The sequence below is a fragment of the Pleurodeles waltl genome, chromosome 6, assembly GCF_031143425.1.
Source record: "Pleurodeles waltl isolate 20211129_DDA chromosome 6, aPleWal1.hap1.20221129, whole genome shotgun sequence".
Taxonomy (NCBI): domain Eukaryota; kingdom Metazoa; phylum Chordata; class Amphibia; order Caudata; family Salamandridae; genus Pleurodeles; species Pleurodeles waltl.
In genome coordinates, this window is record NC_090445.1 from 670,790,817 (window position 1) to 671,079,174 (window position 288,358).

Sequence of the window (288,358 nt, forward strand, 5' to 3'; positions counted from 1 at the left end):
GGCTTTTCCAATGTTTTTTTTATTTTGGAGTTTTGATACCCATTCTCATTGCTAAAGTAGACAGGAGTGCCAACTTTTATGTATTCTATCACATCTTCAACATCGGCATATAAATGCATTTCAATAAATTGTGTATTTCTTGTGATTTGGCTTTGTAGTGGCAAGTGCATTTTATTTGTGGTGGTTCGTCTTTTGGAGGCTTGGAAATGTAATTTTTAGCTACAATGACGAAAGCATGTACCCATTTCTTGCATTATGTATGCATTACAACCCACCAGCTGTGTTTGAGAATCATACATCCTCATTATGCTCATGTCCGGAGAAAGGGTTTGAAAGATGTATGAACAGTAGACTTTAGCGAGTCTCTGGGCCGGTCTACAAAAGGGAGTTAGGACAAGAGCTGATCCTGCATACATTCGGTACAGTAGATGCACTGACATTAATTTCTCAAGACATGATGAAATATGGGAGGTTTTCCAATGGGAGGAAATTATGAATGTTCACACATTACTGACACGTACATTATTGTTATAAACCTCTGAGCACGTCCACTAAACTACTTATTTTCAATATTGCTGCATGTCCATCTGTGAACAGAGTGGCAATGAGTATAAAAAAAAAAAAAAATGTCAATGAAGAATGTGGACCTGTTGAACTGAATATTCATTCAGAAGACGTCATCAATACTTCTGTAATTTAAATTAAATAATTTAAAATAAAACATTATCAGGAGCTACAAACAATTAGTGAATAAAAATAATGCTCTCAGGCAACCACTGGTCATTTGGAGAAAGCTATAAAACAACAATAATCGATTGCTATTGTTAATAAGGAACATCTTTTTTATTTGGAGTACCTACTCCTGGATACAAACCAACATATTTCTGAGTCAAGAATAGTGACAGGTTGGACAAACAGAAAAGATTAAAAGGAGCTCCACCAAAAACACTGGAGCGGTTTCATCTACTTTGTGGTATGAAGACTGAGTGCACAACTTATATCAACAAAATAATGACTGAAAGTGAAAAGCAAATTGACTGAATAATTCCATTACTGATGAATTTAAGCACTTTTAATATTAATATGGGGATTGCGAGTTTATAGGATAGGACGAAGGGAGGCAATAAACTAAACTGCTGCCACTGCAAACTCATTTGTATCTGGAGGTAGCTGCTAGTGAAGACGATTAAAGACTTGGAAATTTCTTTGGCTTAAAAACTTTAAAATGTTTATGAGTCACTCAATAGTGGTTACTGTTAGTACTATGTTAACATTTCTTTCAACTGTCATGATATTTCTTCATTTATTTATTTGTTTTCTTGCTGCAATTTTCTTGTGGCAATATCAAGCCTCTCACCAGCTATCTTTCTCTGCCTTTTATTAGGCTGAAGCTAAAATATATGAACATTTTGAGCCTCATTATGACCCTGGCTGTGACCAGTCCGCCAGGGTCACAGTTGGACCGCAGGCACCACCACATTTCAGCTGCCAGACGGCCTGGCAGTGCCGGCGGACGCAATTCTCCAGGGCAGCGCTGCCCTGGGGATTACGACCACTCTCTCCGCAAGCCTTAACATGGCAGTTTCACTGGCATGTAAATGCTAGAGGATATGGAGTGCTGAGGGGTCCCCTGGCCAGCCCTGTCACACAAATCACTGTCTGCCTAGAAGACAGTGATTTGCTCATCTGGTGCTAGTGCACCCAATGCACAACAGCTTTGCCGCTGGTTCTATTATGAGCCGGCGTCAATGTTATTGTTCGTTTCCCGCTGGGCAAGCGGGCGGAAACTGTGTTTCCAACTGCTGGCCTAGCAGGAAACACTTAATAGGTCCAGCAAGAAGGCGGCCGCTCTGGTGGTCTCCTGTCCTGCGGGAGTTTGGTGGGCGGCCTTTTCTGCCCGCTAAACTCCTAATGAGGGCCGTAGTCTTAATTTCCATTTCATTGTGTTATACTGGGCCAGTGCTTACACCACCACCAAGGTCTTTTCAACTAAGCAGGGCAAAAAAATGTGAGCGATAAAAACAAGCTAACAATGGCACTCGTCAGGTTTCAAAAATGCCCACAGAGGTTTGCTAAGTAGAAGTGTTACTCCACTGAATTGAAAACAGCATGTCTTTCCTTTCCAAAATGCCCTACTATATTGTGCGATGAAAATGAAATGAAAGCTGTAATAAAGTGTACTTTCTTTTGCTCAATAAATTGTTAATCTAAGATGAGCAATTCTGCTGTTATTCAATTTAGTTTCCCCCTTCAGGAAACCTATGCATGTTTCCACTTTTCTTTGTTTAAAAAATTCCATACATTCAATCACATATGGAGCAAGAGGGTATCCTATTTCCAAAGGAGTTTCTTTTCTACAATTTCGTGATCTGTGGTAAGTGAGAGTTTGGACAACTTCTAGTCAAGATGACCTTCTTTCAATGATTTTGGCAGCCATCCTTCTGGGTCTCCCATCTGTGCCCTGGTAGATTATTTAAGTTATTGGACACTTGTATAACTGACAATCCAATAAAACTGTTCAATAGTGCTTTGATGAAAAGAAAGGTGTTTGTGGAACAGTAAACAGCAGTGGTTAAACACTATGTTTAAGAAACCGACAGTGAATGGAAATGATGTAAATTGTTTTGGCCCATTGCCTTATTTGTCCAAAGTGCTGGAAAGTCTTTGTCAGTAGTCAGATATTCCCTGGGACACATGACTTGTTTGACTGTTTTCAAGTGTGTTTTAGATGTGGTAAAATCACTTACCTGTTTGTCCTATCAGTAACTGATGGTCTCCAACAGGTGGCAGATGAACATGGTGTCAAAATCCTAATAATAGTTAATCTTTCTGCAATCTTCAACACAATGAACAGTGCTCTCCTAATGACAAGGTTAAGTATCCAGGCTTTATAGGTTCAAAAAATGCCTGGTTAAAATATTCATTGCTCCTAGAATCCAGTCTCTCATTCTGCCAACTTAATGTTAGCCCCAGCAAAATGGAGGTTGTAGTGACAGTCTTAGATCCTTCCTTCTGGATAAAAACAATGTGGCTGTCTTGAAGGGCAAATGTCCTACTTATGCCAAATTAGTGCACAATTTAGACATCCATTTTGATCAAAAGTGAATTTCCGTGGTTCATGTAGCTAAAAAGTTAGCACATGCTTTTTCATCTAAAGATTTTCAAAACTATTCTACCTTTTAATGTTCCATATCTGTATTTCTAAGTGATATTTACTCTCATTCGGTATTACCTTGATTATGATAATTCTCTTTATTTAGATGTCCCAGAAAAATTACTGAAGCATTAATAGCTTATCGGGAATGCTGCTACACACCTGAAGACTGGCTCATCCAAAAAAGCTCTCAACTTCTGCACTGTTCAAGCTCTGTCCCTCTTCACTGATTTCCAGTCTGGGCATAATAGGCTTTACATTTATTATGATTATTAAGCACAGTAATGTGTATCAGAATTTACCAGACTTCATTGCTTCTTAGTTTAGCTAGTACATACCTTTCTGAGGCTTGCAATCGCCTAACCTTGCCCATCTACAACTGTGAAAAGCAAAGATCCACCATCAGTAATGAGGCTTTCACTGTTGCAAAAGTGTGGAACATTTTATTGCAGAGCTTTGAACTAAAATCAGTCTTCTTAAATTTAGAAAACCAGTTTTTTTGTTTTTTTTTAAAGGTTTGTTGGAGGTGAGACATCCACATATACTGGTGGATGCTCTTCCACCCTATTTTTAGTGCCCGCATGGATATGATGCATACATAAGTATACGCTTATTAGAGCATCCACCAATCTTAAACCCCTTAGTTGTTTACCATCCAAGTCTTTTCTTACCTTTGGGCTTTATTTTTTTATATTTGTGGCAGCAACACCATCATTTGCACAAGAATATTTTTGCTTGTCATAGAATTCCTGTACTGGATTTTTACTAGCGTGAACACTGATTAATGCTATTCTGCTTTTAGCCGTGGGCCATTTACCTTCCACTGTGCCAAAATGTTCCAGCATATGTTCATGCTTTACAAAATAAATAATAGCATCTCAAATCAGAAGCTATTCTGGTATTTACTGACCATCCTGATGCTGCGATAATGTTTTTTTTGCTGATTTGTAAACCTCAATTTCCCCTAATGAAGCTGTTAAAAGCTTCTTTCTCTGTCTGCGTCATCATCAGATGTTCTGGTATCTCATGTTAGTGGTGTTCAGAGCCAAAAAATAGCTAATCACTTCAAATTATATCTTCATTTCATTATGCATTTCCTTTGAATAGCCTCTTCAGTGACTAAGTTGATGTTTCTTAAGATTACATTTCCACGTGAACCTTTTCCCACATACAGTACATTTATAAGGCCTTTCACCAGTATGTATTCTTATATGTCCTTGCAGATTACCTTTCCGACTAAACGTTTTCTGGCAAAAAGAACATGTGTATGGTTTGACACCTGTATGCGTTTTTTTATGTGTTGTCAAATTTGCTTTCCAAAAGAAACTTTTTCCACAATCAAAACATGCATATGGCCTTACTCGTGAATGTGACTGCATATGCTTAATCAGTTCTCCCTTCTGACTGTAGATTTTATTACATTCCGTACATGCATAGGGGGCCTGATTCTGCTGTATGAGCGGAAGACTATGGAAAGGTGAATTCCTCAAATTACCTTTACCCTTACTATGTATCTGAGATATCCTATCTTTGGTCCAGCCCTGATGTAAATTGGAATGTTCTGAATTACTTAAAGCACTTTCAAGTTGAGTAGATTTCTCTCTTCTCAATTCCCAGTACCCTTTTGACCACACTTGACTTCTGGACTGTGTTCCCTTTTGGGAGCTTTGCAGAACCTTGATGTGTTTTTCCACTGATGCAGGTCTGCAGGATGTACTTGATTTGATGCGCACCATTGAGTCTTCAAAGTTCTTCTGCTTGCTTAGGTGCCTGTCATCTGCTGGATTGAAATGATAGTTAGTTACTACCCTTCAACCTATTACAAAATATACACAGATAAAATATTTTACCACTCAAATTAGGTGTGTCTTAAGAAAACAGTGCATGAATCAATCTTAAAATAATTATTGGAGCAATTGCATTAATATTTGCTGACACACAAATAAATTGTGATTAAAAAAATAGGGGATGTTTGGGTGTTAGGATGTAATTGGAAAACCTGTCATGGCTATGTTAACATTTAAAGCACATGAAACATTGTGCTTAGCAATATTAAAAGGTAATGCATAACAAGCCAAGAATTGAATCGTGCCAATTACTCTTTAAACAAAGGCCATGACTTCAATGAAGTACCAAATTTACCGGCTTCTACTTTAGGTTCCTCCCTCCAGCTATCAGTCTGAGCAAGCATAGTAATGAAGGAGTGGCCACGAAAATCCGCCCTTGCAACTACTTTGCAAGTAACATCAAATGTGTTTCAGAAGCAAAAATACCTTCTACAATCCAAACATAACCTTAGGATTCTCAGTTAAGGTTATAGAGAATTATCTTGAAATCTGAAAAGATTAATTAAAATTACCTTGTAACTGGAAAAAAAAAAAAAACAGAACAGAATTTTCATTTACACAATCCTATATAACCCATCAGTCAAACAATCTTAACTACCGTCAGGCCAGGGGTAAATTCCCATCCAGAGTGGAACTGGGGGTGGAACACCTCCAAAATTGGTGCCTGAGTACAGAAAGGAATTCCTGCCTTCCTTTTTGCCATAACTATTGAGTGGTACCAGGTGTGCACCTTTTTTTGCTAAAACTGCCCCATTGATTTTCACAAGGGACACCCTAAAATGTGGCAAGTCTCCTCATATTCAAATTAAGTAAAAGTGGCAGAACCCAGAACTTCTATCAGAATTTCTTAACTATAAAATCATCACAGTGTATTACCTTTACAGTCTTAAAAAAGCGTTTGTAGAGATTCCATTTTTCTTTGTACCAGTAAGTTCTTGAGAAATCCCCATGCCTTGGACAGGCCAGTCTACTCATAAGAGGAATTTTTTGGTGCTGATGGCAGCAAAGGCACTTCTGTGGCTTCTCAAACTCAATAATAGGGGTGGTACAGGCCTAAGACACACTGCTAAAGCTATTCTCAAAAACTGGAAAAACCTGGACTGTGAACTCAGTGGAATGGATGAGGGACTCATTTGCTTTCTTTCACATCTCTAAATACACATAGCCAGGTGGGCTCACACCCCGAAAAGCACTGTAAATGAAGCAGCTTAGTTAAGTTATCTGTTTAAATATTTTATTTGTGAGGAATAAAAAGTCACTATATGCAGCTTTCCTATTCCCTTGTCACATGCATGTTAGACAGGAAACAGTTTGAGAGACTTGGTTTACATATTCTGCACCACTTCGACACAAACATGTCCATCTTTTGTTGCCTTCCAAAGCAAAAACTTGACGGGGAAGTGTTTTCACAATCGACTATCCAAGACTGAATGACCATTACGTTTTTAATTGCACTTGTTCCATCAAGGTAGGTATAGTGCACACTGCTAAGAAGTGCAAGACTTTGCTAGCAATTCTCAGCAGAACTCCTAAACAATTAACAGGATAATACAAGTGGTTGGCTGCAGTTTTGTTATAGTTTTAAAGGCACAGACCAAGCATTTCACAGCAGGGCACATTACTAATCATTTCCATCCAACCCTATCCAGTTGTGACATTGCTGTCTCCGTAATAGAGAAAATGGCATAGATATTCTACTGTAGTAAGTTGTTTCATATGAATTGTGTTATCATTGACTGCTGTCTCATCCAGCAGACAATGTTAAAAGCAGTTAATGGAAAACTAGCTTTTCAGACTACTTTTTCTAAACATTCTATCTCTCAAATCCATAGGTATGAATTCAAATTATTTAAAACAGTGCTGAGGTTTGATACAAGTGAGCAGGAATCTGCATGTTAACCACACCTTCCACAGTACAAGAGTAGCACTGACATACATTAAATTGCTCAAAAGTGTGTGTTCATAAAAATAAAATCAAGTTGATGTGTTTATTTTCACAGAATAGAGTTCACATGTATTGCAACCCTAAGATCTCTACGGAAGGATTGAGAGACCAAGGGTTTAACCAGGGTCGAAGGGAGGATGATGGTGTGACCATATGTCTGTGTATAGTCATGGAACTCGGATGTGACTTGCAATACTTTTTTTAGGGGGTTAAAGGATATTTTATTTCTTTAAATAAGTGGACATTTCAACTTTTAAAATGGTCATTTTACACTCCCTGAAAATAATAACATGGTTCCCCATAGCACTTCATCCACTACTTCAACTGTTTCTAAAGACGAAATGCTGGCTGAGTCAGCTTTACCAGATTTCCAACTTATGGCCTGCATATTATCTCATTTTATGATTCAGCCTTCTACTTTCAGCATTTATAGACATTTTGCTTGCTATTTCCAGGTTGCTGTAAGGCAGCTCCTGGTCTAGCGACAGATGCCTTTGCTATTGTATACCGGTTATGTGATTTCCTAGTGAGAGTTGTTTGTGCTACTAAGCTACTTGGTAGTATTAAATTCTGGTCACCTCTTAGTATACTACTCCCTGCGCTGCTAAGAAACATGCTCCATCTTCCTGCTTGTTTCATGGGCAGGTGAAGAATATTCAAAGTATTTCAGAAAATGTCAAATATCTCAAACACCACTTCTCACTGTATTCACAATATGAAATGTGGTGCAGGACCTAAGAATAATTATCATCCTTCCACAATTAAATCTTCTAATCTATCCTTGATAAAATTTAGGATGAAGTTCAGGCATTGCAGTCATTTACAGATAACACAAATGAAAAACTTCAACAAACTGGCGGGTTGTTATGAAGTAAAGAATCTCTGAGCAAAGCTGAGAAGAACTCTTTTCCAGGATGTGTTACTTAAGGTAACCAAATTAGAGGTAGATTACCATGCTTAAAAACTATACAGAGGATCTTGAAGCCAGAAATAGGTATAACAACCTTACAACCTAAGGCTTCCCAGAGGGCACTGAAGAAGATGCCATCTTGAATTTCATAGCTCTCTGTTACTTATTTCTTCTGAATACTTTTAAACTTCCCTGTAATAAAAAGCTAAAAAAATAAGATAGGCCTAATGTAATAATAATAATGCAGTTTTGAGGTTGTACTGAATTATTACAAGTTGTACATTTCTAGTTAAAGTTGTACAACTAATTGCTGATATGGTCACATCCTTACATGTATAATTCAAAAGACCTTTTGAAAGCGAAGACTGGCAGGAAGAAGGCATTTCAGGCACTGAGACCATATTTGAGACAACTAAAAATAAGATTTGGCCTGGTTCATCAACACTATTAATAACAATATAATGACTAAGTACAAATGTATATATTTAGAATTAATTTCAGTGGTTTACCCACATTACATTACAACCCCAGTAGATGGCATTACAACCTCTAAGAAAGCAAGTATCATATTTTCTATGTTTATTATATGTTTGGTACATTATTGACATTGATACTGCTACTTCCAGTGCATCATTTTTATATTTTATGATACTGTATAATATACAGTAATGCTTAGTGAAAAAGTTTGTTTAACAAAGTTCTTTCCACCTAGATATATAGTTTAAGGACTACTACAAGAATAAATATGCGTTGTTTTTATAATGGTGCAAGTAAGTTATTCTTAGGTAATTAATTAACATGTTATGTGTGAAAAATGTGATTATTTAAGATGGGTGACTACCCACCTTAAACAACAATCACAATTAATCAGTAAGTTAACCTGAGCTCAACCCCACCCCCCCGTTAGCTATTGCACAGAGAACACAGACTGAACTTAAGGAAATGTGTAAAGTGTTTATACAGTATCAAAACAGTAATAAAGTCAAAGTGCAAAACAATATATATCATCCAACATAATTAGAACAATAGAGTAAAAAAAAAAAAAAAAAAAAACAATTATACGAAACTGAAAATAATTCAGTAAGGGGAACCAGAGATATGAAATTTTAAAGTTTTAAGAAGAAATAGAGTCAAAAAGCACAAAGCAGTCAATGGCTGTGGTAGATACGGACGTAGGCACAATTTGAGGCTGACCACTATGGAGCGTAGTTCAGATACACCAACCAGGTTCATCCCGGTCAAAGACTTTACCTTCTGACTTAGGGCCTGATTTACATATTGGCGGAGGGTTACTCTGTCACAAACGTGACAGATATGTCATCCGCTGTATTACGATCCCAACAGGATAGAATGGAATCATAACACGGAGGACAGGATCTTCATCATGTTTGCGATGGAGTATTCCCCTCCATCGGCTTCTAAATCAGGCCCATAGTCTTTTAAATCCTACTCCACTGCACTAGAACACTTCTAAAGCCCCCTCAACCTCAATGGAAGTACTTAAAGTCTCACACAGTGTCAAGCAGAGGCCAACAGCAGGGTGCAGTCCAGGTCTAGTTCCCACTGGTCAGCTGAGTACATCCAGGAAAAAGGCTCATGAAGCTTGTTTGGTCTATGTAGCTACACAGGAGGTCAGCCAACGTTTGCCCTGGATACAAGGAGGAGCATGTCTAGTACTTTAGGGCTCCTCTCATGTCACAGAGAGTAGATTCAGTCTTCTTCTGCAAGTCCAAAAGTGTTCTGTCAAGGTACCTTGGTTTGCCACACCTAGTGTGGTGGGGGTGATTCCTGGGAACTCCCAAACCAATGGAGTTCAAAGATCCCGCCCCACCTTCCCCCCCCCACCCTCGTCTTGAGTGGTTCTTGTTTGTCTTACTGCAAACAGACCCAGAATGTGGAATGGATTGTGTGTTATCCGAAGAATAGGTGATTTTTAACACTTTATACTACTTCTAAAAAGTTAAGAGATCTTTTTGGTTGTCTTTATTCACATTCTCTCAGGACCCTGTGAATAGAACTATAGCTGCTGCTCATTTCATTTTCAATTCACCTTGAATACAAATTTTTAATTTTACTGCAGTAAATATTTTTCTTGACAACAACAATAATGATTGGATCTTATTTATCTGTAAAACATATTATCCAATGTGTCTTTCTTTTCTTTCCTCTAATGTCTAAGTGTTTCTATTTCTAATGCTGCATTTAATTCTACATTATATTATACTCTATTATATTATTGTAAAATAATATTTCTTAATCACATTATTTGCATTTTTTATCATCTGCCTTTATGACAAAGTGTACAAGTTGTACTTACTATGTCAGTTATTTATAGTTCATAAAAAATAATTTATTAAGAAGGACAATATACATTTTCCTGATATTACTGCTCATATTGTTAACTGGTATGCAGCCCTTGCTTCACTCCCTAAATATGATATAAATGTTATACAATGTAATTCCAATACAATTATGATACTGAAAAATTAATGTTTCAGAGAAAACATTGAATTCACTTAGTCATCTTCATGGATGGCATTGGAGCGGGTAAGTTGTCATTTGTTTTTCTTTTATCCTGATTGTTTTCCTTTCATTACACTTTGGTCAGTGTTTAGGATTCACATTGGATCCAGCCCCTTACAGAATGGCACCATATTTCAAGTATTGCTACTGTGCGTCTATTCTAGGACGGAACACTCAGATGGACAGTTTCTTGTCAGCATTTCTGGACACCTGGGACTACTTTTGATGTTCATCTACCAATTACCCAACCACTGGTTACCTCCAGGCTTGATTATCTTCATTTGGGAAGCTCTGTGTACCTCAGCCAAAGTCTACAAATCATTCAAAACACCGCAGCTCGCATCACTCTCGCCCCCATTCTCTTTCTCTCTTAGTCTTAAAAAACTACATTGTGCATAGCCCAAAAAAATCACTATTCAAATCACTTGGATGTCTTTATAACGCAATCAATGATGAAGGGCCTATTTTAGCACAAATTCATTACATATCTTCCTCCACACATCCTGCACTCTTCTCCCATGCTTTTCTTGGTAACTCTGCGTTCCTACTAATGTCGGTTTAGAGGTCGCTCCTTCTCCTACCTCGCCACCACAATGCAGAAATCAAAACTGCTCCAAGCTACAACTCCTTTAAGAATAAGTTTGAAACCTGGGTTTTTGTTCTGTCCTCTAGTCTGCCTGAGGAAGTATTCCTTTCAGTGGAAGGAGTCTTATTTTGCGGGTAGCAGTTCACACTTTTGTAAATGTATTATTGTAACATCTTGCAACATGTAATTTTAAAAATTCCTGAAATATGTAGGGCCTGGAAGGGAAGTTACCTAATGCTCCTGTTCCTCTCTTTCCCTCCTTCCCGTATATCTCTTTTGCACCTTTTTCATTTATTTGCTGCGCTGCAAGAGCTTTGGCCATCCAAGCACTTCACTGCTGCTCCTTCTCTCAACCTTATCTCTGCTTAGTTATCGGGTCTGAACCGATGTTTTATACATCAACTGTGCTCAGTGTAAGTAGCGAAAAGGAGTTTCCTCTCATTGAGATGAAATGAGGAACATTGGTTTACTGGACCTGTGCACTGTCTCTGTGTCCTGGAAGCACTGACAGACTGTTCTCCATACTGCCATCAAACAACAGAGGCACTGGTATGGTTGCCGTGTACTACCTTCATTGCACTGTTAGAGGGCAGTCAGCTTTTGTAAAGAAAGGGTGCATGGTTACATCACTAGTGGCCTTTAATAACGTAATACAAGTGACTAATGACATCATTTCCTATAACAGGCACACTCTTACATCAAAACACATCTGTATAAGGAAATAAAACAAGGATTTTCAGAAAAGATTACTTTTCCCACATATTTTGCATTTAACATAACAGTAACGTCATATGTTAGCAGTCTCGTATGAAAAGGTGAAATGCAAAGTGAGCATTAGAGAAATCTTGCGCTTAGCCAATGTGATTTCTAAGGCTTTTTGAAAAACTCAGTATTGCTTGCTTGATGTTAAATTATTCATGCTAAGAAGACATGCACATTATTTGGAGAAGTGTGGCACAATGGTTAGAGAGGCAGACCTTGGTGCAGAGATCTGGTCCGGGACCAGGGTTCAATTCCCACCTCAGCGGGTCTTGGGCTCAAGTCCCTTGGACCTGATAATTCTCGCCTCAGTGCCTAATCTAATTAATTGGTCCCACTCTGTAACTCTGGGCAATAGCTTGCTTAATCTCCAAACGGCCCTCACAGCGCTTGGATGCTTGGCTTCACCCTGGGGCTGTCCAGGAGTGGGTGCCTCACAGGGAAAAGCCAGGAGGGTTTCCACAGCGGTATGCGTACAGCGCCTTGAGACCCTAACCGGTGAGTAGTGCGCTATACAAGTACAAAGTTTACAGTTTATCTGTGCTCACTGCTCAGCCCTTTCACACCAGGAAAGTTATCTGTTTGAGCCATGGTTCCTGAAAGATCAACATAGTGCATGAGAATACCTGATTGCCCCTGATTTTTCTCTTTCCAAGAATTCACACGGTATTTACTGACCTTTGGTATTAATGATGTTTTCAAATATCATGTTTTCCTGGTAGTAGGTATCTTCCTCCTCTTTAATGCGTAATGAAATAACCTCATGTCCTGTAAGAAAAACATTTCAGTTTAACATACAGACATACATTTATGCATGATAATCTACAGATAATAATACAACATAGATACCTTATAGGAGATAAACACAATTAGTGTGTGGTTCTAGATCAAGGTTTGAATCACTGCCACATTTTCAGGATGCCAGGTGCAGTGGGCCTACTATTACACTTCTTAAATTCCTGTCTTAACTTCTTCTCTACCAAGTTCCCGTCACACCTTTCAGATCTGGATCACTTTGCCCGTTATACCTCCCTGTAATAATAAACCCAATGTGGTAGGAGAACTTTCATGGTCCTAAGCTCTAAGGTATGTGGACCCTCCCTGTGGCCTTTAGCATGTTTCTGACTACATGCTCCTCTGGGAAAAGCTTAAAGGATTATGTTATTTACCCTGTAAGCATCTGTTTGTGGTATGCAGTGCTGTAGATTCACATGCTCTGCATACTCCTGCCATCTAGCGTTGGGTCCAGAGCGTTGCAAGTTATTTTTCTGCAAAGAAGTGTTCCAAGTCTGGAGATTGAATGACTCCTCCTCTTGGTGATACTGCGCATGGGCACGGACTCCTTTGTTAGATTGCTTTCCTGCAAGCAGGTGAGAAAGGAGGGGAAGGAAGGAAAGATGGCAATGCAAAGTACACGCACATAGGTTCAATTATATACAAATATAATATAACTGCAGTGGCCACAGGCGTCCCGGGAGGATGGAGGGCACATATGAATCTACAGCACCACATGCCATGAACTGAACTGATGCTTACAGGGTAAGTAACATAATCCGTTCGGTGGCATGTGTGGCTGTAGATACAAATGTTCTGCACAGACTGTAAAGCAGTCCCTCTGTAAAAGTGGTGGCTAGCCTGTAGGAGTTGCAGTTAACTGGAAAAGTGAACATAGCACTGCCTGGCCTACGTTAACTTGTTGACGTTGTAGAACATCTACATAGTAGGGTTTTGTGAATGTGTGTGGTGTGGACCATGTAGCTTCCTTACAAATGTCGACTATGGGAATGTTACCAAGGAAAGCCATAGTAGCACACTTCTTTCTAGTAGAGTGAGCTCTGAGAGATACAGGTAAAGGTCTCTTGACCTTAACATAGCAAGTCTGTATGAATTTGACTATCCATCAGGCTATGCCCGATATTGAGCTGCCTTTGTGAGGTGGGGAAAACTCTACAAGGAGTTGTTTGGTTTTCCTAAACTCTTCAGTTCTGTCAATATAAAACCTGAGTGCTCTTTTGACATCTAGCCTGTGAAGGGCTCTTTCTGAAGAGAACTAGTAGTTCAATGGACTGATTAAGGTGAAACTGAGAAACCACTTTAGGAAGAAATTTGGGATTAGTGCGAAGAACTACTTTATCCTTTGGATTTGGAAGAAAGGCTCTTCCAAGATTAGTGCCTGGAGTTCACTAACACGCCTGAGTGAAGTGATGGAAACTAAGAAAGCCGCCTTCCATTAAAGACACTGAAGTGGACATGAGTGGAGTGGTTCAAATGGGGGATCCAAGAGTCTAGTGAGCACAATGTTAAGGTTCCACGATAGGGCAGGTGGAATAACATGTTTAAGACCTTCCATGAAAGCCTTAATAGCTGGGATCCTAAACAAGAAACATGTTGTCTGTTCTGCTGATATAGCTACAAGATCTAGTCAAATGAAAGTGTAGGCTAGATTTGCTTTCGGCAACTGGAGCAAGTAGCAGACAATTTCTTATACTGTGGCTTTCATGGGGTCAATATGTTCGTGTTGGCAGAAGCAACATAACAGGCTCTAATAATGGGTCTGTAGGATTCCTTGAGACTGTCCCTACACTCTACAGGAAAGCCTAAGTAACCAAACCCTATGACCTCAGGAGCCATATCACAAAGTTGAGCAACTTAGGGTCTAGATACCAGGTTTGTCCTTGATTTTTATTGAGAAGGTCCGACCTTTTGGGGAGCCTCTAATGTGGGACTACTGAAAGATCATAGCATGGTGAACTAATGTTGGCGTGCCCAGGTGGGAGCCACAAGGATCATGGTGAGAGATGTTTGCCTGATCCTCCGAACCAGAAAGGGAATGAAGAGGGAGAGGTGGAAAAGCGTAGACAAATATCCCTGATGAACTCATCCATAGAGTGTTGCTCTACGCATTTTGCGTTTTCTGGCGTAGCAAAACAGTCTATGTGGGGAGATCCCCATCTTTTTAAGTATGACTAAAGGACTCATTGGTGGAGTTCCCACTCGTCCTGCTGAGCAGGTTTACAAAGTTGTTGCTTGTTCCAGGCAGGTACTCCGCTGGCAGGTGAATGTGATTATGAAGGGCATATGTTGAATGATTGGGGGAAGGTGGAGGTAGTCACTGCTTGGCAGTGGAGGAGGATCTTCATGTGGGAGTGCGTTTCCCTCTTCGTTTATTGTTGAGCCCCACTATAAGACCCTCTATAATAGCCTCTGGTGAAGATAGATTGAGGTTGTCTACGGTGTGAAGTAGAAACCTCTGCCGTTGAGGATTTATATGTTCTCCTGAACTGAAAGCGACGGAAGGAGCCCCTCTGTGTGCTAGTTTGGAGGGCATCCATGGCCTTGGCAGAGTCCGTTTTAAGTTTTTATAGAGTAGTGTTCAACTGTGGCCCAAACAAGTGCTCCTTATCAAAGGGCATGCTGAGGATTGCCTGGCTGGACCTCAGGTTTAGAGCCGAAGTAACTCAGCCAAGTATGCCTTCTTAAAAGGATGCTAGTGTTTATGCCTACAGCTGCAGTGTCTGCTGCATCATAGGTGCACCTGATGGAGTTATTTGTGATGGTCTGACCCTCGGAAATGATCTGCTGTCGCTGCTTACAGTGCTCTTCAGGGAGGTGCTGTAGAAACTCCTCCATCTCATCCCAATGGGCCCAGTCATACTGGGCCAAAAGAGCGTGAGAACTGGCTATGCACCAGTTATTTGCGACTTGTGCCGCCACCCTTTGCCCTGTGGCACCAATTCTCTTACTCTCCTATTCCGGGCCCTGATGTAGTGTGGGTTAGAGTGAGCAGCCTTGTACTTTTTGTCCGCCCATGGCATGATTAGCCTGGAGTGCACAGGCTCTTTAAAGATGGCTTCTGCATGCCTAAGCATGCCAGAGAGCATGTGAGGGTATTGTGTATCCCTGTGAGTGGTGGAAAAGGTGTTGAAGAGGAAATCCTGCTCAATGGGATCTTTGTGCAGCTCTACATTGTGAAATATGGCTGCTCTAGCAATCACCTATTGGTAAGAGGTAGTGTCTTGTGGTGTTGAGGGGCATGCAGGGTACAGGTCAGGGTCACTAGAAGGAATAGGATCTTTCAATTCGATCCCCAGGTTTGGATCAACACCGAAATGGTCGCTCAGTCAAAAGCTGTAGAGGTCAAAGCTGATCGTGTGACTTTAGTCTCGGTGGCCATTTTCAGAGCCGAGCCGGAAGGCGGATGGCCAAAACTGTTCTTCAGTACCGTCCATGGCCAGATGGCAGAGGCAGATCGGTTACCTCTAAGATGGGCTGAAAAGCCGTTTTTGAGGATCTGTGCGAGACAGCAGGGGTCACAGTACTCATGTGCTGAGCAGAGGAAAGTTCCTGGCTTTTGAGGTCAAATTCAATGTCCGACTCTGAGCTGCTCTGTATGGAAAGGGCTTCCTCCTCCTGAGCATGTTCCTCTCTGAAGATGTCTGGGGTGTCGCCCAACGTCTTCTGGGCCATTTCCAGCAAAAGATCTTGTTGATCCCGAAGGTTCTTTTTCTATCAGAAAGACCTGCTAGTGTCGTAGTCGGCCTTGCGTGGTCTGGAGAGAGACAGAGGTTACACACAAGATATTGTTCAGTGTGCGGGAACATGGCTGTGCACCGATGAACTATACCGGTTGGTGCAAGAACTACGTGGAAGGTAGGTGCAGGGAGGGTGCTGGCGCCCTGAAGGGCGGTCGGTTGGAGCCCGACTGAAGCAAAAGCGAGACCCCTAAGTTGGGAGAAGTGCGATCGATAACAATACGGTCGGTAAAAGAAAGGATAGTTTGGAGAAAAAAAAATTAACAGAGTCAAAAGACGTAGCAGGGGCACACAAATCCGAACCCGATGGCAGAGAGAAAATAATCTAACAAAGGAATTGGTGCCCATGCACAATCTCACAGCCACTCGATCTTTTAACTCAGAAAACGTCTTTGAAGAAAAACAACTTGCACCACTCTGGACCCAACACTAGGTGGCAGAAGTATGCAGAGCATGTGTATCTGCAGCCACATATGCCATTGAACATATAATTATTTTGCTAGATGTGTTAGTCTCTATGTCTGTGTTTTTGTGGTGATGTGTCTAGCACCATTATGCCCTTTGAAAATAGTTTGTGCATTATAAATAAATAAATGGGTAGCATCATCTGGCACCCTATGGCATGGCAGTGCTCATCATGTGGAATAGTTAACATGTCGCTTTACCCGCGAACACTGCGGCTCACTACCCCATAGACTAGGGGACAGACCCAGAAACTAACTGAGAGGAGGCACAGACTGCTGGTGCAGAGCTCAAGATGACTGTACTAGAACTGGTGCTAAAAGCTCTTGGTAAACACGAAACACCAAGCAGCTGAACCATGCCTGCAGCCAGTGCACCAGAGCACTGGGAGTCTGAGGCCTGTAAGACTCAGAGCGTGGTGCCAGGGCTGCCGAAATAGTGGCTTCGGACGTACCTAAACAATCCTTCCGCCTCATCACCAAGTGGAGGTACTGTGCATTACGACCACCTGAGGAGGCAAAGCTTTGGCGAGACTGAATGATAGCAGAACTTGGTCCAAGTCATCCTGATTACCACTGGGGAACTTCAACTAGTGGAACCAATAGCTTCCCCTTTTGAGATCCACAGCCATCCTACGCACGCTAGATGCCATCTTTACCTCCAGCAGCCACATCGCCTTCACTCACACCACCGAACTCCACTGGACTGACCACCACTGCGTCCATTTCTCCTTCCTGAAACCCACCACCCACCACCAACATCCTGCCCCCAGTGGAACAAGATCTCCAAAGAACAACTGATCTCCACCCTCACACAAGCTCCACCTCCCAGTGCCAACGACCCCAACACCGCCGCCCTCAACCTCACACAGTGGCTAGAAACATGCGCAGACTCCCTCGCCCCACTCAAAATAACCAACAACACCCGTACCATCAAGACCGCCCCCTGGTTCATCACAGAACTTCAGTCTTCCAAACGAGAATGGCGAAAAATTGAGAAAGCCTGGCGCCAAGAACCCTCAGTGAGCAACTTCTCCTCCCTCAAATCAGCCATGCGCAAACATCACCAACTCATCCGGACCACCAAACGATCCTTCTTCAAAGAACGCATAGATGAAAACACAAACAACAGAAAGGAACTTTTTGCCATCATCAAAGAATTCACCAAACCCAAATCCTGCACCATCGACCCTCCACACTCCCAAGACCTCTGCAACTCCCTCTCCAACTACTTCCACCACAAGATCGCAGACATACATGACAGCTTCACATCATCATCACCCACCATCACCACCACCACCGACACAACCAACACCATAGCACCCTGCCGCACCAACCTACTGAACACCTGGACCCCCACCAACGATTAAGAAATTGGCAAAACCATGAGCTCCATCCCCTCAGGCTCCCTAACAGACCATTGCCCCCACCACATCTTCAATAAGGCCAGCCAAATCATCGCTCCCCAGCTCTGTGCCGTCATCAACAGTTCCTTCAAGACCGCAACCTTCCCAGATATTTGGAAACACCACGAAGTCAACGCTCTTCTCAAAAAACCCAAAGCAGACCTGAAGACCTCACAAACTACCGACCCATCTCTCTACTCCCCTTCCCCGCAAAGGTCATAAAGAAGATAGTGAACATACAACTGTCTCGCTTCCTAGAAGACAACAACATACTCGACGTCTCCCAGTCTGGATTCCGCAAAAACCTCAGCACAGAGACAGCCCTCATCGCCTGTACAGACGACATCAGGACCCGATTGGACAAGCGCAAAACCGTCATCCTCATCCTCCTAGACCTCTACGCAGCTTTCGACACCGCATGTCACCAAACCCTCCGCACATGCCTCTTCGACGCCAGAATTCGCCACAAAGCCCTGGACTGGCTCACCTCCTTCCTCTCCGAAAAGAACCCAAAGAGTTCGCCTCACTCTTTTCCGGTCTACAGCCACCACGACCATCTGTGGGGTCCCCCTAAGGATCCTCCCTCAGCCCCACCCTTTTCAATATCTACATGGCTCCTCCCGCCAACATCATCCGCCCCCACGGCCTCACCATCATTTCATATGGTGATGACACCCAGCTCATCATCTCCCTAACGAGAAACCCATCTACCGTCAAGAATAACCTACATGCCGGACTCCTCGCCATCGCTACTGGATGACAGCAAGCCACCTCAAATTGAACTCAGAAACGAGATCCTCATCTTTAGTACCAACAAGACAGCATGGAATGACTCTTAGTGGCCCACCACCCTTGGACCACCCCCAACACCCACCACCCACGCACGCAATCTCGGCATCATACTGGACTCATCTCTCTCCATGACTCAGCAAATCAACGCAATATCATCCTCCGGCTTCAACACCCTTTGCATGCTACGCAAGACTTTCAAATGGATTCCTTTGGAAACAAGAACGGTCACCCATGCCCGCATAAGCAGCAGACTGGACTACGGCAACGCAACAGAGAAAACTCCAGTGCATCCAGAACGCAGCCGCACGTCTCATCCTCAACCTCCCTCGCCACAAACACATCTCTGCCCACCTCAGATCCCTACACTGGCTGCCCATCAACAAAAGGATCATTTTCAAAATCCTTGTCCACGCTCAAAAAGCCCTCCACGACACCGGACCGGCCTACCTCAACGAACAAATCAACTTCCACAAACCAACTCAACAGCTCCGCTCTGCTGACCTCGCTACAGTCCCCCACATCCAACGCACCACCTCCGGCGGCAGATCCTTCTCCCACCTCACCGCCAAAACTTGGAACTCCCTCCTCCCCACCAACCTACGCAAGACCCGGGACCTCCTAACCTTCAGAAACCACCTCAAAACATGGCCTTCCGAGCAGTAACCCCCCCCACACCCAGCGCCTTGAGACCCTACCGGGTGAGTAGTGCGGTTAAAAAATTTGTTTGATTGATTGATCCTAGCACAACTCTGCATGGTGGTTCAGACATCAAGAACCGAAAAGTGGGTTGCTCACTGAGAGGCATACAAGACTCTTATGCTGCATGAGGCAGGTTTGGGGTGGGGGGGGGGGGAGGGAGGAGTAGTAGGGCTTCCCAAGGGGAGACAGACCTCTATGACTGGACTCAATCCTTACCACAGCACCCAGCTGTTGAAGGGAACACCGTGCTTACTAGCCCAGGGCACAAACCGATGGACATTTTAGTACCCTAGCCACCTAGCTTCGGCTCCCACTAACATAGGAGTATGCCAAAGCTGACGAGGCAGCTCTTGTTCACAGAACTAGTTACTGGCAAACTTGTGAGAACAGTCAAAGACATGGAAGATTCAGCACAAGAGACAGTACTAGATGCGATTGTGAAAATACTTGCAGTCCTATGCACGACTATAGCTGAGGTAGCCAATAATACTTCCAAAATATTGGCAGACACGCAATTGATCTGTTGGGACACAGACATCACAGTCTTCAATTCCAAGCTCCTCATGATGGAAACCAGGCTAGACCAACTGGAGCAGAAACTCACTCCATTCATTGACTGGAAGCAAGATCACTTCAGAAGAAAGTAGTTGAGGTCCAGGACCGTAACAGCAGAAACAACCTGCGATTCTTGGGCATTTCAGAGGACATGGAGGTGGATAACATGATGCACTTCCTGGCGCACTTTCCGCCCACCTTAGTCAAACCAACTTTTGATCCCTCTCTTGAATGCCAACGAGCACACAGAATCAGAATGAGGCGACAGATGCCCAAGGAAGGCCAAAGGGAAATTATGGCGCGCTTTGTAAGCCACCAAAAAGCTGGCGCAATTATCACAGAGGCAAATCGACAGGGACTGTTCTACTCTGAAGGTCATAAAATGTTCATATCGCAAGATTTCTCACAAGAAACAATGCTCAGACATAAACGATTTCTGTCGCTAAGACCCCATCAAAAACATTTGGGCATCAGAGACAGTTTATTAGGCCCGACTACCATGTTTATCACCTACAACAACTGAATGCCGAAATTTGGGGCTCCGGGATAACAGGCGAGATATCTACACGAGATGGCGGACCCCCACATGGAAACCTCGAGCACCACTCTACTGCCAGTCATAATAATGACCCCGTATCTACTCTGGCAGATAAAGCCCAACGTCCGGAAGCAGTCTTAAGAAAATAGTCCACTGGGCCCCAGGCCAAATCACAGCTTAAAGCTTTCCACACCAGAGATAAATCCTGATCACAATTAAAGCCTTCCCAGTTTAGTTAAAGGTGAACGGACAAACCCATGCAGCTGGTAGTCACCTCGGGGATGACTTCAGGTATGGCTACCTGGTTTGTTAGCCTGGTGCTCAGTGTCTCTTCTCTCTACGCCCAATTTTCTTAGGCCAGTTAGAACACCAACCATAGGTGGACCTGTGGGGAACTGGCAGCAGGCATGGGCACAAGACAGATCACTCAATCACAGAATTTGTCTTTCCCTACATGTGTGAGGACTCAAAGATCTCCTTCCCTCCTATCCCCATAGCCTGCTCCCTGATACTACTTCGAACTCTACTGACATTCTAAAACTACTCAGCGATATCAGACCAAGTGACATGCCTGCTTGCCTCCTCCATATCTCCCTCCTGTTATGTACCACTGGGATAGACTCGTGTTCTCTTCCACACCCCACACTGGTGCCTCTATTTGACAACTTCGCCTCAACATGTTAACTATAGGTTATCCATGTAACCAGTGCACTAAACAGTATCGCAGAGGAACCACTCAGCCTATCTGACCACGTGAGATATCCCTGGGATCAATGTCTAACATGAACACCCTTTCCATAATCTCCCTCAAAATCAACGGGCTCCCCCACTACATAAAGAGGAAGGAAATCGTGGACTATAATCACCCAGTACATGAAGACATAACTCTGATTCAGGACTGAGAGTCAGGAATTGAAAAGTGAATGGGTGGGGAGAGAATACCATGCTAGCAAAGATAGACCGTACGACAGAGTCAATCTAGACTTCTAAACTATATCATCAATGAGGAGTGGCCATCCTAGTCTGGTAGGGCTTACCAGTGAGGGTTCATAAGTCATGGGAAGACCATTTTGGCAACTATGTCTTCATCAGACCATCAATACACACTCACACGCTTCTCATTGGGTCCACCTATGCCCCAATACAAAACAAGAGAGTGATGTTGATGGCTATGTCTTGACTTTTTGCACCAACAGCCCCTGATAAAGGTTCTCATGGGGGGGAGGGAGCGTAACCTGGCCCTGGACCAATTCCTGGACAAGTCAGAACACCCACTGATTCACACCCGTGGCAGATAGAGGGGTTCTGGGAGCCATAATGACTGACTACTCTCTAGTTGACCCTTTGATGCGGCTGCACCTCATGGTACACAAACCTGCATTGACTAGTTTTTCATGTCCACAACACTTCTGAGTCAGCTGGTGAATATGGTCCGTAAGCTGTCTGGAGTCTCTGACCATGATGCTATCTAGATATATCTGGACATAAGAGTCTCTCGTCCCCCATCTAGGCCATAGAGACTATACCTCGCTGCGTACCGGTTCCGAGAAGACCTACTGAGACTGGGATCATTTCTGGAGCAATATTTGGAGGACAAAGAATGGGTCAGTGGCCTCCTTCAGCACATTCTGGGCTGCTGGTAAGGCCACACGAGAGGGGAACTTTGGCAGGATGCAACGTCCCAGAAACGAGCCACCGCTGACCACACAGCCCTGCTTCAATGTAAAGTGGCAATGTTCACTGTTGGAAATTGGGCTACTTGTTGAGAAGGGTGAAACTCTAAGGCAGAAACCACAATCTCTGTCAGGGTGAAAAACAAGCAAACCCCACATTAACCTGTACAAAGCACAGACTTAACTTAGAGGCAATGTATAAAGTATTTATGCAGCACTTCAAACAGTAATAAAGTGAAAACACAACACAAGAAAAATCCCACACCAATTTAGAAAAATAACGTAAAATTTCCAATCAGTAGAACTGGGGGACATTTGAAAAACTTCCTCAGCATCTTCAGGGTATGGAAGCATGAGGCGGTGACATGAAAACTATATAGTGTAATAATCATAAAACTCATTTGTGGATACACTGGGTGTGCCTGTCCTATAAATAATGCCTCTAGAGTAATTTAATACACTAGATAGACTCTTACATGCATTAGGTATCAGTGAGTAAATGAAGACAAAAAGGGAGATTCATGTAACACAAGTTCCGGCTTGTCGCTGGGCTGCAAACTGGGCTAGATTTATTCCACCTGCACATGCCCTTCTTCCAATTTACAGCAGCCAGATCCCTGGTCTAATCACATACTCTGCGTGCACTAAACAGAGCAATAAACACAGGTAAGAATGAAAAACGTATCTCGAACTGAAAAGTCAGATGATAGGCTAACTTATTGTTTCAAGGAACACATCAAACTAGGAAATATGGATAGTGAGAAGATGATTTATACAACAATATATCATCTGATAACACATCTTGCTCTGTCACTTCTCAGGAACATGTCAAATGAAGTGTACACCTTATCTATGTGTGGAAAGAGTCACCTGCCTTCTGATTCTGAAAAATAAAAGAATATCTCAGGATGGAAAGGAAAGGGGTAACTTGTTAACCAATCTCAGCATTGTAAGAAATATTAATCCTTACCAGAGCTGTGGTCATTGTTGCAATCTCTGCAGTCTGCATCAAGTTGGTCAATGAATAGTGGAAGTGGCTCTTCCTCTTTTCTTAAAGGAATGCTAGATTTGAAAACTGGATGTCCTGAGAAACAAGTTAAAAACTCATTTTTCAAATGGCACTTCATAGTATATTTCTGAATTCGCAAGATCAATTTTTAAACCAAGTCTGTTCCTCACACAAAAAGCCTTTTCTTGAAAAGTGTACTAACTTGTAGTCCTGGTTTTGTATTGTAGGAATCATTATCAAAGTCTCAAGTGTTAGAATAATTTCTAGCTGCATTTGGGGACCCCTGAACACTTCCTCAACAGAATATTTCTCATATATGTTCACAGGTTAGTGGAAAGACTCCAACATATGTTGCTGTTCACTTTCTGAAAGAATATCATAGGCAGGAATACTTACAATTTATGTAATTGTACAGTACCAGAATTTTTGTTTTTTTTCCAAAGTTACATTGCAGCATCTATGATAAAACCTGCTAATATCTAAATAATGAAGGAAGGCACAGCCTAATAGGCTTGCGTTCTAAGAGCAGAAAAGACATCCTGTCCCTTTAAGGCTCCAGGAGCTTCCACACCTATGTTGTGTTGTACTACACATTGCCTAACAGTGTTGGTTCTTTTTGGAGGAATATATTAGAAGTTGCAAAGAATCTGCATGTTGGTATTCCTAACACTCATGTATAAAACCAAGGAAGGAGGAGGATCATTTGTCACTTAAATGAAGATTCGTATGATGCAGAAACAGGATTACAACTATTTCATTTGCATCGGAGGATCTTCACCGATAGGCATAAATGTTAGAATAGAGTAGTAAGCTGAAATGATCATAGACCGTGCAGCTCACAGGCATAAGGAGTATCTACTATATAAGAAATCCTCTGTGTAAGAGAAACCAAAGAGGGTTTTCAGAGTAGTCTGCCCAACTAAAAAGACAGATTTTATATCTGCAGAAAGTCAATAATTCTTCTAAAAGTATGTACTGATTTTCAAGTAGTTGCAAGACCCTATGAGATGTGACCATAATTGATAAAATGTTGGTTTGATTTACATAGTTACTGGGTTCTTTCTAAATAAAAACAAAGGACTCTTGGAACATCCAGAGAATACAATGCATACTCTACAGGAGAGGATGGGGTACCAGAAAACATATTGGGAGTGATATAGTTTGATTAATGTGATATTCTGAAACTACATTAGGGAGGAACGTAGGTTGAGACCTCACTACTATTATATTAGCATAAAAGACAGTATAGGTCTCCACAGATGACAGAACTTGAATCTCACTAATCCTGCAAGCTAACGTGATAGGCATCAGAAAGGCAGTCTCTCAGGAAAGACGCTGCAATTCATTCTTGTGAAATTATTCAAATGGTGAACCCATCAATTTTGTGCTCTGGCCAAGGTCACAACCAGATATTTTGTGACTTCAGGGAGAACAACCCAGCCTGAGAGGCATCTGTGACAGTTGTCTGCCTTGGGGAATCTTGCTGGAAATGGACCCCTTACCTTAAAGCAAGTTAATTGCTTTGCACCACAATAAGAGGGATTGTCTTGCAGTTATCGAGGTGTGCAACTTGTCCTAACAATTGTGTTTGAGACCAACGATATTTTAGACACTGTTGGACAATCTTGATATGGAGTCTTGCATTCAGGACAATAGAAATGCAGGAAGCCACAGAGCCAAGTAAAGAGCTGAAGTGACCTGCTGTTGGTTTTGCCAGTCTTTAGGAGAAGACTGAATTTTTACCTCCCTCAGAAGGAAAGACTTTTCCTTGAACTGTATATAGTGTTACTCCCAGATTAGACAGTATTTGAACATGTGTTGATGTTTACCTTTGTAGATTTATAAGTACAACTAAATGGAAAATCAGACATTCTTGCTGTCTTGCTCCACTCTGTCGGAAATGTGTGCTTTTTCAGCCAAGCTATTATGTACAGATAAACAAATATCCCTTAGCAATCTAAGTGGGCTGTGGGGACTGCCATGCATTCTGGAAAGGTTCAGGGAGTGAAACCAGCAATGCAAATTGGAAATGTGCATTTGCACGACAAATCTTAGGTACTTCCTGTGCCCTTTGGAAATTGGGATGTGGTAGAATGCATCCTTAAAATCTATAGCACACATACAGTCACCCTTATTGGGATGGGGGAAAATCTGATTAAAGGCTAAAAATCAAAACCTTTCCTTTTTGAACCAATTATTGGTGTTCCAAAGAGGTTTTATTGTTCTGAAATCTCTTTTTTTGCCTTACTTTGAGAATCAAGAAGTAACAGGACTACATTCCTTTTCATTTGACAGTGTGAGGAACTAGTTACATTGCTGGCTTTTTAATAGTGTGGATAAATATTTTCTTAACCAGTTTGAAATTTGACTTCGGTTTTAGTGGAACTGGCCTAGGTTTTGCCATGAAACAAAGTTACTAAACATGCTTGACAATAGTAAGCACCCAAAAAAAAGAGAGAGGTATTCAAAGGAAATAGAAAACAACCTCAAAAGTAATGCGTTATTGAACCCTCAAATCCCGTCAAAAACAAGATGTGTTTTTTGAGGTCTAGAGGAATATAATTAATGTCCACAAAAAAACATAAAAGTGTAGTATTGTTCCATTTTATTGAATTGAGCTGTTTCTCAAACAAATACTAAATCGGTGGTCTTTCAAGCAGTCTTTATAGTTTCAGGCCAACACATGTTTCAGAACCAAAGTTGTTTCACCAGGGCCAAATAATCACTAAAGTTTAACTGGCATGGTCATGGGATAAGATGACAAAAGAGGATTCATGTGATAAACAGAAAGAAGCAAGTAGAGATAAAAACAAAGAAAATCAGTCAAACATATAGCAGGACTAAGTAAATAAAAAAAGAAACAAATACATCAATTGGAAGTAGTAGAAAAATAAATAGTAAATGTAATATACACATGAAAGTTAGTGTGCAGCGGAAAAATTCAAAATAGTGTCAAACCCTAAAAAAGGGGAATCATGCAAGTGAACCAAAGATATTAAGAGACACCCTGGATGTACTCAGTAATATAAAGCCAGATGGTGCAATCTACCATGCAGAGGAGGAACTTGCTGGAAACAGAATAAAAAAACCACTTGTGGGATGTAGTTCAAAATCAACTCCAAACTAAAAAGTAGCCATAAGAATGTACAAGTGCGTGTGAAAGCGTAAAACACCAAAAGAGTTAAGAGTCTTTTAAGTCATACCAGAACAGGATTATGGTGAAAAAGTTAAAAAATGGAACACAATTATATATATTTTTTTTAAACTGCAAACTTGAAGCGTAAGTTCAGCTGGAAAGCAGGGCATAAAACAGAACTCAGTACTTAAAGTAAGCGCAACAAAGAAAAGAAATGATCAGTGTCGCAGGAGTCAAGTGTTTCTATACTAGCTTCAAGAATCCTGGAATGAGAGGAGAGGTTTTGGTGTTTTTCTTGGCTAAAAATGGCACCATTGCACTATTGTTAGGGAGGCCTTAAGCAGAATGCTCCATTTTGCTGCCCTTCTTGCTAATACATCCTGAAAGGTAGGCATGTTGTCCATTAGTGGTATTTTTGCCGGAGATGCTGCCGGTGATGCCAGTGTAGAGGAGGAAGACAAATCTTTGTCATGTGAGGAAGTCTATGATGAAGACACAGAAGGGGACACTGGTCTTATGCCCTTTTTTTGCATACATGGGGAGTTCCTGAATCTCCTCTTGGGGGTTCCTGAAGGATCTCTATGTGACACTGGCATGTTTCTAATTCTCAAGGTAGGACATGAACCCATCGGAGGAAGGCAAGGTAAGTCATGTGGCTGCAGTAGAACCTGCAGAGGGTGTTCAGCGGGGATGATATATTTTCTTAGTTCCAATAGCTCCAGAGATGAATGCTTTACAAGCAACACTAAGCATCTTTCAGATATAGGTAAAAAGTCAATGCTGAAAACTTCAATGTCTATCTGGGCACATCAAGAACGACCTTCATGCCAGTGGACTGGTACAGCAACACTGAAAAGATAGACTGTATCTACAGTGAGTGGGAGGCCATTGCTGTTTAGCGTGCTTTGACATCAATGCCGTTGTGCGTATTGACCTTGATAACCTGGAAGAGGTGTGCCGGTGATGGCCTTGTGGTGACAAATCCGAGCATTTCAACAGCGAACATGTTGGTTTCCAATGCTCTTGACTTCAACGTTGTGGTCTTCAACGATGATCGGATCTGTCAGAGGTCAGAACAATGGGTGATCAGGTCTACTCGCAGTGAGAACAATGGTGATGATTTCTTTTCTCACCTTTGCTGCCCTTTCTCTCCCTGGATCGCCCGCTTTGATGGTCCATAGGAGAGTTTGCCACTTTGCCAGTAGAACTACAGTGTACCATTGATGGCTTTTCTGATGTTGTCTTCTGAACTCCGAGGGCCTTCCGGCTTCACTCATAGCCTTATTCCTTCTCTGTCTGTTGGGCTCCTTTTGTGCATATTTTGACATAATCCACATTTGTTTGTGGAACTAAGTTATACACAAAACACACACACACAAAACACACACACACACACACAAAACACACACACACACACACACACACACACACACACACACACACACACACACACACACACACACACACACACACACACACACACACACACACACACACACACACACACACACACACACACACACACACACACACACACACACACACACACACACACACACACACACACACACACACACGCGCTTGTAGGCACTTTCTTCTTCCCAAATGGGGGCACTACAACAAGAGAGATGGCATTTTGATAGTAAAAAGTATTTCACAATTGAAACATCAAAGTATTACACTCTAGCTGGATGTTAAAGCAAGGTGAAAGCAAACAAATTACATTTCTATGAGGAAAAGGGTGCACCTAGTGTGTCCAAGCATCCCAGTCACAGGAGCCAGTAAAAAGAACTGACTTGATGAGCCCACTCCCAATACAAGGCTTCATGGGTAGTGGAAGCTTCTGGAACCTTACAGATGTAGAATGGCTCTCCAACTCTTTCAATGAAAGCCTATTAGGCTTTATTTTTTCACAATATGTAGCTATTAGATAGCAGGTTTTCATAAAAGGTGCTGCAATGTAGTTTGGAGAAACATTTTTCTAGTGTTTTTGTAAGTCTAAGACTCAGAAAATCTGTTAGGCTTTCAGAAAGCTGGGCAACATGTGGAAATGTTGACTTCTTCACCCTGTTGGCTAAACTGACATATGTGAGACATACATTGTTGAAGTGGTTTAGGGTCACTGAACGCAGAGGAGAATTATTCTAACATTTATCAATAAGGACTCTTTGATGCAACAGTGTGCTATCAATATCACAATTTTTACCATTTCAATCTTTGACTGATGCAATAATACTGCGTCAGTGCATGGAGGGAGGCAGAGGCTTGGGAGTGGAGGCTCCCTTTCCTGTGCTACCTCTCCACCTACCATTGTTGCCACTGTAGTCCGCCCTTAAATATCTCCTGCTGGCCTGGGGCTCACAACAGGCCTCCTGCTGCCACTGGTATGTTTTTGGCTGGGTCTCTGGTGTAGTTTTCATTGCTACTCACAGGTGTAGTCTGAGAAAAGTGCCACTTGAGGTGATGCACTGTACAGCCCCCATAGACTTTGAAATTGGAGTATCTTTTTATTTTCTCCAACACAAACATTCCATCCATGTGGGGAGATGGTGCGGAACCTCCAGTTTATGACGTGATATGCAAAGTCTTGTGTGTCTGCAGAGCACGACACTAGTATTAACACTGCCTGTCCTACAATGACAGAAATGCAACAGAATTTGCAATACACCACTGTATGATAGCACCCACTGCTACCTGCATCTCCACAGCACGGATATGTTTACTTTCCTTATACAGGGGTGGGAGTAGGGAAGATAGGGGTGAGGGAGGGTGCATCTGTCGTGACTTGGGCTGATGCCCTCTTTCTCGCAGTGTAAACCACCAAACAGTCCAGCGAAACATGGCCCCTGATGTAAAACAGGCCCTCTGGAGAAGCTTTATATTTATTCTCTGAGGGGTGAAACCACCTTAGCCAAGAATGGGTCTTTATAAATTATAATTGTCACAGGCTAACTTCACAATACCCTTATGCACAGGTAAGAAATGAACACTACATTCACATTTAGAGATGGTCTCTACCAACTAGTCAAATAGTCATTCTCATTGTCTAGGAAGTGCATGGCAACCTTATGGTGTTGAGCCGTTTTCTTTATAACAGCATGGTATGCTGTAGTGTCACATGGTGGAGACGGTTTCACCAGATATGGCTCTACGGTGGGATGCTCAGGGGGGTTGACACTGTCAGTCTCCCGTGGGTCCTCACCACACCCTGCATCCATGGGCTGATTGTGAGCGCTACCACCCACGTAGGGATGTATGAATCTGAGACGGAGTGGACTGACCCTGCTAGGTACTCTGGCGGAGGTGGATGTGATGGCAGTGGTGAGACTGACCTTAGTGGTGGAAGTGGTTGTGGTGTGTGTGGGTTAGTGTATGGAGGTGGTGGTAGTAAAAGTGAAGTGAATGGTGCCTACTCAGTTGAGGGAGGTGTAGATGGAGCTGCAGGTGCCCTTACTTGATCACTCTGCTTTTAGGAACTGGGTGCTGAGGTACTTCATACTCAAGTTCCTCCTCGAAAGTCAACCTCCTCTTCTTAGGGATGGGAGGCAGCATGGAAACTGGCCTAGGGCGAGGAGGCTTTGCCAAAAGGCTGCCTATCTCAGAAGGAATACAGACACGTTTCATTCTGGTGTCAAGCTCCTCTGCCACTCTCTCTAGGATGGAAGCCTCAAAGGTTTTGCAGGTTGGTACCAATGGGGATTTCAGCTTTGCCCTCGGATGCCAGGTTGTGGCTTTAGCACATAGTCAAGTGGTGGCATCGCACTGTGTTTTGTGAATCCATAGTTGTGACCAGACCATTTTCTCTGTGTCACTGGATTGGTGGCCTACTGGGCCATTTGTGTAAAGTTCCACTTTCATGCACTTACCAAACTGCCAGTGCTAACATCCTAAGTGTATGGTGTGCATGCTTCTGTGTGTAGCCTCTGTGGTACAGGCATAGTGTGTGAGTGACCCAGAGTAATTTGAAGCCTGTGCAATCCTTTTAGGATACACCAAGCCTTTGCACAAGGTGAAGGTGAGGTTGTTTTTCTAGAAGTGGAAACAGAAGTGGGCAGAGTTACAGTCAGGGCTCCTTTAGAAATTCAATTTGGCTTTTTGTTTGGAAAGGAACTGCTGATTAATTTTCCTGGCTATTGCTGTTTAGCAGGTGGTTGGAGAAAGTGCAGACTATGATGTGGAAGATGACAGGAACCTTTAGTGAGTCCTGGCATGTTGTCTTTCCATAATTACACTTTCAGTTGGGAATTGAAATCAAGGTGCAGCAATCTCACACCACTTTGTGCCTGTGATGTGACTGCTCTGGGGTAGAGACCACACTGTTGTGAGAAGTATTGTTCTAAACAAAGGCTATATATGGAGAGTATCTGGAAAGGACACTTCAAAAGAGAACCATCCCAGGCCAATGTCGAGTTTGCACTTAGTGGCTACAGATCTGTTTGATGTTGGTGTATAAAAGGTGGGGCCCAATTAATCCACTAGTTGTTCCGAGTTCCAAGTACTCTTTGGCCAAGGAAGGAAGGGAGTGCTCCGCAGATTACTCAAAAGGCTGCTGCACAACCACAGCTGCTGTCTGCCAGACAGTCCGCTTCCCAGAAGCCATTGGACATCATCTGATCTATGAGTGGAAGAGATGTGTGCCAGTCTGGAAGCGATTTCAAGCCTGCCAGCTCAGAGGGGGAAGGAGGTGTTGAAGGAAAACCCCAGCAAGTGCAGGAGGTCCACCGTAGTCTGAAGATGGGAGATGACTGCCTGTGACGAGCCCACCTACAACTGAAAGTCATCAAAGTAGCAGAAGACTGGAACCCCTGACCTCTGCAGATTCCCTGCAAACACTGTCATCATGGTCCGCACATGAGGTGCGCTGGTGAGGCCAAAGAGGAACACAGCAAATTGAAAGTGCTTGAGGCCAACTGTGAACTGCAGAAAACATCTAATGGCAGGCAGGTTGGGGATATGAAAATAAGCATCCTACAAGACAATTGCAGCCATCAAATCTCCAGGATCCAGGGCAGACAAAACCTGAGCGAACCTGAGCATTTTCAACATCTCTTTTCGGAGTATGTAATTGAGAGGGTGAAGTTCTAAGATAGGACAGAGGCCTCTGTCCTTCTTTGGTACCAGAAAGCAGCATGCTCGCTCTCTGGCATAGGCACCCTGTCGATGGTCCCCTTGACCAAGAGGGCCTACACATCCTGGCGGTATAATCCAAATGGTCCTCCGTTAACTGTTTCTGGCTTGGTGACAAGGGTTTGGGTGTCAACAAATGAGAAGAAGTACCTCTTCTGCACTATCTGGAGAACTCACCAGTCTGAGGTGATTCTAGACCATTAGGACAGGTGATGTCTGATCCTGCGCCTTACATGGTGCGTGTTCTTGTTGACAAGCACACTGAATAGGGTCAGAAGCTGCAGCAACCGGAGGTCTGGGGGCAGGGCCTGTCGCTGGGCATAGTCCCTATGTCCTCTTTGGGCTCTGCAGCCATCTCCGAAAGGACTTGGCCAGCTGTTGTACTGGCTTAGGGCTGATAATGTGGACACTCAAAACTGCCCGTGCCGCGGCAGGGATGAAAGGACTGCTGTGGTGGCCGGGTTGAAAGAGAGAGGCCCAAAGATCGGGTGAGGACCTGCTCGAGCGCCGCATCAGCCTACTCGATAAACAAGCGGGAACCATCGAACGGCACTTCAATCAATGATGACTGAACATCCTCTGAGAACCCAGTAGACCACAGCCAAGCGGGCTGTGGCCCCTATCAATGGAGTCCGTGGTGTCCAGTCTACACTGTATGGCAAAATTAGGTGCATCCCTCTGGTAAAGCCCGGTTGCGATGTCATGGCTCTTCTCAGGCAGCATGGGAAGCAGCTGCACAACCAAATCCCACAATTCATAGGAAGATGGGCCAAGAGGCATGCTGTGTTCACCATCCGCAATGCAAGGCTGGTAGAAGAAAAGATGCCCTTCCCGAAATATCTAGCCTCTTGGATTCCTTATCCGGTGGTGTGGTAGGGAACGTGCTTGGGTTGATTTTGGCTGTGGGGGCCTGGACCACCACGCCTCTCCAGTGAGAGTAGCTGGGAAAGGAAGGCTGGAACCCCTGGTGCGGAACAATAGTGTCAGCGAATCATGCGCACGAGCCCCTGTACAGGGTTAAGCCAGGACTCCAGGAGACTGTTGGTCAGGGCTTCATTAAAAGGACAACAATTGTTCTGGGGCACCTGCCCCTACCTGGCGCATCTCAGTCAAGACATAAGGACCTTTGCAGCCCTGCACATCACTGTGGGGAATGGCACGCCTTGCTCAGGGGCCTGTCCTGGAGGGGACAACATGCCACTGTCTGGTGAGGTGTCAAGGCCACTTGCATCACCCAGCTCCTCATACCAGTTGTCGTCCAAAGTAGGGGCCTTCTTCAAAGGACCACACACCTCCTCATTGCCGCTGTGCGGGCCACAAGGTGATTTAATTGGAGGAAAGTCCAGTTGACAAGGATGGGATGGCGCCTAGCTTGGCATCGAATGGCTCAGAGGCTGAGCCGAATCGACATAGGGAATGACAATCAGCTTGCGGTGCTGATGGTGCTGTAAGAGGCGTCAGACAAAATGGAGTCATGTTGGCATCATCTAGGGCACGGCTGGCAGCAAGGGGGCCAGGGCGTCAAAGATGGCTTGGATGGCATTGCAGAATTCCCGTAGCTGGGCAGGCGTTGCTCTGCTGCTGGGAAACTGTAGGTAGTGCGGGACAGGCCCCGACGCCACCTCTGCAGGTGGAGTGTGGAAGCAGGACCTAGAAACATGAGGGAAGCCAAACAAGGCTTTGACTTCTTCTTGTGTTTGTTAGACTTACCCAATTTCGCCGAGAAGGTCTTGGATCTCGAAGAAAACCATACAACGACTCCTGGACTTTCCTTGAGAGCGTCCAAAAGAACAAGATCCGGAAAGGGAATGACACATAGCCTTTCTTTTCTGTACTGCCAGGAGCTTCAGAACACGCTTGCAGATCACCTTCAGGTGCATGGACTTGCACTTAGTTCATGACTGGGGGTTGTGTTCCAACCCTGGGCACTAGAGACAGACCAAGTGGGGATTCAACACAACATCTGCCAGTGACAATCGCCAGGAGGCCTGAAACCAGTGGGTTCCCTAGCACAGAGGGGGCAAGCTCAGAAAAAAAACCTGACAAAAAGTCAAAAAGATTAACCAAAAACTGGTCCAGGTATCTCTATGGATCAGCACTGTTGGTGCAGAAAGAAAGGAACTGATGGCAACACACCAGGGTTGTGCTTATGAAGGCACCGCAACATCACTTCCAACGTTGATGGCGTCGACACAGAGCTGACCAATGCCACCTACTGGTGTGCTGAGGTACTGCTCAAGATTTCGGATCCAGTCTGACTCTTGGGGGGATACCCTACGGTGAGAAATCTACCCTGTGTGTAGCTGTATTATGGCAAGAGGGCCGACCTGTGTGGTTGTGCAGGGCCCCAACTACCTACATCATCATAATCATCCTTCACCTGCAATCTTTGAGGCCCCTGACTAGTGTGACATCCTATGGAGATCCAGGATCTGTGACATACTGGAACTGCTCCATCCAGGTTTGCTGTGTAGGTGGGCCCAGCAGCTGTTGTGTAGCACATATATGTTGCCGCAGGCTGGTTTGCAACCTCTCCTGAGAGTGCAGAGGAGAGCGTGCTAAGGAGGAAGCCAAGCAGCTGCACCGAGGACTGATCCACCACATGTAGCAAGATAGCTTTAAGACTGAACTACAAAGACCAAGATCTGCACCTGTGCCATAATAAAATGAATACTTCTTACCCCAGAAGAATGGGGACCACGTGGATCAGTGAGGACTACGGGAGAAGGCAGATAGAGGCACACCACTGCCTGATTGCGCAATGGTCACTAAATTATGTATTGTAGTGTTAGTGTCTAGTATTTCATTCTAATATGCATTAACATATATTTCTTTCTTGAAAAGGTACACACCAGATTAGATATTCATTATTGTGCTGTTTTGTGATTGGTTGAGCTCTGAATTCAAGCATCCTCGCACCACCTCCCAGGCAAGCTTTGGGCTTTTTGCCATGGCTACTACTGAAAGTAAAGTGCTGAAGGAGCGGTACTTGGCACAGTTTACAGAACCACAGAAGGATGAACCCTGGGACAGCAGAGGCATACGACCCACACCCTCAACAGTTGACCTATGGTCCCCTTCTTGCCCCATGGCTTTCCCTATAGGGTCTGACAGCCACACAGAATATAAATAATCATGCCCCTTCCGACAGTCTCAAATGCATCTAGTACATTTGTTTAAATTGCTACTATGTCAGGTCCCACCACACCTCAAACACAATATAACAACTGCAAGATGGTTCCACTTCTCTTCGCGCCCACAGAGCATTAGGTAAATCAACATGGCAGGCCAATTTTTAACACAAAGATCCTCATGCACACATCACAACTGGAGGCCAACTGCCAGCAAAAATGCATGACCCTTCATCCTGCCTCACTACTCCTCTTCATAGTCACCCAGCCTCTGCAGCAGCAGGCTAGGGCTGCACATCCTTGCTAGAGCTAAAAATGAAGGTGCAGAAAATGGCATACTATGGCTGTGCCCTGCGGTCATCTTCCTCTACGGGGATGGTCAGCCTGGACCACTGCCGCTCCCATGCACTCACCTGTCATGCACTCATCAGTGGGGTCACAGGAACATGGCATATGAGTGGCTATTTTTTTTTAACTGTGCTCTTTTCCCTTTATCTCTGGGAAGCCAGAACAGAGGAGAGACCCTCTATGGGTGCCAATCTACCGCTATTGTTGGAATGGCCTCTTGAAAGCCTGGGTATCAGCCCATTCACACATGAAACCACCGCCACAACTTCAGGCCTAGAGCAATTTTCCTGTGTGCCCGGAAGGCTAATCCTGCCCTGTTTAAAATGTTTTTACTCAGATGACCATTGTTATCTTTTGCCTTCTTTCTCACCTGCTCTGAAACAGTTATTTCTTTCCACAGTTTGGGAAACTTGTAAACAGTCCAGATGCAAAGTTTCCTTGTGGTTTTCAGTACTTGGGCTACCTGTTACATCAAGATAGAAATGAAGGAGTTAGGCTCTCACTTGAACTTGATTCCATTCACTTTTAAGGCACAGATTACATTGTAAGCCCCCACTCTGTGCATTTGGAAGTTTTTCCTGGCAGTTAGTTGCCTCAATATTTTCAAAGGATTTCATTTTAACAAAAAATAGAAACTCCCTGGTCAAACCCACACTAAGGTAGTACAACACATGAACTTTCTCCCTCTGCTGTCACAAATAAATGCGAAACCTACAGCGATAAAACTTCAAAAGTACATTTAATACAAAGCAAACAAAGTGAACCCTGGACATGTATGAACAGAGATCAGACTTAGAAGGCAATGTGACAATATAATTGCTGGTGGTGAACACTAATACTCGTATAGATGTTATCCTAGATTTCTCTGCAGGATTGACAGTAAATGAGCACTTTAGCCAATACATAATTGTGAATGTATGGAGTGAGAGTCCAGAAAGGAAACAGCTGGAACTTTGGCCTGCAAGAGGTTCCTTAACAATAGTAGATTGAATGTTCCTTAGAGTGCTGCACTTCAAGTGGAGGTTTGCGATTCTAGATCCTGGATGCCCTCCTTCATAGGAGCTTCTTTTCAGGGCTTTTCCTTGGTGAATCACTTTGTATTTTTCTAGTTATTGAGATAGTTAGATATTTGCCAAGGTAGTGTGTAGCTTTGGCATTTACTACTCATAGTAGATCTTGAAGTTCATGCAGGCATGTAAGAGGAGCAAGAGTAGATCTACTACATAAGATGATGTTTCAAAAGACCACTGATGAATTGAGCAGCTACATTCAATAAACTCTTCAATGGAGGCAAATAGAAGACAAGGGTGGTGGAAAATAAGGTATTAGCAACTTTGAGGTGGTAAATTGCTGCATATTAAATTGGCAGTTTTATATAGCGTGGGGCAGACGCAATGGGTGCCAGACCCTTATGTGTAACAGCAATTTCGCACTTAAAACGAGTTTCATTTGAGTACATTTATTTAGATACATTATACATGGGCTCAGTTGCAGGGTATAAATGTGCTACCCATCTTTCGATTTAAAAAAGAAAAATCCTAATGAGGTTATCTAGACATATAGGCCCTCATAATGACCCTGACGGTCTTTTGACCACCAGGCCCATGGTGGCGGTTGCACCGCCGACAGGTCGGTGGTGAAGACAGCCACATTATGAGTGTGGCGGGTTGGCCTCTGTCAACCAGCCACACCCCCACCTGTACCGCCAAGGCGGTTGGACCCGCTGAGCGGGAGAGTAGCATCTCCGACCTGGCCATCCAATGAAGACCACCGGCGCTATTAGGAGCCGTCTTTCCACCAGGATTTCCGTGGTGATAGCATTGTCACGAAAACTCTGGCAGAAAGGCTACTGGTGACAGGAAATTTCTTTCCTGTCACCGGCAGATGAATCCCCCCTCTGCAAGCCCAATACACCCCCTTCTAGTACAGCGCCTCCCCTCCCCCACCCTACCTTCTAGTACAGCACTCCCCACCCCGCATGTACGCACAGACACCCACATGCACCCCGCATACACTCATTCACGCACCGCACATACACCCATACACCAACACTGACATACACGCATTCACTTACAAGCATCCATACACGCATTCACTCATAAGCATCCATATACACATACACGCACAAGCATCCATACACGCACTCACTTCAACATTCATACACGCATACACATACATTAACACATGCATACAAACATATATGCACACACTGAGACAACACCCACTCACACACAAAACCCAACGCCCTCCTCTGTCGGACGATCGATTTACCTTGTCCGGCGAGGAGGTCTTCCGGCAGGGAACGGGCGCTTCCACCGCCGGCAGTGCACTGCCATCAGGACACCGCTAGGTTGTATTATGGCTGGTGGAGTCCTTTCGGTAGGCGAGGCTGGTGGTGGAACCGCCCATGCGCCTCCTACCTCCACCACAACTACTGGAAAATTTGTGGCCAAAATGTGTTGGAAATCCTTCAGTTCTTATGATATGGTGGGTGGAAGATCGCCAGCACTGGCAGTCTTCTGGCGCCCACGGCTTTGGCGGTCTTTCCAAAAGATCGCCGAAGTCAAAATGAGGACCATAGTCTGCCTCTGTCTATGCAGGGAAAATTACAACTCAGTGCATCTAAGTCTGTTGGAAGTATAGTACAGTAAAGCCATCGCCCATGTTGTGGCTGCTGTGGAATATCAGGACCACAAACTGTATGGTAGTTCCGGAATCTGCTTTGGGATAGTTAGTACCATATTGCCTTTGTTTTGTGATGATGTGGATTCTGACGTGGATGTTGTCAATAATGCATCCAAGCAACTTTGCGGTTGCCTCAAGTTGTTGTGTGAATACTAACTTAAGGCCTGATTTTTAGTTCAGTGGACGGGTTACTCAATCACAAATGTGACAAATATCCCATCTGCCATATGTATATTGGATACAATGTACTTGTAATATGGTGGACAAGAAATCAGTCTTATTTGTGACAAAGTAAACCATCAGCCAAACTTTAAATCAGGACCTTAGTCGGGCCCTTAGTCCATAAGCAGCTCCAGCATGCGGGCTTCACTGGAGTGTCTACAAACCATGATGAAAATGATCTTGGTGGGGATGAGTTTTAGATGGTCACGTCACCTAGGCATGAATGAGGAAAAGGAAGCCTTCACATTGGTTGATATAGTCGTGGAGTCCAGTAGATCTCTGAAAGGCTACACTGGCAACATAAACATCAACGGGCAGGGAATTAATCTCTTAGATACTCCACGTCCATGTAGAAGAGTTTATGCTTTTGGTGAAGTACTAGTCAGGATTTTCTATTTTCAGTTTCTGTTTGTTGTGTACTCTGGTAAGACGTTTTCATGGCTTTCAAAATCAGTGGTGATCAGCACCCAAATAGGGTCAGGGTACAGTCCTTCCTCCACTGGCCCCTCCTTCTAGGGTTTCGCAACCTCCTTTTGAGAGTGGTACCCCAGAATCTAGAACTGCCAGGGCACTGGTGTCAGTCGTCCTGCTCTGCTCACCTACCAGTTCAGAGGAGTCCCTCTGTAACTGGCTTCCCAGCCTAGGGTCCTCCCCCTCCGGCTGAGCTGGGGTCAGGGAAGAGTCCTTCCTCCCCCTGCCCCTTCTTCTAGAGTTCTGCACCCTCCAACCAGGAGCGATACCCCTAGAAGTAAAAGAGGTAGAGAAGCTGGGGACAGCTATCTCTACCTCCAGGTCAAGAGTGTTTCCTTAGACCTGGTTCTCCAACCGAGGGTCTGTACGCTTGGGCTGGTCATGAGTTAAGGGGGGGGAGTCCTCCCTCTCCCTAAAACCTTTCCCCTCGGGAGTGGTACCCCTAGAGGACAAAATAGTGGGAAACTGGGGACAGCTGTCTGTACTTACAGGTCAAAGGGGTTGCCCTGGACCTGGTTTCCGAACCTAGGGTCTGTACCCTTGGGTGGGACTGGAGCTAGGGGACAGTCATCCCCCTCCTGCAAACCTCTCAGTGGAAGCTTCTGCACCCCGCCCCCTTGCGGGGTGGTAATACAGGTCAACAGAGCTGGTGCAACACTGGTTCTAGTCCAGTCACCCTCCCATTTTCTCGTGACACTAGGGGATGGATCCCCAGTATAGACTAAGTTCTCTCCCTGGGGCCCCCTCAGGGTGCTTTCCAGGGACGCTGCAGGGCATTGGACCGTCCAGAACCTGCACCCTTCCCACTCTGAAACCTGTCTGGGTTACTCTGAATCTACCACACCCTTGGTTGGGGGAATCCTAAGCCATTCCCTTTTGGGTCACTCCCCAGTGCCTTACCAGCTCCTCTAACCCTCAGCAAGAGGTCGGCCTCCTTTGCAAGTTCCCTGGGGTCAGAGAACTTTCTCTGCAACAGGTGTTGGCGTAGCCCTGGAAAACAGCAATGGAGCATGTGCTCTCTGATAATTAGATTGAACAGCCCTTCATAAGTGTTTGCTTTGCCCCCCCTTCACCCATCCTTCTACTGCTTTGCAACAATCCTCTACAACATCCTCTAAGACTGGTGAGACAGGTTCCTGCTGCCTCTAAACCTCAACCTGTAGTCTTCAGGGGTGAGATCATACCTTTTTATCAGGGCCTCGTTGATGCTGTCACTCCCTTCTAGAACCAGTAGGGCATCCCTTCCCTCCTCAGGAATATAGCTCCCCAGGGCAGTCCCCCAATCCTTCTCAGGGATCCTGCGTGCAACCAGAGCTTCTTCATACTCCCTCAGCCACTGATGTATGTCTTCCCTCTTCCCGAACACAGGCACTAGGTCTGTGGGTAGGTAGGGATTGTTCCTTACACTACAATCAATTATGCTGCCACCACTGGACTCCACCTGCAGTGCTGGTGAGTCCAGATTTATGAGACTTCCCTCTCAGGTGAGTCTTTCCCTGGCAAAGGCCCTTTCTAAGTACAATTTCTAGTGCAATAGTGAGTCACAATGGTTTTGTGCAAGCGCAAGTCCTATCCTCACCACTGATCACCAATGTTAGAAATTGGGTTTCTGGTTGGCTAGGGTATGCACCTAAGCCAGACAGAACCCACTCACTATAGTCAGGTGGAGGGAGTTACACACCCAAGATAACCCCTGCTCACCTCCTTGGTAGCTTGGCACGAGCAGTCAGGGCTATCCAGAGGAAAATTGTAAAGAGTTTGCACAACACACACACACAACACACATGACATACTATCCCCACCACAAAGGAAACACAACATCAAGTTATATAAAAATAAACTGTATTGCACACAAGACTAAACACAACATGTCAGTAATACCTTGCTACCCAAGCAGTTGTGAGAACATTATAAAGCATTAGTAGCCTGCAAACACAAGCAGTAGTGCCATAAAACATAAAGGTTACTGATTATTCTTCAAGATATGCAGTAGTCGGGAGAACATTACTAAAGGAATGTATGTCATGCAAAACATATATTTGTAAATGCCCATAAAAGGAACATTAGAAACTACACAGTGAGGCATGAATGTCAAACACTATATTGTCAGAAACACACCCTTATCTATAGTGTCCCCGGGGCAGTAACGCAAATGCAAGAGCTTACTCAGGGGTCACCTTGCTTCTCTGACCCTCAACCGCACGCTCTTCTTAGTGTGCTTCACCCCGGGGGCACCTCGAGGAGTGCGTTTGCACCGGTTCTTGTTTCCCGTGACACGGGGGTCTGCAGGGAGCGCGTTTCAGACATGTCCCAAGATTCCACGTTGCTCGGGTCGCATCAGTGATTATCCAGGCAATCAAGCCACGGAGTGCCTCCAGACGCACTCCGTGGCAGAATAATGAAGTGCTCAGGCTGTGCTGTAAGGAGGCCTCAACCAACGCTCGGCACGCACTAGCCCACCACGAGGGGACAGCTCAAGGCGCTTTCCTGTGCCCAAGATAAAGTGTCTTCTTGCAGGGGCGATCTCTTCAATCAGTCCATAAGTGCCAGTCCAGCTCAAGCCTAGGGGGGGCAGCAGGGCAACAAGAAGAAAAGTGGTCCTGATGGGTCCTTTGTGCTACCTGGTCGAAGCCAGGCAGCAGGGCAACACACAGAAGGGCAGTCAAAATGAGTCCCTTGCGCAGTCCAGTAGCCTTTCTGGCAGTTCCAAAAGTGCTCTAAAAACATGGGGGAAAACCCCTTTACTTATACTCATTTTGCAATAGTGTTACAAAGAGGGGAAAGGAGGATCCAACCAGTCCTAACTGGTTCTAGGAGTGTACCCTTTCTCCTCCAGGACCGGCTCCAGACATCAGCGGGGGGAGGTGAGGTAAACGAGAACTTTGTGTGAGGCCAGGGCACAGCCTTTACAAATGCAGGTGTGCCCTGCCTCTCCTTCTCTCAGCCCAGGAAACTATTCGATATGAAGATGCCCCTCTGTGATACCTTGACCCTCCTTGTGTGTAGACTGTCTCAAAAGTATGCACAAAGCCCATCTGTCACTCTGCCCCAGACGTGGATTGGAGTCAAGCTGCAAAACACCAGAGTTATAGGCACAGAGAAATGCTCACTTTCTAGAAGTGGCATTCTAATAATGGTAATAAAAAAATCCACTTACACCAGTAAGCAGCATTTCTTACTATCATTACAACCATACCAAATGTGCCTACGCTACCCCTCATAAATCAGACAATATCCCCTAGTCATAAGGCAGGGCATTTCCAATGCAATCCTATGAGAAGGCTACTTCTGGGGGTGGCGCAAACTGCGCTGCAGGCCCACTAGTAGCATTTAGTTTACAGGCCCTGGGTATAGGGATACCACTGTACAAGGGACTTACAGGCAAATTAAATGTGCCAATCAGGTATAACCCAATCGTACCAAGTTTACAAGGGAGAGCACATGCACTTTAGTACTGATTCGCAGTGATAAAGTGACCAGAGTCATAACGTCAGAAAAAGGGTCAGAAAAATTAGGAGGAGGAAGGCAAAAAGTCTGGGGAATGACCCTGTAGAATGGGTCAGGTCCAACAGATGGAAATCAATCAAGGTTGGCTTGGACTTCATTTAAGGTAGAAAGTTGACTGTTTTCTATTAGGGCTCAATGATATGCTGAAGGAATTGAAGGTAATTGCTACTAATAGCTAAACGTTGAGACACAATTTGCTTACACAGGCCTGGTTAACAAAAAGGAGTGACAAGTTAAGGATGAGGACTTTTCTTGTTTTAATTTACTTTGGCTTACTTCAACATGCACATTGCATTGGTTGTTGAGCTGAGCTTTTTTGGTGTGTTTGCAGTCTCTCTATTAGAGAACTGCTTTAGTTGTTAGGATGAGCACAGGAAGCAGAGTAGGCGTGCCCCCACATTTTCATTGACACCTTGGTGGTGAGCGTCCGGTGTTTGGTAGGTAGTAATCCTCTGAATTTATTAACTATCCAAGTCTAGTTGAAAGGCCATGATTATGCCGGCAAGTCATCAGGTGATATTGGAGCCATTTACACTGTTAATTAGGATACCAGCAGAACAGGCTGACACCACACCTTTTTCAGGGCCACACAGACAAACTTATAGGTTTAGATCTGTGTGCGCTAGCTACTAGAGGAATTACAGGAGGAATGACAGTCCATTTATCACTGTAAATAATGTGGTCAGATCATTTCAAGGACCGAAAGCATGGACATTAGAAGTAAGACAAACCTTTACAGATACCAGAGAAGTGATACAGGCTGAGAGGTGAACAAGCTGTCCAGTTACCAGGGATGGCCACCAGTTGTCTGCTTTCTTTGCTACAGAGGGGTTCATATTCTACTGGTATCCAAACCACGGGTATCTTAATGACATGCCTTTTATATTATAAAGAGACAAAAAGACATAGTTCAATAGGTGCACCAGATGGTTCTCCATTCTTGGATGATGCTATCATGATAATAAGGCAGGCAATTACACAAAGACAGATATATTCTATTGTCAAATTATTGTGAATTGAGGCAAGGAGTGGCCAAGGAGATGTGAGGAACTAGATGGAAAACCAATGATCTAATGCAGTCATCTTCAAATTACGTTTGCACTTGTGTTTTTCCACTTTTGTATCTAGTTTTACTTCTTTCCAGGTTGTACCTTTCAGATGCAGAATCCATCACATTTTCTGTCAGATTTCTCTCTCTAACCTCACCTCATCTTTCTCTCCCTGCTCTTTTGGTGTAATTCTGTTTCTCACTCTTACAGTGTCTTTGTGTGTGCCCCATTCTCTCTTTCCCAAACTCTTCCTATTATGTCCCTAAAGGTTGTTCATGTATAGGAGCGTACCTGTTTGTTGTGCTTGTGTGTGCCAGTGGATGTGTGCATGAATCCACGAATGATTGTGAATGTGTGATGTCTGTAAGAAAACAGAGTGAGAAGCATTTGGTGCAGGATAAGGGCTAATGCTTTGCCTACTTACTTGAGTAATGATTAATTGAATCCCTGCTCTCAGAGCGATGGTTGTTGTAGGATTCAAACTCTTCTTTAGCACTTCCTAATACACAGAAATTTGTATTAAGCAGACCACTTATTATTACAAGTACACATAAGAGAGTATTCAGCAACAGGTCATTGTGCTGTTACTTGAAGCACTAGGAGTTTTACTCTGTGGTAGAATAGTCAATGACCAAATTCAAGGACTACAAAAATATTTCATGAGGTTCTAGAAATGCACGTTTTAATGTAGCACCCATAATTGTCATTACAGGCAGGTGCTCTTAGACAGATGCAAAAAAAAAAAAAAATTAACATATGGACTGGAATGGAGCAGTGAGAACAGAAGCCATTTTGCCGCATGCAAAGCCAGGCAGGCTAAATGCTTATAAACAAAAGTTAGATAAAAATATATTATTTATTTTTTAATAATTGTGCAACTCTTGCTGGCCTCACATTGCTCCAGCTCATCTCTATTATCCCTTGAGATGGCAGGAGCAAGATCACAAGGTCACTAGTCTGGAGAAAAAATAGTCTGTGGATCGGATTAGCAGCTGTCTTGGTTACTTTTATGTTAAAGCAAAAGGTTTTCTGATAAGGAGCAGGTGAAGGGAATCAGGAATAGATTCCACTTCCTCTGGAGTCTATACCTTGCACTTGTAGATGTGATTTTTCATACATGGAACATGCTCAGCATTTTTCTCATGATTTATCTATGTCTAGATAAGAGGTATGGAGTAGTCTATCTTCGGCTATTTTCTTCAAGTTCTTGTGCCTCTCATTTTGTAAGTGACTGTGACAGGATCCATATTCTCTGCCACTCATGGACTCAAGATGCTGAGGAATTGCGTTGTAATCTCATAGTTGCTGTAGGTCAAAAGCTACTTCCCCAAAAGACAAAGCTATGACCAGGATTTAGCCTGAGCAAATGAAAGTCCTTATAAGGACTTCCCCTCTTCCCTCACTACCCCAAAATTTCAAGCTTTGAAATGTTAACAAGTTGCAAAAAAGAATCCACAAGAGTTCCAGAGCTTTCTATCCCAAACACAGGGGTGGAAGAAAAGAAAGGTACTTTTTGCAATCATCCAGGATCTTGTGATGAAGAGAGGAAAGTGGGTCATACATACTTGAGTCACTTAAAGCGGGCCAGGGACAGATGCACTTCCCAGTCGGACTAGTCTATACACCAGGATGGTGCAGTGTGTTGAATGAACTCTCTGGAAGGAGGAGCTGTCTGGAGCAGGATCAACATTTCAAAGATGTTACTGCCTTGAAGGGCAACCCACAGGATGGAGATGCCAGGTTAGCTCTATGGTGCAACATGATCCCCAACTATCATCACACACAAGAAGAGGGGGAGGGTCCTCTGAAACACAATGTATGGGAAGTACTTGTTTGCTGAGCATGAAATCTGAGACGCAAGCTCAGTCCCACAGTGCAGAGGGTGGCTCTAAACCGTCTGCCAACAAAACAAGTTACTTTCCTGTACACTGTGGTTCTCCATTAGTGATATCTTTCATAGATTCCCACGCTTGAATCCCACAGTGCCAAGGGTGGCTCCAAACCCTGTGCCAACAAAACAAGTTACTTTCCTGCACACTGTTCTCCATTATTGATATTTTTCATAGATTCCCACGCTCGAATCTTTCCTGTAATCATGATGGGAATACCATGGTATTTAAAATAAGCAGTAGTGCATGTACATTAACAGAATAGAAAAACAATTGATATTATTAATCAATTCACATTGTTTTAATAGACTCAAACTCCAGCCAACCAGTGGCTAGAACCTGGACTGCTCTTCCACTGAAGATCCGAGACAGCTTTGTCTGCTTTAGTTCCCATTCATGGCATTGACTGGATGTTCTGCTGAGAGTCCGCCCAGACATTGCCAAAGCCTGGTACATGTTCGACCTGCAGGGATATGCCATTTATCAGTAACCACTTCAATATACGCTGGGCTTGGGAGGAGAGACTTTTTGATCTAGTCCCCCCCTTGTTTGGCTATATAGAACATTGTGGTAGTAGTGTCTGTTCTGACCAAGACAGAGGAATTGCAAATTCTGGGCAGGATTGCTTGCAACCCCAGAAAAACAGCCCTGAGTTCCATGAGATTGATTTTCATCTGAGATTCTTGAACTGACAATTTCCAGTTGATCTCCAACTCCTGAAAAGGAGTCCTCTATCCTTCTAGGGATGCATCCGTTGTCACTATAAAGCATGTTTGAGGTGCCTTAAAATAAAGACCGGGAGAAATGTTCACTTCCCTTCCCCACCATGACAAAGTTTCCTTCATTGTAGGGGTGATGTTGATGATGTCTCTGAATGAACTTGCACCTGCACCCACTGTGCATCGAACTGTTCCTGCAAGAGTCTCATGTGCAGATAACAATTCAGTATCAATGGAATGCAACAAGACAGCATCCCCAGCATTGACTTGAACACTGTTACTGAAACTGACTTTCTTCTTGCAAGGAAAGTGACCATCTCTACTATCTTCTGAACTCGTTCTGCAGTCGGGTACATCTTGGCGATCATGGTGTCCAGTCTGGCTCCTCGAAGAACCAGCAATTCAGAAGGGGTCATTAAGGATTTTTCTGCATTCAAATTTGAGCTCCAGAGACTGACAGAGCTGCTGACAAGACGTGGTGGATTTTTTTTGCAGAGAGAAATATAAGACACCTGAACAACCACTTATTTAGATTTAGGGGAATACTTGGTATCCCAATCTTCGTAAGAAAGCAAAGACCAGTCCTGTGCACTTGGTGAAGGCTCTGGGGGCTGATCTTAGGCCATATGAGAGAACCTTGAATTCATAGTGGCATCCTGCCACCTCAAACCTGAGAATTCACTGATACTTAACGTGGATGGGAATGTGAAGGTAAGAATCTAAGAGATTGAGAGACGTCATGAAATCCCCGTTCTTGACTAGTAGTAAGATTTCTTGGAGGGACAGCATCCTGAACAGTTGTTTCTTTATATATTTGTTGAACTGTTGTAGATCCATGACTTGTCTCCTTTTCCCAGACCTTTTCTTGAGGAGGAGGAAGTTTGAATAAAAAACCTTGCCGTGCTGCTGCCAAGGAACTCCATCTATAGCCCCCTTTGAGAGAAGTAGAGCTATTCCTGCTTTAAGAATTTGAGATGTTTATGGTTCCACTTGTGAGGATGACGAGTGGGAGGTTTTTATAATGAATTCCAGGGTGTGGCCTTGATGTACGATGTCCAGCGCCCATTTGTCTGAAGAGATGCTCACATTTATTGTAAAAGGCAGAGAGGTAGTGGCTTAACTGTTGATTTTGGCATGGCGAGGTGACAGGAGCCTGAACATTGTCACTGTGTTTTGGAGGTGCCCTGGGATATCCCTGAAGCTGGGGATCGTCCCTGCATAGGTTGTCCTGAGTACACAGAAGTAGTGGAGGCTCTGTAAGATTGCTGTCCAGTGTAATGTGGTCAATCTTCCTGTTGCAAATAAGGCTGGTATTGATATGACTGAAAAAAATCTATTTGATTGCATTGCCCTCCGCCTCCACAAAAGGGCTGAAAAGAAATTGTTGGAGCATCCCTAGGGAGTGTGCAGTATCTGTATCGCTTTGATGGTGTGCAAAGTGTCGTACAAGTGTTTGCAGAATAAATTCTCCCCATCGAAGGGCATGTCTAATATTCTGGATTGCACTTCAGGGCGGAAGGAGATCGATTTCAGCCATCCTTGCCGACATTGTACTGCCACACCTGCCATCGGCCTAAATAAAGTTGAAGAGATGTCCATGGCAGCGTCGATCATTTTGGACGATGCTCTAGCCCGATCCTGCAGAATGTCATGCGCGTCTTTCTTTTTGCCTTCTGGTAGGAACTCCAGCAGGTGGGATAAATCAGACCACATTTGGTGGTTGTATTGTCAGAATAGCCAGAATATTTGATGTCCTAATGGATGTGGCCACCATTGCTGCAAAAGGTTTCTCAATATTGTCTAACCTTCTTGTCTGGTGGTGCTGACTAGGGAGCAGAAAGATTCCTAGATCTTCACCGAACAGCTTGCATAACAGAATCTGGTTGAGGATGACCTATCAAACGGGCTGGTGCATCCTCCAGAGCTTTACATTTTTAATCCAATCTGGGGATAACTGCAGCTACAGATGCTGGGGTTCTCAGTTTAAGGCACTCTTCCCAAACATGGCTGACAATGGTAATCTAGTGGACTGATGTTTTCGCAGAGTTCTTGGGATCACACAGAAATCATTCGGTTTGCTTCGCTGAGAGAGGCAGATCAAATCTCTTAGAGGTTCTTTCCAGTAATTTGTGAAGGCCTCCAATGTATCCAGGAGGAGAGCTTGCTGGTGAAGGAGAAGGTGATTGAGACGAAGGGACAATGTAGCCATCCCATTCCTGACCTGGAGTCATCGAGTCCTGAATTAGCTATCCTTTTTCAGGTAGATCATCAGCGTCCCTATCTATGTAATTATCTCTGATGGTGATAGGTGGTGGTTTTAGTAATGCCGTCTGCTCATGAATGGGAACAGGTACTGGAATGCTGTATATTGGTGCTGATCTGGTAACCCCTGCACAACCCAAAGTGAAAGGCATCTGTGTACTTGCCTCAGCAAAGCGTTTATAATACTACTTGAGCATATGCCTCAAATCTGTGACTAAGGAAATGGGCACTGAGATAGTGTCCTCTCTTGCACTTATCTGCTCTTCATAGTGTTCCTCATAAGGTTAGCTCTACTAGAACATGTCATATCTATGAGATTGAGCCTGCTAGTGGGCACTGAAGGAGTAGTCTCCTTGAAGGTAGCTGGAAGTGTTTAAATTAGTGTCTTCTTCGTTTGTTTCCTGGCACTTTATCCTCAGCTGTGAGGGGCTATTAGCTGGACCAAAGAGTCCCTCTTTGCCTGATTCTTCAGTGGCCAAATGGCAAGAAGGAGGAAATGGAGACACCTTGCTTGGCAATGTCTGTTCTGTTACCAAAAACCCAGATTTTATTTCTGTCTTGTCGACGGGATCATCAACAATGGTGTCAATGACTAATAGGGTGCTATTTTCTTTATAGTGATCACCAATTAAGCTGGCATTGACGCCGGAGATTTAAAAGTGTCAGTTGACCAGGATGGTCATTGTCGTCGACAATGTGGTCGTCACTGCTCTCGTTGACGAAGCAGTTGTCGTCATGATGCAATCCACGTCACCACTAAGGCTGGCAACAAAAGAGATTGTGCCGTCAACAGTGTTCTCGACAATGGGTGTGTGGACAGGGTAATTTTCGTCAACAAAGATTTTTGAAGAGCATCATGCAGAGGATTTCTTATGAAGAAGCGGAGTCTTTAGAGACAGTTTTTTCTCCAAATGTCTTTGGCTTAAGCCTCTTGGTGTCCTTGTCAGATGAGGTAGACTCCTCGTTTTTGTTGTTATGAGTGGCTTAAACACTTTTCCTCCTCAGAACCAGATTCTTGTCTGGATTTATTATTTTGAAGCCATAAGAGAAGCCTAGCTTCTCTGCCTTTGAAAGTTTTTGCAGTTTATGGTTTGGATAGAAAGAGTAGAGACAATCCTTATGAGGGTCCTCTGAAAATGGTCTTGGCTTACCACGAGCCCGGCATGGTTTAAAAAGCCTTTTTTGGATCCCTCTGACATATTGAATCCCAAAACTGAAGTAGAAAACACAGTAACTCAGAAGCTGTAGCAGTGGAATGTTGTAGACAAACGCCAAGTGTTGAAAAGTTGAAACAACTAAGCAGAGCTCAGGGAGACACAACATGTAGTTAGAAATCTGAGGTATGGTGGTTCTGCAAGGGAAGAGTGGTCGCGGGTCTATCCTCTGATAGGCTAGAGTTGGGTCAAGTATAATAATATGAATTGGTTAACAATATCAATTGCTTTTCTTATTCTGTTAATGTGCTTACACTTTACTGCTTGTTTTGAACACTATGGGACACCCACCATAACAACAGAGAAGATTCAAGCATGTGAATCTGTGAAAGATTCAATACTGGACCATGAGAAGTTTTACTTCACCCAAAGATGCAACAGACTCACAATTAATGACTATCAGTTGTTTATCTTTGCTTTAATAGGCTTTCTTTAATCTTGTGCTCCTACACTGCACTGACTAGTCCGTAGTTCTATATTTATATAGCTCTCCAGTTACAGCACAACTGCCAGTTTCAAAAGCACAACTTAGGTTCTCATGCCGCCTTGTATTAGACTCATTGTAGTCAGTCATGTGGCAACAACTTACATATTGGTTCATCTCCGAATATGTTTTTTGCTTTGTTTGGAGCTCCGTGGAGGAGTGCATCACTGCCAGCCGTGGACTTTTAACAAAAGAACCTCAGTTGAACAAGTGGCCAATTACAGAAGGAAAGCTGGTCATGCTACCCTCTCAGGAGTTGCTAGCGCACAGTGTATTTCATCACCCAAAATGGTGATCTCCATGTGGGAGAGCCCTTTGAAAGGGTGCCTTGTTGCTTCACTGAAGAGGTGCTCTCTGCTGTGTGTGGTTTTCAAGCTTCTACACATACCTCATGACTCCTACTCCTAAAAATGACATAACATTTTTCCTTTCATGTGTTCTGTTTTTGCTGTACATCCGTGCAAGAGAGTCATTCAGAGAAACAGTCCCTGTTGGACCTAGCCCTTTTTGCAGGGTCATCCCCAAACTTTTTGCCTTCCTCTTCCTGTTTTTCTGACCCTCCTTTTGTTGGCTCTAGGACTCTGGGCACTTTATCACTGTTGATCAGTGCTAAAGTGCATGTGCTCTCCCTGCTAAACTTGGTATGTTTGGCTTACACCTGATTGGCACATTTCATTTACCTTTAAGTACCTTGTAGAATGGTATCCCTTATACCCAAGACCTATAAATTAAATGCTACTATGGGCCTGGAGTGCAGCTTGAGCCACCCACAGAACTAGCTTTCAACCCTTTCTCAGGCCTGCCACCGCAGGGCCTGCATGCATAGTTTACTGCCACATTGACTTGGCATCCAAATTTACTTGCCAGGCCTGGAACTCCCCTTGTACTGCATATAGGCCACTCTAAGGTATGCCCTAGATAGCCCTATGGGCAGAGTGCTTTGTAGGTAAGAAGTAGGACATGTGCCTATTGTGTGGCCTGGACTGGTAGTGAGAAACAGCCTATTTGGTTTCTCACTGCTGTGAGTGCTGCCTCTCTCATAGGTCACCATTAGGAATACGCTTGTGTATGTCTAAGTGGTATTTTTCAGATCTATGAGGAAAATCGTGGCCATATTTGGTATGTTTGGAATGGTAGTGAGAAATCCTGCTTATTGGTGTAGGTAGATTTTTTATTATCATTGTGGAAATGCCACTCAGCCTGACTCCAATCCACGTCTGGGGTAGAGTGACAGCTGGGCTTTGTGCTTACTTTCCAGACAGCCATTACATAGGGAATGTGGAGGTGTAACAGGATTACACCACCATGCTGAATGGCCTTCCTGGGCTGGGAAAGGCGGGGCACACTTACATTTGTACAGGCTGTGTCATGCCTTTATACAAAGGGTCTGTTTACCCCCCTCCTGATGTCTGGAGCCAGGGCTGGGTTTTGAAGTGGGTGTTGTGCACTTCTCAAGGTCCTTTGAAGTGTCCCCGAGATCAAAGACAAAATGAGTATAAGTACAGGGGTTGTTCCCCATGTTTATAGACACTGCATGGACCTTGGATCAGATGCTGCTGAAGGGGGCTGTTATGCTACAAGGAACCACCATTGGACTGACTTGCTGTGCTGACCTGTGGCCTGCTGAGCCACAAGAAGGACTACTACTTCGCTTACAAGGACCTTAGAGTGCTGGCCTGCTGCATGCCTTCTGTTCTACAGTTGTCTCCAGGGGCTGGGTGGTGTGCCCCCTTTTCCTCCTGTTTTCTGGTGAGCACGCAAATTTGGACTGGAGCCTTCTGCCACATAGAGCATGGTGAGAAGAAAATAAGTTACTTACCTGTAACTGTGGTTCTCCAGTATTGGTATCTTTCATAGATTCACATGCTTGAATCATTCCCCGTCGAAGTGGGAGTCCCACGGTATATAGAAAGCAGTAAAAAAGAAATTGTCTTTTTTCTTCTTTTTTTTTTTCATTGTAGTCAATGTCAAAAATACATCCACTTTCCTAGCTTATTAGCGTCATTAGGAAAGGCCCAAAGTTCAGCCAATCAGGCGAGACCACCCCTTTAGAACCCTCAGCATAGAGGCTCAGTCTCTCAGATTTTCCCACACTAGTGACTTCAAGAGACAACAGAGGTGAGCCCCCATGGGGAGGAGGGTGGGTCGCATGTGAGTCTATGAAAGATACCAATACTGGAGAACCACAGTTACAAGTAAGTAACTTATTTTCTTCTCCAGTATTGGGGTATCTTTCATAGATTCAAATGCTTGAATCAGAATAGTCAGCAGTACATGAAGATGTTTAAGTTCTGCAATTATCAGAAAAACATCTTTCTTTACATTTTCTTTACATATTAACTTATATAGGTAGTTAGATATCCTTATCAATATCTAAAGACGAGCTGGAGGGCAGCGTTGACAGACCTGGAGGATCTCTTGGGCGCCGCACTGGTGTTGACCCCTTCTGTGTGCCTGCTGGGCTTGTACCCGGGGTTGACTCTTGGAAAAGTAAGCGGCAGATTCCTTGACCTGGCTTTGGTGTTGTTTAGGAGACGGATCACGTTAGGCTGGAGATCGCTAAGGGGCCCCTCCATAGAGGACTGGAGACGGGATGTGTCGAAATGGGCAAGGGCCGAACTGCAGGTACTATGGCTTGAGGAGGCTCGGGGAGTGCGCCAGGCGCCTATTGCGCCGACTTGGGAGGAGGCACTGATCAAATGGGAGCGTAGGGAACGAGAAGTGGGAACCCAGACAGATGGGTTGGGGGCAGCCACGGATCAAGAAGAAAGAGTGGCCGAAATAGGAGTGACATAATGAACCCTAATATATATGGATAAACCGGTCTGGCCCTCCCTAGCGAGCAATGATTGAAGGGTCCAGAGGGATAGAGGGCGGGCACAGATGGCACCAACTGACACTGGAGGAGGAGGCGGCGGCATGGGAGGGGGAGCACCTCAGCCCCTTGGTGAAGCCCCCGGCCGGAAAAGAATCCATACAGATGGCGAGCGGGCCTAGCGCCCCGCCCGGCAGAGGACCCCTGACCTGTACCCACGTAACTAGTAGCCAGTATTTACCCTCTCTACAATGCACCATCATGTATATAGTTTGGTTGGAACGAATCATAAGAATGTGACGTGGTCAAGAGAACGATAACATAGTATACGACAAAAGACCATATGTTTTGGACACATAGATTAAACTCAGAGCCGAAACCACACAGAGGCTGGGCACTAACCTTAATTGGGTTTTCATCAAAGACCTGATTAGAGATTACTCTTGGAAGTTGCAACGGCTAGTATAAATAAGTGTATGTCAAGGACATAAACAGAACTGATTATGTATAACAGTAAAATGTTAATAAAAACAATTAAAAAAAATAAAATCAATATCTAAAGACATACATCTACTTTATCTATATATAAGATAAATATCAGTGTGGAAATAACATTCGAGGATGGTGGGTAAAGAAGATTATTGGCTCACCTTATGCAAATAAATTGCGCAACACTGCTTGTCCTACCGCGGCATCCATCCTGTCAGTAGCATCCAGGCAGTAGTGTTGAGTAAAGGTGTGGGCACGCGTCCACATTGCCGCTCTGCAGATCTGGTTCAGTGGCACTCCTGCGAATAGAGCTGCTGACGCAGACACCGCTCTAGTGGAATGTGCCTTGACATTGGATGATAGCGGTCTTCCCGCTAGCTGGTGGCAGAATTGTATGGCAGAAGAGATCCAGCGTGCTATGGTTTGTTTGGAAACAGCATTGCCACTAGTGACTTGGCCATAGATAATAAACAGCTGTTCAGCTTTACGAAAGCTGCTAGTCCTCTGCTGGAGTTTGAGGATCCGGAAAAAATGTCTTCAAAACCACCGGTTCATTCAAATTAAAGTTCGAAGGAACCTTGGGAATTAATTTTGGGTTAGTTCTCAGAATGACCATATCTGATTTAAATTGCAGAAAAGGTGGTGAAACTGTGAATGCTTGGATGTCGCTAACCCTCTTCGCGGAAGTGAGGGCTAGAAGGAGAGACGTTTTCAAAGAGATGTATTTGAGGTCTGCTTTGTGAATAGGCTCAAATGGATGCTTCATCAATTGGAACAGCACAATATTCAAATGCCAGGAAGGTGGAGGACGCTGATTCGGAGGAAACATCCTGAACAAGCCTTTTAGAAATTGTTTTATTATCCTGGATCCTGTGGTGGCCGCCATAGTCGAGAATTTCTTGCCAATTGAATCTAACCGTCGCTCCTCCCTATCAGAGGGCGCAGTCAAAGGTGAAGACGGATTTCTGGACCTTTGCTGAGCTGCCTGGGATATCACGGAGTCCGGTTTAGGGTGACTAACCAAGCAAGCTGGTGAGTTATCTGGTGCCTTGTACTTCTTTTAGAGCCTTGGCAGCACCACTGGTATTGAAGACGGGGTCTGCATGACCTTAGGCCCTTCTTCCCAAATAAAGTCAACAATAGGTATTGCTCTTACTGACTTTCTAGTGTCTTCCTTGAAATCATAGAGGAAACAGTCTGACTGCTTGGATGTTATTGGCAGTTGAAATCTTTTTGCTGCTCTCTCCATTACACTGTGGAAACCACCAATGTCTTGCAGTGGAGAGTTGACCGGTGGTGGTGTAGAAAGGGATGGCGTCTGAATCTGATAGTCATCCCAGTCCTGAATTAGTGAGTCAGAGTCTTGTATTTCGCCTTCCTCTTGTTCGTCATCTGACAAAGGTGGAACAATATCCTGACCAGATGATGGGACTGGGATGGGTCCCTTAGAATCCGATGGCTGAACGGGAGTGCTCAGCGGTGTGGGTGGAGGTTGCACCGGAGTAGTGGAGCCAGGTGGAGGAAATCTAGTGTAATAATCTTGCATCATCTGCCGAAGGTTGGCAATCAAGGAAAAAGGCATCTGGATAGTTTGTTCCTGTTGCAACTCCTGAGGTTCTGTGTGACCCTGCGCCTGTTGTTGTAAATAGAGTTGATCACTCTCCTCTTCATCATCTTCCTCCTGACATTTAATGCGCAGTTCTGAAGGACTACGCACCCGGGAAAAGGCTGTCATCTGAATATATATCGTCCTCTTCCTCATCAGCAGCAAACAGATGTTGTGGGGGTACTGGCGACACCTTACTAGGTTATTTATGAGAAGGCAACAGGTGAGTAGAATTACATCTTATTGGCAGAATCCGTAGAGGCAAGAAAGGAGATCCTCCATATTGTTTGGTTGAAGACTCAGAAAATTGAGCCGTCGACGGGGCTGCCTTCGACGGTGTGGTCGTCGATGGTGTTGTCGACGGTGCGGGCGTCGATGGAGCTGTCGTCAATGGTGTGGTCGTCGACGGAGCTATCGTCGTCGGAGCTGTTGTCGACAGAGCTGGCGTCATCGGTGATGCCGTCGACGGCAAAGTAGATCTTCGCGCCGTCGTTGCTGCGGCCGTCAGTGGAATCATCGACAATGAGCTTTGCTATCGACGTGTGCATTGACGATAGAGACCTCATCTTCTTCCCTGTCGACGGTCTCTTTGAAATTTTGATGTTCTGAACAGGTGAGGGACCGTATTTTAAACTCACCGACGTTATGGTAGACGCTGACAATGGGGAAGAAGTCATAATCATTGGCGACGACGCCAACGATGCGGTCGTCGACAGTGCCGTTGACGGTGTGGAAATCTTGGATGTCGACCGTGGCAGGGAACTTGAAGATTTCTTGAACTTCTTTGATGTGGTAGCTGGAATAGATGGCTCAGAACGAACCTTACCACTATGTTCCCTGGAAGTTGATGGATGTTCCTCAGCTCTCTCCTTAAACACATGCAGCTTTTTGGCTGACTTACTGGTTTTGGGGGAGGAGCTCTCCACAGACCTCTTCCTTTTCTTTGAGGCCGCTGAAGCATCACTGTCCTCCTCCTCAGACAAAGTCTCTCTGGACTTCCGCTTTTGTAGCCAAAGCAGGAGCCTGGCTTCTCTGTCTCCGAGAGTCTTACTAGGAAATGTTCTGCAGATCTTGCAATCCTTGATTTTATGTTCAGGATGGAGACAGTAGATACAGCCCTTGTGAGGGTCTTCACAATGAAGTCTTAATTTCCCACAGGTACCACAAGATCTAACTAAACCTTTTCTAGCTGTAGACATGATGGAGAAAGAGCTACAGCCAAGCTAAGAATGAAAAGCTGAATAATATCTCCTGAAGAGAAAGTAAACTGAGCAGAGCTCAGGGAGACTCCCTCACACACAACGTGCGGTAGAAAATCTGAGAGACTAAGCCTCTGTGCTGAGGGTTTTAAAGGGGTGGTCTCGCCTGATTGGCTGAACTTTGGGCCTTTCCTAACGAAGCTAATTAGCTAGGAGAGTGGATGTATTTTTGCCATTGACTACAATGAAAAAGAAAAAAAAAAAAAAATAGAAGACTATTTCTTTTTTACTGCTTTCTATATACCATGGGACTTCCACTTCGACGACGGGGAATGATTCAAGCATGTGAATCTATGAAAGATACCCCAATACTGGAGAACTATTGTTTCATTTCCCTGAGGCGTGGTTCCTCTCTGCGAGTGGATGTATTTTTGCCATTGACTACAATGAAAAATAAAAAAAAATAAAAGACTATTTCTTTTTTACTGCTTTCTATATACCATGGGACTTCCACTTTGACGACGGGGAATGATTCAAGCATGTGAATCTATGAAAGATACCCCAATACTGGAGAATGAAAATGTCACTTACCCAGTGTACATCTGTTCGTGGCATCGGTCGCTGTAGATTCGCATGTTTTGCATAGCTCGCCATCTGGTGTTGGGCCGGAGTGTTACAAGTTGTTTTTCTTCGAAGAAGTCTTTCGAGTCACGGGACCGAGTGACTCCTCCTTTTGTCTCCATTGCGCATGGGCGTCGACTCCATCTTCGATTGTTTTTCCCCGCAGAGGGTGAGGTAGGAGTTGAATTGTAGTAATAGTTCCCATGCAATGGAGTGACTAAGTATGTACCTATTTAAGGTTGAGATGATACATATACAAATAGTTGAAGGTAACTTCCAAACTGCTACAGGCTCCCGGGGAGGCGGGTGGGCACATGCGAATCTACAGCGACCGATGCCACGAACAGATGTACACTGGGTAAGTGACATTTTCAGTTCGATGACATCTGTCGCTGTAGATACGCATGTTTTGCATAGACTAGTAAGCAGTTATCTCCCCAAAAGCGGTGGCTCAGCCTGTAGGAGTGGAAGTAGTTTGAAATAATGTTCTTAATACGGCTTGACCTACTGTGGCTTGTTGTGCGGATAACACATCTACACAGTAGTGCTTGGTGAATGTGTGAGGCGTAGACCATGTGGCTGCCTTACATATTTCTTGCATTGGGATGTTTCCTAGAAAGGCCATGGTAGCACCTTTCTTTCTGGTTGAGTGTGCCCTTGGTGTAATGGGCAGCTGTCGTTTAGCTTTAAGGTAGCAGATTTGGATGCATTTAACTATCCATCTGGCTATACCTTGTTTTGATATTGGGTTTCCTGCATGAGGTTTTTGAAATGCAATAAATAGTTGTTTAGTCTTTCTGATGTTCTTTGTTCTGTCAATGTAATACATTAATGCTCTTTTGACATCTAATGTATGTAGTGCCCTTTCAGCTACGGTATCTGGCTGTGGAAAGAACACTGGAAGTTCCACTGTTTGATTTAGATGGAACGGTGAAATAACCTTTGGCAAAAATTTAGGATTAGTCCTTAGGACGACCTTATTCTTGTGTAGTTGTATAAAAGGTTCTTGTATTGTAAACGCCTGAATCTCGCTTACTCTTCTTAGGGAAGTAATGGCGATGAGAAATGCAACCTTCCAGGTTAGGAACTGTATTTCGCAGGAGTGCATGGGTTCAAAAGGTGGACCCATAAGTCTAGTTAGGACAACATTTAGGTTCCATGAAGGAACAGGTGGTGTTCTTGGAGGTATAATTCTCCTAAGGCCCTCCATGAATGCTTTAATGACTGGTATCTTATATAGGGAAGTTGAATAGGTAGTCTGCAGGTATGCAGATATTGCTGCAAGGTGTATTTTAATGGAAGAGAAAGCCAGGTTAGATTTTTGTAAGTGAAGCAAGTAACCCACTACATGTTCTGGAGTTGTGTGTAATGGTTGTATTTGATTAATATGGCAGTAGCAAACAAACCTCTTCCATTTACTTGCATAGCAGTGCCTGGTGGATGGCCTTCTGGCTTGCTTTATGACTTCCATACATTCTTGGGTAAGTTGTAAGTGCCCGAATTCTAGGATCTCAGGAGCCAGATTGCTAGATTCAGCGATGCTGGATCTGGGTGTCTGATCTTTTGGTTGTGTTGTGTCAACAGATCTGGCCTGTTGGGCAATTTGATGTAGGGTACTACTGATAGGTCTAGCAGCGTTGTGTACCAGGGTTGCCTTGCCCAAGTTGGTGCTATTAATATGAGTTTGAGTTTGTTTTGACTGAGTTTGTTTACCAGGTAAGGAAGGAGAGGGAGAGGAGGAAAAGCGTAAGCAAATATCCCTGACCAGTTCATCCATAGGGCATTGCCTTGGGACTGTTTGTGTGGGTATCTGGATGCGAAGTTTTGGCATTTTGCGTTCTCCTTCGTCGCAAACAAGTCTATTTGAGGTGTTCCCCAGAGTTTGAAATAGGTGTTCAGAATTTGGGGGTGAATTTCCCATTCGTGGACCTGTTGGTGATCTCGAGAGAGGTTGTCTGCGAGTTGATTTTGGATCCCTGGTATAAATTGTGCTATTAGGCGAATTTGGTTGTGAATTGCCCAACGCCAAATTTTTTGTGCTAGCAGGCTTAACTGCGTGGAGTGTGTCCCCCCTTGCTTGTTTAGATAATACATTGTTGTCATGTTGTCTGTCTTGACGAGAATGTATTTGTGTACTATTATTGGTTGGAAAGCTTTTAGTGCTTGAAAAACTACTAGAAGTTCTAGGTGATTTATATGCAGTTTTGTTTGATGTACGTTCCATTGTCCTTGTATGCTGTGTTGATCGAGGTGTGCTCCCCACCCTGTCATGGAAGCATCTGTTATTACGTATTGTGGCACTGGGTCTTGGAAAGGCCGCCCTTTGTTTAAATTTATGTTGTTCCACCACAGAAGCGAGAGGTAAGTTTGGCGGTCTATTAACACCAGATCTAGAAGATGACCCTGTGCTTGAGACCACTGTGATGCTAGGCACTGTTGTAAGGGCCTCATGTGCAGTCTTGCGTTTGGGACAATGGCTATGCATGAAGACATCATGCCTAGGAGCTGTAATATCATCTTTGCTTGTATCTTTTGTGTTGGATACATGCGTTGTATGATGGTGTTGAAATTTTGAATTCTTTGGGGACTTGGAGTGGCTACTCCTTTTGTTGTGTCTATTATGGCTCCTAGGTATTGTTGTACCTTGCACGGCAGAATGTTGGATTTCGTGAAGTTGACGGTGAACCCTAGTTTGAAGAGGGTTTGTATGATCTGATTTGTGTGATTTGAGCACTCTATTAACGAATGGGCCTTGATTAGCCAGTCGTCTAGATATGGGAACACATGTATTTGCTGCCTTCTGATGTGTGCAGCGACTACCGCTAGACATTTGGTAAAGACTCTTGGTGCGGTTGTTAATCCGAAAGGCAGTACCTTGAATTGGTAATGTATTCCTTTGAATACAAACCTTAGGTATTTCCTGTGCGATGGGTGTATTGGTATATGGAAATACGCGTCCTTGAGGTCTAAAGTTGACATGTAGTCGTGTAGTTTTAGCAATGGTAATACTTCTTGTAGTGTGACCATGTGAAAGTGGTCTGATTTGATGAATGTGTTCACTATTCTGAGGTCTAGGATTGGTCTCAGCGTTTTGTCCTTCTTTGGTATCAGAAAGTACAGTGAGTAAACTCCTGTGTTTATTTGTGAGTTTGGCACTAATTCAATTGCATTCTTTTGCAATAGTGCCTGCACTTCTATCTCCAGGAGATTGGAATGATGTTTTGTCAAATTTTGTGCTTTTGGTGGTATGTTTGGAGGGAATTGTAGAAATTCTATGCAATAACCATGTTGGATAATTGCTAGAACCCAAGTGTCTGTAGTGATTTCCTCCCATGCTTTGTAATAATGACTTATTCTTCCCCCCACTGGTGTTGTGTGGAGGGGGTGAGTGACATGTGAGTCACTGCTTAGTAGTGGTGGTTTTGGGGCTTTGAAATTTTCCTCTATTCATAGGGAATTGCCCTCCTCTATATTGTCCCCGAAAACCTCCTCTGTACTGTCCCTGGTAACTGGACATTGTTGCCTGTGAGGTGCTGGCTTGTGTGCTCTGACCCCGAAACCCCCCTCTAAAGGTTGTTTTACGGAATGTGCTGTAATTCCCTCTGCTCTGCGGGGAGTAGAGTGCGCCCATGGCTTTAGCAGTGTCCGTGTCTTTTTTGAGTTTCTCAATCGCTGTGTCCACTTCTGGACCGAACAGTTCTTTTTCGTTAAAAGGCATATTGAGAACTGCTTGCTGAATCTCTGGTTTAAATCCAGACGTTCGGAGCCATGCATGCCTTCTGATAGTTACAGATGTATTAATTGTCCGTGCAGCTGTATCTGCAGCGTCTATGGAGGAGCGGATTTGGTTGTTGGAAATGGTCTGTCCCTCCTCAACCACTTGTTTTGCCCTATTTTGTAGGTCCTTGGGCAGATGGTCAATGAGATGTTGCATCTCATCCCAATGGGCTCTGTCATAGCGCGCAAGTAGTGCCTGGGAGTTAGCGATGCGCCACTGGTTTGCAGCTTGTGCTGCGACTCTTTTACCAGCTGCATCGAACTTGCGGCTTTCCTTATCTGGGGGTGGTGCATCTCCAGATGTGTGGGAGTTGGCCCTTTTCCTAGCTGCTCCTACAACGACAGAGTCTGGTGGCAGCTGTGTAGTGATGAAAGCCGGGTCTGTAGGAGGCGCCTTATACTTTTTTTCCACTCTTGGTGTGATTGCCCTACTTTTGACCGGCTCCTTAAAGATTTCTTTTGCGTGCCGGAGCATACCAGGGAGCTTAGGCAGGCTTTGGTAGGAGCTGTGGGTGGAGGAGAGTGTGTTGAATAAAAAGTCATCCTCGACCTGTTCCGAGTGGAGGCTTACATTGTGAAATTGTGCTGCTCTAGCCACCACTTGAGAATATGCAGTGCTGTCCTCTGGTGGAGATGGCTTCGTAGGGTATGCCTCCGGACTGTTATCTGACACTGGGGCGTCGTATAAGTCCCATGCGTCTTGATCTTGGTCACCCTGGCTCATGGTGGTGTGAGCTGGGGAATGTGATGGAGTTTGTGCTGGTGAGACGTTAATCACAGGTGGAGGAGAGGGTGGTGGGGTAACTTTTTTCACCACTTTTGTTTGTGGTGTTTGTTCAGTTTGGAACTCCAATCTTCTCTTTCTTCTAATAGGGGGAAGGGTGCTTATTTTTCCTGTCCCCTGCTGTATGAAAATACGCTTTTGCGTATGGTCTACATCCGTTGAGTGTAGTTCTTCCTCAAACCTATGCTTTTGCATTTGGGAGGTTAGCGAGTGCTCTTCTGTATAAGAGCCTGAAACTGGGTCGGTTGCAGTTTGTTTTGGCACCGAAACCCTGTCTGCATCTTTTTTCGGCTCCGAGGTGACTTTTTTCTTTTTCGGGGCCGAAACCTCTCAGCGTCGATCTTCTTCGGTGCCGCTGTCTCGGCGTCGAGCCGTGTCTACACCGGTATCTCGGTGTCGATGCTTGTCTCCAGCACTTTCTCGGTCCCGAGAAGGCTGCGTGCCGGTGTCTCGACCGGAGTCGGACGATTTCGGCACTGTTTGGGCCTTTTTCGGTGCCGACGGTCGGTCACCGAATTTATGGGTCGAGCCATGGCCTGGTGGCAGTGGCGTCCCCTGGGCCTTGTAAATCTTCTTCTGAGTGGTTTTCGACGTCCTACTCACGGTTTGTGTATCGTCGAATCCTTCGGAGTCCGATTCTTGGATCGAAAAGGTTCCCTCCTCTTCTTGTTCCTCGAACTCCCGGTGGGCTGTCGGCGCGGACGCCATCTGAAGTCTTCTGGCTCGACGGTCTCGGAGAGTTTTTCGGGACCGGAACGCAAGACAGGCCTCGCAGGTGTCTTCACTGTGCTCAGGTGACAGGCACAGGTTCAGACCAAGTGTTGGTCTGTATAGGGGTATTTATTGTGGCATTTGGGACAGAAACGGAACGGGGTCCGTTCCATCGGCGTTCTTCTGCACGCGGTCGGGCCGACCAGGCCCCGACGGGGGATCGAAAAAATTACCCCGAAGGGCACCGGAGCTCTTCGATCTTAGACGCGGTGTTGAATCTAACTACGCCGACCCCGAACGCAACAATACCGACGAAAATCTTCCGAAATTAGCTATCTTTCCGTTCCGAAACTCGGAGCGACAGGAACACGTCCGAACCCGATGGCGGAAAAAAAACAATCGAAGATGGAGTCGACGCCCATGCGCAATGGAGACAAAAGGTGGAGTCACTCGGTCCCGTGACTCGAAAGACTTCTTCGAAGAAAAACAACTTGTAACACTCCAGCCCAACACCAGATGGCGAGCTATGCAAAACATGCGTATCTACAGCGACAGATGCCATCGAACCTATTGTTTCATTTCCCTGAGGCGTGGTTCCTCTCTGCGGCACTACCGAAAGTGCAGAGTTGTTTCCACCTGCGAGGTGGGGCGAGGAAGGAGGAGGTACTGCTGCTGATGGCAGTGTATTACTTACTTTTCCTTTACTTTACAACCAGGCCCGCACTCTGTGGTGCCCCAGGAGGAGGAGCGGGCACCTCCTTCAGTGCCAGCAGTCATGGGGCGACAACTTCGCTCTCCGTGGAATCCACACACTGTGCCTGGTGCGGCTGCCTGTGGTGGCGAGGTCTGGGAGATGAAAGAACTCCCCAGTGCGGCAAAGTCTCACCAGAGCTGGTCTGGCAGGCATGAAGTGCAGGACTCCTGGGGCACTTGTGCATGTGCTGGCAGCAAAAGAAGACCCACCCACAAGAACCGACCTCTTCCAGCCTGCCGGACTTGCCTTCTTCCACCCTCCCACAAGTGAGGACCGACCAGGATCCCAAGCAAGGGAGGGGGTGGGGGAGTTGTTACAGAAGCAGTGTGCTGGCTCATCCCCTGTGGCCCTCTGGTCGCTATAGAGAGTAGCTGCAGGGTGCGGTGGCCCTGACAGCAGGGAGGACTAAGGGCGGCCTCGTCGTGGGAACTGACTTTGGCCCGAGAGGCCCATTTATGATCTCCTCAGTTGGCCGATTGGGAAAGGATCCTCACAGGAGGTCTCGGCCTGGCCAGCACTGATGTTGCCACTGTAATCCTGGTGGTGGAAGTGCGGGTGCCCCTGTGCTTGACGTGTAGGTCTTGCCCTCACCATATCATTAGGAATAGAAGCGCAGATGTGGGGTGACTTTTAGGTCAAAGATGTACTGGGTGATTGTCTCACGTGTTGCATTTCCCCATTGTATTTCTGCCCTCATGGTTTCTGCATTTTGTCTTAAGACTTGACCATGTAATGAGTAGTGCTTGCCATGTTGGGGTGGCATACATATTTTCAGGACCTACCTTGTAGGCAGTGGGAGGGTAATCTTTTATATGACATGTGCACTGAGAATATTTGTTTTTTAGATTCCCTAGGATGGTTTGACAAATGCCTGTTTGGCAAAGTAATAATGATTTATGTCATTTTGGTCTGTGGCTTAGGTGCAATACAGTTTATTTTTATATAATCTGGTGTAAAGCTTCTTTTGTGGTGTATTTGTTGTGTGTGTTGATCAAATGCTTTACACATTGCCTCTGGAAAAAGCCTGACTGCTCGGGCCATAGCTACCAAGGGGGTGAGCAGAGGTTCTCTTAGGTGTGTAGCTCCCTTGCCCTGACTACAGTGGTAATTACTGCCTGGCTTAGGTGCCTACCCTAGCCAACTAGGAACCCCATTTCTAACAGTCCCAATGATTATACATTTAACACAGCTGTGCACTGATTGTTTCCCTAGAGCAGCATTAGGAATGCAGATGAGATGCTGCAAACAGCTTGTGACCCACTGACAGGAAGCGAACTCTAAAAAGTGGAGAAAACTGCAAGAACAAAAAGGGTAGGTGGGGCAGGAAAAATGCAAATGGCAGAAACTGTGTGCACACAATACAGCTAAAAACGTTTTAATCATTCAAGGATAAAACACAGCCTACATTAACAAGCAGATAGCAAGAAGTATGAAATAGCAAACACTTCAGATCTGGAAATATCAGTCTTAATCCAGTCCTTTGCAGACATCACGCTCCGGATGCCAGTATTTATTAACGGTTGACTGAGTCTTTTTGGAATGCATTTGACAAAGGTGCAGGAAAAGTATCTCATTTTCAACCCATTCTGAGCAAATATAACATTGTTTTGTATGGCCATGTGCAACACCCCTCTAGGAAGTTGATTTCTTTGTAATTTTACACTCCTAAACTTGAGATACAAAACTCTATCCAACACTGGCTCCACTTCACCCACACAGGTCTCAAAGTTAGGTTAGTTAAAAATACCTTAGCTATGCTTTATTGGGTGGTATCTGGAAGCCTCACTCCCAGAAGCCAGAGTTCTGGCATATATACCTGCTCCAAAAGAATTCAGACGTGTGGAAACAGCCAAGTGGTTAACTACCAACGAGGTCTAGAACAGTGGTTCCCAACCTGTGGTCTGGGGACCGCTGGGGGGCCACGAAGCCCCCTCAGGGGGTCCGCAACTGCTCAGAAAATTTTAAAGTTTCATCAGATTAGGTCCCCTACTTTGCATAATGACTTAGTGGGGGCTCACCGCATTCCAATATTGATTCAGTGGGGGTCCCTGGGTTCCAGTACTGATAAAGTGGGGGTCCACAGAAGTCAAATGGTTGGGAACCACAGGTCTAGAACAGTGCCTCTGTGCTGGCTTAGCTCAGTGCCTCCTTACTCTAATCCAATACTGAAGTGGTCTTAACTTAGCAAGTGAGTTAATATCCATCATTCCAAGATCCAAAAACAAGGCTACCATTGAGGTGCTGGAGGGTAAACATAGCAGGCTTTTAAAAAAACTTTCTTGCTTAACAATAGTTCTGAAACTCTGAAGTAGCCCCATATCTCGGCTCCAGATAGGGCTAGCATTCTGGCAATGCAGCTTATGCACCTAGTTTATACACCTCAACAGCGTGTGCGGAGGAGCTCAAACGTTCCGTTGCCCCCGTGTGCTGTGCAAAAAAGTCCCTTGTCCTTTATGTAAGGTTCTTGCATTACATAACAGATGTTACTGCCAATGTCCAGGTATGTAAATTCTTACACCAGCTCAAGGGGAAGATTTGTCCATTTTAAAATTGTTTTTGACCTATATATGTGATTTAAATATCAGATTTGTTTTAGTGGTGTTAATAACCAAGCCCTTTGAGGTGCAGAACTCGTTGATTTATCGAGTAGCGTCTGCAAGCTGCTGTATGTCTTAGAAACAGTAAGCGTGTCATCAGCAAGCAAAACTGCTGCAATCTCAGCTCCACCTAAGCCCAGGACATGTCTAATGCAGGCACTAAAACTTCCTCTACCACCTCATTATTATGCATATAAAACAACAAGCGGCAAATGAACAACTTATCAGACACCCTCATCTAACAAAGTTAGAATGCAGATCCATAAACACCACATAAAGTGGTTCCCTCAGAAGCACAGCATACTTTTTCTAAAAGTAGATACTGTGCTGGAGGTCTTCCTAACCCCTATTTGTGCATTTGAAAGGATTGTATTATCCTTGATCCTGGAGAGCAAGATAAATGTTCTGGATGTGGTCTATGAGGCTTACTGAGAATAGCCTGATGGATCATTTGTGTAGTCTTTCTTGTACAGAGGCACTTTTTTGCTCCTAATTAGGTTACAGTAAGGGGATCCCCATTTAAAATAGTGTTACTCACAGGCGTCATGTATCTGCTGCAAAGAATGGGCTCATATCTATAGAGGTCAGCTGCTATCTTTTGCCTATTAACGGCCTATAACATTTCTTTTAAGGAGAACAGTCAATTGACCACTATGCAATGATGTGTGGAAGTCATACACTTCAGAGTCCTGGAGCAGAATATGGACACACAAAATGTGCATACCAGTGACCTTCAGTTATACAGGTTTCTGGACTTAAGATAGTTTGTTTACTACTTTATGCAATGATATGCCAAAAAGGACGAGACTCACTGGTTCGCTCTACCTCAAGGCGAGCTTGCAATTTACTATGTTCCCATGCTGATTTTTTCATTCAGCAGCAATTTGTATTATCTCCTTTTTGCTGTTGTATCCCATCAGTATTACTTTTATTAGCCAACAGCATTTATGATTTGGCTAGTTTGCACTCCTTACCTTCTGGGTAGATGGCCCTCCTTGAGGAGGCAGGTTTTGTTAAGAAAGGCACTATGCACTTGAGAATTGCAGAGTTTGGTTGTATGCAGCTGCAGTCTTGGGAAATCGGTCATCCTCAAAATAGTGGTTACAAAATTAGTTATTAGGCGTAAGGTAGTCTAGCTCAACCTCTACCTATTTTAGTATGTTACAGTTTTTGGTAACATACACATTTCTTAGAGCCTTTAAGCAATGTTGACAGTGACATGAAGGCGAGTGACAGACTGAGAATTAAGAGGTTGCAATACATTGAGCATTCCTCTATTTTCATGTCAACCACAGAGCTCAAACTAGGCTGGCCCAATATTGTATAATCAAATAAGCTTTTATGAATTTTGTTGCAATAGGTTTAGTGCCTACTGGAGTTAGATTTGAACCTGCCATTAGTGGCTCAATGACTGTTAATTGGTGTTAAGGGGGCTAACTGGCATCCCATACTAGAATGATTTTTAATATCCATCGTAGCTAAAACAGGAATTCTTCAGGCTAAGTCTTCTTCTTTGATGATTGTTGCCTAGTAATTATTTGGTTTGAAAATCGTACTGAAGTCCCCGGTTACCACTACTAGAGGCCTGCAGTTGCCACCTGTTGTTCTGTAGCATAGGTAGCCTGACATGAAGGAGGCAGAGTGAGTGAATCAAAAGTATATGAAGATTGAGACCCCACATATTACCTGATTTAAATGATAAAAGCAACTTTTGGATGTGTTAGTGTACATAGATCATTTCTTGAACCTTACAATTTAAGGTATCAGCTTCCCCCTCGTTCTCTTTTCACATAGTTCTATAACGGGCGACTCCTGTTGGAAAGTATCTGGTCTTCAAGAGTTTATTTGTCATAGGCAGGATAAAGCCCCAAACCAGGTTGGGAGTGGAAGGTCTACTCCGAAATTGCTAGTGGTGTAAAGGTAAGTGTCGTTACAAAGGGAAAAATGTTACTTATGGAGAAAAACACAGGAAAAAAGTTTAAGAATATGTGCATTTTTAAGTATTTATGCATTCCAAAAAAGTACAATCGCTACTATTATGTATGTGTAAATGAGTATGCATGTAAATACCCCTAGAACGTTGTATCTATCGCAGCTCCTCATGTGTACACCTGGGATATTTTGAGAATTCCAAACAAAGACATACATTTACTCTAAAGGTAACAGAAAACATAAAAGAGTCCGTACCAGTGTGTGCTTTCGGGTGATTTTATGTGCTCATGGGAGACTGTATGTGCACCTGCATGATGTGGTGTGTAACTGTGAATCTGTTGATAAGCTTTACTCTCCTTCCTGCATCTCTCTGTATCTGAGAATGAATGTGTATATAGCTACAGGATTAAATGGGTGCGTTTCTGTTGCAAAATCACTTCTTGTCATCAGCCCCATGTTCCAGTCTTGGGCTTTCCTTTTTCCTATAACCGTTTTCACTAACACAACTCCCAGAATGCAATAGATTGCTAAAGGTGATCCCAAACCTGGAAAATCGTGTCCTTGATGACATGGCGTCATCTGATAAATGTATGTTTTTGGGACGATCGTTTGAAGCGTTACTATCAGGTCACACTTAACAGGCGTTTCACTTACTTGGGCAATCGTTAACAGAAAGGCTTCTTCCAGACTCCTGGCTGTCCATAGGGAACATCTTTTGCTTTTCTTTAGCTCTTAATGAAAAGACCATAGTGGTAATCACGGACCCTGTCATTGAAAGATTGATGAAGTTAGTGATAATTCTACATGTTCCATACTGTTTGAATTCCATTACAACACATTTGTGATTCACAAAAACGGGGGGAGGAGGGTCAATGTGGAGAAATTGACAGATTGCCCGTTATAGATAAAATTATCAATCCAAAGGAGGCAAAGCATACTACAGAGCGGGTCAACGCTAGTGAAACCAGTACATGCAGCAGTACTGACAGATGCAAGTACATACCGAGTCAAATAGATATGCCTTTGTTAAGAGATGCATACAGACATACAGGAATAGACCAAGAAGTGCACAAAGGAGCACTTTGACATATCTAGATAAGAAAAATGCACACAAAAGCACTACAACAGGTAAAGGAGTGCACATCGAAGAACATAAATTAACTTAGAAATCTTTCATTGTCAAACTTTCACAAATAACTTGAACTTGCTCTTTGACTCTAGGGTTCTAATTGTACTTATATGGTTCCCTCCAGCGCAATACATGAACTCTTGTTACTGCCACATATAATTTGATGTCTGCATTTCTGTCTTTAAACGCCACATTAACTCTACACAAACAATATTGATAATCGTTTCCTCAAAAGGTTCTGGATTTATATCTGATTTCTCTAAATCCTCTACATGATCACATCAATTGTTTACTTAATCATAATTGGCTATTGTGAGCCAAAATTCACCATCAGAATTAGCTTTCTTCTGCTAACACTGACTTCTTATTTCGGTGATTTCTTCTTTTCCTCTTTTATGCTTTTCACATTCTCCATTACAGCTGACAGAATTCTGTGTTCTCTTTCAAATCCATCAACCTCTTCACTTTCAGCATTGGTATCCTCACTACTCCTCAATACACTGGCCAGTGTCACATTTGGGCCTTAACACCTTTTTAGTCTCCCAAAATGCTCAATCTTTCCCCAAATGTTGCAGTCTTCTACAATTGCTGGACAACTTTTGTGAGAATTCACGTTTGTATCTCCAATGGTTGCAACACATAGTCGTTCTTTCAGTTTTCTTTATCCTAGTATCTTTCCCTTATTTGTTTATACCACTGCCCATTTCCGCATTTTTCTTTTCATTTCTTTCTTCACTAACCATTTTCAAACACATTTCCGACCGTTCATTTATTTTGGCTGTAGTAATATAGCTCATTGCAAAGACGGATCACTCATTATTCATAACTGGCAATGAACTTTCCTACTTCTTGTGTATACAATTATTTGATCTCTAAGCATTTTATTTTGTACTGAAAGAACATGAAATCGATAAGAGGCTTAAGCAAATCAGGAACACCTCAAAAGACTCACCAGCCCTTTGAGTTTTGGTGTAGAATCTATATCTTTCCAAAGCTATGCTTTTGTTGAGTTTAAAAATAAAAGTCATCCTCAACAATGATTCATCAATATCATTTAGGAGACCTTCCTCTTAATGACGGAAAATACGTTGTAGACTTTCGAACACATCTTGTTCCTCAAACCGCAGACAATGTAAAAAAAACTGATCTTACTTCTAGCTATTGCCTTTGTATCACCTTTAATAGCATTCCGGTAAGTGATGAACACCAATTTCCATTTCTTCAATGGTTTTTGTGGATCACCCTTGTTGGAATTATTTCAATAAAAGTCAAATAAGTGTGGATCATAATTAAATTAAAACATCTTACTGCGTTCCTGGCCATTCAGGAATACATGTCAAAATTGGCATATCTGGAAATGCAATAATACATGCATTTTACAATAAGGATTATTATACACATTGAACTATTTACTTGTATTTAATAGACCAAAGTGATTTTTTTCCATTTGAATGTGAACTAGTAGAGCGTCTTAAATAGATGTTTTTTTTATAGGTGGGCAAAATACTGTGTGTGTGTCTTTATGAGGCATACTCTCTAGTCAATCTCCTATTACTTTAAATGGGGTTAAATCTATAATCTAGGATGCTTTAAATAATGTGACTAGTTACGACGGGTTCCAGACTGAATTTTATAAAGTCTGCAATGCAGAACAAGCTCCCTCCTTTCTAGAGGTGGAGCAGAATATTTTTAGGGTGGGCACATTCCTGGGTCCTGATCACATGCAAACATGCCCATCTTTCTAAAAAAGAACAGTGACCAAATCAATAGGGGAAATTATTGGCTTATTTCAGCTTGGACTCAAAAGCAAAATCTACTTTAACCTACTGGTGGACATACTACTTTAATCTAATGTGTTGAAAGACAACATGAGTTAATACAACTTCAGCAAATGACAGACCACTGGCTGTTGTCGACCATGTCGCAGCTCGACTGGCGGCAACGCTTCTAGATGCTGAGAAGGCCTTTGGTGTTCTTTCTTGTGGTAAAGCTGATCTCCTTGCAATGAATTATTAACACTATCACTACACAGTACAAGTCATAAATGGAATCCATGTCTGTTGTTAGGGTCTTAAGTGAACCCGGTACAATGCAGGGATGACTATTACCGCCAATACTTTCTGGGATTTCCCTAACCCCTTTCAAACTATGCTCTGCTCAAATGCTTGAATTACAAAAGGTATATCTTGCCGCTTAGCAATATTGGCTGATGATATGGCACTTTTCATAGATATTCAGTGTTATAAATGGGGTCTTTGGTTAGCAGTCAGGTTACCCCCTGTCCAAGCAAGGACCCTCACTCCAGTCAGGGTAAATCACACACCATCCAAATTATCCTTTGCCCAACCTCTGGTAGCTTGTCACTGAGCAGTCAGGCTTAACTTAGAAGGTAATGTGTAAAGTATTTGTGCAATAAATCATGTAATAACACAGTGCAAACCCCACAAAAATACACCACACAGGTTTAGAAAAATATAGAATGAGTAGATTAAGGTCAAAATGATCAAGATTTGATCAATACAAGTGGAAACATCAGTTTTGTAATAATAAATAGAGTCTTTAGTTCTTTAAAACAACATTGGTCTCTTGTGAGCACAAAGTACCTGGTTTGTGTCTAAATTATCCGCACGGGACCGCAGAACAGGAGATGCGTGGAAAACGGGGAGGTGTGCGTTGGTTTCTCCATCGATGGTTTTCCACCCAGCAAAAGCTTTGCGTCGATTTCTGGCGTGCAGGCTTGGGTTGCGGGGTATTTGGACCCCCCGGGGACGATGCGGAGAAATCCTGGGCATGCAGGATCAAGTCACAGGAGCTGCGTTGACCTGGTGGGCAATGCAGGGAAATTTCTGTTGTACGGCAGCTGCTGCGTCGATTCCTCTTGCAGGAAGTCAGGTTGCGTCGTTCCTGCTTGCGATGTATCGATCCCGTGCATCAAAGTTCCGGTCGCAACGCTGACTCTGTGTCGATCTCCCCTCGGCGAGCCGGGCTGGGTTGTTCCAGTTCGGCGATGCACTGATTTTCTCACCGCAGGACAGGCTTTTTGTCGATTTTCGCTGCACAAGGAGTTCTTTGCAGAGATGAAGTATTTTTGGCCCTGAGACTTCAAGAAACAGGAGGCAAGCTCAATCCAAGCCCTTAGAGAACACTCCTCTGCAGAGCGAGAGGGCAGCAAGCCAGCAGGGCAACAGCAAGGTAGCATTCCTTTACAGCAAAGCAGTCAGGTGAGTCCTGTGGGCAGCCAGGCAGCTTCTCTCGAAAGGTTGCAGGTTCTGGTTCAGGGTTTCTTTCCCAGGAGGTATCTTGTCAAGAAGCGTCTGAGTTGGTAGGGTCAGACACCCAGTTTATATATCCAAATGTGCCTTTGAAGTGAGGGAGACTTCAAAGCGTGGCTTAGAAGTGCACAAGGTCCCCTTTCAGTACAATCCTGTCTGTGAGGGTCCTAGTGGGGGGTTGGAAGTCCATTGTGTGAGGGCAGGCCACTGTCCTTTGAAATGTAAGCGTCAGGCCCTCCACCCTTCCAACCCAGAAAAGACCCATTCAGTATGCAGATGTGTGCAGGTGTGACTGAGCATCCTGTGTTTGTGGTTGTCTGGGTGAAATGCACAAGGGAGCTGTCAACCAGCCCACCCCAGATGTGGATTGTAAGGCACAGAAGGTTTTAAGTGCAGATAAATGCTCACTTTCTGAAAGTGGCATTTCTAAAATAGTAATATAAAGTCCAACTTCACCAGTCAGCAGGATTTTGTATTACCCTTCTGGCCATACTAAATATGACCTGTTTCCCCGTTTCTAATCAGAATCTACCACTCAAACAGTTTATGAGGGTAGCCTTAGTGTTAGCCTATGAAAGGAGCAGGCCTCACAGTAGTGTAAAACGAATTAAGGGGTTTTATACTACCAGGACATATAGAACACATATGTTCATGTCCTTTTACTTACATAGCACCCTGCTCTATGGGTTACCTAGAGCCTACCTTAGCGGTGACTTACATGTAGAAAAAGGGGAGTTGTAAGGCTTGGCAAGTACTTTTAAATGCAAAGTCGAATTGGCAGTGAAACTGCACACAGGCCCTGCAATGGCAGGCCTGAAACATGGTTAAGGGGCTACTTATGTGGGTGGCACAATCAGTGCTGCAGGCCCACTAGTAGCATTTAATCTACAGGCCCTGGCACATGTAGTGCACTTTACTAGGGACTTATAAGTAAATTACATAAGCCAATTGGGTATGAGCCAGTGTCACCATGTTTGAAGGGAGAGAGCATATGCACTTTAGCACTAGTTAACAGTGGTAAAGTGCGCACAGTCCTAAAAGCAGCAAAAACAGTGTCAAAAGAGGAAGGAGGTAGACAAAAAGTTTGGGGTGACCACCCTAAGGCTGTCAGGTCTAACAATCAGTATGATACCTCCAACTACTATTACATTAGCTTAGCAATGTCGCTCACTCTGGATATTCCTTATTTTTCAACAAAACACAACTCGGGTCTTCCCCTCCATGAATCATCTTATTCAGAGCACATTGTGACTTATTTAGGCATAACATATACTTTCCAAAACTTAAACTATTAGTCCTTTTTCTGGGAAACCAAAATACTGCTTCCTGTATGGGCAAGCTAATCTCTACATCTCCTACCCCATATTAACATAGATAAGATGCATATTCTTCCCTGGTTTTAATATTAATCATGCCCAGTCTTGTGCCTTTTATCAAAAACTGTTTGGAACCTGCTCTGTTCTGTATCTGAGGTAAGAAGAAGTCTTGAAATGGTTGCAGAAGAACTTTTTGAGTTGAGATTGCGTGATGTCAGACTATTTCAGTGGGTTGCTGCAGACAGCAAACATGCAGCAATTATGAAGCACTAGGATGATACTGTTTTACGATCTGCATTCTTGTAACTCATTTTTCCTGAATACTGTATTTATAAAAATATGCTACATACATTTTGATATCCCTAAATTTGCAGAACAGGAAGGGTGAAGGCCGCTCTACTTGTGCTATCTACGTGGTTCCATTTTGTTTTTTAAAATTGTTTTTATTAACATTTTAATATTTTTGGTGTACATAATCAGTTCCGTTTAAACATTTATTAATGCAGTTCTACCAATCGCAGCACATTCCAATGTTAGTCTGTAACATATTAGTGGGTTCCCGTGTAAATCTAGTACTTATGTTTTGTATAGTCTGTCTCTGAGTGCTATGTGTGCAGTAATTGCGCAGGTTCCTGTGTCGTGCATTTTGATATCTTCTCTTTTTTCCACACCAATCTAACGCTTCTTAACTAAAACAACTGTCAACATGTGGTATATCGCAGAAAGGGCAGGTATTGACCACCAAATTTGCAGGGGTATGTGCCAAGGGCCCCTCGTCGGGGAGATTGCCACTCCCAGACGTCTCTTCCGTGATTTCCCTGCTGTGTGGAAGTAACCCCCGGTGGGAACGGGGCACCACCTCCGCCTATAATCCCTCAAACTATCCATATACTCTGGTGTTCTCCAGGTCTGCCCACCTCCTTTTCTGTCCTTTTCATTGGCTGCTCAGGTGGGTTGGGACAATCCAGGGTGTTCTCCTTAGCATTAAGGTGCAGTGTATCCCACCTGTTCCGGTTTCTCTCGCTCTACTTGTTCCGTGTTGGATCCTGACCCTCCAGTCGATATTCCTACTTCCCATTCCCTACTCTCCCATTTGATCAGGGCTTCCACCCATGTAGAAGCCAGGGGTGCAGGTGCACCCCGAGCCTCTTCACTTCGCAGTACCTGCAGTTCAGCCCTCACCCATTTTGTCAGGTCCCGTCTCCAGTCCTCCATGAGGGGGGGCCTCGGCGACTTCCAACCTAATGTGATCCGTATCCTGAACAACACTAAGGCCAGGTCGAGGTGGTGGTCCTGGGTACAAGCCCAGCAGACACACAGAGGGGGGTCAGTCCCAGAGTTGTGCCCAAAAGGCCCTCCAGGTCAGTCAGAACTGCCCTCCAGCTCCGTAGGAGTCCAGGGCAGTACCACATCATACGGTCCAGGTCCGCATCTACTGCCCCGCATCTGCAGCAACTCCTGGGCTCACCCTTGTATATTAGGTTCAGCCGGTGCGGGGTGAGGTATGTTCTGTGGGTGTAATTGTATTGTATTTATCGAAGTCTTGTATTTCGTGATACCACCCGCGGGTATGCCAGTACCTTCCTCCACTCTGCCTCCAACATATCTCTACCTAGTGTCTTTTCCCATCTTTCCCTCAGTGTCTGCAATGGGTCGAGTGTGTTGTCACTCTGGGCCTTATACAACCCAGATACCTGGTGTCGGTCGGTTCCGGAGGTTAGCAGGAGATGCAGGATCCGGTGTGTGGTAGGTTCCGCATTGGCCGTGTCCCAGTATACCTTTATGTGATGTAACAAGTAATGGTGTAGTAGAAATTGCCCGGTTGGTATTCCTTTTTGATCAGTCATTTCTGTGAAGGATCTCAATACACCATTGCGAAAGAAGTCCCCTATGTTCTCTACCCCAGCTTTGGCCCAGACTCCCAGCCCCGAGCCCGGTAAGATGGCCTCCTTGGTGCCTTGTGTTATCACTGACAAAGGCAAGCGTCTCAAGCATCTCTTCCAGCACGACAGGGCTACCTTCGTCATGATGCTCTCTTCCTGTGCTTCCACTCGTCGGCCTATCATTTGTGCCATGATCCACTCTGTATTTGTTGCACTGTTTAGGGTGCACCTGTCTAGGTGACCCTCCCCAGAGCACCATCTGGAGATCCACTGTAGCTGGCATGCCAGATAGTAAAGTTCAAAATCCGGGACTCCCAATCCCCCTGCCCTAGTCGGTCTACACATGATCGTGAGCGCCGTGCGTCTGCGACCGCTGTCCCAAATGAGGTCTCTGAGGAGACTGTTCAATTCCTTAAACCACGACAGGGGGAGTAGTACCGGTAGGTTAGTAAAGTAATAAAGGAGGCGCAGTAGCAAAATCCTCTTGGATAATGATACTCTGGGCATTGTGGACAATTTGAGAGAACGCCAGAATCCCACAGAAGCACGGAGCGATCGGAGTGCCCTTCCCGCGTTACCTTCACGTAGGTCCCTGAGATCGTGAAACACCTGTATGCCCAGGTATTTGAAGGTGTGTGGTGCCCATACCATATCCTCCTGGCAGGATGGGGGGCGCGGGCTTCCCACTATCAAGGGAAATACAAAGGTCTTACCCCTATTTATACGCAGGCCGGACAAGCTTCCAAAGCGGTCCAGGTTATCAAGTGCCCAAGGTAGTCCCGAATGGCCATCTCTTAGATAAATCAAGATGTCATCAGCATAGAGGGAGATAATATGTTCATCCTGTCCCCACTTCATTCCTCTTCCCCTGCCCTCCATCCTTAATCGTGCTGCCAGGGGTTCAATCGCTAATGCAAATAATAATGGGGATAGTGGGCACCCCTGCCTGGTGCCCCTGTATATAGGATAAGTTTCTGATATCGTCCGGCCGGTTCTTACTCTAGCCAGTGGGGCTTCATTTAGTAGGTCTACCCATCTCACCCAACCCTCCCCCAATCCCATCCGACGCATGACAGTCCTCAGGTAGTCCCATCTGACCGAATCAAAAGCCTTCTCAAAGTCAATGGTGAGGAGCATCCCCGCAGGGGACTTCTCTTCGTGTGGCATGTGCAAAATGGCAAAAAGGCGTCTAAGGTTTAGTGAGGTGTTGCGGGCAGGTACAAACCCGTTCTGATCCTCATGGATCAAATTGGATATGTGTAGGAGCAGTCGGTTAGCCATAAGCTTGCTAAGAATTTTTAAGTCATTATTCAGCATCGATAGCGGGCGAAAGTCGGTCACAGACACGTCCCCCGAGTTCATCTTGGGGAGAGGGATCACCAGGGCCTCCCTCATTGAGTCCGGTAGTCGGCCTCGCTGTAACGCCTCCTTGTACATTTCCACCAGCTGGGGTGCCAGCAGGGCCAAATACTTCTTATAGAAGTCCATCGCGAGTCCGTCTGTTCCCGGGGTCTTCCCTGATGCTAGCTGTGTGATGGCCTCCTGTACTTCCTCTAGAGTCACTGGTCCACCCAGCTCGTCCCCTTCCCCCTGTTCTAGTTTGTTCAGAGGTAGTTAATGCAGATATGTGTCCAATGATTCTGTCTCGAGCGCTTCTGGGCTCCTATAGAGAAAAGTGTAATACTCTCTAAAAGCATCATTTGTGGCCCCCGGCGTACTTCTGTGTTCCCCCCTTCATGTCCCGGACTCCTACAATGGGTGTCTCCCCTCCTCTTGGTCTCACCAGCCAGGCTAACATCCTGCCCGATTTGCCCTCCTCTGCCTGCACCGATGCCCAATATCCTTGTGTATTTTGGCATCTCAACTGCTCCTTGACATGTGAATAGTTCCTCTTTGCTTCTTTGTATCTATCTTGCTCAGTCGCCTCTCTGCTTCCCCCCCTTTTCACCCTCATGTATAATCCTCTCTAACTTGTTCAATTCCCGCTCCAATGTGCGCCTGATTCAGACTGTTTGCCCCAAGCAGTGACCCCCTAGTCGCCATCTTAAGTGCCTCCCATTCCACATGTCTTGCAGATGCAGAGCCCTTATTGATAGCGATATGGTTCGCCAAGTGAGAGCGGAGCATCTCTCTGTACGCCTGGTCTTCCAGCGCTGTCGGTGACAATCCTCATATTGGGATGGGGGGGGGTCTATCGGTGATCGCCTTCCATGTAAGCATGAGGGGGCTATGATCAGAGAGGGTACGCCCTAGATATTCCGAGTGTGTCATTTCCTGCGCTATTGAGGTTGAACATAGTATCCTATCTATCCTGGTGTGGACCCGCTGGAGGCAGGAGTAGTAGGAGTAGTCCCTTTCCCCAGGGTGTTGACTGCGCCAAATATCCACCAGCTCCCAGGCCCTCACCCACTCCCTCAGATTCTTGGCTATTTTATGTGTTACGGCTCCCGCCAGTGGTGGAGTGGACCGGTCAAGATCAACGTCCATTATACTATTAAAGTCGCCCCCAATCACTAGTTCCTACCCTTGTTGGCGTGTGATATGACTCGAAAGGCGCTGCATGAAGAGGATCTGGTCTTGGTTAGGGGCATATACACTGGTTAAGGCGATCGGAACTCCCATGCAGCCTCCCCCTCACTGTTACAAACCTGCCCTCTTGGTCAATGTCCGTCGAGGTAGCCTCAAAGGGGACTCCCGCTCTAACCCACACCAGGGCCCCCCTAGCGTATGCCGAATATTTGGTAGCAAATATCTGCCCTCTCCATCTTTGTCTTAATTTTGCAATCTCAGTCGCAACAAGGTGTGTTTCTTGTAGTAGGGCCACGTGGATACCTCATCTTTTTAGGTAGGCGAGCACTCTATGTCGTTTGCCGGGCGACCCCATCCCCCTTTAATTCCATGTTAATATATTGTACTCTGTCATGATAACACGTCTGTAGTAGGCCACGCGGCCCCCGCTCTGCCAGGCCCCAAGACCAGCCCCCCGCCTGTGTGTCCTATATATATGTAGCCCCTCTCTGCGTCATCACGATTAAAAACATGAAACTGTAACTCCCATTCCCCAGGGCGCCTCTCCAACTGTAGGTGGCCCATGAAAGAGCGCAACAGTGCAATTTAGTCAAGAAGTTAAGTATAGGTCTCGCCATCCGTAGCGGAGTGGCCGATACACCTGTGGGGGGTGGTAGCTCCACGCCCGTCAGGGCCTGCTGTTTGTACTGTGCTCTTCACCCCATGTCCGATTTATGGATTCATTCAGCCCAGTTCGTCTGCCGTTTGGGGGGTCACCCTCAAAGCAGACGCGAAACAGCTCAAGCCCCCCACCGAGGACACAGAGGCCTGGTCCGACTCTCCTCCACTGCCCTCCTGTGAGGACATTTCCTTACTGATGGAGGCAGCCGCCTCCAAAGCCGCTCTCTTAGCGAGATCCTTCTCATCCGGGTCGGTTCGCTCTGCGTGTGGCGCCTGTTCCGCTGTCTCCTCTATCCCCCGCGGGGGTTCGACCCAGTCCGGTCGCTGCCGCCTCAGCACCCCTCTCCTATTCCACGTGACTCTAGCCATTCCCATGCCTCATCAGGTTTCAGGAAAAACATAGTTTGGTCGTTGACAATCACCCTCAGCTTGGCCGGGAAAAGGAGCGAGTACTGGATCCCTTTCTCCCTAAGCACTCTCTTCACGGTCAGGAAGGAAGCCCGTTTGGTTTGTACTTCCAGTGTGAAATCCGGGAACAGCGTCACCTCCCCCTTCGCCACCCTGAAGGGTCCGACTGCTCTGGCACGCTGGAGAAGGGCATCTCTGTCTCTGTAGTGCAGTAGCTTAGCCACCACCACCCGGGGTGGTCTTCCCGGCTCTTGGGGCCTCGAGGGCACCCAGTGCACACGCTCCAGGGAGAAAAATGGAGTCAAACTTTCCGGGGCTGCCAATGTCTGCAGCCACTCCTCCAGGAACCCCACCATATTCTTTCCTTCAGCGCCTTCCGGCAGTCCAACCACCCGCACGTTGTTCCTGCGATTTCTCCCTTCCGCATCCTCTGCCCGCTTCTCTAGGCGTAAAACTCGGTCGGTCAGGTCAGTTACCGTGGCTGCCAGGTCCTCATGTTTCGGAGCAAGTTCCATCAGTGTAGTTTCTGCCTCTCGGACTCTGTCCGTTAACTTTTGGTGATTCGCTCTCAGAAGGCATACCTCCACCGCTACCTGGTTGATATCATGTTGCAGGGTTGTTTTGGTGTCATCGATGGCACCTAGTATTTTATCAAGTGTAGCTTGCACTGTTGGGTGATTGAGGTCCCCGCTGTATTCCCCGCCGCGCTCAGTTGGGGCTCTGCGATTCGTCATATTGCCTTTATTCCGGGTTCTGGATGGCATCTGCAAGACGTTGCTCTGTGGTTTACGTGCCCGTTCAGAGTGGGCCCCCTCTACAGCTGGCCTCGGATCTCAGCGGTTACGCTCGTGGCACACTCCTATAGGACCTGCTGACGTCTCAGCCACCGTTCTCTTGTCCGATGGGCACTCCCTCCACCGGTGCCCACGAGCTAGGCGTGCTCTCTGTCCACTCAGTGTGTCACTGCAGGTCATTTTTGGGAGTCCGCTGCCAGCTCCACGTCCGTTCTGCGTGTGCGGCGTTGCTGCGGTGTGGCATGAGTCCTCGTGGTGGAGCCAGCGCCCCGGGGCGACTATCAGGCCCTCGGCACAGGTTCGCCCGCCTCTCCCCAGCACCAGATTCGGCCGCTACCCCATCTAGCTCAGGCCGCGTCCGCAGCCCTGCTCCAGCGGGTCTGCTCTCCTGGAGAGGCAAGGGGGGCCCAGCAGCGGGTCCCCTCACCCCGGGGGGCACCCCTTGATCCCCCAAGGGGTCCCTGCTGCTCTCCAACAGGTGCCAGGAACTCTCTCTGCCAGCCCAGGGGTGCGCAGTCCAACTTCCCAGGTCCCGCTCATCGGCCGCCGCTCACCTACTTGGCGCGCCCGGGACCCGGAGCTCCAGCCGCTGCCTCCACAGCCTCTGAAGTCAGCTGGAAAGCTCCCTCAAAGTTGGGGCCAGGGGTGGACCCCGGGTGACTCCCCAGCGCGGCCGATTCACGGCTATAACTGCGGGGGGCCCGTTGCGGCCCGCAGCTCCTCTTAACCTTCCCAGCCGGGCGCGCCGTCTAACTCGAGCCCGCGGCTCCAAAGCCGAGCTCCGGTGTGCGCTAGGGCTGCTCCTACTCCGTTGCACCGGATGGATCGGGGGAGACAGACTAACTCCGCTGCTCCCCGCCGGGTCAGACTCTCCCGATCTGAGCGGATTATCCTGCTGGGTCCCTGGGAGGGCCGTTCTGCAGGATTAGATAGCAGGCCCTGTCGGAGCCGCGCGACTATGCGTCCGACATCTTGGCTGGGTCAGCCACGCCCCCTACGTGGTTACATTTTTGTGAAGAATATAACATTACAGGTATTTCAAGGCAAAACAATACCGGGTCAATCAGACCTTCCGAGATATTATAAATCATCATATTGTGTAGTGTACAGCATAAAATATTAGTAACACTGAAGCACTTGATCGTCTTAGGAGGTCTTTGTGAGCCTTTCTGACCGCCATTCTTTTAGTAAAACTGCCAAAAAGAATCCTTCAATTTCTGCAAGTACACTTTTGCCCTGTGACAGTTGCCAACAGACCGCTAATATTGAAGAACAATATGCAATGTATACCTTTCAAAGTCCTAAACCTATTATAAATAATTATGTAACACTCAAGATTTGGCCCAGTATGATGTACCAATGCACTACAACAAGGAGACAAGAGTCCTGGGACCTCCTATCAGTGTTTGAAATATAACTACGTCCCTTAAGTTCATGGCACAGATCTAACAACCAACCAAACAACACCATCAGTTATTTATTTTATCATCTTCACTTTACACCAAATAAATCAGGCAAAAGAGGGCAGCACTGACATCCCCTAAATATAGCTATCAAGAGGTCAATTTCATGTATCTGCTGGCCCCAGACTATTGCTACACTGTTTCACAGTGACCAGCATTTTATGAAAATAATCTCCACAGAAAATGTATGTATTGTCACATGCATTCACTCTTTAATTTGATGGTAAAAAAAAAAAAAGAGGACACTAAGGTGTGAATATGACACCATTTATCGTTAGTGGATCAGAGCTACTACGGGTTTCAGTGGTGTTTTACTCCATCTTCTGTGAAGCATTATGTGCATTCATCAAATTCCACCTATCCGTCACTCTTCTATCAGCTTCCTACTATAGAGGAGCAATAAAGATGCCTTTAAATCTTGTTTTACCTTGACGCATTTGCTCTGTGTTCAGAGACAGAGGTCAAAAGTCAGTTGGCCTTCTTACAATTACCGTTTCTTCTCCGACTACAGAGATCCAGGATTTTGTAAAGTGAACTGCCTGACAAAGCTGTACAAAGAGTGTGAATTGAAAGGTTATGGGTTGTCAGATTGTTCTTAACGTACACTTAAATAGGTAAGTAAACTGTACAAACATTTCAAAATATATTTTAGTAGTTGCGAAAGACCATTTTTTGTACTTCTGAGTGATGAAAAAATATTTTAATAGGATGAAAACATTTCAGAATGCTTTACTTGGTGATGTGCAAATGATAAACACGTTTTCTGAAACCCAATTTTCACATACTATTGTTAATACATCATATAGTTTTATCAGCAAAATTGCAAGTTAGTGAGAAGGTTTTTGTGGCATTCATGGTATATTTAGTGGCTGCAAAACACTCCTGCCCCTGCCCTGGTGGCAATGCTATTAGTAAACTAAGAGGCAAGTAAGGGATTATGTGTACCCTATATGTGGGCTAGATTCTTAGGGTCTCATTTATGAGGAAGTCATGCAGTGCAGCAAGTCACCCTGCTGCACTGCACTGTGTGATGGGGAAAGGGCAGGAATGTGCTGCACTGAAGGCAATGCAGCGCATTTCTGTCCTTTCCCAAGCGCTAGTGCACAATGGGCTGCCTAGTCGTAACGCAGATATCCTTGCACCACGGTGCAGAATGCAGCACGCGTAGAAAGAGGACGAAACTAAGAGAAATTTAGATATTTCTCTTTGTTACACCTCCTCTTAGAAGGTGTACCATTTAGGCGCATCCTCAGGTTTACAAGTTCTTGTAAATCTGGGGATACGTCAAAATTCATGAGAGATATGAGGGAACACCCATGCAATGCCCATGGAATGCCTTCCCAGAGCAGAGCAACGCAATGCAGTGATTTGTGCTGCACTGCGTTACTCTACATTTTTTTAAGCCACCCAGAACCACGCAAAACAGCTTTACGTTGCTTCAAAAATCTGTCTTGAGGTTAGCGTCACTCTTGCACCATGTTGCATGGTGCAAAAGCGATGCAAACAGCCTCACAAATAGGCCCCACATTACACATGGAGCAAACTTTTAGTCTATTTAACCAAACAAGATCTTTTTTTGTACAGCAGAAATGCTGAACTCAGATATTTGAAGGTGCACTCATATGAGAGAATGAAGAAAAGGCAATGGTAAAATAAAATATTTGCCTAGGATCACACAATTTAAGACCGGGTTATGGATCAAGTACATTACAGTTAGATCGAATAAATTATTCAAGTTACTGGACCTGCAGGTGTAGCAATATTTTTATGATTTTTCGATGACTGACTCACCATGGACTATACAACTATACCTAGGCATAGATGGCTGTGGTTGGGAACACAAGGGCTTGAGTGTCAACATGAGCTGCAGTCTGGTAAATAGATCCTTATATGAGAATCTGAAGGCTGTTGCTTGGCTTCTTAGGATATCACTTGGGCTTAGACGAGGAGACCGTACATGGCACACGATGGCAGTGCATGGGCATTTGATTCCATCATCTGTGTATATGAGCTTGTATCTGACATCTGAAGGCTGTACCTGAGCATATTAGCCTGGGCCCTAAATCAGAACAATTGATTTTGTCAATCTGTGTTCTTTGCAATGTCTTTCTTCTCTCCAGTGTGTCTTTAGGAGCAATTAATACCAGGCATTCTCACAGAAGTCAACTGCACCTACTCCACCACTGCCCATATTGATAAATGTTATGCATGGCACATTTTAGTTTCCACCTTGTTTTCCTACTTTACTCTAATATGTGTATCCAACACACACCATATTATATCTTTATAAGCGGATGATGCCTTATTATATTTGCGTAACTATACCTCCTCTCTCCCAGGGGTTATGCAAATCCTGGATAACTTCGCCCTCTCCACTGGCCTGCGCGTTAATTGGGCAAAATCATGTATTTTCCCCTCTTACACGCATACCTCCTGAGCAAATGGCATTGCCAATGTACCAATTGACATGGGCATATCAGACTTTTAAATATCTAGGGGTTCATGTATACCATTCCATGACAGACCTACAGGAGGGCAACCTTGACAGGCTGCTGCACTCAACTCGCGGGTCCATGACATTTTGGAGCTCACTTCCACTATCACCCATGGGCCGTATGGCCATAGCCAAAATGCTAATATTATTGAGATTTTTATACTACTTCACAGCGCTCCCGTTGTCCCTGCCATGCTCGTTTTTTCATAAACTGCACTCCTTGCTAACTGATCTGTTATGGGGCAGGGACAGACGCAGGGTAGCACTAGCCATCACACAATACCCACAAGAAGAGGGTGGGCTCGGCATGCCAAACTTTGAATTGTACTACGCGGCAGCCCAGCTTCAATGGGTAACCACGTGGCTCAACGAACCGTCTAAACCGGAATGTACAGGGATAACAGCTTACACGACACCACAAATGATACTGACATCTCTTATGTCTGGACCTCCCTACCCGCCTAATAAAACACCCCTACTGGATACAGCCAGATACTGCTGGCGGAGATATGTCCAGGGAAGAACCCCAATCCCCCCTTTCTCACCATTGATACCATTGGCTCAGGTACCAGGTGTCCAAGCTCTCTCCTCTCATCATGATATAAGGGTAACTAAAACATTGAACACAAGCGACCTGTTTTCGAGTTCTAAAGCAAGTACTTTTGCAGAACTTGTGTCCACCGGAATCATGCAACTTGGGGCCTTATTAACATTCAGCGACACTATTAAACTTCTACAAAACCTCTGGAGGATCAACCCAGACGAACCCGACGAATCCCTTTTACTTACTACACTGCTCACTATAGGAAACACAAGGGGCATCGTCACTAAACTATATAAAAATCTCCTAACGGGTACCTGCACTGCTTTGACACAAGTCAAAAGCCGCTGGGATGCCGTCCTTCCCACACCAATTGCCCAGAAATCCTGGGAAGCTGCCCTCACCACGATAAAATCTTCATCCCGCAACGCGAGACTGAGATACACACAATTTAATTACATTCACCAAGCATATCTGTTGCCGGCCCGTATCAATAAAATATACCCAAATTCTAAACTAGAATGCCCCAGATGCGCTACCCCTGCCGCTAATTTTTACCATATGGTCTGGGACTGCCACACAATAAACACTGGCTGGTGGCACGTTACCGAGACGGTAGCAGACATGCTAGACACTACGCTCGCACCTACACCGGAATCCTGTTTGTTGGGAATACGACACAGGAGCTAGAATGAAAAACACACTCACAAGTTTATAGACCTTGCGTTTGTAACTTACAAGCGCTTGATCACTACACACTGGAAGGCCCCTAATGCCCCCCCTATTCTGCTTGGCTTAAAGACCTACACAGCTCCACATTAGCAGAAGCTTATACACTAAGTCAGTTACAACATAAGAGCCAGATACAAGAAGGTGCTGAACACTGGGACCACTTTGTTGTAAAATTAGAGTCTAGGGACGATATGTACCCCCCTTGAACCACGAGGCACAAACAAAAAGCCCTCCGGTTAAATACTTCAAGGCAAGGACAACATCATACTCCCTGTAATACCTTTCTTGACTCCACCGTATTAAACCAAAATATAAAGGTAGGCAACAAGCGTAGGTCCATCCAGGTGTGAACGTGAAAATTGGTAGTGGCTGCTACTAACTCGTCGGTCTTGTCCCTGCCTCACCACTACTCGCAGAACATGCAAGTAAAGTAGAAACATCTTCCGCACCTACATAATCTAAAGTTACCGTTATTATTTAGAACACCGCGTAACATACTTAAGCAAAAACAAAGATATGCCCATTGTAATAAATCGCACCAATTTAAGTTGTATGTCAGTACACTAAAATGTAACCGTATTGTATAGAAATTACAAGTGCGTGAAGTTATATATGAAAAGAGACACTGTTTATTCTCTTACCAATCCAAGAGAAGTGTACTGCTGTTTGTGAGTTACGTTTAATAAACAGATTTAAAAAAAAAAAACACTCTAATTTGTGTATCTGCTAGTTATCTGCTAGATAGACCTGTACATTGACATATATTCTTAGCACTGGAACTTAAGTATATTAGGATCCTGCAATTCTTTGTGGTAGAACAGAGACATTACGTTATCCCAAATAGAAAAGACAAGTAACACATCTCATTGCTCACAGAACAGCTTAAAAGATGATGGAACTTTACCTAGTGACATCAAAGCTTGGTCAATTTCCTTCATCATGTTCTGGCAAAGTTTCTTCTGCCATTCCTGCAAAAGTGCCCATTCCTCTTCAGAGAAACAGGAAGAAGCATCAAAGTATGCAGCCTGTTCCATGAACATAAAAATTGGGAAGGCTTACTGGACTTTTCCATTCAATTACACATATGAAAACATGTCTATTAAAATTATAATGTCCTGTCTTTGTAATCAGACCTCACACCACACAATGCACTTTGCTTCATAAAAGCACACAAATCAAGCAGACAGTTTTTGGGCTGTTCCTTCTTGGATACCTTATTTAAAAAGCACTTTAAACAGCGGATATGGTTAGGTAAGGTGAATCTAATGATCAAAACTGCTGCCCCACCTGTACATGGCCCACTTCAAGTGCTCACAGGAAGGAGGGAGACTATGATTTACTTACTGTATCGCTCTCTGACACCCACTAAATCTACCCATCTATGACTATTGTATCCATCACTGACTAGTGTTCTTTCTCTTCTCAGGTTGTGCATGCATGCATACACAAATATCCACATACATGCACACATGCATAGACAGTTGTGATTTATATGTATCTCTTTCAAATACAGTGACAATATTAAGCTTAGCAAAGACTCAAAGCAAAACATATTTTAAAGCAACCGAATACATATATTTTCAAAACAACAAAATGATTATATATTTTAAAATAACCATTAGCACATTCAAATTGTGCACATGACACTCAGAAAACAATATGCATGGTTTGTGTCTTTTGAAGAGGTAGTAGTTTGGTGTTCATGGTCAGTTAAGAGTGTGTAAGGAGTATATTTTACAATGATATGTGCCTTTCAACAGCAGCCACCACAAATCCCAATCACCCTTTATTTACTTACACCTGTGCATTTTCTTTTAGCGTCTGGCACCCTTGTAAAAGTGGCTCCTGTTCTTCCTTGCTCCTGTCACCCCCCTTAAAAATGCCTGAGTGCGCCAGTTTAAAGGACCAGCTCTGCTAACACCTCTTTACCATTTTGGTTCAGTAAAGCAAAGCAAGCTATTTCAATAAGATCCACTAAATAAGATTTTAAAGAAAGTAGATGCTGCATTATTCAAATCACCATAAGTCAAATTACATATCTAAAACAGTACCTCTTTCTAGATAGCATCAGGAATACTTTTTGCCATACATCAGTGACTTTATCTTTTATTAATTGTCCGTAGCCAGGAGTGCCACTTTCAGTCATGCAATATTTGCATATACATCTTACATTGTAAAATTTAGTCAACACGATAGTGTCTAACAAATCATATACCTCATCTTAAGTGTTGTTTCAGGTCCACTTTGGTCTAAATAATAGCTTCTTTAGCATGTTGTGAAATCATCCTATCGGGACATGTAGTTGTACGATAATAGTGTGGTAATTTTAACATGTCATTGTGAAGGTAGTTGAGCATAACAAATAAGTAATGACTATTACTTGCCGCAGCATCTACATATTACAGTTACAAAAGTGAATGTCAGACTTTATATTGAGTGCCTGGGGCAATGGAACTTGAAACGTGGACTTACCTTCTCTAACCTGGTGAAGTTAACATCATTCTTTTTGGCTACTTTACCACCATCAAATGGATGTCCACCTTTTTCTATGTGTTTCAATCAGAACTCTGTTCTCAGCTTTAGACCAGTTTTACAATTCAGCTCTTCATACTGCTACAGACAAAGCCTGTGGGGATTTTGCAACACTGCTATTGGACTCATGGCCAAAAGAAGTGGTTGGGCTTTGAAACTACAGTCCGGTTTATTTTTCTACATGCCTACAGTGAAAGGTTACCTGCCTAGCATCCCAGCACACACTAGTAGTTATGCACTAAATTGACTCTTTCTTATTGGAGAATAGGCTCCCGTGTTCAACAAGTTCTCACCCCTCATATAGATATGTGCTGCTGGACAGATAATAATGCACGCAAGCTTGTCACACTAACATGGTTTTATTCCTGAACATCACTCTGAAAGAGTTATATTACCTAGTGAAAACCATATGCATATTCTGCAGAGACTTCCTGGAAATCCACTGATAAGCCATGGCAAGATGTGCAACAATGAAATATTTATCATATTTAGCAATCAAACACTGTTACTGCGTTTAACTGTTAGAAATTGTTAGGGGGGTTTTACGTTTTTTGCCCGTTATGCTCCTAATTGAACTGACTGATCCGAAACTCCTACCACTATAGTACCTATGTCACACACAACTTCACCGATGTGACAGAAAGACTGTCAGTATGAAAATTACATTTGAGTAGCTCTGTACATTACATATGATACTTTTGTTTAAAATAATCATAAAATGTGGATCTTAGATCTTCTCATTAAACCCAGTACACAAGTGTCTGGTCTGCATATACTAGACCTAGTGGTGACTGCCACCACATCTGCTTCTTCTTTTCAAAAAGTCCAATGAGTCCATGAAGAACATTGTATTATCATGAAAGATTTAACTATCCAAATATCGAAAAGTAGTAATTACTTACTTACGTGGAAGTGTCCTTACTAAGTATAGGAAAAACACATGATTTACTTTTTTTTTTTTTTTTTTTATCTCAAGGCCTGACACCATATCTTTAGCCATCGCCTTTTTCACCCCAGTGACAAGCTCCACACCCATAAAGCATAATAGTATGTTACCTGCATAAAAATTATCAATGCATCTACTCAGTGGTATTCCTTTAGTAAGGCCTTCCCTACCTAGCAACTCGGCCACAAACTGCTAAGTGGATAGGTAGCACTTTTGTCATATCCTCTTTCATAACCACCTGGCACCAAAAATATACCAATCATAATAAGAACACAAGCCATGGGTTCCGTGTATAGTATACAAATCCATGAGACAATTTTACTTCCAACGTCCATATTAGCCAACACTGAGAACAGGCATCTGTAACATTTTCCATGTTGATGGATGCTACAGCTGGGAACCAAGTCTTTAACTAGGGATGACTAAACACACAGAAAAACATCATATGTTTGCTGTGTGGAGTAGATACTTGCCAGATGAGGAGCTGGAGGAGTTATGGCAAGTATATTTTTCTACTTTAGATTCAGTGGTTAAGCCTGCTGCATTAAGAAGATATCATTTCTTCATCCTTCACAGAGTGTGCTGAACGTCTAAGAAATTGGCAAAGATGGGAGGGAGTGCATCCTCTAAATGTAAGCAGTGTGGCAGCAGCGAGGCCAACAACGTGTATATGTTTGCCTCTTGCCCAGAATTAGAGGAATTTTGGACAGCGGTGGGTAAGACCATCTCTCGCTCTTTGGGTGTCACTACGGAGGTAAGTCCCTCTTTGATTTTATTTGGAATAGAGTGTCAGGTTCCGGATTGCCTCTTCTCTAATCCGCATTAGCAAGGCCTGATTTTTTTTATTTGGCATTGCTTGCAAGAAGGGAAATTTGAAAGTGTTGGGCCCTATCCTCTGCCCCTACTTGGCATGTATGGAAAAGATCAGTGCTCTTCTTTAAGGACATGGAAAGGAGAGGAGTAAATAAGAGACGGGAAGGATTTTGAGAATTGCTGAAGATTTGATATGTTTTTCCGTACGATGATAATATGCTTTTGATTCAGTAAGGCTGGGAAGCTTATCCCGTCCCATGACCCAGTGACCTGATAAAGGGTTCAGCCAGGAGTACACGAGGTGGCAGAATCTAGTTGGTGCTCAATGGTGGAATTATGAGGACAAAAAAATAAATATATGTTTGGTGAAGTGTTCCAACCAGGGACAACAACAGACTGTTGTAGAAGCATCAGGCCAGGGAGGGTGCAAGTTAAAATGTTCACAAATACTTTACCAAGAATTTAACAATCTTAAGTTTAACATAGACTGTGGATAGTAGAGATGTAATGTCTAGGATGACTCTGGGAGAAAAAGAGTTAGCTAGCATCTGGGTCCTACACCACAATTTGCTTGGATTATTTCAAATCACTTTAGTGTTTCATGTTGTTGCTCATTAGAACATGTTTAATTATGCAAGTTGTCATGATGCAATTACCCCCTTAAGTACACTTTGAAAACTTTCCATTCTATGAGTGTGCCACTGGTTGACTATGTATTTTCTAGACAGTAATGTTACACAGCCTCCTGTATGCTGCCCCTCAAGGCTGCTTTGTGCAATGCTACCTCCAGCCTAAACGACGGTATGCAAATCAAAAGCCAATCCCATGACAAATACAGTATTAGCAAGGTGTGATCCGAATGCATCTTACATAAATATTCGATGTAGTGTAACTAGTTATCCTTATGTGTCTTGTGAATAAACATATTAATTGTAGAGTGATTTTCATGTACCGGATGTTGTAATTGTTTATAAAAACATTTTTTAATAATAATGACTCTTCCAGTTAAAGGTTAACTGTAAATCAAATATTTTATATATTTATCGTGCACAATTTGGTTGTAATTTGAATGGTTTCTTTCTACTGTATTAGTATGATGCCTTTGGTATAAACTTAATGCTAGGTTTTTTAACTGAAGCCCAGGCACAATCGGAACAATACACTGACTCATAACTTTTATTGGATTGCACATATAGTAACTAGCATTTTGGAAGCCGAACTGTAATTTATTTCATCTTCGCAGGTGAATATGTCAGGTAATTCAGATATGCAAGAAATGGCGCTAAACGAGTACGTCGGTAGAAAAAGATTTCAAAATGTTCAAAATCTAGGACTGGACCATTCTGAAGGCAGTTAGGGTTGGGATGCTGCTCAGGCACATAACATTGTTCCACAACTGCGTCAGCATATAAAGAATGTACAGCTTTAGTGGTGTGATGTTGCCCTCACAAACTGATCTCTAACAAAGAGTAATCTGGGATCCTATTTTCCATAAAATGACAAAGAACCCAGATATCAAATATTACACTCAGACTAGTCAGACTGCAGTGGTACATAAAGATAAGTGGCCTGACCACTACTTTTTCCTTCTTTCCCAAAGCTATGCACCTTCCTTTTTAGGTTGAGCCTAGGCAGCGCGCATGCGCAGTCTCTCGGACTGTTGTAATTGCTCTATGGGCTCTATGCCCACCTACTGGCTTTTTATTGGCTGTGTGCTTGTTATAATTGTATTCCTTGTTTGCTATTGGTTCCTGGCATGCATTTGTCATGCCTCCTTTCGTGTTTATCCCTCCCAAAGCGCAGCGACCAAGTACAATCTTCTTACACAGGTTCCCTTTTTATATGTTTGTGGAACTTGTTTTTTTTTTTTTAGTATTTGTAGTCACAGTGTTGCAATGAGTATGTTTCGTGCCGGTTTAAGGTTTTTTTTTTTTTTTTTTGGTGCTCTGCGCACGTTGCCTTCAACTAGTGTTTGAGGGCGATCTTTGGCTTGACTGAACTCAACCGTGCTAGATCTTCTGCTGCGCCACCCGGGCTGGACCCTCGTCACGTCCGCCTCATATGCTTAACTCTGTTCAGTCCTCTGTCCGGTCGCAGGCTTTCTCCCGCTCGGAGTCCTGCGGCGCTCTGCAGCCACCCACAGTAGCCATGTTTACAAAATTACTGGTGCGGCTGCCCTGGCCATATGAGCAGATCCAGCAACCTCGATCCGACGCGCAGCCCATGCTTCCCATACTGTAAGGCAATGAGTGCAAGAAACAACCCCCTAAAGTCGGGTGTGTATATATTTCCATGGGTTTACTAGTAGTGCAAAACTCGTAAGTGCCATGGGGGACTGTTTGTGCAGAGGAGGCAGGGCTAAACACATAATTCAGTATACAAACAATTTATACACTGAAAACCAAGAGTCGGTAAATGTATTAACGCAGCCTTTGCTGTGTAGTTTGGCAGCCATAGTATTATTTTTGCGTTTATGCATAATTTACTATATTTTCAATAATATTTTGTCGTGGTTGCTTTGCAGAATACACCGTGATCAGGAGGATCAGAGATGCTAAGTTGAAAACATTAAACTACGTATGTTTTGAAAAAAACTGCATTGATATTAGTAAGTAAACAGTACTAGCCTACCTTTTGTTTTGCTTCCCCAGGATCACAGAAAAACCCTCCTGTCTTTTTAGCTAGCATGTTTAAATGAACAGTCCTAACATCTATACCATTATACTAGAGTTGCCCAATTTCCATAAGAAAAAAGTTAACTACTTTATTATAGCAAGTATCTAAAAAAGTGTCACGAGCGAAAAAGATACACAGCTAAATGTTATGCTGTAGGAATTACACATCTAAAAGCCTCTGTACTTTGCCACCTGACAAAGTGTTCCAAAGGTACCTCTCTTTCATGAACTTGCATCTTTTTATTCCCAATGTACAGTTGGTGATGTAATGTGGTCATTAATAGGACCGACTGCTTGAAGTAAATTCAAGTGTTTGCATAGATATCGATGACCTTAAAATTCCCTCGCCTGTATAGGTGTGTGTAATCAGTTGAAGATTACATTTGGCCGTTTTGGTGAATATTGTGACTAAGTTTCACACCCTCATGTTCAGGTCGAGTTGCTAACTTTTCTTTACTTGGATATAAATGAAAGTATTTTCTTGTCATGTGAACACTGGAAAGTGGAATGAAACAAAAGGCAATGGGGTCACAGTTTGGGCCGCACACTGATCCTGGGAGTTTAAGGAAATTGGTATTTGAGTGAAAACTTTGCATAGATGCCTTTTTTTGGTAACAATATTCCTAGTATTCGGATCCTTTCAGAAGAAGTTTGAAGGGAAGGTAGTGATATTTCAGACAACATAACTGCAGTTTAAGTAGGGAAGGAGTGGGGCACACTCCATACAGCTGTCCAAAACTAGCTGAACAGATTCTGGAATGGGCAAACATGTCAGATAAACTTGCATGCAGAACATTCACCAAACTGGGCACTGTTGTGAGGTTTCCTTCTCCTCTCCCTCGTCTCTTCATCTTCTTCTCTTCTCTTCTCCCTTTTCTCTTTGTCTTCTCCTCTCCCTCTTCTTTCTCTTCTCCTCTTCATCTTCTCTTCTTTTCCTCTTCCTCTTCTCGTTTTCTCGTCTTCTCTTCTTGTCTTCTCTTTTTCTTGTTTTCTCTTCTTCTCTTCCTTTTCTTTCTCTCCTCCCCTGCCTTTTCTTCCTCTTCTTCTTCCTGCTCTTCTTGAGTTGAGACAGCCAAGAAGAGTTACAAAGACGCTTTCTGAGGTGAGGGAACAGCTCCAATAGATGTGTGTTCTTCCCATAAAAAAAGTAAAAATACATATTCTTCCTGAATTCATCCAGTTCTTTGTTTCTTGGGACTGTACAATGGAAAATTGGGTGGGAATAAACGCTTATTCTTTCCTCCTCTCCCACTTATCCTGTGTGTAGTCTGGGAGGTGAGGCTGTCTCCTATGACACTAATTCTGGTGGCACCCGTTTAGGTGAGGTAAGCCTGGTAAACACATCTGGTATCGGAATTACACTCTGAAAAGGGCTACCACAAATCTTATCAAAGGGCTTCACCGCCCCATCAGGGAATGAAACTACATTTCATTTCTAAAGTGCATTCCAGTGCATATTCTCACTCTAGCAGTTATTTGTTACTTCCCTCTGTGCATGTTGTGTGCACAGATGCTATGGACTGTATTCTTCTGTCTGGCTAATTCTGTGACATGATTTGCAAGTAACCAGACTGTTCTGCTATGCTGTGCCTGAAGTAGTGACCTCATGTACAGCATTTCTCTGCCAGCAGGTTCTTGGACATATCTGGTTTGTTAATCCATGCCACTGGTGTTCAGACTTTTCTGAAACTGCGCAGCAGCAACATGTACCCACTGCACTTCTGTGCTCACCTGGGGATTTGCTGTCAACACCCACCATGCCGCTGATGTTGCTGCTTATCCTTTATGGTAGATGTGTTTATTGATATGGAAGAACAGTGGGGTCTGGGGAGCCTCTCATAGTCTTATTCACCTTGCTGTGAAGTTGAACACCTTCAACTTCTTTTGCTATGGTCCCTTCTTTGCAGCTATCCAATCTTCATTTTTTGCTGCAGTTAGAGGAAGAAGGTAAATGGAAGTGCTTTAGTTATATGCAGGGCCGATGGAATTATATGGCATGAAAAAGATGGAATTATGTGGCAGACTTGACCAATTTATGTGGCAAGAAAAGTCCAGTTATCAATTTACAATGCTAATAGCTCTAACTCGAGCAAATGCGAGACCTATTGCATTGCAATTGCTTGTTTTACTCTCTGTTGTAGTCGCTCAACATCTCACTGTATATGATCTTGGTCATCCAAAGGACAGAAATAGGGTCTTCAAGCAAAAGGCAATTTCCATCTTAAACATTTCAGTGTAGATTTCTAAAAGTTCCCTGGATTCCCTTCTCTGCAACTTACACCAAAATTGTTGCTTAAATCTCTATTACATCAGCTATTATCCCGCACAAGTGATTGCATAAATCTCTAATATACTGGTTCCTATCCTGATGGTAACTCCTGCTTTCATATGAGCATTTATTCTCATACCACGGGGCTGATGACATAGGTCTTTTTTTTTTTTTTTTTTGCCTCTCAGCCATTTTTCCTTTGGGGCAATTGGAAGAAATGATGATATCAACTGTTCACCTAGTGACATAAAGGAGGGTTCCTGATATTATTATAATTGGTATTTCCTTTTCTTTTTTTATAAATCTGTTTATTAATATTACAAAGTATAACTGTAGAAGGATGGCCCTCTATGTAGTGTGCAAAGATAGGCACACTGTGCAGTGGGTCCAGGCAACCACACATTGGTTTACAGGTGTAATAACTAGATCAGTGAATGCTCTAATTGTTATGGTCCATTTGTCAAACAGTTAGGCCAATCTTGGAGAAGTGCAAAGCATTTGCTGTACTCACAGTATCAATCATGCAACTCACACATTCGAAGGATCAAGTCAAGACTAATTTATAAAAGATACTTCACATTTTTATATAATTTTTAGGACCAAGATTATCAAAATTGAATAAGTACTTTTTGAGATATGGATTTTTGAAGTTTAATAAAAATAGTCTTTTGTGTGTAATTACGCACCATAGGAATCAATGGAATGTCACCTTTAAAAATACACATACAATCACACAGTTGCTTTACCAAGGTCTTCTTTTGCATGTTGGTCGAGTTAGTCGGTGGGCTCACTTTGCCAGTTGGAGAAGTTCGGGTAGCTCCTGGTTTTGGTGGAAGCATCGGTGGAAAGTCTCCGGAGCTGGTGCAGGGCCACTGTGGGGGACCACCTGGAAAAGGCCTACGCAGATAAGTTTAGAGGTGGTTCCTTGGGGTGTTGAGGTTGCAAAAGATGAGGGACCCTTAGGGCACAGAAGGCTCTTTGTTGCAGGGCACGGGTTGGCCGGGTGCAGAGCGAATCGGTGAGCCAGGAGCTGTGTGCAGATACCCTTTGGATCTGGAGGTAAGTCACTTTAAGGGTCGTTTGCAGGGCAAGGGGGCTCTCTGGTGGGAGGTCTGAGGTGTTCCTGATGTCCCTCAACTCGGGCTTCCTCCTGGTCCTTTTTCAGCCCCAGGCGGGCAGGTTTTCCTGGTGTTCGACGTCAGCTGACCAGTATGCAGGGTATTTACACGGTTCGGCCACTGGAGGGTGCAGAGCCACCAAACGGTGCCCACTTGCAGGGTTTGTCCACGTCGTCATTGGTGTGTCATCGGGTCTAGCTGCGACTTCCGGTTCGGGAGTTAACATCCAGTCAGTGAAGTGACCCTCATTGGGTTGCTGGTTTCTTCTTTGTTGCAGAGTGGTACCTCCACTCTGAAGAGAGTTATTGGGTGATTGACCAAGCCTGGAGGTCGTCTGGGGTTCTTAAAGTCAGCCCAGTTGTCAAGCTTCTCCTCAGCGGCGATTGTCGGGCCCTGAGTGCAGCAGGCAGGGTTTGGCACCTTTTCTTTGTGCAGCAGTTCTACAGTTCTTGTGCCTTGGATCTTCTTGGTGCTGGTCTTTCGAATCTGCTTTCTTAGTCTAGGTATGCCCACCAAATCCTGATTTTAGTAGGCTTTTTAAGGGGGAATGTGCTAGTGTCCAATGCAACACCTACCTTTGGGTGGCTACATCTACTATAGTGACCACTTCCTTTGGGAAGGGCCACTTCCCTATCCCTGCTTGGCTATTTTTCTCTGATCTAAGATGGAGGAAAATGAAATGTAGTGTCCACCTCGCAGGCAACACCTTAGGAGGGGTGCATGCCAGGTGGGGCCACTTCTCCTACCCTTTGTGTAGTTTTTGGCCTTTGCTCCCGCCGAAAGTGGGGTTTGCTAGCTAGGGGGCCAAGTTTCAAAGGTGGTAAACCCTTTGAAGCTCACCAGCAGGGCACTGCACATTCCTGCGGGAGGGGGTGTTAGCACCTCTACCCAGGAAGGGCATTGTCCTGAATCTCAGAGAGCACAAGCTCCCACCCCAGGGGTTCAGACTTGTGTCTAAAGGTGGCAGGCTGGTTAAGACCAGTCAGCAGCAACCATGCCAGGGCAGTTAGTTTTGCAGGGGCACGTCTAAGGTGATCCCTGGGTACATTTAGTAATAAATCCAATACTGGTACCAGTTTAGATTTGTCATTCTGAGTTGTTTGATACCAAACAACCCAGGGTTCACAGTGGCCATCATGTAGCTGGGAAACTCATACTGATTAGTGTCCAGCACATACATTTAAAATAGTTGCTCTGTTCACTCATTATGCCCTAGGGTTGCCAAGGACCTAGTGGGGGCATATTGCTCATGCAGCTATGGCCTCACATACAGTATAGTGCACCCTGCCAAGGGGCTGGAAGGCTTGCCAGAGGGTGACCGATCTATACAGGGAGTGCAGAATTATTAGGCAAGTTGTATTTTTGAGGATTAATTTTATTATTGAACAACAACCATGTTCTCAATGAACCCAAAAAACTCATTAATATCAAAGCTGAAATTTTTGGAAGTAGTTTTTAGTTTGTTTTTAGTTTTAGCTATGTTAGGGGGATATCTGTGTGTGCAGGTGACTATTACTGTGCATAATTATTAGGCAACTTAACAAAAAAATATATATACCCATTTCAATTATTTATTATTACCAGTGAAACCAATATAACATCTCAACATTCACAAATATACATTTCTGACATTCAAAAACAAAACAAAAACAAAAACAAATCAGTGACCAATATAGCCACCTTTCTTTGCAAGGACACTCAAAAGCCTGCCATCCATGGATTCTGTCAGTGTTTTGATCTGTTCACCATCAACATTGCGTGCAGCAGCAACCACAGCCTCCCAGACACTGTTCAGAGAGGTGTACTGTTTTCCCTCCTTGTAAATCTCACATTTGATGATGGACCACAGGTTCTCAATGGGGTTCAGATCAGGTGAACAAGGAGGCCATGTCATTAGATTTCCTTCTTTTATACCCTTTCTTGCCAGCCACGCTGTGGAGTACATGGACGCGTGTGATGGAGCATTGTCCTGCATGAAAATCATGTTTTTCTTGAAGGATGCAGACTTCTTCCTGTACCACTGCTTGAAGGTGTCTTCCAGGAACTGGCAGTAGGACTGGGAGTTGAGCTTGACTCCATCCTCAACCCGAAAAGGCCCCACAAGCTCATCTTTGATGATACCAGCCCAAACCAGTACTCCACCTCCACCTTGCTGGCGTCTGAGTCGGACTGGAGCTCTCTGCCCTTTACCAATCCAGCCACAGGCCCATCCATCTGGCCCATCAAGACTCACTCTCATTTCATCAGTCCATAAAACCTTAGAAAAATCAGTCTTGAGATATTTCTTGGCCCAGTCTTGACGTTTCAGCTTGTGTGTCTTGTTCAGTGGTGGTCGTCTTTCAGCCTTTCTTACCTTGGCCATGTCTCTGAGTATTGCACACCTTGTGCTTTTGGGCACTCCAGTGATGTTGCAGCTCTGAAATATGGCCAAACTGGTGGCAAGTGGCATCGTGGCAGCTGCACGCTTGACTTTTCTCAGTTCATGGGCAGTTAATTTGCGCCTGGGTTTTTCCACACGCTTCTTGCGACCCTGTTGACTATTTTGAATGAAACGCTTGATTGTTCGATGATCACGCTTCAGAAGCTTTGCAATTTTAAGAGTGCTGCATCCCTCTGCAAGATATCTCACTATTTTTGACTTTTCTGAGCCTGTCAAGTCCTTCTTTTGACCCATTTTGCCAAAGGAAAGGAAGTTGCCTAATAATTATGCACACCTGATATAGGGTGTTGATGTCATTAGACCACACCCCTTCTCATTACAGAGATGCACATCACCTAATATGCTTAATTGGTAGTAGGCTTTCGAGCCTATACAGCTTGGAGTAAGACAACATGCATAAAGAGGATGATGTGGTCAAAATACTCATTTGCCTAATAATTCTGCACTCCCTGTATTGTATGCAGTGTGTAGTGGACAGGGCACACAGGCAGTGTGCCACGTTGAGTTTGCAGTTTAGGATTGCACCAGGACACTCAACCTGCAATAGCAGTGCTGGGTGCATCTGGATGCAAGGCCCTAGATGGTGGCACAATCAGTGCTGCTGCCCTCAGGGGCCTACCCTTAGTACCCCATGCCCTGGGTACTTAAGTACCATTTGCTAGGGACTCATAGTGGCAGCTACAGGTGTTGCCAATTATCTTTGCAATTTTAGGGAAATAACACTGGCACTGGGAACCTGGTAGGCAGGGTCTCAGTGCACTCTAGTCCAAGTTGTGTCCAGAAACCAGGCAAAAAATTGTGGGAGGGTGGGGGTACTGCAACAAAGTGCCAGTTTCCCACAATAACAAAGAAAAAGAGACATTTGACATACAATAACAACAGAGCTGCACTGAGTCCAAACTCGCAATACCCAGATAATCAAAAGGGCAAAAGTATACATCGGAAAGATCACCCCATAGAAGAAAGAGACTCAGAGTAACACATCCATTCACCTCATATCTTTTGGTGTTTCTTCAGGCATCCCCTGGATTTATAAACAAGTGTTTCTGCTAAAGCTGCAAAGTCCATACCCCTTGTCCAGGAAGGGTGGAGCATGTTGAGATACACCAATGACGAGCAATGTCTCTTTTTGCAGTAATGAAACCCAATCCAACAAGCAGCCAGGTGCTGCGCCCCCCACATGTCATACAGTCCCAAAAGAATCAGTTTCAGATCCAGTGGAACTGATTTATGTATGACATGAGAAAATAAATAGTGTAATTGCGTGACCAGTATGTTTGAATAGTAGAGCAGTCCCAGACCATAGGGAAGAAGGAGCCCCTCGGGTTTTGGCACCGCCAAACTGCAGTGATACATGGGCCCCCATGCCATGCAGCCACGAAAAACTGTAGTACACGCGGTAGAGGTACTTTAGTTGGATGAGGCGGAAGCTCATCGATATCACAAGGAATCTAGGGGCCATTTTTGCCTCAACTTACTCACTGTCATCTAAAGCACCTGGGTCTCCTTCCCACCGTTCCCTGAGGGTAATCAGAGGGTCTGGGGTATTATTTATCAGTAAGTGATAAAGGGTGAATACACAGGGTTGAATTAGGGGAGGGGCTTTAAGGGGTCTAGGGAAGCCTAAAGAACGTGTCGCAACTGCAGAAAGTGGAAAAACTCAAGCATCTGTCATGCCCTCACTGTGCAGCCTGTGATGGAGTATTGCGGCCTGGCATAAAGCCGTTTTGGTCCAAATGAACAAGGGATATGTTGATCTTTACTAGCTGTTTGCCAGGACTTTGACCAGGATCTTAGATTCTATATTGAGAATGGAGACAGACCTGTAACACTCAGCTGTGGGTTTCAATGGTTTAAGGATGACAGGGTTTGTAGCTCCATGAACATCCTAAGGAGTTCATCCATCCTCAGTGTTTCCTCGTATATTGCAAGCAGTGGGAGCGGATGACAAGGAGGCATATTTTTTATACATTTCCAATGGAAAGCCACTGGGACCCAGTGATTTCTCAGTGAAGAGCGCCTCTATAACAGGCATGATTTTAACTGCTGTGATAGGTTTGTCCAATTCCTGCCTATTAGTGTCGGCCAGTCATGGGAGAAGTAAATCATCCACAACAAGATGGAGGCTTTCAGTCTCAGGTATTGGGCAGCCATCGAAGAGGCAGGTGAAATAACGAGTGACTTTATGGGCTACTGAGCATAGGCCAGCCACATCTGGACCCGTCTCCGTGACAATGGAGGGGATAAGGAGGAGGGTCAAGTTCCAGCTCACCAGCCAATGCAGAAGTTTCCCAGCCTTATCCCAAACCTCGTAAATCTGACCCTAGAAGGCAAGGTGAGAATGGGTCGCTGTATCCAACTGTTTCTGCCAGAGCACAAGCCTTTTTAAATCTACCTCATGTTTCAAATGGGCGGTGGTGTTAGCCACATAGGCCTTGTCAGCGATGCAGAGATCATGTTCGAGGGACAAAACCTCCTTGAGTCTGTGGGAGAATGCAGATTGGTAGGAGATTATCTGGTCGCGAAGGGTCATCTTTAGGGCCTCCCATACTATGGTAGGGGAGTTGAAGGAGACAGCAGTGAATAGTGTATCAGTATGTGTCATGGGGTGTGTGAAAACAGGGCTCAAAGTGCAGCGATAAGCTGAAATAAGAAACAATACAACAGGAAAACAGAACAACAACTCTATGAAATGTAACCACTAACTAGGTAGAGAAAAAGACAAAGAATAGTCCCAATCCATCCAAATCAAACCAGAGCTGATAAAAGGATATAACCATGCTGGCGGCAGCTATAATCATATGAATATGGTCGGATAGAGTCACAGGGGAAGGTCAAACATCCCCTGGGAGGGCCCGGTCACACACAGGGCCAGTGGAAGAGAGCGAAGCAGGATGGTGTGGGGGATGGAGTGTTGCAGTAGGCCTCCGCACTGCCCCCTTCGAAGTCCACAGAGGGGTGTCTTCAAGTGTGTTGACCGTTGCAGCATGTTGACCTTGAGTGCTTGCTGGAGGGGGAGACAGGGGCCCTCTCTCCCATGTCCAAGGCACCCCATACGGAGGGAGGCAGGGTGGAGGTGAAACATTTTAAGAGAATCTGTTCAGTAGACCATTAGAGGGCCTCTTTGGGAGTAGAAAAAACAGGATTTTTAGTCATTGAGTACCTTGAGGCCTGCAGGAAAGCAGAGCATGTATTGGAGGCCTATTGAGCGGAGCTGTATATCTTGCACCCTTGTTGCACCGTGGGAAAATTATCACATGGGTGCTTTATACTGGAGGTCATTCACCTTGTGGGCCTCCCAAAGGATAGTGTTGCAGTCCTGATAATTTATGAACTTGACTAACACAGAGCGAAGTGGGGTCCCGGGAGGTGGTCGTTGAGCTAAGGAGCAGTGAGCCCTCTCCACCAAAATGCAAGAAGGAGGTGGGAAGCCAAGAAGTCAGCGAGGTCTCAAGTAATTGTTCAAGGGATTGTCCCTCTGAACCTTTGGGAAGTTTCACATAGCACAGGTTGCAACGTCAGGCCCGGCCTTTGGCATCCTCCGCCCGGGTCTCTAATGTCACAGGCGTCAAGTGGACAGTGAACTTGAGTTCCCTGTCAGTGTCCTCCAGTTCCGACACTCGGCCCTCCATATCTGTAACTCTGTCAGTCACTCCCATGCGGTTGTGGCGCAGGAGGAGAACTCTTAGCCCACCTTGCAGAGTTCAGATTCCAGTGTGGATCAAGACACTGAAATAGTCTGAAGGATGGCGTCAGTGCTGTTGAAGTTCGAATGCAGGCCAGGGTGGTCTGGTGCAGCAGTTAAGGATCCTTAGAGAGTCGTAGTGGGGATCCTCTAGTGGTCGGTTTTAGCTTGAGAGGCAGAGGGTTTATTGTGGCCCAAGATGGTTCACAGAATGATCCCTGAGAATGAGCGGGGTCTCCAATGCAGGTGATAAGCCCCCAGGGCTAGAGCTTTGTCGAGGTGAAGGGGAGTATGGTGAAGTGAATGTGCACATCATCAGGATCACCTGCACCCTAGCCTGGCCTGCTTCCTCCCCCTCCACCTGGTGAGGAAAACAGGAAGAAAAAATGTGGAAGGGGGGGGGGGGGGGGGAGTAGGGAGCAGAAGCAGCCAGGAGAATCCCCCTGGCTATGTGGGTCCAGAATAGGACGGAGGCGTGTGATGCCGCGCTGTTGGGGGCCAAAATCCAGGCATCTGGGGCAGGTGTGCTGCAACAAGAAGAGTGTAAGCCCCCCTGGGGGCAAGAAACAGGGACCCCAGGCCAGTAACCAGCTTCAAAAGCCAGAAGAAGGGAGAACCACGAAATGTAGGCTGCTCCAGAGCATTAACAGTAACAAACCCCTACGGGGGTATCAGTAAAATATTCTCTGTCGCCAGCCATGGCTGTTGTGTCACGAAGTGCACAACGTAGAGCACAGTCCCCAATACACTGGAGAAACTCAAGATGTCTCCTGTGTCTGGTGGGCTGCGCGACCCAGAGTGAGCAGTCTGGGCTGCTGCCACAGCGTAGTCCCAGTGCAGGATAAAATCAGGCCACTGTGAAGGCAGTAAGGGTGTCCCCCTGGGGCACCGATGGCGAGTACACAGCAAAAGCCCCCCCATTGAGGTGGTACAGAGCTTTACTTGTGATCCCCTGGGGTCCGCTGCAACAGCGACTCTACAGGTGCGCAGGCAGAAAGAGCAGGGAGGGGTCTGTGACCCAGGCATGTAGGTCACGGGTCTAGGGTCCAGCGGAGGCTGATCAAGGCTGCGACAGGTAGAAAGAGTAGCTGGGTCGGGGCAAAAGCTTTCCTGGAGGGTAGAGGAGCGCTGGCATGGGTATATGCACTCCTGGGCACCGCCAGCATCCCAGAATACAGTCACACTGGAGAAGAATGGAAGAGAGCTCAGAAAGGAGCACACATTATCTTGGCCCAGGTAGCCACACCCCTGGTATTTCATTTTCAGTGCTTTCTACAGAGCTCCACATCATCCAACTGTGACAATTCACCTGTCATATTTGTCAGACTTTCTCTCCCGATTGCCATGACTTTAGTGTACGACTCACACTGTTTTGCTACATTGTATATTTGAGTTGGTCAGCCTCAAAGTTCTCATTCCTTCCAATGCAAAGGGGACTGTGGTTGTTTTTATTTATTTTTAAAGTACCTTAAACATTCCAACCAGACTCTATTCTTCAGGTCTAACCATGAAGTAATCAATAACTTTGCAAATCATTAATTTAAGTTGTAACCAGTAATCAATATTTCCTGGCTACATAAACTGGTCCTATATGCGCTGACTTTTAGTATCTTCTTTGGGCAAAGTTTGGAGGAAACTAGGAATCTTGTGCATTCTTTAGCTCCAGAACAGATCTGTTTCATCATTAGCACAGTTTTGTGTTTGGTTAAAGGGATTTTTGTTGGGATTTCACCATGTATCTGAATTTCCTAATAGTAAATCAAATTCATGAATTTCTTTCTAGAATGGACAAATATGTTGCCTAGCCAGAGGATAAAATTACACAAATGTGTGCCATCAATCATTTGAATTTGCTAGTGGATTGTTTTCTGCATTAGCCATATGGGAAATGTGCAACTCCTTTGAAAATCTAGCATTCATGTTGATGTTTTCTGCTTTAAAAAATGTTATCTTTTCAGCAAACTCCAAGTGTTCAGATGTTCTCTTTTCCTGGAGGGTTAGGAGTCCATAACGTATTACCAGATGGTTAGAACCCAGTTCAAATGCTTTCTAAGAGATACCTTACAATTCCAGGAGAGTGGTCATCTAAAAGAAACAACTATCTTCTGCTAAGAGGCAATCTTGTTAGTAACCTGGTCACCCTTTTGTGGAATTAATGGGAGATACAGCTTTAGCTCCATCAGAAAGTCTTGGTTCATCTGGAATCTTTATGTTACTGTCCTAAACGTTTGTCATCAGAACAACAATTACAAAAAATGGAGACTTAACTTAAATGCTGTATTTCACAAAGGCCCCAGGCTTTTTCTACGGGAATTTCTTCATTGGGCAGAGAGGACTTATAATATTATAATGCATTCAATTTACTGGAACCACCACATGCTCAAAATTATCAGAACATTTTCTGGATGACCACTGTTTTATCAAAATTCAAAATACAAATTTCATGCAAGTCTTCAAGATAACCCCTCTCGTTAACTTCCTTGACAGATATTCAAGATCTTATTCACCAGAAATTGCCTAGGGTCAAATCCCTCTTTCCTAGGCACCTTAGGATTTAATACTTCATCTTACTCAAATAATCTATTGATTCTAAATGCTGATTAGGTAAATCCATTGGACATGGATTTCAAAAAAGGCCCAATGCGACTAAGCCAATTTAATCATTTCATTTTCCAGTTGATTAATTTCCCACATTGCACTTTCTCCACTACAAACTATTTGGCTACTCCCTGCAGCACGTCCCATCTGGCAAGCTTCCTGATATGTCATTGACACATAGAGGTTACAGCCGCTCTTTGATTGACATCTTCACCAGGCCCAAAGGTATACAGCCCATCTCACGCACACCCTCCTTCTTCACTGAATTGAACCAAACACTTATGGCAATTTGAAACACGTCCCCTGTCTTGCTACTTAGTCTCATCAAATCTGACAAGGCATTCCCATTAGCAGGGGAGCCTTTACAAGTTGGTAGTGGAACTGATGGGCCTGTCCCTTTTTTCAGGGTTATCCCTAAACGTTTTGCCTTCTTCCTCCTATTTTTTCTAACCTTTCTTTGTTGGCTTCAGGACTCTGGGCACTTTACCACTGCTAACTAGTGCTGAAGTGCATATGCTCTCTGCCTAAATTGTATTGGTGATTGGTTTATTCATGATTGGCATATGTGATTTACTAGCAAGCCCCTAGTAAAGTGCACTATATGTGCCCAGGGCCCGTACATCAAATGCTACCAGTGGGCCTGCAGCACTGATTGTGCCACCCAACTGAGTAACCCTGCAAACATGTCTCAGACCTGCCTCTGCAGTGTATGTGTGTGCAGTATTAAACTGCCATTTCAGCCTGGCAAGCACACCCACTTGCCAAGCCTAATCCTTCACTTTTACTACATGTAACTCACTTTTAAAGTAGACCTAAGGCAGCCCCGTGGACAGGGTGAAGTGTATTTAAAAGGTAGGGGATGTACTGGTGTGCTTTACATGTCTTGGTAGTGAAATACTGCTCAATTTGGTTTTCACTATTGCAAGGCCTATTTCTCCCATAGGGAAACGTGTACTTTCCCCATTAGGAGCAGATAGAGATCTGGAGTTTGGGGTCTCTGAACTCAATCTAAAAATACAATTTAAAAAAACAATTCCACCAAAAGATGTAAGTCTGAAAATAACACCTTTAGAAAGTGGGCATTTTCTTGCTTAACCATTCTGTGCCTCTGCCTGTCTGCTGATTACACGTCTGGGTGACAAATGGGCTTTTTGATCATTTACTCTAGACATTCACACAAAGGGTGCTGAGGTGTGTCCTGCATATCCTGATGGCCCATCACTAGGCTGATGGGTCTTCCTGAGCTAGAGCGGTGGGAGGAGCTGACACTTGCACCTGAATAGGGTTAAGTCTGTCCACACACAAAGCAGTCTCCAACCCCTGGAGTGTGTACGGGGCCAGAGCAGAGAAAGGCAGGCTCTTGTGAACTACCAAGACTCCTCTTTGAAGTTTGCCAACTTCCAAGATAGAAATGGGTATAAGTACTGGATCTCTGACACCACATAGTTAAAATCCTTCTGAACTGAGTAAAGGCTGCCAGGAAGAAGAGCTGGATGCTGTAAGAGGGACTACCACTCTGCCTGTTGCTTTGGTGTGCTGGCCTGCTGCTTGCTGCTTCTGTCCTGGGAGTGAAAGGACTGGATTTGGCTTTCTACATCTTGCTTCCAAAGGTTCTCCAAGGGCTTGGACTGAGTTTGCCTCCCATTAAGAAGACTCAGGGACATCAAAGACTTCACCTAGCAGCACCTGGGCTCTCTTGCTGACAATTCCGACTTGCCAAGTGGTGCCAAATCCAGTTCCTGGGCCCTTGGGAGTGAGTTACTTTGCAACAAGGAAGAAATTAGTGCATCGACTTACAGAACGATGTTGGAACCGGTGTCGCTCTCTGACTTTGCGCCGCTATCTGCACCAAAGCCATAGCCCCCAATAAGTGCAACGACCGTGACTACAACGCAGGCCCGATGCTGCCGCAGCACCTCTGAAGTCCTGCCACAGCATGAGTCCAGAATGCTGTGTCACTGGTGTCTGTGGCACCCGTCTCCACATGCACCGCAGCACCTGTAGGCCCATGGTGTGATTGCGACACTGCAAAGTTTACGTCTCTTGTTTTGACCTTGCCTTGTCGTAAGGAAACGACACCTCGCTGCCAACGCTGCATCACCTACTCTGCAACCATAAGGAACCAACGCTTCACCACTCTGCCTAGCAGAAAGGAACTGACAACTCACCTCTCTGGTGGCAGTAAAGAAGTGATGCTGGTCCGGCTCCAGTGATGCCTCACCTATCTGACTCCGACCAACATCTTGGTTTCATAATCGTTTTCAAAGGTACTGTAACCAGGGTCTATACAACTCCATGACTGGCCAACAATCCCTCGTGGGTGGGAGCGGACTGTTGGAAGCGACTCAGTCAAACCGTTTTGATAGCCCCAGTTGGAGCTATTGTGCTTCTAAGCGTTATGGCAAATTTAATCTTTGAAAATGTGTTATCTTTACTTGTGTATGATGGATTTTTTTGTTTTGGTTTTGTACTCAGATCAATACTGGTTATTTTCCTAAACCGTGTGGAGTACTTTTGTGGTGTTTTTACTGTGTGTGTGTGTGTGTGTGTGTGTCTGTGTGTACAAATGCATTACACATTGACTCTGAGATAAGCCTAACTGCTTGAGCGAAGCTACCAAGGGCGTGAGCAGGGATTATTTTAGTTGTGTGGCTCCCTTACACTGACAAGAGTGATGGTCCCTACTTGGACAGGGTGTGAACCACTGCCAGCTAGGGAACCTATTTTTTAATTGGATTCATTACACTGACAGGGTTGTGAAATTTAATAAAATATTTACTTGTCCATGGGACAGGTTGCTTCCTAAATCTACTTGTCCTTTAAAAAATCTACTTGTCCCTTTGGTGCCATGTAGTGCGGCGACAAATTATGGCAGCAATCTCAATATGTAAGAGCTCTGATAACAGCCTCTCTGACTATGCCAGGACGAATACTATAACAGGGCTTGAATCTATCAGTTTCAAACTCTAATATAGCAGTTTCATTATTTTGCCACCTTTATGCAGATCTGCATACTGGGGCTGTGGGAAGCAGTAAGCAATAATTCCAGGGCTGGAATGCCTTTGGGTCTGTGCAAATCTACTAACTTGCATGTTTTAAGGATTCTCACCAGCTCTTCCCTAATCTTTTCCCATACTGAGAAAGGTTGGAAATTTACTCCTGAAAAGAGCAGAAGTAGTTGTTCTTCCAAGGTTGGGGAAAACATGGTTGGAGGAAAAGTGAACTTGTAAACACTCAATAGATTTTAGCATGAGCAAATCTGCACAAGCATTTTGGCTTGTGCTAAATTACGGTTCACAAATATTTTTTAGGAGTATGATTTCATGGTCTATTTCTGTAAATTCTTGTGAATTCATGAAAGCCACTAATTCAAAGACCTATACTGTGGGTGCACTTTTGTGACTTTCTTTAAAAATAAGACCCCCTTATTAGGTCTGGCGTTACATTTTGTTTTTTTTAAATTCTATTTCTTTTGGCTGGCTTTACTGCGAGTGACAGCATTCTGCTCTTCCACAAAGAGCATATTGGCACACAAAGTAGTTCTGTTCAGTGCCAGGAACTACTGTGGCAATCAGTGGTGTAACGAAACTTGAGGGTTTCCCCCTGCAAAGAACATGGAGGTGGTCCCCCTCCCAGCACACTCAGAGCAGATGCTGAGGGGGCCCCTGAAGCTCAGGCCCCCCCGCACTGTGGGGGCTGTTACACCACTGGTGGCAATGAATGCTCTGAAGACCAAAAATATTTTTTTATTTTTCTCCAGTGTTTGTTACAATGGTGAGGGCATGGCAGCTCCCACAACAATAAAGTGTTACAAAAGCCATGTCAAAACAAGACACACATTGTCAAAACCAAAAGCCTGACAAACAATGTCAGATCGGTTGGCTTTGCCAGAGCTCGTTTATTTTCATGTTTCCAATCATCTTGCTGAAAATGGTTACACTGATTTTCCTTTATGAATATTTTTTGGAAATACTAGCGTGCATCAACACATTTTACTAAATTAAGCTTCAAAGAAATAGTACCCAAACTTTCATAGTAGCTAAACATTTTTGTACTACCTGCATTTTTTTCTGCACATTTTCTTTTGAAAGCAAAGAATCGTCACTCTTGCTTACAAGCTTCTGCACTGAAATCATTTGCATCTAATGGGAGAGCATTCTGGGAGCATTATATGTAGCCTCATGTTATTAAACTTTTCAAACACATGTGTACACTTTTTTTAGTGGAACCATGTCAGTAGTGCAGTGTGACCATACAACACTCACCCTAATAATAAAGGCTTTGCATTAATGCACCATAAATATAAGTTTGAACAGCATTAATGTATGGACACATATTACCTTAACTGCAGACTGTCCATTTCCCTGAAAACTGGCAGCCAAACGGTTTGTGCTGCTAGGGTTTGGGTCTACTTGTCTCAAGGACAAAATAAACATGAAAACTTGTTGTCCTTGACCATAAACAATATGTCTTGGGCATAAGGCTATAGGACTTCTACACCCTTGCAAGGATATCAGGCTTATCTGCCTGGCCAAACGTTTCATTAACTGTCCACAATACCTTTCCATTTTCAGTGTGCAGGAGGCACACAGTGCCATGTAATGACTTTGTTAGCGAATAGGCAGCGATTTCTGGGAACAATCAAACAGTGCGTCTATGTGGCTTTCTTTAGCAGCCCAGTTGCCCAAGGCAGCCGATGTGCGTTCTAAATTCCCACCTACCATCTATTTTAGCGTTCCTTAGGGCCCATTCTGAGAAACTTTCTCCACTCCCAACTGCTTTACAAACTCATTCTGTTATAATGAAAGTCACTTTCTCCATAATCTTGTCTTGTAAAACCAACTCGTAGCAGCACTTTTTCCAATATGGAAATTATGTACTTCTACGATTCCTTGGTATAATCCCTCATTCCACAGATCTTCGCCTTCTTTGCCAAACTCTGTGCATTACCTCACCCCAAAGCATGTCTTAACAAAATCCACGGGCGCTGACATGGGTCTGAATTGGTAAACGCTCACTGTATCTGGTATAAACAAAGTGACCATCGTCGAAACAGATAACCCCGCCAGTATATTTTAGTTCACAGAGTGAATATCTGCTCTACATCAATGACTTGGGTTTTTGCGGAGACTGCAGAAATTCGATTCTAAGTATACTTTCGAGTGTGTCTTTAAACATGTCTTTGCACCCCCCCCCACCCCCCCCAATCAGACTAGCATGTTTATGAGCCCCCATAGCATTTGTATAAACAGTAGGGGGCATTTGGAGAATGCTGCCAACCTAGTTCCAACTGCTTATTTTTTTCAAACTCCATCACCAGGGTTCACATGCGACTGGCCGGACAACACGGCTCTAGGATTTCAGAAATTGTTGGTGTTACAAGGGCTCAATCCCATCTTTGCGCTGTCCCTGTGCACCCTTATCGCAAGACCACTCACTGAACAAGGATATGCACACAATTTACAGATGACGGCAGGGATGGTTGAACATTCTGTCGATTGATGACTGGTCCATGGAGGAGAACAAAAGACAGTGACAGAGGAGCAATAAGGTAAAAAAAAATATATAAATGATAACCAGAAAACTTGAAAGTGTGGACAGTAAACCAGTAAATCTATATCGAGAAAAATCGTACAGGGGCCGAAATTCAGTACTCTACGCCAACTGTGGCAGTATGGAGTAATTAAATTTACTGTAATTTTGTAAAATTCGGTGCTTAAAGTATGGCATTTCGACAGAGTTGATACGTCTGTAAAAGGGAATACGAAATTAGGCAAAACACTTTCAATATTACGATACTGTAGCCAGCCTATCTCCAGCACACCAGATAATAAGCATAACATATATACTTTATCAATTAGAGCTGTAAAACAGAGGCAACTGTAGCGAAAGTACTTAAAACAGAACATGCCAGTAAATAACAAATAAAAAACACAAATTTTTTTAATGGCTCTTAACCGTGTCAAAGGACCCCGTTCCTGAGCATGGCTTTACTCACCTCATCCGAATGATGCTCGGACATTCTCCACAAACTGCGGCTGTTTGAACGATTAGACAGACAGCCTATGACCAGTAGGCGAAGATTAGGCGATATGGAATAACAGCATCAGCCTAACGTACACAGGCAACTTTCAACACCAAAACCATTAGAACTGAGGTTCACTTCAACATGAACGTGACATTCTGCGCACACACGAGGCAGAGACACTAATCACCAGAATACGCTGCTTGACGTAACTGACGTATTGGCACGTGACATCCGAGGATCTGACTGCCGATTTAGAAGGGTGTTTTGTGGGGTTGCTAAGACCTTACACCCGAGGGTGACCAGATCTTCAGCACCAAAACCGGGACATCTTGCAAAAAACAAAAGAAGGACTACATTTTTTCATCAAAGGAGCATCGGAGAATAAAAAAAATTCTAGCTATCTGGTCAAGAATTTCCAATTCTATTAAGGACACAGAGGCGAGGATTATGCTTCTCTTCCTTTACTGAGTAAATACACAGCAGCCAAAGAGTTAACAAATGTAAACTACAACTCCCATAAACATTTGTAGTCCAGGCTGCCCAATCCCAGGCAAGCCTCAGCTATGTCACCATAACAACAGATCCTCCTCTTTCTTTGCGTAGACATCCAGTTCTTTAACCCCTTCCCCGCCACGGACGTAATGGTTACGTCCATGGCAGCGCCCGTGTGGCGCCATGGACGTAACCATTACGTCCAGGGACTGGCAGTCGGGGGAAGCGCTAGCGCTTCCCCCGAGGGCCGCCCCCCAACACCCCCAGGCCAGGGCTGAAAGGGGAATCCCTTCCCCTTTCCCGCCCCCCCCCCCCATGACGTCAGCGCGCGATCGCGCGCTGATTTCATGGAAAGGGGGAATGACGCGCTGGAAGCCATTTGCTTCCAGCGCGTCAAGGGAGAAGGTGAGTATTTCACCTTCCTGCGGGGTGGGGGTGCTCTCAGAGAGGCATCGAGGGAAAGGAAAGGGTTTTCCTTTCCCTCGATGTCTCTTTGAGCATTCCTGCTGCCCGATCGCGATGCGATCGGGCAGCAGGAATGCCCACTAGACACCAGGGATTTCTGTATGTGTGTGTGTGAATATTAGTGTAGGGGAGCGACCCCTTGGGCAAGGGTCGCTCCCCTTTGGGGGCACATGCATTTTACGTCGTTTCTGCCCCCCCTGGGGGCAGATTGGCCCTATTTTTAGGCCGATCTGCCCCCAAGGGGGGCAGAAAGCCACTAGACACCAGGGATTTTATTGTTGCTGTGTATTTTTTGTGTTGGGGGGCGGCCCCTTGGGCAAGGGTCGCTCCCCTTTGGGGGCAAATGTATTTTACGTCGTTTCTGCCCCCCCTGGGGGCAGATTGGCCCTATTTTTAGGCCGATCTGCCCCCAAGGGGGGCAGAAAGCCACTAGACACCAGGGATTTTATTGTTGATGTGTATTTTTTGTGTTGGGGGGCGGCCCCTTGGGCAAGGGTCGCCCCCAGGGGCCCTCATGTATTTTTGGGCAGTTCTGCCCCCCTTGGGGGCAGAGAGGCCTATTTTTTTTAGGCCTTTCTGCCCCCAAGGGGGGCAGAATCCCAATAGCGCCAGAAATAGTATGTATGTATGTGTGCTTTGTGTTGGGGGGTGGCCCCTTGGGCAAGGGTCGCTCCCCCCAGGGGCGTAATGTATTTATTGTCGTTTCTGCCCCCCTTGGGGGCAGATTGGCCCTATTTTTAGGCCGATCTGCCCCCAAGGGGGGCAGAAAGCCACTAGACACCAGGGATTTTATTGTTGATTTTTATTTTTTGTGTTGGGGGGTGGCCCCTTGGGCAAGGGTCGCCCCCAGGGGCCCACATGTATTTTTGGGCAGTTCTGCCCCCCTAGGGGGCAGATATGCCTATTTTTTAGGCCTTTCTGTCCCCAAGGGGGGCAGAATCCCCATAGCGCCAGGGATACTATGTATGTGTGTGTGTGCTTTGTGTGGGGGTGTGGCACCTTGGGCAAGGGTCGCCCCCCCCCAAAGGGTGCAATGTAATCTGGGCGATTTCTGCCCCCTCCCCTTGGGGGTAGATTGGCCTATTTTTTTTTAGGCCCATCTTCCCCCAAGCAGAGAAGACTAGACACGGGAAAATGAAAAAATGGTTAGTGGCGGAGTGTTTGTCAACTGGCGAAGTATTTACTTTTATGATAATAACAGTTTTTCTCCTTTTTGTTTTAGTTCAAAGCTTTTGCTGACTTTGCTGTGGCTTGTTGCAGTTTTGGCAGTAGTTGTCCTGCGGTTTGCGTAGTTGCATGTTTTAGGTAAGTAAATAAATTTACTCCAAGTGAGTATTGTTGCAATGCATGAATGACATGTTTGTAGGTGGTGTACTGAATGCAGGATTGTGTGTGAAATTGTCCTTAGAATTATGCACAATGATTATTGTGTTGTCTTATGTCTAATTTGCTTTTTTTTTTCTCTTTTTAGTGGGATATCGTTGGTGATTGCTGTGGCTGTGCAGAGTAGTTGCTGGTGAGTCAAGCTTTTTCAGGCAAGTGAGCAGTATAGTTTTTGAGTTTATAATTCTTAGTGATAAACCTATACTTTGTTACTTATCTTACACAGTGCTGGTTGTTGGTGGTGTATTTGTCCAGTTAATTTTAGTAGGAAGGATCATGGCCAGCCGTAGGATGACCGCTCAGCAGGTTGTTAGTGTGCTTTTTGAGTCATCTTCTGACCATGAATATGAGACTGACTCTGCATCTGAGGCAGAGGAGGAAGTGCAGGATTCTGGAAGTGAATTTTCTGTCAGAGATGAATCATCTGATGATGAAGCCACTCTCAGTGCTGATGAAGGGCCTGTTTTAGAGGAGGACAGTGATGTGCCAATGGTGCAGGAGCCAGCGGCTGAAAGGCTTCCCATTGGAAGACCTGACGCATGGGTTGCACCAAACATGGAGCAGCCACAGTTGCCTGCGTTTACTGGTTTTCCAGGGTGTCGAGTTAATACGGAAAACTTTTTGCCCGTCAACTTTTTTGAGTTGTTTATGGACGATATATTTTTGGAAGAGATTGTTGAGCAGACTAATTTGTATGCAGAGCAGTTTTTGAGGGACAACGCTGCCAGACTTAGGCCACACTCTAGAGCTAGCCGGTGGATTCCCACAAATCTGGAAGAGTTGAAAAAGTTCTTGGGTTTAACTTTTTTGATGGGGCTGATAAGGAAGCCGTCGCTGTCTTCATATTGGTCTACTAGTCCCTTGATGGCAACTGCTATATTTCCTGCCATCATGAGTCGTAACCGGTATGAGCTTCTTCTTCGGATGTTGCATTTTGTAGATAATGCTTTAGCCTTGCCACGAGATCATCCTGATTCTGACCGTCTTTTTAAGATTAGACCTGTCCTTGATCATTTGGTAGATCGGTTTTCAGAGATCTATGTTCCAGGGAAAGAAATATCTGTAGATGAGTCTTTGGTCCTGTTCAAGGGTCGTTTGGTTTTTAGGCAGTACATTCCTAGCAAGAGGGCACGGTATGGAATTAAATTGTATATGCTGTCAGAAAGTAGTACAGGATATGTTTATAATTTCCGGGTCTACACTGGTAGGGATTCCAATATTGACCCCCCTGGCTCAATCCCATCTTTGCGCTGTCCCTGTGCACCCTTATCGCAAGACCACTCACTGAACAAGGATATGCACACAATTTACAGATGACGGCAGGGATGGTTGAACATTCTGTCGATTGATGACTGGTCCATGGAGGAGAACAAAAGACAGTGACAGAGGAGCAATAAGGTAAAAAAAAATATATAAATGATAACCAGAAAACTTGAAAGTGTGGACAGTAAACCAGTAAATCTATATCGAGAAAAATCGTACAGGGGCCGAAATTCAGTACTCTACGCCAACTGTGGCAGTATGGAGTAATTAAATTTACTGTAATTTTGTAAAATTCGGTGCTTAAAGTATGGCATTTCGACAGAGTTGATACGTCTGTAAAAGGGAATACGAAATTAGGCAAAACACTTTCAATATTACGATACTGTAGCCAGCCTATCTCCAGCACACCAGATAATAAGCATAACATATATACTTTATCAATTAGAGCTGTAAAACAGAGGCAACTGTAGCGAAAGTACTTAAAACAGAACATGCCAGTAAATAACAAATAAAAAACACAAATTTTTTTAATGGCTCTTAACCGTGTCAAAGGACCCCGTTCCTGAGCATGGCTTTACTCACCTCATCCGAATGATGCTCGGACATTCTCCACAAACTGCGGCTGTTTGAACGATTAGACAGACAGCCTATGACCAGTAGGCGAAGATTAGGCGATATGGAATAACAGCATCAGCCTAACGTACACAGGCAACTTTCAACACCAAAACCATTAGAACTGAGGTTCACTTCAACATGAACGTGACATTCTGCGCACACACGAGGCAGAGACACTAATCACCAGAATACGCTGCTTGACGTAACTGACGTATTGGCACGTGACATCCGAGGATCTGACTGCCGATTTAGAAGGGTGTTTTGTGGGGTTGCTAAGACCTTACACCCGAGGGTGACCAGATCTTCAGCACCAAAACCGGGACATCTTGCAAAAAACAAAAGAAGGACTACATTTTTTCATCAAAGGAGCATCGGAGAATAAAAAAAATTCTAGCTATCTGGTCAAGAATTTCCAATTCTATTAAGGACACAGAGGCGAGGATTATGCTTCTCTTCCTTTACTGAGTAAATACACAGCAGCCAAAGAGTTAACAAATGTAAACTACAACTCCCATAAACATTTGTAGTCCAGGCTGCCCAATCCCAGGCAAGCCTCAGCTATGTCACCATAACAACAGATCCTCCTCTTTCTTTGCGTAGACATCCAGTTCTTTAACCCCTTCCCCGCCACGGACGTAATGGTTACGTCCATGGCAGCGCCCGTGTGGCGCCATGGACGTAACCATTACGTCCAGGGACTGGCAGTCGGGGGAAGCGCTAGCGCTTCCCCCGAGGGCCGCCCCCCAACACCCCCAGGCCAGGGCTGAAAGGGGAATCCCTTCCCCTTTCCCGCCCCCCCCCCCCCATGACGTCAGCGCGCGATCGCGCGCTGATTTCATGGAAAGGGGGAATGACGCGCTGGAAGCCATTTGCTTCCAGCGCGTCAAGGGAGAAGGTGAGTATTTCACCTTCCTGCGGGGTGGGGGTGCTCTCAGAGAGGCATCGAGGGAAAGGAAAGGGTTTTCCTTTCCCTCGATGTCTCTTTGAGCATTCCTGCTGCCCGATCGCGATGCGATCGGGCAGCAGGAATGCCCACTAGACACCAGGGATTTCTGTATGTGTGTGTGTGAATATTAGTGTAGGGGAGCGACCCCTTGGGCAAGGGTCGCTCCCCTTTGGGGGCACATGCATTTTACGTCGTTTCTGCCCCCCCTGGGGGCAGATTGGCCCTATTTTTAGGCCGATCTGCCCCCAAGGGGGGCAGAAAGCCACTAGACACCAGGGATTTTATTGTTGCTGTGTATTTTTTGTGTTGGGGGGCGGCCCCTTGGGCAAGGGTCGCTCCCCTTTGGGGGCACATGTATTTTACGTCGTTTCTGCCCCCCCTGCGGGCAGATTGGCCCTATTTTTAGGCCGATCTGCCCCCAAGGGGGGCAGAAAGCCACTAGACACCAGGGATTTTATTGTTGATTTGTATTTTTTGTGTTGGGGGGCGGCCCCTTGGGCAAGGGTCGCTCCCCTTTGGGGGCAAATGTATTTTACGTCGTTTCTGCCCCCCCTGGGGGCAGATTGGCCCTATTTTTAGGCCGATCTGCCCCCAAGGGGGGCAGAAAGCCACTAGACACCAGGGATTTTATTGTTGATGTGTATTTTTTGTGTTGGGGGGCGGCCCCTTGGGCAAGGGTCGCCCCCAGGGGCCCTCATGTATTTTTGGGCAGTTCTGCCCCCCTTGGGGGCAGAGAGGCCTATTTTTTTTAGGCCTTTCTGCCCCCAAGGGGGGCAGAATCCCAATAGCGCCAGAAATAGTATGTATGTATGTGTGCTTTGTGTTGGGGGGTGGCCCCTTGGGCAAGGGTCGCTCCCCCCAGGGGCGTAATGTATTTATTGTCGTTTCTGCCCCCCTTGGGGGCAGATTGGCCCTATTTTTAGGCCGATCTGCCCCCAAGGGGGGCAGAAAGCCACTAGACACCAGGGATTTTATTGTTGATTTTTATTTTTTGTGTTGGGGGGTGGCCCCTTGGGCAAGGGTCGCCCCCAGGGGCCCACATGTATTTTTGGGCAGTTCTGCCCCCCTAGGGGGCAGATATGCCTATTTTTTAGGCCTTTCTGTCCCCAAGGGGGGCAGAATCCCCATAGCGCCAGGGATACTATGTATGTGTGTGTGTGCTTTGTGTGGGGGTGTGGCACCTTGGGCAAGGGTCGCCCCCCCCCAAAGGGTGCAATGTAATCTGGGCGATTTCTGCCCCCTCCCCTTGGGGGTAGATTGGCCTATTTTTTTTTAGGCCCATCTTCCCCCAAGCAGAGAAGACTAGACACGGGAAAATGAAAAAATGGTTAGTGGCGGAGTGTTTGTCAACTGGCGAAGTATTTACTTTTATGATAATAACAGTTTTTCTCCTTTTTGTTTTAGTTCAAAGCTTTTGCTGACTTTGCTGTGGCTTGTTGCAGTTTTGGCAGTAGTTGTCCTGCGGTTTGCGTAGTTGCATGTTTTAGGTAAGTAAATAAATTTACTCCAAGTGAGTATTGTTGCAATGCATGAATGACATGTTTGTAGGTGGTGTACTGAATGCAGGATTGTGTGTGAAATTGTCCTTAGAATTATGCACAATGATTATTGTGTTGTCTTATGTCTAATTTGCTTTTTTTTTTCTCTTTTTAGTGGGATATCGTTGGTGATTGCTGTGGCTGTGCAGAGTAGTTGCTGGTGAGTCAAGCTTTTTCAGGCAAGTGAGCAGTATAGTTTTTGAGTTTATAATTCTTAGTGATAAACCTATACTTTGTTACTTATCTTACACAGTGCTGGTTGTTGGTGGTGTATTTGTCCAGTTAATTTTAGAAGGAAGGATCATGGCCAGCCGTAGGATGACCGCTCAGCAGGTTGTTAGTGTGCTTTTTGAGTCATCTTCTGACCATGAATATGAGACTGACTCTGCATCTGAGGCAGAGGAGGAAGTGCAGGATTCTGGAAGTGAATTTTCTGTCAGAGATGAATCATCTGATGATGAAGCCACTCTCAGTGCTGATGAAGGGCCTGTTTTAGAGGAGGACAGTGATGTGCCAATGGTGCAGGAGCCAGCGGCTGAAAGGCTTCCCATTGGAAGACCTGACGCATGGGTTGCACCAAACATGGAGCAGCCACAGTTGCCTGCGTTTACTGGTTTTCCAGGGTGTCGAGTTAATACGGAAAACTTTTTGCCCGTCAACTTTTTTGAGTTGTTTATGGACGATATATTTTTGGAAGAGATTGTTGAGCAGACTAATTTGTATGCAGAGCAGTTTTTGAGGGACAACGCTGCCAGACTTAGGCCACACTCTAGAGCTAGCCGGTGGATTCCCACAAATCTGGAAGAGTTGAAAAAGTTCTTGGGTTTAACTTTTTTGATGGGGCTGATAAGGAAGCCGTCGCTGTCTTCATATTGGTCTACTAGTCCCTTGATGGCAACTGCTATATTTCCTGCCATCATGAGTCGTAACCGGTATGAGCTTCTTCTTCGGATGTTGCATTTTGTAGATAATGCTTTAGCCTTGCCACGAGATCATCCTGATTCTGACCGTCTTTTTAAGATTAGACCTGTCCTTGATCATTTGGTAGATCGGTTTTCAGAGATCTATGTTCCAGGGAAAGAAATATCTGTAGATGAGTCTTTGGTCCTGTTCAAGGGTCGTTTGGTTTTTAGGCAGTACATTCCTAGCAAGAGGGCACGGTATGGAATTAAATTGTATATGCTGTCAGAAAGTAGTACAGGATATGTTTATAATTTCCGGGTCTACACTGGTAGGGATTCCAATATTGACCCCCCTGGTTGTCCTCCCACTTTTGGAGTTAGTGAGAAAATTGTGTGGGAACTTGGTAGACGACTGTTTAACAAAGGTCACCATTTATATGTAGATAACTTCTACACTGGAGTTCGGTTGTTCAAGGAGTTGTTCAGAGTGGACACTGTTGCTTGTGGCACAATCCGCTCTAATCGGAAAGGCTATCCAAAAGAGCTTGTCTGTAAAAAACTTGAGAAGGGACAGTGCAGTGCCTTGCGGAATGATGAGCTGCTAGCTCTGAAATTTGTAGACAAGAGGGATGTATACATGCTAAGCACCATCCATGATGAGAGTACTTCACCTGTGGCTGTTTGGGGTCAGGTTGCCGAAGTGCGCAAACCTGTGTGCATCTTAGACTATAATAAGCACATGGGTGGTGTTGATAGAGTAGATCAGAGGTTAGAACCTTACACTGCTGCTCGTAAGTCTTATGTGTGGTATAAGAAATTAGCGCTTCACTTGTTCCACTTGGCAACTTTTAATGCTTTTGTTGTGTTTAAGGATAGTTCTCCAGAGTCAAGGATGACATTTGTGAAATTTCAGGAGTCTATCATAGCTAGCCTTGTTGTGCTGGAACAGGCAAGAGTTCCTAGAGAAGCAGTGGTGGAGGATGTGGCTAGATTGAAAGATCGTCACTTTGCTGAGCACATTCCTCCCACGGCCAAAAAAAACTTTCCTGCTAAGAGATGTAGAGTCTGTGCTCGAAGAGGTATCAGGAAGGAGACTAGGATGTACTGCCCTGATTGTCCTTCAAAGCCTGGGCTGTGTGTGGGTGGCTGTTTCAGGAGCTACCACACACAGAAGAATTATTGGGAAATTCCGTGAGCGTAAACTGGTGTTTTATATTTTTATATGTTCGGTTTCACGGTTGGCATTAGTCATGTACTCAGTTAGAGCTTTTGTGTTTGTAGTTTTGTACTAATAGTGGTTTCTTTGTTGTTTAAAAACAAAAAAAAGGGGATGGCATGTGTAGAGTGGCGCTTGGCTGGCGGCGTGGGTGTGGTGGCGCTTGGCTGGCGGTGTGTGTGGGGTGGCGCTTGGCTGGCGGTGTGTGTGGGGTGGCGCTTGGCTGGCGGTGTGTGTGTGGTGGCGCTTGGCTGGCGGTGTGTATGGGGTGGCGCTGGGCTGGCGGTGTGTGTGGGGTGGCGCTTGGCTGGTGGTGTGGGTGGGGTGGCGCTTGGCTGGCAGTGCCGGACAAACGCCAGTCCACACACTCATCAGCTGGTGTGATTGCTGTATCAGGCATGTGGGCGTATGAAAGTGATGGGCCCTTGACTGGCGCTGTCTGTGGATGCGAGTCTTGTAATGTGCTGGGCCCGTGGCTGGCGGCGTGAATGGTCTAGTGCATGTCATGTATGAAAGGTGTGTGAATGGACTGTAAAGCGGTTGGTGCCTTGTCGTGGCTTTACAGCTCACGAGCTGTGAGTCATTGGTTCAGTTTTTTGGCCTTTCAGTTATTACCAGTGCATTTCACTTTTGTGAAATCTCTTGTTAATAAAATTTGATCTACTGAACCATCACTCACCCTCGTGCCAAATCCAACCAGTATGTGTGGTACAAATGACAAAACCTGCTCTGCTGTAATCAGGCGTCGCAGCACACTTGAGACACGCTAGGTGCCTCAGGTGGGACCCCGATGATGAAGCATGCCACCAACTTGGTTGGTGGGTGAGGGGTCTTCTTCACATAACCTAAGTGTGTTTCTTTTCACAATTTTAGTGTTTGGCACATCACGGACGTATGTGCACACATCAAAGTGATATATTCCAAAAATACCTGTGTTTGGGGGGGAGGGCCCACCTATGTTTTTGGTCCTGGGTGCGGCCGTCATGTAGGGAAACCTACAAAACCCAGAAACTTTTTAAAACTAGGCACCCCAAGGAGTCTAGGGAGGTGTGGCTTGTGTGGCTCCCCCAACATTTTCTTACCCAGACTCGTCTGTAAACCTCACAATTTGCATAAAAAAGCATATTTTCCTGATTTTTCTTAGTAGGATCACCGCTCCAGCACAAAATTCCTACTTCCCAGTTTTCCCCTCAGTCTTCCAAGTAAAATGACACCTCACTTATGTGGGTCCCCAAAGCAGAGTCCGTCTAAAGATGTATAAAAGAATATGCCCTTATAAACTTGCTGTGCTATCCCTTCTATCCCTTCAGGTTTTGGGCCTTATTATGTTGCAGGCACCTGGGCCACCCACACAAGTGAGGTATCATTTTTATCGGGAGTCTTGGGGGAACGCTGGGTGGAAGGAAATTTGTGGCTCCTATCAGATTCCAGAACTTTCTGCCACAGAAATGTGAGGAACATGTGTTTTTTTAGCCAAATTTTGAGGTTTGCAAAGGATTCTGGGTAACAGAACCTGGTCCGAGCCCCGCAAGTCACCCCTCCTTGGATTCCCCTAGGTCTCTAGTTTTCAGAAATGCACTGGTTTGGTAGGTTTCCCTAGGCGCCGGGTGAGCTACAGGCCAAAATCCGCAGGTAGGCACTGTTTTCTCCCAAAATTGTGGATGTGTCCACGTTGCGCTTTGGGGTGTTTCCTGTCGCAGGCGCTAGGCCTACCCACGCAAGTGAGGTATCATTTTTATCGGGAGACTTGGGGGAACGCTGGGTGGAAGGAAATTTGTAGCTCCTCTCAGATTCCAGAACTTTCTGCCACAGAAATGTGAGGAACATGTGTTTTTTTAGCCAAATTTTGAGGTTTGTAAAGGATTCTGGGTAACAGAACCTGGTCCGAGCCCCGCAAGTCACCCCTCCTTGGATCCCCCTAGGTCTCTAGTTTTCAGAAATGCACAGGTTTGGTAGGTTTCCCTAGGTGGCGGCTGAGCTAGAGGCCAAAATCTACAGGTAGTCACTTTGCTAAAAACAGCTCTGTTTTCTGTGATATGTCCACGTTGTGTTTTGGGGCATATCCTGTCGCGGGAGCTAGGCCTACCCACACAAGTGAGGTATCATTTTTATCGGGAGACGTGGGGGAACACTGGGTGGAAGGAAATTTGTGGCTCCTCTCAGATTCCAGAACTTTCTGCCACAGAAATGTGAGGAACATGTGTTTTTTTAGCCAAATTTTGAGGTTTGCAAAGGATTCTGGGTAACAGAACCTGGTCCGAGCCCCGCAAGTCACCCCTCCTTGGATCTCCCTAGGTCTCTAGTTTTCAGAAATGCACAGGTTTGGTAGGTTTCCCTAGGTGGCGGCTGAGCTAGAGGCCAAAATCTACAGGTAGTCACTTTGCTAAAAACAGCTCTGTTTTCTGTGATATGTCCACGTTGTGTTTTGGGGCATATCCTGTCGCGGGAGCTAGGCCTACCCACACAAGTGAGGTATCATTTTTATCGGGAGACGTGGGGGAACACTGGGTGGAAGGAAATTTGTGGCTCCTCTCAGATTCCAGAACTTTCTGCCACAGAAATGTGAGGAACATGTGTTTTTTTAGCCAAATTTTGAGGTTTGCAAAGGATTCTGGGTAACAGAACCTGGTCCGAGCCCCGCAAGTCACCCCTCCTTGGATCTCCCTAGGTCTCTAGTTTTCAGAAATGCACAGGTTTGGTAGGTTTCCCTAGGTGGCGGCTGAGCTAGAGGCCAAAATCTACAGGTAGTCACTTTGCTAAAAACAGCTCTGTTTTCTGTGATATGTCCACGTTGTGTTTTGGGGCATATCCTGTCGCGGGCGCTAGGCCTACCCACACAAGTGAGGTATCATTTTTATCGGGAGACGTGGGGGAACGCTGGGTGGAAGGAAATTTGTAGCTCCTCTCAGATTCCAGAACTTTCTGCCACAGAAATGTGAGGAACATGTGTTATTTTAGCCAAATTTTGAGGTTTGCAAAGGATTCTGGGTAACAGAACCTGGTCCGAGCCCCGCAAGTCACCCCTCCTTGGATTCCCCTAGGTCTCTAGTTTTCAGAAATGCACAGGTTTGGTAGGTTTCCCTAGGTGCCGGCTGAGCTAGAGGCCAAAATCTACAGGTAGGCACTTCGCAAAAAACACCTCTGTTTTTTTCCAAAATTTAGGATGTGTCCACGTTGCGCTTTGGGGTGTTTCCTGTCGCAGGCGCTAGGCCTACCCACGCAAGTGAGGTATCATTTTTATCGGGAGACTTGGGGGAACGCTGGGTGGAAGGAAATTTGTAGCTCCTCTCAGATTCCAGAACTTTCTGCCACAGAAATGTGAGGAACATGTGTTTTTTTAGCCAAATTTTGAGGTTTGCAAAGGATTCTGGGTAACAGAACCTGGTCCGAGCCCCGCAAGTCACCCCTCCTTGGATCCCCCTAGGTCTCTAGTTTTCAGAAATGCACAGGTTTGGTAGGTTTCCCTAGGTGGCGGCTGAGCTAGAGGCCAAAATCTACAGGTAGTCACTTTGCTAAAAACAGCTCTGTTTTCTGTGATATGTCCACGTTGTGTTTTGGGGCATATCCTGTCGCGGGAGCTAGGCCTACCCACACAAGTGAGGTATCATTTTTATCGGGAGACGTGGGGGAACACTGGGTGGAAGGAAATTTGTGGCTCCTCTCAGATTCCAGAACTTTCTGCCACAGAAATGTGAGGAACATGTGTTTTTTTAGCCAAATTTTGAGGTTTGCAAAGGATTCTGGGTAACAGAACCTGGTCCGAGCCCCGCAAGTCACCCCTCCTTGGATCTCCCTAGGTCTCTAGTTTTCAGAAATGCACAGGTTTGGTAGGTTTCCCTAGGTGGCGGCTGAGCTAGAGGCCAAAATCTACAGGTAGTCACTTTGCTAAAAACAGCTCTGTTTTCTGTGATATGTCCACGTTGTGTTTTGGGGCATATCCTGTCGCGGGCGCTAGGCCTACCCACACAAGTGAGGTATCATTTTTATCGGGAGACGTGGGGGAACGCTGGGTGGAAGGAAATTTGTAGCTCCTCTCAGATTCCAGAACTTTCTGCCACAGAAATGTGAGGAACATGTGTTATTTTAGCCAAATTTTGAGGTTTGCAAAGGATTCTGGGTAACAGAACCTGGTCCGAGCCCCGCAAGTCACCCCTCCTTGGATCTCCCTAGGTCTCTAGTTTTCAGAAATGCACAGGTTTGGTAGGTTTCCCTAGGTGGCGGCTGAGCTAGAGGCCAAAATCTACAGGTAGTCACTTTGCTAAAAACAGCTCTGTTTTCTGTGATATGTCCACGTTGTGTTTTGGGGCATATCCTGTCGCGGGCGCTAGGCCTACCCACACAAGTGAGGTATCATTTTTATCGGGAGACGTGGGGGAACGCTGGGTGGAAGGAAATTTGTAGCTCCTCTCAGATTCCAGAACTTTCTGCCACAGAAATGTGAGGAACATGTGTTATTTTAGCCAAATTTTGAGGTTTGCAAAGGATTCTGGGTAACAGAACCTGGTCCGACCCCCGCAAGTCACCCCTCCTTGGATTCCCCTAGGTCTCTAGTTTTCAGAAATGCACAGGTTTGGTAGGTTTCCCTAGGTGCCGGCTGAGCTAGAGGCCAAAATCTACAGGTAGGCACTTCGCAAAAAACACCTCTGTTTTTTTCCAAAATTTAGGATGTGTCCACGTTGCGCTTTGGGGTGTTTCCTGTCGCCGGCGCTAGGCCTACCCACGCAAGTGAGGTATCATTTTTATCGGGAGACTTGGGGGAACGCTGGGTGGAAGGAAATTTGTAGCTCCTCTCAGATTCCAGAACTTTCTGCCACAGAAATGTGAGGGACATGTGTTTTTTTAGCCAAATTTTGAGGTTTGCAAAGGATTCTGGGTAACAGAACCTGGTCCGAGCCCCGCAAGTCACCCCTCCTTGGATCCCCCTAGGTCTCTAGTTTTCAGAAATGCACAGGTTTGGTAGGTTTCCCTAGGTGGCGGCTGAGCTAGAGGCCAAAATCTACAGGTAGTCACTTTGCTAAAAACAGCTCTGTTTTCTGTGATATGTCCACGTTGTGTTTTGGGGCATATCCTGTCGCGGGCGCTAGGCCTACCCACACAAGTGAGGTATCATTTTTATCGGGAGACGTGGGGGAACGCTGGGTGGAAGGAAATTTGTGGCTCCTCTCAGATTCCAGAACTTTCTGCCACAGAAATGTGAGGAACATGTGTTTTTTTAGGCAAATTTTGAGGTTTGCAAAGGATTCTGGGTAACAGAACCTGGTCCGAGCCCCGCAAGTCACCCCTCCTTGGATCCCCCTAGGTCTCTAGTTTTCAGAAATGCACAGGTTTGGTAGGTTTCCCTAGGTGGCGGCTGAGCTAGAGGCCAAAATCTACAGGTAGTCACTTTGCTAAAAACAGCTCTGTTTTCTGTGATATGTCCACGTTGTGTTTTGGGGCATATCCTGTCGCGGGCGCTAGGCCTACCCACACAAGTGAGGTATCATTTTTATCGGGAGACGTGGGGGAACGCTGGGTGGAAGGAAATTTGTAGCTCCTCTCAGATTCCAGAACTTTCTGCCACAGAAATGTGAGGAACATGTGTTTTTTTAGCCAAATTTTGAGGTTTGCAAAGGATTCTGGGTAACAGAACCTGGTCCGAGCCCCGCAAGTCACCCCTCCTTGGATCCCCCTAGGTCTCTAGTTTTCAGAAAGGCACAGGTTTGGTAGGTTTCCCTAGGTGGCGGCTGAGCTAGAGGCCAAAATCTACAGGTAGTCACTTTGCTAAAAACAGCTCTGTTTTCTGTGATATGTCCACGTTGTGTTTTGGGGCATATCCTGTCGCGGGCGCTAGGCCTACCCACGCAAGTGAGGTATCATTTTTATCGGGAGACGTGGGGGAACGCTGGGTGGAAGGAAATTTGTAGCTCCTCTCAGATTCCAGAACTTTCTGCCACAGAAATGTGAGGAACATGTGTTATTTTAGCCAAATTTTGAGGTTTGCAAAGGATTCTGGGTAACAGAACCTGGTCCGAGCCCCGCAAGTCACCCCTCCTTGGATCTCCCTAGGTCTCTAGTTTTCAGAAATGCACAGGTTTGGTAGGTTTCCCTAGGTGGCGGCTGAGCTAGAGGCCAAAATCTACAGGTAGTCACTTTGCTAAAAACAGCTCTGTTTTCTGTGATATGTCCACGTTGTGTTTTGGGGCATATCCTGTCGCGGGAGCTAGGCCTACCCACACAAGTGAGGTATCATTTTTATCGGGAGACGTGGGGGAACACTGGGTGGAAGGAAATTTGTGGCTCCTCTCAGATTCCAGAACTTTCTGCCACAGAAATGTGAGGAACATGTGTTTTTTTAGCCAAATTTTGAGGTTTGCAAAGGATTCTGGGTAACAGAACCTGGTCCGAGCCCCGCAAGTCACCCCTCCTTGGATCTCCCTAGGTCTCTAGTTTTCAGAAATGCACAGGTTTGGTAGGTTTCCCTAGGTGGCGGCTGAGCTAGAGGCCAAAATCTACAGGTAGTCACTTTGCTAAAAACAGCTCTGTTTTCTGTGATATGTCCACGTTGTGTTTTGGGGCATATCCTGTCGCGGGCGCTAGGCCTACCCACACAAGTGAGGTATCATTTTTATCGGGAGACGTGGGGGAACGCTGGGTGGAAGGAAATTTGTAGCTCCTCTCAGATTCCAGAACTTTCTGCCACAGAAATGTGAGGAACATGTGTTATTTTAGCCAAATTTTGAGGTTTGCAAAGGATTCTGGGTAACAGAACCTGGTCCGAGCCCCGCAAGTCACCCCTCCTTGGATTCCCCTAGGTCTCTAGTTTTCAGAAATGCACAGGTTTGGTAGGTTTCCCTAGGTGCCGGCTGAGCTAGAGGCCAAAATCTACAGGTAGGCACTTCGCAAAAAACACCTCTGTTTTTTTCCAAAATTTAGGATGTGTCCACGTTGCGCTTTGGGGTGTTTCCTGTCGCAGGCGCTAGGCCTACCCACGCAAGTGAGGTATCATTTTTATCGGGAGACTTGGGGGAACGCTGGGTGGAAGGAAATTTGTAGCTCCTCTCAGATTCCAGAACTTTCTGCCACAGAAATGTGAGGAACATGTGTTTTTTTAGCCAAATTTTGAGGTTTGCAAAGGATTCTGGGTAACAGAACCTGGTCCGAGCCCCGCAAGTCACCCCTCCTTGGATCCCCCTAGGTCTCTAGTTTTCAGAAATGCACAGGTTTGGTAGGTTTCCCTAGGTGGCGGCTGAGCTAGAGGCCAAAATCTACAGGTAGTCACTTTGCTAAAAACAGCTCTGTTTTCTGTGATATGTCCACGTTGTGTTTTGGGGCATATCCTGTCGCGGGAGCTAGGCCTACCCACACAAGTGAGGTATCATTTTTATCGGGAGACGTGGGGGAACACTGGGTGGAAGGAAATTTGTGGCTCCTCTCAGATTCCAGAACTTTCTGCCACAGAAATGTGAGGAACATGTGTTTTTTTAGCCAAATTTTGAGGTTTGCAAAGGATTCTGGGTAACAGAACCTGGTCCGAGCCCCGCAAGTCACCCCTCCTTGGATCTCCCTAGGTCTCTAGTTTTCAGAAATGCACAGGTTTGGTAGGTTTCCCTAGGTGGCGGCTGAGCTAGAGGCCAAAATCTACAGGTAGTCACTTTGCTAAAAACAGCTCTGTTTTCTGTGATATGTCCACGTTGTGTTTTGGGGCATATCCTGTCGCGGGCGCTAGGCCTACCCACACAAGTGAGGTATCATTTTTATCGGGAGACGTGGGGGAACGCTGGGTGGAAGGAAATTTGTAGCTCCTCTCAGATTCCAGAACTTTCTGCCACAGAAATGTGAGGAACATGTGTTATTTTAGCCAAATTTTGAGGTTTGCAAAGGATTCTGGGTAACAGAACCTGGTCCGAGCCCCGCAAGTCACCCCTCCTTGGATCTCCCTAGGTCTCTAGTTTTCAGAAATGCACAGGTTTGGTAGGTTTCCCTAGGTGGCGGCTGAGCTAGAGGCCAAAATCTACAGGTAGTCACTTTGCTAAAAACAGCTCTGTTTTCTGTGATATGTCCACGTTGTGTTTTGGGGCATATCCTGTCGCGGGCGCTAGGCCTACCCACACAAGTGAGGTATCATTTTTATCGGGAGACGTGGGGGAACGCTGGGTGGAAGGAAATTTGTAGCTCCTCTCAGATTCCAGAACTTTCTGCCACAGAAATGTGAGGAACATGTGTTATTTTAGCCAAATTTTGAGGTTTGCAAAGGATTCTGGGTAACAGAACCTGGTCCGAGCCCCGCAAGTCACCCCTCCTTGGATTCCCCTAGGTCTCTAGTTTTCAGAAATGCACAGGTTTGGTAGGTTTCCCTAGGTGCCGGCTGAGCTAGAGGCCAAAATCTACAGGTAGGCACTTCGCAAAAAACACCTCTGTTTTTTTCCAAAATTTAGGATGTGTCCACGTTGCGCTTTGGGGTGTTTCCTGTCGCCGGCGCTAGGCCTACCCACGCAAGTGAGGTATCATTTTTATCGGGAGACTTGGGGGAACGCTGGGTGGAAGGAAATTTGTAGCTCCTCTCAGATTCCAGAACTTTCTGCCACAGAAATGTGAGGGACATGTGTTTTTTTAGCCAAATTTTGAGGTTTGCAAAGGATTCTGGGTAACAGAACCTGGTCCGAGCCCCGCAAGTCACCCCTCCTTGGATCCCCCTAGGTCTCTAGTTTTCAGAAATGCACAGGTTTGGTAGGTTTCCCTAGGTGGCGGCTGAGCTAGAGGCCAAAATCTACAGGTAGTCACTTTGCTAAAAACAGCTCTGTTTTCTGTGATATGTCCACGTTGTGTTTTGGGGCATATCCTGTCGCGGGCGCTAGGCCTACCCACACAAGTGAGGTATCATTTTTATCGGGAGACGTGGGGGAACGCTGGGTGGAAGGAAATTTGTGGCTCCTCTCAGATTCCAGAACTTTCTGCCACAGAAATGTGAGGAACATGTGTTTTTTTAGGCAAATTTTGAGGTTTGCAAAGGATTCTGGGTAACAGAACCTGGTCCGAGCCCCGCAAGTCACCCCTCCTTGGATCCCCCTAGGTCTCTAGTTTTCAGAAATGCACAGGTTTGGTAGGTTTCCCTAGGTGGCGGCTGAGCTAGAGGCCAAAATCTACAGGTAGTCACTTTGCTAAAAACAGCTCTGTTTTCTGTGATATGTCCACGTTGTGTTTTGGGGCATATCCTGTCGCGGGCGCTAGGCCTACCCACACAAGTGAGGTATCATTTTTATCGGGAGACGTGGGGGAACGCTGGGTGGAAGGAAATTTGTAGCTCCTCTCAGATTCCAGAACTTTCTGCCACAGAAATGTGAGGAACATGTGTTTTTTTAGCCAAATTTTGAGGTTTGCAAAGGATTCTGGGTAACAGAACCTGGTCCGAGCCCCGCAAGTCACCCCTCCTTGGATCCCCCTAGGTCTCTAGTTTTCAGAAATGCACAGGTTTGGTAGGTTTCCCTAGGTGCCGGCTGAGCTAGAGGCCAAAATCTACAGGCAGGCACTTCGCAAAAAACACCTCTGTTTTTTTCCAAAATTTAGGATGTGTCCACGTTGTGCTTTGGGGTGTTTCCTGTCGCCGGCGCTAGGCCTACCCACGCAAGTGAGGTATCATTTTTATCGGGAGACTTGGGGGAACACTGGGTGGAAGGAAATTTGTAGCTCCTCTCAGATTCCAGAACTTTCTGCCACAGAAATGTGAGGAACATGTGTTTTTTTAGCCAAATTTTGAGGTTTGCAAAGGATTCTGGGTAACAGAACCTCGTCCGAGCCACACAAGTCACCCCTCCTTGGATTCCCCTAGGTCTCTAGTTTTCAGAAATGCATAGGTTTGGTAGGTTTCCCTAGGTGGCGGCTGAGCTAGAGGCCAAAATCTACAGGTAGTCACTTTGCTAAAAACAGCTCTGTTTTCTGTGATATGTCCACGTTGTGTTTTGGGGCATATCCTGTCGCGGGCGCTAGGCCTACCCACACAAGTGAGGTATCATTTTTATCGGGAGACGTGGGGGAACGCTGGGTGGAAGGAAATTTGTAGCTCCTCTCAGATTCCAGAACTTTCTGCCACAGAAATGTGAGGAACATGTGTTTTTTTAGCCAAATTTTGAGGTTTGCAAAGGATTCTGGGTAACAGAACCTGGTCCGAGCCCCGCAAGTCACCCCTCCTTGGATCCCCCTAGGTCTCTAGTTTTCAGAAATGCACAGGTTTGGTAGGTTTCCCTAGGTGGCGGCTGAGCTAGAGGCCAAAATCTACAGGTAGTCACTTTGCTAAAAACAGCTCTGTTTTCTGTGATATGTCCACGTTGTGTTTTGGGGCATATCCTGTCGCGGGCGCTAGGCCTACCCACACAAGTGAGGTATCATTTTTATCGGGAGACGTGGGGGAACGCTGGGTTGAAGGAAATTTGTGGCTCCTCTCAGATTCCAGAACTTTCTGCCACAGAAATGTGAGGAACATGTGTTTTTTTAGCCAAATTTTGAGGTTTGCAAAGGATTCTGGGTAACCGAACCTGGTCCGAGCCACACAAGTCACCCCTCCTTGGATTCCCCTAGGTCTCTAGTTTTCAGAAATGCACAGGTTTGGTAGGTTTCCCTAGGTGGCGGCTGAGCTAGAGGCCAAAATCTACAGGTAGTCACTATGCTAAAAACAGCTCTGTTTTCTGTGATGTGTCCAGGTTGTGTTTTGGGGCATATCCTGTCGCGGGCGCTAGGCCTACCCACACAAGTGAGGTATCATTTTTATCGGGAGACGTGGGGGAATGCTGGGTGGAAGGAAATTTGTCGCTCCTCTCAGATTCCAGAACTTTCTGCCACAGAAATGTGAGGAACATGTGTTTTTTTAGCCAAATTTTGAGGTTTGCAAAGGATTCTGGGTAACAGAACCTGGTCCGAGCCACACAAGTCACCCCTCCTTGGATTCCCCTAGGTCTCTAGTTTTCAGAAATGCACAGGTTTGGTAGGTTTCCCTAGGTGCCGGCTGAGCTAGAGGCCAAAATCTACAGGTAGTCACTTTGCTAAAAACAGCTCTGTTTTCTGTGATGTGTCCACGTTGTGTTTTGGGGCATATCCTGTCGCGGGCGCTAGGCCTACCCAAACAAGTGAGGTATCATTTTTATCGGGAGACTTGGGGGAACATAGAATAGCAAAACAAGTGTTATTGCCCCTTGTCTTTCTCTACATTTATTCCTTCCAAATATAGGGGTGTGTGTAAAAAAGACATCTATTTGAGAAATTCCATGTAATTCACGTGCTACTATGGTCACCCCGGAATTCAGAGATGTGCAAATAACCACTGCTCCTCAACACCTTATCTTGTGCCCTTTTTGGAAATGCAAAGGTTTTCTTGATAGCTATTTTTTACTCCTTATATTTCAGCAAATGAATTACTGTATACCCGGTATAGAATGAAAACGCACTGCAGGGTGCAGCTCATTTATTGGCTCTGGGTTCCTCGGGTTCTTGATGAACCTACAAACCCTATATATCCCCGCAACCAGAGGAGTCCAGCAGACGTAACGGTATATTGCTTTCGATAATCTGACATTGCAGGGAAAAGTTACAGAGTAAAAAGTAGAGAAAAATTGATGTTTTTTTCACCTCAATTTCAATATTTTTCTTTTTCAGCTGTTATTTTCTGTAGGAAACCCTTGTAGGATCTACACAAATGACCCCTTGCTGAATTCAGAATTTTGTCTACTTTTCAGAAATGTTTAGGTTTCTGGGATCCAGCATTGGTTTCATGACCATTCCGGTCACTGACTGGAAGGAGGCTGAAAGCACAAAAAATTGCACAAATGGGGTATGCCCCAGTAAAATGCCAAAATTGTGTTGAAAAATTGGGTTTTCGGATTCAAGTCTGCCTGTTCCTGAAAGCTGGGAAGCTGCTGAGTTTAGCACCGCAAACCCTTTGTTGATGCCATTTTCAGGGGAAAAACCACAAGCCTTCTTCTGCAGCCCCTTTTTCCAATTTTTTTGAAAAAAACGAAATTTTCACTGTATTTTGGCCAATTTCTTGGCCTCCTTCAGGGGAACCCACAAAGTCTGGGTACCTTTAGAATCGCTAGGATGTTGGAAAAAAAGGACGCAAATTTGGCTTGGTTAGCTTATGTGGACAAAAAGTTATGAGGGCCTAAGCGCGAACTGCCCCAAATAGCAAAAAAAGGCCTGGCACAGGAGGGGGAAAAGGCCTGGCAGCGAAGTGGTTAAAACTTGCAGAGGAATATGCTAACGAAAACATCCAGGCAATAGAACTCTGACGCCCACGATGAAAGGAACTCATTCGTCTTTAGTAACTGCACCTAAAGAAAAAGAACAAACCAGTAGCATCCTTGGAAAGAACCAATAAGTCTCAAGGGGGGGAAAAAAAATTAAACATACTTCCTTGTTACAATATGCATTTGAAAAACAATCATGTTATCCAACATTACAAGCTTGTAACACTTACGGGTGCGATAATCCTCGCCTCCGTGTCCTTAATAGAATTGAAAATTCTTGACGCGATAGCTAGAATTTTTTTTATTCTATGTGAGGAATGGAGGCTTCGGATTATGCTAGTTTAAAGCTGACTTACCAAAGTAGATGCTATATCAACAATAGGTTTATGTTAAAATACTTTAAACGTATTGTCTGAAGACCAATCAGCCGCTGCCATAATATCTTCCAGTCTGGAACCCGCTCCAAATGATTTGGCAGCCATAGCTCCCCGAATGGAGTGAGCCCCAAACATAGAGGTGTCAATACCTGCTTCTCCTAACAGCCACTTAACCCACCTGGCCAAAGTGGCCGCAGAGACAGGACAGGACAGGTTTTTGCAAGGAAATCAACAGTTGGCCTCCTGAGTCTCTGCGAGAATCTCTAGTACAACTTTTATGAGCTTTCAAGCATTGCACAACACACAATTTCTGATTATGCGGAAAAGCTGGATAAGAAATACATTGAGATGCAGTTTTTGTACGTTTTGAAATTGTGAAAGAAACTCCCGTAGGAGTGAATACTCTACCTGTCAAATCCAAAGCCTTAACGTAAGAAACGCGTCTGCACAAAATAAGGTACAACAGAACCTTTAATTTAGCTGACAATTGTTTACGTGACAAGTCGTCATTACATGGCCAAGCCCTAATAAAATGAAGAACAATATTAACATCCCACAAAACTGAATATCGAGCTTGAGGGGGATTAACCATTCGAATACCCCGAAGAATCTTAGAAATCAATGGGTGATCGCCAACCGGCTTACCGTCCACATGAGGGTGACCTGCTGAAATAGCGGACCTAAAGTTATTAACCGTCCTGTAAGCAAGCCCCTGCAAAGCTAACTCAGAGAGAAAATTAGCAATCATGGAAATTTGGGCCCCCAAGGGATCAATACTCCGTTCACTGCACCAACCCTCCCATCTCTTCCAGGATGCCTCATATCGCTTATGGGTGGAAGGAGCCCAGGATTGGGACAGAAAGAACAAAGCTTCTCCTGAAACTCCGGGCACTTGCCAACGTCTCCTGAAAGTCTCCATGCCATGAGACTCAGCTGGTTCTGGATCACCAGTGGGTGAGGGGCCCCCAAGGGGTCCAGAAGAAGAGACGGGAACAATGGCAGATGAACTGGGAAGGCACACGTTAGTGACATCGCTAGCGGAAACCAAGCTTGAGCTTTCCAAAGGGGTGTCACTAAAATGATGTCGGCCAACTGTCTCTTTACTTGAGCAAGGACCCTCTGAATCATTGAAAAAGGAGGAAAGGCATAAAGAGGGTGCTGAGACCAATTTTGAAGAAACGCGTCCGTTCCCATTGCCAGCGGATCCGGTCTCCAGCTGTAAAATCTCGGCAGTTGAGCATTGAGACGGGACGCAAACAAATCTGTTACACAGGGACCCCATCTCTCTGTGAGTTTCTGAAAAATCGCTCGGTGCAGCCTCCAATTGCTGCTGTCCCTCAAAAAGCATGAGTTCCAATCTGCTACTACATTGGAACGTCCCAGAAGGTATTCCGCTATAACATGAATCTGATTCTGAAGGCAATAGTTCCAAAACTCTCTGGCAATCTCCGCCAACAGATGAGATCTGGTCCCCCCCCAGTTGACTGATGTATCTTACAGCTGAGATGTTGTCCATTTTCTAAAGAATGCAACAACTGGCTTTGTTGGGGGAAAGCGACCGAATCGCAAAATCTCCCGCTAGGAGCTCCAAGCAATTGATGTGGAGCCTCAACTCCTCCGAGGACCACCGTCCTCCTGTCTCCACCGAGCCACAACGAGCACCCCAGCCCCAGTGGCTGGCATCCGACTCTATGACAATCTCCGGAGAGGAGGCAAAAATGGCTCTGCCATTCCACGCTTCCATGTGATTTAACCACCAGACGATCTCCGTCTTGGCCTCTTCTGACAGCGGAATCTGGTCTATATAGGACAGGCCCTTGCGAAAATGCAATATCTTCAGTCGCTGTAGAGCCCTGTAATGTAATGGGCCCAGAAAAATCGCCTGAATGGAGGAGGCCAGAAGCCCCACCAACCTGGCTAAGATCCGCAACAATATAGTCGGAGAGGCAAGGGCTTTCCGTAACTCTTTCTTGATAGATGTCCGCTTTGCCAAGGGTAACTTCAGTTGAGCTAGAACTGAATCCACTTGAAAACCTAAGATTTCTATACACTGCAACGGAATTGTCACTGACTTCTCGCTGTTGATCAAGAATCCTAGGTCTTGAAGGATCTGAATTGCCCAAGAGAGATGACGTAGGACTAACTCATTGGACTGAGTCATGATCAAAAGATCGTCGAGGTAAATAATGAAGCGAACGCCTCGTTCTCGAAGAAATTGGGCTACCGGGCGGAGAAGTTTCGTGAAACACCATGCGGCGGAGAAAAGGCCAAAGGGAAGAACTTTGAACTCAAATCACTGGTGTCTCCATTGAAACTGAAGAAAATGCCGATGAGGGGCGAAGATTGGAACTGACAGATAAGCGTCTTTGAGGTCTAAACGCTCTAACCTTCCCCCAAGAATGACTTCAAAAAAATGAATAATTCTCACTTGAATTAGTGGAGTCTTGAGAGCGATCGGCACCTCGGCCTCTGAAACCGCGACCACGGCCTCTTCTACCTCTGGAGGGGTAGAATCCGGAGGACTGATAATACCCTTGTTCTCTGGGGGTGTAGTTGGGGGAGGTCTGTTGGAAACCTCGGCCCAACGCTCGACCCCGGTAGCGTTCGGTCCTGGTAAAAAGGCCACCAGTGAACATCCGGTTCATGGAGGATTGGGCTTTGTCAAGAGCTGTAAAAGTGGAGACGTAGTTACCCAAATCCTTAACAAACTTTTCTCCGAAAAGGAGACCATTGGCCAAGGAAGCCAGTTCAGAGGGAGCAAGTTCTGCCAGTTTTGGGTCAATTTGCATAAGAAAAGACTTCCTGCGCTCAGTGGACATGGCGCAGTTTGCATTTCCGAGAAGACAAATGGCTCTTTGGGCCCATTCCAGTACAGTTTGAGGATCAAGAAGTGTATTAGTCTCTTTAGCCTGAACAGCCAACTCAAGGATTTTTGTAATGGGGCCGGATAGGTCCAACATCTTGTCCTGACATCCCTTCCAGGCGCGGTCTAGCCCCTTTTTGGGGTCCTTGATAAACTTTTTTAAGAAAGTTGCTACGCTGGGGTCAAGCTCCGGGGTGTCAGCCACCTTGCCCTGCAGAGAGGGTCGGGGGCATTCCGATCGAAGAGTGCTGCGTATATCTTTATCGAAGCCCTTGCGTAACCTGTCCTGTACGTAATGGGCCACCTCAGCACAAGGAACCCATTCAGTGGACCTGGGATGAACAATGTTCTCCGGGTCGAAAAGTAAATTCCCATGAGGGGTAACTTCACCCGCAGCATAGTGTTTAGCTTTCCGCTTGCGTTTGCCCCCTAGTTTGGGTTCTGAAATATCTGAATCTGAATGGGATTCAGAAGACTGAGAAAACTCTCTAGGCGCCCCTGAAGGGGAAATGAAATTTTCAGAGGGTGGTTGAAGATCCGAGCTATACTCGTGATCATTGATCACCGCCGATGCCATCTGGGCCAGAATTTCTGCTGAGGACAGTGGAGTCAACGGACCCTTACTGGACAAACCAGCATCTCTGGGTGGAGGCTCTCTAGCCCATGATCCAGTGGGAATAGGTCCCATTAATTCTCTCTGTTCATATTGGACCAAAGTCACAGTAAAAGGCTTCAGTGCTTTAATCAAGGCCTGGTTAACAGAGTCCTAAACATGGTGCCCAAGAGCCTGAACTAATCTCTCCTCCACCTATTCAATGAAAGGTGCTTCCACTTCCTCTTGATAGTACTCCTCCTCCCCAGCAAAATAAGCCATGGCAGGAGACAGAAGGAGTTCAAGGGGGGAGGAGACTCCGGCAGGTTAATAAAGAGTTTACAGAACCTCTGAGACTGGGCCAAATCACGTGGAGGGAGCACCTGCCTGACCTCCTAGGCTAAGCCTGAAACATTCATCCGCCCCGTCGGGCGTTCTGGGGGAAGATGAAGCTTTAACTCTCCCTTCGCGTGCTGCACAAGCCGGGAACTCCGAGTGAAAACGCAGTTCCGACTCGTGCAGGCGTGAGGGAGAAAAAAACAGAAATAGAGAGCGGAGTGCTCTCTGACCGCTGGCACTCGAGCGGTCTCCCAGGGAGACGGGGTAATCACCAGCAAAGCCGCGCCACTGGTTTTATAAAAAAAAACACGCGGCCGGCAACACATTCCATGAGAAATTTGGCGCGCGATCGGAGGCAGCCCAAAAAAACCTCTGAGCGCGCGTCGGGTGATTAAAGGCATGCGGGCCAAAGAACGTCCGCCCCCTGATCTAGCGCCGTTCAGCCCCACTCCCGCTCCACAGGCCACGACAATAAAAGGCAATAACAGACAATTTCAAATACCAACAAGCACAATAATAAAAGGAAAACGGGACTCAACTTCGGCTGCGCAGCAGCAAAGAAAGAGGAGGATCCATTGTTATGGTGACACTTATAGCTGAGGCTTGCCTGGGATTGGGCAGCCTTGACTACAAATGTTTATGGGAGTTGTAGTTTGCATTTGTTAACTTTTTGGCTGCTGTGTATTTATTCAGTAAAGGAAGAGAAGCATAATCCGAAGCCTCCATTCCTAACATAGAATGACAGTTCTCATCAACGTGACTGGACCGCAGAAGAGGCACTAGGAACATAAATAAAATGTAATTTTTAAAAAACAGCATCATACCAGTGAATTAAATTGCTTGTTTATAACAACTGCTAACTAGCCTTGCTTGGGAACATCTAAAAGAGGGCCTCACCATTTTCAGTCGACTCCCCCACTGGGACATAAACCATATTTGCTGATATCTGCTGAGACAGCTGGTGAAAACTGGGACTGTCCTGGCAAATTAGGGACGCGTGGTCACCCTACTTACAGGCCACCCATTGCTTATTATTATTTGATTTTATTGTCTCTTGTTTGCTTTCTTCATTTTTGGTGGCTTAGTTTGTCCCGGCTTGTCCATCTTGAGTTTTTCCCTTGCTGTGGCAAAGATCCTTTAACTCTCTTATTGGCTGGCTCCTATTCTGCTGCTCCCTTTTAGGGGCCATTTTACTTTTTGGTGAAGCATTGAATGAGATTGCATGTGTTTTTCAGTTGTCTCCCTCCAGTGCTTCTCTTTCCCTCCCACGCTCCGTGTTGCTCTCTTTGTTGTGTGCTGCGACCCCTCCTCCCCCACTTGCCTTTTTTTACATTATTCCCCCTTTGTGGGAGTTGCTAATCAATATTTGACGAATCCAATAACGGAACCAGTTTTGGTTCAAATTGGTAATTTTAAGGGATTACACAAGTTTGTGTTTTGTGATTCAAGTCCCATGTCCTTACTGGAAATGGATTTATTGTGCAAAACAAGATGTTCAATTACTTGTTCAGATGAGGGTATTGAAATTCAAACAGTGATGATGAAGAAGACCCAATACTTACTGTTAACAATGAGTTGGTGTCAGAAGAATTTCCTTTGATCAGTTTTGATGAGCCAATGAATGAGGAAGCTCCTTTGATTAGTTTCTTTCCAGTTTTTGAAGTGAAAGATCTTCCTGATGAGTTACAAAAACTGTTAAGGCTGAAGTTTGGGATCTTTCAAGTTGATAAAAAGAGCAGGACCAGTAAGAGTTGCTGTGAAACCCAATGTCGTTTTTCCTCAGACTCCTCAATACCTGATGGCAAAAGATGCATTCGAAGGTGTGAAACCTTTGATAGGAGAGTTTGTGTGGGAAAGGTATTTTAAAAGAAGTGTTGAGCAGTCCGTGTAATTCACCAATAATGCGTCTGCGCAAACCTTGTGGGAAAACTCGACTTGTGCAGGATTTGAGAAAGATAGATGACACAGTAGTCAAGTGTTGCCCAGTTGTGCCAAATCCAGCAGTGATTTTGTTTTCACCCATGCGATGCTGAATGGTTCTCTGTGGTGGAGTCAAGCACTCTTGACTCCATGTCAAGCATTCTTTTCCGTGCCTCTCCACGAGGACAGCAGATATCTATTTTGTTTTAAATTCTTAAACAAGGTCTACTGTTGATGTAGAATTCCACAAGGGTTTTCAAAGTCACCATCTATTTTCAATCAGATCTTGAAAAATAATTTTGAATTATTAGTGATGCCATACCAGTCGACATTGGTGCAGTACACTGATGATCTATTAATTGCGTCTAAAACAAAAGAAGGGTGTAAATACGATACGATTGCATTGTTGAATTTCCTGGGAGACAATGGACAAAAAGTGTCCCCTGCTAAATTGCAGTACCGTCAGAAAGAAGTAAAGTACTTGGGTAATTTGTTTGAAAAACGAACTAGGACAATTTCCAGAAAAAAGGTTGCAACTATTTTGCTAATAATACCAGTACCAAATACACAGAAAGATGGGACAATGTTTTGGGGAATGGTGGGTGACTGCCACCAATGGATCTCAAATTTTTCCTTTCTTTCAAAGCCCCTACAGAAACTGACTCATAAGGATGTTTCTGATCCTGTAGTGTTGGATGAGGATTGTATGAAAGCATTTATTGCTTTGAAAGTGAGCTTGTGTCAGGTTCCAGCTTTGGGTATGCCTGACTACAAAAAGCCTTTTTTGTTGTTTTGTCATGAACGTGATGCATGTTCTTTGTCTGCTTTGCCTCAAACTCATGGCGGTGTGAATCGCCCAGTAGCATATTTTTCAACCACTTTGGATCTGGTCGCAGCAGCTTTACCAGGTTCCTTGCATTCCGTTTGCAGCAGTTGAGCAGAGCCTCGCTCAGAGCGAGAATATAGTAATGGGTTATCCCCTTACTATAAGCTACCACATTCAATTGAAATTTTTCTTACCAGGTCTAAAACACAATATCTGTCCGCCTCTAGGATAACCAGATATGAGGCAGCAATCTTCGGGTACCCAAATGTCACTATTAAGAGATGTACAGTACTTAACCCAGCAACTTTGCTTCCAAGTGAGGGAACAAACATTGATAAATTGGGTGAAACTGAACCCAATTGTCTTAGAAATTACAGACTTCTGCATAAAACCCAGAGCCAATAATAGAGATACTTGCCTGGAAGAGAATTACCAAATTATCTTTGTTGATGGTTCCTGCCTGAGAGATAATGTGGGCACTTTAAGAGCAGGATATACAGTGTGTACTATTACTGGCATACTGGAAGCTTCATGGCTTTAAGGAGTGTTTTCTGCACAAATGGCAGTACTAGTGGCTCTAACTAGAGCATGCCACATTTCGACTTAGTTGAAAGTCACTATTTACACAGATAGTCAATAAGGATTTGCCATTGTCCATGACTCTGACCACTTGTGGTCACAGAGAGGTTTCCTGGCTTCTTCTGGTTCGCCAATAAGAAATGGTGAAAAAATACACGAGTTCACTATTCAGAGGTCCCGGTGCAGAGCAGCAGCATTTTCCTGAGCTCCTGTTCCGAAGGCCTACCTATCAGCAGTGTGCGCAATCGTATCTTGGCATTTAACTCTTGATGGTTGAATCAGCAACAGAGTGCTCGATTCATTCTTGGCATTTAACTCTTGCAGTTCGGATCGGCAGTGTGCGCGATCGTATTTTGGCATTTAACTCTTGATGGTTGAATCGGCAACAGAGTGCTCGATTCATTCTTGGCATTTAACTCTTGCAGTTCGGATCGGCAGTGTGCGCAATCGTATCTTGCCATTTAACTCTTGATGGTTGAATCGGCAACAGAGTGCTCGATTCATTCTTGGCATTTAACTTTCACAGTTTGGATCGGCAGTGTGCGCAATCGTATTCTGGCATTTAAACCTTGATGGTTGAATCAGCAACAGTGTGCACAATTCATTCTTGCCATTTAACTTTCACAGTTCGGATCGGCAGTGTGTGCGATGGTATTCTGGCATTTAAACCTTGATGGCTGAATCGGGAACAGTGTGCACGATTCATTCTTGGCATTTAACTTTCACAGTTCGGATCGGCAGTGTGCGTGATCATATTCTGGCATTTAAACCTTGATAGTTGAATCGGCAATAGTGTGCACAATTCAGTCTTGGCATTTCACGTTCACAGTCCGGATCGGCAGAGTGTGCGATCGTATCCTGGCATTTAAACCTTGGTGGTTGAATCGGCAGTAGTGTGCGCGTTTCATTCTTGGCAATTAAAACTTGCAACTCAGATCGGCAGAGTGCGCAATCGTATTTTGACATTTGGATCCTGATGGTTGAATCAATGGCAGAGTGCAAAAGTTATTCTTGGCATTTAACCCTTGGTGTTTCAGATCGGCAGAAAGCGCGATAATTTCTAGACATTGAAATCTTGATGCACATTTTTAATATTTAAAGTGTATAATAATTCTTAAGCAATTTAATCTTGAAGATCTAGACAAAGTGCGTCCTTGCAGTATCATTCATGAGCTTATCTCAGTTTATTCCTAAAAACCAATGTGTTAATTGATTACTGTTATAGTGTGCCTTTGCATTATCATTCATGAACCTAACGCATCTTATTCCTGAAAACTAATGTGTTTATTGATCACTGTTATTGAGTAGTTTCTATTCAAAGAATAACTTGAGTTATTCAAGGTTCAGAGCCTCTGATTGTATTCTAGAGAAACACTCTTATGAAAGTTTGCATAATCCTTATTTATTTTCCAGGTACTCAGTGCTAATAAGGGCATGATATATAAAGGCTCTTGATCATTCATGTTATTAGTCCATAGCTATCCTGAACAAAGTCTATGAAAGACAAAGGGGGTCATTCCAACCCTGGCGGTCGGTGTTAAAGCGGCGGCAAAACCGCCAACAGGCTGGCGGGAAAAAAAATTGAATTCCAACCCTGGCGGAAACCGCCAACAGAGACCGCCACATCAACACACCGCCCGCCACAGCGGTACAAATAAACAGCGCGGCGGTCACCGCCAACAGACAGGTGGGAGACAATGTACCGCCCACTGTATCACAACCTACCAATCCGCCACCTTTTCCGGGGCGGTAGCCCCACCGATAAAAACACAGCGGAAACAGCCATTTCGAAGGGAAAACGCTCACCTCCATACACCCCACTAGGAATCAGGACAGCATGGAACCCGAACTCCACATACTCCCAGCGATAGACTTCCTGCTCCTCTACCAGGAGCACGAACGCCGGCGCAGAAGACAACGGTGAGTACTGCACCTACGACACAGGGGAGGGTAAAATATTACGGGTACACACATACGCGACACACCCACCCTCACCCTCACCCACTACAACACACACATCAATGCATAGCAACACATCAGAGTGACACCCCCCAAACCCCCCAGAAGAATGCAAATACAAAAATAAATGATTCTAAACATTGGAATATATTGTATTACTGCCCAAAAAATATATATACACATCAAAAACTCTTATATACATAAATGTACAAGTCCGAGCATTGTAGCAGGCATTGTTCGTGGACCACTGGGCCCAAATCACATGGGCAAAGCCCACACAGGATACCTGACTCCAACGGAGAGAACACTGCAGGGGCATCAGATAGCAAAACTACAGGCACCTCAGGGGGAAGGGAAGGGGGGGGCACCTCAGCCAGATGAGTGCACGACGCCAGATCCACGAGGGGCCTCCATGGCCACTGTTCAATCCTGGGGAGTGCAAAGCCACAGTCTCTCAAGTCCAGACAGTGGGTGGGCTGCCCACTGTTACATCCTGGGGAGTGCAAAGCCACAGTCTCTCAAGTGGATAACAGTCTCCACTGGTTCTGGAGGGGGCCTGGTGCCCAGAGTGCCTCGTGCAGCCCTGCCCGACACAGATGCGGGCCAGCCCCTGCCGCTCATGGGCCAGCGGTGCTTGAGATGAAGGGCCCAGTGCAGCGGTACTTGATACGGCGGTGCCCAGTGCAGCGGTGCTTGTGACGGCGGTGCCCAGTGCAGCTGTACTTGAGATGAAGGGCCCAGTTCAGCGGTGCTTGAGATGAAGGGCCCAGTGCAGCGGTACTTGAGATGAAGGGCCCAGTTCAGCGGTACTTGAGATGAAGGGCCCAGTTCAGTGGTACTTGAGATGAAGGGCCCAGTGCAGCGGTGCTTGAGATGAAGGGCCCAGTTCAGCGGTACTTGAGACGGCGGTGCCCAGTGCAGCGGTGCTTGAGATGAAGGGCCCAGTTCAGCGGTACTTGAGATGAAGGGCCCAGTTCAGCGGTACTTGAGATGAAGGGCCCAGTTCAGCGGTACTTGAGATGAAGTGCCCAGTTCAGCGGTACTTGAGACGGCGGTGCCCAGTGCAGCGGTGCTTGTGACGGCGGTGCCCAGTGCAGCGGTACTTGAGATGAAGGGCCCAGTTCAGCAGTACTTGAGACGGCAGTGCCCAGTGCAGCGGTGCTTGAGACGGCGGTGCCCAGTGCAGCGGTGCTTGAGATGAAGGGCCCAGTGCAGCGGTGCTTGAGATGAAGGGCCCAGTTCAGCGGTACTTGAGACGGCGGTGCCCACTGCAGCGGTACTTGAGATGAAGGGCCCAGTTCAGCGGTACTTGAGACGGCGGTGCCCAGTGCAGAGGTGCTTGAGACGGCGGTGCCCAGTGCAGCTGTGCTTGACATGAAGGGCCCAGTGCAGCGGTGCTTGAGATGAAGGGCCCAGTTCAGCGGTACTTGAGACGGCGGTGCCCAGTGCAGCGGTGCTTGAGATGAAGGGCCCAGTTCAGCGGTACTTGAGATGAAGGGCCCAGTGCAGCGGTGCTTGAGATGAAGGGCCCAGTTCAGCGGTACTTGAGACGGCGGTGTCCAGTGCAGCGGTGCTTGTGACGGCGGTGCCGAGTGCAGCGGTGCTTGAGACGGCGGTGCCCAGTGCAGCGGTGCTTGAGATGAAGGGCCCAGTTCAGCGGTACTTGAGATGAAGGGCCCAGTGCAGCGGTGCTTGAGATGAAGGGCCCAGTTCAGCGGTACTTGAGACGGCGGTGCCCAGTGCAGCGGTGCTTGAGATGAAGGGCCCAGTTCAGCGGTACTTGAGATGAAGGGCCCAGTTCAGCGGTACTTGAGATGAAGTGCCCAGTTCAGCGGTACTTGAGACGGCAGTGCCCAGTGCAGCGGTGTTTGTGACGGCGGTGCCCAGTGCAGCTGTACTTGAAATGAAGGGCCGAGTTCAGCGGTACTTGAGACGGCGGTTCCCAGTGCAGCGGTGCTTGGGACGGCGGTGCCCAGTGCAGCGGTGCTTGAGATGAAGGGCCCAGTGCAGCGGTGCTTGAGATGAAGGGCCCAGTTCAGCGGTACTTGAGACGGCGGTGCCCAGTGCAGCGGTACTTGAGATGAAGGGCCCAGTTCAGCGGTACTTGAGACGGCGGTGCCCAGTGCAGCGGTGCTTGAGACGGCGGTGCCCAGTGCAGCGGTGCTTGAGACGAAGGGCCCAGTTCAGCGGTACTTGAGACGGCGGTGCCCAGTGCAGCGGTGCTTGAGATGAAGGGCCCAGTTCAGCGGTACTTGAGATGAAGGGCCCAGTGCAGCGGTGCTTGAGATGAAGGGCCCAGTTCAGCGGTACTTGAGATGAAGGGCCCAGTGCAGCGGTGCTTGAGATGAAGGGCCCAGTTCAGCGGTACTTGAGACGGCGGTGCCCAGTGCAGCAGTGCTTGAGATGAAGGGCCCAGTTCAGCGGTGCTTGAGATGAAGGGCCCAGTGCAGCGGTGCTTGAGATGAAGGGCCCAGTTCAGCGGTACTTGAGATGAAGGGCCCAGTGCAGCGGTGCTTGTGACGGTGGTGCCCAGTTCAGCGGTACTTGAGATGAAGGGCCCAGTTCAGCGGTTCCGGCCATGGCGGGGAGGTCATTTGCCACCTGTCCTGTGGCTGGCAGGGCCCTCCTGGCCATCTGTCCTGTGGCTGGCGGGGCCCTCCTGGGCAGCTGTGCCGGGCCTGTTGGTGGCCTCCTGCCCACCTGGGATGGGGCTGGCGGGGCCCTCCTGGCCAGCTGGGCTGATGGCGGTGTTGTCGGGTGTGCTGCCCTTCCCAGCCTTCCCTGATCGCCTGTGGCCCTTCTCCACCTTGGGCGGTGTGCCAGCTGTCTCTACACTTCCTACCGGAGCCATGGTAGGGGTTTTAGTCCCTGGTGTTTTCACCCTCTCGCGCCGGCCACTGCCTATCTTGGGATGTTTCTCCGGGGGTGGGCTGCCCGTGCCTTGGCTTCGCACCAAACTGGCTGCCCTGGAGGGTGGGCCACTCCACAGTCCATGGCAGACTGTGATGACAGGGGCCGGTTTTGTCGTGGCTGAGGTGTTGACTGTAGTCCTATGAAATGGACGGGGTGGGGGAGTTGGTGGAAAGAGGTTGAGTTTAGACAGGAAAAGCTTTTTAGGAGCAGTGGGACGGGTAGGTGTAGTGGGTATGAAGGTGGAGGAAGAGGTTGTGGTTGTAGGAGTTGTAAGTCTGGTGTCTTTGGGTGCAGGTGCTTGGGCTGGAGGCTGTCATGAGGTGGATGGCTGTTGGGTAGGTGGCTGCCTGCGTTTGTGTATCTTGGAAGAGAGGGTCACAGACACACTGGGAGAGGACACAGGGGACGTGTAAATGGCAGTGGGGGTGGTGACTGCACGTGTGTGGGGGGTTCTGGTATGTGTGCTGCTGAGGGACGTAGTGGCTGAAGATGTTTTGCATGCAGGTGTGAGTGGAGACGTGACAGGGGGGGAGGAGGGAGACGAGGAGGAGGGGGACACAGTGGAGGCAGTGGGTGTTGGTATGTCTGTATGTGGATGTTGCTTGTGTGAATGCCTGTGTGATGTGTGGTGCTTATGTCTGGCTGAGCTTCCCTTGGGTGTTGAGGTGTGTGCAGGCTGGTCTGATGGTGTGTCTGGGATAGGCAGAGGTACAGGTGATAGGGTATGGGTGGAGGAAGTTGGAGGGGGGAGGCTAGAGACAGGGACAATAGCTGCCATCAGTGCTGAGGTCAGAGTCTGGAACGATCGCTGAAGGGCAGCCTGACCAGAATGAATGCCCTCCAGGTATGCATTACTCTGGTTCACCTCCCTTTCTACACCCTGAATGGCATTCAAAATGGTAGACTGCCCAACAGTGAGCGTCCTCAGGAGGTCAATGACCTCCTCACTGAGGGCAGCAGGTGTGACTGGGGCAGGGCCTGAGGTGCCTGGGGCGAAGGAGATGCCCACCATCCTGGGTGAGCGGGCACGGGCCAAACACTGAGGGGCTGCTTGGAGGGCAGTGCTGGTGCGGTGGGTGGCGGCTGTACCTGTTGTTGCGGGGGGCACAGATGTTGCCGCCACCACAAGGGAGCTCCCTTCAGAGGACGAGTCGGTGTCACTGATGTCTGCCCGAGTCCCTGCTGTGGAGCTCACCTCGCCCTCCGTCCCACTGGTGAATTCGGAGTCCGTTGCGTGGCCCTCCATGGCCATGTGGGATGCAGCTCCCTCGTGCTCCGATACCACTTCTCCTCCGCCCGATGATGCTAATGCACACATGAACAGGAAGACCACAAAAAAGGGGGGGGGGAGAATAAAGACATGTTGAGTGCATGCATTGGCGACACCGTTGGCGGACAGGACAGACACAGAAGCCCGCTGCACTATGCCGCGCACTTGGGGTCGACTACTCAATCCGTGGGACATGGCCTACAAGCCTATGGACGACATCTGCACACATAGATGACACAGGGCCATGAATAGCTGTACTTGGCACCCCACAGACGTGGGGGGCGGGGGCACAGGGCCATGCCTTACGGAGGGGCCTAGCCTACAGAAATCGCCCTGGCCTAGGGATACCCACAGCCCTCATCCCTCACCCAGACACCTCCACTGCGCGCAAAGTCAACAGAATGTAGTACTCACCCCCTTGTGTCTGCTGTGATGTCCTCACACGCCCATCCAAATCGGGGTAGGCCACCGCCAGGATCCGGGACATCAGGGGGGTCAAAGTCCAACTGGCACCCCTCCCACGTTGGGAGGCCATCCCCAACGGAGCCTCCGCCGTCTTCCCGCTCCAGCGGCGGATGTCCTCCCATCTCTTCCGGCAGTGGGTGCCCCGTCTGTGGTGGACCCCCAGGGTCCGGACATCCTTGGTGATGGCACGCCAAATATCGATCTTCTGGTGGGCGCTGACCTATGTGAAATGTACAGGGGGAGAAGAATAGTCATCACCTTCTGCACCCTCAATGTGACTGGCCCCCCATCCCTACCCATGCCATGTGGCACATGCTCTCACCGTCGTTTGATGCATGCCTCAATCGCTCCCCTCCCCACCATCTTTCATCCACCCCACTCAACACAGGCATAGCCCATAAAGCATGCTCCCAGTGTATTTACCTGTTTGTCTGGAAGACCGTAGAGTAGCGCGTACTGGGGGAGGACCCCATCCACAAGTTTATCCAACTCCTGAGCAGTGAAGCCAGGGGCCCTTTCCCCAGTCGCATGAGCCATTGTCTCTTCCAGACCGAGGTCACAGCAGCACTTGCAGTGTAGGTCCTCTCCTGTCGAAGATCAGGTATCGAGTGACTAAGCAGATAGAAAATGGCGGTCACGCCCGCGGCGGTGCGTACCGCCGGCACACATCGTCATTGGCTCCTGAGACCCATAGGGTTCAATGTTAACCAATGATGCTTTGCGCCGCGGTCTTCGACCGCCTACCGCCACGGTGTGCCACGCCAGCGCATTTACCTCACATCCCATTGTCGCACTTCACAGGTCAGGCAGCCGCCATTTCAGGGGCCCACATGGCTTAATTTTTACTGCATCACACATACCTAGGCCTTGCATCAACACCCATACAAACCATTCAATGGATTGAGAATCGTGTTATGTGCAAGCTGTGGTTACGTACCTGTGGGTTGATTGACTCTGTGCTTGCTGTTGTCCTTCATAGGCACCGTCCGCTGGCACATGCGAGGAGATGGAGGAATCCTCCGGTGTACAGACCGCTGGTGGACCTGTCGACAATGGAGGAAAGACATGTCATACTGACATACAGGCTTGACCGAGCCACTATTCATGAACTGTGTGCCCAGCTGGAGCCAGACCTCATGTCACCAATCCGCCAACCCACAGGGATCCCTCCTCTAGTGCAGGTGCTGTCAGAGCTCCATTTCCTAGCAAGTGGGTCATTTCAAACAACAGTGGCCATATCATCAGGGATGTCCCAGCCTATGTTTTCCAAGGTGTTGTCCAGAGTGTTGTCTGCCCTGCTGAAACACATGCGCAGCTACATCGTTTTCCCTGAGGTGGGGGATTTGCCTACAGTAAAGGGTGATTTCTATGCCCTAGGACATATCCCCAACATCATAGGTGCCATTGATGGGACCCATGTGGCTTTGGTTCCCCCCCACAGGAGTGAACAGGTGTACAGAAACAGGAAGAGTTATCATTCGATGAATGTGCAGATGGTGTGTTTGGCAGACCAGTACATCTCCCATGTTAATGCCAAATTCCCTGGCTCAGTGCATGACGCGTACATCATGCGGAATAGCAGCATCCCTTACGTGATGGCTCAACTCCAGAGGCACCGTGTGTGGCTAATTGGTGACTCTGGTTACCCCAACCTGTCATGGCTACTGACCCCAGTGAGGAATCCCAGGACAAGGGCAGAGGAACGGTACAATGAGGCCCATGGGCGAACTAGGAGGGTGATCGAGCGGACATTCGGCCTCCTGAAGGCCAGGTTCCGCTGCCTCCATATGACAGGTGGATCCCTATTCTACTCACCAAAGAAGGTGTGCCAGATCATCGTGGCCTGCTGTATGCTTCACAACCTGGCTTTGCGACGACAGGTGCCTTTTCTGCAGGAGGATGGTCCAGATGGTGGTGTTGTAGCAGCTGTGGAGCCTGTGGAGAGTGAAGACAAGGAAGCCGAAGAAGACGACATAGACAACAGGGACACAGTAATACAGCAGTATTTCCAATGACACACAGGTAAGAATACACACCGGCATATTACATATACTTAAACACTACTACCTCTCTACTGTCTGTCCTTTTCACCCAGTGTATGGTAACTGAGTTGTGACTTTCCCTTCCGATTTCAGAGATGTGGGCCCCACTGTGTGACATCCGCTTTGTTTCCCCATGGACTACAGCTGTGTGACATTGGCATGTTGGCATCACAATGTAAATAAGCATTTTGGCACGGTAATGTCTAATACATTTGTTCAAAATCACAGCCAGACTCCTGATTGTTTTGTGCAATAACTGTGTTTATTACAGTGCTCTATATTGGTGGGTGGTTGCAAATCGGTGAGGGGTGATGGTGGAGGAATGTCCATGGCAGAGTCCAGACTATTTGTATCACAGGTGCATTGTCCAAATGCCTGTGGAAAGTGGAGCAGGGGCAGTTTAAGGATGGACAGGGTGACAATGTGGGACAGTGGGATGACAATCAGGGAGGTATCCTTTCCTGGCGGGGGTCTTGGCATCTTACTCTGTCTTCTTCCTGGATCTCAGGGACCGCTTGCGGGGTGGTTCTCCTTCTGCAGGGGGTGGGGTGCTGGTGGCCTGTTGGTCCTGTGGCGGGGCCTCCTGTCCACTAGCGCCGGCAGAGGTGGTAGGCAGTTCTTGGTCCATGCTAGTGTCAGGGGCCCTTTGTGGTGCCACAGTGTCCCGCGCTGTGGTGACTACCAGATTCAGAGCCCCTACAATGGTGCCCAGGGTGGAACTGATGGTTCGTAGTTCCTCCCTGAACCCCAAATACTGTTCCTCCTGCAGGAGCTGGATCTCCTGAAACCTGGCCAGTACCGTCGCCATCGTCTCCTGGGAATGATGGTAGGCTCCCATGATGGAGGAGAGGGCCTTGTGGAGAGTGGGTTCCCTGGGCTTGGCCCCCCCCTGTCGCACAGCAGCCCTCCCAGTTCCCCTGTTTCCCTGGGCCTCTGTCCCCTGGACCGTGTGCCCACTACCACTGCCCCCAGGTCCCTGTTGTTGTTGGGGTGGTGGGTTAACCTGGGTGCCCTGTAGTGGTGGACACACCGCTGATTGACGTGTCCTGGGGACAGAGGGATGGGCCCGCTGGGTGGGTGCTGTGCTGGTGTTCCCAGAGGGGGGAAGGTCTGCTGTGGCCTGTGGCTGTCTGAGGGGAACCGACTGTCCCGAGGTCCCCGATGGGCCGGGCTGGTCATCTAGATCCAGGTCGACAGAGGTGCTGTCATCACTGTGGGCCTCTTCTGGGGGTGGAGTGGACATTTGTGGACCCTCCTGCGCAGTGACGTGGCGTTCGGGTCCTGCAGGGGTATAAAACCATGATTATTGCATCTGTGTGTGCCATAGCGTGCAATGGGTGGGTGCCCGTGTACCCCAGTGCTTGCATTCCTGTGTGGGGGCTTTTGTGATGGTGGTTTGGGGGGGGATGGGGATGTGCAGTGGGCATGCTTTGGTGATGGGTGTCCATGCTTTGTGGTCGCATGCAGGGCTTGGGGTTGGGATGGGTGGGTTGTGATGGTGAGACATTTGCAAGGAGTAGGTGTGATGGGGGTGAGGGTGAGGGTGGGGGTATGAGTTGGCATGCTGGTGGGGTGGGGGGGATGAAGTAGTGAAGATGAGACTTACCAGAGTCCATTCCTCCAGATAATCCTGCGAGGCCCTCAGGATGCAGGATCGCCAAGACCTGCTCCTCCCATGTTGTAAATTCTGGGGGAGGAGGTGGTGGTCCGCCGCCAGTCCGCTGAACCGCGATGTTGTACCTGGATACCGTTGAACGCACCTTCCCCCGTAGGTCGTTCCACCGCTTCCTGATGTCATCCCTATTTCTTGGGTGCTGTCCCACCGCGTTGACCCTGTCGACTATTCTGCTCCATAGCTCCATCTTCCTGGCAATGGAGGTGTGCTGCCCCTGTGTTCCGAAGAGCTGTGGCTCTACTCGTACGATTTCCTCCACCATGACCCTGAGTTCATCCTCAGAAAACCTGGGGTGTCTTTGCGGTGCCATGGGGTGGTGTGGGTGATGTGTGGGGTGGATTGTGTGGTGCTAAGTGTGGTGATGTGTATTGGTGTGTTGTGTGAAGTGCGTGGTAATATTGCTGGGTGATGGTAATATGCGCGTCTGGGTGCTCGTATCTGTATTTCTCTGTGTGTGGTCCTGATTCTCTAGGAGTGGAGGTTTTTTGGGTGATGTGGGTGTGTGTTTTAAATTTAATTGGGTGTGTGGGAGTGGTGTTTGTATGTGTATCAGGTGTGTGTATTTTGAATTGTCCAATGTGGCTGTGTTTGTAAATGTGTGTGTATTTTGAGCGCGGCGGTGTGTACCGCCAATAGAATAACGCGGTTGAAAGACCGCTGCGTGGATTCGTGTGTCGTGATAGTGTGGGTGTATTTCTGTTGGCGTGACGGTGTCGGTTTGGTTATCGCCAGTTTCTCGCTGGCCTTTGGTGTGGCGGACTTTTGTGGATGTCTGTATTTTGGCGGTTTGCGTGTTGTGGGTCAGAATGACCGTGGCGGTTTACCGCGGCCGCGGCGGTATGTTGGCGGTCTTCTGACAGCGGTATCCGCCTTTTAACGCCAAGGTTGTAATGACCCCCAAAGTGTATAATCTGATTATTGTGTTCTTAACTTTTCCTTCCACAGGTCTCCTTCCACGCTGTTCCCAACCTAAAACCCCTTCCCCCACTTGGCCATTCTTTAACTCTGTGCTATAACGGCTAGTAGAGTTTGGAGCTGCCAAGAGGTTGACTTATTGGGAACAGGCGCAAACCCCGAGGATCCGGACTCCCTGACAGAATAGTGAGCCCACTAATTTTTAATCCTCCTGGTTTGTGCTAGGTTGTCAATATGGCCACATTGGATGAGCTAGTCAAAGTAATTACGCAGCTCCAATTGGATGTAGTAGCATCTAAAGATATAGCAACTAGTCTAGCTGAGAGAGTGAGTCAGTTGCAAGAGAGAGTAGAAAAGAAGGAGCAAGGTCCTCTGGGTGCGGGTTGGTTCGGTCCTCCTACTCAAGGCTCAGAAGGAAATCCTCCAACTAACATTTCCCTCACAGTTCCCTCAGCCATCCCTTTGGCTCCTTCAGAAAGCACAATCCTTTTTGACTCAAGTAGAACTGCATTTGACCTGTCGTCCAAACACCTTCTCTGATGCCCGAAACCGGGTGGCCTTCCTGATATCCTATTTGACTGGAGACGCGGCAAATTGGGCAATTCCTCTTGTGCGTAAAGACAGTCCACTGCTTTATAATTGGAGAAACTTTGTCCGGGAATTTGAAAGAGGGTTTGATCGAAGAATTGTCACTTTATCCGCAGACAGAGAACTGCTAGAATTGCGACAAGGCAATAAAGACTTGGTTTCGTACTTGGCTAGCTTTAATCGTTTGATAGCAGAAACATCTTGGCCTGAAGAAAAACAAGCAGCCCTGTTTTATCAAGGACTCAAAGATGAGTTAAAAGACATTCTTGCTCAGATCGATCCTCAACCCACGGATTGTCAAGACATGATAAGTCTTGTTTTAAGACTAGACCATCGTCTTTCTGAACGACAAGGAACACGCAAAAAGACTGATAAACATTCCTGGTGTGTTCATGAACACAGAGTATCATGAGTTCAGAAAGAGCATAATCATGAACCAATGGAAATTGGAACCATCAGGCGGCCCTTGACGAAAGAAGAAAAAGATCTACGTAGAAAGAACAGTCAATGCCTATACTGTGGTAGAAAGGGTCACTTTGTCAAAGAATGTACAGTAAAACCAAAAGGCAAACAAATCTCCACCAAGAAAGTGGCAGCTAAAGAACAAATGGAGCCAGAAAACTAGAACACCCAAGGTGTAAAGAAGGGTTGCTCTTAGGTGTAACTATGAACCCTTCACAGTCAGGACATCTCAAACTAGACTTAGAAGTGCTAGTAAAAAAGAAGAGTTATCTAAAAAAAGCCTTAGTCGACTCAGGGGCTACCGGCAACTTTATCGATGCACAACTGGTTCAAACATGATGGATCCCTTGTAAGAAAAAGAAAACACCAGAAATAGTACAAGCCGTAGATGGAAAGCTCCTAGATGGAGGTCCAGTGACTCTACGGACCCTCCACTTATCTGTGATCTGCAAAGGGGGGAATAAAGATATCAAACACGTAGAAAAATTAATCTTTGACGTCATCCATGCTCCTCAGTATGGTATCATCCTTGGCATGTCGTGGTTAAGTCACCATAATCCTGTGATAGACTGGCAAGAGAGAAAAATCATGTTTTCTTCACTCATGTGTAAAGAAAAGTGTCTACAGACAGTGAGAGTCACAGTTCCTCACAAAACTGACATAGCCACAGCCACTGAAAAAAATGTAACGTTACCCACGCAGTATTCATCTTTTTTAGACGTCTTTGATGAAAAAGAAACAGAAACCTTGCCACCTCATAGACCCTATGACTGTCAAATTGATCTGACTCCTGGTGCTATACTCCCTATTTGTCGTGTGTACGCCCTGTCAGAACACGAAAAACAACACCTGAGAAAATTCTTAGACCAATTTCTAGCTAATGGATTCATTCGTCCCTCTAAGTCTCCTGCAGCATCTCCTCTTTTTTTTTTGCCCCAAAGGGTAATGGGGATCTTCAAACCTGTATAGACTATAGAGGATTGAATAAAATCACAGTAAAAAACAAATACCCATTACCCTTGATTCCTGTCTTGTTGGATCAAGTTAAAAAGGCCAAAATCTACACCAAGTTAGACCTAAGAGGTGCTTACCACTTAGTCAGAATGAGAGAAGACGACGTATGGAAGACTGCTTTTAAAACTCAATATGGTCTATTTGAATACACGGTCATGCCCTTTGGACTTTGTAATGCACCAGCAGCGTTCCAATTGTTTTTGAATGATGTCCACAGAGAATTTCTAGATATATTTGCAATAGTCTATATCAATGATATTCTAATCTATACAGATAATGAAGTCGAGCATGTACAACATATCAAGAAGATTCTCACTGTTCTTCGAAAACAGAATCTAAATTGCAAATTAACTACATGTGAATTTCATGTTACCACCGTTGAATTTTTAGGGGTCATTCTTACCCCTAAAGGCATGGTCATGGCAGAAAGAAAAGTACAAGCAGTATCTGATTGGCCAGTTCCAAAGACTGTTCGAGATGTTCAATGCTTCCTAGGCTTTGCAAACTTCTATCGCAGGTTCATAGATCATTTCTCACAGACAGTGGCACCAATCACCAAGCTATTATGAAAGAAAGAACCATTTATATGGTCCCCAGAAGCTGACAAATATTATTCCACCTTAAAGGAAGCTTTCTCCACTGCCCCAGTCTTGACTCACCCACACACTGAACATCCGTTGATAGTGGAAGCAGATGCTTCAGATGTGGCAATTGGCGCAGTGCTATCGCAACGCAGTAAAGATACTGGTCAGCTACACCCCGTAGCCTACATGTCCTGAAACTAAACGAAGCTGAACGAAACTATGACATCGCTGAGAAAGAGCTTTTAGCAATCCGTGATGCCTTTAAAGAGTGGAGACACTATTTGCTAGGTGCCAAGTACACTATCACAGCATACACAGATCATTGCAATATCAGTTCATGAGCTCAGCTAGACTTTTGACTCCTCGACAATTGCGTTGGATGTTGTTTTTTGCTGAGTTTGATTTTGTGGTAACCTTCCGTCCCGGTAAAGACAATCATAAATTGGATGCCTTGTCCAGACAAGATTCCACCATGTTACCCGCAATTCAGTCTCCACGTGCTATCATTGCCCCAGACAAAATCCTCTGTATCATCAAAACCGAAGACTTTTTTGAAGAGATTCTTAACTCTTTCGGCATTGAGAAATGGCAGAACTGGGCTCAAGCAGATCCCAAAAGATCAATCAAACAAGGCCTACCTTTTTATGATGCATATTTATTTGTTCCAACTACCAAGTTACGCAAACTAGTGTTTCACTGGTTACATGTTATACCTACGGCAGGTCATCCAGGTATTCCTAAGACTCTTGAACTAATACAACAATACCTTTGGTGGCCTACTTTGACAAAAGACGTCAAGCAAATGGTAGATAATTGCGAAGTTTGTGCTCGTATCAAGACAAGTCACTCAAAACCAAAAGTGTTGTTACATCCTCTCCCAACTGCACTCCGACCTTGGGAACACATATCATTAGACTTTATTACAGGACTGCCAGTTGTTCAATCTCACTCAGTAATACTGGTGGTAGTAGATAGTCTCACTAAGTATGCACATTTCATTGCTTGCAGGAAATTGCCTACCTCCAGTGAATTGGCAACAATACTTTTAAATCAAGTGGTCCGTTATCACGGATTACCAAAAGTGATCCTCTCTGATCGAGGATCACAATTTGCCTCTAATTTCTGGAAGACATGGTGCAAAACACTACAAGTTACATCTACACTATCTACTAGTCATCATCCTCAAACAGATGGCCAAACTGAGAGACTCAATTAGACATTGAAACAATGTCTGCGTGCTTACACTGAGAAAGTAATTCATTCTTGGAAATCAATGCTTTGGTTAGCTGAACTGGCCTATAACAACTCATATCATGTTTCCACTGATGCAGCACCCTTTTTTGGCCTATTTGGCTACCATCCGGCTACATTGGCAATCACAATTCCACAAGAAAGCTCACTTACACTAGCGGTGTCAGAAACAATACAACAACTCCATCAAACCCAGAAACAAATCCATCAACACCTAGATAAAGCAAAACAAACGTATAAAAAATATTATGACAAAAAAAATAGTGAAAGACCACAATTTAAGCCAGGAGACAGAGTGTGGCTTTACACACGCCATATTGATTTCAAGAAAAGCATATGTTTAATCCCAAATACATAGGTCCTTACACAGTCATTCAGCAGATCAATCCAGTAACATATAAACTGCAGTTACCAAAATCACTACGTATTCATCCAGTATTTCATACTTCTCTCCTGAAAAGAGCAGGCCAAAAAACTCGCTCACAACCAGCTCCAGTTCTAGTACAGGGAGAATTGGAATATGAAGTAAAACAGGTTCTGGATTCAAAACGTAGAGGTCGTAATCTCTGGTATTTAATATCTTGGAAAGGTTACGGTCCCGAAGACAATTCATGGGTCGCTGCACCTGAAATTCATGCTCCACGACTAGTACGACGTTTTCATTGCCTAAACCCAGACAAACCAGGCCATAGAACGCATTCGGGAGGGGGGAGTACTGTCAACATCAGAACAGTGCGCGCTCTACGGGCGACGTAATGCAATAAACTAACTCTTATGAAATGTAATAATTCATGCATTATGTATTAATGCAGTATGTTAACCTTTTGCATTGCAGAAATTCATGTTGAAACATCATTAATGCTGTTTGCAATGTATTGCACATTTTCAAGGCTTTGCTGCAGTACCACAGGGTGTAGTTATGGTGTGGTCCCTATTCTAAGCCTTTCTAGAATCCCTTCCTGCAGCCTGGCTAGGTGTGGCACGTGGGCAGGGCTTGGGTCTATTTAAGGGACCCAGCCCAGCTCCTCGTGCTCACTATTCAGAGGCCACGTTGCAGAGCAGCAGCATTTTCCTGAGCTCCTGTTCCGAAGGCCTACCTAGGATTTCCAGGCCCTGTCTTCATTTCCTTTGGTGATCTTCAAGCAGGGCGGTAAGACGGAGGTCGGGTTACGCCCCCGACTCCGTTTTCAAAAATACTCGAGTTTTGGGCCTTTTGGTTACATCGCGTGTGCGATGTTTTTCTTGGCATTTAACTCCTGCAGTTCAGATCGGCAGTGTGCACGATCGTTTTTTGGCATTTAACTCTTGTTGGTTGAATCTGCAACAAAGTGCTCAATTCATTCTTGGCATATAACTCTTGCAGTTTGGATCGGCAGTGTGCGCGATCGTATTTTGACATTTAAACCTTGATGGTTGAATTGGCAACAGTGTGCACAATTCATTCTTGGCTTTTAACTTTCACAGTTCGGGTCGGCAGTGTGCGCGATCGTATTCTGGCATTTAAACCTTGATGGTTAAATCGGCAACAGTGTGCACAATTCATTCTTGGCATTTAACTTTCACAGTTCGGATCGGCAGTGTGCGCGATCGTATTCTGGCGTTTAAACCTTGGTGGTTGAATCAGCAGCAGTGTGCGCAATTCATTCTTGGCAAATAAAACTTGCAATTCAGATCGGCAGAGTGTGCAATCATATTTTGACATTTGGATCCGGATGGTTGAATTAATGGCAGAGTGGAAAAGTTATTCTTGGCATTTAACCCCTGGTGTTTTTAGATCAGCAGAAAGCACGATCATTTCTAGACATTGAAATCTTGATGCACATTTTTAATATTTAAAGTGTATAATAATTCTTAAGCAATTGAATCTTGAAGATCTAGACAAAGTGTGTCCTTGCAGTATCATTCATGAGCTTATCACAGTTTATTCCTAAAAACCAATGTGTTCATTGATTACTGTTATAGTGTGCCTTTGCATTATCATTCATGAACCTAACGCATCTTATTCCTGAAAACTAATGTGTTTATTGATCACTGTTATTAAGTAGTTTCTATTCAAAGAATAGCTTGAGTTATTCAAGGTTCAGAGCCTCAGATTGTATTCTAAAGAAACACTCTTATGAAAGTTTGCATAATCCTTATTTATTTTCCAGGTACTCAGTGCTAATAAGGGCATGATATATAAAAGCTCTTGATCATTCATGTTATCAGTCCATAGCTATCCTGAACAAAGTCTATGAAAGACAAGTGTATAATCTGATTATTGTGTTCTTAACTTTTCCTTCCACAGGTCTCCTTCCACGCCGTTCCCAACCTAAAACCCCTTCCCCCACTTGGCCATTCTTTAACTCTGTGCTATAACGGCTAGTAGTGTTTGGAGCTGCCAAGAGGTGGACATATTGGGAACAGGCGCAAACCCCGAGGATCCGGACTCCCTGACATAACCTGATTTTGACAAGCTGCTAAACTGATTTTGACAATTTTACAGATTTCTGACAAAAGGGTCATGTGTGAACAAATGAATATTATTTTAAAAAAATAAGGAGGGATTGAAAATGAAGACTGAAGATTTGTAAAATGTTTGTTTTTTGGGAAGTTTTTGATTTATGCTGCACAGCTATATTTTGTTTTTGCTTTTAATGTCTGATTCTTTACAGACCATGGGTAACCACAACCAGCAGAACACTAAAAATAGATGCTGTAAATATGGGTATTGGTTTGGTGATTGTTTGTGCAATTGTATGTTTGTTATTGATTTTGGGTGTAATTGTTTCTGATAAGAATGGAAGTAACCATACCGCATTTAGAGAAACTACGTCTGCAGAATTAGCGCCTACTCTTTCAGTAATAAATAGATTTAACATTGATGAGAAATACTTACATACACAGGGAGACCTTTCTTCTAATGCCTTCTATCGCTTAATGAGTGAGTATATTGATATAATGGATGCGAGAGAATGTTGTGTTTGCATACAGATTCCAGCCTCTGTTGAGGAGGGAATTGCCTATCACAGTTTGCCTTTAACATATGCATAAGTTGTATTCTTTTACTAACAAGGTTCTATAACCAAGAGTATATACAATATTTCTATTCAAATTTCTATCTTGTATTTTCTTTTGTACCTATCATTAGGGATCTTAATAAAATAGCTAAGGACAATAACATAGTAATAATGAGGGATTTCTTTGAGCCCACACTAACATTTGGGACTGCTTTTGCCCTCCAAAATAACTTAACCTGTTCACTTTCACTCTTAGAAAAGAGTTTTTTTGATTACACAGAAGATAGGAGAAGTGCAATCAAGGCTAAGGTAGATAAGGGATTAGTTTCACGTAGTCCTGGGATTGACTATGCATACACTGACATTACTAAACAAGGGAGACTAACCTTAGATGTGCAACATGTAAGAAAGCTTTGTATATATAGACGACAATCTGGGGTAGATAAAGTATTTGTGGGAAGTAGTAAATGCAGACGTGTTTTTGTCTGAGTACAACTGGACATTTATGCTGAATGGTCAGGATCCACAAGTACCTGGGATATACTATAACTGTGGGAAAGATGCATATTACGACTTCCTAAAGGATGGTATGACACATGTTATTTGTGAATAGTCATCTTGAAAATGTACCAATTTGGTGACTTGACTAAATTTCCTAAAATGACTGAATTACAACCAAAGAGACAAAAGCGAGAATCAGTTTCTGGCATTGTTGGAGCAATAATTCTTTCAGTGGGAGTTGTTCTGAGTTCCATTAAAACAGTTGTGTACAGTTGTGGATACCATGCTGACAAGTTATTCAGGAGCCATTTTCCTTTTGGATACTGAGATGGCTGCGATAAGAGCTGTGACTCTTCAGAACCGCCTTGCGTTAGACATTCTCTTAGCGAAAGAAGGCAGAGTTTGTAAATTGCTAGATTCGCGTCATTGTTGTTCCTATATCCCGGACAATAGTAAAGCAGTTAGAGGCCTGATTAACAATATAACTAAAGATGAAACTAAATTAAAAGAGCTGACAGAGCTCACTGTTTGGGAAAAAGCTGGCAAACGGATGACTGCTGTGGGAAACTGGATTGGCGACCTGGGAAAAGGAATGGTAATGAAAATAATACAAGGGGTTTCAGTTGTTGTGATTTGTCTAATTGGAATATGGGGAATATGTAAATTGTACAAAGTGATCAAAAGGAAAAGATTTAGAAAGAATCAGAGGAGGGTAGAATTTCAGTTGGAAAGATTATATGGTAAAAAGTCTAAAGAGAATTTACAAAAAATGTAAGGGAAACATCTAACTAGATGTTTTCTAAATTAATGTTATTGGAACTTTTGCATGAAGCCCAACATGGTAATGCTAATTTGAGGTTAGAGAGGTGTATCCTCATGCCAATGAACTGATGTTTATCTGCTTCCAGAATAAATGCATCATATATCTCTTTCTCAAATATTGTTGCTATTAATCAGAGTTCTCACTGTTGATATTATTGTTCTTGTTGCTTTGTTTAAATTAAGATTCTTTCGTAGGTTTGGGACAGCCTGTGATGTTTCTTTATTTGTACCATTTGGTGTTGAGACTAATTTTTGTGAACTTAGCATTGCTAATATAGGATAATTATTATTTTAATTGATACTAAAAGGTGTGGTTATTCATGGCCAAATGGGTCATGGTGCGTTCTTTACTGGCTCTCCAATGTTTTGCATTGTATTGATTATTATTGTGCTTTGCATTACTGATTTTGGTATAATTTAAATGAGTCAAAAGATGAATCGACCTTATAGTTGCGTCCGCTTACTATTATCATGATACATTAGATAAGCCAAAGGCTCGCTAACACAGGCAACCCTAATACAGGCACACCTGTACACAGCGTTGTGAACTTACTAAGCACAGTACATTAACTATAACTCATGCCTTCCCCATGAACTGCTTGTACCCATTTATATTACATTACTTATAGCATATTAAATGATAGCATTCATATCAAGACTCATGAAATCTCACATTACATAATTTATGAGAACAGTGTGCATGGTATAGGGTCAAGTTATAGTTAATGTTGTGTTGCTAGTGAGTTGACAGCAATGTGTACAGAGGTGCATGACTTACAGTATGTTTCGACCAGGGCACAAGTTGTAACTATGACCAGGGCCACTGGAATTATGCAGCAGGACGGGAAATTATGTGCCAGGGTTGAGTAAACTATGAGGCAAGAAAATGCCAAATATGCAGCATAGTTTGACACATTTTGTAATAGTATGCTTCATTATCTTATAATTTGTAAACTTGATAACACTTTCTGGGCATTGGTTGCACCTCATTAGTACCAGATTAACTTCCAAATATAGCAGTAAACAAGAGGCAGGTGACCAGTCAAGCTTTGCGAAGGCCTTCCACTACGCTGCAACACTTTGCTGCATTTTTAGTAACTTTTGAAATGTTTCAGCTAGAAATTTGTTTTTTGTTCAAATCTGCCTAGTATGCAGCAGATGATAGATTGTGCGGCAAATGTACTGTGGCCGCACAATCGCAAAAATCCTGTAGTCTTAACTATGAATTTAGGATTTTCAATGTTTGTGTAGGTTCCAATATAACACCTGTTTTGAGGACAACAGAACAGTAGGCCCTGCACACTCACCCACTGAGCCAGTTTCCCCTCTGGCTTAAAAAGTTTATAACAAATAATCAAAAGCATGGAGAGTAGTGTTAAATTCTATACAACCAACAATACAGTTCATATAGCATGAAAGTGCATATAATCATCAATTGTTATCAAATAAGAGTCCTTATACACAAAACTAATTAAATTGATGCTCATTAAGGCTGATATTGATCAATGACGGGAAATAATTTTAAAAGTTTCAAATTCCATATGGCTCTTCAGAGAGTTTTAGAAGGGAAGTCCATTATTCATAGAAAAACAGGTGAAATCCATTATTCTAAGACAAACAGCACATGGACAGCCAACAAGTGTTTCGCTGTAACATCACCGCTTCTTCAGAACTGTAAGATAACAGATTAACTTGAGTTGTTCACCAATATTTTTCTCAGTGAATATAGCAGCATATTAGGGTGATATGTATCCTGATAGCAAATTTAAAAAAGCAAAGAAATATCACGTTAACGTTTTTACAACTTTATACAACAAAACAACATTTTGCCTGCATATAATTAATATGTGCTCAAAGAGAAAAATATTTTTGAAAGGGATTGAGGAAGAGGGATAAATAAAATGAAAAGTGTCAGATGAGAGTCTATACCATTTTCAAGATACCTAGAGAGGTGTCTTCATCTGCACATATATTTTAAATCTCTGATAAGAATGGATTGATAAATGGCTCTGCTGAAGCAGCATAGGCTAATTGGTGCAAACTGCAATACCACTGATGACCAATCATCACAAGAAAACAGTGATGAATCTACAAAGCCAAACAACAGAAAAGCAATAATTTCCATACTCCTTAGTTTCTCACATCTTCACAACAGACCACAGAGACAAGTCCTTGAATAGAAACTCATCCTCATCTTGCGGTTCAGACAGTTCTTCCCGTGAGTCATGCTTCCTGCCATCTCCTCTCCTCCTGATGAGAACCTCACTATCATTTGTCTAGTACAAAACAAATGCCTATTCACTAACTAGCAGAAGGCTTCTGAAAAGTTACAGCATCTGCAGTGAAAGAAAAAAACATCTTGTGCAAAACAACAAGTTACCGTGAAAACAGGACTTTCAATGCTACTGTATAATTTGCTGTTAATCTGGCGACAATAGTTACTCAAACTTAAATCAATACAATGTGTTACTCCATTTATATGCTTGCGACTGCCAAGTATTACTACCCTCTACAAATTTGCATATACCATACATGTATAATATTTCCATAAACTTATTTATTTTCTACTGAAATGCATTTTCATTCGCAAAATGAGGAACTTTTCTCCGCACTATTTAGGATGTTACCTTCATCTGCAAATTCAGCTATCAGATATCAATCCTAACACATCATTGCTTCACCTTAGCATATCTGATGCTAACTTCAACATTAAATCTTTTTTTTTGTGCTTCTGGAATGTGGCATCCCTTCAAAGGCTGAAAAATATTTATGCAACATCAGAATTTATGAAAATATTACAATGTCTGCTGTCAGGAAGCATAGTGGAATATTTATGAGAGGCTTGCACCACAGTTGCGTCACTTTTAGTGATGCAACGGTGGAGTAAACCTTTCAACCATATCTATGAGTCCCCACAAAGCCACTTTATGTGGCTTTGAATAAGGCAGTACAAATCGCAGTGTTGCCTTACTCTGTGCAAGGGAGATGTTCCATGGGCGTTGCAGTGGGTGTTCCCACTCAACAACCATCGATTTTAACACATCCCCACATTTACAACAGCCTGAAACCTGGGGTTGAGCCAACACCTTCTGCCTCCCCAGGGGAGGCACCACAAGGAGAAATATCTTTATTTCTTCTAATTTTTCCCTCTTTCTTTGTGTTGAATTCTACAACACACACAGAAAGAGGAAACAGCCTCCCAGGATTGTTTTTGGGCAGGAAGGGGCACAATGCAGACACCTTTGCACCATGGTGTAAGGGTGCCGGCATTGGGGCAAGGCAGCCAAAATGGCACCAGCGCATTGGAAAAGGACAGGAATGTGCCATACTGCATAGATACAGGACATTTCTGCCCTTTCCCTTTGACCCAGGGCAGCATAGCAAGGTGACTTTCTGCACTGCCCAGTGTCAAAAGCCCATACATCTGGGCCATGGTGTTTAGAAGCAGACTCATCAACGGATTCCTGCTAATGCACACTCCAGCTCAAAAAACTGAAAAATCTGAAGGCTTGATTGGTGGTCTAGCAGCCTATATATCAACCTCAATTGATCTTGTGGCAACACCAATCATGACTGATAACCATTCTTACAAGTAATACATATTGAGCACATAAAACACTGTGGTCAGGGCAGGTGGCAATAGTAAATATCTATTTTAATCCTGCCGTGCAACTTAAGAAACATGTACTAGCCAAAATCAAAAGTGAATTAGAAAAATTGAAGATGCAATATAACGAAGATGAATTCCTAAAAGAGACTTCGATTTGAACCCATTAACTGGAAGCCACTGCAATGTACATATTGAAGCTCAAGATTCAGTCTATGGCATCACAAATTGCTCATCCTCAAATCAAAAAATACACAAGCCAAAGCAAAAATGTTCAACTTTCCTATACAATCTAGGAGTATGCTGCCTCAACAGGAGATTTCCCATAGACACACTGGCCTATTTCAGTAGTGTCACTAACCATAGTGCAAAAACATTGATTACACTTCTCTGCCTCTGTCACCCACAGTCATTATTACAATTATAATCTGTATGCCTTTCTCTCCCTCCCTCGTCACACCACCAGGCCACTGCTTCCCATAATATGATACCTGCAACTCAGTGCTCATCACATACAACAAGAAAATACTCAACATATGGACTCAGAGCAAAGAAATACCATCCCAACCACACACCCTACATGGTGTAGTTTGCTGTCCCTGTGGGTAAGTGCTTCAGTGCTCCACACAGTGGTAGCAAGCAATAATGAAATGTTACAATACAGTACAATACTCTACGCAGAGTAATTGAGAGACACCTTAATCAATGATGGGTTTCTAACCTCGCTGAAGAAACCTCCTACCCCTGTGCCAGACCTCGCATCTTTAAAAGTGGACATGTCTCACAAGAACATTCACTTATTTTGCATAGACTAGGTACATTCAGAGGGCACACTAACAGCGTAAAAACTGTTTTGTGACGACATGGTAACTTGGAACTAATGTCTGCTAAAACGTAAGCTTCAGTCACACTAAGAATATTCTGAGGACCTGGGGGAACGGGGATGTGGCCATCCCCTGTCCAAAATAGTCCCTTATCCTCATAACTCGCTGTGTGGTGGGGTGTTTGGCGGCATGCTGCTGGGACCACTACTAAGCCGAGAACATGCTTCCTCTGTCCTATTAGCTGCCTGGGCTCAGCATGGACCTGTGGTGGACCTGCAAGGTCTGTGGTGCCTTGGTTTGGTGTCAAGAGATTTTGAATACAGGTACTAAGGAACTTCTCCCCTCTGCTACCATATGTCTCAGCGGAGTGTGGCGTGGTACCCAGATCCACTGAAGGAATGCGGGCCCCTAGGCAGTGGTGTTGTGTTGCAAGAGAGTGTGGGCCACTTGGAGAGAGCTAGGCCATAAGGAAGAACTGTCGGCTTCATCATGATCTACAAGATAGGGTGACCAGATGTTTCAGATTTCCCTGGACAGTCCCGGTTTTCAGGGGAATGTCCCGGTGTCCCGACTCTTTTACTAATTTTTAATAAATGTCCCGGTTTCTGAGAAAAAGTTAAGGTCATCATGTGAAACAGAATTGAAAGGTATGAATTATAAGCAGAAGTGGGGAGGAGTGGTCAAAGGGCGCAGGTACTGCCATTGCTAATGTTAATGTAGTCATGTGTGTGTATACATATATGTTCTTGTAAATTTGTGGGTATATAGGCACACAATTACCAGATTTACAACCCAAATGCGCGTGCGCATACCCATAGGTATGGGACATGCCAGATATAGAAGTAAGGCTAAAGGCTTTAGTTCTACTTCTATATCTGAACTGTCCCGGTTTTTGCTTCTCAAAATGTGGTCACCCTACTGCAAGAAGATATAGGCAAAGACGATATGCACTCACAACGTGACTGAGGAGGGGCCTTGATGACTGTTGGTGGGCTGTGATCTCCTCAGGCATTGGCCCTGGTCGATGAACCTGCGGTTGCGCATGTGATCTGGTGCCTGGAAGCTGCTTGATATGACTGTGATGTGCAAGGAGCCCCGAGGTGTGCTGGTGAAACTGAATGATATTTCATTATGCTATGAGCCTGGACCGGGCTAAAAGTAAAACTCTAATCTCCTTTGGTGTCAAAATTACAGAGCACCAGTGAACAGCAATGCTACTAACAGGCATAAAATGGGGAAATCCTATGCAAGACAGGTCAAGTTCTCCTTTAAGCAAAAAAAAAGTCTTTCCATATTCTACATACCCTTCCCTGATCATGGAACAGGGCACAGGGGACAAAGAGGTACCTACCGATACGGATATCAAAGCATCCTTTTGGACTTTAAAGTCCACTTTAAAGTCCAGTCTGTGAGCTGTAGACTCAAATTTATCATCTCATGGCGCATATGAATTGGATTCAGGACTGACTGGGTAAACACAGCAATGACATCAACAAGTCTCAACAAGTCTCTGAACTTGAATATGGCACCTCATAATTAACAAGCATTGGCAAGACCAATAGACCACGCCTATGCAAGAGCTATTGGCTTTGGTAATGTGTTTTAGCAAGCGTGGCTAAAGGTTAGGGGGGTGGGGTGGTTTCTTTTTGGATAGATTGGAGTGGTGTAGATTGAGGTAGAGTGTGGTAAATTGGGGAAGATTGTAGTGGGGTAAATTGGGGTAGAGTGAGGTAGACTGAAGTGGGGTAGGTTGTAGTGGATTGGTGTAGACTGGAGTGGGGTTAAATTGGAGTGGAGTAGAGTGGGTTAGATTGTAGTGGCGTGAGGTGGGGTTGAGTTGATAGATAGGAGTGGGAAGAGATTAGAGAGAATTTGAATGGAGTGGGTAGAGGGGATTGGAGTGTAGTGGGGAAGATTGGGTTGGATTGCGGTAGGTTGAACAAGGGTAGTTAGGAATCGGGTATATTGGAGTAGAATGGGATAGCGTGACTAGGAGTGGGGTAGATGGGAAAGGTGGAGTGAAGTAGACTGGGGTAAATTGGAGTGGAGTGTGGTAAATTGGAGTGGGGTAGATTAGGGTAGAGTGAGGTACATTGGATTGGGGTAGATTGGGTGTATTAGAGTAGTGTAGATTGGAATGGAGTGGGGTAGATCGGGTGGGATAGATTTGAGTGAGGTAGATTGGAGTGGAGTGGGCTAGATTGAAGCAAAGTGGGGTAAGGTGGAGTGAGGTACAGAAGTGTGGAGTAGATTGGGATGGGATAGATTGGAATGGGGTGGGGCACATTTGTGTGGGGTAGAGTGGGGTAGACTTGAGTGGAGTAGATTGGGGTAGATTAGGGTGGGGTAGATTGGGGTGGAGTGGTGTGGGGTTGATTGTGGTGGGGAGAAGTGGGTTAGATTGGAGTGGGGTAGTGTTGGACCTGGCCCTTTTTGCAGCGTTATCCCAAAATTGTTTTGCCTTCTTCCTCCTATCTTTCTGACCTGTTTTTGTTGGCTTTAGGGCTCTTGGCACTTGCACACTGTTAACCAGTGCTAACATACGTTTTCTCTCTGTCTAAAATGTATTGGTAATTGGTTTCTCCATGATTGGCACATTTGATTTAACAGTAAGTCCCTAGTACAGTGCACTGTGTGTGCCCAAGGCCTTTAAGTCAAATTCTACTAGTGGGCCTGCAGCACTGATTGTACCACCGACATGAGTAGCCCCGTAAATATGGCCCAGGCCTGCCATTGATGCGTCTGTGAGTGCAGTTTTAAACCGCCATTTCGACCTGGCAAGTGCACCCACTTGCCACGCCCAAACCTTCCCTTTTATTACCTGTAAGTCACCCTTAAGACCCAGGGCAGCTCTTGGGCAGGGTGCAGTGTACTTAAAAAGTAGGGCATGTACTGGTGTGTTTTACATGTCTTGATAGTGAAATACTGCTAATTTTGTTTTTATTATTGCAAGACCTATCTCTCCCATAGGGTAACGGGGATTGCCTTGAAATATCACTTAAGTGTAATCTCCTATTGGGAGCCGATGGAGATGTGGAGTTTGGGGTCTCTGAACTCACAATTTAAAAATTCATCTTCTGGTGAAGTTGGTTTTTGAATTATAAGTTTTTAAATTTCACTTTTAGAAAGTGGGCATTTTTTTGCTTAACCATTCTGTGCGTCTGCCTGTCCTCTTTATACAGATATGGGTCAGTATGACAGTTGGACTGTTTGTGCATTCACTCTAGACAGTCACACAAAGGAAGCTGAGGTGTTACCTGTATAGCCTGATAGCCCATTGTAGGAGGCTGGCTCTCTATGTAGTGTGCAAAGCTGCGCCGACTGTGCAGAGAGTCCGGGCAACAATACGTCGGTTTACAGAGGAAAAAACTAGACCACCTAATTATCAAATTTTTATAGTAGCTTGGTCGAGCAGTTAGGCTAACCTTGGCAAAGTGCAAAGCATTTGTTGTACTCACAGTATCAATAAATGAAGACGCACACTCAAAGAAATAAGTGGAGACTAATTTACAAAATACTTCTGATTTCTATAATTTTTTTAGGATCAAAATCATCAAAATCAGGTAAGTATATTTTAAGGTATGATTTTTCAAAGTTTAGCAAAAATAGTATTCTTGTGCGTAATTACGCATCATAGGAATCAAAAAGAGAAACATTTAAACATACATATAAAATCAGGCAATGAGTTTGCCAATGTCTCCTTTTGTTCTTAGGTCAAGGCTGTCAAGAAGTCCTGTGGGGTAAGCAGAGGAGTTCGGGTGGTTCCCAGTTTTGGCAGGAAGAGCTGCTGAAAAGTCCTTGGAGCTGGTGCAGGACCACTGTGGGGGACCACTTGGCAAAGCAAAGCACAGGTGAACTTTGATGTAAGTTTGGTGTGTGCCCTTGGAATTTAGAGGTCGCAAGGGCTGGGGGACCCTTAGAGCACAGCTTGTTCTCTGTGCAATACCAAGGGGGGCCTGGTGCAGAGCAGATAGATGAGCCAAGAGCTTTGTGCAAAGGTGCCCTTGGAAGCAGGAGGTAGGTCATTTTGAGGCTCGTTTACAGGTCAGCAGGGATACTCTGGTGGGTTCTGGTGGTTTTTGAAGTTCCTTGACTGGGGCTTCCTTTTGGCCCTTTTGGAGTCCGAAGTGGACTTTCCTTCCTCGTGTCCAACGTTGCAAGACCATTACGTGAGGATATTACACAGTTCAGCCATTAGAGGTTGCAATGCCACCAAACCTGGCACACTTGCAGGCTTTGTCTTCACGGTCCATGGGGTGAAATTTGGTCCAGCTGCAGTGTCCAGATCCTTGCTCAGCAGCCGGTCAGTGAACTGGACTTGACTGGTCTTTTAGTATTGGTTGTACGAGAGTGATGCCTTCACTCTGGAGGGGGATCTTCGGGGATTTTTACAGAGTGGAGGTCGTCTTGGGATTTTTGGAGTCCGTCTGATTTCTGAGCAGCCCCTCAGTGGCAATTGTTGAGTCCTAGTTGCTGCAGGCAAGGTTTGGTGCCTTTTTCTTGATGCAGCAGGACTTCAGTTCTCAAGGATGGCCCATGAGGGTGGCACTATCTGTGTTGCTGCCCTCAAAGGCCTATCCTTAGTACCCCATGCCCTGTGTACCTAAGTACAAATTTACTAGGAACCTATAGTGGCAGCAAAACTGTGTTGCCAATTGTTTCAATACCTTTGCAATTTTAGGGAAAGAACACTGGCACTGGAAACCTGGTTAGAAGGATCCCAGTGCACTCCAGTCCAAGTTGCATCCAGAAACTAGGAAAAAAGTATGGGGGGTGTACTACAACAGGGTGCCAGTTTCCCACACCCATCACCAAGTTGGTGGGTCTTCCAGAGTGGTGTGCGGAGCTGACACTTGCACCTGAATAGGTCTGTTCCTGTCCTCACACAAACCAGTCTCCAAACCCTGGAGTGTGTTGGTGCCAGGTCAGGGAAAGGCAGGGTCCTGTGCACTAGAAAGACTTCTATTTGAAGTCTGCCCACTTCAAAGACAGAAGGGGGTATAAGTACTGGACCTCTGACACCACATAGTTAGAACACTTCAGGACTAAATACACTCTGTCAGGAAGAAGAGCTAGATACTGTCACAGAGACTGCCACTCTGCCTGTTGCTTTGTTGTGCTGGCCTGCTTCTTGCTGCTTATGTCCTGGGAGTGAACGGAGTAGACCTTGCTTTCTATATCCTGATTCTAAGGTTCTCCAAGGGCTTGAGTTGAGCTTTCCCCCTGTTGGGAAGTATCGGGCCATTAAAAACTTTACCTGCGAGCACCTGGGCTCTTTAGCTGAGGGCCCTGACTTACCAAGTGGTGCCAAATTCAGTCCCTGGACCCTTGGAAGTGAGTTCTGCTGATCTTAAGGAGAAAATCCACGCATCAACTGAGTAGCCCCGTAAATATGGCCCAGGCCTGCCATTGATGCGTCTGTGAGTGCAGTTTTAAACCGCCATTTCGACCTGGCAAGTGCACCCACTTGCCACGCCCAAACCTTCCCTTTTATTACCTGTAAGTCACCCCTAAGACCCAGGGCAGCTCTTGGGCAGGGTGCAGTGTACTTAAAAAGTAGGGCATGTACTGGTGTGTTTTACATGTCTTGATAGTGAAATACTGCTAATTTTGTTTTTATTATTGCAAGACCTATCTCTCCCATAGGGTAACGGGGATTGCCTTGAAATATCACTTAAGTGTAATCTCCCATTGGGAGCCGATGGAGATCTGGAGTTTGGGGTCTCTGAACTCACAATTTAAAAATTCATCTTCTGGTGAAGTTGGTTTTTGAATTATAAGTTTGAAAATGTCACTTTTAGAAAGTGGGCATTTTTTTGCTTAACCATTCTGTGCGTCTGCCTGTCCTCTTTATACAGATATGGGTCAGTATGACAGTTGGACTGTTTGTGCATTCACTCTAGACAGTCACACAAAGGTCAGGGAAAGGCAGGGTCCTGTGCACTAGAAAGACTTCTATTTGAAGTCTGCCCACTTCAAAGACAGAAGGGGGTATAAGTACTGGAGCTCTGACACCACATAGTTAGAACAATTCAGGACTAAATACACTCTGTCAGGAAGAAGAGCTAGATACTGTCCGAGAGACTGCCACTCTGCCTGTTGCTTTGTTGTGCTGGCCTGCTTCTTGCTGCTTATGTCCTGGGAGTGAACGGAGTAGACCTTGCTTTCTATATCCTGATTCTAAGGTTCTCCAAGGGCTTGAGTTGAGCTTTCCCCCTGTTGGGAAGTATCGGGCCATTAAAAACTTCACCTGCGAGCACCTGGGCTCTTTAGCTGAGGGCCCTGACTTGCCAAGTGCTGCCAAATTCAGTCCCTGGGCCCTTGGAAGTGAGTTCTGCTGATCTTAAGGAGAAAATCCACGCATCAACTCCCAGCACTGCTGTAAATTGATGCATCGCTGGAAGGATCCAATGCAGCACCAGCTTCACCACTGAGAATCAACGCATTGCTGTAAAGATCCAACGGAGTTCCTGCTCTGTAGCTGCAGAATCGACACAGCACCTTTTTCGCTGCTGTAGACCAACAGAGTGCACCTCGATTTTCGACGCATTGTCCATGAGAACCAATTTCTTAATTGACACCGCACCGCAGTAAGCAACCAATGCATCACCTCTCCTGACAGTAAGGAATCGACTCATCACCTCCTTGCAAAAGTAAGAAGTTGATGCCTCATCTCCCCTGGCAGTAAGGAACTGACGCATTGCTTGCTTTTCTGGTTCCTCATCTCCCCTGTGCCTGTTTTCGTCTTTGATATTTGATGCATCTAAGGTACTTTGCCGTAATACAAATGCATCCATTGATTTCTATGAACTAAACTCGCTTAAACTTTTTAAAGTGATATCTTGACTTGTGCATGTTGGATTTTTGTCATTTTGTTCTTGTTTTATTCAGATAAGTATAGGCTATATACTAAATTAGTGTTGAGTCCTTTTGTAGTATTTTCACTGTGTTACTGTGTGTGTGTTTGTCTACAAATACTTTACACATTGCCTCTGGACTAAACCAGACTGCTTGCGCCAAGCTACCAAGGGGGTGAGCAGGGGTTATCTTAGCTGTATGATTCCCTTACCCTTACTAGAGTGAAAGTCCCTACTTGGACAAGGTACAAACCACTGCCATCTAGAGACCCCATTTCTAACAAAGGTGATAAACGGTGAGGATAGGACTTGTATTTGTACTTCACATACAGTGATTGGTATACGCTACTTCCATTTCGCAGACCATTACACCCAAACATACTGGTTTGATTTTTCTCTTTTTGCCACTCTTGAGTTTTATTCACAATCATGTCTCAGTGTGGTTAGCCATTAGTTGGAGCTGCAGATTTGGTGTTTGAGCAGGAGAGGTTGGAGATCTATATGGTATCTCAGCTCAAAACGTTGTGCAAGGAGCTCAAATGCACTATTGGCCTCACAAAGAAGAGGGAGCTGCAAAATGCGTTGAGGTCTGATTGGCAGCAAAGAAGGCTGATGAGCACACATAGGAGGAGATTGTTATTGTGGATTCAGAGGTACAGAGCATGCATGGTGATTTTGTGAATCAGAATCTGCCTGGGAGGAAGGTGTCTTCCAGGGCTGGCAGCAGTGTTTCCTCTCCAGGTCTGTCTTCAGAGGAGCTGGAGAATTGGTGGAGAGACAGGAGGCTTAAGTTGGAGCTTGTAAAGCTCACATTGAAGCATGAGAGAGAAACAGCATTGGAGGAAATGAGACTAGCACTTGAGGAAAAGAATGTTCTTTTAGCTCCTGGGTTAAGTCTGAAGGGGCTGAATCTGAAAGTCAGGAGGGCTGAGTTAAGCTGAGATGGTGGCAACAAAATAACCATGTCCTTACTGAAGAAAAGATCCACATACCCAGGGACTTGGTTTTTAAGGCTCGGGCATGTGAGGTAGCTCCAGAGGTGCGTAGGGTCCCTGAGGAGGACTGGAGAACTGGCACATGGAGTCATGTTCCTGGTGGTGGGAGGGACACTCTACTGGCTCTAGAAGTGAGTGACACAGAGAGGTGTACCCCCATGGAGGAAACCCTGGTATGGCAGTATGGCTTCAACCCAGAGGAGAATGTTTGAGTTTCAGGGACAGTCAGACACTGTCTGACCAGATGGGGGATGATGTGGGGTACTTTTTTAAGGCACTGGATGGTTGGGTGAAGGGTAGTTTGGTGAACACACATGAGGGGCTGTACAATTTGATTGCTGAAGAGAATATGTCCTGTCACGGTTTTCCAGAGCTATGCCAGCAGCTGGTTGAGTGAGAGTTCTCTGACTCCTGGGAACTTGCACTGGAGGCAAACCTATAGGTGAGTGCCAGGGGGTCTGAAGAAGGATTGAGGAGTAATCCTAAGGGGGGTTTCTCCATCAGAGTGAGGGGGAGGGTTGCAGTACCCCAGACAGCCCCCAGTGTACTAAGGTGGAGAAGGGTCCCACGTCCTTTCAAAGAGTAATGGAAGGGGTGGGAGTGGGCAGAGGCCCCAGGTGCCCTAACTCCAGCCCCAGTGCATGGATTGCTCTCTGAGAGGGCACAGACAAGGCCAGTGCTTGGATTGCTTTCAGAGAGGGTACAAGTAAGGGAACCTGGACCGTACCAGGGGATCATCCACTGATGCGAGTCCCATAGTGTCAGGAGAACTTGGGGGGGGGCTGTCATAAGTGTCCCACCAGTTCTGGTATCTGGCAACACCACTCCAGAGAGGAGGGTCCAGAAGACCAGATGGAAGGGTGAGAGGTGGAGAGAGTCCCCAGAAGGAGACCCAGTGGGTCAGGGGTTGCCAGCTGTGAGGTCAGAGTACCCCAGGTATGACCTTGGTGATGACACTTTTTGCCTTGGGAGGGCTTGATGCTCTGTTAAATAGACAGGGGCGGGGAGACCTGTGCCAGGCAGACTCACACAACACACAAAAAATGTGTTTCCCTTGTGGGGATAGTTGTACTTCCCCAGAAGTCCTGGCTTGTCAGGCACATGTTCAGCCTAAGGGCACAGACCTTTAGCTGGAGGACCAGTCTCAGGATACCACCCTTGAACTGGTGGGAGGAAGAGTAGACAAAGGGTGCCAGTAACCTGGGGCTACTGCCCGCTCTCTGAGATACCACTGAGGTTAGACAGCCCTGAAAGGGCTGAAGCCTGGATCACATCACTGACAGCTGTCAGTGGCCACTGTGGGTTGCTATGCGTGTGGCCAGATTTGTCCTTGGGTTGGGGACAGGGGTCAACCCCCAAGGGTGCAATGGGCCACACCACTATGTTGGTCATGGTGGTACTCTCTGCCTACTGGGATACCTCTGTGAGCAAAGTAAGGTTAGGTGTTGCACAGATGGGGTCTGCAGGTGAGGCGAAGGATTCCCCATGGGTTTAGTTAATGGGCCCTGAAATTATGGATAGAGTTATCCAACTGGGTTCAGAAAGGTGTAAAACTGGAATGTGCACCTGGTGTTGTCGGCCAGGCTCCATGTTTGATTACCCTAAGCAGGGAAGTCCATCAAGGTATTGATTAGTCTACACTGGCTTTAGACTAGAAGGGGCTTGTGATGAACCTGGCCCTTTTAGCAGGGCTATCCCTAAACCTATTACCTTCTTCCTCCTATTTTTCTGACTTGTTTGTGTTGGCTTTAGGACTTAGGCCACTTTAACACTGCTAGCCAGTGCTAAAGTGCATATGGTCTCTGTCTAAAATGTATTGGTGATTGGTATCTCCATGATTGGCATATGTGATGTGCTAGTAGGTCTCTAGTACAGTACAAGATGTGTGCCCATGGCCTGTAAATCATATGCTACTAGTGGGCCTGCAGCACTGATTGTGCCATGCACAGGAGTAGCCCTGTAAATTGGCTCAGGCCTGCCATTGCAGCATCTGTGAGTGCAGTTTTAAACTGCCATTTTGACCTAGAAATATGCACCCACTTGCCAGGCCTGAACATTCCCTTTTATTACCTGTAAGTAACCCCTAAGGTCAGCCCAAGGCAGCCTGTGGGCATAGTGCAGTATATTTGAAAGGTAAGACATGTACTGGTGTGTTTTACATGTCTTGATAGTGAAATACTGCTAATTTTGTTTTTCACTATTGCAAGACCTATCTATCCCATAAGGTAACATGGGGATTGCCTTGAAATATCTTTTAAGTGTACTTTCCCATTGGGAGTAGACCAAGATATGGAGTTTGGGGTCTGTGAACTCACAATTTAAAAACACATCTTTTGGTGAATTTGTATTTTGAATTGTAAGTTTGAAAATGCCATGTAAATGCTCTTTTAAAATTGCACTGTCACTTTTTGTAGTACTTGAGCTCAAGCAGATTTCCTGAAGCACATTTAGGCAAGTAACTACAATAATAATGTAGAATATTCAGAAATGCATTTGTCTCTTCAAGATAAGCACTCTGCAAAAATACGAGGTCTGCAATACACCAGCTGTTCTAGGAAAGCGCTGCGCTCAAAGAACAAACTCCCTGGAGAATACAAGTTACTTAGCTGCAGTCTTTTCCGGAGTGCTGGAGGAATGCCTGGTGTCAGCTGGTACAGGAACGAAGAAAAGAAGTGCCTCAAAAGCCCTGAATACGAGGATGACAGCAGTGGCTGGACTGCTAAGTCAGATGATGAGATCAGTAACAAAACAAAGCCTAGCAGTGAGGCATGCTTCACTCTGCTATTTGTAGCCAGTCAGGAAAGTAGTTGAGTTTCCACATGTGGATGAGTCACCACACCCAATTAGAAGCACATGTCTACACCACACCCAATTAGAAGCACGTGTATACACCTGCTCACATTAGCAAACAAGCATTGGTAAAACAAGCATTGATAAAAACCAATTGTGTAACACAGCACATTATGTTTACTTAGAAACATGAAGGCTTAACCAAGAACAGAGATATGACTGAACCCTAATCCCTGGGGATGCTGACAGATAACGCAGGAGGCACCTTGGGGATTCCTGACAGTCCATGCTTTGTGCAAACAACCATACAGAACAAATTCAGTTTGTCTTCCACTTATCCCCCTTCATCACTCGGATCAAGTGGTAGGCGCCCCGGAGGTCGAGTTTAGTATAAATGGTCGACTGAAGTACCTGATCTAAAAGTACCGGGATCAACGGAAGTGGATACCGATTTTTTATGGTCACTTTGTTCACTGCGTCAGGTTGTTTAACACTCCTGCAGCATTTTAATTTTTCATCAATGAAGTGCTGCAGGAGTTTCTGGATATCTGTGTAGTGGTATACATAGACAACATTTTGATCTATTCATCTTCCACTGAGGAACATATAGGGCATGTAAGAGCGGTTTTACAACTGCTTTGTGAGCGTAATCTCTTCGCCAAGCTGGAAAAATGTGTTTTTCACACTACAACTGTAGAATTCCTGGGATATGTGATCACTCCCAATGGAATTTCCATGGATAGGTCCAAGGTACAGGCCATCCTGGATTGGGTAGCCCCAAGATCCTTCATGGAAGAGCAACAGTTTCTGGGCTTCGCAAATTTTTATTGGAGATTTATACCCCACTTTTCTACCGTGGTATCTCCCATAACTTGTCTCCTACAAAAGAGGGTTAAGTTCCTCTGGGATGCAGAAACTGAGAAAGCCTTCCAACATCTTAAAAACACATTCACTGAAGCACCCATTCTCCATCATCCCAACCCGGCTCAGCCATTTTTCATGGAAGCAGACGCTTTCCAAATGGCAGTGGGTGGTGTCTTGTCCCAACGAGATCCTGAGTCTGGGCATTTCCATCCAGTAGCTTACTTCTCAAAGAAATTGCTACCCGCAGAGCAAAATTACACAGTGGCAGAGCGGGAACTTCTAGCCATCAGGCTTGCCTTCCAGGAATGGCGTCATCACCTGCTAGGAGCTAGACACACCGTAACTATTTATACAGATCACCGTAATTTACAGTTTTTTCAAGCGACCAAGGTCCTGACACCTTGTCACTTACGCTGGCTTCTATTCTTTAACGAGTTTGACTTCGTAATCACCTATAGGCATGGTACTTCACAACAAAAGGCAGACACTTTGTCTAGGATGGGTTTCTCCTCTGATGTTACGCTAGAACAGGTCAGAAGAATTATACCACCAGAAAAAAATGTGGCTGTATGCACTTCCCAAGAGTTCCTTGAGAAAATACAGGTAGCCCAACACAAGGCTCCCTGTTCAACTGATGTGTATGAAAAAGAGGGTTTACTATACCATGCTGATCAGTTGTACGTCCCTGTCAAAGAATTACGGGATACAGTGTTACATTGGGGACATGATTCTGTCCTCGCAGCTCACCCGGGTGAGAAAAAGATGTTAGATCGCTGTCAAAGATGGTTTTGGTGGCCCACACTTGTGCAGGATGTCAGAAGCTACGTCCAGACTTGTTCCACCTGTGTTTGGGCTAAAACCCCACATACTCTAGCCACAGGATTGTTACTTCCCATGCCAATTCCGGTGGCCCCATGGCATACCATAAGTATGGATTTTATTTCTGATCTCTCAGCTTCCAATGCACACTGTTGTATGGATGTTGTAGATTACCTAACTAAAATGACTCATTTTGTTCCATTAAAATACCTCCCTACGGCTTCCAGGCTCTCTGATTTGTTTGTCCAACACATTGTACGTCTTCATGGGTTGCCCACCACAATTGTTTCCAATCGTGGCCCCCAATTTATATCACGGTTTTGGCGTAGCTTCTGTTCCTCTGTCGGTATGGACGTCTGCTTGTCTGTCCTCTGCATATTATCCACAAACGGATGGTGCCAACCAATCACTGGAGCAAATCCTGAGATGTTACATTGACACATGGTCTACTGAGTGGGATAAGGCTTTACCTCTTGTTGAATTTGTATATAACAACAATGTCCACATGGCTACAGGAGTATCCCCATTTTACTGTTTGTTTGGTCTGCACCTAAGAATGCTACCTATAACTGGGTCCCAAACATCCACAAGAGTCCCATCAGTACAGAAACACCATAAAGAGTTACAGGCGATTCAAAAACAAGTACAACACCACTTAAAACTCTACCAAGCTCAAGTAAAAACACAAGCAGGCAAAAGGAGGAGACCTGCTCCCTCTTATCAGATAGGAGATCAGGTGTGGCTCTCATCAAAAAAATCTCCATCTTGCAGGATCCAGAAAATTAAACCCCGATTTCTAGGCCCCTTTCCTATTGCCAAAATCATCAATCCTGTGGTAGTAGAACTGACATTGCCAGATGATTTCAAGATACACTCATGTTTCATGTGTTGTTACTCCGTCTCTATTCCCCTGATACCTGCGATGCCCCACCACCTCCCCCGGTAAAAGTACACGGTCAATAGGAATTTGAAGTGGCCAAAAGTCTTGACTCCAGGCGCGTCCGTGGTGTTCTACACTATTTATTGGCTTGGAAAGGATATGGGCCTGAGGACAATTCCTGGGAACCCGCGTTCACAATTCATGCTCCACGTCTTACTACAAAATTCCATCTCCTGCACCCTTCCATGCCCCGCCCTTTGAGAGGGTCCTTGGTGGGGAGGACTGTCAGGAATCCCCAAGGTGCCTCCTGCGTTATCTGTCAGTATCCCCAGGGATTAGGGTTAAATCATATCTCTGTTCTTGGTTAAACCTTCATGTTTCTAAGTAAACTTAATGTGCTGTGTTACACAATTGGTTTTATCAATGCATGTTTTACCAATGCTTGCTTGCTAATGTGAGCAGGTGTAGACATGTGCTTCTAATTGGGTGTGGTGTAGACATGTGCTTCTAATTGGGTGTGGTGACTCATCCACATGTGGAAATTCAACTGCTTTCCTGATTGGCTATGAATAGCAGAGTAAAGCATGTCTCCCTGCTTGGCTTTGTTTTGTTTCCTGATCTCAGCATCTGATTTGGCAGTCCAGCTCCTGCTGTCATCCTCGTATTCAGGACTTTTGAGGCACTTCCTTTCTTTGTTCCTGTACCAGCTGACACCAGGCATTCCTCCAGCACTCCGGAAAAGACTGCAGCTAAGTAACTTGTATTCTCCAGGGAGTTTGTTCTTTGAGCGCAGCGCTTTCCTAGAACAGCTGGTGTATTGCAGACCTCGTATTTTTGCAGAGTGCTTATCTTGAAGAGACAAATGCATTTCTGAACATTCTACATTATTATTGTAGTTACTTGCCTAAATATGCTTCAGGAAATCTGCTTGAGCTCAAGTACTACAAAAAGTGACAGTGCAATTTTAAAAGAGCATTTACATGACTTTTCTTTCTCTAATAGCATAACTTTTGGAGTTAAATTGTGTCATTCATGCCTGTGTTTCAGGAATTAGCTTTTGAAGAGTTTTTCACACACACAGTGAAACCAAACCAAACTGTGCCACCCTAACTGTCTGAACCCAGAGTGGACATTTGTATTTTTGGATTGTTTTTGTTCCTTTTAGTTTAACCTTATGCATGCAGGAAAGTTATGCGTGATATAATGAATGCCCTTGTTTGTCTTTCTTGTGCATGATAAGTGCAACCACAGCTCTAATTGTAGTGTGCAACAGTGAATATCTGTGAAGCCAGCCCTAGTGTCGCAGTACCTAATGTTATGGTACTCAGTTTGGGTTTTTGGTAATGCAGTGTTAGTAATTGTGCCAACAGTTATTATTAGCCGAGAAAAGTGCTGGAGCATCGAGGTGTTCTTCTACTGCTCCCGTGCCCATATCAGAAAGAGAGATTCAGTTTCAAGGAAGTTGAGTGCACTAACTCTACTATCACTCAGTCAGCAACAACCTGCCCCCCTGAAGATACCGGGTGCCTGGCTGGACAGGCAAGACATGGCAGTGTTTTGTCTCTTTCTCTTCCACTCCCCCTTTCCTTTTAGGGCAGCTGCCGGGGGTTTCTGTGTCCACCAGGAAGTGCAAGAGGTGTTCCAGAAGGTCAGGGGGCATACCATCGCCCCTGCAGACATCCTGCTTTTGAGGTGATGGCGCGTCTCGACAGGAGGGGCATACTGTGGAGGAGCATAGAGTAGAGTGGAGTAGTGTGACATGTCTTAGAGTGTCTTAGAGGGAGGAGCGTTGATTGAGTGTAGTGTCATGTCGTAGAGTGGAGTGTCGTGGAATTGGTTGACATGGCTTAGAGCGGAAGGGCAGAGAGTGGAGAATAGTGGTTTTGAGTTCAGTGGTGCAAAGTGGAGTGGCATAGGTTGGAGTATGCATGTTGTGGTAGCGCAGTGCCATTACAGACAACACGTTTCCAATTGAAATTACCATTACATTTACACAGACATTCAGTATTCCTGCGCCCAAACAGTAATGTATGGAACTTTCATCACTAAGTTTATTAGTCTTTGAAGTCAGCAAAAGAAAAGTTAACACCAACTTCTCTTGGAAACACAGCCTGACATTTGACCTCTGTCTCTGAATGCATAGCAAATGTGACAAAATAGGAATAAGATTTGAAGGCCCATTTAAAAAAAGCGAGTTCTCGACAGGGTACAGTAAATGAGCGAAGCTCAAGGGAGGGACAAACTCAAGCGGGACAGCCTAAAACAAATAAATCCAGCAAATAGAAAGCAAATAAATATGCGTTGCAAACCACAAAGCCAATGGTAAGCAATGGGTGAAATGCATCCTAAGGAAGCTTTCAGAATGGGGGTTTGAGTGGACATGGCCTTGCTTGATCTTCCTTTGAGCTAGTCGGGCATGGTTGTGCTTTCCAATAACGCCCCATGCCCTTATTGGTTACTAAGGGTGAGTGGGAGGATTTTAGTGTGGTTTTTAGTTTTAAGGGAGGTTGTGGGTGGCCTCTTTGGGCATTGTCACACCAAGGGGCAGGGCATGGTTAGCGTTTGTCACATACGTAGGCCAAAGTATTTAGTAAATTTTTTAGGTAGGAATTAGCTTTGGTGGTAGTTACAAATATCGAGAGAGAGTAGAGTAGTTGAAGCATTGAAAATCCTTCAAGATGAGGGAAAGGGAATTCCTTCAGGAGGTGTGTTAGAACAGGGTTGGGTAGGTTTGAAGCACCCTAAGACAACGTCTTCTTGCAGAGTGGCTGCAGCTGTGTTAGCTTGCTCCTCACCTAGTAGTAAGCCTAAGAAGTTTAGGAAAAAGAGTGCGAGCGGAAGGCGGGCACGCTTGATATCTGAACAGCAGGCGTGGCTGACATTTCTGGGCTCTCTTTGTGGTTTATGCTAGAGGGAGGCAGTCAAAAGTCAAGGAGAGGTAGTCCACATCTTTCAAGAAATTCGGGTGCACTAATCTAGAGTGGCTATGCAGACAAGGTTGTGTTCTTCCGTCTGAGCCTGCGGTGGCAGGTACTTGTCGACAGGGGGAGAGCAAGCATGAAGAGGAGTCAGGTGTGTGCATGTTTGGTGTTATGAATGTGGGGAATAATTCACAGTTGCTGCCTGTCTGTGGGGTCTACAGAGGAGAATCTGATGCACATGTGCAGGCTGAGGGAAGGCATTTAGATGCGACTGCCAAGATGGCGGCACCCAGGGTTGAAACTAATCCGATCATCATATCAGATTCCGATGAAGAATATTTGGAGAGAAAGCAAATGGGAGAAGGTGGTAGCGCTTTGGGAGCCAAAGCCAGGACAGTGCTGGTAGCTTCCTACCTCCTTTTGGCTAGCCGATAATGCCTTGTTGGATGAGCCCAATGCTCAATAAGGTTCATAGGTGTGAAGTTGATAATGGTCTAGTTAACCAGGCAGGCAATTTGGGAGAGTAGATGATGCTAGATAACAAGTAGACTTGGGTGACACATGACTGGAAGCAGGTGCTAGCGGAGTTCGTCCCACAGGTCAGTGAGTTTTGGTGCAAAGTTATTTGGAAGAGTGTGTGAGAGGACAGTCTAGGACGGCTGAGGGGCTCTCTGTGTGTGACAACTCCTCAAGGTTGGGCGGCTTTAGGGAGACTGGCCTCAGAGGCACTATGATGTGAGCAACAATAGTTTCCAGACACCGGTGGTTGCCTGGACGCCTCCTGGGCACTAGTCCAAAGGGAGAGCATTGTCCGGAGCAACTTCTTTGACATCGGGGGAGTCAACACACCCACACTTAGCACCGGATGTTGGAGTTGGAGTTGGTGAACAGTCAAGCGCTAGTGAAGGCGTTACTGATTTTTGAGATCTGGAAGGGTGCAATGATAATCTGGATTACGAGGACTCAGGCTTATTAGAGAATGGTTTAACTATAGATGAAGTGCTTGGGGCCAGTGAGCATCAGGGCCAGTTGCGAGTCGACAGTCAAAATGTTAACAAAGGAAGGAGTATTAGTGTTTTTCAGAGTGGAGTGAAGTGGCCACTGAGATGTCAGGAAGAAGAGGACAAGCCAAAAGAGAAGATGGTTTATAAATGTCTGTCATTTACGTGAGGTAAACCCCCTAAAAGGTTGGGGAGTGAAAAAGGAGGTGGAGTGCAGAAACTTGTTGTGGGTCGCATCTGTAGGGGTTGGCAGTAGCCCAATTAAAGTGATGCAACAAAGTGCAGGGAGTATGTTGGCAAAAGACATAGGGGGTCATTCAGACCCCGGCGGGCGGCGGGAGCCGCCCGCCTGGAGGGAACCGCCATATGGCCGCTCCGCGGTCGAAAGACCGCGGAGGCCATTCTGGCTTTCCCCCTGGGCTGGCTGGCGACCGCCAGCAGGCCGCCCGCCAGCCCAGCGGGAAACCCCTTCCCACGAGGAAGCCGGCTCCGAATGGAGCCGGCGGAGTGGGAAGGTGCGACGGGTGCAGTTGCACCCGTCGCGAATTCCAGTGTCTGCTGAGCAGACACTGGAATTCAAAGTGGGGCCCTCTTACGGGGGCCACTGCAGTGCCCATGCCAATGGCATGGGCACTGCAGGGGCCCCCAGGGGCCCCACGACACCCCTCACCGCCATCCTGTTCCTGGCGGTCGGAACCACCAGGAACAGGATGGCGGTGAGGGGGTCGGAATCCCCCATGGCGGCGCAGCAAGCTGCGCCACCATGGGGGATTCCCAGTCAGCGGAAAACCGGCGGGAGACCGCCGGTTTTCCTGGTCTGACCGCGGCCAAACCGCCGCGGTCAGAATGCCCTGCGGGGCACCGCCAGCCTGTTGGCGGTGCTCCCGGACCGCCGGGGTCGGAATGAGCCCCATAGCCATTTAAACAGTGGCTGATGGGGCTCAGCAAGAGGAAAAAGGGGATGAAGCTGGTAGTCGGGTTTTGGATACCTTGCTGGTGGCTACAAGTCGGAAGACAGGTAATGACAATGCAGGTGTTTCTGGGGGCACTATAAAAACAAGAAGCTACCTTACATAGGGATCTTGACACCCTTGGGGGTGCATCTTACACAACAAATAAAAGATAAGATTTGCAAAGGGGAATTTGTGGATGTGTTTAAGCTGGTACATAGGGAGGTACAGGCAAAGGAGGGTTCCAAGGAAGAGGAGTGGGAATTGGCACATAGGCCAAAGGTGACGACTATGATTGAGAACTGGACTTCAACATGTTTTCCTCTATGCCACTGTTTACTGTGAGCACCTTCCGGAGTGATATGTTGCTCTGTTCAAATATATGGATGTTGTGCGATGGGCTCAGATGGATTATGGAGGTTTTGATTAGTTTAGATATGATAACTAATTCATAGCACGATTAGCAGTGGATCCCAAGAAAGAATAAGGTGAAATTGATAATGAGTTGTGGATGCAGTGGTTACAGCCTGCTAAGAATATACCAGTGGTTCATACTGCTAGTGGTTTTCCATTGCAATAGAAGCCCTTTTAGGGTCACCCCACCCAATACGGGTGGGTAGCTTTGGACGTGGTCAATTGCCACAAAATGGGTCTTGCTGGTCCTTTAACAGAGGTGCAATGTAGATTCAGGCATGACGTCGCAAACTGCGGAGGGAGACATCCTGTGGTGCAATGTTTTAGGGGTACACAGGGATGGCAGGGAGCTCAGTTTAGGGGGCAGATAGGAGTAGGGGTCAGATGCAGCAGGTGGTGGGAAAAGGGGCCTACTCCTATTAGGTTTCAAGTCTTTAGTTACTGGTTGCAGTTTTAACCCAAACAAGAAGAAGCAAAATGTTTGTACTGGGGTATTCTTGTAGGTTTTCGGCTACATTATCAGAGGCTGAGGGTACGTAGGTGGGTGAAGAATTTGAAGTCTGCTTTGGAGAATCCAGAAATTGTGAGGACAAAACTGGCTAAGGAGGTGTCTCAGGAAAGGATTGTGGGACCTTTTGATTATTGAACTTTCCCAGATTTGACAATTTCTTCTCCAGGAGTAGACCCGAAGAAGCAGCAACGTAAGTTTTGCTTAATCCATCCCTTATCTTGGCCCCTGGGTGAGTGTATTAACAATTTCATAGCTAGTGAAGATTCAGCTGTTCATTATGCTTCAATGGAAAAGGCTATTTTTTTGGTGAGGTCATGTGGAGTAGGGGCTGAAATGGTGAAATCAGATATTCAGTCAGCTTTTTGTCTGTTACCAGTGCATATCGAAGACTTTTTTTTATTGGTATTACAGTTCAGTGATCTCATTTACATAGATAGGATGTTGCTGATGGGTTGTTCGGTGTCTTGTTCTTTGTTTGAGATGTTTAGTACATTTTTACAGTTCAGGAGTGGGGTGCGTCAGGTTACTCACTGTTTGGGCGATTTTCTAATGGTGTGCAGAGATGGGACAGGTGAATGTTTGAAGGTGATGGTGCTTTTCCAGGCGGCAATGCAAGAGTTGGGGGTTCCTTTGGAGCCATGGAAGACCGAGGGCCAAAGTGTGTGCATCACATCCTTGGGTATCGAGTTAGATTTTTAGTTGATGGAGTTTCGCTTACATGTAAACAAGGTTCAGGAAGAAGCTGTGAGATGTAAAAAGTTGGGATTGAGGAAAGTGCAGTGCCTTTTGGGGCATTTGAACTTTGTATGGTGTGTAGTGCGAGTTGGCACAGCCTTTTCTAGACGACTTGGTTTCTCTGTAAAAGGTGTGCAGACAAGCATTTGGACAATTTTGAGGATGTAGATTTCATTTTTAAAGGAATACAATGATGTTAATATATGGTCCACATATGAGGATTGGTTGTGGCAGATGATAGTGTTTTCTATTCATCAGGAGCGCACAGCTTTGGCCTTTTCTGGGATGGACATTGGGCAACAAAACAGAGGCCTACAGCATACTTGTAAGCAAACCACAGCATTGCATTTTTGGATTTTTTTTTCCTTCGGTGGTGGTGATGGTGCTATGGGACAAGAAGTTGGCCAACAGATGAGTGTTTTTTAATGTTAACAGTCAGACAGTGGCTGACCTGGTGAAGTTGCAGAAAGCTTGGTATGAGAAAGTGTTGAAGTTGTTGAGAACTTTCCTCTTGGGATGTCCAAAGTTTAACATTTTCATTCAAGCTAGATATGTCCCGGGGTAAGTAATGATATAGCTGATGTGCTATCTCATTCACAGTGGAGGAGATTCCTTGGGCTTGCACAGAGAGCTGACAAAGTGAAGACAGATGTCACAGGATCTATGGTCCCTGGGAGAATGAGGATGTTGCAATAGATTGAGAACTCACTTACTGTTTCCACCCGCAAGAGTTACTCGCAGGTGTGGTTTGAATTTGAACAATCTTGTGCCCGCAGGAGGGGGAAAGGTCCATTGGTTTTGTGGCAAAGGAGCGAGGATGCAGTACGCTTTATTATGGGACATATTGATTTGGGCCTGTCAGCAAGTAGTGACTATGGTGGTCCTTATGAACATGGCAGTAAACACCACCCCGCTGGCACTGGCCGTAACTACCGCCAACAGGCTGGCGGTCTGGATTGCCAAATAATGAAGCACATGAAAAACAAGTAGCAATCCATCCACACACTGCCATCTTTGTAGTCCCGACGAGGATGGAGGAGGCCACCCAGAGGCTGGCGGAAAGGACCTACCCACCCACCAAATAATGAAACACCAGACCACCAGCAATTCTGGGGAGGGAACCACTGCCAGGCAAAGCATGGCAGAAACAAACAATATAAAAGGAAACACACACCGAGGGCACACAGAAAACGCTTACGCAGACATGGAGCGAGAGTTGGAAATAATGCAAGTGCTGCTTCTTGCCATATTCCTCCAGGACTACGACGGTAAGACGACGACCGTAAGTACTGCATCCTAGTACACATGGGAAGAAAGGGCAGAGTTACACACCCACCCCACCCACACTGCAAAGCACTCCCAAACCCTCCCACATCCCAAGCCATACATACCAAAACAAGATGTACTTACCAGACACAAGGCAACAAAGACCTGCACCAAACTACACACATGTGCACACCACACCCCCACAGTGAAACGCTGAACAACGTCACTATATTGTGCTAACAGCACTACTGGGCACTGAAATTTTATTTGAACAAAAAAATATTTTTGGCCCAATAAGGCCATTGGCCAGTCCATTTGAAATTCCCTGAAGGGCCAATATAGGCCGAACTTGACTCTCACACGTGCAAAGTGTACTCCACTCTGGAAAGGGGGGGCTTGGGCTTAGTTTTGGGAGGTGGAGGGGGTTTGGGCTTCCCCTTGGAAGGAGGGGGAGTGGGCGTAGACCGAGGGGGTGGCAGAGGGACTTGGGGCAACACAGGGCCTCTTCCTCCCTGGGGACTGGGCACGGGAAAGGGAAGGGCGGACTTGGACGAGGAAGGAGTGGACTGGGCAAGGACATGGGCATGTTTAGGGACAAGACGGGGTGGGCCAGTGGGTTCAAAAAGGTCAACACTGGATAGGAAAATCTTCTTAGGTGCAGTTAGAGGGGATTTGGAGGCAGGTCGTGGAGTGGAGGTTGAGGGAGTGCTCGTTTCAGGTGTAGGTGTGCTGGAGGTGGATGGAGGTACCTGTTTAATATGCTTATGTGTGGTGGATGTGTGTGGTGTGGATGTGTGCGAATGTTTGAGTGTTTTGGGAGGAGGGGGGAGGACACAGTGGGAGAAGACAGGCTGCCAGTGTAGATGGATGTTATCGGGGTGTCTGCAGGTCTGGTGAGTGTGTTGCAAGTTTCTGTAATTGTAGTCATGGTGAGTGCAGGTGTGATGTTAGGGGTGCATGTCTGGATGTCAGATGTTGTGGTGACTGCATGAATGAGGGCAGCAGCAGTGACTGAGGGTGCAGTGTGTGTGGGTGTGCATGGTTGTAGGAGGCTGGGCTGGTTTGTAGTGGGTACCTTGGGTACTTACACCTTATACCAGGTCCAGTTATCCCTTGTTAGTGAAATGTAGTAGTGTTCTAGCAGCTTAGGCTGATAGAGGTAGCTATAGCAGAGCACCTTAGGCTGAACTAGGAGACATGCAAAACTCATGCAATACCCACTTATAGTTACACAATACTCAGTGTTACCAAAAATAAAGCTATTTATTTGAGTGACAAAGTACCCAAAATATCTTAGAGACAATACTCCTTCTGGAGGTAAGTATTATACACAATATATACACTAGACACCAAAATTAGACAAGTAAATAGTCATAGAACAGTGCAAACAATAGGTAATGCTATAGAATGCAATGGGAGAAAATAGGTCTAGGGGCAACACAAACCATATACTAAGAAAGTGGAATGTGAATCACCAGTTCCTCCCCTAGACAAGTGTAGTGTGTGCAGAATCACTGGCAGAGTAAGAATACAGTAAAGGTAAGTAAATTACCCCGCCCCAGAGCCCAGAAAGGCAGGAGTAAAGTACTGCAAGTTTCCTTAGGACACACTACACCGCATGATTGGGATATTGCAGTAACCAACCAAGTCTGCAATCAACAACTGCTGGATTCCTGGACCTGAAGGTCTGCAAAAGATGGGGACCAAGTCCAGAAGTTGAAAGAAGTTCCAGGAAGGACAGGAGCCCCTGCCAACCCAGAAGAGGGTGCAAAAGAAGAGTCCCCAGTTGGTCGAAGACTGCAAGAATGCACCCTAGGAAGATGCCAGCGGGTTCCTGCATGATGCAAAAGATGCCCCACGATGTGAAGATGGATGCAGACATGATTTCGTATTGGAAGTCACCAACAAGCCTTGGTTACGACAAATATGCGTTTTGTGTCAAAATGGTGCTGGCTGGACCCAGGATGGACCTGGGGGCCTCAACTCTGTGTGAGGAGGAAGAGGGGACTCTCAGCACTTTAGAGAGCCCTAAGGATGCCAGGCAGCACCCACGGGAGTCCCAGGACACAGGGACAAAGGAGATGCAAAATGCGGTTGGTGCAGCACAACAAAGGAGGGTCCCACGCCGCCGGAAAACAACTCAGCGAGTTGAGCATCATAGGATCGAGTGCTGGGGACCTGGGCCAGGCTGTGCACAAAGGAATTTTGTGAATAGTGCACAGAGGCCTCAGGAGATGAAGAAGACGCAGTACACAGGGGTACCATCACTCTCAGGGAATGCAAGTTCTTACCTCCTCCAAATTGCGTCAGCAAGACCTCAGGACAGTTTATGTCAATGGAGTCCAACCTCTGTGTCCTTAGGAGCATGCTCGTCGCTGTGAGAGAAGTCCACAGGTACCGGTCGTTGTCTTGGAAGGTGCCTGCTTGAGCAGCTGAGTGACTCTGTCACCCCACAAGAGATTTCTTAGGTCCTTCTGGTGCAAGATGAAGACAGGGAGTCCTTAGAGCATGCACACCGTGGAAACTGTTGCAGTTGCTGGCTGGAGCTAAAGTTGTAGAGGAACAGTATCCCTTGTGGATACTTTGTTGCTGTTACAGCAGTTCCTGGAGCAGGCTGTGGTTGATCCGAGGTCAGAGGATGAAGTAGTAGTTGCAGAGGATTCCTAAATGAAACTTGCAAGCAGAATCTGAAGAGAACACACAGAAGAGACCCTAAATATCCCTGAGAAGGGGATTGGCTACCTTTTCAGGTAAGGACCTATAAGGAGGGGTCTCTGACATCACCTGGTGGCACTGGCCACTCAGAGCCCTCCAGAGTATCCCCACACCTTGCAAAGCAAGATGGCTGAAGTCTGGGACACACTGGAGGAGCTCTGGGCACCACCCGTAGGGTGGTGATGGACAGGGGAGTGGTCACTCCCCTTTCCTTTGTCCAGTTTCACGCCAGAGCAGGGGGCAAGGGGTCCCTGAACCGGTGTAGACTGGCCTGTGCAAGGAGTGCACAGTTTGTGCCATTCAAAGCATTTCCAGAGGCTGGGGGAGGCTACCCCTCCCCAGCCTGTAACACCTATTTCCAAAGGGAGAGGGTGTAACACCCTGTTCTCAGAGGAAATGCTTTGTTCTGCCTTCCTGGGACTGAGCTGCTCAGACCCCAGGAGGGCAGAACCCTGTCTGTGAGGTGGCAGTAGCTGTAGCTGAAGTGCAAGCTTCAGAGAGCTGGTTTGGCAATATTGGGGGGTTCATGGTGGAGCCCCCAGGATGCATGGAATTGGCTCCCCAATACCAGATTTGGAATGGGAGGACAATTCCATGATCTTAGACATGTTACATGGCCATATTCGGAGTTACCATTGTGAAGCTACATGTAGATATTGACCTATATGTAGTGCACGCATGTAATGGCATTCCCGCACCCACAAAGTCCCTGGAAATGGCCCTTGTTAGACCTGACAGCCTTAGGGTGGCCACCCCTAACTTTTTGCCGGCCTCCCTCCACTTTTTTTGCTAGTTTTTAGACTCTGCACACTTTACCACAGCTAACAGTGCTAAAATGCATATGCTCTCTCTATTTAAACATGCTAGCATTGGATCATACCCAGTTGGACTATTTATTGTACTTATAAGTCCCTAATACAGTGTACTAATATGTGCCCAGGGCCTGTAGATTAAATGCTACTAGTGGGCCTGCAGCACTGATTGTGCCACCCACTTCAGTAGCCCCTTAACCTTGTATCAGGCCTGCCATTGCAAGGCCTGTGTGTGCAGTTTCACTGCCAATTCGACTTGGCATTAAAAAGACACCCCTAAGGTATGCCCTAGATAACACATAGGGCAGGGTGCTGTGTAGGCAAAAGGCAGGACATGTACTTATGTAGTTTACATGTCCTGGTAGTGTAAAACTCCTAAATTTGTTTTTACACTACTGTGAGGCCTGCTACCTTCATAGGCTAGCATTGCGGCTGCCCTTATACATTGTTTGAGTGGTAGCTGCTGATCTGAAAGGAGTAGGAAGGTCATATTTAGTATGGTCAGAATGGTAATATAAAATCCTGCTGACTGGTGAAGTTGGATTTAATATTACTATTTTAGAAATGCCACTTTTAGAAAGTGAGCAGTTCTCTGCACTTAAATCTTTCTGTACCTTACAATCCACATCTGACTGGTTTAGCTGACAGCTCCTTGTGCATTTACTTAGACACACCCCAAACACAGGATACTCAGCCTCACTTGCATACATCTGCATTTTGAATGGGTCTTCCAGGGCTGGGAAGGTGGAGGGCCTGCTCTCACACAAAGGACTGCCACACCTACTACTGGGACCCTGGCAGACAGGATTGAACTTAAAGGGGAACTTGTGCACTTCTAAGCCCCTACCAACTCAGACACTTCCTGGAGAAGAAACTTGTAACCAGAACCTGCATCCTGCCAAGAAGAACTGCCTGGCTGCCCAAAGGACTCAGCTGACTGCTTTCTGTGAAGGACTGCTGCCTTGCTGTTGCCCTGCTGCCTTGCTGCTCTCTGACTGAGGTGAAGAAGTGCTCTCCAAGGGCTTGGATAGAGCTTGCCTTCTGTTCCCTGAAGTCTCAGGACCAAAAAGACTTCATCTCTTCAAGAAGGACTCCTTGTGCAGCGAAATGCGTCGCACAGCCTGCCAGAAACAGAGTTGTCAAAAGGCCCCCAAAAGAATTCTGTGGGGGGGGGGGGGTGTTAACCATTCCTATTCTAGATTTGGGAAGAAGCCAGGGTACTTTCATAAAATGTTAGGAAAATTCATCCCCAAATGCTTAGAGTACTACCGGCATGGCCACTCTAAGGGCTACTTCCAGTGTTCCAAGAGAGCACAATCCACCACTGGACAGACACCTAGGTTGGCTAGTATAGCGCTCGGGGGGAGGCAGTCCCAGTTAGCTTTGGGGGCAGACAGAGGTTTCCCTCTGTGTCCCTGGGAGAAAGAGCAATGGTGCCTAAAGCCCACATTCCAGAAAATACTTCAAAGTATAGGTAGTGGGTCACCATTGATGGGACACAGGAGCCAGTATGACTACTGTCAAGAGTCAGCTGGTGTCAGCAGAGCAGATAGTCCCAAATACATTCCACCAGGTCATAGTCGCTGACAATTGTGAGAGTCACCTACCAGTGGCTCTGGTTCCCTTTGAGTGGGGGGGATCTCTGGTACTCTGAAAGTAGCTGTGAGTCCTGCCATGCCTGTAGATTGTCTGTTAGGTAATGAGCTTGAGCATACTGCCTGGAAGGAGGTAGAGGTCAGATCCCACCTGGAGATGTTAGGTTTGCCAGAGTGGGTCTGCATGACCACAAGGTCCATGGCTGCCCAGGAAGAGAGTCAAGGGCATCTGGAGCTTGGAACAATGGCCCAGACAGCTGCAAAGAGGAAGGGCAAGAGGCATGGGAAACCCACCTCAGACGTTCCTATGGTGGTGGACAGGGCCCCTGAGGAGGAGGAGGCCCCTAAGCCAACTGGAGAGGACATAGCTGACCTTGGCAACCTACTTGAACTTGCTGGCTGGCAAGTAGAGGGTGGGCCAACCAGGGCAGAATTCTGCAAGGCGCAGAAGGAATGCCCCACCCTTGAGGGTCTGAGGCAACAGGCCATAGCCAAGCAGCAGGTGACGCCTGCCTCTGCACTCACCATATTTACTGGGAGAATGATCTCCTTTACAGTGAGCCCAATGTTCTGGGCCCTGAGGCAGCACGTGTGCTGGTGGTCCCACGATGTTACCGGGCCTTCCTACTGGGTCTGGCTCACAAAATTACCCTGGCAGGACATCTGGGGCAAGACAAGACCTTTAACAGGCTTGTCACCCACCTCCATTGGCCCAGAAGGAGGGTAGCCTCAGATACTTTCTACAGAGCGTGCACCACCTGCCAGGATAGTGGGAAGACAGGGAAAAAGCTTAAAGCTCCCCTGATCCCAGTCCCCATTGTTGGCACCCCCTTTAAAGGGTGGACATCGACATTATTGGTCCCTTGGACCCGAAAACTGACTTTGGCAACAGGTTTATCCTGGTTTTGGTGGACCATGCCACCCGCTATTCAGAGGCAATCCCTCTGAGAACAGTGACTGCACAGGTGGTGACCAGAGCCCTGCTGGGAATATTTACCCGTGTGGGATTCCCTAAGGAAGTTGTGTCTGACAGGGGCACAAACTTCATGTCTGCGTACATGAAGTCCATGTGGGATGAGTGTGGGGTGGCCTACCGGTTTCCCACCTCTTGTCATCCTCAATCCAATGGGCTTGTTGAGAGATTCAACAAGACCCTTAAAGGCATGATTAATGGCCTGACTGAAGCCATGAGGCGTAAGTGGGACGTCCTCTTACCATGCCTGCTGTTTGCTTACAGGGAGGTGCCCCAGAAAGGGGTGGGGTTCATCCCCTTTGAACTTCTCTATGGTCATCCTGTCAGGGGACCACTGAACATAGTTAAAGAGGGCTGGGAGAAAGCTCCCAAGACACCTCTCCAAGATGTGGTCAGCTACATGCTGGCCCTCCGCAACCTAACCCAATGCTTCTGGAAGCAGGCCAAGAGTAACCTTGAGGCCAGTCAAACGGTGATGAAGGAGTGGTATGACCGGAAGACCACTCTGGTTGAGTTCTCACCTGGAGACAAGGTTTGGGTGATGGAGCCAGTAGAGCCTAGGGCTCTCCAGGACTGCTGGTCTGGCCCATTTGAGATTAAGGAGCATAAGTGAGAGTCCACTTACCTAGTGGACCTCAAGCCCCCTAGGAACCCCCTAAGGGTTCTCCATCACAACAGACTCAAACCTCACTTTGAGAGGTCTGAGGTCAGTATGCTCCTAGTCACAGATGAGGGCATGGAAGAGGAGAGTGAACCTCTCCCCGACCTCCTCTCATGTGAGACAGTCCCCCTGTGAAGAACAAAATTTACAGGTTGTCGGATAAGGTGAAGGCCAGCATCAAGGAGGAGGTCTCCAAGATGTTGACCTTAGGGGTTATTGAGAAATCCAGTAGTCCCTGGGCCAGCCCTGTGGTGCTGGTTCCTAAGGCTGCTGCCCCCGGTGCGAAGCCAGAACTCCGGTTCTATGTGGACTACCAGGGCCTCAACTTAGTCACACGGACTGACACTCTGACAATCTTACATCAGGGTACTGGCAGATTGCCATGACCAATGGGGCCAAAGAGAGATCTGCATTTTCCACACCTGATGGCCATTACCAGTTCCAGGCGATGCCCTTTGGGTTGAAAAATGCCCCGCTACCTTCCAACGGTTGGTTAAGGGGTCCTAGCTGGCAAGGATGCCTACTGCGCAGCCTACCTAGATGACATAGCTGTCTATAGTTCCAGCTGGGAGGAACACCTGCTCCACCTCAAGTAGGTGCTTCAGGCTCTGCAACAGGCAGTCCTGACCATCAAGGCTAGTAAGTGCCAAATTGAGCAGGGTTCCGTGGTGTACTTGGGACACCTAGTAGGTGGTGGCAAGGTGCAGCCACTCCAGGCCAAGATTGAAACTATCAAGGCCTGGCAACCACCTAGAACACAGACTGAAGTGAGAGTCTTTTTAGGCCTCACTGGATACTACCACAGATTTGTCAAGGGCTATGGTACCATTGTGTCACCCTTGACAGAACTTACTTCCAAAAAGCAACCTAGGTTGGTGAATTGGACAGAGGCTTGTCAGAAAGCCTTTGATTCTCTGAAGGAAGCCATGTGCACGGCCCTGTGCTCAAGGCCCGTGACTACTCCCAGGAATTTATTATACAGACAGACGCTTCAGAGCATGGCATAAGGGCTGTTCTAGTACAGCTAAATTAGGAGGGCTCAGAGCAACTGTAGTGAATCCTAGTTTGTTTTAATGGGATAACAGGAGTTAGCTTAGCCTTTGGCTTGCAGATTTGTGCCCGTCACCTAGTGACTTTTAACCTACTTAGCTTGCTCTGTCTTAGCCCATTTATTTAATTAATTCTTCTAAGATGGCTGCCTTGTTTATAGTTAGGCCATTTTGTTTAGCTTTATGTTATCAGTGCCACCGCGCTAAGACGTCAACTCAAGCGACAAAGACAAACAAACTGTAGGTATTCACATTAGAAATTACCGTCCCAATCATGCTGAGTTATGTATTGTTTGGGAACAACCTATGTCAGGGGTCCAAGTAGATCTGTATAAATACATCACACTTTAAACAGATAAGCAGAGGGATTCCAACCAGATACCATCGCTGCTTTCGATGCTGCACGTCGCCTTGACATTGACCCGGACTTCGTGTTCCTTCGGAGTCTGAGCACGAGACCTCATTCCAAGGTAACAAGGGTTGGGGGCTCCTACCGGGGACATGGCATTGGCAGATTAGGTTTAACATAACCAGCTCTCCTCTAGGTAGAACGTTAGGCCTATTATGATAGGGTACTAGGACATATTATACACTTTGGGGGTGATTCTAACCCTGGCGGTCGGTGATAAAGCGGCGGCCAAACCGCCAACAGGCCGGCGGTCCAAAAAATGGAATTCTGACCCTGGCGGGAACCGCCAACACAGCCCGCCACAATAACACTCCGACCGCCACGGCGGGACCGACAAACAGCGCGGCGGTCACCGCCAACAGCCAGGCGGCAGACAATGTACCGCCCACACTATCATGACCCACCAATCCGCGACCTTTTCCGGGGCGGGAGCCCCGCCGATAAAAACACGGCGGAAAAAGACTACGAATGTGAAAACGCTCACCTCTACGCACTCCACGAGTACGGAGGACAGCATGGAACCCGAACTGAACATCATACCTGCTCTCGTCTACCTGCTCATCTACCACGAGTACGAACTCCGGCGCAGACGTCAACGGTGAGTACAGCACCTACGACACACGGGAGGGGGGAGGACGAAAGGTTACGGGCACACACATATGCAACCCCCCCCCCCAATCTGTACACACCAATGCAGAGCAACAAGTCACAGTGACACCAACCAAACCCCCGTAAAAAATGCAATGACATTTCAAAATTGTCAATAAATATTTATGTCCAAAATAGCCTCCGATAAGTATTGGTCAACTAGCCAGAATATTTACATTTAAAAAGTCTATATACACAGCAGTGGACAACTGCAGAAATCAGTCCTGCACATTTTACGTAGTAACGATTTGTCCGTGGGCCAAAGTGTAGCAACACAAGGGCAAAGCCCACACACAAGACCTGAGTCCTTTGGAGAGAACACTGCAGGGGCATCTGATGACAAAACTACAGGCACCTCAGGGGGAAGGGAAGGGGGGGCACCTCAGCCACATGAGTCCACGACGCCAGACCCACAAAGGGGCCACCATGCCCACTGCCATATCCTGGGGAGTGCAAAGCCACAGTCTCTCAATGTCTCTACAGTGGTTGGATTGCCCACTGCCATATCCTTGGGAGTGCTTGACAGGAAGGGCCCAGCGGAGCGGTGCTTGAGACGGCGGGGCCCAGCGGAGCGGTGCTTGACAGGAAGGGCCCAGCGGAGCGGTGCTTGAGACGGCGGGGCCCAGCGGAGCGGTGCTTGACAGGAAGGGCCCAGCGGAGCGGTGCTTGAGACGGCGGGGCCCAGCGGAGCGGTGCTTGAGATGAAGGGCCCAGCAGAGCGGTGCTTGAGACGGCGGGGCCCAGCGGAGCGGTGCTTGACAGGAAGGGCCCAGCGGAGCGGTGCTTGACAGGAAGGGCCCAGCGGAGCGGTGCTTGAGACGGCGGGGCCCAGCGGAGCGGTGCTTGACAGGAAGGGCCCAGCGGAGCGGTGCTTGACAGGAAGGGCCCAGCGGAGCGGTGCTTGAGACGGCGGGGCCCAGCGGAGCTTGACAGGAAGGGCCCAGCGGAGCGGTGCTTGAGACGGCGGGGCCCAGCGGAGCGGTGCTTGACAGGAAGGGCCCAGCGGAGCGGTGCTTGAGACGGCGGGGCCCAGCGGAGCGGTGCTTGACAGGAAGGGCCCAGCGGAGCGGTGCTTGAGACGGCGGGGCCCAGCAGAGCGGTGCTTGAGATGACGGGCCCAGCGGAGCGGTGCTTGACAGGAAGGGCCCAGCGGAGCGGTGCTTGAGACGGCGGGGCCCAGCGGAGCGGTGCTTGACAGGAAGGGCCCAGCGGAGCGGTGCTTGAGACGGCGGGGCCCAGCGGAGCGGTGCTTGACAGGAAGGGCCCAGCGGAGCAGTGCTTGACAGGAAGGGCCCAGCGGAGCGGTGCTTGACAGGAAGGGCCCAGCGGAGCGGTGCTTGAGACGGCGGGGCCCAGCGGAGCGGTGCTTGACAGGAAGGGCCCAGCGGAGCGGTGCTTGAGACGGCGGGGCCCAGCGGAGCGGTGCTTGACAGGAAGGGCCCAGCGGAGCGGTGCTTGAGACGGCGGGGCCCAGCGGAGCGGTGCTTGACAGGAAGGGCCCAGGGGAGCGGTGCTTGAGACGGCGGGGCCCAGCGGAGCGGTGCTTGACAGGAAGGGCCCAGCGGAGCGGTGCTTGAGACGGCGGGGCCCAGCGGAGCTGTGCTTGACAGGAAGGGCCCAGCGGAGCGGTGCTTGAGACGGCGGGGCCCAGCGGAGCGGTGCTTGAGATGAAGGGCCCAGCGGAGCGGTGCTTGAGACGGCGGGGCCCAGCGGAGCGGTGCTTGACAGGAAGGGCCCAGCGGAGCGGTGCTTGAGACGGCGGGGCCCAGCGGAGCGGTGCTTGAGATGAAGGGCCCAGCGGAGCGGTGCTTGAGACGGCGGGGCCCAGCGGAGCGGTGCTTGACAGGAAGGGCCCAGCGGAGCGGTGCTTGACAGGAAGGGCCCAGCGGAGCGGTGCTTGAGACGGCGGGGCCCAGCGGAGCGGTGCTTGACAGGAAGGGCCCAGCGGAGCGGTGCTTGACAGGAAGGGCCCAGCGGAGCGGTGCTTGACAGGAAGGGCCCAGCGGAGCGGTGCTTGAGACGGCGGGGCCCAGCGGAGCTTGACAGGAAGGGCCCAGCGGAGCGGTGCTTGAGACGGCGGGGCCCAGCGGAGCGGTGCTTGACAGGAAGGGCCCAGCGGAGCGGTGCTTGAGACGGCGGGGCCCAGCAGAGCGGTGCTTGAGATGAAGGGCCCAGCGGAGCGGTGCTTGACAGGAAGGGCCCAGCGGAGCGGTGCTTGAGACGGCGGGGCCCAGCGGAGCGGTGCTTGACAGGAAGGGCCCAGCGGAGCGGTGCTTGAGACGGCGGGGCCCAGCGGAGCGGTGCTTGACAGGAAGGGCCCAGCGGAGCAGTGCTTGACAGGAAGGGCCCAGCGGAGCGGTGCTTGACAGGAAGGGCCCAGCGGAGCGGTGCTTGAGACGGCGGGGCCCAGCGGAGCGGTGATTGACAGGAAGGGCCCAGCGGAGCGGTGCTTGAGACGGCGGGGCCCAGCGGAGCGGTGCTTGACAGGAAGGGCCCAGCGGAGCGGTGCTTGAGACGGCGGGGCCCAGCGGAGCGGTGCTTGACAGGAAGGGCCCAGCGGAGCGGTGCTTGAGACGGCGGGGCCCAGCGGAGCGGTGCTTGACAGGAAGGGCCCAGCGGAGCGGTGCTTGAGACGGCGGGGCCCAGCAGAGCTGTGCTTGACAGGAAGGGCCCAGTGGAGCGGTGCTTGAGACGGCGGGGCCCAGCGGAGCAGTGCTTGAGATGAAGGGCCCAGCGGAGCGGTGCTTGAGACGGCGGGGCCCAGCGGAGCGGTGCTTGACAGGAAGGGCCCAGCGGAGCGGTGCTTGAGACGGCGGGGCCCAGCGGAGCGGTGCTTGACAGGAAGGGCCCAGCGGAGCGGTGCTTGACAGGAAGGGCCCAGCAGAGCGGTGCTTGAGACGGCGGGGCCCAGCGGAGCGGTGCTTGACAGGGAGGGCCCAGCGGAGCGGTGCTTGAGACGGCGGGGCCCAGCGGAGCGGTGCTTGACAGGAAGGGCCCAGCGGAGCGGTGCTTGAGACGGCGGGGCCCAGCGGAGCGGTGCTTGACAGGAAGGGCCCAGCGGAGCGGTGCTTGAGACGGCGGGGCCCAGCAGAGCGGTGCTTGAGATGAAGGGCCCAGCGGAGCGGTGCTTGACAGGAAGGGCCCAGCGGAGCGGTGCTTGAGACGGCGGGGCCCAGCAGAGCTGTGCTTGACAGGAAGGGCCCAGCGGAGCGGTGCTTGAGACGGCGGGGCCCAGCGGAGCGGTGCTTGACAGGAAGGGCCCAGCGGAGCGGTGCTTGAGACGGCGGGGCCCAGCGGAGCGGTGCTTGACAGGAAGGGCCCAGCGGAGCGGTGCTTGAGACGGCGGGGCCCAGCAGAGCTGTGCTTGACAGGAAGGGCCCAGCGGAGCGGTGCTTGAGACGGCGGGGCCCAGCGGAGCGGTGCTTGAGATGAAGAGCCCAGCGGAGCGGTGCTTGAGACGGCGGGGCCCAGCGGAGCGGTGCTTGACAGGAAGGGCCCAGCGGAGCGGTGCTTGAGACGGCGGGCCCAGCGGAGCGGTGCTTGACAGGAAGGGCCCAGCGGAGCGGTGCTTGACAGGAAGGGCCCAGCAGAGCGGTGCTTGAGACGGCGGGGCCCAGCGGAGCGGTGCTTGACAGGGAGGGCCCAGCGGAGCGGTGCTTGAGACGGCGGGGCCCAGCGGAGCGGTGCTTGACAGGAAGGGACCAGCGGAGCGGTGCTTGAGACGGCGGGGCCCAGCGGAGCGGTGCTTGACAGGAAGGGCCCAGAGCGGGGCTTGAGAGGGCGGGGCCCTGTTCAGCGGTGCTCTTCTGCACGGCGGGGCCCTGTTCAGCGGTGCCTGTCTTCACGGCGGGGCCCTGTTCAGCGGTGCCTGTCTTCACGGCGGGGCCCTCTTCAGCGGTGCCTGTCTTCACGGCGGGGCCCTGTTCAGCGGTGCCTGTCTTCACGGCGGGGCCCTGTTCAGCGGTGCTCTTCTGCACGGCAGGGCCCTGTTCAGCGGTGCTCTTCTGCACGGCGGGGCCCTCTTCAGCGGTGCTCCTCCAGGAAGTCTAGGGAGCCAGACCTGGATGGACACCCTGATCACTCGCCCTCCGACTGTGCCGTGGCAGGCCCCTTCGGGGACGGAGTCCTGGGCCCTTTGCTGTCGTCCCTTGCAGGCGGGATGGGGCTTGCGGGGCCCTCCAGCTCCGCGCTCCTGATGGATGACCTCTCCGCCCTGCTGCCCTTTCGCTCCTTAGATGGGGCTCTCGGGCCCTTGCCTCCCCTGGCTGTTGTGGCAGGTGAAGTGGCCGTTGTTGGCTCCTTGGGGGCAGCCGTCTCAGTCCTCTCACGGCGGCCCTTCAGTTTACGTGTCCTCTTGCCTGGGGGTGGGCTGGATGTCCCCTTGCTGCTCAGTGAAGTGTCACTGCCGCCAAAGGGTGGACTCCAGAAGCCATGCACCACTTGGACACTCGAAGCTGGGCTGGTGGTGGCTGAGGTGCTCTTGGGACTCTTAACCGATGGAGGGGGTGGGTCAGGGGAGGGAAAGAGGTTAAGATTAGAGAGGTAACATTTCTTAGGACCAAGGTAAAGGGTAGGAGTAGTGGTGATGGAAGTGGAGGAAGAGGATGTGGTTGTAAGAGAGTCAGGTGTGCTGTCTTTGGGTGCAGGTGACTGAGGCGTAGGCTGTCGTGAGGTGGTTGGCTGTTGTTTGGGTGTCTGCCTGCGTTTATGTGTCTTGGAAGAGGGGGTGACAGACACAGTGGGAGAGGACACAGGGGACATGTAGATGGCAGTGGGGGTGGTGACTGCACGTGTGAGGACTGTAGTGGAGGGTGTGCTGGTGATGGAAGCACTGGCTGATGGTGGTGTGCATGCAGGTGTGAGTGTAGACGTCACAGGGAGGGAGGAGGTAGACGAGGAGGAGGGGGACACAGAGGTGGTAGTGACTGTTGGAATGTCTGCGTCTGGGTGTTGCTGGGGTGAATGCTTGTGTGTCCTGTGGTGCTTGTGTCTGGATGATCTGGCCTTGGGTGTTAAGGTGTGTGCAGGCTGGTCTGATGGTGTGGATGGGATAGGCTGAGGGACAGGAGACAGAGAAAGGGTGGAGGCAGTTAGAAGAGGGAGGCTGGAGACAGGGACAATGGCTGCTGTCAGTGCTGAGGCCAGAGCAGTGAACGATCGTTGATGGGCAGCCTGACCCGAATGAATGCCCTCCAGGTAGGCATTGCTCCGATGCACCTCCCTTTCCACCCCCTGGATGGCATTCAAAAGGGTAGTCTGCCCATCAATGAGCGTCCTCACGAGGTCAATGAGCTCCGCACTGAGGGCAGCAGGGGTAACTGGGGCAGGGGCTGAGGTGCCTGGGGCGAAGGAGACGCCCGCCTTCCTGGGCGAGCGGGCACGGAGCGAAGGCTGAGGGGCTGCTGGGAGGGCGGAGCTGGAGCGCTGGGTGGCGGCTGTACCTGTGGAGGCGGGGGGCCCGGATGTTGCCGCCACCGCTAGGGAGCTCCCAAACGAGGACGTGTCCGTGTCGCTGGTGTCTTCACCGGTCCCCGTTGTGGTGCTCCCCTCGCCCTCCGGATCACTGGTGCCCTCGGTGTCTGTTCCAGTGCCCACCGGGGCATTGTGACTTGCAGCTCCCTCGTGCTCCGACGCCAATTCTCCTCCGCCTGATGATGCTGATGCACAAGAAGACAAAGAATAAGGGTGGGGGGAGAAATAATACAAAGTTGAGTGTATGCCTTGTCAATACCGTTGGCGGAGAGGACAGACACAGGTGCCTCATGCACTAAGCCGCGAAATTGGGGTACACTACTCAGTACTTCTGACTAGGCCAACAGGTCTAGGGACAACAGACGCGCACATGGGTGATGCAGGACCATGGGTAGCTGTACTTGGCACCCTACAGAGGTGGGGGCGGGGGCACAGGGCCATGTCTAAGGGAGGGGACTACACTACAGAAAGCGCCCTGGCCTAGTGTCACCCACGGCCCTCCTCCCCCACCCAGACGCCTCAACTGCGCTTAAGGATAGCAGAATGTGCAGGTACTCACCCCCTTGTGTCTGCTGTGATGTCCTCAAGCGCCCATCCAAATCAGGGTAGGCCACCGCCAGGATCCGGGACATCAGGGGGGTCAGGGTACGACTGGCACCCCTCCTAGGTCGGGAGGCCATCCCCAGCAGTGACTCGGCGGTCTTTCGGGTTCCGCGGCGGATGTCCTCCCACCTCTTGCGGCAGTGGGTGCCCCGTCTGGTGTAGACCCCCAGGGCCCGGACTTCCTTGGCGATGGCACGCCAAATGTCGATTTTCTGATGGGCGCTCACCTGTTAGACATGTACAGGGTGGGAAAGAGAATACGTGAAATTTCGGCATGTTTGGAGTACATGCCCCCCCCTCCCCAACCTTGCCATGTGGCCCATTCTCTCATCTGTTGTGCGTTGCAGTCCTCATTTTCTCCCCACCCCAACAACTTACATCCACCCCACTCCACACAGGCATAACCCATTCAATGTGCACTCAGTGTACTCACCTGTTGGTCTGGAGGACCGTAGAGTAGCGCATACTGGGGGAGGACCCCATCCACTAGTTTCTCCAACTCTTCAGACGTGAAGGCAGGGGCCCTTTCCCCAGTCGCAGCAGCCATTGTCACTTCCAGACCGAGGTCACAGCAGCACTTGCAGTATAGGTCCTCTCCTGTGGATGATCAGGTATCGAGTGATTAGGCAGATAGAAAATGGCGGTCACGGCCGCGGCGGTGCGTACCGCGGCGGTGCGTACCGCGACCGCCGGCGCACATCGTCATTGGCTCCTGAATCCCATAGGGTTCAATGTTAACCAATGCAGGTTCGTATAGCGGTCTTCGACCGCCTACCGCCACGGTGTGCCACGCCAGCGCATTGACCTCACATCCCATTGTCCCACTTCACCGGTCAGGCAGCCGCCATTTCAAGGGCCCACATGGCTTAATTTCAACTGCGTCACACAGGCCTAGGCCTTGCATTGCCACACATCCAAACATAGCCATCCATACCTTTTCGTGTACTGTGCATGCAGTGGTGAACGTACCTGTGACTTGCTTGACTCTGTGCTCCATGTTGTCCTTCCTAGGCACCGTCCGCTGGGACTTGCAAGGAGAAGGATGAATCCTTGCGTGTACCGCCCGCTGGTGGACCTGTCGGCAATGGAAGAACGCCACATCATACTACGATACCGACTTGACCGAGCCACTATACATGAACTGTGTGCCCAGCTGGAGCCAGACCTGATGTCCCCCATCCGCCAACCCACAGGAATTCCCCCTCTAGTGCAGCTTCTGTCAGTCCTCCATTTTTTGGCAAGTGGCTCATTCCAGACAACAGTGGCCATGTCATCTGGAATGTCTCAGCCTATGTTTTCAAAAATCTTGTCTAGAGTGTTGTCTGCCCTGACGAAACACATGCGGCGCTACATTGTATTCCCTGAGGAGGTTGATTTGGCCACTGTGAAGGGTGATTTTTATGCCCTTGGACATATCCCCAACATAATTGGTGCCATTGATGGGACCCATGTGGCTTTAGTACCCCCAAAAGACGATGAGCAGGTGTACAGAAACAGGAAAAGTTACCATTCGATGAACGTTCAGGTGGTCTGTTTGGCTGACCAGTACATCTCCCATGTGAATGCCATGTTCCCTGGGTCAGTGCATGACGCGTATGTGATGCGAAATAGCAGCATCCCTTATGTGATGGAACAGCTACAGAGACAACGTGTGTGGCTAATTGGTGACTCTGGTTACCCCAACCTGCCTTGGCTATTGACCCCAGTGAGGAATCCCCGGACCAGGGCAGAGGAACGGTACAATGAGGCCCATGGGCGAACTAGGAGGGTCATTGAAAGAACCTTTGGCCTCCTGAAGGCCAGGTTTAGGTGCCTACATATGACAGGGGGATCCCTGATGTACTCATCAAAGAAGGTGTGCCAGATCATCGTGGCCTGCTGTATGCTTCACAATCTGGCATTGCGACGTCAGGTGCCCTTCCTGCAGGAGGATGGTCCAGATGGTGGTGTTGAAGCAGCTGTGGAGCCTGCGGAGAGTGAAGAGGAGGAAGACGAAGAGGACGACCCAGACAACAGGGACAGAGTTATCCTACAGTATTTTCAGTAGCACACAGGTAGGAATCACCCACGCCATTTACCATTTAGTGAATGCCCCCTGCATCTTTACTTTGTGTATTTCCCCCCAGTTCTTTTAAGCTGAAGTTTACTTTTCCCTTCCCTTTTCAGTGCTGTATGACCCACTGCGTGACTTCTGCCTGGTTAGCCCATGGACTAATGCTTATTGACATCAGTATGTTGTCCACACATATATAACAGAACATTATTGATAAGTAATGTGTTATACATTTGTAAATAATACAGGCTGACTCCAGAATGATTTATGTGCAATGAGTGATTTATTTTTAGTGCTATATTTTGGTACATGATATTAAAACGGTGAAGGGTGAGGGTGGAGTTATGTCCATGGCAGAGTCCAGTTCTCGGTCGCACAGGTGCATTGTTCATATGGCAGTGGAAGGATGGAGCAGGGGCAGTTCAAGGTTGGACAGGGTGACACTGTGGGACAGTGGAATGACATCCGGGGGGATATTAGACTGGCGGGGGTCTTGGCATCCTACTCTGTCTTCCTTTGAGATCTCAGGTTCCTCTTGCGGGGTGGTTGTTCTTCAGCAGGAGGTGGGGTTCTGGTGGCCCGTCGTTCTGTGGGGGCCTCCTGACCACTAGCGCCGGCGGAGGTGGTAGGCTGTTCCTGGCTAGTGACAGGGGCCCTTTGCGGTGCCACATGGTCCCGCAATGTGGTTTCAATGCGGTTGAGGGCCTGGACTATGGTCCCCATTGTGGTAGCGATGGCCCGGAGTTCATTGCTGAACCCCATGTTCCGTTCCTCCCGCTGTGCCTGGATCTCGGTGAACCTGGCCAGTACCGTCGCCATCGTCTCCTGGGAGTGATGATACGCTCCCATGATGGTGGTGAGGGCCTCTTGGAGAGTCGGTTCCCTGGGCCTGTCCTCCCCCCCCTGTCGCACAGCAGCCCTCCCAGTTGCCCTGTTTCCCCGGGCCTCTGTCCCCTGGACGGTGTGCCCACTACCACTGCCCCCAGGTCCCTGTTGTTGTTGGGGTGTTGGTCAGCCTGGGTGCCCTGTAGTGGCGGACACACCGCTGATTGACGCGTCCGCGGGACAGAGGCATGGGCCCGCTGGGTGGGAGCTGTGCTGGTGTTCCCAGAGGGGTTTGGGTCTGCTGTGGCCTGTGTCTGTGTGTGGGGAACCGACTGTCCAGAGGTCCCCGATGGTCCGGGCTGGTCGTCAGGTTCTAGGTCGACAGAGCTGCTGTCCTCGCTGGGGGCCTGTTCTGGGGGTGGGATGGACATCTCTGGACCCTCCGTGGCGGTGTGTTGTCGTTCGGGCCCTGCAGGGGTAAAGGAGTATGGTTATTGTTTCTGTGTGTGCCATGGCGTGCATTTTGGGTGCCCTTGTCCCCCAGTGCTGGGATTCCCTTGTGAGAGGTGTTGTGAGGGTTTGGGGGGGGGGTGTATGGGTATGTGCAATGGTCATGCTTTGGTGGTGGCTGTCTATGGTTTGTGTTGGCATTCAGGGGTTGGTGTTGTTTAGGGTGGGTTGTGCTGGTGAGACATTGGCAGGGAGGTTATGTGCTGGGGGGTGAGATTGGGGGTGAGGGGGGGGGGGTTGGCATGCTGGTGTTTGGGGGGGGGTGAAGTAGTTGAGATTCTACTTATCAGAGTCCATTCCTCCTTGTACTCCAGCGAGGCCATCAGGATGCAGGATGTTTACCACCTCTTGCTCCTATGCTGTGAATTGGGGTGGGGTGGGTGGGGGTCCGCCGCCAGCCTTCTGCACAGCGATGTTGTGCCTGGAGATCATCGAGCGCACCTTCCCCCGTAGGTCGTTCCATCGCTTTCTGATATCTTCCCGATTTCTGGGATGCTGTCCCACAGCGTTGACCCTGTCTACGATCCTTTGCCATAGTTCAGCCTTCCTTGCTATGGTGGTGTGCTGCACCTGTGTGCCGAAGAGCTGGGGCTCAACCCTCATGATTTCCTCCACCATGACCCGGAGTTCTTGGTCCGAAAACCTTGGGTGACTTTGGGGTGCCATGGGGTGGTGTGGATGAGGTGTGGGGTGGTGTTTGTGGTGATGTGCGTGGTGATATGTGGTGATGTGTGCGTAGATGTGGTGTGGGTGATGAAGTTGTGTTCCTGTGTGTGTTGGGGTTTTCTAATGCTGTGCTCGCTCTCGCTATCTCTCGCTCTCGCCTTCGCTCCGATTTCCAACTAGTGGGGGTTTGTGGGTGATGTGGGTGTGTGTTTTATAGTTGATTGGATTTGGGAGCGTTGTTTGTATGTGTGTCAGGTGTGCGTATTTCAAATTGTCCAATGTGGCAGTGTTTTGGAGCTGTGTGTGTATTTTGACCGCGGCGGTGTGTACCGCCAATGGAATACCGCGGTTGAAAGACCGCCGCGTGGATTCGTGGGTCAGAATGGCATGGGCGTGTTTGTGTTGGCGTGACGGTGGAGGTTTGGTCATCTCCAGTTTTCCGCGGCCCGCTGATGTGGCGGCCTTCCTTGGATGTCGGATTTTTGGCGGTTTAACAGTTGGTGGTCAGAATGCCCGTGGCGGTCTACCGCGGCCGCGGCGGTAGTATGGCGGACTTCTTACCGGCGGTAAGGGCCTTTTACCGCCGAGGTCAGAATGACCCCCTTTATGTCTTTCCATTCTTTCGCAAGATGGTGGGGGTCTTCATAATCATGACTCTAATTTTTTAAATTTTATCTCTTGCACTGTTCATTATACTAATCATTGCAGCCCATGTGATGTACCGCAGATTGCAGATTGTATTAAATAAAAACTATTGAAACATTGCTGCATCTTCGTTTTCACCTGTGTTTGGTTGAGACATGATGTATCTGTGAGAAAGGGGTAATTTCCTTTTAACCACAACACTTCCTGAGATGTCATACTTATGAGTCCATGCGTAAAGGCTGCCACAAATCACCTTTAACTGGGTTACTAGTGAGGTACTGCTAGTGAGCCTGAGGGGTTGGGACTACAGTTGCAACTTGTTATAGGATAGGCATAGTCGTCTACAAACATAAGTACTGTCATCCTTAAACCAGCAGTCTTGCCTAGATCAAGAGTCCAAACTACGACATGGCGCCACCAACGATGGTGTTTAGGCACTAATTTACGGGTACCCCGACTATCACTGTCTCACAGACAACAGGTATCCTAAGTGCCATTATACGTAGACGCCTGTGGTCTTTGGGAAAATGCTCCTCAGCTGAACAGGGAACACCTATTAGGCTGTAAGTTGTTTGAGCTCAAACTCTTAAAAAGGACTTTACTCCCCACTTGGTGTTCCATCTCTTCACCCAGTTTTACAAATATGGCTAATGCCATAGACATTCCTGAAAATGCTAGACATGCATTAACATTACACCTACAGTAGTGGCGCATGGGCTTACAGAAGGGGGCGGGGATGTCACTTTCATAGTAGAAGCTAATGAAGCTTACCAAACGGTTACATTTCACACATATACAATTGCTAATGTACCACAACGATACCAAGCATACCAGTATCATGAAATACCGCTTACTTATCAGGAGCATCAGAACTGGTTTGAAGGTGCCCTACCACATGTTATACAACGTGTGAGATTAGGTCCCTTGAGTAATGACGGACCTACGTGGCCTATGTTTGCCCCATACACACCTCACCCGGGTATACAAAACTTGCAAGCAGCAGATCGGCGAAACTTATATTATGAAATAGTAACATTATATAGACAGCTTGTTCAGTTCGTAATGTGGACTTTGAACACAACACCAGCGTGTCCAGCACCACCAGCACCTGCTGGGTATCAATTGGCTACTGGGATTAATCCACAAACAGTGCATACTATTATGGGTAAAGTAGCCACAGAGCGGGAAGAAAGTACCTCACTGGACAGCCCAGAAAACAGATCAGCTGGAAGCTGTGTTTCCCCATACGGGACCACAGGAGAAAAAATAGAATTCTAACAATGTGCTTGCCCTTTGGGATGGTTCCCTCGGTGGATGACTGTGCCACATGGGGTACAGTCTTCGCTGCAATATATACTACCACACATGGTACCCCAACACTTGCTAATTTACCGGAAGTGTTAAAACAAATACAGAAGGAGCATGGGGCAGCACCTGCTATAGCTTTTGGGATGAAATGAATGCGTAATTTTGACGCAGTATCCTCGATAATACTCAGCAACATTAAAGGGGAAGCGGTAGCACTGGCTATAAGCCAGCGTCTCCGAGAAACTCCACATTTGTATCAAGAGAGACAGCTACCAAAAATTATTTCTGGTACCTATGCTAGTATAGGATGGGATAGTCTGGGAGCCAAGCCAAAGAAATTAGAAGCACAGAGTACCATCCCTAAGGAAGGTACGAAAAAGACACGAGAGTTCAAAAAAACTCTGGGAGAAGCCAAAAGAAATTAAAGACAGACAGAAGCAGAGGGCAGACTCTCCGCATCCGGAGAACTCTGAAAGGAGATATACTCTCAGAAATAGGGAGAATATTAGAACTCCTGATAAATATACTGATTCACGTCCCTCTCGTTCCTTTCAGGACACTCCGGATAGGCGTAGCATGAGAGAGGGCCATTCTGAACGACGTCCTGAATACATGAAACAAAAGAAAGACTCACCACAGTCTACAGTCAAAAAAAAGAGAAGAATTCGCAACAAAAGCCACAGTTAAAGGTGGAAGCAATATCAGTCAAAAATGTCGATACACTTGAGAATGTTGCTGAAGAACAAGATGTGGGCAGTGACACTGCTAAACAGTGCAGCAGAGGTCACAATATTTTGCCAGAGTCTGAAAGATCACCTGGATGCGACAGCAACTAGCGATTTTGCTGCAGTTGAAACGGCGGACAGGCACGTATTCCTACCTGATAGACTTAATGATATGACGATCCAAATTGAGGGAGACGTGGAACGCACCATTGGTGTGATCTTTTGGGATGAACTTAATTGTGACATCCTATTAGCCGAAAGTGATTGGCTGCCCGAACACGTCCGTATGCTCCCACATGGGGAAAATGTCATTTTGCCTTCTTTCTCTAATCTTGTTCCAGTGGTGAAAAAGGAAGCATACGCTGTCAGATGGGCTCTAGCGCAGGCACCTGCATTATACCGCAATCATGTAGGTTGGGACAGGGATGCTCCATGTCATGTAGTACCTGTCAGGTCTACACCCCAGCCTCAGACACAATATCCAGTTAAACACAAGGCTAAATCTCCAGTGAGGGAGATCCTCACGCAGCTAGAATATCAGGGCGTGGTTGAGCCCTGCGCCTCTGCAATGAATAACGTGTTATTCCCAGTTGCGAAGCCAGATCGTTCCTATAGAATAGTCTTAGACCATAGACATTTAAACAGTCATACATGCACATATGCTATACAAAATTCACATAGTGCGACACTGATAAACAATATAGTGCACAAAAAATATATAGCAACGTTGGATATTTCCAACAGGTTCTTCTGCCAGAATTTAGCGGGACCTGAGTGCATTGTCATTTGGCTCACAAAGACGCTTTTGCCATTTACCCCAGGGCTATACGAATAGTCCAGGGCTATTCTCAGCCTGAGTAACATCAGTATTACACGATATTGATCCTGAGGCGTTATCCTGTGTGGACGACATTTATCTCACAGACGTCAACCTGAACATTCACCTTGTAAGGGTCGATCAAAAAATTTTGGGGTTTGCAGAAGTTGGTTATAAATTTAACTTTAAGAAAAGTTAAAGTGTATTGCTCCTGGGATTCAAGCTATCAAACGAAGGAAAGAGCCTAGCCCGCACTTCTTAGAGAAGTGTGCACAACTGCACCCACCAAATACGCTAAAGAAACTACAGTCTTTACTGGATTTCTTTAATTTTGGCAGAACATACATTCCGGACTATGCACAACGTATCATATCAAGCCACTATCTGACTTAATATGTCCAGATGTTTCTAGCAGACACTGGACAGTTGAACACAACCGCATCCTTAGGGAGTTGCAGCAGGACATGCTGGAAGCTAAACACATGTGACAATAAAACAAATTTGGTCATCAGAATAATTGCTGGTGCCATTGGGTTTACGTATGTCACCTTCAATGAGGATGACAGAGTGCCCATAGCATATAAATCACATTTATACTCAAATGCAGAACAACACTTTGCACCCACAGAAAAAATTCCAACTGCAGTTCAGATGGCTGTCATAAAAAAGAGGCCACTTGCCCAAGGGAAACGCATCATTGTCATTACCCCGGTGCCAGCCTTAGAGGCCGTCACCAAAGCGAGCGTTCCTAATGCTAAAGCATTACATCCACGCTGGATTCAGTGGGCGACTTCTCTGACAGCTACTGATGTTGATTATATTTTTGATCCGAAACTTCAGACACAAGAATTTCTCCAATACTAACAGGAGTGCCCTGCTCCTCTACATATTTTACCTTTAGACAACTATCATACTGTCATTTTACTGATGGTTCAGCCCAACAAGCTGTAGGTACCAAACATCAATACTCAGCCACTTGCGCAGCTGTGAGTGGAGTGATGAAGGATGGAGTCTTCCACCCTCTTAACACCTACACGCAGACCCTAGGGGACTGCACAGCTCAGTTAGCCAAACTCAAAGCCCTTATTTTAGCCCTAGAAAAAACAGAGACAGGAAGACTGACTTTGATAGTCTGTGATTCATATTAATGTGTTCAGTCTTACAATGATTATCTTAATCTTATTTATGCTTCTGCCTAACATTTTTTACCTTAGTCCTATGGATTGGTTTTAGTGACTGTTTTCTTCTTACTTATAAATGGTCATTATGTTTCTGAACGCGCCACTATCGCGCAGTGGATGAAGTCGTAACCCCATATCATTCCTCACACAAGGTCCGCAGAGACTTGTCCCTGGTGAACATTTCAGCTGTACCCATTTCTGATGGGATTGTGTGGGCCAAAGTTCCATTTGAAATATACGGGCCTACTGAGGTCATTCAAATTCCATATGTATTCAAAATATCCATAACAGATGTTATTGCACCCAGTGTTGTATCTGATGATTGGGATGTCCAGACTGTTGATTCTATGTTAACTGAAATGAAGGACTATTCAGTATTTGGAAGTGATGATGTATATGACGAATTATGGGGAAATGTTCTGCTACAATAATTGGGGACATTACTACCTGCACTGTGCAACTAGACATAGCCCGGTACTTAATTACACACAGAGGGCCTGCTCTCACACAAAGGACTGCCACACCCCCTACTGGGACCCTGGCCGACAGGATTGATCTGAAAGGGGACTTGGTGCACTTCTAAGCCACTCTTTGAAGTCTCCCCCACTTCAAAGGCACATTTGGGTATATAAACAGGGCCCCTGCCCCTACCTACTCAGACACTTCCTGGAGAAGAAACTTGTAACCAGAACCTGCATCCTGCCAAGAAGAACTGCCTGGCTGCCCAAAGGACTCACCTGACTGCTTTCTGTGAAGGACTGCTGCCTTGCTGCTGCCCTGCTGCCTTGCTGCTCTCTGGCTGAGATGAAGAAGTGCTCTCCAAGGGCTTGGATATAGCTTGCCTTCTGTTCCCTGAAGTCTCAGGACCAAAAAGACTTCATCTGGTCAAAAAGGACTCCTTGGGTGGCAAAATTCGGCACACAGACAGCCAGAAATGACGCACAGCCTGTACTGCTGTGAAAATTTCACGCTGAACTGGAACAACGGAGCCCGACTTCGCAATGAGAAGATCGACGCAGTGCCAGCGTAGCGACCAGAAATTCAACGCATGGCCCACCCGATCGACACACAGCCGAGCCGTGACGACGCAGTCCAACTTCAAAAGAGGAATCGACGCAGCGCCTGCCGTGCGGTAGAAAATTTGACGCAACACCCACTGGATCGATGCAGCTCCTGTGACTCCACGCGCCATCCAAGGGGGCGTCTGAAAACACTGCAACCCGAAGAGGATCCATGACAGAGTGCTGGAAATTGATGCACAGCAGTGCCTGCATGAAAACGAAATGACGCATCGCTGTGTGCGGCCCGATAAATCGACGCACACCCCTTTTTTAACCACACTTCTCCTCCTCTGCAGTTCTTTGCTGAGATGTTTCACGCGAACCAGGAACATTTTGCTTGAAAGAGACTTTGTTTGCTTTAAAAAAGACTTAAGACACTTTGGCCCTCATTACAACCCTGGCGGTCGGTGTTAAAGCGGCAGTAAGACCGCAAACAGGCCGGCGGTAAAAAAAATGGAATTACGACCGTGGCGGAAACCGCCAACATAGACAGCCACTTTAACACTCCGACCGCCACGGCGGTACAAACAAACAGCTTGGCGGTCACTGCCAACAGACAGGCGGAGGACAATGTACCGCCCACAGTATCACAACCTACCAATCCGTCACCTTTTCCAGGGTGGATTCACCGCGGACAAAAACGCGGCGGAAACAGGACTTCGAAGAGAAAACGCTCACCTCAACACACCCCACGAGGAATCCGGACGCCATAGAACCCGAACTCCACATCCTGCCAGCCCTTATCTTCTTGCTCCTCTACTAGGAGCATGAACGCCGCCGGCGAAGACCATGGTGAGTACTGCACATGCGACATAGGGGAGGGGGGAAGTAAAAAACAGGGACACACACACGCAACACCCCCACCCTCACCCACGACAACACACACACTAATACAGCATGTTACATTACAGTTACACCCCCCAACCCCACCAGAAGAATGCAAAGACAAATATACACTATAAACAAAATATACACAGAGATTAGTAGTCCAGGTAGTGCTCCTTTGAAGTCCGTGGAACACTGGGCCCACACGGTATGGGCGAGGCCCACACTCAATCCCCGAAATGACGTAGAGAACACTGCATCAGATAGCAATAAAACAGGCACCTCAGGGGGAAGTGAAAGGGGGGGCACCTCAGCCGGTTGAGTGCATGACACCAAATCCACGAGGGGGCCACATGCCCACAAAGCCACAGTCTCTCAAGTCTTTACAGTGGGTGGGTTGCCCACTGTTCCATCCTGGGGAATGCAAAGCCACAGTCTCTCAAGTCTCTACAGTGGGTGGGTTGCCCACTGTTCCATCCTGGGGAGTGCAAAGCCACAGTCTCTCAAGTCTCTACAGTGGGTGGGTTGCCCACTGTTCCATCCTGGGGAGTGCAAAGCCACTGTCTCTCAAGTGGATAACAGTCTCCACCGGTTCTGGAGGGGGCTTTGTGCCCAGAGTGCTTCATCCTGCCAAGGACAGAGGTAGTGGATGCCTTTCTCCACTGGTTCTGGAGGGGGCTTTGTGCCCAGAGTGCTTCATCCTGCCAAGGACGTTTGTTGCGGCGGTGTCATTGGCAGCGGTGCTTGTTGCGGCGGTGCCCTGTTCAGCGGTGCTTGTGGCGGCGGTGCCCTGTTCAGCGGTGCCCTATTCAGCGATGCTTGTGCCGGCGGTGCCCTGTTCAACGGTGCTTGTGGCAGAGGGCTCTTTTGCAGTGACTCAGCTGCTGGCGGTCCTGTCTGGCCCAGCGGGGCTGGTGCTGGCGGTCCTGTCTGGCGAAGCGGGGCTGGTGCTGGTGCTGGCGGTCCTGTCTGGCCCAGCGGGGCTGGTGCTGGCGGTCCTGTCTGGCCCTGCGGGGCTGGTGCTGGCGGTCCTTCATGGCCCAGCAGGGCTGGTGCTGGCGGTCCTGTCCTGGGCAGCAGGGCTGGTGCTGGCGGTCCTGTCCTGGGCAGCAGGGCTGGTGCTGGCGGTGGCCTCCTGGGCAGAGGGAATGATGGCGGTGGCCTCCTGGGCAGCGGTGATGATGGCGGTGGCCTCCTGGGCAGCAGGGCTGGTGCTGGCGGTGGCCTCCTGGGCAGCGGGGATGATGGCGGTGGCCTCCTGGCCAGCGGGGATAATGGTGGTGTCCTGCTGGGCAGCGGGGATGATGGCGGTGGCCTCCTGGGCAGCAGGGCTGGTGCTGGCGGTGGCCTCCTGGGCAATGGGGATGATGGCGGTGGCATCCTGGGCAGCGGGGATAAAGGCGGTGGCCTCCTGGGCAGCAGGGCTGGTGCTGGCGGTGGCCTCCTGGGCAGCGGGGATGATGGCAGTGGCCTCCTGGGCAGCGGGGATGATGGCGGTGGTCTCCTGGGCAGGGGGATGATGACGGTGACCTCCTGGGCAGCAGGGCTGGTGCTGGCGGTGGCCTCCTGGGCAGCGGGGATGATGGCGGTGGCCTCCTGGGCAGCAGGGCTGGTGCAGGCAGTGGCCTCCTGGGCAGCGGGGATGATGGTGGTCTTCTCCGCTGTGCTGCTCTTCCCAGCCTTGCTGACTTTCTTGTGGCCCTTCCCCATCTTGGAGGGTGTCGCAGCTGACTCCACACTCCCACCTGTACCCCTGGGCGCGGCTTTGGTGGCTGGAGTCTTCCCCCTCTCCCGCCGGGCACTGGCCAACTTTTGATGCTAGACAGGTGGGGGACTGTCCGAGCTGTGGCTCCATGCCACACTGGCTGCCCTGCTGCCCGGTGCACTCCAGGTTCCGGTGACTACAGGCACCACTGGTCCCGGAGATGTTGTGGCTGAGGTGCTAGGTTGGGACCTGGAGAGTCAGGCCCTAGGAGACTAGCGGAGTGGGGGAGGTGAGGGAAAGAGGTCAAGGTTGGCCAGGAAAAGTTTCTTGGGAACACTGGGACGGGTAGCTGGTAGGGGTTTGGGAGTGGAGGAAGAGGTTGTGGTTGTAGTGTCGCGTGGGCTCTCATTATTCTAAATGAGACTACTGGATTTCTAGGTAGCAGGATCTATAACGGTGTGGGGGACTGAGTCTGACCCACGTGTAAAGAACTCTGTCACCCTAAATCCGTTTTTTGCTCCGGCTAACTAGCAGTGCCTCATTTCTCCCATGTGGAAGGAATGATTTGGCAGCCGAGCGCATGACATCTTTGGAACTTCTCAGGGAAGTCGTGGTTACTCAGATCCAAACCAACTCTCTTATTTCCAATATGATCTCATATACAAATGACAAAGACAGTATAAGTTTTATATAATGTTTTAATAAAATGACTGTATTTTAGATATTAAGGCGTGAGCCGCAATAACCAGAACGATACAAAACAGTAGGATTGAAATAGTCACCAGGAGAGTAAAACATAAGAACAAAGCTATCATATTGTCTAACAGTTTCTACTCTCCCTTTGCTTGTTCTATTTAGAGCACAGCATGTTAAGCTTCTAGCTTGCCTATTAGAATCACTGTGGAGACATCAGCCCTCATACCTGAGCAAAGACCTGTGATCTTGGTTCAGCATCTGCAACGAGGCAGTCAGCGTCTAGTTGTGGTTCCCTGGTCGGAATCTCCCTCTTGCATGTATTGGGACAAGGAAGTGATTTTATAACTAGCATGTCATCGTGATCACAAAATGTCCCTACGCAGGAATGCCAAGTCTAAACTCCTACCACGTCTATCGGCAATGTACCAGACTGTATCCTTGACTGAAGCACAGAGTAAATATGTTATGGAGAACTCCAGTGCTGAAGTAGGCAAAACAGTCTGATATGAAATAAAAAACAACACCGTAGAACTGGCTATTTGAAAAATAACAGTACGAAGCCTAATAAAAAGCATGTAGAGCAAAGTGCACAAAGGCTCTAAGCTGTCAGCAAATGAATAAAATATATTCAGGGCAAAGTGCACAAAGGCCTAAAGCCTGAAGCTAAAGCGTAATGAATACGTAAAACTAACCACACTACACCCTCCCCTTGTCGGTAGCAAGTGGTTCCAATAATATAAAAGGATGCCCCAAATACAAACAATACCTAAAACAAGTATTTCGACAAGGTGAGAAGACAACAAAGTCAGAAATTTAGATAACATGTGACCATAAAGCCAAATTCAATATAATGTCAATTTCGTAAAAATCCAAACGTCAGACAGAAGCAATAGAACGCAGGAGTTCCTCCACTTCGATATATGTCAATATCGGAAGATCCACGCCACAAAGTACCATGGAGCAGGTGTGATCCAAAGCCCCAAAACCATTCAGGGCGGCACCCCGTGTAGGGCCTATGAAAGAGACAATACCATCTTCCTCCAGGAAGGGAATCTCATAAACTGCCTCACGAAGCAAGCACATCCATAATGCACAAGTCTGGGAATGAGCCCTAATCGGGAACATCAACAGATAAGCATCGACCATTGGAGGGCGCTGCAATGAGAGACAGAGAGCCAGTGCATGTTCAAACGAGCACCAAAGGCATCGAAACACGGGTTGCACACAATCCAAAACCGGTCTGAATGACAGAGACCAGTCACACTCCAAATATCCCAGGAGTGTCGCTCCAAAATGCTGCATCATGCGTTCACGACACAGCTGCGCTGACGGGAGCAGCAATACAAGATCTCGTTGTGACGGGACAGCCATTGCGAACAAATAGCAACAACAGCAAGACTCCAGCCAATAAAGCCAAAGTAATCGGGAAACCCCCAAAAATGCTTCCGAAAATAGAACGTATAGCCGAAGGTATCAAACCGAATATGGAAGAGAAGGTATGAGCAAAACCAACACCAACGACTTTGAAAAAATGTGCAATACCAGCAGTGCTGGATGCATTAAATATACGTCCCACAAGTTCACCGAAGTGATTTGGAAAGTTAGTTTTCAAAAGGGACTGTATGTCCGCCGATGACCTTGCCACCTGAAGTGCGTAGGTCTCGCTAGCAGATGTAAGGGCCACATGCTTTTGAAACAATAAAGCTTTTAGCCGACTCAACTTGTCGAAATCAACCTTGGAAGTAGCAATATGAGGCCAGATGTCCGCTACCTCCCTAAATTGAGTGGGGGGAAACAATACATTCCCGCAGCACGTAACGGCCTTGTTGACAACGACGATGTAAACTATTCCGGCACGCATGCCACAGCAGCGTTTGCTGTTAAACACAAAGTAAATTGCAAAGTAGAGATAGGCAAATTAATAACCCCATGAATCAACCACTCAGCTGACGGAATCTCAGCTACCGTGAAAGGCAGTTTCTCTAATTTCTCAATATTAAACATAACATATGTTGCTTCCTTTTTAGCCATCAGCTGTTGTTGACGAGTCAAATTAAAAGAGATAAAGATCTCTCTGGCACGAACGTGCTGCCATGGAACGCGACCCGCCTTCAAGGTCTGAAGAGTCCAACCCAGCTGCATGATGGTCCGCGTCTGACTCTGCCCATGATATAAAGAAGACATGTCCGATTTAATAATGTCAATGGCAGAGGAAACAATGCTGTCAATCGTGTAAACACGGTCAGAAAGGGTATGCATGCCATTATCAACAACAGACAAAGTCTGCATCAGATTTTCCTGATCAATCTGCCTCAACCGGGCTGCAGCCTCTTGTTGTGAAAGCTTCCAAATCTCAGTATAAACTTCGTATAAGAACCTTTTCTTCCGTGGTACTTTGGGACCTGACAAAAAATCTTGTAAATCAGTATCATTAGACAGTAACGTGAGATGTGACTTAACTGCATCCAGCGTGGATGACTTCAACCATTGCTGACAAAGCTTCCCCACACTGTATGTAGTTATAATATCAGCATGTTCTGGTGAAACGTAACGAGGGTCTGCCCTACTAGTCTTGAACCCCCCTGAAGAGGTGACAAAACGTTGATGACACATATTAGTGTCTACAGGCCATAATAACCACCCGCCTGGATGTAACGATGAAGTGTTAAGCGTACCATTCTGGACCCAATGTGTAAAGTCACTGAAAGTAGCATTCACATAGTGCTGCCAATTTTTTAATTTAGAAGGGACAGGTATACTAGGCAAAGTCAACTCCTTAATCGTCGCTAAGCCCAAACAGCTAGTCTGTTGTACTGCGTCATTGAGGAAAATCATCTGCACAGGGATAATACATGCTCTAAATAACGTGTCCCTGCCTTGCATTTGCCAATTTTTCATACCCCAAACACTTTTCAAGTCAACAGTTTTAAACCAGTATTCATATCCCTCGACCGAAAGTTTAGATACAAACAAATTGGAATACAGTAATTTAGTATCGGTCAATAACATTTGCTTATTAGAATACGGTGTAACTTTAAAATAGTAGGACTTAGCATTACGTGGATCATGCCCAGCAAAATATGCTAATTTATCATCATACGTTTTCGAACATCCTTGTGGAGGAGTCGAGCAATGTTCCCACTGCACATAATTAAACATGGACTTGGGGCTACTAGCTTTATGAATAAAGTGGTGTCCATAATAGTTGTAACAAAACATGTCACCATGATTATCTCTAAACTGGTAAGCATCATCATCGTCATAGACAGTATAATATTGCAAATCCGTTAGCATAGAATCTACTGTCTTCACATCCCAATCATCAGAAACAATGCCAGGTATAACAATATCATTCATCGATAATTTGAGGACATACGGTATTTGAATCAATTCAGTGGGACCATATATATCAAACATTACTTTATCCCACACAATTCCATCCGGAACTGGTATTGCAGAAATGTTCCCTGTGGACAAGTCTCTTCGAACCATATGAGACGAAAAATGCGGTTTTAACACAGTCTCCACGTGCTCAATATCAGATCGATCAGGAAGAAAATGACCATGTATTATCAGAAAAAAAGTAACCACAAATCCCAACCATAATAAAATAGTCATCACGGCCAAAAACAGCCAAAAATAGTTCCAAGGAAAAACAAAATATGTGCGTTTAAGCCAACCCAGCAGCCGTCGTGGACCGTGGACAGAAGACATCGAGGACGAGGAGCCGGACACATCATTATCAGCGTCGTTGAAGTAGCCAGAAGCAGTTCTAGCAAAAGGTGCAACTGTGAACAAAGAAGCAGATGGAGGCTTTCGCCGTGGCACGCTATAAACCACATGTTCAGAAACGTCAGTAGAACGTACAGCAATTTGATCACAAGATTCCATATTAATCGCCGTCGGTGGAACAATCGCAAGATCATCATCCACCCTCCCCAAGCTCGGAGAGGAAACAGTGTCAGTGAAAATCACCTGCAGCGGGACTTCCTCCCCAGTAGTGAGAGGGATTCCGGAACTACTGGGTGTCCCTCTTGGTCTGCTGTGCTGAATCGGCCACATGTTGTAACTTGACATTATCAATGGAAACAAAGCGATTTCCTTTGGCCCCTCGCAGCGGCAGTAAAATCACAGTTCTCGTGCCGCTCACCCCTAACACATGGACAGGTTCTCGATAAGAAGGACCAAATTCTTTTTTAACTGCGACCTTTTCACGCACTAGATCCCCAATCCTGGGTATCCAACCAGTAGGTGTTACTGGCCCATCCTTAATTCCTGAGGAGGCAGCACTGGCAGAAGAGTTATCTTCACGGAATTGTTGTAAATCCTGCAAAACAGTGACACGATCATTTATGTCAAAGGGCGTATCTGCCGCCTCCACACCAGGACCATCTAGATCAGGAACATACATTCGTGTTCCAAACAGGCACTCATATGAAGTACGACCCCCCAGTGACCTTCTAGGCAAGTTATTAAGTGCTCTCTGTACTCCATATAGGTGGGCTAGCCAACCACGACCGTACCTATAAATCTGGCCGTTAAGGACTGCTTTAAATCACGATTTAAACGCTCCACGACAGAATTTCCCTCGGGATGAAATGGAGACGAGAATTGGAGTTGGACCCCCAACGAAGCCATGGTGTCCCTGAATGCCTTAGATGCAAAAGCAGGGCCCTGGTCCGAATGAAAAGGCGCAACTGCAAATATATTGACAAAGATGCGCAAATCTTTAATAACAGTTCGAGCGTCAGCCGAGCGTTGTGGCCATACCCATACAAATCTGGAGCACGAATCTACAGCAACCAATATATATTTGTATGCACTATCTGGTGTCAGCGGACCACAATGATCCAAGTACACACACTGTAATGGTTTATTTGAAATCAGAAGAGGCGTCTGCTGCGGGCGTCTAGCCGACGATGCTTTAATTTGTTGACAAACGTCACAACAAAGGACATATTGCTTTGTCTCTTTATAGAGACCAGGCCACCAGTAACAAGCCTGTAAAAGGGAAATCGTGGCAGCCACCCCAGCATGTGCAGAAGCCACCCCCTCATGTGCTGCAGAAATCAATCGAGGTCTCTCAATTTTATTGGGAATTTCACGTACACCAATGCCTGGAATTGTAACAGTAGCATTCGGCGCACCATTCAATCAGTAACTATATTTTGAAGGAAATCCTTTAGGAAAGGGCGTGCCAGCAGCCGTAGCTTTTATGGCAGCCGAAATTTCTGTGTCTGGTTTTGAACTCGAACGAGTCACTGCGGCCACAGTGGCGACAGCCACTGCCGATTTTGCGGCTTCATCAGCCAAAGTATTCCCAGCAACATGTATTCCAACGCGCTGGTGTCCAAGTGTATGTACAACATGGACATTAGGAAGCGTTTCCTTCAGATCCGCAACCTTACCCCACAACATTTTATGTTTAATGGTGTTGCCTTTAGAATCTCGGAACCCATTCATCTTCCAATAGTGTAAATATTCGTTGAAAGACTGCACACAATAGTAGGAGTCACAGACCAGCAAGGTTAAAAGTGCCGGATCCGCGTGCTCCAACGCTAACAATAGAGCTTTGAGCTCAGCCAGCTGTGCCGTGCAATCTCCCAAGGTTTTAGTATAAGTATGTCGGGGGCAGAACACTTCCCCCTCCATGGTGCCGCTCACCACCGCACATGCAGCAGAACACTGTTGCTTAGTCCCAACCGCTGGTTGCGCAGAGCCATCGGTATACATGACCACTTGATATTGGTCAATAGGCAACGTACCAGCAGGAACAGGGTATTCCATTTCATATTGAAGAAATTCTTGAGTCTGCAGTTTAGGGTCAAATACATAATCTACATCAGTGGCTGTCAAAGACGTAGCCCATTGTATCCATCGCGGGTGTAAAGCTTTCGAATTTGGAACACTCGCTTTTGTAACTGCCTCTAAGGCCGGAATTGGGGAAACGACAACAATGCGTTGACCCTGGGCCAGCGGTCTTTCTTTAATAACAGCCATCTGTACTGCAGTGAGAATTTTCTCAGTTTGTGCAAAACGTTGCTCTGCAGCAGAATACAAGTGAGACTTGTATGCAATCGGGACTGTCTCCCCCTCATTAAAGGTGACATAAGTAAACCCAACAGCCCCAGGTATCACCCTGATGACTAAATGTGTCTTATTGTCCCGTGTGTGTAAGTGTTTAACTGCTAAGAGATCACTCTGTAACTCTCGCAGTATGTGTGTATGTTCAATCGTCCAAAATCTACTCGAAAAATTCTGGCGAATCAACTCGTATAAGGGTTTTATACGCGTCGCATATTCAGGAATGTAAGTTCTTCCAAAATTCAGAAACCCCAACAATGACTGGAGCTTCCGAACCGTATTAGGAGGCTGCAATAAAGCACATTTCTCCAAAAAATGTGGCGCTAGGCTCTTGCCCTCTCTCGACAACTCATATCCCAGGAAAATGACGCTGAGGAAGGCAATCTTTGATTTCTTAAAATTAAACTTATAGCCAATATCAGCAAACCCCACAACAATGCGCGATACACGCCTTAGATGTTGCAGAATCTCATCATCTGTCAGATATATGTCATCAACCTATGATAATGCTTCAGGGTCGAACTCATGCAGCATTTCAGTTACACGAGCCGAAAACAGTCCTGGGCTATTCTTATACCCCTGAGGCAAACGACAAAAAAATTTCTGAGAGCCAAACGCACTGAAACAGCTTTAGTCCCGACTTTCGGGTGCTATATTCTGGCAGAAAAATCCATTCGAGATATCTAATGTTGTCTTGTATTTTTTACGCACTATATTATCCATAAGCGCTGCGCTGTGTGAATTCTGTATTGCACATGTGCGTGTATGACTATTCAAATGTTGGTAATCCACCACTATCCTATATGAATGGTCCGGTTTAGCAACCGGAAACAAGGGATTATTCATCGGCGAGACACAGGGCTCAATTACACCCTGATACTCCAATTGTGTAAGAATTTTTCTAACCAATGCCCTTGCTTCAAATTTGATAGGATACTGCGGTTGTGGCTGAGGTTCGCCCTTTATCAGAATTACATGATAAGGTGATTGTCTGTCCCACCCCACGTTATTTCTATACAAGGCGGGAGCCTGTGCTAGAGCCCATGATTTACTATAGGACTCTGCTAGTTCTCTCGGAACAAGTGGTGAGAAGGAAGGTGTAATAACCTCCTCCCCAACTGGACAGTCGCGAACAAAGTCAGGTGGCCAATCCTGTTCGGCCAGTAGAACATCATATGATTTCACCACATGGTCCCAAAAAATGCCATTTATAATACGGTCAATGTCCCCTTCCAAACGCAGAGTCACATTATATACTCTATCAGGATCATAGACTCGCATATCCGCCGTCTCGACTTGTATGAAGTCATCAGTTGCTTTCACCTCCAGATGCTCTAGAAGACTCCGGCGAACTATTGTGACCTCTGCCGCGCTGTCTAACAGTGCCAACGCCTATGTCTTGTTCATCAAGAGAACTCTCTTCTTGAGCGGCATGTCTGACTGAGACAGCTGCCACTTTCTTCTTTTTAAATTGCTGTTTTTGTTGCAGTGGTTTCTCTTCTTGTTTAATAGAAACCTCCGCTGAGCGTTGTGAATCCTGTCTCGGTTTCACGTACTCCGTCCTCCGCTCTGACCGCCCACCTCTCTCTCTTCTCTTTTCCGAGGAGTCCTGAAAGGAACGAGATTGGCGTGTATCAGTATATTGATATCTATCAGGCGTCTTCAAAGTATCCCTATTCCTGAGATTATACTTATTTTGTGCGGTCTCCGGTTGCGGAGACTGCCCACCATCTTTCTTAGGTGTTTGCTGTTTCTTTTCCCAGCGCTTTTTCGAACCCTCAGGTTGTTGCTGTTTAGCATTATCTTTATTATTTTTACCCTGTAACTGGGGTTTTTGTGGTCCAGCCCTTAGGCTATCACGACCAATACTAGAATATGTTTCCGCTATTATTTTCGGAAGCTCCCGCTCCTGATTAAGCAGCGGAACATCCCGAAGACGCATTCGCACTGCTAGTGCTACTGCCTCTCCTTTGAGATTACTCAAAATAATAGAAGAAACTGTGGCAAAATTGCCCAGCAACTGCATGCCCAAATCCAAGGCAGGGGCAGCCCCATATTCATCCTGAATCTGTTTAAGTACGTCCGGTAAATTAGCCAATGTCGGTGTACCGTGTGCTGTAGTGTAGAGCGCGGCAAACACCGTGCCCCAGGTGTTACAAAGGTCCACCGGAGGAACCATCCCGTACGGCAAACACATCGTCAAAATTCTATGTTTATCCTGAGGTCCCGTATGGGGAAATACTGCTTCCAGCGTATACATTTTTTGCGCCAGCCAAAATGGAGTCTCCTCTCGTATAGCCGGTACTTTACCCATAACTGAGTGCACAGTGGCCGGATTAATACCCGGAACCACAGCCTGTGGGTGCGCTGGAGCAGCACGCGCTGCATTCGTATTTAGTGTCTGCATGACAAACTGAACTAATCGTCTATATGTAGCCGTTAATTCTGTATATAAACGACGAACTTCAACCACTGCCAATTGAGCAACCGCAGGATGGGGTGTATATGTAGCCAATAAAGGCCAGGTAGGACCATCATTACTCAGTGGACCTAACCTAACTTGTGCTACTGAGTGTGGGAGGGCGCCATCAAGCCAATTATGATGTTCTTGATAAGATAGAAGTATTTCTAAATAAGCGTAAGCCCTGTATTGTCCAGGGACATTCGCAACAGTGTATTCGTGAAAAGTATTTGTTCCCCCATCCACTGCTGGAAATCCGACCCAAGAATAAAAAAGTTCCGTTCTATAGGCTGCATGGGCGTCCACCACAAAAGTGACTGGACCCCCCTGGACTGTCAGTCCATGTGCCAACAGATGTCCCGTGAGCGGATGACGCATATTAATTGCTATATTCACTACATTAGGATTCGCCATTTCATAAAAAATAGCTTCAGGTCAGAGAAGGCACACCAATATTGGGGTATTTCCTTTCAAAGTTCAAGCTTGAACTACCAACCACTAAGCAACAGGAAGCACCTATGCCGTGGCGGCGGAAACCCTCAGCCCCACGGACGTCTCCGTATACGGAACCGAGGAGTCAAAATATATATGAGACCAAGAGAGTCAGTCGTACCTAATCATTAGAGCCAGACCAAACGTTGGCGGCGCCATGTCGCGTGGGCTCTCATTATTCTAAATGAGACTACTGGATTTCTAGGTAGCAGGATCTATAACGGTGTGGGGGACTGAGTCTGACCCACGTGTAAAGAACTCTGTCACCCTAAATCCGTTTTTTGCTCCGGCTAACTAGCAGTGCCTCATTTCTCCCATGTGGAAGGAATGATTTGGCAGCCGAGCGCATGACATCTTTGGAACTTCTCAGGGAAGTCGTGGTTACTCAGATCCAAACCAACTCTCTTATTTCCAATATGATCTCATATACAAATGACAAAGACAGTATAAGTTTTATATAATGTTTTAATAAAACGACTGTATTTTAGATATTAAGGCGTGAGCCGCAATAACCAGAACGATACAACACAGTAGGATTGAAATAGTCACCAGGAGAGTAAAACATAAGAACAAAGCTATCATATTGTCTAACAGTTTCTACTCTCCCTTTGCTTGTTCTATTTAGAGCACAGCATGTTAAGCTTCTAGCTTGCCTATTAGAATCACTGTGGAGACATCAGCCCTCATACCTGAGCAAAGACCTGTGATCTTGGTTCAGCATCTGCAACGAGGCAGTCAGTGTCTAGTTGTGGTTCCCTGGTCGGAATCTCCCTCTTGCATGTATTGGGACAAGGAAGTGATTTTATAACTAGCATGTCATCATGATCACAAAATGTCCCTACGCAGGAATGCCAAGTCTAAACTCCTACCACGTCTATCGGCAATGTACCAGACTGTATCCTTGACTGAAGCACAGAGTAAATATGTTATGGAGAACTCCAGTGCTGAAGTAGGCAAAACAGTCTGATATGAAATAAAAAACAACACCGTAGAACTGGCTATTTGAAAAATAACAGTACGAAGCCTAATAAAAAGCATGTAGAGCAAAGTGCACAAAGGCTCTAAGCTGTCAGCAAATGAATAAAATATATTCAGGGCAAAGTGCACAAAGGCCTAAAGCCTGAAGCTAAAGCGTAATGAATACGTAAAACTAACCACACTACAGTAGGAGGTGTTCGTTTGGTGACTTTGGGTGAAGGTGCATGCGCTGGAGGCTGTCATGAGGTGGATGGCTGTTGGGTGGGTGTGTGCCTCTGTTTGTGTATGGGAGGTGGCGTCACAGACACACTGGGAGAGGACACAGGGGACGTGTGAATGGCAGTGGGGGTGGTGACTGCACATGAGCGGGGTGTGGTGGTGTGTATGCTGGTGATGGAAGTAGTGCCTGTAGATGTAGTGCATGCAGGTGTGAGTGGAGACGAGACTGGGAGGGAGGAGGGAGACGAGGAGGAGGGGGACACAGTGGAGGCAGTGGATGTTGGTGTGTCTGCATGTGTGTGATAATTGCGTGAGTGCCTGTGGGATGTGTGGTGCTTATGTTTGCCTGAGCTTCCCTTGTGTGTTGAGGTGTGTGCATGCTGGTCTGAAGGTGTGCTTGGGATAGGCTGAGGTACAGGGGATTGGGTCTGGGTGGAGGAAGTTGGAGGGGGGAGGCTAGAGACAGGGACAATGGCTGCCATCAGTGCTGAGGCCAGAGTCTGAAAAGCTCACTGAAGGGCCGCTTGACCAGAATGAATGCCCTCCAGGAATGCATTTGTTTGTTGCAACTGCCTTTCTACACCCTGGATGGCATTCAAAATGGTAGACTGCCCAACAGTGAGGGACCTGAGGAGGTCAATGGCCTCCTCACTGAGGGCAGTAGGGGTGACTGGGGCAGGGCCTGAGGTGCCTGGGGCGAAGGTGATGCCCACCCTCCTGGGTGAGCGGGCACGGGGCAAAGGCTGAGGGGCTGCTGGGAGGGCGGTTCTGGTAGGGGGGTGGCGGCTGTACCTTGTGGGGGGCACAGATGTTGCCGCCACCACAAGGGAGCTCCCATCAGAGGACGAGTCCGTGTCACTGGTGTCAGCTCCTGTCCCCGCCGTGGAGCTCCCCTCGCCCTCCGTCCCACTGGTGAACTCCGAGTCCGTTGTCTCGCCCTCCAGGGCCATGTGGGATGCAGCTCCCTCCTGCTCCGGTGCCACTACTCCTCCGCCTGATGATGCTAATGCACACAAGAACAGGGACGACAGAAGAAAGACATGTTAAGTGCATGCATTACCGCTACCGTTGGCGGACACGACAGACACAGAAGCCCCCTGCACTACGCCGCGCACTTGGGCTCCACTGTTCAATCCCTGAGACATGGCCTACAAGGCTATGGCCGAAATCTGCACACATGGATGACACAGGAGCCTGACTAGGTGTACTTGGCACTGTACACATGTGGGGTGGGGTGACACAGGGTCTGCCAGAACAAGGGGACCTAACCAGCACACTCGCCCTGGCCTAGGGAAACCCACAGCCCACCTCCCCCACCCAGACACCTCCACTGCACGCACAATTAGCAGAATGAGAGTGTACTCACCCCCTTGTGGCTGCTGTGATGCCCTCAAGCGCCCATCCAACTCTGGGTATGCCACCGCCAGGATCCTGAACATCAGGGGGGTCATGGTGCGACGGGCCCCCCTCCCACGTTGGGAGGCCATCCCCAGCTGGGCCTCCACCGTCTTCCTGCTCCAGCGGCGAATGTCCTCCCATCTCTTACGGCAGTGGGTGCTCTGTCTGTGGTAGACCCCCAGGGTCCGGACTTCCTTGGCGATGGCACGCCAAATATCCTTTTTCTGGTGGGCGCTGAACGACATGAATTGTACAGTGGGAAAAGAAAAGTTATTACCAACTGCACTGTCACAGTCATTGGCCCCCATCCCTACCCTTGCCATGTGGCACATGCACTCACCGTTGTTTCATGCACGCCTCAATCTCCCCTCCCCCATCTTTCATCCACCCCACTCCACACAGACATAGCCAATACAGCATGCTCCCAGTGTACTTACCTGTTTGTCTGGAGGACCGTAGAGTAGCGTGTACTGGGGGAGGACCCCATCCACGAGTTTCTCCAACTCCTCCGATGTGAAGGCAGGGTCCCTTTTCCCAGACGCACAAGCCATTGTCTCTTCCAGACCGAGGTCACAGCAGCACTTGCAGTGTAGGTCCTCTCCTGTCGAAGATCAGGTATCGAGTGATTGAACAGATATAATATGGCGGTCACGTCCGCGGCGGTGCGTACCATCACCGCCGGCGTACATCGTCATTGGCTCCTGGGACCCATAGGGTCCAATGTTAACCAATGCAGAATTGCGCCGCGGTCTTCGACCGCCTACCGCGACGGTGTACAACGCCAGCGCAGTTACCTCACTTCCCATTGTCCCACTTTACAGGCCAGGCAGCCGCCATTTCAGGGGCCCACATGGCTTAATTTTTAACTGCGTCACACATACCTAGGCCTTGCCTCAACACTCATACAGGGCAAATTTCGGATTAGGATTCGTGTTCTGTGTAAGCTGTGGGTACGTACCTCTGAGTTGGTTGACTCTGTGCTCACTGTTGTCCTTCATAGGCACCGTCCGCTGGGACATGTGAGGAGATGGCGGCATCCTCCGGTGTACAGACCGCTGGTGGACCTGTCGACAATGGAGGAAAGACATGTGATCATCACCTACAGGCTTGATCGTGCCACAATCCAGGAACTGTGTGCCCAGTTGGAGCCAGAACTGATGTCAGCTATCCGCCATCCCACAGGAATCCCCCCTCAAGTGCAGGTGCTGTTAGTATTCCATTTCCTTGCAAGTGGGTAATTTCAAACAACAGTGGCCATAGCATCAGGGATGTCCCAACCTATGTTTTCCAACGTGTTGTCCAGAGTGTTGTCTACCCTGCTGAGACACATGCAGAGCTACATCGTTTTCCCTCAGGTGGAGGATTTGCCTACAGTGAAAGGTGACTTCTATGCCCTGGGACATATCCCCAACATCATAGGCGCCATTGATGGGACACATGTGGCTTTGGTACCCCCCGCAGGAGTGAATAGGTATACAGAAACCGGAAGAGTTACCATTCCATAAATGTGCAAATGGTGTGTTTGGCAGACCAGTACATCTCCCATGTGAATGGCAAATTCCCTGGCTCAGTGCATGACGCTTACATCCTGCGGAATAGCAGCATCCCTTATGTGATGGGTCAACTCCAGAGGCACTGTGTGTGGCTATTAGGTGAGCACCTGGAAGCAAGTCAGTGGGAATGGTTGTCTGGGTCTGGGGATATCCCTACAGGTTAGTGTGTGTCTAACAGTTGTCCCTCACCATTTGCAGGTGACTCTAGTTACCCCGCTTCCTGTCATGGCTACTGACCCCAGTGAGGAATCCCAGGACAAGGGCAGAGGAACGCTACAATGAGGCCCATGGGCGAACTCGGCGGATAATAGAGCTGACCTTTGGCCTCCTGAAGGCCAGGTTCAGGTGTCTACATATGACAGGTGGATCCCTATTCTACTCACCAAAGAAGGTGTGCCAGATCATCGTGGCCTGCTGTATGCTTCACAACTCAGCTTTGCGACGACAGGTGCCTTTTCTGCAGGAGGATGGTCCAGATGGCGGTGTTGTTGAAGCTGTGGAGCCTGTGGACTGTGAAGACGAGGAAGCAGAAGAAGGGGACATCGACAACAGGAACTCGGTGATCCTGCAATATTTCCAGTTAGACACAGGTAAGAATACAAACCTGCCTACTACATGTACGTACTACCTCTCTACTGTCTGTCGTTTTCACCCAGTGTATGGTCACTGAGTTTTCACTTTCCCTTTCTGTGTCACTGTGTGACATCTGCTGTGTTTCCTCATGGACTAGAACAGTGTGACATAGGTATGTTGACATTACATTAGAAAGAGCATTTTGACAGTGTAATTGCTAATACACTATTTCAAAATCACAGACTGACTCTAGTTTGTTTTGTGCTTCAAGGGTGTTTATTTAAGTGCTCAATATTGGAGGGGTTTGTAAAATGGTGAGGGGTGATGGTGGAGGAATGTCCATGGCAGAGTCCAGTCTATCAGTCTCACAGGTGCATTGCCCAAATGGGCATAGGAAGTGGAGCTGGGACAGTTTTAGGATGGACAGGGTGACAAAGTGGGACAGAAGGATGACATTCAATTCTTGGCAGGGGTCTTGGCATCGTTCTCTGTCTTTGTCCTGGATCGCAGGGACCATTGGAGGGGTGGTTCTCCCTCTGCAGGGTGTGGGGTGCTGGTGTGGTGGTCCTGTGGCAGGGCATCCTGTCCACAGCGCCGGCGGAGGTGGTGGGCAGTTCATCGTCCAGGCTAGTGTCAGGGGCCCCTTGTTGTGCTACAGTGTCCCTCCTGGTGTTGAGTACTTCCTTCAGCACCCCTACGATGGTGCCCAGGATGGAATTGATGGATCTGAGTTCCTCCCTGAAGCCCAAATACTGTTCCTCCTGCTGGCGCTGGGTCTCCTGAAACTTGGCCAGTCCCATTGCCATCGTCTCCTGGGAGTGGTGGTAGGCTCCCATGATGTTGGAGAGGGCCTCGTGGAGAGTGGGTTCCCTTGGCCTGTCCTCCCCCTGTCGCACAGCAGCCCTCCCAGTTCCCCTGTTTCCCTGGGCCTCTGTCCCCTGAACCGTGTGCCCACTACCACTGCCCCAAGGTCCCTGATTTTCTTGGGTTTGTGGGGTTGCCTGGGTTCCCGGTAGTGGTGGACACACTGCTGCTTGACGTGTCCTGGGGACAGAGGTATGGGCCCGCTGGGTGGGTGCTGTGCTGGTGTTTCCAGAGGGGGGAAACTCGGTGGTAGCCTGTGACTGTGTGAGGGGATCCGACTGTCCCGAGATTCCAGATGGGCCGGGCTGGTTATCTAGATCCAGTTGGACAGAGCTGCTGTCATCACTGTGGGCCTCTTTTGTTGGTGGTGTGGACATGTGTGGACCCTCCTGTCCAGTCACATTGGGTAGGGGTCCTGCAGGGGTATAAAAGGATGTTTATTACATCTGTGTGTGCTATGGTGTGCAATAGGTGGGTGACCGTGTACCCCAGTGCTTGCATTCCTGTGTGGGACCTTGTGCGATGGTGGTTTAGGAGGGTGTATGGGTATGTGCAGTAGCCATGCATTGGTGATGGGTGTCCATGCTTTGTTGTTGCATGCAGGGCTTGGTGTTAGGATGTGTGGTTTGTGATGTTGGGACATTTGTGAGGAGTTGGAGTGATGGGGCGAGGGTGAGGGTGGGGGTATGTGATAGCATGCAAGTAGGGTGGGGGATGTAATAGTTATGATTTGACTTACCAGAGTCCATTCCTCCATCTACTCCTGCGAGGCCCTCAGGATGCAGAATCGCCAAGACTTGCTCCTCCCATGTTGTTAGTTGTGGGGGAGGAGGTGGGGGTCCGCTGGCAGTCCGCTGAACCGCAAGGTGGTGTCTTGAGACCACGGAACGCACCTTCCCCCGTAGGTCGTTCCACCTCTTCCTGATGTCATCCCTATTTCTTGGGTGCTGTCCCACTGCGTTGACCCTGTCCACTATTCTGCGCCATAACTCCGTCTTCCTTTCTATGGAGGTGTGCTGCACCTGTGATCCGAATAGCTGTGGCTCTACCCGGACGATTTCCTCCACCATGACCCTGAGCTCCTCCTCAGAGAACCTGGGGTGTCTTTGCCATGCCATGGGGTGGTGTGGGTGATGTGTGGGGTGGTGTGTGTAGTGATAAGTGTGGTGATATTTAGTGGTGTGTTGTGTGAGGTGCGTGGAAGTTCTGTGGGTGATGGTATTGTGTGCCTGTGGATGCTTGGTAGTTGTTTGGGGTGTTCTCTCGGTAATTCTGGTCGTAGGGGTTTGTGGGTGATGTGGGTGTGTGTTTTATATTGTAATGGATGTGTGAGAGTGGTGTGTGTATGTGTATCAGGTGTGTGAATTTCGATTTGTCCAATGTGGCTGAGTTTTGTACATGTGTGTGTATTTTGAGCGCGGCGGTGTGTACCGCCAATGGAATACCGCGGTTGAAAGACCGCCGTGTGGATTCGTGTGTCGTGATAGTGTGGGCGTATTTCTGTTGGCGTGACGGTGGAGGTTTTGTTTTCGCCAATTTATCACTGACCTTTGGTGTGGCCGACTTGTGTGGGTGTCTCAAATTTGGAGAATTCCGAGCTGTGGGTCATAATGACCGTGGCGGAATTCTGCGGCCGTGGCGGTGTGTTGGCGGTCTTCTGCACGGCGGTAATCGGCTTTTGCCGCCAATGTTGTAATGAGGGCCTTTATATCACTTTTCAGTGATATCTCTACATTTACTTATTGCATCTTTGATTGTTTTGACCTGTATTTATCCAGATAAATATTATATATTTTTCTAAACACTGTGTGGTGTATGTTTGTGGTGCTATATGGTGCTATTGTGTGATTTATTGCTCAAATACTTTACACATTGCCTTCTAAGTTAAGCCTGACTTCTCAGTGCCAAGCTACCAGTGGGTGGGCAGAGGATCATTTGGATTGTGTGTGACTTACCCTGACTAGAGTGAGGGTCCTTGCTTGGACAGGGGGCAACCTGACTGCCAACCAAAGACCCCATTTCTAACAGCCCTGAACTATGTGGGGGCACCTTTGCTAGTAAAAGGGTGCCCTCACACTTAGTAACTTTGCACCTAACCTTCAGCAAGTGAAGGTTGGACATATAGGTGACTTATAAGTTACTAAAAGTGCAGTGAAAATGGCTGTGAAATAACGTGTGCGTTATTTCACACAGGCTGCAATGGCAAGCCTGTGCAAGGGTTTGTCTGATGGGTGGCAAAATAAATGCTGCAGCCCATAGGGATCTCCTGGAATCCCAGTGCCCTGGGTACCTAGGTACCATATACTAGGGACTTATAAGGCGGGTCCAGTGTGCCAATTGAAATTGGTAAATTAAGTCACTAACTTGCAGTGACAAATTTAACAGCAGAGAGAGCATAAGCACTGAGGTTCTGGTTAGCAGAGCCACAGTGACACAGTCAAGCACTACTGACAACACATACATTAGGCCACAGACTATGAGTACTGGGGTCCTGGATAGCAGAATCCCAGTGACACAGGCAAAATACACTGATACACACTCACAAACAGGCCAAAAATGGAGGTAACCACACTAGAAAGAGGCTATTTCTCACAATGATGAGGAGACAGACAGGGAGGAGGGGGGGGGGGTTGACACACTGGGGGAAGTGGATGTTGTTGTGTGTGCTTTTGTATGTTGGGTGTGTGCATGCCTGTTGTGGGAAGTGTGCTGCTTGTGTTTTTCTGTGTGCTTCTTATGTTTTGGTCTGTGTGCATGGCTGTCTGTACGTGTGCTTGGGATGGGTGAAGGGAGTGGGGTGCTGGAAGGGGTAGAGGTGTTGGGAGGGGGTACGGAAAGACCAGGGACACTGGCTGCTGTCAAAGAGGAGGCCAGAGCCTGAAAAGATCTCTGTAGGCCAGACATTGCACCGTGAATGCCTTCCAGGTAAGCATCTGGGATTCTAGCCCATGGATGACATTCATGATGGTTGTCTCACCTACAGAGATGGTTCTCAGGAGGTCAATAGCCTCCTCCGTGAGGGCAGCAGTGCTGACTGGGGCAGGGGATGAGGTGCCTGGGGCGAAGGAGATGCTCACCCTCCTGGGTGAGCAGACACGAGCAACTGGGTGGGGGACAACTAGGAAGGTGGTGATGGTATGGGGGGTGGCAGAAGGTGGCAAGGAATGGGTGGGCCCAGTAGGTTCAACCACCACCAAGGAGCTGCCATCGGAGGAGCTATCAGAGTCACTACCTCCAGTGGTAGTTGCCTCCCATTGGTACTCCCCCACCCTTCAGTCCACTGGTCTCCTTGGCGTCAGTCGACTCTGCCTCCTTGGAACCATGGGCTGCTGCATCCCCATTCACCGGTGCCTCAACTCCCTTGCCAGATGATGCTAATGTACACAAAGGACACAAGAGCACAAAGGTGGGGAAACAAAACAAGGGAGAACTATGTCAAATCCTGAATATATCTACATTTTGGCTCCCACACACGTACCCCCAGCACAGACAACATATGTAATGACTGTGTAACTGACTAGTGGGCATGACCCCAGAATACACCAAATAACCCTCATGAAAAACAACCCTGATACACTGTGTGAAGTACACCCATGAGAGACCATGCCCATCCAATGCACTTACAAGTCCATAAGGCCACAATGAATGCCAGATGACAGAGAGGGGACCCCTCATAGGCCATTAGAAGCTGCCAAAACTAGCTCTTACACCATCCCAAGGACGTGGAGGGGGCAGGACTGCAGGGACACACCTAAGTGCCTGGCACCACAATGCATACACCACACAGCCCCCAAATACATCAATCAAAGTGGTATCACAACAGTGTTGCTACTCAACCCCATGGGGCTTCTGTCCTGCATTCAAGCGCCCATCCAGATCAGGATAGGCCAATATCAGTATACAGGCCATTAGGGGGGGGGCAGAATCCGATGGGCACCCCTTCCTTGTTGGGAGGCCTTCCCCATCTGGGCCTCTCTGGTCTTCCTGGCCCAGTGCCTCAGGTTCTGCCACCGCTTCCTGCAGTTGGTGCTCCGCCGGTTGTAGACCACCAGGGTCCGCACCTCCTTGGCGATGACTTGCCACAGGCCTTTCTTTTGATGGGCACTGACCTGCATGGGACACACAGAGCAAAGAAACAGACGTCAGTATGTGTGCACCGAATACAAATGCCATGTCGTTCTGGTGGCGATCATGATTGGCCCAGCGGAATGAAGTCACTTCCACTCTATTATTCCTGGATGACAGGAGGCTGCCATTTTGCTACCAAAACGTCTCCATAGCCTGGCCAGGGGCCTCATCCAGGGCCCCAATCTCTGTCCCCTTCGTCACTTGTTGATATCATTCTATAATCCTCACATGTACCCATCTTTGGAAGTGTGTCCACACTGTGATGCCATTATGACAGAGTTAACTAAGCACACATTTGCCTGACGGTGTACTTCATTCTTTCAGTTTGTGTGCGTTACCTACGTGTCGCAATTTGAAAAATAAAGTGACATCATGGGATGCAAGTGTATATTGACACTGAGAATGTGTTCTTTCCTCCCCCATAGGTACAGACGCATGTATTGAGGGAAGGCCTCATCTGTATACAGACCCCTGGTAGATCTGGAAACTATGGAGGAATGTCACACCATTAACACCTACAGACTCAATAGAGCTACAATCCATGACCTCTGTACATTAATGGATCCTGTTCTTAAACCGACATATTGAAATCAGCATGCCATCCCTACAACTGTGCAAGTGCTATCTGCGCTCTATTTTTTGGCTACGGGCTCATTTCAGGTGACAGTGGGCATGGGTGCATTGGTCTCATAGTCAATGTTCAGCCACATCCTGTCCAAATTCCTTGATGCCTGCGTTCGACACTTGCAAACATATGTCCAGTTTCCCCAAAGTTCTGAACTGCCTGCCATCAAATCTGGATTCTGTGCCTTCGCTAATATCCCCCATAGGATAGGTGCTATTGATGGAACCCACATAGCTCTCATACCCCCAAGAGTGATTGAACAGGTTTATAGGATTTGTAAGAACTATCCCTCAATGAATGTACAATTGGTGTGTACTGCTGATCAGTACATATTGCATGTCAATGCCAGGTTCCCTGACTCAGTCCATTATTCATTTGTCCTGAGAAACAGCACTGTGCCACACATGATGGAACAACTACAAGGGGACAGAGGTTGGCTCATAGGTGAGTGTGTATGACACTGGATCAGTACATAGCTGACAACCAGGCTGTATGCAAGTAAAGGCAGTTTGTTAAAGACCTCTTTCACCAACTTTTGCAGGTGATTCTGCCTACCCCAACTTGCAATGGCTCCTGACACCAATGAGGAATCCCAGGACAGATGCAGAGATGAATTATAATGAGGCCCATGGACGTACTAGGAGGGTGATTGAGCGCACTATAGGTCTCCTGGAGGCTAGATTTCGTTGCCTCCATCTCTCAGGGGGATCCCTGTGCTATGTCCCTGACAAGGTGTGTAGGATAGTGGTGGCCTGCAGCATGCTGCACAGCTTGGCTGTGAGGAAGGCTATCCCACTTCTGGAAGAGGAGGGTGCTGTCCAACCAGCCATGCAACCTTAGAGAGGGGATGAGAGTGATGGTGATGAATAAAAGGGGGAAGATCTCAAATCCAGGACACAGCTTCCAGTGACTCTAAGGTACTGTTCAATGATGCTGATGTATTCACTGCATACTTACAGACTGACTCATGTAATAAGTAATGTGGTGTGTTTTGTCAGTGATAATGCTAAATGCTGACTGAAGTGACGTGCACGGAACCCAATATTAGGTATAGAGTGATATACTTCAGACACTACAGTCTGTTGGATCCCCTCCTGCAACAAAGGTGTGATTATGATATTGACTGGCTAATGTATTCACAATCACAATTCATATCTCATATTGACAAGGGACATATGATTTAAGTGTATAGGTCTATTTATTCAATGTCAAAATATACATAAGTGTTGGGACAGTGAAAGGGAGTGGGCGCATGGTGCAAATACATACTCAAGTACATATGCTCAGCTGTTGGTAGCACTGCGTTTTGGTCCATGTGGCCATTGGAAGATGGTGTGATGGCAGTGGCATGTCAATAGGGTAGCTCAGTGGCACACAAAGGAGACAGTTCAGGGCAGAGTCACTTCCTGGTGCTGGACTTGGTCTTGGCTGGTGTTTCAGTGGCATATCTGGGTCTGAGGGCATGTTTGCGAAGGTGCAGCTGGGATGCAGTGTTAGGGGTGCAGGTTTCCTGTGTGTCCTCTGGCAGTGCATCCAGTCCAGTAGCTGCTGCAGATGTAGATGGCAGGGCAGTGTCCTGGCTAGTGGTCGGGGCTTGCAGGTGGGTGGAGGACCCAGGCTGGCTGTGGTACTGATGCTGCAGCACCCCTGCAAAGGAGGCCAGGGTGGCATTGAGCTGCTTCCATTGCTCCAGGGCCTCCTGGTGGTGTGCTATCTGCAGCCTCTGATTCTGCTTCAGGGTGGCCAGGATGTGGCTCATCCTGTCCTGGGTATGGTGGTATGCTCCCAGGACCTCAGATATCACCTCCTGGGCTGCATCATCCATCCTTTGCCCACCCCCCTGTGCCACTTATGCCCTCCCACTGGCCCTAACCCCCTGTGCCTGTGCCCCCTGCACAGGTCTGAAAAGTCCCACTTGCAGTTGGCCCTTCATCATCCTGCTTGTTGGTTGGTGGAGACTCTTGCTTCTCTACATGTGGGCCACCAGTCCGTGGCTGGGAGACACTGGTGTGGGGTCGTTTGGCCAGAGCTGATGATGGTGGCTGGGTGAAAGGGGTGTCAGTGGTATCCTGGGTGAGGCTTCTGGAGGGTGACAGTCCAGGAATGTGTGTTGGGTCTATGAGTTCCTCTATTTCCAGACATCCCTGTGCACTCTCCTGAGTGGGGCCTCTGTCTTCAGGTGGAAGTCTGGCACGCATTGACGTCCCCATCCGGGTGGCATGGGTGGTGGTGCCTGTGTGTGGGGGAATAGACAGGTGGGTGTCAGGTACTTTATCGGCAATTGCTGCACTGCTCTGCACTATTGATAGTTATATTCCCCTGTCGTGGCGTGCAAGGTCCCTTTGTGTACATTTAGTTGCATTTTATATGGGGGTGGAGGTGGAGGTGCATTGAGGGTGCTGTAGTGACACTGGGATTCCATGCAGAGGTAGGTGACTCTGCTCAGGGGGCTGATGGAGATCTGTTTGTGGGATTGTGGGCATGCAGGGAACTTGGATGTGGGTGTTGTGACTGGGTAGGGTATGGGGTCCTGGTGGTAGTGAGAGGGGTGGGGTGATACATGCATTATAGGTGGGGTGACTGTTAAGGTGTTGTAGTTGACTTACCCGAGTCCAGTCCTCCAGTGAGTCCAGTGAGGTCCTCCGGGTGCAGGATAGCCAGGACCTTCTCCTCCCAGTCGGTGTATGGGGGGGTGAGTGGGTGGTGTACCACCACCAATCTTCTGTACGGTGATTTTGTGCCTGGATGCCATTGACCGAACCTTCCCCCGCAGGTCATTCCATCTCTACTGGGTGTTGTCCCTTGTGCATGGATGGATTCCCAGTGTGTTGACCTTGTTGACTATCTGCTGCCATAGCTCCATCTTCCTGGCCACGGGTGTCTGCTGCACCTGTGCCCTAAATAGTTGTGGCTCGACCCTGAGTATTTCGTTCACCATGGTCCTTAGCTCCCTGTCTGTGAAGTGGGGGTGGTTAGGGGGTGTTATGGTATGTGTTGTGGGTGTATTGGTGGGGGTGCTGTTGTGTGGTTGTGTGTGTGGCTTGTGATGGTGTTTGGGGTATGTATGTGTTTTGGTGGTGTATTTGTTTGTGTGACGTGTGATGTTGTGTTCAATGCATATTGTGTTGTCAATCTCAGACATTCTATTGGCGTTGCAATGGATTGTGGGGTGTGTATGTGAGTGTTTTATATTGTTGTGGATGTGTGTCAGGTGTGTGGGTTTCAGACTTGCCAATGTGTGCATTTGTTGTTGGTGGGTCCCATTACTGGCCGTGGCGGTCCGTACCCCCAATGGTCGTTCTGCATTCACTATCCGCCACGCTGATTTGTGCATCATTATTTTGCAGGCAGAGAATTTTTCTGCATGGCGTGGCAGGATGGGGTGTACTGCCTTTCTGCCATCGTATGCCCTGGTGGTGGGTGGAAGGTGCAGGATTTTTAAAGTTTTAACTTTTTGGCATCATTATTTAGCGGTGTGTAGTCCACCGCCACTGACGGTATATGTGTTCACCCTCGCCAGGGCAGTCGGCGGTGTTTGCCACCAAGTTCATAATGAGGGCCTATATCTGGTAGGATGGCAGGCATTTCCATTTATGGCAATTTTTTCTGGGGTTATGATCCTATGGACAGGGAGGTTTCCAAATGGACTGTGGCTAGTTAGGGGAGGGAGGATGGTGCACATGCTGACAGAAGGAAACAATATACAGTAAGTTACTTGGTGACATCCTTGGGAAGTTGGAAGGAATTCATTTTTCTTCTTGGAAAGTGGCTTTACTTTTGTTGTGTATGGTTTGGATATTTCATGGGGCGTTTTGGCTTTCTGAATTGCTGGGGACAAGGGGCAAGGAGGGATTACTTTGAACCAATGTCATGCTGTGTGACGAAGGAATTAAGATATGGTTGGTGCAATCCAAAACGTATCAATTGGGCAGAGGTCATGAAGTCATTTTGAAAAAGAACTCTTCACCAGTGTGTCCTGTGGTATGTTGGTTTTCTTTTTGTTGTTTTCTAAGTGAAGGAGCACGCCATGTTTTCATCCATCAAGATGGTTTAAGTTGACAGCTTTTCTGACATTAGCTGGCTCTAGATAAGTTGGGTATGTAGCCAAAGGAATATGGCACGCATTCTTTTCATATCAGAGCAGCGACGGAGGTGAAACAGAAAGGTCTCTTGAAGGACAGGATAATGAATGTAGGCAGATGAAGATCTAGCTGCTATAAACATTATGGCCCTCATTTTAATCGTGGTGGTCTTTTGATATCAATCTCCGACCCGGTGCCCCACAGAGTACCCCTTGGCGGCATTATGAGCTGGCCTATCACCATGGTTTCCATGGCATTAGCAATGCCATGAAAACCATGGCCGTAGGCCCTACCGGTGACAGGGAATTCCTTCCCTGTCACAGGTAGACGGCTCCCGCCTGTATCAGAATGCCCCCTCCGATACAGGCATTCAACCCCCCCCGGGCCCCTCATAAATGCACTCACGTGCACACATCCCCCCTCCTCCAACCCCCAGTACAGTCACAGCGTCTGTCACCCAAACTCCCCCTCCTCGCATACATGCACACATACACCCACATGCACCACGCATACACCCATTCACGTACACCGGCATACATGCATTCACATACGCATTTGTCCAGACATGCACACATTCTTACACACAGACACACTGACAGGAAGACATACACTCACTTCACCATTCTTACATGCATTCACTCACACGCATACAACATAACACACAGACGCATTCACACATGCACTCACACACTCAGACACACACACAACACCCATCACCCTCCCCTCCCCCCCTGTCAGACGCCTGCCTTAACTTGTCTGGAAAGAAGGTAATCTGGCAGGGAACGGGAAGGGGCACTGCTAATGCCAGCAGCACCCCACCAGCAGAACACCACAGGCTGTATTTCTGCTCAAAATACGGCTGGCAACGTTCTACTGGCGGGGCGGTGCCAGGTCACCACCGTCCACCAGTATGTACACTGACGGATTTCCACCCTTATTGTGGCAGAAGTCAGGCAGTGCTCATAATCTGTCAGACAGATGGTCGCCGCTGCAGTGGTATGTTGGAGGCAGTCACCGCGGCAGTAGGTAGTTAAAACCGCTAATGTAAAAATGAGGGCCTATGTTCGTTCTGGTCTGGTTTGAGTCATTAACTATGCTAGGAGCTTTAATGATTTTATTTATTGTTTCCATTGGAGGCTGTAATGTTGCGTTTTCTTTTCTAGGTTGTGTTGTGGGGCCACACAGTGGTGTTTCCACGGTGTGGATTGTGGGTCATTCCTTGGTCTGTTGGGTGGCACAGTAGGCAGAGACATGATATTTTGGACAGCAGCTGGGGTTGGAGGGAGCCAGAGTAGTGGTTTGGTGGTGAGGAAAAAGTAGGATCAGAGGGGATGAGCTTTTGGGTACACTCTCTAAGAAGCTGTCAGGAGGTTGCTGTCCTAATGTGTTAGTTTTACATCGTGGAGAAAATGATCTGGTTTCTGTATCAGGGATTAGTTTGTTGAAAGTATGGAAGATGGATTTAGAGAGGATCAATCGAAGTGATCTGAGTAATTTCTGAGGAGATTTTGGAGGGTGTAAGGAATCAGGGCGCAATTGAAAAGCCAAAGAAGAAGATAAATAAGGGAGATGAGACGGTTTTGTAGTGTATTTAGTATCTCTGTTTTGAAGCATGCAGACATTGTACAGAAAGATGCTTCACTTTTCAGTAGGGCTAGGTGGAATTTTTTATTCCGCCGGCGGAGCTGGAGGAATTTAATAAAATCCGCTGCTCTATTCCGCCGGGGGAATTAATTAAAATCAGCACTAAATTCCCCATCCCATTAAAATCCCCTTCAGAATGCTCGTGTACTCAAGAGGTTATACAAGTTCCTTTCAGAATATTTCATGCTTCATGGGTTATTCAAACAGCGGGAACAGGAAAAGGAACATTGTAACGTAATGGAGGGGGAGGAGATGTGTGGGAAATACAGAGCAATGGGTGAATCAAAAAATCATTACTATGTAAAAAAAAAGGCGTGGCTGAATTTGCAAGGTCAGATACTCCAAGGAGGGGTTCTGGGCTATTCTATCATCATATTTCCACTGATCCTGGACACGCAGTAAGCCTCTAAACAAATGAATATTAAAACAATTTAGCTTGCATGTGCTGGACTCATTATATATGTTTTTTGTCCGAGGAGCTTTGCATGCTGGTTTAAGTAGTTAAAAAGTGGCGTTCTTATAATTTAGAGTAACACGGTCAACCTCTCTGGAAACTACAAATTGCAGAAGAGACACATGCATCTGAAAGTCTAGGTGCAGGCGGGGACAGGATAGTGGACTGTGCATGACACTGTAACCACAACAAGCTGGCACTGGCAGCCCTGCTTCCCCTCCAACTCCTCACCCATGTTGTCCTCCCACTAACCACTTTGCCCCACTGACAGTAGCAGCGTAAGCAGCCATGCCTTCACTCTGAACCTGGTATAATGGTGGATTTCGGTTAGTGTCAAACTCCACGTGGAGTCCAAGAAGGCACATTACGAGCTGAAAAGCCAGCCCATCAAATGGAGGTTAGTGACATCTGTGAGCTCTTGGTAGTTCAAGGGTAGCACTTTAGCAGTGTTTTGGCAGTGTTTTCATGCGAGGCAACGCAGACGAAAGAATGGAGGAAGTTTGCTTGTCTGACTGATGGCTGAGGTGCGCGGCCACCACATATGTGGCATTTGCTTAGCGACTTTCTTTAGCAGGCTAAGGGGGTCATTCTGACCCTGGTGGTCATGGACCGCCAGGGCCAACGACCGCGGAAGCACCGCCAACAGGCTGGCGGTGCTTCCGGGGGCATTCTGACCGCTGCGGTAAAGCCGCAGTCAGAAAAGGGAAGCCGGCGGTTTCCCGCCGGCTTCCCGCTGCCCCAGGGAATCCTCCACGGCGGCGGTGCAAGCAGCGCCGCCATGGCGATTCCGACCCCCTTCCCGCCAGCCTGGTTCTGGCGGTTCTCACCGCCAGAACCTGGCTGGCGGGAACGGGTGTCGTGGGGCCCCTTAACAGGGCCCCACATTGATTTTCAGTGTCTGCGTGGCAGACACTGAAAATCGCGACGGGTGCAACTGCACCCGTCGCACACCAGCAACTCCGCCGGCTCCATTCGGAGCCGGCTTCCTCGTTGCTGGTGCTTTCCCGCTGGGCGGGCGGGCGGCCTTTTGGCGGTCACCCGCCAGCCCAGCAGGAAAGTCAGAATGACCGCCGCGGTCTTTTGACCGCGGTACGGTCTTCTGGCGGTTCCCGCCGCTGGTGGCTTCCGCCGCCGGCGGAGGTCAGAATGACCCCCTAAGTGTCAACGTTACTTGAGCTCTGACATTTTGACTTGTTGGTTATCTGGGAAGATGCTTTGGTTGTATTGCCTCAAATCCATAACAGAGGAAGGTGACTTTTTCTCTGTAATGTTTAAAACAAGCAGCTTGATTCCTGGCTCTCATACGTGCCATATTCTTTGGAAATGTGCGAGGCTGCACGACTTCCGTCATATACTTCATTAATGTTTTGGTCGGGCCACGTATTTTTCTATTCCTCATTGTTAATTAGTGCTTGCAGAGCTTATTACTATTTTGCAGTGTCTTTCCTCTCACACATAGAATAAAAATGGAATTATATTTTTTTCTTTAAAACATATAGGGCCCGATTACGAGTGTGGTGGTCTCAATGCCTTCTTGGAGGAAATTCACTGTGGCTTGGCTACCCTACAGAGATCGTTCCAGGCCCTAGCCTCCTCCCTGACAGCAGCCAGTGTCTCTGGTCTTTCCGTCCCCCCTCCAATTACCTGTTCCCGGTCCCAAAGCCCTTTCCCCCAACCGATCCCACGCACACAATCTGACAAGCATGCACCCAGATCAACAGACAGGACTTGCACAGAATACACAGGCACCATACTTCAGTCCACATGCACACACACAGCCAACACACATGCACATTCTTCAACAACCACTGCCTCCACTCTCTCCCCCTCCTCCTCCCTCACAGTCACATCGTCACCCACACCTGCATGCACTGCATCATCACTCCCATATCCTGCCACCTGTTAAGCCTTGCCCACAGTCACCACAACAGCAGACATGCAGACATGCACCCCACACACCACATGCGCAGTCACTACCACCACCATCACAACCTCATGCAGCACACGCACCTCACTTGCAGACACCACAACATATATACACACGTCCTGTTTGTCCTCTCCTATCCTGTCTGCCCCCCTCCAATTACACATAAACGCTCCCACCCAGACACTCAACAGCCATCCACCTCACAAGCGCACACTGTCCATGCACCTGCACCCAAGCCCAGCACACCTACTATTCCTACAACCACTCCCTCTAACTCCACTCCCAATCCTCCTCCCACAACCTGACCCCTTGGGCCTAAGAAGCTTTTCCTTTCTTGCCTTGACGTTTTCCCTCCCCGTCCTACCCGTAAGAGGAAGATACCTCCCCCCAGCCCAGTACATCCACCTCCTGTTTGACTCCTGTTCCTCCCCTTAAGACTTCAACTGCCACTAAGAGGCACAAGAGTGACACTCCGGCCCCCTGCCCCAAGCCCACTCATCCACCCCTAAACAGGAGGGTAAAGACCCACCCCCTCCCAAACCCAAGCCCAAAGACCCCCACCCAAAAAGAACCCCCAACCACCCCCACCCCCTACCCCATGAGGTGCCTGCCTATTTACAACATGATGCCCCTGCCCAGTGTAGTGACTGGGCTGTCATGAGTCAAGTTGGGCCTTGGACGTTGCCCTGTGGCTTATAGCTAACATTGGACTGGCCAATGGCCATTTGTATATAATTGCCTCAGTTTTGTGGACGCAGGTCCAGCGAAATACAGAGGTTGGACCTAAGGTATGTGTCCTGGCTTTCTTTACTTCTGACTTATGTTGGTGTAGGAGATCTCTGCAGATTGTTCTGGGTGTGTGGTGTGTGTGTGTGGTGTGTGTTGTGCGTGTGTGTGTGTCACTCTCCCCTCCCTTCCTTGTGTGCTAGGCGGCTGTACTCACCGTCGTCGTCTTCGTCAGTGTTGGTGCTCCTGGACAGCTATCGTGTGGTACAGCATCAGCAGGACTTCCAGTTCGGTTTCCAGGGCTGCCATGGACTCCTCTGTCTTCCTGGAGGTGAGTGTCTCCTTTTATATGATGTGTTTCCGCCAGGCCTTTGGTGGCGGTGGACCCACCCCAGAAATCTTGGCGGTCTCCTATGTCATAATATGGTGGGTAAGTCATTGTCTTCTTCCGGCCTGAAGAGGGCTACCGCCGTGGTCAGCGGAAGGACCGGACTGGCGGTTGCGATGGCACATTGGGTGTCTATGGGAGGGATCACTGCCATGGTCATAATGTGGCAGTCTTCACCGCCAGCCTGGCAGTGGTACTACCTCCATCGCCGGCATGGCGATTAGCTTACCGCCAGTGTCATAACGAGGGCCAAATTCTTGTTCCCACTGTATTAGTGAGGTTGATTCGTTTTGTAAAGCATTTGCAAAGGTTTGATAATAAAATTGCCAGACCTGTTTTCTTAAATTGGCCGTTAACCACTTTCCCAATGTTTGAGTGTTGTTACTGTGCGCAGTCTCGCTCAATGCCTTCAAGAAGTCATAACCAAACCAGACAGCTGCCTGTCTTGTAGGCTTCAACCTAAGAAGCACTGCTGCACTCATGGAGAGTGACATAGTCAAGGTTACAGAGAATAATGAGGAAATACAACTGCAATCACATAGAAACAGAGCTGAAGAAAGTGATGAGAGTGCGGGACATCAAGTACTAGCAGTACAGAGATTGCGCACACATCTTCAGTACTCTTAAAGAGGCCATAAAGTCTGCAAAATCTTCTATAAAGAAGAGCAATCAAATCAAGGATTTAAAAGATAAGAAAATGCTGATCCCATCTTACACATGAGGATATTTTTTTCACCCTTCGATTCAAAGTTAAATTTTCTCCCTTTCTCGACTCGGTCACCCACCACAGGTGCCATATGGAGCCATGGCTGAGGAAAGCTTGTTGGGAGGTGATCCTGGGAAAGCCTTCTGTGGTGGTTGGCGACATACAAACCCGGGAAAGCCCTCTGCGGTGGTTGGTGACATACAAAAATGGTCGGATGCTATACAAACATAAAATACCATTGATACCATTGATAGGCTAGAAGAGACTCTTACTGGTAAGGGGGCAACTCATCAATTCAGCGGTATAGCTGTGCAGCCCAAGTTAATTGGAACGCAACCTTTTAAAACTCCTCTCCCAAGCACTGAGAAACAAAAGCAAAGAACATTGACCACCACAAATACTAAAGAATTGTTCATGTATGTTTCTGGTGAATGAGCTGGGTCTCAGCCATTGATGACAAGTACTGAAGTCATGGCGGAATGTGTTGCCCAATTAAAGCTTGCACAAAATAGGAACATAATCTGAGTTGTTAGAAGACAAAAAGTGAGCCTTGCACAGATAATAACAATATGAACACGATTTAACATCTGTACTAGACACCTAGTTAGTGTGTCACAGGTTTTCATTGGCTACTTGCCCACCATTAATGCACCTGCAACTCAGCTGACAATTGTTTCTGAAATTTTGAAACTGTCAGAGCTGATAAGGGAATCACTGCATTTGGCAAAAATTGTAGTGGTCGTGGAACAAGCTCTCTACGGAAAAGCAACTGAGATTGTGTGGAAACATAACTCAACATATGACAGAATCATTCTTCGAAAGTGCACCTTTCAAACCCTTTTGCAATGTCATGTCCATTCTTGGAAAATGCTTTTAAGACACTGGCCTTTGAGACCTTTGCATTGAAGCAGAGATGATAGCAGAAGGATCCATGTCACCAGTATTAGAAGGTCATACGTACAATTGAGCAGTTCAAGTACACTAGTGCATGTGTGAAGGTATGGTAATACTGGCTTGGTTGGAATTCATCCCCTTAGTGGAGAAGAATTATGAAGAGAACATTCAGGTAGTCTACTACTTCACTGAGGATGTTAATGACTTTGCCAAAGACCTATGCCAACAGAGATTAGATGACCTATTGCAGAATGTTGCCTTTACCAAAGTAAAACAGCTTTGGGATGTATTCCTGGAACATCTTCGTCATGACAATGGAGATCTCTCTGCATTTTGAATGTGGATATTGTTGAAAATGTCTTGCTGGCTCTGCTGCATGGTGCTCGAGAAGGAAATTGGCATTTACATCTTACTGTCATACTCTCTAAGATCCCATGGTGTTTTGTGTATGACAGGATGAAGTATGCTACATATCTTCCTGTATACTATGCCAAAATGATATCACTTCCAGTGAAACATCCAGAGATACACCACAACTTCATCAATGGATGCTTTTCAGTTCAACTATCAGATGTTAATCTGTTTAGACGAATTCCGGCAGATCAAGCAAAAGAGGTAACAGCCAACAAAGACACACGGACTCCAGGAGGTATGACAAGGTTTAACCTCAAGGCGGGTGCTGTGAACAGATATTATATGACAGCTAAACACAGAAGCACCTTTTTGGGTCAGGTAAGGGAAATGTTTCATAACAACAATCAGATCTTACTCACGCAGACGTACATAAGTCACGAATTGAAAAGGATGAAGATACTTTTACAAGAGCTTTAAATCTGGTTCAAAGTTGGATGATCGCATTTGTTGGGCCACATCATCTCATTAATCTCTCCATGGCAAAAAAGGCATTTCAAAACATAGTATCTGACATAATGAAGGCGCATGAAATAGGTGAACAGTACTATACACACTTCAAACTTGAGCGACTTGAGAATAATCCACCTAACACGTTTCATGACCCAATGAAAATGAACAAAGTAAAAAACTTCTCTAACATGTCCAAGAAGAAGGCAGTGAACAGCAATGGCAAGGCAATCATCCCGAAAGCAGACAAAACACTATTTGGTTAAAGCATTGTGACAGCACAGAATCGAAACCTTCAAATGGCAGATGTACTCTTTAATCCCTTAGGACCTTTACCATAGGCTTTAGCAACTCCAGAAGGTCTGTTGTGAAAGACAAGCAAAGCTGTTTTAGAAACATACTTGCAGAAAAACATTACCCCTGCTGAGGAGATACCTTGAAATTCAACGACGCTGATTGATGGTATAGTTCTTGTTCAGAGAGTAATAGGAGAGGAATCAAACTTTGGCGAGGTGGCTATGTCTGTCTTGTCTGTCTATTAAAAACAGCGAAAGGATAATTAGAGGGGGAGAACTCAGGCACCAGTTACAGAGCATCTCATCTTCCCAGATTATCAGACAGTGGAGGAAATTCCTAAGCCACGTAAAGAATAAAACAACTCTCAATGCATGTCTTGTTAATGAATGGAGGAGACCAGAGCAGTTTGTAAAACTTGAGAATAAAACGCTGTTCGGAATCTGTGAAGATAAATGCTACAAAATCACATCTGAAGGGAGCCACAAAGTGCTCAAGCTCACCAGTACACACAAAGAAGCAGATGGTCGTTTGTTACTGACTGCGGCACACACTGCTAATGAGGGTTATGTGGCAGTAATTATAAGCTCAGACGACACTGATGTGTTTATTATGTATTTGGGATTCTGTGACAAAACCATTGTTCTAACCATGGCTAAGTTGTTTCTGAAATATGGTACTAAAATATGAATGCAAGTCCTTAACATGGGAAAAATAGCTTCAACTCTTAGTGAAAATGTTTGTCCAGCTATGATAGGTCTCCATACGTTTACCGGATATGACACAGAAATCGCATTTCCGGGAAAAAGAAAAGTAAGTGCATTCAAAATCCTGTCTGCCAACAGACATACACAAGAAACATTTTCACAGCTCCGAGATGAATGGGATCTCTCTGAAGAACTAATGGACAAATTTGAACAGTTCTTGTGCCTGCTGTATGCACCAAAATCTTTGGTTCTTCACGTGAATTACTTCAGATATCAGCTATTCTGCACAAAGAAGAGCAAGATAGACAGTCATCAACTTCCACCCTGCAGGCTTGCAGGGACTATCTGAAGAAACATTACGAATGTGCGAATTATCAAGCCGTTATAAGCAAGAGGTGTCTTCTAAATGATCTACAGACATCTATTCGAATTGGGAGGGACTGAAAGGTGAAAAATACAAGGGAGAAGAGCAACTGATAGTGGATTGTATGGAAGGGCAGCTAGCACTTCAGGCTGTGTTAGATCTACTAGCTTGCAACTGTGACCTCAAGTGCACTGATGTGTGCAGACTTTGTGCCTGTGAAAATCAGACGCAGAGACTGATGACACCTTTTCAGAAGAAGAAGACGATGATAACGAATGTGAATGATAAAATTGTGTTTATGTTCAATCATGACATACATTGCCTATGTAAGATGTGACAACTACTATTATTTGAAATTGTAAGTGAAAATTATGCATATAATCTATATCAATACATGAGGAATACAATAAGGTTCTATTGTTATTATTTGAATGACTATATTGTTATTATCACAATTACTAATCATCATTATTTTAAAATTATATTGACTTTACCAATCTGGTGGAATTAGATTTATTTTTCCATGTATTATGTTGAATTTGTAAGCTATTTACCAAAATTATGAAAAACATTTTTTTTGCCTATGGTTTCTAATCCAATAATATCAGATAAAAAGTAAACAGAGATGACTTACTATCACACATTTTCCATCTCTAGGCGTCCATACCTTACAAGAAAATCATGTTAGAACCCATCCCCACGAGTGCTACAAATGGCCTAAATTTGGGGTCCTCTTGGCTCATGGCCTCGTGCATGTGTGAGTGTAAAAGGTGTCGAGAATCCTGCATTGCCTGCTTGGCCCTTCACGTAAGTGTGAGGTGAGCTCCTGGCAGAGATCTCAGGATCCTCATGGTGCTACCTCCATCCCAGGCACCTCCCGCACCTCGGCGTGGCCAGTCCACCCACCATTTAAAGTGCAAAGACATGATAGAGAAGGTGTCTCTGTGTCTCTAGCCTGGTGCAGGGTGAATTGCCCATGATTCATGCCAGGGACTAAGGCTCCCGTCTGATAGCCCTTGGCTGTCCAGGGTTCTGGAGGAACAAACACACACAGACACAAAAGCATATTGGCAGAGTCCCTCTCATAGGTCTACCTACACAGAGACACATACACAAATACACAGCCAAACATAAATACACACAAAGACACAGACTCAAAAACAGATGGGTACACCCAACCAGTCAAATTCACACACACAAAAAGTCACAATCAGTGGCCACTTCAGTTTGAAGTGCACCTGCTGGTCTGGCCTGCTAACTTGCTATGGCCAGCCTGACAGGCGTGAAACAGGAGTCCACTTTTTTTATATGGAAAGGCTTTTAGCCGCGGTTCCTCCATAGGAACAGAGGAGCATCACCCCTACACACAGTTCTGCACAGAAGGCTGGAAAAATAGAATGGTAATGAAATGTTATTACCATTTAATTTTTTACTCTCAAACGGAGTGTGAGGACGGGAGCCAGTGCATCATTGCTCGTGGTTGTCATAGCTGTCTTGCAGCTTCATGTGCTGCACAGCTCCAGTGTCTTGATATCAGATTGTGAAGACCTGCCAACCCTAGAAAAATGTTTATTCTATCATCATATAGGAAGGGAGGGGTTGGGGTCATGGTTTGTGGGACCTCCTTAGTACCTGACCAGCCACACCTACCCTACTTAACAGCAATAACAAAGTCATTTGGAGCTGTTTCCTATGACCTTGTGAGGTTCTAAAACCCTAAATTGATTTGAGCAGTGTAGAGCCTCCAGACAATAGATTCCAGCTGGCCTTCTGTGTGATAGAGATTCTTCAGCAAGTAGCTGCATGATGAATGACTGTAAGAAAGTGGGTTATTGGTTGAGAAGGTGTAAGCCCCACTCAGGCATTTAAAAACAATCTGTATCAGAAAGCTTGACACAAGGCAGTCAGGCTTTAACTCAGAGGTAATGTGTAAAGTTTTTATGTATCACACAAAAAATAATACAATGAAAACACAACACAATAACAATTCCAAAGCAATTTTGAAACATAGAGTAAAGTTTAATAAATAAAATGATACCAGAACAACAAAAATGCAATCAATAGAACCAATGATATTCAGTTTCAAAGTTTTTAGTGAAAATAGCACCTAATAGCACAGAATGCGCTCCATGGTCATCTAGTCACGGAAGAGCTGGGTAAAGTCACAAGTTCAGGCTGGCTGCGATGGAGCATGTGTGGGATACAGGGGTCAAGCCAATCTTGCAGAAGAGTTATGTTCCAGGTCCGGCGTGAGGAGTTTCGTTCGCAGTGGAGTATGATGTGAGGAGCAGGTAGAGTGTTGCGGATGGTTGCTGCTGTAGTGTGAAGAGAACGCAGGGAGTTGCGGGCTGCCATTACTGTGGCCTGATGAGCCGGTTGGGCATTATGGACGGTCGTTGTTGTAGCTTTGCAGTGGAGGTCAACACAGGCTGTCAATGCTATAGAGCGGACGATGGATCTCGCATTGCTGTTTGTTGCTGGCCATTGCTGTAATGAGAAGAGGAGGTCTCACTGGAATTTCAAATTGATTGTTGTTGCTGGTGGCAGAGTCTTGGTGCGAATGGGCCTGTTCATGGTCAAGAGGATCCAAACTTCAGGATTTTCACCTTTTCTTGCAAAGTGTACATGCTGATGCCAGCCAAGTGTCTAGGACCCGGGAAGCCACCTCTTGGGGTTTGGGACTTACTCCAGCAGAGGCCAGCAGGGCTCAGGCAGGTTCAGGTGCAGGTCCAGTTTGATCAGATCAGCAAGGCAGTTGTAGGGAGGACTTTGAAGCTCATTGTGCCCCTTTAGCTCACACAAGAGGGCAGCCAGCTGAACCTTGGAGTCACTCTGAGTGAGCCTGGGATGAAGATAAGCAGGCTCTGATCAGGAGGCCAGCCAACTAACCCTTGGAGCCACTTCTAGAAGTCCTGGGTTCAAGGAGAAGAGCAGAGCTCAGGCAGCAGGGCAGACCTCTGTGGCTCAGACCAAGCTTGAGGCATCAGAGCAGTCCTCCATGGTGCAGCAAAGCACTCCTTCTGAAGTACACAGAAGGCCACAGCAGCAAGCAGTCCTCTGCGAGTCTGTTGGAAAATGGGTTATTGGTAAGGGCAGGTAGGTACCTACACTTAGCAATAGGCCACTAACCTCCACTTAGGTCCAGTTAGGTTTCAGTAAATTAAACCCAGCTCAACCCTTGGTAGCTTGGCAACGAGCGACAAGGCTTAACTTAGGAGACAGAGTGTAAAGCATTCAAATATCACAAAACAGTAATTAAATAAAACACAGGAAACAGTTTAAAAATCCAAAACCGATTTATAAAAATAGATTATATTTTTATCTTTAAAATGACACCAAAAACAAACAAAATCTGATAAGGGGAACCGGAGATATGAAACAAAAAGCACCAATATGGTCATCTGGTCGCACCTTGACCCGGGCAAAGTCAAACTTTAAGGCCGACCGCGATGGAGCCCGGATCGGCTACAGCCCACAGGAGGCCTCGGTTGAAAGTTTACCTTCGCATTTAGTCGTTTTTATGAAGATTTTCTTCAGCAGGACGAACCTGCCAGTCCAATCCGACCTCCTGGAACTCTTCTCCAGATACGCGTCGCAGGAGCCCTCGGTGGAGATTATTACCTTCGGACTTAGCAATTTTTTTCGAGGTGAAAATCCTTCGACCGGGGTAAACCTGGATCTTGATCCGACATCCTTGGAGCCCTCCTCGGATACGCTGGCTGGGAGGTCCTGGTTAACTTCCTACATTCGGACTTAGTCTATTTTTGGGAGATTTTCTTCACTGGGACAAACCTGAAATCAGGCCGGGTCGCGGTTGAGGCAAGCCGACTAGAGTTGCCGTGGCGAGTTGGTTCCTCTATGGAGCTTGTTTTCAAAAGTTCTCCAAACTCCTCCAAACTTCTGGATCTTCTCCCAGATGTTCTTTTAAGGTTCTTTTGGGGTCCACAGCTCACCCCAAGGTTCCAGAGCTCTGAGATGATCCTTGAGGGTGTGGACTGCAACTCCCAGAATGCCCATGGCACAAACTCCTTTTTTGGCCACTGGACAGTGGTCAGCTGGTTGATTTTTTCAGGAGTTGGTGCAGGGGACTCTGGTTAGCAATTTTTCAACTGCAGCAAACAGGGAGTCCCTCCTTGAACCAGTTGAAGCCAGGCAAAGTTCTTCTTGTGGTGAAGCCCAAGTGTGCAGCTGGTGCAGTCCTTCAGAGGGCAGGGACCAGGTGCAGGCCAGGGGTCCAGCAGGGCAGTCATTCTTCTTCTGTGGTTCTTCCTTGTTGGAATCTGATGGGGATCCGAGGTGTGGGTGCAGGTCTGCCAGTTTTATCCTTGCTCCTGGGTGGAAAACAGGGGGGTCCTGGTTCTCCAATCAGGTGCAGGGTCTTCCCCCTGTGATGACCACTTCCTGGGAAGTCTGGCAAAAATCAATCCCAGGAGGCAATATTCCTCAAAAATCCATCATGGCTGAAAGTGATTTTTGGAGGTTACATCTGGCTGAGCCCACCCACTGGTGTGGCTACAAATCCTAAACACACCCCTCTCCTGCCCTCTCCTAATCTAATCAAGGGGGCACCTAGTTGTCTGGGTTTGCAGGATGTGGGGGTGTTGCTGGGTTGCTCCAAATGTCCTTCTCTGCCTTTGAAGACCAGTTTGGCAGCCCTCCCCCTTCCTGCCTCTCCATCTGCTGGGGGGAGATCTCCTCCCACAGGCACATCTGTTTGTGTGAAGCCAGCCCACTTCACACCTCATCAAGGCAGCCTAACTAGGCGTCCAGAGGCTAGCCAATCAGAGCACAGCAGCAAAAACAATGCAGGGCTGAAGTTGGCAACTTTTCAGGTAAAGTTTAAAACTCTTTACCTGAACAAGTTATATTAAATCCCACAACTGGAAGTTGTGGGATTTATTATAGCAATTAATTTGATACCAAACTCTTTGTATCAGTCACTTAAGGGGACTTTTAAAATGAAAACCCTATGAAGGCCATTCACTACAATGAGGGATAAACGAATTTGGCTGTTTTTACCTCACCAGGGCTTATAAAACTATTTTTATAAGGTCCCTGCTTATAGTTATATGGCACCCAGCCCTAGGGACACATAGGGCACACCTTAGGAGACACATATGCAACAATAAGGTAGTTTAAGACTTTGGAACTACTTTTAATTCCAAAGTCAAATTTGCATATAACTTTAATTTAAAAGCAGCCAGCAAGGCAGACCTGCCTTTAAAATGACACTGAGCATCTCAGCAGTGCACCTATAGGTGCACTACCTATGGTGTGGTCCCTAAACCTACATGCCCTACCATATACTAGGGACTTATAGGTAGGTTGACTTAGCCAATTATAATTAGCCTAATTTGCATATCCACTTTACACAGAGCACTGGCCCTGGGACTGGTAAGCAGTACCCAGGGCACAGCCAAGAGTCAGTAACCACCAGTACCTGTCCAAAAAGTGTGGGGGTGACCAGGGCAAAAAGGAGGGCTTTCCTACAGAGTCCTTCTGCAGGTCCAGAAGTGAACTGAAGAGTGGGTCTGAGTTTCCCACTTTAATACCTGGTATCTCATTTGAAGTAGTAGAAGTTTCAAGAAGTTTACCTTTCAAAGGTGCTTGGAATTTCCTGCCTCCTTGTCCTGGCTCAAGCATGGTAACAAGCACAAAAGACTAGTGTGAGGTCCTTCGTGTGAAGGCAGGACACACACTATTGAATTGCAAGTGGGGCTTTGCTCAGCTCTGCTGATCCATCCTGCCTGAGATAGTCCATCTAGGCATGCCTACTCCCTCTATTGTGTGGCTGCCTGGGAGGAATATACAAAGGCCAGCTGACACTTACACCTATTCAAGTGACCCCAGAAAAGGCTGCAGGCACCAAATGATTAGTATAAGAACATGCCAACTTTCTAAAAGTGGAATTTTCTGAATTGTGACTGAAAATCTTACCTTACCACGAAAGAGGATCTTAAGTTACAATTCATTTGAGTCTAAAAAGCATCTATCTATCTTCTCCTGATCCAGTGTTAGCATGTATTACATGTAATAAGGTAAGCTAATGCTAATCAATGGGAGAGATAGGCCTTACAACAGTGAAAAACAACTTTAGGATTTTTTCACTGCCAGGACATGTAAAACGTAAACCCTCATCCTATTTAATAAATACTATGTATACAAACTATGCACCCTGCTTCTGGGTGGTTAGGGCCTACCTTAATGGTGACATAAGTTTTAAAAAGGATAGTTTAGGCCTAGCAAAAGGTTTATTTTGCCAGGTTGAAATGGCAGCTCAAAAGTGCACTGCATACTGCAGTGGCAGGCCTGAGACATGGTTTGAAAGTAGTGTAGTGCGAATAGTATAGTAGGGTAGTGGATGACACAAGCAGGCCCACTAGTAGCATTTAATTTATAGGCCCTGAGTACAATTTGTACTATTTACTAGGGATTTACAAGTAGATTTTATGTGCCAATTAGGTGTAAGCCAATCTTACCACATTTGAAGGAGAGAACACAAGAACTTAAGCACTGATTAGCAGTGGTAAAATGCACAGGGTCGAAATGCCAAAAACACTCAAATTCAGCAAAACAAGAGTGAAAGGGAAAACGTTCGGGGAATACCACGCCAAGGATGTCAGGTCTAAAAGTGATGAAACCCTGTGTCATGCCGTGGCACTGTGTGAGTTGTCACTCAATGGCACTGTGTAAGTTGGCTGACCTGTATCTTACTCTGATAAACGTAGGACCTCATGGGAAACAATTTTTTAAAATGACAATCGTCAGCTAAGCTGATCTGCAAACAGTCCAGTAAATTCTCTGAATTCAGACATGAGGCCTGATATAGATTTTGGCAGAAGGATTACTCCCCCACAACAGTGACGGATATCCTGTCCGCCGCCGTAGGAAATAATGGGATTTATATTTCGGCGGACAGGATATCACTCACCGTTGTGACGGTGTTTCCTGTCCGCTGAAACCTAAATCAGGCCCCTAGTGTACTGAATCCAAACTTCTTTAAACCAGATCTAGAGATACTGGGCCTTGTGTATCAAAGGGTTTTACCCATTTTGGCCCAGATTTACATGGCAAATGCTTGTTTTATTTATGTGTGGTTTCCCTGTGGGCTGATCACTGCCCCCAGGTAAACCACACATTTGGAAAACAAAATGAAATATATATATAGAGAGATCTCTCTCTATCAATGCATATATAAAACATTTGCAATGCAATAGGTTTCGCACATTTCAAATACGTTTTTGTCCTCTTTAGACAACTGTGCCCATGAGCAAAAACAAAAGAAAAAATGAGTGGAAACTGAGACAACTTGACAAAATAAAAAAAGTTAGCTGTAAAAAATATAACATTTGCGATCTTGTTTGTCCTGCTGGGCACACTTTTGCCAGCCACAAGCTTTCTGTTTGCAGGGCACTAGAAGTTAAAAAGAACAAATAGTACCTCGATCAAATTGGAAGAAGTGGATGGGCATTAATTAGAAAGAATGAATCAGTGCTTGATCCCTGCTCCACACAGAGGACCGGAAATTATGCCAGGCGTGCCTTTATGAATTACCAGGCACTCACAGGCTTGACCCTAAAAAAAAAGTTAACATATATATATATATATATATATATATATATATATATATATATATATAGAGAGAGAGAGAGAGAGAGAGGTATTTTTATGAGAGATATATATCTATATAGATGTGTATCTACCAGGCATAGACAGCTTTCTGGCAGCAATAAAAATTTCAAGATAACGCTTGTGATTATGTTCCTGCTAGAGAAAGAGATTGGACTTTTGTCTAGTGGCAGTTTTGACGCCATAAAGTGGGGCAGAAGGTTTATATGCCTGCTGCAAAGAACAGATCTGTATTTTATAGGAGTAGTTAGTGAATTAGTAAAGTCAGCTGTTACCTGCGCTTTAGAACAAATGAAATGTATGTACGAGAGGGCTATGGAAAGGTAAAGGGCACTTTTTCTGGGTGGTAGAGAGGGAATACAAGCAGGAGGTCATGGGACAGGAGTGTCAAAAATCATTGTCGCATTGGTCGCTACTAGCACTAAAGGCTGTGATGATGGGTATGTGACAAAGTGCAGTAATAGTGTGTCTTTTTGCTTTTTTCAGTGTCTTTAGAGAATCTGCTGATTCAGAGAAGAAGCAAAGGTAAGGTGGCTGACATTTACTGTTGCATACATCACACACACACACACAAACAAGCAATGTTGTGACCCTATCTGCCTTCTACGTAGGCTCGTGCTTTAGAGGAACACTTTAGCTAGTGGCTGAGATGGCGTCTCATTGGATGACTGCTGCTGAAGCCGTAACTCGGGTTATGGTGGACAGCTCTGAGGCTGGATCAGAGACTGAGACAGCAGGTACTGAGACAGCATCTGCGGGAGAGGGCTATGGGACAGAATCTGGGAGCGATTTTTCAGTTGCCGGAGTCCCACATGATGACTCCTCTTCCAGTGATTCCGAGGGAGTAGATGAGGGCAGTTGTGCTGTCCCTATGCAAGCGCAGTCTGTGTAGTGGGACAACAGTGGGTTAGTCCAACCCAGAGAGCAGGTGCATGTGGCGGCAAGCACAAACAGAGAGCACTCTTGGCAGGCCCCCAATTTAATTCAGCCCCAAATTACACCTTTTATTGGTGACGATGGATGTAAAGTTGATACAACCAACTTTTTTGCCAGTGGACTACGTGCATCTTTTTTTGGATGTTGTCTTCCTTCAGCAAATTGTGCAGCAAACAAATTTGCGTGCAGAACAATTTCTGACAGAGAATGGAGGCACTGTTGGGCCCTGTTCTAGGGCACGCCAGTGACCTCCCACTTCGCTGGCAGACTTGAAGATCTTTTTGGGCCTTACACTCAAAATGGGGTTAGTGCAGAAACCCACATTGCAGTCCTACTGGATGACTCGCACAAAATGGTTAACCCCTATCTTCGCACCATACATGAGCAGAGATCATTTTTTGCTACTGCAGCACATGCTGCATTTCAATTACATTTCTTCTGCATCGCCCCACGACCTTCCAGACCATGACAGGTTGTTCAAAATTCGGCCCATCATGGAACATTTGTCTGCCACGTTTCCAGGGATCTATACTCCTGTAAAGAATATAGCAGTAGATGAGTCCTCGATCCTGTACAAAGGGTGTCTGCTGTTCAGTCAGTACATTTCGACCAAAAGAGCTTGCAATGGCTTTAAGCTATGCATGCGGTGTGTGAGAGCTCTTCTGGCTATGTATACAGCTTGAGAGTGAATACAGGGAAGGACTCCACACTAAACCCTGTAGGTTGCCCTCCCACGTTAGGGGTCACAGGGAAGATTGTATGGGAGCTTATCCAGCCACTCCTTCACAAAGGTTATAACCTTTATGTGGACAATTTCTATACAGGGGTAGAGTTGTTCAGTGAGCTCTATAAATCTGGCACTGTGGCCTGCAATACAGTTCGTTGTAACTGCAAAGGATTCCCGCAGGAGCTTATTCGCAAGAAACTCCAGAAATGCCAGAATACTGCAGTGCATTCCAACAAACTGCTCACAGTCAAGTTCTCGGATAGGCGTGATGTATACGTGCTCACCACCTTTCATGATGAGAGCACTTCCCCCATAACGGTTTGGGGTAAGATGGCTGAAGTTCACAAGCCCACCTGTATACTTGATTACAAAAAGTACGTGGGCGGATTGGACAAAAACAACCAGGTTCTTCAACCATACAATGCATGTGTATGTTGTATGTCGTCAGACAACCACAGGAAGACTCATGTCTTTCCTTGGCATTTCGTTGTCTGTGATTGGAAGCCTCACTGCTGCTACAGAAGCAGCAGCCTCCACCATAATTTCTGGAGGATGTGACAAGTCTGCAGGAGCAACACTTTGCTGATCGCATTCCTAAAACACCCAAAAAGGATCAACCATGTTGTCGATGTAAAGTGTGCTCAAAGAGACAGGAGAGTCATGTTTATTGTCCCCAGTGCCCATCTCAGCCAGGCCTGTGTTTCCCTACTTGCTTCATGTTGTATCATACTAATGCAAAGTTCTAGGAAATTGACTGAGGTGGAGCTGCCATTAGGTAAAGCTTTCATTGGCTGTGCATGGATACCGATCATCCATGGGCCACTGCTTCATTAGGCAAGCAGCCACAGAATTTTAGTTCATCTACTTCAGGAAATCATGGACTTCCTTATGGCCTGCTCAACACCTTTATCTGCTGTCAGAATGTGGTAGGTGTTCTGTTTGATTAACGTGCATTATACTTCCCCCTGTGTATGCCAAATGTTAAAAGCGTGACTGAATTTTGAAGTGCTTGTTAGGGAACTTATGTATGCTACACAAGGACCATCATGATTTGCCAGTGAGAACCAGAGTAAGAGTAATAAGTCAAACAAATGCCCTGTGGGACATATTCACCAATGTTTCTACATGTTTGAAAGTGTGCAAACTCAATTTGTAGCTTCACTTTCAAAGCAAAAGTAGAAGTGTTGGTGAATGAGTCCCACAGGATATTTGTTTGACTTTTTACTTTAGAGACCTTAGGAAGTATTCACCATCATGTCTGCCTTAGTTTCAGTGGTAGATATGCCCGCTTTAGCATAGTCAATGCTCGGATGACGAATGAAAGACATATTTTCTTGAGCTTCAAGTAGCCAATGGTGAAAGGCATTAGTATAGGTTCACTTGGCAATTATACAAGATTAGTAAGGACTCTGCTGAGGACAGAGACATGAACAGGTAAGAAAAGCTTATGGTAGGTGTGCTTTCCCAGGGATATTGCACATCTACACCTATGGTTCCAAACCCAATGGTGACACGCTGGCACGGAAGGGACAATGACACGTATAGGTCAGTGTTTGACCTGCTTGCTATGTTCATTCTCCATCAGAACTTAGGAAATGTTCAATTTGCTGTATGATAAGTGAATTACAGTCATAGCACTGCACATAACGGTGGCTGGGACTTATGCTATGTTTTCACAGACCACGCTGTGTGCCAAATACTACCCTTCTTCATGGTTCATGATGTTCTCTGTAGGAAACTTCGCAGAAATTCCCCAGCATGTCTGCCTTATTTTCAATGGTAGATGTGCGCACTCAGTCCGATGAATAGGTCTCACAAGGCATTTTTCGGACACCCCCAGCTTGCATCCAGAAAGTGGAAGGAGTTGGATTTAACATAGAGATTGCTCAAAAGGTCCATGAAAAACATGTCTTCCTGAGCTGTCATGGTAGCTATCAGTAAAGGTTCCTTACACATGCCTTCGATAATGTTCAGGAAAAAGGAGCTGTTACTTGACAGGTGTTAAAATGTAGTCAAACGTATTCCATCCTGTGGCGTATGAATGTGATGGACCCTTGTCTGGCAGTGGTAAGTTGATGTGAGTGCAGTGATTGGTTGGATTGGGCCCATGGCGGGGGTATGAAAGTGTTGTGTGTTGTGCGTGAATGGACCATAAAGCGGTTGGTGCAGCAAAGTGGCGTTTTGTCTTACTTTCAGAAGACTTGGTTTCAATATTCAGATACTTAAAGTATTCATGCTCTGAAACCATAATGTCTGGAGGTGCTAGAACCAACCAGTGTGATTGGTGGATTAACTTTAACATACTAGTACCAGCGGAGTCCAAGGGTGCAGGACTTGTGTGGCTCTCACCAGTTTTCCTTCGCTCAGAATCCCCTTGAAGTCACAAACTTTGCTTGAAAACACATTTTTCTTGCTTTTCTGTGAGGGAAAGTCCTGGAATCTGCAGGTGGCCACACATTTTCTATCATCCAGCATTCCCCTAAGTTTCCAGAGAAAAACGTTGCCTCACATGTGTGGGTGGGCAAGTGATAGGAAAGTGCCCAAAACATATATTGGAGACATTAAACATACCTATCACAAAACAGCCTGGTTTTGTATGACGGTCACCTGTGTCTTTGGTTCTGGGCTCGACGTCCATATTGGGAACCCTACGAATCACAGACATTTCTGAAAACTAGACACCTGGGGCAGTCCATGTAGGTGTGACATGTATGGATTTCACAAGGTTTTCTTACACAGTATACCCTGCAAAGGTGAAATGTTGATTAAAGACCTTATTTTTCCTTGCTTTTTCATCACATAAACTAAAGGAATGTGCAGAAATGCAAAACATTTCTACCACCCAGTGTTTCCCCACTTGTCCTGATAAAAATACAACCCCACTTGTGTTCCTGTGTCTAGTGCCAGCGTCAGGAATGAATCACTCCAGGGTCAAAAGTAGCTCTCATGCAAGGACTACCATTGACCGATGTGTGAGCCTTTCCTGTCATGGGCACTAGGCCCAGGCACACTAGGGGTGTCACGTTTTTAGTGGGACAAGTTAGGGAACACTAGGTGGTAAGATGTTTGTGTGTCCATGCATATTCCTGTAGTTTACTTCACAAAAATGCAAGGAAAAATGCTGTTTTTATTCAACGTTTCACATTTGCAGGGTATTCTGGGTAAAAAAAACTTTGGGGAATCCACACAAGCCACACCTTTATAGATTTCCCTGGGTGTATATTTTTTAGAAATGTTTGGGTTTGTTATATTTCCCAAAATGGTTACAGATCCCAGGACTAATTAGTACATTCACCTCAGTTATCATTATCACCACAGTATGTTTTGGGCCCTTCCCTCTTGCAGGCACTTGGCCTACCCACACAAGTGAGGTACCATTTTTATCAGGTGACTTGGGGGAATGCTGGGTGGAAGATAGTTTGTGACTCCTCTCAGATTACAGGACTTCACATCGCTGAAATGTAATTAAAATGTGTTTTTTAAATGAATTGTGAGGTTTTGCAAAAGATTCTTGGTGTCAGAACCTGGTGAGAGCCACTCCGGTCCCCCCATTCTGGATTCCCCTATGTGTCTAGTTTTAAAAAATGCATAGGTTTCCTAGGTTTCCCTAGGTGCTGGCTGAGCTAGAGGCCAAAATCCACAGCTAGACTCTTTGCAAAAAACATGTCCTTTTTCATTGAGAAAATGTGATGTGTCTACGTTGTGTTTTGGGGTGTTTCTTGTCATGGGAACTAGGCCTACCTACACAAGTTAGGTACTATTTTTATCAAGAGACTTGGCGGAATGCTGGGTGGAAGGAGGTGTGTGACTCCCCTCAGATTCCAGAACTTTGCATCTCTGAAATGTGAGGAAAATGTGTTTTTTAGACAAATTGTGAGGTTTGCAAAGGATTATGGATGACAGAACCTGGTGAGAGCCCCACAAGTTACCCCATTATGGATTCTCCTAGGTATCTAGTTTTCAAAAATGCATAGCTTACCTAGGTTTCTCTAGGTGGCGGCTAGAGGCCAAAATACACAACTAGACACTTTGCAAAAAACCACATCCGTTCACATTGGGAAAATGTGATGTGTCAACGTTGTGTTTTGAGGCATTTCCTGTTGCGGGCACTAGGCCTACCCTTACAAGTGAGGTACCATTTTTATCAAGAGACCTGGGGGAATGCTTGGTAGAAGGAAGTTTGTGACTCCCCTCAGATTTCCAAACTTTGCATCTCTGAAATGTGAGGAAAATGTGTTTTTGTTTTTTACAAAGTTGAGGTTTGCAAAGAATTCTGGGTGACAGAACCTGGCAAGAGCTCCACAAGTCACCCCATTCTGGATTCCCGAGGTGTCTAGTTTTGAAAAATGCTTAGGTATGCTAGGTTTCTGTAGGTGCTGCTAAGCTAGGGGCCAAAATTCACAGCTAGGCACTTTGCAAACAACGTGTCTGTTTTCATTGAGAAAGTGTGATGTGTCTATATTGTGAGGTACCATTTTTATCAGGAGACTTGTGGGAACACGGAATAGAAGAACAAGTCTTATTGCCAATTGTCTTCCTCTACATTTGTGCCTTCCAAATGTAAGATAGTGTGGAAGAAAAAAGTAATTTTGAGAAATGTCCTGTAATTCACATGCTTGTATGGGTACCCCTGATTTCAGAAATGTGCAAATAACCACTGCTTCTAAACTCCATATTTTGTGCCCATTTCAGATATACATAGGTTTCCTTGATACTTATTTTTCACTTTTCATATTTTACCGAAAGAATTGCCATGTACCCAGCATACAATGAAAACCCATTGCATGGTTCAGCTGATTTATTGGCTCTGGGTTCCTTGGGTTGCTGATGAACCTACAAGCCTTATATATCCCCCAAACCAGAAGGGTCCAGCAGACATAATGATATATTGCTTACAAAAATCTGCCATAGCTGGAAAAAGTTACTGAAGAAAACAAAGACAGAAATGGCTGTTTTTTTTCAACTCCATTTCTATATTTTTTTATTTCAACTGTTACTTTCTATAGGAAAAACTTGAAGGATCTACACAAATGACCCCGTGCTGAATTTGGAAATGTGTCTACTTTTCAGAAATGTTAAGCTGTCCATGATCCACCATTGGAGTCACACCTATTTCTGTCACTAACTGGAAGGAGGCTGAAAGCACAAAAATAGTAAAAATGGTGTATGTCCCAGTAAAATGCCAAAACTGTGTGGAAAACTTTGGTTTCCTGATTCAAGTATGCCTGTTCCTGAAAGCTGGGAAGATGGTGATTTTAGCACTGCAGACTCCCCTTTGCAGGGGAAAAAACAGATGCTTTCTTCTGCAGCACTTTTTCCCATTTTTCCTAAAACCTCCAAATTTTAGCTGTATTTTGGTTACTTTCTCAGTCTCCTCCAAGGGATCCCACAGACTCTGGGTATCTTTAGAATCCCCCGCATGTTGGAAAAAAAGGACACAAATTTGACATGGTTAGCTTATGTGGACAAAAAGATAGGGGGCCTAAGCAAGAACTACCCCAAATATCCAAAAAAGGGTTCAGCATGGGGGTGGGTGAAAGGCCCAGCTCCTAAGGGGTTAAGCTACCTTTTTGCTTCAGAACCAAATGTTGTGATGGAGAGGTTTCATTTTTATTCTCGTCATTAGTCTTCTAGTGAATCAATTGAAAGTTATGTTGCAGCTTTGCACATTTTGGCCTCTGCTTGCGATTTTGGTACTTTAGCGGATCAATATATTAGGGATCAAATTATAATGCACTGCACAAATAAAAAGGTCCAGGAACAGCTTTTGTGGCACAAGAATTCCAAGCTAGGGGAAGTTGTGGAAATTGACAAGGGTATAGAGAGATCTACCAAGTGATGCAGAATTCTCAGTGAGGATAACCATTCTGATATTGAGTTGGTTCGCAATTTTAGCAAAGGAAGAGTTGACAAGAGTGACTATAGCAGATTTCCCAATATATCTAGATGTTCCAGATGTAGATCTAATGTGCATACTAATAAGTCGTCATGCCCAGGTTGGCCAAGGCTTGTTTGAAGAGTGGAAAGTCTGGGACTTCTCAGTCGTCTGTAAGTCCCTATGCAGTGTCTATCTTGGGAACCCACCGGAAATAGTAGAGAGGGATAATATGATCCTAGTAGTTGACGATGGTAATGAGAAAAGTAAATTATCCGATGAGGTTTTGCTCACGGTGGTGGATAGAGACTCTTGTCATACTCTGTCCAGTGAGGTTATTGTGGATGGTGTCAAAACACAGATGTTGGTTGATTCAGGATCACTTTTTTCGTTGGTGTCAGAGGCATGTTTCAAAGAACACTGGAAAGACAGAGTATTCAAAAAGAATGACATCACAGCCTATGGTTATGGCAACTCTTTAATCAACATTTGTGGTTATTTTGTATTTGCTATTTCTGTGTTAGGAAAGATCTGTGTGGTCAAGATTGGCCGGTATGTTTTGGGATGGAGACACCAGCGAAATCTGGGTCTGGTCCTTTATCCTTCGGCTGATATTCCTATTAATTGTATGATGATTCAAGAACAAGGTATTGAAATTGTAATTTCTCGCTTTAAAGATATTTCTCAGAAGGAACTCAATAAAGTCAAGGGTTTTAGTCATGAAATTAAATTGAGGGAGGGATAAAAAAACAGTTAGACATAAACTGAGAAATGTACCTTTGAGTGTTAGGAAGGACCTCAGTAGAGACCTGCAACAGTTAGAAGATGATGGTGTCATTGAACCAGTAGACTGTTTAGAAAGGTCTTCTCAGATCGTTTTAGTTAAAAAAAAAAACTGGTTCCTTGAGTCTGTGTGCAGACTTGAGATTCCTTTAAGCAAATTGTGGTGGATTATCACCCTTTACCAAACGTTCAAGAGCTATTAACTCAATTGGAGGGGGCAAAATACTTCATGTCTTTGGATCTCAAGTCTGCATGCCACTAAATCGTGTTGGAGGAGAGGTGTAGACAATACACCACTTTCATTACTCCTGACGGTACGTACGCATGCCCTTTGGACTACCTACGATTGTGTCCATCTTTCAGCAGCTCATGTAAATAGTGTTCAAGGGCATGCAAGGAGGAATAGCCTTCCAGGATGATCTTTTGGTATTTGTAGACTCTGTAGAACTGCACAATTCACGATTAGCAGAAGTATTATCCATCTTACAGGATAAGGAAATGACTCTCCAGATGGAGAAATGTAGGAATGACTCTCCAGACCGAGAAATGTAAATGTCTCACTCAAGAGGTGGAGTACCTAGGGCATGTAAATTCTGGTAAGGTTATTTCTCCTAAATCCAGCCTCATTCAAGCAATTGAGAAGTTGGCTACTCTCAATGACAGGGCTCAACTATGCTCTTATTTGGAATTATGTGAATTATATTCTAGGTTTGTTGACAAATTTTCACATATCACTTTACTGCTAAGTGAACTTCTTAAAAATGGAGTAACATTTTTGTAGAATAGTGAACATCAAGATGCTTTTGCCAAATTGAAGGACTAAATTGTAACAGCATTACCGTTGTTTCCCTTTGATAAAAAATATGAGGAGCTATTTGTATGTGGATGCCAGTGCTATGGGTTTGGGGCCATACACAGTAAGAAATGTCAAGGTTCAGAGGTGTTTTGGTGGCCTTACATGGATTCAAAGATTTCCAACTTTGTTAAAGACTGTATCACTTGTTTTAGTTCAGATAAAACTTTGATCACTGCAAAAGCTACGGTAATTTTTTCTAAGTTTCCCACTAGACCGTGGAGTAAACTTGCTTTGGATATTTTGGGCCCTTATGAAACCTTTTCTATGGGGAAGGTTTATGCATTTGTTCTCCTATATTATTTTTTCAGATGGGCAGAACTTAAATGGGTATCCCACCCTACTGCAGAGAATTCAATCCAGTTTCTGCAAGACTCCTTTTACAAAGAGGGTTTACCATACAGCAATGTATCTAATAATGGTAAACGATTTATTTTTCAAAGATTTCAAGACTTTTTTAAAGATAAGTGTATTACACATCTGTAAACTGCTCTTGTACTTTTCAAACATGAATGGCCTTGTTGGGTGGTTCAATATGGTGGTGGTTTAGACTGCACAAGCTGCCCTAGCAAATAGACTTGATGTTAAGTAAGTAGTTATTGAGAAAATTTGGGCTTATCATTCTGCACCTAATCTTACCACTGGTTTTTCACCATTTGCTGAAGGGGCATACTCCAAGGACATTTTTGGTTCCATATGGATAAAAAGGGATTTACCCATTTTAAATCTTTCTCAAGTGTATGAGAGTGCCAAGATAAATGTTCAGTTGAAAATAAAGAAGCAGTTAACTTGTGGGAAAGATAAAAGGAGTCAAGGGGAATCATGGGTATTCAGAGTGGTGACTGTGTAAAAACAAAACGTCCTTCCCATGTCAAGAAAGGTAATTCAAAATATGCTAAAGTATTCAAAGTTGTCAGAATGGGTAAACCTTCCTCAAAGCTTTATAACGGTTCTTGGTGGTGTTAAAGAGGATGGCTAAGGTTTGTGATAAATTGTGGTCTTGTCTTGATAAAATTAAAAATTAAGAGCATGTTGTGTCAGATGGTAACAGCAGGTTGAATGATACTGTGGTGATGAACTCTGGTTCACAATTTCTTTCTTTTCCAGATTCTAGCAATAATCTTCCTTGTGGAAACATGACTGAAGAATCATTGAGTGACCTCTTTCGTCATGTGGTCAAGAAAGGATGGAGGGAGAGGATTCTAGTGCCACATCTCCAGCTATAACTGATTTAGATATTGGTTCCACACCTACAGTGAATGTAATTCTTGTTCAACAGTGGAAGAGGTCATTGATTCAAAATTTCAGTGCTATGAGGAAGGTGGTAAGATGTACTCTGCCAGAAAATTCTGTTTCTATTTCCAGAAAGGAACAGGAGCGTGAATTATTGTCTAGCCAGGAAGAGTGTACTGGTGTGTTAATCAGACCTAAAAGTAATGATTCTGATTTTGTGTTAGGTTAATAGATATTTTTTTCTATTGCTTGCGGGTCACTCTCTGGTGACTTGTACCTTAGGTTATCTTATTGTTACTAATTTATTTGCGTTCTCCTGATTTTCATTTTCTCATCTAGTTGCTCTCCAGTTGCAAATTTTTATAGTATTTAGTTTATGTAACGGTTCAGTTACTTCATATGCACCTTTACGGGTCATGATCTTTGCATATTTTCGTGTTTTAAGTTATTATTGTAAAGGATGATGATGTGTAGTAATGTGTGTTTCTTTATTAGGGTCGGGCATGTAAACGCTCTGGCCCCTGTTGTAATCTCTCTGAGAGCTTTTAACCATGCCCATGTCATGCCCATTACTTTCGTTGGTTCATGGGCTTGCCTTTTAAAATTTGCTTGCTTTCATTTGTGAAAGGCATGTATACGTCATGCCTTTTACGGTGTTTAGCCCTCTTCGAGTGCACCGGCCAAATACTGAAAACATACGAGGCTCCATGTTTTCTGCATGGCTTCTGGACTACTTTTTCTTTTCATTTCCTACGCAGTGCGATCTCGCTGGGCAGTAGTTGAACGCTTTACATGACATCGACCCTGTTACATGGATAATTGCACTTTTGCCGGTTACATGGATAATTGCACTTTTGCCGAAACCTTTGACTGCGAGCAAACTTCTGTTTCTTTTTGTGTATCTCCTTCACGCTCATGTTCATGGGGTGGCACTTTAAATCGACTGGTGTTAGAAAGGTAATGCCTTTATTATGTGGTAGTACCGTTCGTGAATTCTACAACATAAAGACACGTGATATCCTCAATGTAACGCGCTGAGACCTACGAACACTCCTTCCTTCGACAGCCGCTCTCCTGCGCCCTAGCCTGTTCCTGGGCAGTCAACTCCTGTGAAGGCATTAATCAACTTGTCAGTAGACGCCGGCCCTAATTACTTCCAAGGCATAATCCTGCTGTGTCAAGCGAACTCTGTGGCTGTCAGGATGATGAGCAATGCCCAGCCGAAGGATGTATGAAGGAACAACGCATGTGCCAACCACGCATGCCTGAACAACGTGGTTGGAACAACAACTGTGTTGTTTCCACAAATGCCTTTACCGTGCATGCCTTTACAATGATTTTTCCTTGTAAAGGCATGTGTGGAATGGCATGTGTGGTTTTCGCATGCCATTCCCCATCCGCTCTATAAACATAACTACCCCCTCCCTACCTGCCTTAAAAATACAACTACCTCCACCTGCCCTAAAAATACATCTACCTGACCCCCCACCAGCCCTAAAAAGAAAACTACCCCAACCCCCCCACCCACCCTGAAAAAATACCCCGATAGCACCTACCCACCCTGAGCCCCAAAACCTACCCCAACCCCCCACCCACCCTAAAAACAACTGACCCCACCCCAAAAATAAAACTACCTGCCCGTAAAAACAAAATTACCCCGACCCCAGCCCCTAAAAACCCGACCCCCAACCCACCCTAAATACAAAATTACCCCGACCCCCCACCCCTGCTCCTAAAAACCAACACCCCCACCCGTCCTAAATACAAAATTACCCCAACTCCCAGCCCCTAAAAACCCAACCCCCTCACCGGCCCGAAAAACAAAATTACCCGAGCCTCCACCCCACCCGAAAAACCATAGTACCCTGACCCGCTACCCCGCCCTTAAAACAAAACCACCCTGACCCCCACCCCTAAAAAAAAAAAAAAAACAACCACCCCACCCCTAAAAACTACCCCGAACCCTATCCCAGCCCCACCTACCTGACCACATCCTACCCTGTCCCTAAAAATAAAAAATTCCTTGACTCCCCACCCCTTAAAACCCGACCCCCCACTGGTCCTAAGTACAAAATTACCCCGACACCCCAACCCGCCCCACCCGCCCAAATACAAAATTACCCCACCCCTAAAAACTAAATTACCCCGACCCTACCCCTAAAATCCCGAAACCCCACCTGCCCTAAATACAAAAAATCACCACCTCCCCAACCCCGCCCTAAAAACAAAACTACCTCCAGCCCCACTTACCTCACCATATCCTCTCCTGATGCTGCCTCCCCTTTTTCTCTGCCTTAGCCACGCATGTGCGTTGTTCAGCACCTGCGTGGTTAAGGCAGAGAACAAGGGAGTCGTTGTTAACGCAATCATGGTTCCAATTGCGTTAACAACTTTGTTGTGGTTCCGGCATCGCTGTTCCGGATGTTTCCCAGCACCGGATGTATGATGGGACAACTCATGGTCCAACCACGCATGCCTGAACAATGCGGTCAGAACAACAACCACGTTGTTTCCACAAATGCCTTTACCACACATGCCTTTATGACGATTTTTTGTTGTAAAGGCATGCCTAGTAAAGGCATGTGTGGAATGGCATGCATGGTTTTCGCATGCCATCCCCCCGATCCACCCTAAATACAAAATTACTCTGATCCCCTACACCTGCTCCTAAAAACCCGACAACCCCACCCGCCCTAAATACAAAATTACCCCGACCCCCCCACCCTGCCCCTACAAACCTGACCGCCCCACCCATCGTAAATACAAAATTACCCTGACTCCCCACCCCGCTCCTAAATACAAAATAACCCTGACCCCCACCCCGCCCCTAAAAACAAAATTGCCCCAACCCCCCACCCCTGCCCTAAAAACCATAGTACCCGACCCCCCCACCCTAATCTAAAAACAAAACTACCTCAACACCACCCCCCCACCCCTAAACAAAAAGAAATTACCCAACCACCCCCACTGCCTTGTTCAGCACATGCGTGGTTAAGGCAGACAAAGAGGGAGTCGCTGTTAACGCAAGCGTGGTTCTGTTTGCGTTAACAACTATGTTGTGGTTCCGGCATCGTTCCGGATGTTTCCCCCAAGGGAAACAACTAATGGCATTGACTTGAGTCAACTGTGTTTTGAGTTCCGATTCATTCTGCAAGGCCGGTGGGTGAAGGGTGGAGACGATTTTGGGTGACAACTGTACAAGAGGAGGATGCATTCAGTATAAGGCAATGTACAATAAATCGGACATCTCTCACGTGCTAGAAATGACTCATTTTGACAACTTGATTTCCTATAGAACTTAGTTTGCATCAGTAAACAGAGAACACCCTCATCGCAGGTATGCAAATATGAATCTGAGTTAATGGACCTCAATTAATTTAGTAGTATTCAAGTGCATAGGTAGTTGATATAAACGTATTTACTGCCATAATTTCTGCGACTCGAAATATAAAATTTCAAGTCATAGCGTACCACAAACTGCAGGTCAGCTTCAGCACACGTTGCACACTAGTCACACAATGCCTCTTCTTCCCAGGCGTAGTCATATAGCTGTTGATTACTTTTCATCCCTCACAATAATCAGGATTTATTGCCGTTTCCCTCTGTAACTAGCTACTGCAGATGACAGGTGTCAGTTTAAATGAATGGTTTCCATTTGTCCTTCACACGTTGCCAATATCATGTGTTCCTCAGTTCAGACAAGCTGCTTAAAAGATTGCCCATGCAAGGGCATCGAATGTGAAATATGGGAGTTGGAAAATGCTTTACAGCAGAGCACCTTCCCTCCTTCTTCAGTTTCCTCTGCTCGGTTCGTGTGTAGCATTCTCATTACACACCCACTCTGCAAAGGGCATGGCTAGAATGTAGTTTTGTTTAGAAATCCATGAATGAAAGTAACCTGCTTTTAACTTTAATTTTGATGCAATTCCATGCACGTGGAATGTCGTCCTGCCTGCCCTGTATGAATAGAAAGCAAATACAAGTTTGATTTCCTTTTTCTACAAACACGCCCTCGCACACAGCTATCATGGCTATTTCAGGACCTGGCATGTTACACAAAGATTTACTTAAGAGATCTCTTCGCAATTATAGGGGATTTGGCGAATTTCCAGAGCTGCCGAATTTGGGACCTGTAATTACGGGTTCGAATGTGATGACGCAGAAAAAGAGGGTCCTATATATATTCACGCGTGTGTTGCATAATCGAACTATATAACCTAGTGTGATGTTAGTAAATGAAATAATGTACGAGGGAAAATGTGCCCTCGGAGTAGTTCGCCATCATTGTAATCGAGCTTTATTAATCACGAAGTATTGAAAACGTAGTAATCTGTTATAATTGCGACTGTATGCCATGATTTCGTGTTTAAAACTGTTTTGCTTAGCCTAAATTTAGTAAAGGCTTTGGCCTAGTTGCCCGGCCTCAAATTCTAACTGCGTGGTTTTCACTGAACTAATGAAACATGTATTCTTGCTTGAAGTTGTATTTTTCCAGTAGAGACGAGTAATGCACTTATCTTCAAGGTTCTGTACCAGGCCGATTTTTTCCCCTTTGATACAAGGTCAGTCTCAGCAGGTGCGGACAATGGAGGTACAGATAGTTAAATAATTGGCAAACCATGTAACGATTTGTGTTCCAAGGCTCCAAGGACAGTCTATGCATAAACGAGAGCTAGTAAAAAGACATTTTTGATTGGTCAATTTGAAGCCAACCTATGAACCCTCCAATGGAGGAACCTGCAGAATTTGGAATGTTTCTTACTTAAACCTACTGAACAAAGAGAAGTCAGCCATTTTCCTCGATGCCAGCTTGAAGCCTGATGCCAGACTCCATTTTGGTCGACACCCTGATGCCCTCTTCTCTATCTGAGAGAAAGAGACTTTGAGAATTCTCACCCTAGAGACTTTAACTTTGATTTGCCCCTTCTTGCCCATGCGATAACTTTGCCCCATTCTCCTTGCCGCTGCAAGGAAACTTGCCCTTAACTTTGCCCCTTTTAACTTGCCCATGCTGATCGAACCGATACCTGAAGGACGAAGACATTCTTGAATGCTGTTTGTATTTGGTAAATATGAAAGGATAAATGTATTATGCATTGTGTTTTTCCTTTTAGGTACCAACTGCTATTTTGATAGAGCCCAAGCTAGGAGTTTTCCAAATTGGTGTTGATTAAATTCGTTTTGCATGAAGTCCCACATGCCAATGCTAATTAGAGGTTAGTTGAGGGTTTCATTCGATGTACCATGTTAAATTGAAATCTTGTTATGCTGACCAAATGTATGAAATCAGTCAAATACAACTAGTCTTATTAGTGATTTGCATTGCTATAACTGAATGTATTATTGTTCAGATCTTGCGTAGATTGCGTTTCTTCCACCGTAATGGACAGCTAGTAATGTTCATATACATGTATCATTTGGTTTTGAGACAAATATATATCGTGTTGGCTTTGTTAATATAGAGAAATAAATTCACTAACTTTTAATAAACTGGTGTGGTTATTCATGACTGAAAGGTCATGGTGCGCCGAAATACCAACTGTTATTGATTTCTGATGTGCTATATCGATCTAATATTGAGTATTGATTACTGATTACTATAGTTATTGATTATTGATTTGAACGACTCGACTATTCTCGAATGAGGAGAGCCTGACTCGGTTAAAAGATTCACCGACCTCCAACGTGTCCAGATGCAGGTAATTTATAAGGGCTGGACGCGTTATCAGTAGATGGTAGCAGAGATTGATCGTTTAGCCCTTTGGGACCTCATTCGAACAATAGACAGATTCAAGTTAGAATTTTCTTTGATAAAACAAGTTGGAGAGATGATGATGCCCTAAGTCCCCAATGACTTTCCCGGGATCTCGGAGCTTGCGAATGGAGGGCATGGAGGTGTGAGAATGGTTTCGGCGTTTCTAGTGATGGTATGAGTGAAGTTAGGGTTTTGCGCTTGCACAGCTTATTGCCGCAGATTAATTGAGAAGTTTGTGAGGATTAAGTTTAGGGGAGTGTGACTCCAAAGTGTGAGAGTAGGGAAGTCGTCGAACTTCATGTGCGTGTAGCGCTTTGTGCAAAAAAAATTGTCCACGTGGTTGTTGATGTTGAGACGGGCCCTGCGAGGTCAAGAGACTCCGAAGTATGTTGAAAAGTATATGAGACACTTGTTTGATGTTGTGATCTGATCGGTTTAATAGGTTGATCGGGCGTGGTCAACGAGTCGATATGAATATTGAGGAATGAGAGAAAATTTCGACTTCGAGATTTGACTAATTCTAAAGTGCACTAGAATAGTTCATTGATCAGTCGAGAGTAAAGTTTGCGGGTCAAATTTTGCTTGCGAAAGTGGGAAACCGAGAAAGATGGAATAACTGCCGAGGCTAGTGAAAAATCCCTAAGGTTTCTGAAGCGATTGTATTACCCTTCCTGTAGTAAACCGACAGATCTGTTTTCTTCTTTTTGGTTAGTGCTCGCGATATTGCAAAAGTTAGTTTATGAGTGAAGTTGAATGAAAGGAGGACAAGCCGTAGGACTTTGTCAGCTGCAGTGTGTGAGTGTGACGTCACTAGGAGCCGCGCTGGGATAGGTTGGTCAGTGAGAAGGGTCGCGCACGGATTGGACGCAGTCCAAGAAGGCGCAACTGGTAGGGGAAAGGCAAGCGAAGAGTATTCCGGGAATTTAAGTCACCTATTGATTACACATTTTTAAGAAAATAAGAGACGGAAAGATGAAATTTTTCAAGGCATTTAAGAGTGCCATGAGGGGAGATGCTTACATTAAGGCAAATGTAGGAGAAGAAACACCACCTGAGGGTTCACCAGCCTACATTGTCATTGAAGAAAAGGGAGTAGCACCATGTCTTTGGTTAAAACAATGGTGCAAATTAACAGAGAAGCATGGAAGTGTAGCGTTCCCGATACATGGAACATTTAACCTAAGGATTTTGGAAAATCTGAGATTTGCGCTATACGATATGAAAGTACCTCCAAGACCAGCGCAGTTTGAGGCACTAGCAATCTGGGAGCTGATGGCTAGAAACCAACAACAAAAGAAGTTCGAGACCAGAATAAGAAAAGTAGAAAAGACACTAGCGGATGCTAGGTGGGATAGCACACAAAAGGTTTGGAGATCAGATGTATTGCAGGGGATTAAATTATTTCCGGCAATTGTTGAAGAAGAGGAGACAGAAGGAAGGAAAGCTACCCATATGACAAACAGGGGTCAGTCCAGCGATAGAGAGAATAATAAGAACTCGAAAAGGGGAGAAGAGTCAGACGATGAGGATTTCATTATACAATTACTGAATGATCGCCCGCCACCATACGTGGAAAGTGAAAAAGGCTCGAGCATTAGTACTGCCCCTCCAGAACCAGTGCAGGGTAATGTAACACCAAATTTGAGAACATCTCAGAGGCCAGGTACTTCCGATATGCCTTTCTCACCACACATACCACAGATTCAGAGAATGTATCCTGACGTGCCTACCTTGAAGCCTGCTGAAAATTATCAGCCACAGGTTCAAAGGCGCTGTTGCAATGAGCACAACATGACCTCTGATTCAATGGCGCAGGGAGGACAGAGTTATCAGAGACCAATGTTGATTCAAGGAGAATCAACGCAGTTCTTGATGCCCCAAAAGCAGGCACAAGAAGGACCGAAGTATACTAGAGCAACAGAGAACCAGTTAGGTATACCGGCAATGATGACCCATAATGTAGGGATTAACATGCCACAGAGTTCAGGGAATGGTCAGAATCCAGACGCGATATCTCTGCCTATTACTGTAGGTCCACCAGTACCACTGTACATACAGGCAAATTCAAGCACATGTGACCAAGGGTTAATGGTACAGAGTGGGACAGGGAGAAGATGCATAGAAAACACTCTAGAAACAACTCCGATAGCGGCACTGCCAAATGGATCTGGGTCCTTGTCGGAATTTAGTCCAATTCCAATTTGTGCTCCGTCAACCGTGGTAAGGTCACAGCCACCACTATTAGTACCGTTAACATCCCAAACTGAAACATTACAGAAACCATCAGTAGCGGTTGATGTAACTGCTACGTTGATGGGACTGAACGTGCAACAGCTGACACAATGGTTCAACAGTTTGAATTCCCCACAGAGTACCTCCAGTGGAAAGGGAGAAGAATACCTGAACAAAATAAGATTGGGTATGGAGGCAGATGAATTGATAGAGGGAACAATGGGACTGAATAGATTAGAGTCATACACGGAAGAAGAGTTGAGATATCTATGCCCTAGAATTACAAAAGAAGTAAGCACCATACATAAGAAGTTACAAGAAATTGCAGACAGGAATGAGATCGACTTAAGTAAGACTAAATACCTGAGCAGAAGTTACAGGTTAAATTTTGTGGCGAAGGACTTCGAACACATGAGATCCGAAGGGATGAAGACACACCTTAAAGAGATACTGCAGGGTGCACAAATATGGAGATGTTTAGACAAGTGGGAAAGCAGGTGGGTCAAGAAGAAGGATAAAAGGAAAGAAAGTACCCCAGAACGGAATGAGAAAGCGCAACAGAACGACGATCTGATAACTATGCTACCAATGAGAGAGACAGCAGGGGGAAAACTTGTACATGTACCGTGGCATAGATGCGATATTCAGTCTTTCACAGATGACTTTCCCAAATTGATGGAGAAGCCAATTGAATGGTATCAGCAGACAGATAGATTTGTGAAACTCGCGAAGTGTCTCTGGGAAGACCTGAATACATTATTTGAGATTGTGGTTCCGGCAGATTTGTGGGAAGACTGTAAGAGAGCTGTAGGTTGGCCGACGAGTAAACCAGAGAGGGATAGGGACACAGGTGCACCATCACCCACGGTAATGAGTTTATACCATAAGGTGATTGAGCACTTGAAAACAAAGGTTGCGTCGAAAAATGTGGATTGGCAGAGGATTGATAGAACGGCTCAAGAGGTGAAAGAATCTATACATGCGTACTATGAAAGGTTGTTGAAAGCGTTCAAGAATTACAGTGGCACGGAAACGATTGAGCCAAAGGACATGCTCCATTTTGTGTTCAGATTTGTGGAAGGATTGAGACCCGAAATCAGCCAGATGATTAAGTCACATTTGATTTGTTGGCAGTCAAAGTCGATCGATGAAGTGTTGAACTATGCAAAATACTGCAGTGATGAGATTGAGACAAAGCAGAAAAGATTGAAAGAAAAGGTGATGGTGATGCAGCTTAGAGCAGCTCAGACGGGTTTGCAAGGTTTGCAAGGTTTGCAAGGGTTTCAACAACAGATGCCACAGCAGCAGCAGCAGGGAAATGCTATGTTTCAGCCGCAGATGAGAGGCAGAGGCCGAGGAGGTATTGTGAATAATGGTCCCGATCTAAATACTGTTATGGTTCCAAATGGTATACAGGCAATGAAGAAGGTGATGCCATGTCACACGTGCGGCATCGTCGGGCATTGGAAACGGGAGTGCCCAATGATGGTGCAGGAAGGTGTAGGTCAGCAAAACAATGATGTCAATGCATTTCAGACCATGAGAGGACCGAAAATGAGAGGTCCGAACCCAAATTTTCAAAATAATATGAATCAGATGCAGGGTTTACAACCCATGCAACCGCAACAGATGCAAATGCCCCGTGTACAAATGAAACAGTTGCAACCAATGCAACAGCAGTTTCCTATGGTACCTAATCAGCAAATGCAAATACCCTTAGCACCAATGAATCAGCAGCAAGTAATGCTTCCTCAACAGGTCACGGGTCAAGGAATGAGTCAAAGTGACACAGTACACCAATTCCCATTACACAGTGAGAATGGAATAAACGATATATGGGAGAGTGAAAGTTCAGATGAGGAGGGAAATTGTGTGCTTGCAGCATCTTTGGAAGTTGATCAAAAGGGTCCGTATGTGGAGGGAAGAGTTATGGGTCATCGTGTTTCATTCTTGGTTGACACAGGAGCTACACGTTCCACTGTCAGGAGCATTGAAGTACCAAATTTGCCACTTTCAGGGAGAACAGTTCAAGTGGTGGGAGTAGCAAATAGGTACCTGACAAACCCGATTACAGATCCAGTCCAAGTCCAAATTGGCAATTATCAAGGGACACACAAATTAGTGATTTGTGATTCAAGTCCAATATCACTGTTAGGGAGAGACCTATTATGCAAATTGGGGTGTTCAATTATGTGTTCAAATACCGGAATTAAAATTCAGACAAGCAGTGATGGGGAAGAAGAGGACAGTGTAGGAGGAGACGAAGTGGAAACTGTCGATGAAGAGTATCCCCTGATTACTCTTTATCCAATGATCACAGAAGCAGATATTCCTGCTGAGTTATGGGAAACAGTCGGGAAAGAAGTGTGGGACATGACAGGGAAAGAGGTGGGATTGGTGAAAGGGGTGGAACCTGTGAAAGTGACTGTAAAACACAATGTAACCTTTCCCCAGACCCCACAATACCATATGGCACAAGACACTCTCATGAAAGTCGCACAACTCATTGATGAGTTTGTGAAACAGGGAGTACTGAAAGAAGTGTTGAGCAGTCCATGTAACTCACCAATCATGGGACTGATAAAGCCAAGTGGAAAGGTCCGAATTGTTCAGGATTTGAGAAAAATAAATGACATAATAATAAAATGTTGCCCCGTAGTACCGAATCCAGCTGTGATAATGTTTCAGGTTCCTTGTGATGCTGAGTGGTTCTCAGTCGTCGACTTGTCACAAGCATTCTTTTCTGTGCCTCTTCATGAGGACAGTCAATTTCTATTTTGTTTCAAATTCCTGGACAGAGTCTATAGTTGGTGTCGAATTCCTCAAGGATTTTCGGAGTCACCATCAATATTCAATCAGATCCTAAAGAAAGATTTGGAAGCGTTAGAGTTGCCATTTGAGTCAACCCTAGTGCAGTACATTGATGATTTACTGATTGCATCCAAGACAGAAAGTGACTGTACAGCTGACACTATTGCTTTATTGAACCATTTGGGAAGGAATGGACACAAGGTGTCCCCTTCAAAGTTACAGTTCTGCCAGAAGAAGGTGAAATATTTGGGTCACCAAATAGAGAAAGGCTCACGAAGAATTATGAAGGAAAGAATAACAAGTGTACTTCAAATGAGTCCCCCAAAGACGAGAAGGGAAGTGAGAAAATTCTTGGGAATGGTGAGCTACTGTCGCCAGTGGATTCCCAATTTCTCAACTCTAGCGAAACCTTTACTGAAACTGACCCAGAAAGAGGCGCTGGATGAAATTGAGCTGAAAGGGGATGAAATGGATGCTTTCATTGAATTGAAGGAATGCATGTGCAGGGCTCCAGCTTTAGGTATGCCTGATTACACAAAGCCTTTCACATTGTTTTGTCATGAACGTGATGCATGTTCTTTGTCCGTCTTGACCCAAGCCCATGGTGGCGTAAACAGACCAGTAGCATATTTTTCAGCTACTTTGGATCCGGTCGCAGCAGCACTACCTGGGTGCTTGCGTGCCGTAGCCGCAGTTGGTATCAGCCTCACTCAGAGTGAAGGAATAGTGATGGGACACCCTTTAACAGTCATGGTCCCTCACTCAGTTGAAATACTTTTGACACGTTCCCGAACACAGCACATGACTGGTGCTAGACTCACAAGGTACGAGACAATAATTCTGGGATCACCTAATGTGCAGCTAAAGAGGTGCACTACGTTGAATCCAGCAACATTGTTTCCCAGTGAAAATGCCGAAATTGAGAACGCTGAAGACATCGAGCACGACTGTCTTCAGGTGACTGAATTTTGCACCAAACCAAGGCCTGATATCAAAGACACTCCATTGGAAGAAAATGATCAAGTTATCTTTGTTGATGGTTCATGTTTAAGAGATGCACTGGGAATACTGAAAGCAGGATATGCTGTATGTACTGTAACAGGTGTTCTAGAAGCGTCATGGCTTCAGGGAGTTTACTCTGCACAAGTGGCAGAATTGGTAGCTCTTACTAGAACTTGCCAACTCTCTGCCTTAATGAAAGTCACCATTTACACTGACAGTCAGTATGGATTTGGAATAGTACATGATTTTGGGCAATTGTGGTCACAGAGAGGCTACCTCACTTCTTCAGGATCACCAGTGAAAAATGGTGAAAGAATAAAAGAATTGTTACATGCCATTCAATTACCAGGAGAAGTAGCAGTGGTAAAATGCAGTGCACACTCGAAGGGAAAAGACTATGGCCCTCATTCTGACCTTGGCGGGCGGCGGAGGCCGCCCGCCAAAGTCCCGCCGTCAGCTTACCGTTCCGCGGTCGAAAGACCGCAGCGGTAATTCTGACTTTCCCGCTGGGCTGGCGGGCGGTCGCCTTCAGGCCGCCCGCCAGCCCAGCGGGAAAGAGGCTTCCACGATGAAGCCGGCTCGGAATCGAGCCGGCGGAGTTGAAGCTGTGCGACGGGTGCAGTTGCACCCGTCGCGTATTTCACTGTCTGCGCAGCAGACAGTGAAATACATTTAGGGGCCCTCTTACGGGGGCCCCTGCAATGCCCATGCCAGTGGCATGGGCACTGCAGGGGCCCCCAGGGGCCCCGCGACCCCCCCTACCGCCATCCGGATCCCGGCGGTCGGACCGCCGGGATCTGGATGGCGGTAGGGGGGGTCGGAATCCCCTCGGCGGCGCAGAAAGCTGCGCCGCCGTGGAGGATTCAATGGGGCGGCGGTACACTGGCGGGAGCCCGCCAGTGGTGCCGGTCCGACCGCGGCTTTACCGCCGCGGTCGGAATCCCCATTGGAGCACCGCCGGCCTGTCGGCGGTGCTCCCGCGGTCCTCCGCCCTGGCGGTCTTTGACCGCCAGGGTCAGAATGACCGCCTATGTTTCCCTGGGAAATGGATATGCGGATCAAGTCGCAAGGTTTTGCGCATTGAACTGTATATTGCTCAGGGATGAGTGGAGCTTGATAAGTGAGCCAGAACTTGAGCAAAGTTAAGTTTTTGCCTTAAAAGTCATAGATACAATGGATGAATTGAAAGCCTTACAGAATGGTGTCAGTGAGGACGAAAAACTCTCATGGACCAAATCACAATGCGTAAAGAGACTAGATGACTTGTGGGTTTCAAATGAGGGAAAATTTGTTCTTTCTAACAGCCTTTTGACTCAGATAGCCAGATTTTACCATGGACAAGCTCATCTTGGGAGGGATGCCATGATTAGACTGTTCAAAACTGATAGGTTTAACCCCAAATTTCGCCAAGTTGCTGAAGCAGTTTGCCATTGTTGCGTTATTTGCCGGCAGATGAACGCAGGGAAGGGAACAGTAGTAAATTTGAGCCACATTGGAAGGGCAGGGGGTCCCTTCAGCAGGATGCAAATGGACTTCATTGAGATGCCTGTGCATGGAGGCTTGAAGTATGTGTTGGTGGTTGTGTGCATTTTTAGTCACTGGATTGAAGCATACCCTACACGCAGAAATGACAGTCTCACAGTTGCAAAATTACTCTTGAGAGAGCTAATACCACGATTCGGATTCCCGATCTCTTTAGAATCAGATAGGGGAAGTCACTTCAATAACGAAGTAATAAAATTACTTTGTGCAGCGCTGAACATTGAGCAAAAGTTACATTGTAGCTATCGTCCTGAAGCCTCAGGTCTAGTGGAACAGATGAATGGCACACTGAAATCAAGAATGGCGAAAATATGTGCATCAACAAATTTAAAATGGCCTGACGCATTGCCTTTGGTGTTAATGTCAATGAGAAACACCCCTGACAGAAAGACTGGATTGTCCCCGCACGAGATTCTCATGGGCAGAGTCATGACTAGCTGCATTATACAGGACCATAGAATGAGGTGTTGTAAATATATGTGTATAGGTCTATTAATTGCATGTGTACTAATAATTGTAGTGGTAATTCTGGGAATGCATGGTAACAGTGAGAATGAGACTAATGCTACGCCTACTTCTAAACCTATTATTGTCACTGAACTAACAGCTTTAAAGAGACTCGAACGAGATGAGAGACACTTGCATGATAAGAAAGAACTTTCATCTAACGTTTTCTATCGCTTGCTGAGTGAGTATGTTGAGACCATGGATGCGAAAGACTGTTATGTGTGTACACAGATACCTACCTCGGTAGTGGAAGGGGTAACGTATCACAGCATGCCGCTTACATATGGAATTACATGTAGTATTATAGCATCTAGATTTTATGATCAAACGAACATTCACTATTTTTACACAAATTATGATGTCACTTTTGCGTATGTCCCCATAATTTTGCATCTGAGTAAAATATCCAAAGATTGGAATGCTAAATTAATGAGAGAATTTTTCGAACCAATGGCGCCTTTTCACACAGCTCACGCTCATAGGGAAAATCTTACATGCTTGCTTTCACCAGTAGAAATTAGTTTCTTAGATCGTACTGATAATAGGAGAAGTGAAATGAAAGAGAAATTAGAAAGGGAATTACACCAAAGAACATCTGTAGATAATTATGCTTTTGCTGCAATAAAGACACAAGGGAAAATAGCTTTAGACACAATGCACGTAGGGAAATTTTGTATATATAGAGCTCAATCATATTATGACACAGTTTTTGTGGGAACGAGTGAATGCAAACATACTTACGCATTTAAATCTAAATGGATATTCATGCTGAACGGACAAGACCCAGTTATTCCTGGAATATATTACATTTGTGGACTCAATGCCTATTATCGTCTTCCTAGAGGATGGTATGGGAGATGTTATTTGGGAATAGTGTTCCCAAAAGTTTACCAACTAGACGACTTAAAGAACTTTCCTAAGCTGTCACAATCACATCATGCTCAGAAAAGAGAGACAGCTTCTGGTGTGGTAGGAGATATATTTGGAGCATTGATTCCTTCAGTGGGAGTCATATTGAATTCAATCAAAATACGAAAGTTGTCTACTATTGTGGATAACATGCTGACAAAATTTTCAGGAGCTATAATCCTGATGGATGCTGAACTTGCTGCGGAAAGAGCTATGACTCTTCAAAATCGGCTTGCCTTAGACATCCTTTTAGCAAAGGATGGCGGCGTTTGCAAAATGCTTGGTACGCGTCACTGTTGTACCTATATACCAGACAGTAGTGGAAAGATTAGAACAATGCTTACAAACTTAACCAAGGAAAGCGTAGATTTAAAGGAACTGAAAGAACCCGGAGTTTGGGAGAAAGTTGGAAAAGGATTTGCTTCAGTGGGAAATTGGCTCAGCAACGTTTGGAGCGGACTATTATTAAAAATAATAAAGGGAATATTGATAGTAATAATTTGTATATTAGGCCCATGGGGAATATGGAAAATTATAAAATTATTAAAAGCAAGAAGAGAAAGAAAAAGAGAAGAAAAAGAATTGGCTAAAATGGTAGCGATATATAGGGAGAAATCAAAAGGGACTAAAAGAAAAAGGGAATTGACTGACGTGCCAAATTAATATACAAAATTTTAATGGAATAAAATTTGATGTGATGACATAATTAGTCATCAGAGGAGGGATTGATGACGCAGAAAAAGAGGGTCCTATACATATTCACGCGTGTGTTACATAATCGAACTATATAACCTAGTGTGATGTTAGTAAATGAAATAATGTACGAGGGAAAATGTGCCCTCGGAGTAGTTCGCCATCATTGTAATCGAGCTTTATTAATCACGAGGTATTGAAAACGTAGTAATCTGTTATAATTGCGACTGTATGCCATGATTTCGTGTTTAAAACTGTTTTGCTTAGCCTAAATTTAGTAAAGGCTTTGGCCTAGTTGCCCGGCCTCAAATTCTAACTGCGTGGTTTTCACTGAACTAATGAAACATGTATTCTTGCTTGAAGTTGTATTTTTCCAGTAGAGACGAGTAATGCACTTATCTTCAAGGTTCTGTACCAGGCCGGTTTTTTCCCCTTTGATACAAGGTCAGTCTCAGCAGGTGCGGACAATGGAGGTACAGATAGTTAAATAATTGGCAAACCATGTAACGATTTGTGTTCCAAGGCTCCAAGGACAGTCTATGCATAAACGAGAGCTAGTAAAAAGACATTTTTGATTGGTCAATTTGAAGCCAACCTATGAACCCTCCAATGGAGGAACCTGCAGAATTTGGAATGTTTCTTACTTAAACCTACTGAACAAAGAGAAGTCAGCCATTTTCCTCGATGCCAGCTTGAAGCCTGATGCCAGACTCCATTTTGGTCGACACCCTGATGCCCTCTTCTCTATCTGAGAGAAAGAGACTTTGAGAATTCTCACCCTAGAGACTTTAACTTTGATTTGCCCCTTCTTGCCCATGCAATAACTTTGCCCCATTCTCCTTGCCGCTGCAAGGAAACTTGCCCTTAACTTTGCCCCTTTTAACTTGCCCATGCTGATCGAACCGATACCTGAAGGACGAAGACATTCTTGAATGCTGTTTGTATTTGGTAAATATGAAAGGATAAATGTATTATGCATTGTGTTTTTCCTTTTAGGTACCAACTGCTATTTTGATAGAGCCCAAGCTAGGAGTTTTCCAAATTGGTGTTGATTAAATTCGTTTTGCATGAAGTCCCACATGCCAATGCTAATTAGAGGTTAGTTGAGGGTTTCATTCGATGTACCATGTTAAATTGAAATCTTGTTATGCTGACCAAATGTATGAAATCAGTCAAATACAACTAGTCTTATTAGTGATTTGCATTGCTATAACTGAATGTATTATTGTTCAGATCTTGCGTAGATTGCATTTCTTCCACCGTAATGGACAGCTAGTAATGTTCATATACATGTATCATTTGGTTTTGAGACAAATATATATCGTGTTGGCTTTGTTAATATAGAGAAATAAATTCACTAACTTTTAATAAACTGGTGTGGTTATTCATGACTGAAAGGTCATGGTGCGCCGAAATACCAACTGTTATTGATTTCTGATGTGCTATATCGATCTAATATTGAGTATTGATTACTGATTACTATAGTTATTGATTATTGATTTGAACGACTCGACTATTCTCGAATGAGGAGAGCCCGACTCGGTTAAAAGATTCACCGACCTCCAACGTGTCCAGATGCAGGTAATTTATAAGGGCTGGACGTGTTATCAAATGTCGGTGACGGCTCAGCTTCCTGTGATTCTGGGCAAATCGCTTAAATAAGCACATGAAAGACAAAAAAACATGAAAGTGTCCATGTGTAATGTAACTGTTGCTCATAGCGCTCCAACACCTTCGGGTCGATTCTGCGAAATAGATAATATAAATAAATTGGAAGGGATCCACAATGAAAACAATTGAGGGTGTTGTGGCTCAAAAAGTAAACTGTTGCTTTCTCAGAAGAGGTCTCCATTCACTCATGAGATTGTCATTGGAACCTGTAAATATATACCTTTTCCTGTGGATGGTTAGCTTTTCATTGGACCCCAGTGTTTCACTCTGAGTGAACTAGTTTGACATGTAAAAGCTGTGTAGAACTCTATAGAGTAGTTTTCTGTACTGAGTCACTTCTTGATGAATCAAACTCAGTTATATCTGGTATTTAGAGCAGCTCACAATACACCTAGTGAAGTCAGAGACTTCACTGTGGCAGGCTCTCAGTACTTCGGGCCTGCCAGTGGCTCTACGAGAACACATGTCAAGTGGTGATAGTGGAACACTACACAATACTCAAGCTGATGGCCAGTAGCAAGACCTCTGTCTCGCCACCTAATTTGTGTTCACTTGTACTTTTTAAGGCCTGGCTACTCCATGCCCCCACCCGTGAAATGTCCACCTAAAGAATGTATCAACCTCTCTGTGACCTGTGGGAGGGTCCGGATACTCAGATTCGAATTGGTGACTATTCTGATTAAAAAATGACATTCTTTTCTAGAAGGTTTCATAAACTATGAGCCAATCTCCAATCTAAACTCTCAACCTATTGAACAGATGGCTATTATATAACGCCAAACTTCCATAAAGGTGAGCACCCTGCGAAGAACAGTTCATATTTCAATCCAACTCATAGTAGCAGATAAGTTATTACTGCAATTCTAGATGACTTAAGACTGGAGGTGAAAATGGATGGTGGCAGGACATCAATTCACATAGTCTATCCATGGCTTTCAAAAGAGTCAACCACATAATTCTCCTAATAACTAGGCTTCACAACATTAATATTTCATGCTCAGCCTTGCTTTGAACCAACTTCTGCTTTAACAGTATTTTTAGGGTCGAGCGCGGAAGCGCTCTGTCCTGTTGTAATCTCCCTGTAGGTTTTTAACCACACCCATGTCATGCCCATCACTTTTGTTGGTTCGTGGGCTTGCCTTTTTCAAAATTCTCTTGATTTCATTAGTGAAAGGCATGCATACATCATTCCTTTTCCGGTGTTTAGCTCTCCTCGAGCCCACCGGCCAACTACTGAAAACATACAAGGCTCTATGTTTTCTGCATGGTTTCAGGACTACTTCTTCTTTTTATTTCCTATGCAGCAAGATCTCACTGGGCAATAATCGAGCGCATGACTACCAGTTTAATTCTAATGTTTATCTTAGCGCTCCTTGAAGAATTCAAAGTTTTACACAGCTTGAATCCTCTCGGTTTTTTTATTTATTATTTATTTGTAATTCCCCCTCGTCCCTATCGCGTCCCTGCTCCCATTCCATCCCCGCCCAGCCCTCCCCTTGTTTAAAGGTACTAACGTTCTGCAGAGAGAGGTGCCTTAGGAGTTTACATCACCAATAGCTCAAACTCGAGCAAATGCGAGACCCATTGCATTGTAAATGCCTGTTTGTTAGTGCATTTTTCTGAACATGTGATTATTGCCACGTTTGGCATTCAATATTCCTGGAGCCAGCTAGTGCCATTATGATGTAATTGAGAATTTCACTCTCAGTTGGTTATCGGTCGTTTATCATTTGAGATGCCGCTGCGCTGCTGGGGACTGTTGGCTGAATAAACTTGCTATTTGTGCAATATTGCCTGACCTCCTTACTTCAGTGGGTTTATGCAAAATTAGCCTGTCATTTACAAGACTTCTGGGTTTTTTGCTCATTTTACTCCTTTGACCTTTCCCATCATGAACTCTCTTAATATTTCCTTGCGATGTCTCCTTTCAACGAGCCGTAAAAGCACCTTGAGGATATCCAGTCTGCACTGTGACACGATTCAACTTCATTAATTCATTCCCCCATGCTTTCTATCGTAGTTTCCTCTGTTCCTCAGCTGCGTACTGCGCTCCAACCTGAAATTCGCAATTTGCCCCCCTTCCTTTTTTTGCTGTAAGGTTAAAATTTCAACAAATGAGGGCCATAAATCTTTAAAGAAAGAACAGCTCAACATGTGCCATTCTTGTGTCGCGCTTCAGGCTCATGTGATGTCCTGTTTTACAATTAGATGTGATGATAAAGTTTGGGAATTCAGGGCAAAAAATTAAAAAACATTTCCAGGTCACAAACAGAAATGTTCAAAAGCCAATTGTGATTCCTTAATTTGTTACCGAATCCCAAATTGGTTTAGGGGTTCGGAAGGAGTGTGTTTAGGGCATCCCTTTGAAATATCGAATCACAGTGGTACATATTATTGTTTTGCTACTGAATTACGGTTGCAAAGCATTCATTTCTTACTCACTCCTGAAAAGTAGCAGTAACCATTCCCAAATGGTAAGGTGGTCCCCATGAGACCCCTACCTCTTTGAAAAGGTTAAAAAAAACATTTTTTAAGAACAAGCAGTGGTCACATGGACCACTGCCTACTCTTAAAAACATGAAACTTAAACATTTATTTTTTTGTTTTTGAAATACATCTTGTTTGCCATTAAGAAATGAAGGCTGCATTCAATTTTTTTATTTATTTAAAAGCAATCATAGACATGGTGGACTGATGATGCCAGCCAGCCACCATCTGTCATTCATAATGGGTCTCAAACTGCAAATCTTCCTCAGTAATATTCACGAAGCAAGTCAATTTGTGACCCTCTCTGTACTGATAATTAGAAGATCTAAATTTTCTCCCATTAGGAATTGCAATTTCCTAATTGCGATTCAGTAAGAATCGTATTTTGGAAATTGCAATTCTTAATTTTTGTACATTGGGCCGAAAGTGTGTTAACAGCATGCCCAGGATGACTGGAGTCTTTTCACAGGATACTTCAAGATAATCATAGGGCCAAGTCTTCAGTTTTTTCATATTTCTTTATGACTAAATAATCAACACACTTACAAGCTATATAGTAATCATTGGCTGTGATAAAATCAGAATATCACAAAACAGTGTCAAAAATATAACATGGCATATTTTCGTCAGCATTGCCATAGTGTATCTGCACATAAAAGAGTATGATATGGGAGTCTTGATAAATGTAGCTTGTTTGCCCCATTCTGTAACCGGAAACATATTTTTTTACAAAGTTCTATGTTGGTATCCGTGGACACCTCGAAAGTGGAAAAACAGATAGAACATATGATCCCTAGAAAAAACTGGTAAAGCATATAATACAAGAGAGTACTCTGACTCCAGGTGGACACATATGAACACCTCGGTAAGAAAGAATGAAAAGGCTCCCCTAGTGCTGATAGGAGAAAGTGTTCTAAATAGAAATAGTTGGGATTCCTGGAAGTACTTGTTCATGCTTATTTCTTTTTTTCCCTCTTAAGTGGCATCTATGTGGTTGTCAAGGAATGGAAACCAAATGTTCTGTAAAGTCTCCATGTTATTCTATAGTTTATATAAAGGCTTTTAATAAGAGGCCACCTTATACATTTCTGCTAACCATTAATCGAACATTGCTAGTTGCAGTGATTTCTAATGTCACAACATGCAGATCTTGACAGATAAGGGTCTTTTATGAACTGTTTTTGGGAACAGTACATTTGCGTCATGTAGCATAACTAGCTTTTTTTGTAATCGACTGCGGTAGCTCTAGTGTTCCGCTGAGGGTGGTCTGTTTCAGGACCAAAGTCAACATATATCTGGGCAGTCATAGAATTTGCAGACTCTATCACAATCTGTTTGGCCACAGAAGTAGTTCAAGTAGTGTAATGGACTTCTGGTAACTAATATATGGGGTGTCCATTACCAGTCTTTTAAATCACAAAAGATTCTCTTGATCCTTTGTCTAAGTTCTCTATCAGGTCATCATAGTCCTAATGAGTGTAGTCCACTTGTACTAGTTTCTGTGATTTATTATGAAGCTCTAATAAGAGGGCTTTAGGGTGCAACTGATGTACTAATAAGTTATAGAACCTCGCTGTGGTGTTTGCATCTTTTTGTTGTGTGCTCTCAAAGCTATCCACCATATAGCAAGGTCTATGTTTCATTTTTTTCCTTATATTTCTTTAATTGATTTTTGCAATCAAACAACAATAAAAATCAATAACACTCCTCCATCCCTGATCACCACAGATCCAGAGAGAGAGGTGTCCCACAACAGACATATTTCACTATTAGCCAGTATATGGCAACCAGACAGTGTAAATGGACTGAAACATTGAGGTCTAAACATCGAGGTGTTAACATCGAGTCGTCGTACTCCCCCATAGGACCCCATGCACGTTCACATATCAGTCATCTCCAGGATCCACCTCCTGTTCCGCGACAGGTTCCTCAAGTTCCTGCTGTAGTCAGACTTCCACCAGGTTCCATTCCATTCTGCCCCCTTGGCAAGTCCCGCTATATTCCAATCTATGTCTGACCCGGCATTCCGCTAGTACCCATCTCACTAGTTCCAACAACCATTGTTTCCTAGTGGGTGGTAAATTGGTCATCCGCTTTAGCCTCACCACATATGAATATAAGTCACAACTGTTGATCTACACCTGGGGCAGTGCTCCTGTTTGGATGAATCTAGTCTGTGCAGCCATTGAGGTGTGACATAATTCTTGTGTGCACACTGCTAATGTATCAACTTCAAACGTGCATTACAGGTCACTCTTCTGCAGTTGCCTAACGCGGAGGCCCATTTGCGCTCACTCAACTCCTCACCCACATCACCTTCCCATTGTGTTTTCAATATGGGTAGCTGTTCATGGTAAGAGCAGGGCACATAAGCATGTAATAAGTTTGCACTCTCCCCCATGTCCGTTAATGTCTGATTTAATACATGCATCTCCAGTTCCTGCAAGAACCTCACCCAAGCCTTTTGAATTGTTGCAGCCAAACCAGCATACATAAGGAAACAGCTGCCTGCGACAGCCCATCTAGCGCAGAAGTCTGCTACACTACCATCTGGCCGTCCTCATATAAGTCCTCCAAGCAGTGTTGTGCATCTCCCTCCCACATACGCTTGAGGGACGTAGACACAGTGGCACTCACTACAGTGTACCACTTGTTGTATATATTTATACTCCTCATTTTCTCGCCTCTTTGTACACTTCCAAATATTTAGTAGAGTCCTTATTTGTTCTGGAAGAGCTGTTCTACTTCTGCACGTTGCTAGAGACAATGCCAAGAGTTTCCGAGGCCAGGTCAGGCAAGCCAGCATCACAGCGACAGGATCAGTTCCTCCGTCCTGGAATCATGGTATTCTGTGTTCGAGATGAGCCGCCCAATAATAAGCCCTGAAATTTGGAGCCTGTAGCCTTCTGCTGTCCCATGGGAGTTTCAAGACCTCCAGGCTGATCTGTGCCGTTCCATGCCCCCACTACAACTATCTAAGTTACTCATCTAGCCGGCAGAAGCAAGACTCTGGGATGTGCACTGGCATGAGCTGCAGTACATACAGTACTTGAGGCAGCATGATTATCTTGCTTATGACTATGCATCCCATGAGGGACATCGGGAACTGCAACCATCTAAGCACACTCCTTTGTAATCCATCCAGGAGTGCACCCACATTTGAGCTGTAGGTCTGGGTCATTTCAGAACTTAGATATACCCCCAGATACTTGACCTGTGTTGTCTACACTTTTATATTAGGCAAATATGCTTCCATAGCCATAGCCACCTATGTAGGGTAGAGCACGGACTTGTCAGCGTTCAGATGGAATCTTGAGTGAACCCCTACTTCCATCAGCGTGTCATATACTGCGTGCCATGTACTTATCAGGTTTCTCAGGGTTAGCAAAATAGTCAGCATAGAGCGAGATGATCTCTTGCGTGCCTGTCACCATAATCCTGGCATCCTCATGTTTTAGATGTATATGTTGAGCCAGTGGCACAATAACGAGGGTAAACATCAGAGGGTGGGTCACCATCTCCACCGGCCAACTGTGCAAGATTCTGTGGCCCACTTTCACTCTCACTCTCCTGTCAGCGTAAAGCAATTTCACCTACCTCAGATAATCTGCCCCAGGGCATATTGTTGGAGCCTAGGGGGTCAGAAATGTTCAGTTTACAGTGTCAAAGGCCTTGTGAGCATCCACACTGGTGATCGCACAGGGATCCTCCCCCCTCATAGCCTGTTCCATAATAAGGAATGCCTTCCGAATTTCATTGATGGTAGTACGACCATCTATGAACCATGACTGAACTGTATGTATAACCCTCTCCACAACCTTTGATAGCCGTTGTGCCAGTATTTTCGCCAACATTTTTGTGTCTACATTTATCATTGATAAAGGGGTCTCTGCCTGGCTTAGGCAGGACTACATTATTAGCCTCCCTTAGCGATGCAGGTAGCATACCCATCTCAAAGGCCTCAATGTACATGTCCTGCAACGGTACCCACAGCAGGTCCATATATATCTGGTAGAAATCAACACTGAGCCCATCAATCCCAGGCAGGTTCCCTGTGTTCATAGGTTTGATGGCCCACCTTATGTCTGTTTAGTCAAGTGGTGCGTTCAGTATAGCGCTTGTGTCCTCATCAACCCTAGGAGATTTGCCTCCTCCAGAACGGTTGCAATACCTGTCTCATCATCCTGACCTGTTTGTGCATTAAGTGATGTGTAAATTTCCACGAATGGGGTCAGATTATCCTCCTGAGCAGTCATGGTCACCTCATTTGCCTCGCTAATGGACACTCCTGAATGCCCACCTTTCTCCCTGTTGACTAACCAGACTAATAAACAACCAGGATAGTCTTCCTGTTCAAGTTGCATTTTTGTGTACAATTTCCAGTCGTGCCTCCTAAGGGTGTCCTGGCCTCCCTGCAAACCATGTAGCCTCTGGCATACCTCATCAGTGTGCGGTGCTGGCCGATGTTGCAGATAGCAACAGTCAATGTTGCTATCTGCTGCTTCAGTTTAAAAACTGTGTGCCCTAGGAATTTCCGTACCCCGTTGTTCATAGCCATGCATTTCCCTCATTTTGTCACCTTGACGACTTCCCATAGCACCCCAGCCGATATCACTGTCACTATGTTAATTGCAAAGAATGTTCTTCACTGCCTCTCTCATTTTTTCCAGGAACACTTGAACTAGTAATGCCCAGGGTTGCATATGCCACTGCGGCCACCGATGCCACAAAGACCTGGTCCTGCAATTCCACTGCAAGTGGCGCCTGATTGAATAGGGTTCTTTTCAAATACTGGGCCATGACAAATTGTGCAGTTTGTTCCTGGGGAGATAAATATATAGTCTATTCTACAAAAGGTCCTGTGAGGAAAGGAATAAAAAGAGTAAACCCTGGTTGAGCCATGTTGTGTCCTTCAGAGCTCCAGAAGGTGTAACATGTCCATACCCTCCAGTAGTGCCCTAGATGACAAGCCTTGTTGTCTAGCGGTAGGCCTGGAACTGTTGACGTTTCTATCTAGCACACAGTTGCAGTCACCCATTCAAATGATTTTGTATTGAGCATACGGTGTCAGGAGGTGCATAATTCCCTCAAAAATATCTGGTGTATCTATGCTTAGAGCATATGTGTCTAGCAGTACTGTGGGTTTACTGCTTCTCTCCCCCACTACACCTACATACTTGCCATATGCTGCCTTCAACTTGGCGTCCACCTCAAGTGGGGACAACAGCATCCACCCACAGCAGCACTACATGCAGTGAAGAGGTAAAGCTGGAGTACCGTAGTCTGCCCCCTCCTTGGTTCATATGTTCTCATGTTCCTGTGGCAGCATGTGTGTCTCCTGCAACATGACTATCCATGCCTGACGTTTCCTCGCGTATGACCAGATTTCTGTAATTACACAGGGTTCTGTATCCGCTTAACATTCCAGGATAACGCTATCACCCCTTTCTGTGTAGTTTGTGCATTATTGGCATGCCATGGCCTGACTGTGCCATCTTGTCACTAGAGTGCATGTAGCCCAAGCCTCTCTCTCCATGAACAGTGAACAAACACCCCTAGCTAAAACTAGATACCTGTGCTAATCCCTCTACCCCCACCATGTGGCCCTCCACAACCTGGCCCCCACAATCGACACACATGATGTCATTCCAACCCCCCATAGAACAACAGTCAAACCTCTCTCCCCTAGCCCGATACTGTTGCGCTCCCCGTTTGCGTGGTGCCCCCAAGCCATACCACGAGATCCCATACACACACACATATTGGGGAGCGATAGTGAACTTATATATCTTCTCTGCCACATCCGACTTGGATAACATGCTGAATTCACTATAATGCACCCCCTCGGTATTAAGCAAAACATTGCTGGTGTCCCCCCAACTCAGTTACCATAAATCTGTGTCCATAGAAGCATGGTTCCCTGCAGGTTACCAGTCAGTGAGCCTCGATGAACTGTATAGCCTTCTTACCATGATAAAAAAGTGTCTCTTCCCCAGTAAATCCACTTGCAGGCACACTGGTAGCAACAGTGCATAGTCCAGACCTCGATCCTTGAGTTTCAATTTCACCTCCATGAACGACCTTAATCTCTTCTGGGTTGGGACACCGTAGTCTGGGTAGAATACAATCTGGTTCTCCTTGAACTCCACATTGCCCTGTTGTGCTGCTGCTAATATGCCCATCTTATCTTTGTATCAAAACTTTCGGGCTATCAGCATGCGTGGTGGTGCTCCTAGCTTGGGTTTGCCACCCGCGTTCTGTGGGCCCTGTCCTCTGGCAGCTCCTCCTCCCCCTTCAAGCCAGGTAACACTGTGGGCAGCCAAGATTGCAGAAATTGCTACACTGGGGTGGTCTTGGTCTCCTCAGGCAAACCTATTATGGGCACATTGTTACTTCAAGACCTATCTTCCAGATCTGCTAATTTGGCCTCCTGTTACTGCAGATTCCTCTCTTGATTCAACAGCTGGCTAGCATGTATCCCAAGCATCTCAACTGCACCATCAGCTCTACTACCCAATTTCTTCACACGTTCCCTCATCTTGTCCATGCCTTGCCATAGAAATGCTACCATGATGGCCACCCATTTATTTTCTCTGTGATGGCCTTATTGACCTCTGGACTAGATTTTAGATTTCCAGATCAATGGGGGTTTGGGTTCTTCCAAGATAGCCACACCCTGAGCCATCCTGGCCAGCCCCTTCTCAGCTGGATAGTATGTCTTAGAGGTCGTGACAGACCCCCCTTGTGTATAGGTGTCATTTGCGCCCAGCAGTGAGTTTCTATCAGGTTCGGGGCATGGGGTGAGTCGAGCTGGCCCCCTCAACACACACTGTTGGCAGGGGGCACACCATGTGGCACGCTGTAGGAAGGAAGCAGGAGTGCCCCTGGATTAACCACTGCTGCAATTATCCAATTTGGCCCCAGAGTTATACAGGACAGCCCGATTTGTAATGAGCACCTGAGGGGAGCGGGCCAGTCCCAAGTAGGGTACTGTAATCAGGTACCAACTGCCCGGTTCCTTAAATGAAGGCCCCCCCCAAGGGTGGAGTCCAGCACCAGCCTCTACACTCATGCAAATAAATTAGAAAAGGAAGAACTGAGGGGGGCACATCACCACTCCCCTGCGAGCATAAGCATCTGGGCTTCTGTCTACAGGCCTTTCCCAGAACACGGGGGAACCCCCGCACAATTGTTTTGTCCTGGTGGATGTGGTTCTGTACCAGGGGTAGGTAGCAGACATGGCTACCCCTGTATGAGCCATGTCAGGTGGTAAGGCTTCCCATCCAGTGCTTTATGTTGCTGTGAATCACCCCAGGGCCAGTAGGCCATGAATTCTGTCACCAATTCCCCAGGTGGCCCTACCCCAGTTAAATTGAGGCCCGTGTTGCTTCTCCTGCTCAACCCCCAGGCCAGCTTGAGCTGGATGGCACTCCGCTTTGATAATTTTTATATGGGCATGTAACAGGGGAGGGCCTGGTTCATGTTGTCTCCCTCCATCCAACTGGGCAGCGGGCTGCACCTCCCACGAGTTTAAGTCTGCTAGGCCACCCCATGCCCACTGGGCAGTCAAGTGACACCCTCTCCTGGCAATCTGGTCAGCCCCCGCAGGCAACCCACTCGGTGCTCAACAGACCCGCTATCGACGTGGCGTCCCCTCCAGCTCTTCTTCATC

At 46.3% G+C, this 288,358-nt stretch overlaps 1 protein-coding gene across 8 annotated transcripts; it reads right to left on the minus strand.

Annotated features, from left to right (window-relative positions):
• Positions 1–821: 821 nt before the first annotated feature.
• Positions 822–109,402, minus strand: LOC138300142 (zinc finger protein 2-like). Of its 8 annotated transcripts, none has more exons than XM_069239085.1 (7): positions 109,214–109,402; positions 85,044–85,164; positions 67,573–67,683; positions 35,502–35,594; positions 23,351–23,464; positions 12,403–12,492; positions 822–4,931 (listed from the first exon to the last, which is right to left on the minus strand). In XM_069239085.1, exons 1-7 carry the CDS (start codon positions 109,235–109,237, stop codon positions 4,267–4,269), a joined length of 1,218 nt encoding a protein of 405 aa, XP_069095186.1. In that variant the 5' UTR covers positions 109,238–109,402; the 3' UTR covers positions 822–4,266. The 8 variants fall into 8 exon arrangements, with proteins under 8 accessions (XP_069095186.1, XP_069095185.1, XP_069095188.1 ...); XM_069239084.1 differs by having other exon boundaries at positions 822–4,934; positions 109,214–109,379; XM_069239087.1 differs by lacking the exon at positions 35,502–35,594.
• Positions 109,403–288,358: the final 178,956 nt, after the last annotated feature.

Bases quoted from the DNA above. Each gene is read 5' to 3' on its own strand.
- LOC138300142 (XM_069239084.1), bottom strand. From the start codon at position 109,237: ATGTCCGAGCATCATTCGGATGAG. The intron at 12,493-23,350 runs GTAAGGATTAAT...TTTTTCTTACAG, and splicing joins CAACAATGACCACAGCTCTG to GACATGAGGTTATTTCATTA. The intron at 4,935-12,402 runs GTCAGTAAATAC...ATTTCAATCCAG, and splicing joins AAACATCATTAATACCAAAG to CAGATGACAGGCACCTAAGC.